The following is a 253,484-nucleotide window of genomic DNA, read 5'->3' as shown; positions in this document are numbered from 1 at the left end:
ATTGGCCGCCTCCTGCATGCCCCCCACTGGGGATTTGGCCCACAACCTGGGCATGTGCCCTGACCGGGAATCGAACCAGTGACCTCTTGGTGCATGGGTTGATCCTTGGCCACTGAGTCACCCTGGCTGGCTGGGCATTTGCTTCTACTTTTGAATGTCAATGGCTTGCGGCATTTGTGTATAATTTGCAATGATGTAGCTGTTCAAAGAAAATAAAACCTGGTGGGTCCAAGGAATATACTCACACTCCTCAAGACACTGGTAGAAACCAAGTGCAAACAGCACACAAGCCCTGAGGGTGGGAAGTAATGTTTCCATGCTGAGTTCTGCAGATGTACTTACAGTAATCTGGCGGCCCCTTCCAGAAGCCGCGAGAGCTGGTTCCTTTTCTCCTCTGGGTGAAGATTTCTCACCCAGGGGAAGAACTTGCAGAGGCTAAGAAGGACTTTTTCTTTTCTTTCTTTTTACAACAAATTAGGTGCCGCAAAATATAAACTATGCCAGTCATCAGACAAAAATAAAAGCAATCAGGAAACATTTTAATATCAAACTAAAGATACTGTTATCCACTGATAACAGTGAAATATTAACTTGATAGCCTAAGAAATGTTTTGTTTAATTAGATAGAGGTTCAATAAATGCTGTGGCCTAAGATTGATGAACATGCTACGAAATCCTTCCTGCATGTTAATAAACTTTCATGAATTTAAGTGGAAGTTGCCAGTGAAGATTTGAGTGGTGCTTCAATTTATGTTTTAAATTTAAAATTAGTAAAGTAAATATAGAACATAAACCAGGGTCGGGCTCATTGGTGAGATTTATTAAAAGTACGCCATTAGCCCTGGCCAGTTTGGCTCAGCGGTTAGAGCGTCAGCCTGCGGTCCGGAGAGACCCGGGTTCGGTTCCCGCTAAGGGCACGTACTTCGGTTGCAGTTTGTCCCCAGCCTTGGTTGGTCGTGCGGGTGGCAGCCACTCGATGTGTCCCTTCACGTCGATGTTTCTCTCTCTCTCTCCCTTCCTCTCTCTCCCTCCCACTCTATCTGTACAAAAAATGGAAAAATATCCTCGGGTGAGGATAAAAAAATAAATAAATAAAATTTAAAAAGTACGCCATTAAATTTAGAAATAAAGCAAAAACAAAAATTCCACTGTCACCACTTTAATAGTAGTCTAGGAAATGCTGGGAAATGCAAGCAGATGAGAAGGCTAAGTAAAAAGCATAAATATTAAACGGGAGGAAACCAAATGATCATTATTGGTAGATGAACTGATTGCACATCTGGAAAACACAGGGGATAAAGTGGGGAAAAAATACACCAAAAGACACAAAGACTTCACTAAAGGCCTTTGAGTGTAATAGTTTCATGTGTTAGTTATTCCTTTAAATATTCATTGAATCTTTATCATGAAACTAATACTTGCTTATTTTCAAAATGTAAGAAGCACCGGCGTATGTGATGTAAGAAGACCACATTTCCTAATCCCACTTCTCAGAAACAATCACATTTAATGATTGACATGCAGCCCTTCACATTATATACATATACACATATGCTATTTTTCTAAATACCCGGTGGAAAAACATATATTCAAGAAGAACCTGCTCAATTCTGGAGAAATAAAGAATTGAGAAGAGACGAACTACATGAGTGTTTTTAACATTTTATTCACTTTTAAAGGCAAGGTAAATTACTTTCATTGAGAAGTAACACAATGATAATAATTATTAGTGCAAAAAAATTCTCTCTCTAGAAATCATTGATATCCCAGACTATATTTTCTTTATTTCTGTTTCACAGGGAAATCAATGGAATAGAATAGAGAACCTGTGTTTCTAGATCCATGTACTTACAAAAAGATCACACATCTCTAGTTAGTAGAGAAAAGGTCGATTATTTAATAAATGAGATTAGAACAATGCACTAGTCATTTGTAGATAAAGAGAAAAATACTGACTTCTTTTTTTTTATTTTTATTTATTTTTATATTAGAGAAAGAGGAAGGGAAAGGGCGAGGGAGGGAGAGGGAGATAGAAACATCGATGAGAGAGAACATCTATTGGCTGCCTCCTGCATATCGCCGACTGGGGGGATTGGGCCCACAACCTGGGCACGTGCCCTGACCAGGAATCAAACCAGTGACCGCTTGGCCGGGCAAGTCTTGATTTCTTATTGCAGAATAAATCCCACATTGACAAAGATATAAATAATTTTTAAAATGAAAACAAATATGCCAGAAGATATTGATGACTCATTTTACACTTTTCGGATGTGGAGATCATTTACAAAAGACATAAAATAATAAAATATAAATAATAAATAAGACATCAAACCCAGAAGCCATTAAAAAAAAAAGGTTGATATATTTGACTGATAAAGAAAAAAATGTCTCTTTTGATCAAAATTCTCAGTCATTTTGTCAAAGGTTTTCAGGAAGAAGAGACTGCGGAGGTCTCACCTGTCCATCACCCTCTTTCCTTGTCTGTCCCATAAGGAGAAACACAGATGGAGCTGTGTATCCATGTATCTGTTAGCTGTGCTCACTGGTGCTCAGTAATAAACCAGGCTGCAACTCAGTAGGTTTTAAACATCGGCTAAGGTTACACCTTCCCCCTTCCCCTAGATGACGGATCTGAGGACCACCACACAGCCTTAGGCGGGAGTCCCAAGTAAGACCCAAGCGCCCTTTCCTGCCAGCCATCTTGAGGGGGGGAGGGCTTCCAATCTGAACGTGTATTAGAGAAAATGATCTTACTCAACACCTGACTAGCAGACTGGGATATGAAGAGACAGATGTCCTCCACAAAAGAGGCCCAGAAGAATAACAGAGCAAGTCAATCTTGCCGGAAGATTGAAGAAAGCTTTATAAAGGTGTTAACTTTTGAATTGGGCCTTGAAATAGGAACCAATTTAGTGAATAATGACTAACCTTGTTATTGTTTCAACCCCAGCTGGGTGTACTGTAATTAGTTCTGGTCCTCACCACCCAGAATTAAGGCAAACCCCACAAGTTAAAGGTCACAGGCCTCAACAAGAATTCTCTTACGTCAGATGTTACTTCTGACTTTGGGGGTCCCCAGGCCACTTATACTTCTGTATTAGCATTCTCCAGAAAAACAGAACTTGTACTTCTGCATTAGCATTTTCCAGAAAAACAGAACCAGCAGTGTATTAATCTGTGTGTGTGTGTGGTGAGAGATTTATATTAAGAAAATGGTTCATACAATTATGAGAGCTGATGTCTGAAATTTACAGAGCAAGTGGAAGGCTGCCATCTGGGACGAGTCGGCATTGCAGTCTTGGGTTGGGATGCTACAGGGCAGGCCAGGCAGGCTGGAAACTCAGGCAAGGTTTCTATACTGATGTCTTGAATTTATAGCCTGTTGTTTAAAAATGGGAGTTCCCTGTGACAGCCTCAATTTCAGCAATTCACAAAAATAATTCATAGCACTCAGGAAAGCTCTCTACTGGCAACGACAGTTTCAGGACAAAGGACACAAATCAGGAGGACCAGCCCGATGAAGAGAGGTCCAGGGCAGTCTGGGAAGCAATGCTGAACGCACTCTGCTGTCTCCTGGAATCAAGGCACCTCACCCTCTCGGCACATCAATGTGTCCGCCAACCGAAGAGCATCCTTGAGCTCTGTGGTCAGAGTTTTTATTGAGCTACATTATGTAGGTGTGCTTGATTAGATCATTATCCACGTGCCCGAACTCGATCTCCAGCACCCCTCCCCTCCTCAGAAGTCAAACTAGCCCAAAGTTCCAAGTCTTTAAACATGTACTTAGTCTTGCTGGTGACCAGCCCCCACCCTGAAACTATCTGGGTGTGCACCCTGAGTCCCCTCCCTCCCATGATTTATTAAACCGTGTTGATTGGTTACTTTATCTTCTGATTTAATGTTTCCCTCTAACATGAAACAAGAAAGTACCTGATTTCTGTGGTCAGTTCACTGCAGTTACTGTGAGGCACACCCCAAATAACAAGGAAATAATATAGGCCTCAAAGCAACACTAAAAGCACTATGGTGTTTTACACACAACGAATGAACAGAGGGTATAAAAGTACACTGAAGAGGCAACCCCACAGGCAGGGCAGGCCTGACCCGAATGATTTCACTGTTGAGGCGAATGAACATATCTACAGTGAAGTCTCCACTCTGGGGTGTTAGTCGGCTATGAAGAGAATTCAGAGAGGGCAACTTTATCAGTTCTCTCCAGGGACTATTGGGAAAAGACTATTGTGGTCTCATTGGCAAGATGAATACAATTAACTGTCAACCTAATTTAATTTATATTCTAATCTTAATGCCCTTTGTTCTGATCCCAGTTGCCAAATAACCTCATAATTATAGGTAGGTTTCCAACAAGAGATCTGACGAGGGCCCGAGTTTTCTCACTTAACAGCGTGAATAACTTGTACGTGTGACAGGAGATAGCTCCAAGTCCCCACAGAAAGCCCCTGCACGGACATAGAAAATCCCTAAGCCCTGTATAGAGGGAAATAAAAAATGAATTGCCTCGGGGTTGTGGCAACACACATTTCAAGAAGTAAAATAGGAGCATGAGGCCCAAGTGACAAAACTTACTGATTAGAGAATTATTACCTTATACAGTTGCCAAAGTTTTCTCTTGATTGCTAACAGAGCTAAGAATAGCTAGACCCTAGTTCTACACTTCTCCAACCTGGCAAATATCTCACTCCGTGTTGGCTACCAAGACCAGCAAGCGTGCCTTTGTAAAAGAGGTGGGAGGTGCCCTGGCCGGTTTGGCTCAGCGGTTAGAGCATCGGCCTGCGGTCCGGAGAGACCCGGGTTCGGTTCCCGCTAAGGGCACGTACCTCGGTTGCAGTTTGTCCCCGGCCCTGGTTGGTCGTGCGGGTGGCAGCCACTCGATGTGTCCCTTCACATCGATGTTTCTGTCTCTCTCTCTTCCTCTCTCTCCCTCCCGCTCTATCAGAACAAAAAATGGAAAAATGTCCTCGGGTGAGGATAAAAAAAAAAAAAAGAGGTGGGAGGTCATGGGGACGGCTATTCCCAGTGGCAGAGAAAGCTCCTTGCCCACCAAATTCTGCACTCCCCTAACATTAGAGAGGTTTTCACTGGCAATGTAACTTCCTGCCTGGAACTACACTTCCCAGCCTCCTTTGCATTTAGATGTAAACATGTGACTACTTATGGTCAAATGGAATGCAAGCACAGTGGTGGTCGTCACTTCCGGACCAAAGCTTTTCAGAAAGCTCTCCAGTCCTCCCTACACCCTCTTCTTCAGACACACGGAGAGCATCGATTACAAAGCCCCAGAGAACAGCAGAACCACAAGGTAGAGCAATCCTGCCAGCCGGAATCACTCCATGGGGAAACCTGTTCACTGACAGCCAAAGAGACTTGCTGCTGTCTCACCAGTGAACAATGATTACAGTATCATTTTGTTCAATATCGTCTCATCATAATGTTGATGAGACACTGTAGGAACGTAAGTCTTATTTATATCAATTAGCCTGTAGTGAAATTGGTTTCATTACAGGTCATTTCACTTAAAGTCCCAGAACGGTACATTAAGTGGGGACTTAAACTGTATTGTTTTTGAGTTTTTATAAACGTGAGGGTTTATTTGTTACACCAGGTAGCATTACCCTCACATACCACAAGTATATCCTCTGGCAATGCTTAATAGTATCTGAGACTAAATGGCTAAAAGTCACCCTGTACCAAGAGCTACACTCATTGTCTCTCATCCTCAAATCCAGACGAGGGTCCCTGATCTGGTCTCAGCAAATGTGAGCATTGTATTCTCCATGGTGGATTAATGACTTGGCATTTCAGTTTTATCATCAGTTGTTATGAGCTTGTTCAGTGGAGGTCTCTTTTAAGATAGAGACCTAGTCTCAGTGGGCTGACACATGGATCTTTGAGCCTGGAAGGCTGCAGGACTCAGTCCCGGCCCGTGAGAAATGTTCCAGTGCCACCAGACAAGGCCTCCTGGAAGGGCAACTGCTCTCCTAGATGCACCTGGGAGGCACAGACATTTCCTTTGATGCTTTCTTCATACGCTATGACTTTAAAGACAAGGAAAGATGGCCCAGCTGTCAAAAATCATAAATTATGATGGCCAACCAAAGGCAGGCAAAGAAGCTAAATGCACTGGAAATGTACAAGCTGGTAGCTCTCTACCCCTTGCGGCTCAGAGTGTAATTTGAAGACCAGAGCCATCAACATTTGGGGAGCATGTTAGAAAGGCTGAAGTCCTGACCCACCCCAGACTTCGGGATCAGCACTAGCATTTTAACAAGATGCCCACATGATCTGCGTATTTCTTAAAGTTTGAGAAGCACAGTTTTTTCCCTTCCAACTCCTCTCTACCCTCAGCTCTACCCCTTTCTCAAGATGAATGGCATATGGGTGGGTGTGTAGTCAACTTACAGACATTTCTGTTTCCTGAGAAGCAGTTATTAGAGGAAGAGAAATGGGTCCGAAATCCTGACATCACCTGCCTCCTGGAGGAACCCAGAAGTGGGTTCAAAAGATGAATTCCTAAAAATAGTGTCCGAGTCCTCCCTGGTTTACCCTGAAGCTCAGAGAGCCACCCCAGGTTCCAGTAGGCACTTCCCTTTCCCGGCGCCCGGTTCTTCATCCTCGGAGGCTGATCCGGGCAGCGCGCCCAGAGGGAGAGTCCAGCTTCAACCTCCTGGGCCACGGGGCTCCCTCACCTTCCCCCCTCGCCACAGGCTCTCATGTCTGCGGCTCATGCAAGTGTGGGGACTTGCTGAGTTTAAATCCCTGAATTAAAATATAATAATAGCAAAAAAACCAAAAAACAATTCATTACATTTTAGAATAAAATCAATTTTATTAAAGTATTCACCAAGAGAAACATTAAAATAAGTAAGCTCAGGAAATTTTCAGTCAGATGTTCCTCCAACCCTTTTATTATCACCTCCTGCTGCAGACTCCACAGACGGTAAACAGAGTGAAGGTGGGGAAGCAGCCAGGTTTCCACCTGCAGAGAAAGAGCTACAGCAAGAAGTATATTGTTTCACCTAAGACTACCTCCAGCCTCCCTTCATGGTTCTCTTCCCCCCCCCCTCCCCCCTTCCATTCCTCCCTCCCTCCCTTCCTTCCTTCCTTCCTTCCTTCCTTCCTTCCTTCCTTCTTTCCTTCCTTCCTTCCTTCCTCTTTTCCTTTCTTCCTTTCTTTATGACTTAAAAACAGATCCTCAGGCATTTCAGGAAATGAACATGTTCCAGGTGATGGAGTAAGATGACTAAAGGTCTATTGCTTTTACAATTCCAGAAACTTTAGTTTATGCCTTATTAGAATCTATAGCATTGGACTTCCTTCAAACTTATCCCACTCTCTGAGAGTCCCTGATTTCCAAGGAATTAACAGACAGAAGTCATAATCTCCAGGATTTTGTCATCATTAAAATGAAATAGGCGTCCGTGTCAATAGAAGCACTAACACCAGCGTAATAGTTCAAAAAGTCTTCTTTTGAAACCTGAGGGGGATAAAAGGCAAGGGAAAAATAAGGAAATAGTTTCAAAAATGTGTGAATTGTAGTAGAGCATTTTACATAATTCCTGAAATATCCTCTGTTGAGCTTGACTTGCCACTGGCGGTTAGCTGGGTCTGGTGAGTGGGGGCTGGCTTGCCTTCCCCTCTGAGCTGGCTCTCCGAGCTGGGACACCTCCGAGGGCCACCCAACACCCACCTGCCCGCTGGCCAGCTATCGCTCACCCATAGTCATCCTTTTTTGCATTAAGATAAAAATGTTTAGAGCTGTTCTACCTAATACAATAACCATGAGTCACATGTGACTTTTTAAAAATTTAAATGAATTAAAATTAAATATGAAAAATTGAGTTCCTTGGGCACACTTTCAGCCACTCAATAGCCATCATGTGGCTGGTAGCTGACACCTTGGACACCCAGACATAGAACATTTCCATCTGCACAGAAAGTTCTGCAGGATCGATGCCCTAGAGCACACCTTGTATGAGCACACTTGTGCTTACTATTAACACTTTAGGAAAGAGAAGTGAATAGCTAACGTCTTTAGGGAAAGGGAGTTTGGAACAGAGACAGGCAGGGATAGAACGAGAGAATGGGCGTCCCAGAGTCCTTGGGCACCCGATGCCTGGCATTCAACAGCAGGGTGCAGGGACTAGCCATATGGAAGTTGCTAGAAGGCAAACTCCCCCAACCTCTCAAGTGAACCAGGATATGTGTTAGTGCTTCGTGGTGCTTCATGGTGGACCCCATGCTTCCTGTAATGGGCAAAGAAATTATAAGCAAAGACACAAAAGCAGGAGTCAGCTCCTGGGTTCCCTCCCTTTCCTTCCATTACCTCCCCTGTTTCGTAACACCAACCCGTGGAGCAATACTCTTCCCCACGTCCTAGAAGCATTACTTAGAGGCTGGACGTTCTGGGAACTTGCTTGGCCAGCTAGATGGGAGTAGCCCAACCTTGCAGGAAAAGGAATATTAGGGACACATTTTCAAACTCTCATTCTTAGCTATCATAATAATGGTTTTGTGGGTAATTACATTTTGTTTTTCTAAGAGCACGAGACAGTACCATTTGAACAGGGCCCTATCATTTTCAAAGAAGAACTTTTATCATCTGTAACTAAAACACCACACAAGTAACATATTTAAATAGTCCAAAAGTACCACCTGGGAGGTAAACTTTCAAAGAAGCATGATATGTAACATGTCAGCTGGTAAGAAGAAACCTATTTGGAACCACTTTAATATTCCTGGGCAGTTTGGCTCAGTTGTTAGAGCATCAGCCTGCAGACTGAAAGGCTGTGGGTTTGATTCCCAGTTAAGGGCTTGTTCCTGGGTTGCAGGTTTGATCCCTGGTCCTGGACAGGTGGTTCGGGAGGCAACCAATCATTGCATCAGTTTCTCTCTCTCTCTCTCTCTCTCTCTCTCTCTCTCTCTCTCTCTCTCTCCCTCTCCCTTTCCCTCTCCCTCCCTTCCACTCTACCTAAGTATCAATGAGAAAATATTCTCAGATGAGGATTAACAAAAGAGAAGAAGGAGGAGGAAGAAGTGAGGAGGAGGAGGAGAAGGAGAAACACTTTAATGGCGTTTAATATAAATCTAGATGAACTTTTTTTTTTTATATAAGAGTAGCTAATATTTCAAGACCCAAATTGAGGAAATTTTCTTAAATCAGAACCACATTAATGGCAAGACAATCTGATAATGTGAAAAAAATGATAAGGTTGGTATTATAAACTAAACGTTGTAGCTTAAACACTTCTCAATCTCTGGCTCCTAGAAATGCTACCCTAAGCGTTGCCATTAGAGGCAAGTTCTTGTTTTCAGCACATGTGTAGCTAACCACTAGGAGACATGTATAGCTTTCAAAACAAAATATTTTAAAATGTATATGATTGATTGATATCTTGGAAATTCTGTTTTAATGCTGCTTTTGAGCATAATTTCTATTCAATTTCTATTTTAAAACACTATCAAGAGCCCGGCCAGAGTAGCTCAGTTGATTGAGCATCATCCTGTGCACCGAAAAGTTGCCGGTTCGATTCTCGGTCAGGGCATATACCTGAGTTGCAGGTTCAATCCCCCGTCCAGGCTCATACGAAAGGCAATCGATGTTTCTCTCTCACATGGATGTTCTCTCTCTCTCTCTCCCTTCCTCTCTCTAAGCATGTCCTTGATGAGGATAAAAAAAAATACCATCAAGATAGAATTTACCTATAGGAACGCCTCCCTATCTAGAAAACATTTTGTGTTACAGTTATGCAAATAAAGCACTGTCAACTAACAAGTGGCCTGGGACTGTTTTAAAGGGCATGTGGAAAATTTTTATGACTAACACACTAATTATATTTATATGCAAATAAATAGACATCTCCCTGCATCTGTAAAACACATATGATTGTAGTTAGACACAGCCCTTATAATTCTCTTTAAATTACTGACAACCCCTCTCTTTTTTTTCAGTATAGGTGAAACGAAAGTAAATGTTCCTTCACACTCTATCTATGAGCTCAATCAGTGGAGCCTGAATTAATGGCAATTTACTCACTTTGCAGCTTCAAAGATATTCAAATAGATGCTAAATGATATTGCTAAATGAGGTTTTAGGCAGGCAAAGGATGAACTTTGTGGAACGATGTTTTATTTCCCAGTTTCCTTGGAAACTAATGGAATGATCTAGGTTTCCTTAGGCAATGCCTAACATGTGATAATGGTCTGCATTTGTATAGCTCTTTGTCCCATCACGGTGGAAACAGTCTGAGGCTCACTGTAACCCTGGAAGGAGCAGCCACTCGGCCACCTGTCATCCTCTCTAGATTGCAGGTCCCCATTCTGTTGGAAGTCTCTCTCACAGCACAGATTATCATCGGTTCTGCAGGTGGCCTGGGCGTTTTTAGGAGACCAGCAATTCAGACCTTTTAAGTTCAAGATCAAGATGTTCCCAGAATCAACACCAGTCTCTGAGTACCCAGTGTTAAGGTCAGTAAAGAAAAAGTACTCAAGTCTTGGATGACAGAATTACCAACTAGACACTCAGATCTCGCTTCACGCCAGGTGCTTAAGCCCCGGGTCTCTCGTAAGTGTACCAGGAGGCTAGAGTGGACGGAAATCGGAGGAATGACAGCTACGTGGGCAGGGCAATGCGGAGCTGGGTGTGACCTTTCACACATCGAGGCTGCTTGCCACTGGTCCCGTGTCGGAAGCAAGAACAGCAGGAAACCTGTGGCGCTTACAAGAACTCCTGCAGAACAAAAATTGCTGTTAGGATTTGTGTAATACTCCAGAGAAATAATGACTAAACAGATTCCATTTATGATGACTAGGGAGAAGAATCTAGAACAAAAGAAATGGGCCATTACATGTCGAGATTTTCTTCCCCTGATGCAATATACCTTTCTGGTAGCTGCAAGTTCCCTTATTAGAACCTTGGCTCCTGGTCGGCTGCTTGTGTTCTCATTGGGCGTCACTACTGAAGAACACCTTCCACGCGGCTCTGCTGAGGGATCCGCCGGCGCTGGCAGCGCAGGTGTGGAGACAGAAGCCACGCTGTTCTCAGAGAGGAAGGTCTGTTTCACCACAGCCCTCACCGCACCACTGAGAGGCTAGAAAGCGTGCTTCTCACACGCAGTGTTCTCAGAATCCCCATCAATCATTTGTGTAGGTTTCTCTCACCAGATTCCACCTGGCCTCTGTTTTAGAACACTCGGTTTTAGGGGATTCACTTAGTGGGGTGTTCTTTTTTTATCACAATGGAAGCACTAGCTATCTCCATCAACACTGTGCAGTTTTGATGTGAGCGTCATGGAGAAGTAAAACCATGCTTAGAAATGCTGGCTTCCTAAAGGATCGGTTACATATAAGTGAGAGTATATGACAATCTATCAGATCCTTGGCATCTTTGTTTTTCTTTGACCTATCGGCATTTCTAAAATTTGAAAAGCGGTTGCTTCTTTCAACAAGGTCTTAATGGAACAGTCTATAATTTCCAGGAAAGCAAGTTTGTTGACTAATCTTGAAAACTGGAATTTTTTAGCTGTTTGTTTTTTGTTTTTGTTTTTTCCATTCTGTGCCCAAAAGAGACAAGCATAAATCCAAAAAGGTATACTACTCAGAGGGTGTTAGTAGAATTTCATGAAAGAGAAATAGAGAAGGCACTCACATGCCATCCAAGAATACAATGGTTAATTTCATCTCTCCACTTGATTAAACATCAGCAGGACACGCCATCCAGAATACATTGGTTAATTTCATCTCTCCACTTGATTAAACATCAGCAGGAAAGATTGCATCCCGAGGTAGTCTGATGAAGGGTGAATCATTACCCACTTGTACTCTGTGGTTTCGGTGAAACATCCACACTGGCCGAGAGAAGTGAAGGGCCAATTGTCTGCCCCCAAGAATAGAGGGGGACTTTCCTTGCCTTGTCTTGACAGATTGTCTACATCCAACAAATTGACTACATAGTTCCCTAACACTCTGCTACAGGAAGGGCCCCAGCTGTCTGAGCTCCAGGAGCTGAATGAGACTCAGAGAGGGAGGTTTCCTGCCTCTCTGATGGACGAACAACTATGCACTGTCAGTTTGGTGTGAAAGTCAGTGGTTATGTCTGCATTTATTCCAGCGCAGGGCTCTACCTCCAAGCCTAGAATAAATCATGGCGCGTAGCAGTGGCTCAGTAAACACTTATTGATGGGATGTGTTTTCAACCTAAAGCAATGATGTGTGCATAGTCACTCTGCAGCCTACTGGAAGGGGCCCAGCCCTGCCTTCAAAGATGCTATTAGGTATGAAACAGGACTCCATACTGCCATCAGGTCTCCAAGAGCCACACACCATCCAAAATGCCATGTGAGTCTGGGAAGAAATCATAGCCAGGTGTGAATGCCTATGAAAATCAGCTCCACAGATTGGCCAGAAGAATTCTGCCTCAGTCTACAACTCATCTCAGTGGGTCTTGGATTTCTCATTTGCACAATGAATGGAATTCCGGCAGGATGGGAACCAGAGTCTGAGTCAGGGTCCCCTTTGTTCTTGCCTGGGTTTGCCTTTGGGGGAGTTAGAACCCAGATTCAATACTGATACTGGTGGCTTGTTCTGACCGAACTTGACTCTCATGTTCCTGTTTCATGAAAAGCTGTTAATGTCATCCTCTTTCCTTTGTTCTTTGTTTGCTTGTCTACTTCCTATCTGGGGTCCAGGCCCAAAAGGCAAAGAGTTTCCAAGGGTTGCTTCAGAAACTTTTTCTCGGGTTCTATCTTCTGACCCGAGAGCTTACTTTTTACATGGCAAATTGAGTAATGTTTAAATTGTGTAAGTTAAGCCAAAAATGTAGCCAGAAAAGTATTAACCAATGATTCTAACGACTTTCTCTGTTCCTTATACTAGGCCAGGAATCACAGGTAAAGACTCAGAATAAGAGCGGACCGATCCTTGACCATAGGTGGTTGGACCTTGCTTACAGAGGGTGAGAGGGCCTTGGAGGACTCCTTGCTTGTGGGCTCAGACCGAATCTCTAGAAGGGAAGTGACTGACTATGACCAAATACACGATGAGGCATAGGTTATCTAAAATCTGGTAGCAGTGCCTTGCGCCCCAATTAGACAGGAAGCGAAGTACAACTGGGGAAGACGAAGCTGATAGCTGCAACCTAGTTCTTGTTCAGAATCACACGCTACCTTTATGGCCCCAGTTAAACAGAGGCATGAGTCATAGCCAGAATCAAAGACACAAATCTATCTAGAGCAGTGGGCTTGCAATCTACCATGTCCAGGAAACCGGGGACCTCTCTTTAGCCGCAATCTACAAAGTGCAAGCTACAGAAAACATGGATATCTCTTCTACACATTACTTGGTCATTTCTTCTGGATTTCTACATTATTTCTGTACATTCCCTCAAAACACTTGGCACCTTTTGGCCTGCAACCTCTATAGAAGCCTAGATAATAAAAACAATAGAAAACCAGACTTATGTAATTATTTTCCAAAATAACTAGCTTCTTGGGGGAGGCCCCTATTTTCAAGAAAAAGTCCCTTTTCCAGCCTATGATGAAGGTGAGAATTTAGCTTCTCAACAACAAAGTCACTGAAGGTGTCCCCTAGGATGGCTGCTGTAATTCACCTCTGTAAACATCTAGTTTCACCACGACTCGGTCAACGTATATTCTGATCTCAACTTCCAAGTCTGAGAAATAAAAAGTAAACAAGTAAATTGATACAAAACATGACAAGTATGTTCAGGCCCTCGATCCAGGGTCATTTAAATATATGACATCTTAAAGGATATCATTGTCCCAATCCACGTCCCCAAACCAGGGGATGAGTACAGCCAGGGGCAGAGGTGACAAGAAGGGGGGCTGTCTCTGAGGAACAAAGTAGACGGATCGTTACATCCAGCACCATAGCTGGAGGGCTGGCTGGTCACCGTGTGTTTATCTCTGGCCCAGACACCGAGAGAGAGTCATGCTTCAGCATCTATTTTCCAGGAGCCGGGGCCGCCTTTGCTCAGAAGTCTAGGGAGCCCCTCACACCAGTACTATGAAGCCGAGGCTTACAGCTGGGAGGGAAATGCTTTGAGCCATGAAGTGTCAAGAAGGATCCTCTGTTTTGGAGCCTGCCTATGATCCTGGTCTATGCCACACTGACCCTCCCTGTGCTGGTAGGAGCTTCAACGTTGTTGGTCAGCAGCAAGGAGAGGAGAGAGGACATCCCACCAGGCGAAGGCTCAGTGACGTGGTCTGTGCGCTCACAGGGCAAGATATCCCACATAAAACTGCGGAGCACAGCCTACCTCAAGCTGCAACCACAGAAGCACTGTGAACGGCCCTGCGCAGCCGCTCGAGGAAATAGCTCCAGTCTCACATGAGCCTTTTAAATGACCCCAAAATGTCATTTTGAATCTATCACCTAATCAAGGCTTCCCTAAACCGTGGTCAGAAAAACACAAGATTTAGTTACAGGGATTGAGACGTGTGGTCTCCTTCTGGTCCCCAAATTGGGACGAAAGCACTTAAACATTTATAGCCATAAAAACAGACGAAATCTCTCAACTAGAAATGAACCATCTAATAGCAAGTGAAGAGCCCTGGACAGTTTGGCTCAGCATTTAGAGTGTCAGCCCTCGGACCAAAGAGTCTCGGGTTCGATTCCAATCAAAGACATGTGCCTCGGTTGCAGTTCGATCCCCGGCTCTGGTCAGGGTCACCTGAGAAGCAACCAACCGTTGTATCTCTCTCACCTCGATCTCTCTCTCTCTCTCTCTCTCTCTCTCTCTCTCTCTCTCGTCCTCTCTCTCTCTCTCTCTCACTCCCTCCCTCCCACTCTGTCTAAAAATCAATGGAAAAATATCCTCAGGTGAAGATTTTAAAAAATAAAATAAGAGGTAAAGAAAGACTGCAGGTGCATGGGTGGGGTGATAATGAAAACATTCCAATTTTAATTATAACATCTATTTTCAAGATCTATTTAGTTTCGACATCTATTTTCCCTGAGGAACAAGGTAGACTAGTAACTAATTACTGGCCAAGGGAGATACCTAAAGTTGATTAGACACATGTACGTATCAGCTTAGCTCTAGGAGCTTTTCAGATTTTATTTCAATACATTTCTACTTTAGAGCTAAGGAAACAGGCTCAGAGAAGTTAAATTACAGTTAACTACTTAGTGTCTTTATTTCTGCCCTAGAAAAGGCTGTTGGCATGGAAGGAGCTTGAACTCAGATGTGATCCTGGTTTGCAGCTGATGTTTAATCATGTGGAGCCACGGGGTGGGACCCAAGGCTTTGGTCCCAGTTCATACATTTAGAGATTCCAGGCGGTTCTCATCATGACGATGAAATACACATCGGTGTCGATGGACGCGCTCACCCCTGCATAGTAGTTCATAAACTCCTCGGGGGTCACCTGCAGAGGAAAAGTTAGAAACAAAAACGAAACTTTGCTTCTCACCCTGTCGGTGGGGGCCCATCTCTGGAACCTGTAAACGAAAGGGAGATTTCAATCAAGAGAGCTCTCAGTGACCCGGCTGAGGAATAGAGCCGACCCAAGGAAAAGTGAAGTTCTGGACGGTGGTGACCGGCAGCATAGGCAAAGGGAGGGAGAAAGTCTTGCAAATTTCCAAACCGGTAACTCAAACGGAAAGTGAGATACAGGTTCTCTCTTTCTGTGAGAGCAGAGGCCCATCTGTTCAGATGAGTGAGCTGAAACTCAGAATAAAAATCACAAGTTTTTACTGTAGTTAATGCTATCTCTCTGTGACAGGTCGGAAAAAAACATCTCGGGTCCTTGCTTCAGGGCGAGTGATGCTTTTACCTTTCAAAGCCGTGCTGTCCTGTGGGTGAAGAAACAGGTTTCTAGTTAACCATTCCATGGCTTCATGCTTTGCAAAGATACAGATTACTCATTCAAGGCTCAGAATGGGTGGTAAACAGAAAAAAAAAATACCCCATGCTTTATTTCTCCCCACCCCCACCCCCAGGTTTCTCTCTCTGTCCTATGCCTGTAACTGTCTCTTTAGAATATCAACTCTTTGTATTCGTGCTCGGATTCCACTGCTTCCTGGTGAACAAGTGTAGGTGACACTACAGCCACCATGTTGCCTGACATGATAAGTAGGTTCAGAGAAAAGAACTGTCCTCTTGTTTGGTGTCTACAACCTGTCACTTCAGCCCCAGGTTCGCCCTGCTGTACCGAAGGACACAGTAGTGCTGGTTGTGTGGGAAACGGATTGCTCTCTACGTAGCCCTCGATTTCAAGTGTCATTGGGGATTTAAAAGATCACAAAAAGTGAAATCCATAAAAGCTTCGAAACCCCTTTGTGCTCCATAACAGCAAACGGCTCCCACTGAGCACCCGCCTGTCTCTTCCAAGAATCATGGGAGCTGAGCGACCCACTGACTCTTTTTGCTGACACTATAAGTAAACCTACCTCTACCACCACCACCCCCAAATAGTAAAAAGCAGTAGGAAGAAAGGCATCATCCTGAATTAACAGTGAAGCTGCGTTTATCAGTGGTCTGGGAGTAGAAATCAGTGATCTATGTGCATAGGTTTTATGGAAATTAGAAGGCTATTAATGTCCTGCTTTCTTGAATTTCTTTATTTCTTCCCTTTGCATCCCCCACTTCTACAGCATTAAGCCCCGCCTGTACGTCAGACTCCATGGAACCAGACGTCAGAGCTAATGTAGTTGGCCATTTCAGGAAAGGTCACAGGTTATTCTCAGAGAAGTGTCTGCTTGTTTCCTGAAACTCAACTTGTACTGGGCATGGCCTGAACCCAGATTCTGTGATGTGCCCATCAGTGTGCCCTCATCATAGTAAACTACTTGTCAGTAATAATAGCCATCGTTGATTAATTATTTTGTTTGGCATCAGAGAAAACGAGAGAATGGGCAGCCTGGGTTTGGCAGGCCACCCTCGACTGGCGGAGTGTATGTTGTGCACAACAGGAGGTCCCGGGTCGGGGCAGTAGAGACCCTTTTCCTCAGCTGCAGCCTGATTAGAAAACAATCATAAAGTAAGTGTGGGTTATCGATATGCACTCCATCAGATACTTAAAGTATTTTTAATCACTAAAAAATTTCTATATGAGCCCTGGTCAGTTTGGCTCAGCGGTTAGAGTGTCGGCCTGCGGTCCGGAGAGACCCGGGTTCGGTTCCCGCTAAGGGCACGTACTTCGGTTGCAGTTTGTCCCCGGCCCTGGTTGGTCGTGCGGGCGGCAGCCACTCGATGTGTCCCTTCACGTCGATGTTTCTCACTCTCTCTCCCTTCCTCTCTCTCCCACCCACTCTACCTGTACAAAAAAATGGAAAAATATCCTCGGGTGAGGAAAATTTCTATATGAGATCAACTCATATTCCCTCAAAGGCTAATGTAGTCCTACAAGATTTTTTTAAAGTATGTATAATTATAACATTCACACATGGAACTTCAAAACCTAGATATTTAAACAATAAGAAGCGCCAGTCTGCCCCAGTCAGGGTGGGGTTTGGGAGTAGAATCAAACTGAGACTGGGCTGCATCACACATACTCGGCTGCTTTCGTATCTCTGTCCAAAAGGCTTCCGTGCCCAGGCCGCCCAGAGAGCTGAGTGAGGGTGCGAGGGCGGGACCAGCCAAGCCCCTGGCGACAGCAGCCCAGGGACCTCATGCTACGAGACAGCTAAGCCTACATTATGGAAAGTTCACAAATCTGAACATTAGTCTTGGCTAAGGAGCATGCTCACTTTCTTGTCTTATCCTAAATTCTGTCCTGTTTGGATTCCAACGATATTTTTTAAGCATTAATGACAGCACGGACTTCAAGTGTAGCTACAACTTCACCAGGAGAAGTCTTAATGTGTAAAACAACTCACCATGACCATGATAAAGTAGGGGATGATTATTCTCTTATAAAAGAATTTACCATGGAATCCCTTGACATCGGCAGGTCCATGTGTGTTTAAACTATGATTCAGTGTACAAAAGTTGAGATCACGGGTCATTTTTAGGAAATATTTCTTTATGTCTAATCAATGAGCTATCCCTGACAAGCCCTTAACACGTTGCTCAGTAGATAGCAAGTGTTCAATAAACGATGCCCAGATGCGAAATGAGGTTAAGCATATATTATATTTAGTAATTAAACACAGGCACTTCTGAATCTCTTAGAGGCGAGAATCTTACACATGAATGTGAATGAGAGTCATCAGGGGCACTTACTAAAGCTATAAATCCTTGCGCTCCACCCCACTAAAAAATCCGATCCTGTAGTTCTGCGGTGCAGCCAGCAATTTGCATTATTAATACAAACCCCAAATGACGATGGTGCACCGTCAGAGCGAGGTATCAACACAGAGCCTGAAACGGCTGAAAACCCGTGACCTTTAGGAGCGAGCTCAACGTGGCACTTTAAGATAAATGTCGAAAGGGCCGGGGTGGGCGCTTCAAACAGCTGAATCATAACAACGGGCTGCATTGACGGGGTACAGCGAAGAGCAGCTGAGGTTTCTCCTGACACCAAGAGGAACCACCTGCAGAAAGGCGGCAAACACGCCCTGGGATCCCATGCAGCGCTGGGCTAATTTGGGGAAATGGCAGTTGACTATTTTTCCACTGCTCTCTCACAGATCAAAGACCAGCGATATTAGAAGAAAACACCGAGTTCTGTTATTTCTGTCCCTAAGCACTGGGCTGCTGGATGGAATGTGGGACCCCCACACCCCCTTTTTTAATCCACCTCTGCAATCCCTTCGGTCTAAACTGGAGAGCATTTCTCTGTCCCTGGCAGGAAAATGTCAGTAGAAAGAAAAGAAAGTTCTCCTTTCTATCCCCCTTGCTAACAGGACTCACCATGAAGTTTCTTGGAAAAAGCTGGGGGAAATTCCCTTCTGAAGGGGAAGGCTTGCTTCCTCTTCCTATCACCACCGTCTCTTCTTCCCGCCCACTGTCCCGCTAACCCTTCTGGTGTGGCACAGGGGTTAGGGTGGCCTCCTCGGGGTTCTGCTGCTGCCTCAGCCCAGGGGGGAGTCCCTCCCCCATCACCTTAGCCTCAGGACACCTAAGAGCAGAACTAGTTCTGGGCTCACAAGTCCATACATGGCTGTAGATAAGACACATGACACTTTGGTCTCAGCCTAAACGTAATTATGACGATATAATTCCTAACCCTACCAACCTCTGCATTTGTAACTTTAAGATAACAGTTCATAGAGAGAGAGGGTGGTTGCTTTTGTCCTTTTTTTACTTTTCTTCTCTTTTTTCTGGGGAAACATGGGTTAAGAAAATTATGTTGGTTTCAGGTGTACAATACTATAATACATCATCTGTATATTGTAGTGTGTGTTCACCGCCCCAAGTCAAGTCTCCTTCCTTCACCATTTATCCCCCATTACCCTCTTCTACCTCCCCCCACCCTTCCCTCCGGGCATCACCTTACTGTTGTCCGTGTCTATGAGTTTTGTTTGGTTTTTGCATAATCCCTTCACCCTCTCACCCAGTTCCCCAACCCCTCCCTCTGACCGCTGTCCGTCTGAGCTCTGGGTCTGTGAGTCTGTTTCTGTTTTGTCAGTTTATTTTGTTCATTACATTCCACGTGTAGGTGAGATCATGGGCACTTGTCTTCCCCGACTGGATTCTTTCCCTTAGCTGTCAGGGCACTGCACTCTAGGGATGCCAGTCAGTCTCACAGCCTAGAGATGACAGCACAGTCGGTCCTGCTCTGTGGCATCGCTGCCACTGAGAACTTCCCTTAAATGGCATTTCCACGGAGCGAAGTGTGATGACGAATCGGTGTGGTCCTGAACTGCCTTGAGATCATGTTCCACAAAATTGAATTATAGTCTCATTTTGAAATTAAATATGTTTTATTATAGTCTGACTTGTTGGAGAGTGGCTATTACCTGTGTATAGTAAATATGGCAACCATGAAATGGAATGTGTAATCAAAATACCACATTCTCGCCTGGCCGGTGTGGCTCAGTGGTTGAGCATTGACCCCTGCACCAAGAGGTCGCTGGTTCGATTCCCGGTCAGGGCACATGCCCAGGTTTTGGGCCCGTCCCCAGTGGGGGGCGTGCAGGAGGCGGCCAATCGATGTTCTTTTTCATTGATGTTTCTGTCTCTCTCTCCCTCTCCCTTCTTCTCTCTCTAAAAAAATCAATAAAATATTTAAAATAAAATACCAAAATACCACATTCTCTAGGTGATGGGTATTTAGTTGTATGAGGATCCCCTACTGGTATGAGTGTGTGTGCACACACACACACACACACTTTTTACTACTTTAGTTCTCCACTTTCTAGGTAGTCACTAAGGAAATATTTTACCTCTATTTATAACAACCATAATACAAGTATTTTTTAAGGCTTTGGACCTATTTCCTATCTATTTACAATTACAAATTGGACAGAAGAAATTCACTTAGATGAAGCTCTTTAACTTACCAATCCATCTTTGTCATAGGGCGAATCGAAGTTATCCAGAAATTTCCTGAATACTTGTTCCTCAGTCCATTCTCCATTCTGGTACTTTGGATGGTGTTTCGCATTGTACACCCCACGAAGGTCTTCGATTGTTATCACACCATCCCCAGTCTTGTCCAGCTTTCTAAAAGCTTGCATAGTCACCTCCTTTCTGGCTCTGGACATCGGAGGCTGGACAAAGAGAGGGCACACACGCAGACATACGCGAGCAATGAGCTATTTTGTATCACATGTGATCAAATATCTCACTCCTCTCGGTGATGGGCGACTGTGCACCACTGAGTGACAGGTCCTGCACTGCTCCCCAGGTCCCAGCCCATTACCATCACGGTGCACTAACGGCTTCTGAAAACAAAACCTCCAGGTAGCCACCCCAAACCACGTGAAAGTCAGCTCGTCAGACGCTGACTCATGGGCCACTGACCCTCAATGTGAGAAGAAATTCATTGAAGTCTATGGTGCCGTTGCCATCCCTGTCGAACCTCCGGAAGAGCTCCTCCGCCTCTCCGCCTTCCATGACCACCGCGTAGTCGTTCAAGCCCTTCACAAACTCTTTGAAATCGAGACTTCGGTTATTGTTGTCATCCATGATTCGAAACACTCTGAAGAAAATACACACACACGCACACACGTGCACGCACAATGTTAAAAACGCACAGAGAACAAGGTGTAGCATAAAGATTTAAAAAGAAAACTACTCTCGGGGTTTTTCAAGGTAAAATGCAAAAGCCTTCGGTTCTTCTCTGAACCCTCCTGCCGAAATTGGAGAGCCTCTTCCCAGCATCTCATAAAGAAAACAGACCTTTACAAATATATACGCCGTGTGATTCCAATCAAGTGACATTCTGGCAAAACTATAAAAACAGCAGAAAGACGGGGAGGCGAGAAAGCGGGTGAAGCATGGGGTTTCTAGGGGGGAAACTGTTCTATGGGACATCTCATGGTGGGTACGTGACATTAAATATTTGCTGAAGCCCATGAAAATTTACTGTATGAAGAGTAATCATTAGTGTACCCAATTTTAAAAAGTTCCTTAGGAGGCTGGGGGAGGCCCACAAGGAACGCAGGTTGTGACCAGTGAGTCCAACTAGTACAGTTTGAAACAAGGTCACGTAAGGGAGACAGTCACGAACCGTGGGAATGACTGGAGTCAGTGAGACTACAGGCGCCAGGAAGGCCACGTGAAGGCCACGTGAAGGCCACGTGAGCACTGCAGGAGTTGACGGAGACATTCCCCATGGAGGTGAGTTAACAATTCTGACATTGCTCTCCAGGCACATTGGAACCGAACGATTAAATAAATGGATGGCAGAGGGTGGCGGCCAGGTTTCTCGTTGTTGGAGTGGGAATTACTAGATAAGCCGAGGGAGGAGACTGGAAGGATCTGATTCATGTGTGATGGGGTAGTCACACACGTCAGCCTGAACTCAAGTTTAGTTGACTGTAAACGCAGACTGTTACTTATAAATATAGATGTGCAGGTTAATACACACACACGTATTTCCTTGTTCTGTCAGCTAAGAGCAACTAGAAGTAACGCCCCAGTAACAAGAAGCACATCTAGAGCCTAGACCTTGGCTTCTAATACAATTCTCCAATAAAAGGAGCTGGGCTTCGGCTGGTGCGGCTCAGGGGTTGGGCACTGACCCATGCAACCAAAAAAGGTTGCTGGTTCGATTCCCAGTCAGGGCACATGCCCAGGTTGTGGGCCCGATCCCCAGTGTGGGGCACGCAGGAGGCAGCCAATCGATGTTCTCTCTCATCGATGTTTCTATCTTTCTCTTCCTCTCTCTCTAAAATAAATAAATAAAATAATAATGTTTAAAAAAAAAAAAAAAAGAGTTGGGCTACTGAGAGAAATTGCTAAGTATCTTGTACCAGAAATTAAGAAAGTGCTTCGAACCCACAAACAAAACCCCGTATTGAGGGGGATACGTCAGTGGGGCACGGGAGCCAGAACTGGAACCGTTTGAGCAATGAAATAGTGTTGGATTATAACCCCAAGTATAAAATAAATACCCATGAGTCCATATTGGTATAAGTGAATGACTGAATAAATAAATGTGGGAGAAGAATTGTTGTTGAAGAATTCCAAATAAATTGCGTTTGCACTCTGCCCTCAGGGAAGGAAGCATCATCCCCACTCCCTCCGTTTTAGGGGCGCTTCACCGAGACTTCCTTCTGAAGAGTGCACTGCGCAAAGGGACAGGGAGTAACTTCACATTGGAGAAGCCGGACAAACACGATCTCAGGCAGGTGACCAAGGTCAGCATCAACACCAGCAGTGAGAAATCATGTTGACAGCATGGATCCTTGAGAAGACGCTGTGGTCCCCCCAAACAGAACCCAGTCTAATCAGAGAATAAAAGGGGAAGGAACCAGCGCTTGAGTTGAGCAAAGATGCAGGAACAGGCAAGACCAGTGAGGAGGAGGAGACAGAGGCCACGCTCCAGCAGAAGGCCAGGGAGGAGACAGTGTCTGCTCGCAATAAGCTGGTTCACATGGAGGGGCTGGCGGGTTAGGGCGGAGATGGTGTTGGCAGCGGGAGGGACTGGACTGAATGGCCCAGGGGTGGGAGAAAGGGCGTGGTCCTGAGGGTCTTCACCAAGGACAAGGGGGGTGACCGAAGAGGTAAAGACTGAAGGATAGGACACCTGAATCGAAGCGGGCTGGTCTTCCCACTGGACTGTGACAGCCTGGCCACCAGGGTCCGTATGCCCGCAGCCAGGGCTGTGACAGCTGGGCGTGGCCTGAGGTTGTGGGACTGTTGAAAATGACACTCCTGGTGCCCAGTTCCTGTGGGAAGCAAGCCTCCCACGGCCGTCAGGCGTGAGGTTTGGTTTCCCTGCCGTAGCACCCTGTGCTTTGCGGACCCAGCCTCTCACACTGCAGGTCCTGGTTTGGGCCCATCAGCCTCCGAGTCCGAACTCCTCATGAGCTCCGAGAAGCCGTGTTTACCGGTGGTGAGCCCCTCATGCCGTGCACACTGCCTGGCCCACGGCAGGTGGCCATCAGGGGGCTCACAAGTCCTTCCCCTTGGGCTCTGCAGCCCTGAGGACTCCTTGCCCTTTCAGAGGGCCGGAGACCGGGGCCTCCAGGCTGGGGACCCCAGTGGCAGTGAGCTGTCACCTACCAGTGTCCCTGGAAGTGTGCAGGGCTGATTGCCCGAGAGAGAAACTCCAAATTCTGCAGCGAGTCTAAGTCACTGTCCCTTCATCCCTCCTTCAAGCCCCCATTGTCACAGCTTGGGGGAGTGTCGCTCTCCTTGCCCTGCTAGGTGTCTCTAGTACGGGGGGGAGCTTCTCCCTTCACCTCACATTTCCCAGTAGCTGTGCTTTCCTGGAACAGACATGGCCTTGCTGGATCTGGGACTGAGACCAAACATGCTCACAGCAGACCTCAGAGGTCAGTTCTCCCAGACTCGGCATTGACAGTTAGGGACTGAGAGCCCAGGAGGGAGAGACTTGCTCAAGGTCACACCAGTGTCAGCCTCACCTGGCTGTGTCCTGCCTTTCACCTCCGTGTTCCTGCCACCCGGGGCCGGGGCCTACCTGCCAAGTCCTTTGATGCCCGCAGAGCCCCTGGCCAGGCACTGCAGCCGGAGCCTTTCAATGGGGTCGGTGGCCGTGGTGAGCTTTTTTCTGGCCTGGATCGCCATCTCCCTGTCATGGCGTGCGGTCCCCGCCATCTGAGAGGAAAGCCACAGCACGTTAGTGGAGCTCAGGCTCGTCACCTGCCTCTGGTGGACAGGTGACAGCAGCCTCGACGAGAAGGACACGTATAGCACGCTCTCTCATTCTCTTCCTGAGGACAGTCTCAAACCTCCCGGAATTTCCCACTTTTAGGTCCACCTGTGTGCCTGTCATATTCGTGACTTACTTCTCTAGTCCTGAGGACGCCTCGTCTCTCCAGCCTGGGAACCTTTTAAAAGTACAGCTGTTCCTCAGTGTGGCCTCCCCGACCTGTGCCTTCCTGGGGCCCTCACCCGCGGTCCCATCTCTCACCTCGTTTGAGCCAAACGTCTACGCTTTATTCTTTTATTTAGAATTCTCCCTTTTCCTTTTGTCTCCACATTTAATTTTCTCCTTTTTGTTCCAACCGTTAATGTTTGTTGCTTCTTTCTTCACCGAGATTCCCAACTTGGGGGCCTTAATGATTCCTACCAGTGACTCCTATGTTCTTGATGAACAGGTTAGTGTCCACTTAACACCCAACTAGGTTCTCAGGACACTCTCTCTCCGGAGAAACATTTATCTTTTTCCCCACCGTGTGGCTTGTGTGCTCTGAAAATTCAGAAGTGGGAGGGAGGGCGGGTGTGGTGAAGCACAGGCTGTTCGGGGGTCGGTGAGCAATGTGCAGACCCCCGCCGGCGGCCTAGGCTCTGAGGGCCCGCACACGGTGCACGCACAGCGGTGCACACACAACGGTGCATGCACAACGGTGCACGCACAACGGTGCACACGGCGCTGGGAGCCTGGACCCCATCCTAGTCCTGACTCACCAAACGCTCCAGGTGGGGAATCTCAGGCCCTCCGAGTCCTCTGTTACATAGAAGGATCGGATTAGGAGATCTTTAAGTTCTGTTCCTGTTCCCCAAATCACCAATCTTCAGATGCACTCGCTGCCCCAGTAAATGGAGCATTCCAGATATTGCTTGCTTTTTGGTGTGAGTTGTGAATGAAAAGAACAAGAGAGCTTGATGGATACACAGAGAACAGCATTCAAGGTGCAACAGTTGGTGAGATAAGGGATCCGCCTTTGACTCGAGCGCTCCCCCTACCGGCCAAATGCTGGCACTTCCCCTGAGGGCCACATGAGTATGGAATTCTGACTTGTGTCCTCTTAAGGCTGTTTTCCTCCAATACAACCTTTAAGGTCTCCCCATAAAGTTCTCATTATTTAACCTTAGAGAGGGAATCTCAGACAAAAAACAGACATGAATAGATAATTCAGGGGTGCACATGCTTAACTGCATTTCCTACAGGACCCCCCAAAACCCAGTGCCAGTTTCCCTCCCTCTTTCCCCCTTTTTCTGATGCCCATCCTAGAGGTGAGGACGGAAGTCATTATTGTCAGGTCCCTAGGATGCCAGGCCAAGAGGCAGCCTCTCCCTGTCGGGTTGCAGCTGTTCTGTCTGCCTAGAGATAGCGGAACCTTTCTTACTTCCTCCGGTGCCTAAAGCAGAGCTTCCCAGTGGTTACACACCCTCTGAGAGGCTTCCTCTCCCTCTTGTCAGGCATGTCAAGAGAGAAGGTTCCAAATACCCAATAAGGACACCTGCAGCCCGGGTCATTGCCTTCTTGGCATCATCAACTTTCTTAAAACCTGATCCCCAACTGACCGTTCCCAGAGGGTGTCCCCAGCTCCCAGCCCTAACGCCACCCCACAGAATCTCTCAGCCACAGCCAGAACCCTGTGTTCATGTACAAGACACCAATCCACCCACCCAGCCACCTCCTGCTCCCTCACTTGTCCTTGTCTGTGACATTTCCTGTCCCAATCACCCGACCCTGCCCTCCCACCATGCCCTCTTCATTATCTAAATGCACCTCAGGGTCTGCTCCTTTCTGGACCCTTTGTCTTTCTTTCCTGCCCTTTTCCCTTGCTCACTGCTACCTGTGCAATGGTTGTCCCCAACCAGTCACCTCCAGGTGCTCATTTCCTCTATTTCTCACCTGCCTTTTCCACCTTACTCCCCCACCAGCCATGGTGGCAGGTGGAGAATGGAGAGAGACGCAGACTGAAATCCCACATGGGGGAGAGAGATCTGGTGGCCATATCTGAGAGAAATGGCAGGAGAAAGAACCTCTGTGAGTCTCTTTGCACACCTTTGGAATAATATTAAAATCCCAGTTGCTCCCCCTACATGGTGAGTGTGTATACAGTCTTCACCAAAACCCTAGGAGTTGAATTGAAAACAGGGACTCAAACAAATACAGGTACATCCATGTTAATGGCCACACTATTCATAACAGCCAAAAGGGGAAACAACCCAAATGTCCATCCATACAAGAATGGATGAACACAATGTGGTACATCCATACAATGGAATACTATTCAACCATTAAAAAGAAGGCAGAGGGCTTCCAGTCAAGATGGCAGGTAGGTAAACGCGGTATCACATCCTCCCACAACCACATCAAAGTTACAAATAAACTACAGAACAACCATCATTCAAAACCGCCTGAAATCAAGCTGAATGGAAGTCCTACAACTACAAAAATAAATCAGCAGCCACATCCAGACTGGTAGGAGGGCGGAGGGGATGGGCTGGTCCCACACCCACGTGTGGCGGATAAAAATCAGGAGGCTCCCGCGGCTGGGGAGGTCCTTCCTGAGGACTGAGGGGTCCCTGTCCCACACCAGGTGCCCCACTCAGGGTTCCAGTGCCAGGAAGAGAGTCCCCATAACTTCTGGCTGGAAAACCAGCGGGAACTGAGGCTCAGGGAGGCTGAGGCGGCTGGAGCCCCAGGCAGCTCCTTAAAGGGCCCGCGCACAGACTTATCGGACTCTCTCCCTCTAAGCTCGGAGGGGAGGCAGCTCGAGGGGCACCAGAGACATACAGGGAAGAGCTGAGCTGTTTGGCACTGGAGCGAGGGCTGGAGAGGGGGCTTTCTCGGGGACAAACGTGCTGTCAGAGGCCTTTGTTCCTTTGGTGAGCCCTTCCCTGGGGCGGCAGACAGCTGCCATATCTGGGCCTCCAGCAACCTGGCTCACACTGGTAGCCCCGCCCTGGTGATTCCCTGAGGCCCCACCCCACCCAACTTTTAGGCCCACCCAAGCTGTTGCCACTTGCTTAACCATAGGATTGGCCAGTCTTGGATCCTGCTTCAGGTTTTTCCTAAATTCTTTCAAACGAGCAGCATCTGGTCTCAGCGAGCCCCATACCTCTCATTAAGTAATACACAGAAACAAACACAGGGAGGCAGCCGAAATGAGGAGACAAAGAAACAGGTCCCAAATGAAAGAACAGAACAAAACCCCAATAAAAGAACTAAGCGAAATGGAGATAAGCAACCTAACAGATGCTGAGTTCAAAATACTGCTTATAAAGATGCTCAATGAACTTAGTGAGAACCTCAGTGAACTTAGGGAGGGCCTCAAGAGCATAAAAAAGGACCAGTTAGAAATCATGGATGCACAGTTAGAATTGAAGGAGGCATTAACTGAAATAAGAATAATTTACACAGCTTCAATAATAGAGTATGTAAATCCAAGGAGCAAACCATCGATTTGGAATATAAGGAAGCAAAAAATCCCCAATCAGAACAGCAAAAAGAAAAAAGAATCCAAAAAAATGAGGATAGTGTAAGGAGCCTCTGGGACAACTTCAAGCGTACCAACATTCGCATCTTGGGGGTGCCAGAAGGAGAAGAGAGAGAACAAGATATCGAAAACCTGTTTGAAACAATAATAGCAGAAAACTTTCCTAACTTGGTGGAGGAAACAGACATACAAGTCCAGGAAGCACAGAGAGTCCCAAACAAGATGAACCCCAAGAGGTCCACACCAAGACACATCATCATCAAAATGCAAAAGGTTCAAGAAAAAGAGAGAATCTTAAAAGCAGCAAGAGAAAGGCAGCTAGTTACCTACAAGGGAGTTCCCATTAGGCTGTCAGCTGATTTCTCAAAAGAAACTTTGCAGGCCAGAAGGGAGTGGCAAGAAATATTCAGTGATGAAAACCAAGAACCTACAACCAAAATTACTCTATCCTGCAAAGCTGTCATTTAGAATCGATGGACATATAAAAACTTTCCCAGACAAGAAAAAGTTAAAGGAGTTCATCACTACCAAACCGTTATTATATGAAATGATGAAGGGTCTTTTTGAAGAAAAAGATAAAAGGTATGAACAAACAAAATGGCAATGAATATATATCTATCAACAATGGAATCTACAAACAAAATGAACAGGTAAAACAGAAACATTCTCATAGATACAGAGAACATTTTGTTGGTTGCCAGTTGGGAGGGGGGTTGGGGGAATGGGTGAAAAAGGTGAAGGGATTAAGAAGCACAAATTCATTGCTAGACTGACAAACCTCAAAGGGAAAGGGGTTGGGGGGGTGGGAAGAAATAAACCAAAGAACTTATATGCATAACCAATGGACACAGACAATAGTGTGGGAAAAGGTGGGAGGGGGGCAGGAGTGGGGAGGAGGGGGTCAATGAGGGAAAAATGTGGAACATCTGTAATACATTTCACATCCAACAATAAAGATTTGAAAAAAAAATAAAAATAAATAAAATAAAAAAGAAGGCAGTACTGATACATGCTACAGCATGGATGGACCTCAAAAACATTGTGTTAAGTGAAAGGAGACAGACACAAAATGTCACATACTGTATGGTTCCATTTATATGAAATATTCAGAATAGGAAAATTGGTACAGACAGATCAGAGTGGTTATTGCCAAGGCTTAGGGGTAGGGGCATTGGGGAGTGACTGTTTAATGGGTGTAGGGTTTCCTTTTGGAGTGATGAAAATGTTTTAGAACTTAATAAATGATTGTACAACGTTGTGAATGTACTATGCTTTTTTTTTTTAAGTTTTTTATTAATTCATTTTTGCTACAGATGTTTCTCCTTTTTCCTTCACTGACACCCTCCTCCTGATTCCCCTCGCCCCCCGCCCCGTCCCCAGCATTGTTGTCTATGTCCATGGTGGTGCATACATGCATATAAGTTCTGTGGTTTATCTCTTCCCTTTCCCCGGCCCCCTCTTCTGAAGTTTGTCAGTCTGTACCATACTTTTATGTCTCTGAGTCTATTTTGTTCATCAGTTTGTTTTATTCATTATATTCCACAAATAAGTGAGATCATGTGATATTTATCTTTCTCTGATTGGCTTGTTTCACTTAGACAATAGTCTCCAGGTCACTCCGTATCATCTCAAAAGATAGATCTTTCTTTCTTACAGCTGCATAGTATTCCATTGTGTATATGTACCACAGCTTTTAAAAAAAATTTTTTTGTATTCCTCACCCGAGGATATTTTTCTACTTATTATCAGATAGGGGGAGGAAGGGAGAGAGAAAGAGACAGAGAAAAACATTGATGTGGTAGAGCCACATTGACTGGCTGCTTCCCACACGGCCCCACCAAGTCAAGGACAAACTGCAACAGAGGTACATGGCCTTGACCGGAATCGAACCCATGACTCATTGGTCCTAGGGCCAACGCTCTAACCACTGAGCCAAACCGGCCAGGGCTGTACCACAGCTTTTTTATCCACTCATCTATTGATGGACACTTGAGCTGTTTCCAGATCTTAGCTATTGTAAATAGTGCTGCTGTGAACATAGGGGCACGTATATTCTTTCTGATTGGTGTTTCAGGCTTCTTAGGGTATATTCCTAGAAGTGGGATCACTGGGTCAAATGACAGATCAATTTTTAATTTTTTGAGGTAATACCATAGTGTTTTCCATAGTGGCTGCACCAGTCGGCATTCCCACCAGCAGTGTACTAGAGTTTCCTTTTCTTCACTCTCTTGCCAGCACTTGTTTTTGATGATTTGTTGATGGCAGCCATTCTGACAGGTGTGAGGTGATACCTCATCCTTGTTTGAATTTGCATCTCTCTGATGATTAGTGACACTGAGCATTTTTTCATGTCTCTTGGCCATTTGTATATCCTGTTTGGAGAGGTGTCTCTTTACTACGCATTTTTAAATGGCTAATTTTACATTGTGTGACTTGCATCTCAATTAAAAAAGAAAACCTATGAGTTAGTTATGAGTAGCTCAGAATCTGATATTTGGGGACCGAAGTCTGGTAGTTAAGCTCAGGAAACACAAAGTTTACTAAGAATCAGAAGCTTCTGAAGAAGTCATGATGACTCAGGTAGGGTCTTGGTGAAGAAGGAGCTTCGGAAGTTAGCACGAAGTCACCAGGCACCAGGACAAGAGTCTGTCCCCAAACATGTGTCACTGAGATCACAGCACAGCACAGCGCGTCCCTGACTCCAGAACACCCTGCCTGAGCATCCAGTAGTCGCGTGGTCACCACAGAGCCCATCCAGCCGGCCCAGGAGAGGCTGCGCTCCCGAAGCATGTGGCCATAGCGCCACCTGGTGTTGGCATCGCGTCTGCGCATTCCCCCACCAGGGTCCATTCCTTCAGCAATGTCCGCTGAGCGTACTGGAGTGAGGACTGCGCGCTGCGCTGGAGAAGAGGGAGGCGGGGAGACCGCCTGCAACCCCACTACGTCGCTGCGGCACCTCGAGGGGGGCGGTGGCCCCCGCTTCGGAGTGGGGCTTTCTGAGGACTTCCCGGAGGAGGAGAAGGCCACGCTTCAATCCCAAAGGACGGCGGCAGCTACTCGGGCTAGGGTGCTGGGGATGGAAGAAGGGCGGGCAATGCGTCTTTCCCGGGCGCCAAGGGCGAAGTGAAAGGGAAACTAGTGTAATGGAGAAAATGCAAGTCCATTAGTCTGATTGGGAAAGTAGGGGTGTGCACTGGGTGAGCCAAAGAGTGGTTGAGATGGGGAGAGAATGTGGAACGGGGACAATGGGAGACAGGTGGGGATCACCAAGAGCCTGGGACACCGTGCTGGGAGTTTGGGCTCGTCCTGAGAGCACCCGGAGACCAGGGGGGTGCAGATGAGGCGCCAGTCCGCCTGGTGAAGCCCTCGGGATGCCACGTGGAGGACTGGCGGGAAGGTGGGCAGGCCGGCCAGTGGGAGATGAGAGGCCACGCAGGTGACAATGGCCTGTGGCAGCCGAGGGAGAGGTTCTGTTGCCTGGAAGGAGGTCTGGCAGTATGGACAGAGAAGACAAAGCGACCAGGGCTGGAGAATAACTGAGTGCTGTCTGAGGGAGAGGGGGACACAGGGGTGGCCTCCAGAGCTCTTGCTCCTTCCCACCCCCACCCCCAGGGACATTCGCGGGGCAATGAAATGCAGAGGTCTGGAGATCTGGGGCACAGGCGAGTGGAGGCACCAGCAGCAAAGCCAAAGGACACTTTGTGGCAACCCGATCTCCGGGTTAAAGCTCCTTCATCTGTCCTGGTGGGCAGCAGCCACTGCCAAAGCGCTCTGTCCGCCTGGTTTCGGGAATCATCTGGGACAGGATACGGAATCGGACAGCTCATGGAGGTTTGTCTTTTCGTGATTCTCAGCGGGGTTCGTGGAAGCCGTCTGGCTGATTTAGGGGCATTTAAACGGACTCTGGGAGAGAGAGAAAAAGCCCTCAAGGCCAGGCTGCACTTTATTGAGTTGTCTTTGGTGCCTCTTAGTGGCACAGAACTGAATTACACATTCTTCTCTCCCTCTCCCCCATCCCTGCACCCTTCTACCCCCAGTACTGGGTTGAGTCTACAGCCAACAACCTGCAGCACAGAGGGGCTTCCACATCCTCTTTCACGCAAAATCCAAAGGAAACCTCACTCCACCCTCTGAAGAACCCTCCCACTTTGGCTTCCCTGAGACGACACCCCAGTTTTCCTCTGTCAGGAAAGACGGTTGCACGAAGGAGCTGAAGCAGGTGCAGTGAGCTCCGGGGACCTTGAGAGACAGTTGTCCTGTGTAAGAGCAGTGGGGAGGGAACAGAATTCGGTCTGAGGAAGGCGTTGCCCACACGTGGATGCCGAGGGAGACCGACCAGTCCTGCACCAGTCCTGCCCCGCCTCCCTGAGTGCCAATGACCAAGGACGGAGCGCAGACTCCCTGGCTGGGCAGGGATGTGCCTGGGCATCCTCCGCTCCCACGGCTTGGGGCTGAGACTAGGCAGGGGACAGCATGCGCTGTGAGCAAGCTGTCCTGTTGAGCAGATGACAAAGCCCAGCCTGCGAGACTACCTGCAGACAGTCAGTCTTTCCAAAGGCCGCCCCGCCCGTGGGCGCCACCAAGCCCTTTTCCGCAGCCAGGGCCTGCAGTGATTCTTACCTTAACTTTATTTATTATTTATTTTATTTTTTTTTTTTGTACGTGCCCCTAGTGGAAACCGAACCCAGGCCTCTCTGGTCCGCAGGCCAACGTTCCCACTGCTGAGCCACACCGGCCAGGGCTCACCTTAACATTTTTAGGCGTCGTTATAATTTCAATATCTGTGTCATTACACCAGCCACTTCGATATCAAGAGACTGGAGTTGCTATAACAGTTTTTTTTGTGATTTCAGAAAACATTCTGCTCTTTAGAAAGTAGAGATGAGTACGTCAATGCAACGAGCAGAGAGCTATTGATTAAACTCGTAGGGCTGCTCGCTCATTTCCAGGAGATGGAAAACATATTCGCTTTATATTAGGGTCACATCCAAGTCAAAAACTAGTCCCACCTCTGCTAGCTCAGTCTTGACCCCGAGCATAGGGACCAGTCCCCAGGGAAGTGGCGGGCATGAGTTGTTCTTACTCTTTCTTTCTCTCTCTACTTGGGAGCTGAGTATAAAACTGAAATTGCGATTTAGACTCAGTGGAGCTTTGCGTAGCTGGAAGGTCATACTAGACCGTGTTTGAAAGCAGTGATTGCCTTCTCTCTGACACCAGTTCATTCAATAAACTAGCTATTACTACATGGTAGGTAACAAAAGCCTGGGGTTCCTTACGAAGTTGCCCCTCTGGAATAAATAGTAGATTCCAGTGCTCAGAAGAGCCTACCAGGTGGCTAGGATGTCCCTCCTCTGAGTCGGAAATGAACGACTCAGACAGTTGGAAGAGAGATTTGATTTCTGCTGTAGAATGCTAGAAACCCCTAAAGAGATACAATGACGAGTGTGTGTCAGTATTGTTGCCATCTTGAGAGTACCTGCATCGAACCCGCCTGTTGTTGTAATGAGCTCATTATTAATACTAATAAAAGGAAAACAGCAAGGGAGGCCAGACATAAGCATGGTCGTCTGGGCAGCTTCACCAGGAAGAGACAGCTTCATGCTCCCCAGGGAACCACAGGTCCATTGCCTGCAGATCACTGGGGGAGGAGCTGGAACAAAGGCCAAGATGGGCGCATGTGCAGTGAAGCCGGTAGGGGCGGTGCTTGCCTGCCGGTCTGGCCTAGGTAACAAAGGATTGGCTAGGGGGTGGACCCCAGTGAAATGTGGGAAATCTTAGCCAGTTAAAATCCCCAGGCAGAGTTTGCTCTTGCTCCCTCTTGTTCCATGACCTGCACCCACCCGTGGGCTCGCGTGCTCTCTCTCCACAGCCATGTGGTCATGGGAACCCCACACGCAATGCACTGCAGCTGGGAACACGAGCGAAGGTGGCCAGACACTGGACTGGACTTCAATATGGAGCAGAGACTATGGGCACCGGCCTTAATTCTGGTCCTGCTGAAAAGATGGGACTTCTTTCGTGGCGAGACGGAGAGAAGTGGGACCTTGGAGGGGAACCCCCGTAATTCCACGTCATCAATCAGGCTTTCTCAAAGCCCCCCAGGAAATTCTTTTCCTCGCAGCACCCCAAGAGCTCACTGCCCCGGGGACACCTGACTCAGCTCGACTTCACGCACCTCGAGCCAGGCCAGGGACCGTGCTAATGTTTCAGGTTACAGAACGGAGCTTCCCAGCGGGTACCGTCCGCCCCCAGAGGACATCCGACAACGTTTGGAGACATTTGGGTTGTCACAACAGGAGCGAGGAGGCTCCCGCATCTAGGGACAGAGGCCAGCGATGCTGCTGAACATGCTGGAGAGCCTGGGCATTGACAGCGAAGGATCTCCAGTTCCAAACGGCAGCAGCGGGGCTGAGAAGCCTGATTCCGAGAAAAGCCTGGGACCCCTAGGGGTTCTGAGACTACAAAGAAGCTGCTGAAAAGTACAGCTGCCCACACTCTACCCAAACCCAGCAGATGAGCTCTCTAGGGGTGAGGACTGGGGTCTGCATTTTGCTGTTTGCAGACGGTTTAAAGGCACAGCTGCGTCTGAGAGCCCGAGCTACAAGCTAGCCGAGTGAGACTGTGGGGAAGGCTGGGACACACACCGGGTAACATGCAGGCGAGAGGAGACCCGAGCGTAACAACTATGACGACACCAGGGGCCAAGCCCACGACTCACGCTTTACACGCATCGTCACCCCTCACGAGGTGGGTTCTAGAGAAAACTGCCGCCCGTTACAGGAGGCCAGTAGGGACCCTGCGCACCTGGGCCGCTTGCCTGAGGATGCGCCACAGGGCACTGGCAGAGTCGGGACTGGCAGCCCCTTCTAAGTGACTGCATTCACCAGCTACGCCAAGGTGCTGATAAATTGTTCAGGGAATTCGGAGACCCGTGAAATGAGAAGAAAGAAAGGAAAAGCTTCGAAGAAGAGGTTGCCTCTGTGAGCTGGGAGGCAGGGGCGTCAGTGCGGAGCGAAGCCAGGACGCCCACGGGCCCTAAACACTGCCCCTCTCCCACCCAGGTCCTCGCTCGTTTCCAAAACTCTGGGACTCAGTGTAAACGCCTGATTGACACGGACATTTCACTTAGTCTCCGCCTCTTGGAGACATACTTTTTGTTTGTTTTTGTTTTAATAAAGTGATGAGACAGGTGTTTGTTGTTGTTTTTCTGAAACTTAAAACTCAAAGCTACTGTGCTGATTATCTTCCATAACATGTATTCTTTTCCCAAAAATCATTTTAGAAATTATTGCTGCAGTATTTAAATATATGAAACGTTTGGTTTTTGTTGGGATTGCCAATTTCCACATAAGATGTAAAGTATGATGATATTTAATCTATACTACCACATAAGTATACCGTAGAAATAAGATGTCATTGAAGTCTGGCATCTTACCAAATTTTCTTAGCACCAGAATGCATTTTCTCAAAATATTTAAAGCTCATGTTTCAGCTGCTGTCAATATGCAGGCATTCCAAGAGCCCACCTCTGCTCAATTATAGTCTTTCATTTTTCCTACTGATCTTTAGGATGTGAACTGAGTCTTTATTTTAATGTTTATGATATGGCCCAATATAAGAATGTTTTATAAATATCATCTTTGTAAAGTATTTACTTCATACACCCTGAAATTTCATAATATTCACTCAACTAGGGTTGGAATTAGAGCTTGGTACGTAGATGCCTAAGGCACGATGTTTAAGGAGGCCTCAGTCTCGGGGCTGTGCACATGTCAACCTTGCACTTGCTCAAATCTGAGCCTGAGTGTTTTCTTAAATAGTTTGCCCCAGGTATCTACCTTGCCTCACCCTAGTCCTGGCCATAAATTCAATATAGGTTTATTGAATACTTATTATCTGCCACACAACAGGTGTGAACAAGACAACCAAGGACCCTTTCAGGCTTTACCCTCCTCAGGGTAGTTTTAATTTTGTTGAATTTCATTACAGATGATTTTCCAGATACTGCCAACTGGCTGATTCAAAGGTCATTCCAAGCTCCTTTCTTTGATACATTCCAATTTCAGTCGGGGGCTATTTGGAACAAGTTCTGGCCCAAAAGATTCACGTGAAAGTTCTGAGGCCTTTGGGAGTACTCACTCATCTCTTTACCTCTTCCTGCCTTGAACAAAAATGCAGTGTCTGGAGCCACGGCAGCCTTTATGCAATATGAGGGAAGCGCCAAGGAAATCACAGAGATACCAACTTAGAGCCCTAACAACTCTGAGCTGCTGAGTCGTTTAACCAGCTGCCTAACGTCACACTCCTTCCATGTGAGAAACAGAGCTTCTATTTGTTTATCCACTGTTGTCCTAACTGTTAGAATTGGTAAACGCCTATTCCTGCAGTGTTTGGGTTGGCCCTAGATACTGCCCTTTGCCTGGGCAAATTAACTAGCAATCCACTGTGAGGAGAGGCTCAGTCCCCCTGAGAACTGGGAGGAAGGTAAAGTCACTCCATTGTAACCTCTTCTCTCGGTGGCATTTTATCAACATCTCTCAGTTTCTCGGCATTTTTGGCTGTGGAAGAGAGAGGAACTGCTTAGCATTACATTCAAAGACCCATGTAACTAACACAATAGGCTCCAAACCCAGGTTTAATAAAACACAGAGGCCCAGGGTTATGGGGTCCTTGTCGTAATGAGCTTCCCTGGGATTCTCCAGAGGCCGGAGCTGCCTCAGTAACACCCTCCTTGCTGTCTCCTCCGTCTCCATCTTCCTCTGCTCTGCCTTGAGTCTCTGGGGTTTTTACTAAGAAACTGCTTACAATCTATTCCGGGGTTGGCACCCAGCCAGATTGAAGAAGCAGAGTACAAAAATATCTAAACTACACAAAGGTAAGCAAAGCTTTAGTTGAATTTGTTTAAAAAGAAAAAAAAAAAGAACAAAACTTATCTCAAACTCCCTGGTTTCTGTGACTATATTCTTAGAACCAACCAACCAGGTCATTTTCAAATACCCCATTTCGTCAGATTCCATGAGGCCCTGACTCAACGATTTCAAACCTACCAAAAGGACAGATCCCAACTGTGCCTCTTTCTCCACTATTGGATGGGTGTAAAGCCACACCTCTGACTACCATTTGCCCTTTTGCAACATTAATTACCGAAATCACTTCCTTGTAACATTTTACAGTCACTTAAAATGCTTCTTTTGGGATCATTACTCTATGGAACATTTATTTTATAGCCACTTGGAAATCCAGTCAAGTATGTGCGTCCACCATGCTCTGATACTTCCAGGAAAATCAAGAAGTGTCAATGGATAGAAATCCAATGCTAGAGTGTCGGCAACAGTGTGGGTCGGCCTATCAGCTGGGAATTATATCGAGCTACTCGTAACAGAAACAAGTTGTCTCTGAAAATGAGTGCTTTATTTTCCTCTCCTGTAAAGGAAAGTCTGAGGGCAATTCAGGTAGGCATCAAGGTCCCAAGAAACTATCTTTCTACCTTACCATGGTTTTCTTCCTCGAAGTTGCCTAATGTTACAAAATAACCATAGCAGCTCCAGCCATCACACCCACACTCCAGGCAACAGAAAAGAGAAAGGAGTGGGGGCAAGATCACACTTCCCAGATGAGTCATCCCCTTTTAAATAGTTCCCAGGAGACTCCACCCAACCCCTTCCACTTAAATCGCATTGGCCACTCCTGCAAAGAAGGCTACTACTATTGTCTGAATGTTTATGTCCCCCCAGAATTCATATGTGGAAATCCTAACTCCCAAAGATGATAGTATTAGGAGATGGAGCCTTTGGAAGGTGCTATCTATGTATGTGCTAACTACATGAGGACACAGCAAGAAGATGCCATCTATGTACAAGGAGGCTGCCCTCACCCATCATGATGGTACCTTGGCCTTAGACTTTCCAGCCCCCACAACTGTGAGAAGTGAATTTGTGTTGGTTATCAGCCACTCCATCTGTGTATTTTGTTACAGCAGCCCGAGCACACTAAGACAACTAGGCAACCTATTTTAGGCTGGGAACTTGGCCATCCTCCCCATTCTATGAGGAAGAGGAGACTGGCTAGTAGGTAGGCAGTCTCTGCCAGCGTTGGCAGAAGAAATCGTGTTCTTCCGGAAAGTAAGAGTGTGAGCTCTTCGAGACCAAGTCTCTGGAGCCTGGGGTTTTTGGAGCAACAGGATCGCCCTGATGGAGGAAACTAGGAAGGTCCTAGGAGCAGGGGTCTGCACCCGCGTGGTTTCTCATTTCCCAGCCTCTGATCCCTCAGGGCAAGTAAGATCCACCTTTCTGTGGGCAGTGGTCAAGGGTACTCTGAGTTTAGACCAACATAACCTAACATGAAGTAGGCCTGGGGACTTCCAACCACAGCCCATTGGCCAAATTTGCCTGTCCCCCTAGTTTTATAAATAAAGTTTTATTGGAAAACAGCCACACACATTTATTTATGGGTACCAGTGGCTGCCTTTATGCTATAATAGCCAAGTTGGATAGTCGCAACAGACCCCTTTTGCCCATGAGGCCTGGAATATTTGGTATCTGGTCCTATTTAGAAACAGTTTGCCCCCCCCTTTCCCCCAGTCCATACAGAAGACAACAACTGGAATAAGGAGCACTCATTACGCCCTTGCTTTGTGGGGCTCTCTGCTAAAGGTGTGGCCTGTGTTTTACAAATTACTATTAATTACAGATTCTATATATCAGAAGGAACGTGGCTATTCCTGTGCTACAAAGTGAGGAAGCGAGGTCCAGAGGCCCAGGGGCTGTCCAGTTCAGACGAAGCGGCAGAGCGGAGCTTCTGAGCAGGGTCTTGGAGCCGGCCACCTCCCCAGGGGTTTCTGTGCGCTGCACACAACACGTCAGAAAACACGCGTTTTCTAAACGAGTCGCCACCAACCATTCACACCTAACAACTAGCACGAGCTCATTAACGGCCCTGCGGCCAGAGCACACCTGGTAGGCACCGGGACGCCAGGCTGGCGGACCCCTTCAGGAGCTGCTGCCAAGGTCAGAGGGCCACGGAGGCCATGCGCACCCCGAGTCCCAGAGAAACACCAGCTCTGCCACCCAGCTGGCAGCCCCGACTGCCCCGCCCTCTCAAACCCTGCTCAGTGCGCAGGGAAACTGTGATTCACTTCCGGCTATAAGATGTGATTTAGAAGTTATTCCAAGACCGGAGGAAAAACCAGATCCTGGGTGGCAATGGACGTGTGGCTGGGGATGTACAAGGGACTCACTCCAGAGCTGTCATGGGTGGTGCACGTCTATGGGCACGAGGAGGGTGGAGAGAAGGCAGCCGGCGCCCCTCTCCTATCACACACCGTGCGTAGTGCTGTCTTCTCCCACCGACAGCTCGTTTGTTCCCGAAATACAGAAAACTGCTCTCACGCACCTTGATCTTTTTCTTTCTACTGAACTGTCTGAGATTAGAATAAAGAGCAAACTTTTACAAGGACATTTCAGTAAGGGGAAGCCTTATTTAATTCATAAATCAAAGACATTAAAGCAGCAGTTGACACCAAAGTGTACCCCACAAGCTGAGCACCCCGACTCCTTGCTCCTTCGCACCTGTCACCACAAGTCACTGACAGAGGCGTGGAACTCCTGAGACCAAGCGCACCCTCCACGCTGCCTGGCACAACGTCTTTATCCTATCTGGTACCTGGATTTGTATAAGAAACTCTGCTTTGCCAGTCTTCTCGGATAAAGGTACTTCCTACCCCAAATTCTAAGCACTAAGGAACCTCGCAGTCTCTGAATGCACCCGGCCACCACCACATCGTGACCCAGTCTCTGTCCTTTCCTGAACCCCCGAGGCTATGAATCCTGCCTCCGAGACTTGCTCTGCACCCCAAGGTTCTCCATCAATCTGGGCACCCTCAGAGATCCCCCAGACAATCCGTTCGTGGAGCTGCGAGGTTCTGGGGTGCCTTGACTCTACCAGCCCCTCCTGCTCGCTCTCTCTGGGGGCCCTTCCAAGACCATCCCTTACATTTTGCCACCAGCCCAAGCTGGTCTCCTCGGAAAGCTCAAAATCCGGCCTCCTGTTCCCTTCCGCCGTTTAGTCCTTCTTCCACCCACAGACGCTGTGACCTTACGAACCTCTGGACTCCTGACCCTGCGTTTTCATCAGAGCCAAGACCTGTCTCATCCCCGGGAATGTTTCCTTCCCTCTCCATTCTAGACATGTCAGGACATCAACCTGACCCTCCCTTCCAGCACCTTCTTTCTCAACCCCCCTCCCTTATTTAGCTTCCTGAAGCCGGGTCTTGTCAATGGCCTTACAAGCAGTTAGAGAAGTTTACCCAACACCTCACACTCGGGCACCCACTGCATGGTGACTGTGCAGCAGTGTTCATTCCCCCTGAGTGAGGTTTACTATTGTACATCTGTGTCCCAGCTCCTCCTCCCAAGGAAGACAAAACCTTTCCTGGTGCTAAGCTTTGCCTCGCTAGACTGGAGCCAAGAATCTCATCAATCCTTAGGGTTTCTTCTTAGAAAGTAACATCTATCTTCCCGCCATTTTAACTTTGTTTTTTGCTGAAACAAAACAAAAGTGATTGCATCAACATAATTAATTTTTAAAAATCGATTTACCTGAAATGCTAACTTGTGACCACCAGTTGCTTGGAGCTGAAACTAGGGACGCTGTCTCCTGCATCTGGGAAGACTGGTCCCCCCCGCCCCTTTGCCTCCTCCCTCTTGCCTATCCTCACCCTCCCGTCTGCCCTCTGCCTGCCACTGGATGGCTTGCGATCACTGCTGAAGACTCACGGCCTGGTTGGCTCGGGTGGCTGTCATTTCCCATCCTGGCCTGGCCTTTTCTCAAGTTTACAGTTCCGTTGCTAGGAAATCCAGGGACTGAGAAAGCCCAACCTGTCTGCCCTGCGAGAAAAGCCAGCTGGAGGCTCCGCTGGCCAGTGTTTGGTTTCCAGAAAGCCCTCTGCCCTCGCCTCAGGTGTTTTATGACAGACTGTCAGCAAATCCTCTCACTTCTCTTAGGCAGCCCCTCCTGCCGTCCCGTGGGCAGATGCTCCAACAGCACAGCACAGAGAGCAGGCAGGTACGGCTCCGGTGGCTGGAAGTGCTCCCTCCCGCTCCACATCCGCACACTGATAGGATGCCACTGCGTCCGCGCCCGCCACAGTAGATGCCACTGCGTCCGCGCCCACCACAGTAGATGCCACTGCGTCCGCGCCCACCACAACAGATGCCACTGCGTCCGCGCCCACCACAGTAGATGCCACTGCGTCCGCGCCCACCACAGTAGATGCCACTGCGTCCGCGCCCACCACAACAGATGCCACTGCGTCCGCGCCCACCACAGTAGATGCCACTGCGTCCGCGCCCACCACAGTAGATGCCACTGCGTCCGCGCCCACCACAGGAGATGCCACTGCGTCCGCGCCCACCACAACAGATGCCACTGCGTCCGCGCCCACCACAGTAGATGCCACTGCATCCGCGCCCACCACAGTAGATGCCACTGCGTCCGCGCCCACCATAGTAGATGCCACTGCGTCCGCGCCCACCACAGTAGATGCCACTGCGTCTGCGCCCACCGTAATAAGCCAGTTCTGTGGAGGATGCTGGGAGGAACAAGAATGGGGCGTCACTCTGGCTCACTGGCCGCTGGAGACCAGATTTCAGGGGTGGGGTGAAGACTAGGAAGCTCCCGGCATGGAGTTGGGCTCACCGAGCCACCAGATGTTCAAGGAGATGAGGGAATGGAGACGAGGAAGCTACCTCATCTCTAATAGTGGGACCTGGAGTAGGGACCTGTGACCAGTGGGGCACACGGCATCAGCTGTGGAACAGGGCAGGCTCCAGGCCGGACCAGCAGAGAGGTGCTTCCGCAGGAAGGGACTCGGGCAGGGACCGGGGGTCCTGCAGGGGCTGTCCCTGCCTCACTGCGGGAGAGAACAGGCTTTCTGAGCTTCGAACGAGATGAAAAGGAGACGCAAGAGGGAGGCCCCAACAGACAAACTGGTGAAATGCCTTCCGCATGGTCATCAGACACGTAAGAAGAAGAAAGCGGGAAGGGGGAGCAGTCTCCTAGGTGGAGGGTGAGGGGCGCTGTGTCGAGGGAGAGGGGGAGGAGGAAGGGCCGCTGTGAAGGTCTGAGTCTGGATAGAGGGGCCCATGGATGAGGGCAAGTCCAGAGTCGAGATCAAATTCAAGTCACAGAAGTAGAACCCGGGTACCCAGGGGCTTGGGGCGGGGACAGGGAAACGGGGAATTATTGTTTAATCGCTGCGTGATTTAAGTTTGGGAAGCTGAAAAAAGTTCTGGAATTGCATGGTGGTGATGTTTGTACGTGCTTAGCATATTGTTTAACCATGGTTAAAATGGTCACTTTTATGTGATATATATTTTACCATAACTTATTTTATTTTATTTTTCATTTTTTTCGGTACGTGCCCCTGGTGGGAACCGAACCCGGGACTCTCTGGTCCGCAGGCCAATGCTCCAGCTGCTGAGCCAAACCGGCCAGGGCGTGTAATTTTTTTTTAAAAGGAAGCCCGAGATTGCTTCATGAGACTTTCTAAACAGAGTCAGAAAGTAGAAAGAAGCAATGTGCGTGCCACGGTCCACGTGGAGATGAGGGGGACACCAGGGGTGACTTGTGCTGAGGGAAGTCCACGAAGAACAGTGGCTCCCAAACACCCCTCCAAGTCTGCACCGTGCATCAGGCCTCCCTCAGCTTCTGGCCCCACGCAGCCACCTGGCACCAGGCCCAGCAGCCCCCACAGAGCCACACGGTGCCCAGGGTGGCCACCAGCAGGAACAGGAAGATGTCCAGCAGGTGCTGCTCGTGCGGCTGCTGGGCGGCGTGGGGTTTGAGGTGTGCCGCTCCCTCGGTCTGGAGGATGTGGTCGATCCAACCCACTCGCGGCTGAGCAGGGGTCCAGGGGGAGCCCCTGACGATGTGGCGGCCACCGCTGCTGATTTGTGTCTGTCGGCAGATGTGCATGCCGCGTGCACACGCACACATGCAATATGCAAATATTTTTGTGTATATATATCTGTGTATATACACATATGTACATATTTTGTTTATATATACATGTATATATGCATGCCATATATATATGCATGGATATATATGCACATTTTATTCATGTATATGTATATATACACTATATGCATGTATATTATATGCATGCTACTATAATCAGTTCAGAGGAATGTCAAAGGTCAAATGTTAAATATTCAGCCAATTCTGAGGCCAGAGCTCACTCTGACCATCACAGAATAAACTTCTGAAGGATTCTCAAATTGGACTTTTCTTGAAAGTTTCATGACCTAAATGAAATTTGAAACCATTAAAAAATAAACTTTAAATTAGCAAGTTCTTTGAGTTATAAATCCCAGAACAACAAAAAATTCTATAAATTTGAATTATGTTTAAATTCTTATTCTTCCTTGTGTTTGTTATTTAAATTTTTACAAACTCTAAATGAAAGACATCTAAATTTGGGGGCCTAGTAAATGAGAAAAATTGAGTTACAATTTAATTAAATGGGGAGGATTTGATCAGCAGGCTTAAGGGTGTTGGGAGCAGTCCCAAGTTGATATTCGGTCCCGGTAAGTTTGAGATGCCTAGTTGGCAATGAAGAAGGGAGGCGAGTTAGGACGGTGATAAGATATACTGCAATTAACAGAAAGAGCTGAGTTGCAGATATGAATTTGAAAATTAACATTAGTCTATAGAGGGTGTTTCGAACCATGAGACTGGGCAAGAACCCTAAGAGCCAGTGTGGATTAGAAATGAGATGAGATCTAAGGACCAGACCCCGATGTGGAGCCCGACAAAGTCTGGAGGTTGTGGAGTTCGATAGGAATCGACCAAGGAGACTGAGAAGGAGTAGCCAGTGAAGGGAGAAAGCCAAGAGAGATGGTGTCTGGGTCCACTGACGTCATTGTTCAAGGACAGGGCGGTGACCAGTGGGATGAATGATGCTGATGGGGTAAGATGAGAACTGAAAAGCGGTCATTGGCTTTGGCAGTGTAGACGCCACTGGCGACCCGGGTAAGAGCTGTTGGTGGTGTGAGGGAGCCCTACTGAAGCTGAGGAGACGGTGGTACAAGAGGAAGAGGTGACAAAGAGCGTGGAAGACTCCTTTAAAGAGTTTCACAGTGACTGCCCGGCCGGTGTGGCTCAGTGGCCGAGCATCGACCATGCACCAAGAGGTGGCCAGTTCGATTCCCGGTCAGGGCACACGCACAGGTTGTGGGCCAAATCCCCAGTGGAGGGCATGCAGGAGGTGCCAATTGATGTTCTCTCTCATCAATGTGTCTCTCTCTCTCTCTTCCTTCCTCTCACTTTGTAACATTAGTAAAAAAAAAAAAAAAAAAAAAAAAGAGTTTCACAGTGAAAGAGAGCAGATTTGGACTATAGCTGTAGGGCAATATAGGATCCACAAGGTCTGTTTTAACTCTAGGATCCTTCAATATTTAGTTTCTTGACTCTGATCATTGTACTGTGGTTATGTAGGAAAAGGCTTCATTCGTGGGAGACACATGCTGGAGTCTTCAAAGGTAAAGTACTACGACATCTGCAACGAATTCTCAAAGGATTCTGCCATTTATATGCATACATAATATTCTGCAAAAATAGAAAGAGAACATGATGCGAAAAAATAGTATTAAATGGGAAATATAGGTGAAGGCTATGCAGTGCTCATTGTATTAGTCTTGCAACTTTTTTGAGAGTTTGAAACTTTTCAAAATAAACAGTTGAGGAAAAACAGGAGACTTGTTACAGCAAGATTTTTTAATTGCTCAAAGAGTTTCAGAAGATAGGGCCCTGGCCAGTTTGGCTCAGTGGTTAGAGCGTCGGCCTGCGGTTCAGAGAGACCCGGTTTCGTTCCCACTAAGGGCATGTACCTCGGTTGTGGTTTATCCCCGGCCCTGGTTGGTCATCCGGGTGGCAGACACTCAAGGTGTCCCTTCCACCTCGATGTTTTTGTTTCTCTCTCTCTCTCTCTCTCTCTCTCTCTTTCCCTCCCTCTTTATCTGAACAAAAATATAGAAAAAAAATGTCCTCGGGTGAGGATAAAAAAAAAAGTTTCAGAAGAAAGGGAAAAACAAATAATGCAGGCGACATCCGACATCCGTAGGTGAGAGGGTGTGATCCTCTGCCCCAGGGCAGGGCCTGGCCTCCTAGGGAGGCAGCGACAAGAGCCGGCAGAGTAGAAGGGAGGCCGGGAGGCGGGAGGTAGATTTGCCACGTAGGCTGGTAAATTTGATGGAGAACACATGTAGAAGGTCTTTGCTGGTGACTTCTCTTTTCTTCAGTAAAATAAAACAAAGAACGAGTGAGAAACACATGTTGGAGGTTTGAGAAGATAAAAGTGAAACAGTAATAGGACAGTGGTAGGAAGGATGACTAGGGAAATACAGTAGGTTGGTCAGGCACTGTGGAGGTCCCATTCAGCCTACGGCATGAACCGAAGCTGCAACCATTCAGGGGGAGGTTTCTCCCTCAGGAGGAGGCGGCTCACCGCGGTGGAGAGGACCACAAGCCAGGGACAGTCAAGGTGTCTTGGGCCCCCCGAAGCAGAGGGAGGAGGCCCCTAGCTTCGGGACTGTCCAGATAGTAGTTCAGACCTGAGAGCCACCCTGATACAAGGGCCCAGCTACAAAGTCTTGGTTCTAAGTAGCCTATGTCATTTAGTTCATTCATTTGCGAACATGAACTGCCTGCCAGAAGGTGTGGGTGCTGAGAGGTTCCCTAGGAAATGTCGGGGCTGCCCCTCCCTAGGCATCCTGCTGAACTCATCCGGGAATCGCTTCGGGTTGGGACGGCCCCTCCAGAAACAGCAGTTCTTGGCCTTTCTGGATAGTAGACTCCCTCCAGAAAATGTATATATACAAACACATGTTGGGTTTCCACAATTTCACAATTCCAGGGATTCATGGGCCCCAGGTACCTAATCATGTTCTGATTTAGAGGACTAGCATTTAGTTAGTCTTCGCTCGACCATCGCTTACTTGCCGAGTGCCTACTGTGTGCAAGGCAGTAGGACAGGCCGCGACAGAGAGACGTGGCCCTCTCCGCTCACGGAGCTACGTTCTAGTTGGAGGAAAGGTCAATAAATATGTAAACTGATATATAGAACAATTACATAGTATGGAACATGTTATGCTGGAAATTCTACAGGATAACTGGGGTTGATCAGAGAAGTCCTCTCTGAAGAGGCAACACAGTAGGTGACGGAGAGAATGTTCAGGAGCAGCTAAGGACAAAGGCCTCTAGCCCTGGCCACTTTGGCTCAGCAGTTAGAGCATCGGCCAGTACAAAAATCTATGGTCACTTTGGAGGAATATTCAGCAATTTCTATGTCTGAGGACAAAGGTTTTACTTACTGCAGGTATTGGTTCAACATGTTTGGTCATTAAACCTCCACTATAAACAGTGTTAAGAAGCAGGGGCTGGGGACAGTCAAAGGCAAAGTCAGAGTTAACAACCCATAGCTCTGCTTTCTTCTGGAGACAAACTAGCACTGGCCTGGAGCCCTGTGGAAACGCTCTCTGACTGTGCTCTCAGACTGGGCAGGATGGACCACTTCCTTATGGTAGAATGAAGAACATCAGAGATGGTCACTCGGCCCCAGAAATCCATGCCATCTGTCAGGGAAGAGGAGAACTATGGAAGGTAAGATAGGCTCAGGCAAACGAAAATGCGTCACCCCCCGAGGATGGTCACAAACGGCCTCGCGAGTTTCTCCGCGTCAGGAAAGCACCGCGATCTACACCATCAACCACCACCACCTCGAAGCTCACCGTTTTTAAGGGGCCCATATATCTGTCCTTCTTAAGAAATAACTCCACTGAGTTGCGTGTAGCTTCACTATCTTCAGAAGGTTTGTAACTGAGTTTCGGAGGGGGGGGGGAGTGGAAGATATTCAATACTCATGGGAAGTGTTCATCTGAAAACACTGGAAAGAGTCTTAGCACAAGAAGAAAGAACAGCAACCTGCCCATTGTACTGTTCTCGCCCGAGAACGGTCTGCCCCAGACACTGGTATTTCTGTGAGCTCCAACTCCACCGTGCATGCTTCTGATGTCTTCCCTCTTCCTTGCTCCTGGTCCTACCCACCTTTGATGCTGTCCCTGCTCTGGGAGATGTTACCAGCGATGGCCCGAGCCCCTACTGGCTGAATGCTCAAGTTCATTTGTGATGCTCTGTACGACCTTCAACCAGCAGCGAACTTTGTTCTCAAAGGCACCGTGTGTAGGACGTGTTTTCCCGGGGATGTGAGCATCTCGACGACATGGGAGGAGCAGCATTTTCCTCTACACGCTGTGTGCCGTGACACTCAACAGCTCTCACTTTCCACCACGGGACCCCTTCACACTGCATCGGCAGAACACCCTGCAAATAGGTCCTTGGAGCCTGGGGCTCCCTCACAAGGGCTGTGAATAAGGACTTGGTACTTTTCTCCACCCGAAGGGCCTCTCCTGTGATACAGATTCTTAAAACCCTGCTGAGGATCAACGTCTGGTGTCAGCTTTCACTTGAGGTTTTATTGTGTTTTATTGGAAATTTCTTTTATTTTCTTTTAATAATGTTTAAACATGTGCTGCGATTTTACAGCTAAGGGATTCTACACTGATGATTTCAGGACCCAGAGCATCGGCTGAAAAGCGATGCTCCTGTTTCCCATGCTCAGGAATGAGGTTGTCAGTTACTGAACTGAGCGGTCAACTGTATGACCTCCTTTTGCTAAAGGGAAGGGCCAGCGCTGGAGAGAGCCCTGCGCGTGTGCTGTGGGGGGTGTGAGGACACGGGAGGCAGGGCCGTGGCTGGACGGGGCCGTCTCTACCCTGACGGTACCATTTCTGCGGAGCTTAACACGTCTGTGCCTGTTTCACCATAGATAATGTACAGAAGCCAAAGTAGCTCATTGGTTCTTGTGCACTGAAAGGCTGCCTGTTCGATCCCTGGTCAGGGCGCACACGGAAGGCAACTGGTCAATGTTGATCTTCTCTCTCTCTTGTGCTCTCTCTCTCTCTCTCTCTCTCTCTCTCTCTGCATGTCCTCGGGTAAGGCTAGAAATAATAATAATATAATAATAATAATTTACTTAAGACATTCGGAAGGTGAGACGCAGACATAAACCTTCTTTCAAAGCTCCTCAGGTGACTGCAGTATGTAGGCAGGTTGAGGACTCCTATTCCGGAGGGAGGGAGAAGGCAAATATGCATTTATCTTCACATGAGAGCACAGGGGAGACCACCACTCACATGATTTTAAACATTTACACTATATTTAAAACTGGTTCCGAAGAAAGAATGACAGGATGAACTAATGCTGGGACACAAGTTGTCAAAGCTTCTGTTTCAATACAGAAAAATCTTTCCTGGGAGGGTAATTCCTGATGCTTATCGGGGACCATCGAGAGGGGCCATCTTCCTGTCGTCTCAGCAGTGTGATGGGCAGGGCAGCCTTCTTCCAAAAGGACGTGAGGTTATGAGGGGAAAACAGATGTGACCAAATATGCAAGCAGTTTAGGCTGCAGCAAATTCGATGAGGGGTTACTGATCGGATCATTGGAAAAAATTAAAAAACAAAAGACAGCTAGCTGAAGCCAGAGAGAGGGGAGTCTAAGGAGGAGTCTTGAATGCAATGCTTGAACTGGGATAATTTTTCTAATTATATATGGGACAAACCAAGGGTTTCAATAACTGTCAAATGCTAGTCAAGAAAGATGTGACATATTTTGGTCTAGTGTTTTAATAAATCTTGACCTTCAGACAGTGGAGTAAAGGTCGCCTGTGGCTACTGTGCTGCTGTGGGCTCCACATGGTGACAGGAGAGCGTGGCCTCTGCCCTCATGGGGTTTACAGCTTAACAGGGAAAGCAGGTATTGAACAAATCCTTGCAAATAATAACTTAAATATTAAAAAGTGTCTTAAGTATTTCGAAAGAGAGAACGGGGCATTGTGAAAGTGTGCTACTATCTAATTAGTCTAGCAGTCCGTATGGTGTTTCTGTGTGCTACATCAATTTAATATAGATCAGCGGGATTTTTAAATCAAGCTTTTAAAAAACACATTTCAAGTACCACATGGGATAGTTTGAGAAATTGAGGGCACGCACTATAAAATTTTAGAAATTAGCACATGAAAATATAAACATTAACTTTAACATGAGGGGGAGAAAAGATTTGCAGGAACACAGCACTAGGGCCTGTGGGACATACTCTAAAAGTATATGTTCCCACCCTGGCCAGTTTGGCTCAGCGGTTAGAGCATCGGCCCATGCACCAAAAAGTCACGGGTTCAATTCCGGTCAAGGGCACACACCTCGGTTGTGGTTCGTCCCCGGCCCTGGTCAGTGTTGTGCAGGAGGCAACCAATCGCCGATTTCTCTCTCTCTCTCTCTCTCTCTCTCTCTTTCCTCCTCCTCCTCCTCCTCCTCCTCCTCCTCCTCCTCCTCCTCCTCCTCCTCTTCTTCCTTCTCCTCCCTCCCACTCTTTCTGAAGATAAAAGGAAAAATAGCCTTGGGTAAGGATTTTTTTTTTTTTAAAGTATATGTTCCCTGCACAATCTAGTCGGAGGAGAGAACAGAGTGAACAGAGGGAAGAGCTGGGGTGAGTTGGTTTGTTTTTTCAACCTCTTTCATTTTCTGCTCTGTCTCTAGTACTGACATTGCCTGGCACATATTAAGTCCTAAATAAATCTTTTAAATGAAAAAGACATAATACAAAATTAAGTGCTAAGACAGTAGTATAGAGACATTCAGAGGAAGAAATGAAATAAAATAGATTTTATGGAGGGGGCAGTTTAAAAAATGCCTTCACTGGGGAGTAGCATCTTTTAGCAGAAATGAGAGAGGAGCAAGGACATTCTAACGAACACAGACAGGCATGATTTTCCTTCCAATGATTTCATGCTTAGCTGGGTAGTTTCTTGTTATTTTGAGTTTCAGATGAGTGGCATTTCCGGGAGATTGCCTCATGACTTGCTCTCTGTAAGCTGAGTGAGCCCCAAAGTTCTGCATTGAATGAATGGCCAGGTTCAAGTTCTGCAAAAATCTATCTTTGTAAGTGACCCCATCTTCAAAAAATTCATGAGAAGATAAAGGAACAGAAGGAAGGAACATTGAGTTACTACGACTTTATCCAACGATGAAATGGTGAGTTGCCCATCACTGTCCCTGAGCTGGAAAGATTGAAGGCAAAGTAAAGAGTGAAGAGTCTTTTAAAATTTATATTTAGGGTAAGATTCTCTCCTGCACCCCATGAGTTTCTCAGGATAATTTCTACTCATTCAGGCTTGAAAGCAGAACATGCTGGGAACGTTAACCAGAGTGCCACATCCCCAAAACGGTTTAAAGTGATGGGTTCAGCAATGGTTGAGATATTTTCTATTCATATTTCTCAAATAATAATTCTTTAATTTTATTTAAAATAAAATAAAAAATGATCACCTTCCCAGCAAAGCTTCCTTTATAAAGAAATCTAAAGTTTTCTTGAATTCTTGTTTATAGTTTTCAGGAGGAGACCAACAGAGACAGTTTGGTATTTTTTCTCCTTTTTAAAACCTAAGAAAGAAAAATTAATTAAATGTCACACACTTATATGCATTGTAAAATAAATGTTGAAACCCAATTTTGGTCCTTTCACTTATTTCTCCAAAAAAAGTTCTCTCTACTTATTGAGACATAGTTCACATATCATAAATTCACCCTTTAAAAGTGTACAATTTAGAGGTTTCTAGTAAGTCTGCAGGGTTGTGTAACCATCAACATAACCAATTAGAACATTTATCGTCCTCTCATTATTCTCATACTTTTTTTTTAATTCTCACCAGAGAATATTTTTCCATTTATCTTCAGATAGAGTGGGAGGGAGAGAGAGGTAGAGAAGGGAGAGAGAGAGAAACATCAATGTGAGAGGGACACATCAATTGGTTGCCTCTTACACAACCCTGACCAGGGTTGGGAACTAATTGCAACCGAGGTACATGCCCTTGCCCAGAATTGAACCTGCAACTCATTGGTCTATGGGCCGACGATCTATCACTGAGCCAAACCAGCTAGGGCATTGTGCTTTTATTTAGTTCTTTAGACACAACTTTCTGTAGGTCCCTGAATAGATTTATAATCACTGATTTAAAGTCTTTGTCTAGTAAATCCATTGTCTGGGTGTCCTCATGGACAGCTTCTGTGTGTGTGTTGGGCACACTTTCAATCCTCTGGCAGACAGTTTATGATACTGCCATAGCCTTCATTTCCTGCTTGCTCAGAGGCTCACGGCCAATAGTGAGCAGTTAGGACCTTCTCAGATCTTTCTTGAGCATGTGCATAGCACTGTATATGCACATGGACATCTTGATTCCCAGGAATATGTCAGAGCTTTTCAAAGGCAAGAGGCACCTTGTCAGTTATGTCACAATATTGGGTTAAACAGTTATTCTGAGTTTCCATTATGATGACTGTGTAAAAATTATTCAATTTGGGGTCAAATAATATGTTGTGATTTGGTTTCTTTCCATTTGTGCATTCTTACCCCTAGAGTTAATAATTGCCTCCTTTTTCATTTGTTTACTTTTGTTTGTTTTATTTTGTTTCTGTGCCTATTGGTCAGTCTCCCTCCAATAGTCTCTCAATGTAATTTTCAATAGAGTCAACTTATTGAGTAATTTTTTTCCAGGAGATGTTCCTCCCGGATTCTTTCATTGATCCAATCTGGACTGACTATTCTCCACACCTACTGCACAGCTGGTAACTTACAGCAAATCCTAAAAACTTTGTTTTTGCCGATTCTATTTCCTGACCCTTGTCTTCGTCTTTCTTTCTTTATTTTTTTATCCTCACCCGAGGATATTTTTCCATCGAGGACATTTTTCCATTTTTTGTTCAGGTAGAGTGGGAGGGAGAGAGAGGAACAGAGAGAGAGAGAGAAACATCGATGTGAAAGGGACACATCGAGTGGCTGCCACCCGCACAACCGACCAGGGCTGGGGACAAACTGCAACCGAGGCACGCGCCCTTAGTGGGAACCGAACCCGGGTCTCTCAGGACCGCAGGCCGATGCTCTAACCGCTGAGCCAAACCGGCCAGGGCTGTCTTCGTCTTTCTTAATTAGCCCGTTGTTCTGATCAGACTAAACCCTGTAGTTACTTCTACTTTTTGAGAAATTTAAATTTCTATGAAAAAGAAAGCCTTTTAGACTATTTTATCTTGTTGGTTTTCTGTGTGCAATGCCAACACTAAAACGTTTGACGTCATTCTGAGTCTTAGTCATGATTGAAGTATATGAAAACTTTTCAGTTATTTTTATTAATCATTGGCATACTGAATTTTTACCATGATTTGCCTTGCCATAGGTCTTTTTTTTTTTTTTTTTTTTTAATTCTTTGTGTTAGGTGCTAGGGAGGACCGTTCAATATGGAGGCTGGTGTATTTTAGTTCTGCTTTTTTTTTTCCTTGTATTAGTCCTTTGATAAGTTTCTCTTGCAGTTTCACTGCTTCTTTTTTTCTGGAAATCTTATCAGTCAGAAAAACATCTTCATCCAATCTTCACAAACTATAGGCCAGATTTCAAGCAACATAAATAAAGCAGTATTTTATTTATGAAATATGTGTGAAGGGTTTGCCTGGACGGGCTGAAGATGCCAGTGGGGTGAGAGATGGGAACGCAGAAGGTGAGCAGAGCCAGACAGCATTTCAGACTTTCTTCTGCTAAGACACAGTTTAAGATGGGCCTTTCAATAAACACACACCAACACACATATCTTGGTTCATTATAATAATTCAAAGGATTAAAATGAAGTTTTGAAGAACATTTAGCATATACAAGACACTCATAGCTTATTGTCTATAGAAGAAGGGTACAAACACTGATGTCCAGCATGGTCACCATTAGTCACCTGTGGCTGTTGAGCACTTGAAATATGTCTAGTGTGGATTGTAAAATACACCTCAGATTTCAAAGACTTATTAGGAACAAATGAAAAAATATCTCATTAATAATTTTTATATTGTTTATGTGTTGAAATTATATTTTGGATATATTAGGTTAAATAAAATATATTAATAAAATTGGTCTGACCTGTTTCCTTTTATTTTTTAATGTGGCGTCTGGAATTTAACAGTTACACTATGGGACTTGTATTTGTGGCTCGTGAAGAAGATATGCTACCTGATGTGAGATGGAGTTCATCGTGTTGACGGAGGGTCACGTCCTGCCCATGATCTTGAAGCATCTGACCTACGGGTCCATCAGTAGACAATGGCTTCCTTCGAGGAACAAGGCTTCCGTTTGGTGAGGTGCGTGGAGAGAAGAGCCAGGGTGGGAGGGCAGGAAATCAGGGAGGCTTCAGAATGAGCCCTGGCTGGATGGTGAACGAAGGACAGCGCCATTCTTCTCTTCATTTCTTGTCTGGGCAACAGTGCCCTGGACCCTCAGCGTGTCACACAGATTCATTCCCGACGCTCTGAGCCCTCACCTCCAGCAAACCTCGTCTTACAGTTTCCCTGTCCTGTGACCCAGGGGCTCCCTGTGGACGGGGTAAGCTTAGAGCTTAAAGCATTCTCCTTTCTAGGACATAGACTACATGTTATTAAGGGCCATGTCCCTTCCTCGCGCCCCGCACAGGGCGGCATGTGCTTCTCATAGCAGACAGATCAGACATAGTGTTGAGAGCCTCCTCCCTGAAGTTTTTGCCACTGCAACAAAAGCAGAAAATGGCTAAAGGGCGGCTCCAGGAGGCAGCCCTGTGGCTAAGGGGGTCCTAGAAAGGTCCTTGGGTGTAAATACTCTGGGCAGGAGGTACTAATTTGGGGCCTGAGCTTGGCCCCACTTAGAAGTCAGACATCTGGGATACAGGTAGCTGCCCCAGACCCCTCGAGCAATCTGCCAGACCTGGTTTGCACGAAGGAGCACGGAAAGATCTACACAACTTGGGACTGCGGCCCAGGCCCGGGCCTGTGCCTCCAGCTTGCTCCCTGGTGCTTTCGGGGGGCAGCTCTCTGCAGCCACGGCCTGAAGCTCCCAGCGAGCAGGGGTCCTGTAGGGCCAGCAGCCCGGGAGCGAGCCCCTGACCGCTCGGAAACACTGTGCACACTCACGGTCACGCTCTGGGCGCCTTCCCGGAGCAGGAGCCGGCACAGCAGGAAGACCAGAAGCAGGGCCCACTGGCGGGTCACGCTGTGCCCTGCGCGCCCCGCACACCAGCTGGGACCTCGGGCTCCGTGCCCGCAGCCACCTGGGCAAACTCCTGGCTGAGGACCCGCGAGCGAGCGCGGTCCTGCTCCTGCGACCAGAGCAAGGTCCGGCCTGGCTTCGTTACCCCGGCCCTCCTCGGCCCCAGTGAGCCCTGCTCTGCGGGCTGACCCTTTGACCCTGCCTGGAAATGCCAGGCTGGAGCGCGTGGATGACACCCCCTCCCGAAGTGGGCCTGTGACACTGAGCCGCGCCGTCCCGAGTGCCAATTTAGGATCCCCAGTCCGCCTGGTCTTCCCGGGTCCCCTCTCCGGCCCTTCCTCCCGACTTCTGGGCGCTCCGTGGATCGCCCTTCTTACTCACTCTGTAGTGACACACACCCCGTCTCCACCCCCTCCTCTATTCGGTATGATCCCGTGGCACAGATCACTGTGGGGTGGTGAGAGTAAATTCTCATTTACCTACGAATGTAACACAGATTTACTGAGCACCTATTACGGGGCCAGGCAAGGGTGGTTCTGCAACAAACAAAAAGCATTCCTCCTGGAGCTTACGTTTGAGTAGAGGGATGAGCATTAGCATGTATTTGTATGTTAGGTAGTGTTAAATTCTAAGGACAAACGAGGTGGGAACAGCGAGGTGGGAACAGCACGTCTGAGGAGGTGCTGAAACCCAGGTAGGGACCGAAAAGAGGAGCCTGAGGCTGACCAAGCAGGTGCTTGACGCTGAATAAATGAGTATCTTCCGCGGGGCAGCGTCATCCCGGCCTTCGCAAATTCACTGCGTGATTACAGTCTCGTGATTACAGTCTCGGGCCACCCTGAGTATTGTGTTATAAGCCATCCTACCCCACCCCCACTTTTTTTTTATTTAACAAAAATGAGTATGAGGTTTAGGTTTACTGGGGGATAGAGGCCCGGGCTCCCAAACACCATACTAACTGATGCCATTTTATTATCAATTCTAAAAATTAGTGTATTTTTGGATCTCCCACATACATAATTATATCATAAGTAAAAACCTGTTTCTTCTTTTTTTTTTTTTATCTTTGGGCCTTTTCTCTTTGTCTTAAAATATGGAACATACAACGTTGAACAGAAGCGGTGATGGTGGGCATCCTTGCCTTGTTATGGGTCTCAGAGGTAAAGATTGTAGCATTAAGGACATTTGCAGTAGTTTGGGGTTCTTGTTTATACATATACATGACTACATATACATATATAGATACACATTCTTTTTTTGTTTTTGTTTTTTAATCCTCACCCGAGGACATTTTTCCATTTTTTGTACAGACAGAGTGGGAGGGAGAGAGAGGAAGAGAGAGAGAGAGAAACATCGATGTGAAAGGGACACATCGAGTGGCTGCCACCCGCACGACCAACCAGGGCCGGGGACAAACTGCAACCAAGGTACATGCCCTTAGCGGGAACCGAACCCGGGTCTCTCCGGACCGCAGGCGGGCGCTCTAACCGCTGAGCCAAACCGGCCAGGGCTAGATACACATTCTTTATCATAAAGATAAGATAAAGAATGTGTATCTGTTGTTTTTTTTTTTTTATTTGTTTATTTTTTGGTATGTACCCCTCGCGGCAACCGAACCCGGGACTTTCTGGTCCGCAGGCCGACGCTCCAACTGCTGAGCCAAACCGGCCAGGGCAAAAGATGTTTCTTCTTTTAAAATAAGACTTAAAAACTATAAATTTTATCAAAATGTTTTCTGCATCTCTGAGATGATCATGTGATTTGACTCTTTTCAACTATTAAATTTACAGAAATTGATTTTTCTTTTTAGAAACCTTTTATATTTTGAAATATAAACATTCAGAAAAGCACATAAAATATAAACATACAGTTAATAATTACAAAAAGAAACATGCTTGTAAACACCCAAGTGAAGAAACAACACATTCCCTTACTACCCCAAAGCCTCAGGGCCACACCGCTGATGTGAACAGTGCTGTAAATCTCTTCCCAGGACTTTTGTAGTTTAACCATTATATGTGCTTTTCTACACAAAATTTAGTCTGGGGCTGTTTTTGTTCTTTTGCTGTTTTGAATTGATCGGATATTTTAAAATCTTTCTATCTTTCCTCTATCTGAAGCTATAGCCCATTTCTATTCTTTAATGATTACCAAATGATAGCATGCCTCTTTAACAAAGTCTAGCTTAAGCAGTATTTTTACCCCTAGATATTACCAGGACCTCAAAACACTATGATGCAGTCGGGCCGGTATGGCTCACTGGTTGAGCGTCGACCCACGCACCAAGAGGTTGCTGGTTTGTTTCCCGGACAAGGCACATGCCCAGGTTGTGGGCCTGATCCTTAGTGAGGGGCATGCAAGAGGCGGCTGGCCGATATTTTCTCTTATTGATGTTTCTATGTCTCTCTCCCTTCTTCTCTCTCTAAAGATCAATAAAGAGGAAAAAAAATTTTAAAAGAGACTATCATGCAGTTTCCTCCACTCCCAACTTATATAGTAAGTTATGTAATTTAATATGTATTTTACCTTTATTCTGAAATAAAATGTACATATAACAAAGCACACACAGAAGTATGCACTACTCAGCAATTCATTACAAAGTGAACCCCTATAAACCACCACCCAAGAAAGAACACAGGTAGCAATTCAGAAGCCCAAGGTCACCTTGATTTCTTCCATGTTATCTTCTCAACGTTTTATAGTTTTGTGTTAAATTTTAGGTTTATGATCTATTTTGAGTTAATTTTTGTGAAAGGTAAAAGTCAGTGTCTAGATTCATTTTTTTGTATGTGATTGTCCAGTTCTTCCAGCATCATTTGTTGAAAAGATTCTTTCTCTACTGAATTGCCTTTATTCCTTTGTCAAAAATCAATGGACTAATTTATGTGGGTATATTTCTGGGCTTTCTATTTTGTTCTGTGGACCTATTTATCTATTTATTCACCAGTCCCACAATGTCTTGATTACTGTAACTTTGTACCAAGTCTTGAAGTTGGGTAGTGTCAATCCCCTTTGTTCTTCTCCTTCAATACTGTGTTGGGTCTTCTGGGTCTTTGGCCTCTCCATGTAAACTTTAGAATCAGTTTGTCAATATCCACTAAGTCACTTTTGGAATTATATTGAATCTATAGATCAAGTTGGGAAGAACTGACATCTGTTTCATGCAAAACAAAATAAAATTTAATGGCCTTAAATGCAAAAGTAGAATTTAAAATTAAAAACAAAGTGAAAGAAAATTAACATAACCCAAAATGTCAAGGCAGTTATGGAGATAACTTTGAGGGTTAATCTTTGAAACTACAAGTCAAAGAATTTTTTTTTGTTGTTGTTAAGATAGCTGGCAAGAAATAAGGACTTTCTGCTAAGTGTCCATACAAAATCAAAATTTCAAAACAAAATCCAACTAAAATAAAGTCTCACAAAAAGGGATATGAGAAATACAATGCTCAAATGTTTATGTATTATTTAAAAAGAGCTATTTTACTCATTTTAACCAGGTTAAATGCTCTCGGAAACTGAAGACATCGTTGTGAACAACAGTGTCTGATGTATGGGGCACCACGCGTGCAGTGTGGACGGGAATTTGGGATGTCAACATAGCAACACATAATCAGGTGTGCCTGGAACTTAGACCTGACTGGGGAATGTATGGAGTTTTCCTGACACCCTTTTGTCCGTTCCCATTGGCACCTCGGTTACAAAACACATCCATGTCCTCCTCTGGAGAGCTGGGGCTGGCACGCGGCCCCTTCCCTAGTGATCCCCATCAGATGGCTCTGCGGACACTTCCAGGACTACTGGGTAGAGCCCAGAGCTGAGTGAACAGGAAGGAGGTGGCAATAGGAGCCGTTTGGGAAAGCAAGTGTCAACCAAACCAGAAACTGCTTAAAATATTGAAGTGTTTGAGAAAATGCACACTCAGCTTTTAAGATCTGACAACCTGACAATATTGAGTGTTCCTATCTGTGAACATGGAATCTCCCTCCATTTATTTAGTTGATTTATTTAATCCATTTAATGGTTTTTCTCATATATGTGATACATATTTTTTTGTTAAATTTACACCTAAGTCTTTCATTTTGGAGGATGTTAATGTAAATGGTATGGTTTTTCATTTCAAATTCCACTTGTCTATTGCTGATATATGGGAAACTGATTGATGTTTGCATATTAACCTTGTGTCTTACAAACTTGCTCCAATCACTTCTTAGTTCCAGGAGTATTTTTTTTTTTTTTTGTCAATTCTTTTGGATTTCCTACACAGATGATCATGTCAACTACAGAGTTTTATTTCTTCCTTCTAAATCTGTATATCTTTTATTTCCCTTTCTTGTCTTACTGCATTAGCTAAACTAATGTAAACAGTGGTATATTTTATTTCAAATTTCAATTGTTCTTGTTGGCATACAGAAAAGCAACGCTGTTTTCTTGCTCAGCCTGACTAGGGTTTCATCAATTTTATTTATATTTTCAAATACCCAGCTTTTAGTTTTGTTGATTTTTACTGTTTTCTTGTTTCAATTTTGTGATTTCTGCTCTAATTGTTATAACAATTACTTATTTTAATTATAAACACAGGGTAAATATGAAATCTACAGTACATCTTAAAACATTTATTTTATAATATCTGTTAATAAGTATGTAACAAACAATGCTTCAGTCTACTTAAAAGAGTTTAATCTCAAAGATGGCATGATGTAAAATGCATAATGAGCAAAATTCTTAGTAACTTGTACAAATGTACTTTATTTCATGCAAAGCTACATAATTTTATATATTTTAACAGCTAATCAAATAAACATTTCAAAAAATTCATTACATCACAATAAGTTAAAATACTACAGAGCAATTGCAAGTCCATGAGTTTGTCAAAATCAAACTGAGAGAGCCTTATAGATAAGGCCAAAGATGCTAATTTACTTATCGGTAGCACTCTGCAGCTTTTTCCAAATACATTTGAATATGCAGTGATTATCTGCAGAGAAAATAGTTAAATCCACAACCAAATGATCAGACAAGAAAACATTTGTCATTACGTATCAGGTAGTAGTGGCTGATTAAAGATAAATTTGGCATCATGCACCAAAAGTGAACATAATGAACATTTTGAAAAATTATGACCAGATGCACATTTGAAACGACTTATCTTTTATTTCACCTAATCCACTGAATCAGATAATTAGCACATACTTTATTAATGCAACACAGAAATTAGGCTTTTGTTATACTTTGCCTGGGTATTTGCATATATTAAAAATAGTGAAGAGATGTGGGAATATTTCAAATTCACACTGGACTACTGAACTTTAGAATATTGCCCTCAGAAAATAGGTTCTAGGTAGAATTTACTTCAGAAAGATTTTTTTTAACTACTTAAAAGCAATACTACAATTAGTTACTTACAAAAACATTTTATAAAAATTAAATACCAGGAAGTAACAGCATCAATATCAGAACTCTTTTTCAATGCTATAATTTATAAATATATATTAGAATACATTAATTTAAAAGAAAGATCCACATGTTCTCTACCTTCTAAAATGAGAAAAATTCTTCAGCTTGGTTTCAAAATATGGACAAAAACAAATCCATTGGATTGCTTTTAAAAAATAAATACAGTCTCTCCCCTACAACCTGGTATACTAGGTAGGGAAGATGCTACCCAGCCTTCTTTGAGAAATACAGCTCAAAGTGACTAGGTTGATAAGATTTATGTCAATAATATCAAGTCAAAATGGTGCTGTATAGTCAGATTAATAAATTTCAACTTTACCCTTCATATGTCTGCCATAGTAAAGCACTTTCTCTTTCTCTCTCTCTTTTTTTTTTCCCTAAGCACAGTAAAGTATCTTTTTGCAAAAATAATTTGAGATCAAGATAACACAAAAGAAAAAATTTTCAGGGGAAAAAAAAGTTCATTGTCTCCAGGGAATGTATTAAAAACAAATGTCTTTTAGGATATCGATGAAAAGAGTAACGTGCCATTATTCTTGCTTTATTAACAAACAAAATTACAACAAAGCTTCTATCAACCTCAATGGACAAATCTTTTGAAAATGAGAATAAATTTTTAGGAAAATCAGGCTGAGCATAAAAAGAATTGGAGGTATAAATATATCTATCCTTGTGATCTTCAGACATGATCCATTCAAATCACAAGTATAAAACACATAATGGAACAGTGTGAATTATAATCACAGAGGATTTATCTTTCCTTTAAAATGGTAACAAACATACCATCAAGAACATTTCCTAAACCTATTAAAGGTATAAAAAAGTGATGTTCGCTATTGAACATAAATGAAATTCCTTCATTAATATACCAAAGTATACTTAAGAAAACACATATTCCCTTTCCCATCCAGATTTAACCTCATTTGGTTACACAAAAGGCATAAATTTAAGAACTAATAATCTAAATAAAGTCCAAAAACAAATCAATTGGCAGCATTTCTTTTTGAAGGTTTGGATTGTCAAATTCTCTGATCTATTTTTTAATAAATAAAGAACTGTTGACGGTTTTGATTTAGCTCCTGTGAAATGAGGGGCTCTTGTGTGATAAAATTATTCCAAAGCCCTGTATTCATTTGGTAAGAAAACAAATTCTAATAATTAGGCTTATAATTTATTTCTTATTTTAAAGATTTTTACAAAAATGCTGCTCTATTGATAATAAATTATTAATGGAATAACAAAAAATTAGCAATTTACAGGTGATTCACAAAATTAGATTATTAATTATTATTTTCTGCAATGACTATTTTGAATTATTGGCTTACTGTACATCCTTATCTAGCAATTTTTTAGAAAAATAATATAGAAAATTTAATCAGATATCTATTATTTAAGACATCAAAAGGTAATTGTCACAAGTAACTCTTCAAGAAATGTACTTTTCATGTAAAGTATATTAATTTTATAGTGTTTTACAGTAGATGTCATTACATTTTATTAAGCTTCTCAAAAAAAAAAACTCTTTTGTATTTACTACAGTTTTTTACACAGGTGGCTTAACAAATATTAATTTAGTTCCCTAGCAATAAACTCTTTATCTTCAGGGATTAAATTATTCCTTTCTGAACTCAAATTTACCTAGCTAAGTATCCTTCTTATGTGATTATATTTAAAATCTGCAAGAACAATTCTGCTTAAAATGTTGAGTACTCTGGATCACTTAGTCAAAATTATTTGGGAAATAACTAATAAGTCATAAAGGATCTACCATTCGTGAAATATAATACTTAGATTATTAGAATCATTTAATAATAGAATAATTTAATAATAAAGGAAAGTAGTACATTCCCTTACACTTTCCTATCAATTTATCTTGGGGAATTATGCTATAGAAGTAATTGGATAATTTATTCTCTTTTTCTGCTTCAGCTTCTACAATTGCAGCTGAGTTTTATGACAAAACCTGATGAGAAACATTATACTTAAGGAAAATATTCCAAAGAAACCCAAAGACTAAATAATAAAACAATACTATATTCACAGGACTTTTAGTGAATGTTACCAAAAGTTTTTGCTTTGGGGACATGTAAGGTTCTCTGTAATAATAAGAACCTGGGTCCCTTTGTGGGGTGATCATTTCCCCACCCAATCCCTTCAAGCACCACTAGGAAAAAGAGGACAGCTAACACCTGACTGTTTTCTTTTTTAACTTTAACACATCGACATCAACTCAATACCCTCACAACAGCTTTGTGAGGTAGATCAGTAGGTAAATAGCAAGTACCATCTTCATTTTGCAAATGAAGAAATTGAGGCACTGAAAGGTTACGTGATTTGCCCAAGGTATTCAATGGTTAAACGTGAAATTACAGTGTTATATTATCCCTGCTCCTGGCCTATCGCTCTCAAACCACACTTCACAATATAAGGCTATGTGTGTGTGTGATCCCAAAAGGACACTCTATATGACCTTTGATTGAGAGTAAAATCCATCCATTGATAATTATTTTAAAGGGGAGTTAATCTCAAAAGAATCAAATTGAAGAAAATTAAATAGGATGATACCCTATTCCTTTCACTATCTGCATAGAACTGTGTCTTTAAAAATTCACATGGTAACACTAAGAGGAAAACAAAAATTAAAAATTATATTTCAAAAAGATTTACCTTCAGAAAACATAAAATCATATTATTAGAGTGACTGTGATTCCTCTTCAAACTGGAATACTTAAGAGTGAAAGTGGGCACTATTAAAAGTCACACAGAACAACAGGTTTTGAACTGAGAGTGCTGTGGGCAGGCTCAAGGACAGTCGGCACCGAGTGAACCCACGGCCTGGATGCTCCAGGACATAAGACATTCCCTGCAAGCATGCTCTGTCAACTACAGTCACCGAGTAATGTGATGATGTCAAATACAGTACCCAACTCTGACTTAAACACAAAGGTTAAAAAAATCAATTAAAAATAATTAGCATGTTTAACCAAGAAGTTATTACACATTTCCATTCTAATATACAGGCATACCTGATTTATTACACCCAGAGATGTTACTTTTTTTTACAAATTAAAGGCAATATCCTCCACCAGCTAAACAAGTATGACTCACTTTTTTGCAAGACTCACTTCATTGCCGTGGTCTGAAACCGAATTCACAATGTCTCCAAGATATGCTTGTAATTTTGTGTTTGCTATAAACCACAATTTAAGTGTTGCTAATAACAGCAAATGCATTCACTTTTTGCCTTCGAATAACCAGAGGTTATTTTTCAAAAAACAATAAACAAGCACCTTTAAAAGTTAGAGAATTTTGTGGGACTCTTTGATTATTTTGTGGGACAGTTTACTCAGCAGTTAAAGCACTGGCTTGTGGACCAAAGAGTCTCGGGTTCAATTCCTGTCAAGGGCATGTACCTCAGTTGTGATTTGGTCCCGGGCCCTGGTCGGGGTCATGCAGGAGGAAACCAATCGATGTGTCTCTCTCGCATTGATGTTTCTCTCCCCACTCCTTCTCTGTCTCCCTCCTTCCCACTCTATCTGAAAATAAATAGAAAAATATCCTCGGGTGAGGATTTAAAACAAAAAACAAAACAGTATTTACTGTTAATGTGTAAAATTCTTCTTAAATGGAAAAATCAAAACAAATCAACATGCTCAATAATAAAGATGAACACTTCTCTCTGAAATGAAAATCTTTTACAAAGCAATACCACAAGCATATGACAATTTCCAGTTACGACCAGATTACACCTCACCCAATTACTGCGCACATGCTGAAGACACCAACACGCTCAGCTGAAGTATAATCTGAATAGCACGTGCAGAGACCTTACTAATTAATATGCATAGAGTTAAAAAAGAGCTTTTTACATTCAGTTATGTCTAGTAAGTAAGCCTTGTTTTAAGACATGAGTTTTATAAATATGGTTATCGAGGTCTCCAACTCTTTGGGAAATACAGGATTAACATATTCTTTAGAAACAGCAAATATGTAAATTGAAATAAAGTTGTATAATATTATTTAGTTTGGCTTAGGGCTTCCTTGGAGCTTTAAATCAACTTTCCTGAAAAGAAAAAAAATCTGAAACAACCTGAACTACATGTTCTCAACATATACTGATCTTTATCATGAATTAAACCTCTCCACTGTTCACTGTGCTTCTAAGGCAGACACTTCAGGAATGGTATGTGATAAATTCTAATAGGAAAGATGATACTCTATTCAATGAAGAATGAACTATTATTACTAAGATGTGATTGATTTTCAGAGTCTCTTTTATCCTGACACTTTTCATTGAGAGTACAGTGTAAATTCTAGGGTATACAGACTGAACTGATGTGCTGATTTTGGTTACTTATTCCATAAATTCTTTCAGACTTTAAACATCATCAAATATTCTGCTGCGAGACATTGAAAGGTATCGTCCACCAGGCTGATACCTGAAAAGCAGATAAAGAAATGATCTGAGGCATCAAAAATAATAAAGGAGAAAAAAACAAGGACACACTAAAAGGAAGTGGCTACATAATTTGTAAGCACTGTAATATCTACTCAGGAGCTGAAAGTAGGAACTTATTTTCCAAGGATATTATCCCAAAGGGATTTATTTAATTATAAACCAACCAACAACTGTTTAGAGCCTAGAATACATGCATGAGAGTGAGAGAGATAAAAGAGAAGGGGTGCAGAGATGTAAAACACATTATGGAACTTAAAAGATTTAACAACTACTCTTGATTATTGACTATAAATAGAATATCTTTTGCTCTTTATAGGCATGGTATAGCAAATATCTTCATGCATATTTTGCTTTTGTTTAATTATTTCCACATAGCATTGTGACTAAAAGCACAGACTGTAGCCAGAGTCCTGGGGTTTGAATACATGATTTTGCCATTTACAAACTTTGTGACTATGAGTAAGTTAATAAGCCTCTCTGGGTTCAAATCCAATTGGATTTACAACATAAAATACAATATCATTGTAAAAAGCTTAGAATAGTGTCTGACACCCAGTCATAGCTAAGTGGCTATTGCTAAATATGATAAATTTCATAAATGAGATGGTCAGAAATACACACTGTTAAGATTCTTACTATCAATTTCAATTCTTTTTTTGTAATGCCAATAGTAGTTTATTAAGATTTCAATTACCACCACTGGATACTGTAATTTTAAAAACAGAAAAGCATTAGAAGGTATAAAGTAGTATCCAAGGATTTTTAATATGCTTTTTGTTGGTGGTGAAGATGAACGCTTTCCTTATGTTTACTGTCTCGTCCAGGCAATACGTTGTTACGCTTTCAGAGGAATGTGCAGCCAGAAGGGCACAGCTGGAATTTACCTTCCTGGTTCAGATTCCAGAGGATCATCAGTAAATGCTTCTGCATTAAAATCCAAAGGTTCTGCATCTTGTAGGAGTTCTATTCGGTCCCTTTCAGTCCTATTATTAGCCCTGATATATTTGGATGCTGCTGCAAAAGAAGAAAAAAAAAATATGTTTACTTTTCTATTGTCTTTATGAATCATGGACTATGAACTCACAAAAAGAAAAGTCAAGATTATAAAGGATCTCAATATTGATTGTGACGACAGTATTAAGAAATGATAACTACATGGTTCCTTCCTTACAATCAAATTAAAATAACAAATAATATGATAGAAAATAACAAGGACAATTTTGCTCTTGTAGCTAGTCTAAGCTCAGAAGCAGCTACAGTGCAGACTTAATTACTACAAATGAGAGTTACTATTTAACTATGGTATCATAACAGTAAAATTATTCATAACCAAATCAAGTTTCAGTTGGTTTTACAGTGAATCCAGGGACTACTATATCTCACTTCCTGGCTAAGATCGTCTTTAAGGTGTACTCAACTCCAGCTCTTTATTTTTTATTAAATTTACTGGGGTGACACTGGGTAATCCATTATGTAGGTTTCAGGTATACAATTCTGTAATATATCATCTGTATACTGTATTGTGTATTACTTGACTTGGGGTGGTAAAAGCACAAACACTCAACTCCAGCTTTTTAAGAAAGGCCTGAACTATATAATTTTATTAACTAATCTCATCCCAACAAATTCAATAAAAAAGAATAAAAAGAAAGGCCTGAATCTTTCTTACAATAGGCAAGAGTTTAGGGCAGCAATGTCCAACAGAAATAAAATGCAAGCCCCATATTTACTTTTAATTTCTAGTAGCTACATTAAAGAAGTAAAATGAAATAGATAAAATTAATTTTAATACATTTAACTCAATATATCCAAAATATTATTTCATATGGAGCACCAGCCACATTGCAAATGCTTAGCAGCCATATGTGACTAATGGTGACCATCCTACTCTGCGCAGACCAGAGTCCTAACTCTCCACTCCTGCGTGGATGGGGTTTTCTTCATTAACAATCTACATTTTCACAATGTTTTGAGCAGTCCAATAGCTTCAAAATCACTTTATAATAGAATCCTTTTTGAAAACGTAGGGCAAACCAATTCTTTCATATCTTACATTTTTGTCATCTTAGACTCACCTCCTCATTTTTTCTCTCATTCAGCAAATCCTGTTTGCCTACCACATGCCAGGTTCTCTCTAACTCATCATCCTAAGTCTGTGTTTCCTCTTCTCTTACCCATTCTCCCATACTCTCAGATGCTTCCACTCAGTTTACTCCTACTCCATGGTCAGCAAGCCTCCAAATCTTTCAGTAAAATCCTCCTGCTATTTCCTAGCTTTAACTAAACGTTAGCTCTTCCCTCTTTCTTCTACCCTAAGTTTCATTCAAATCCATCCTTTTCTCTTTATCTCCAGGATCAGTGCTTATTTTAGGCCCTCATCATTTCTTTTTTTGTTTTTCAATCCTTGCGTGAGAATATGTTTTTATTGATCTTCAGAGAGAGAGGTAGGGAGAGAAAGAAACATCATTTGGTTGCCTCCTGACCGGAAATGGAATCCACAACCTTTTTGGTGTACGGGATGATGCTCCAACCGAGCCAACAGGCCAGGGCAGGCCTTCATCACTTCTCTATTGCTACCAAAACAGACACTAAACTGGTTTCTGTGTCTCACTTCCCTGAAAATCATGCTTTAAACTGCTGTCAAAATCTTTCCAGATCAGAAATCTAAGTATGCTTCTTTCCAGATTGAAATCTTATCTTTGGGATAAATTCCAAACTTCTGGGAAAAATAATATGTTTCCCAACTATCTCTGTAACCTCCCCTCTTAGCAGGCTCCTCATATTTTAGGCTCTACTCAGAGAAAAATTTGCATTTCCCCAAAGGTTCTCTCATGTGGCTCATTATTCCTTTTGCCTAAAACACCTGCACCTGGCTAAGTGCTAGTCATTGGTAGATATAGTTAAGTATTTCTTTTGCACAGAAATCCTTTCCCAATAGAGTCCTTCCATCCCGGGTCGAGTTCCTTCAGCATCTCCCACAGACAGACAACCTCTGCCTTCTACGCAGGGCTGGGTTCTGCACAAAAACAGGTTTCCTGCCACATTTCCAGGGGCGGATGGCAGGACTGAAGATGTAGGGTAGGGAGGTTTCCTAACTCAAACCACTAACAAATGTTTCCTGCCTGGTATCAGTCCCTCACTAAATTATGAGCATCTCAAGAATGGAAGTTTATGTTCTCCATATCCCTGTATACCTGGGAAAGTACCCTATATATATAGGTCAGTAAATTATTATATAAATGACCGAATTACGGCTTAAATGTCCTAATAGAAAAAAAAAAAAAATCTATGTAAAGAATAGAAATTAGTATCTGCCTAGACTATGCCCGGGATAAGTACTATTAATTAGGGTAGTACAATTACAACTATTTATCTATATCCCAGATGTCTCCTTCCCCTACCAGAATGCGTATTTGAGTTTCTGTCCCTCCCATACACTAAGAGATAAAAAAAGAAAGTCACTGCAGAACCACATTTCTGAATGGGCATCCTCATCCTCGGTCTCTATGCAAGCAAGCATGAAAGAAAATTACTTAGAGAATAAACTACTTACATCGGTTCGTACTAATATCTGACTCTTTTGGGTCAATATGAACATTTCTGTTTCTAGTGGAATCTTCTCTATTGTGTCCATAACGTTCTTTCCATTCCTAGGAAAGAAACACATAAATATATCACAGAAGAACTCATAGGCAGAAAATAATTCATCAGTGTGCATAGATTATACACATAGAGTAATATAATGTAATTCTTTTTCATTAGAAATTCATCAGGTAATCAGTATAACTAATGCAGTGCCTTTAAAAATATTAGTCAATTTTTCTTATCTCTACATGATTTTAATAGTTTCTAAACTTAACTTTTACAAATGAAAGGACTTATAGACATATTTTCTAGCTATGATTATTATATAATTCAATTCCATTTAAAATGTCAAAACAATATTGCTACTACAATAAACTTACCTTGACAATGTAGAAGTTATGAGAACTCATAATTAATGAGATATTTAAAAATTTTTCTCCCAAACTAATTACAAATTTAGAGACCTCTAAACTCATGTTTGATAGCAAAATTAAAGATGTATGCAAAGAACCCTGGCTGGTTTGGCTCAACGATTAGAGCATTGGCTTGCGGTCCGGAGAGACCTGGGTTCAATTCCCGCTAAGGGCACATACCTCAGTTGCAGTTTGTCCCCGGCCCTGGTTGGGTCATGCGGGTGGCAACCTTCGATGTGTCCCTTTCACGTCGATGGTTTTCTCTCTCTCTCTCTCCCCCTCCCACTCTATCTGAACAAAAAATGGAAAAAAGTCTTCGGGTGAGGAAAACAAAACAAAAAGATGTATGCAAAGATAATTAGATAATGACTCACATGGCATTGTGTGTGGTCTCAACTTCACTAAAACCATATTAACTAGGATTCCGCTCATTAAACTCTTAGAACTGAAAGGAACAGGAGAGGTCACATAATTCCACCTCCCAGGCAGTGCAGGCTTCATTCTAAAGTAGCCATGCCAGATGCTTTTTGGCTCTTACTAGAAGACATGAAATTTCTATGCATGATCACCCCTGCAATATTGGTAAACCGTGGAAATGTTCAGAGAGGTGAACTCCATCTCCAGTAACTTCCACTCTGGGTCTAGTCATGCTCCGAAATAAAGCACAAGTCTCCTCTTACATGACACACACTCGAACACGAGAGACAAGTAGCATGTCTCCCAAGTCTTCACTTCTCCAGTACAGATACGCTCAGGCGTTGAAAATTTGTGTTAACTGTGACTAGATTTTTCTCATTTTTGCCTTTTTACTCTCTAAGAGGAGGTTAGTTTGCCTCAGCAAATGGAAGACTGAAGAAAAATTTTAAAGGAATAAAATTAATGTCATAAAAAAGTATAATTTTAAAGCAATCAAGGCCGTATGAATTTATTCATTTATTTGATAAAAACTATTTACTGAGCACCTACCTTACTTAAGATACTGCTAATGTTGGACATGAATTTATTATTGATGAGTTTTTATAATGTCTGGCATGTACATCTGAAACTAGCAAAATTACCTAGCTTTATAAATATATCTTACATCGTTCCCAACTATTCTCTGGTCTCCAGCCAACTGTTCTAAATATCTTTGATATTGCACATTAATCTTTAGGTTACAGCAATTTAATAAGTACTGTACTTACTCTTCTTCGATTTTCACCTTCTTCTTGCCTTTGCCTTTTTCTCTTCTCTAAAGACAGAAAAGTGGTCTCAAATTTGGTACAACATGGCTTAATGAGATGCAGAGCAATTGAAGTAAAGGTATCAGACTATGACCAATTTCCTTTAAATTACTACCAAGTCAAAGGTGAAAGGTTATTGTTGGAAAGGACCTTAGCTTTCACCTAACCCCACAGAGAATGCCTTCTCTGCTCTAGTTGGAGATGGCCTTTGAGGCTCTGTCTAGTTTCAGTGAAGCAAAAGTTCTTCCTCAGGGTCACCTGAAATATGTTCCTCTGTAACTTCTTTTTTCTTTATGCCCTATTAAACTCTTATTTTTTTCTGCATAAAAGTCTTTCCCCTTATTATCTCTGGCTATATACTCAGTGGGGTTATTTCCCCCATAAGATATATGCTTTATAGATTCATAATTCTGTCCTCTAAATACCTTCTGACTTATTCTTACTCTTGAAAATCTTACCTAGGACTAGATATGATATTGCAGAAGAGGTCTAATTAATGCAAAAAAAACCCAGTAGAACTATTACATTAACTGAGCCCCAGACCCAAGTAGGGAGAGTATCTAAGAATGAGTGTCCCAAAACTCAAGTTTTGTTTTTCTTTTTCCCCTATCCTGCCATCATTCGAACATCAGGGAATTTGATACATTCAGTTTTGAGCTTAGATTCCAGTCGAATGCCATGTATTCTAACAGGCTGTTAATGATCATCCACCACATTCTAAAAAACAGCCTTGGCTTGAATGACTCCCTATGCAGTATTACACTGATGATTTTTTTTTAATCAATGTGTTTATAATTGTGTTGAACTTGGCATATGTGTCAAAGCAAACCTGAAAATGACTCCAACACTATACCAGAGCATTATTTAGCTGCAGACATACTAAATAATTTCTGTTGCAGAATTTCTTAAACACAGATGAGACAATCATTTATGTTTTCAGATTACTTTTGCTATGAAGGTTTTATGTAAGTTTTTAGCTAAAAATATTAATTTGCAATTTCTTAAGACAGATTAAACATTACAAATTATACAAACAAAATTCTGTATTTGGAATCTTTGTACTTTCCCTTCATTTATTTTAAAAGACAAATCTTACCTCGCCTGATTAATTCTTTTCCTTCATCAACTAAGTCTGAGGTCATATCATTATCTCCCATGAACTGCTGGAAACCAAGTAGATTTAAACAACGAGTTCCCAAACTAATAAAAGTAGATTTTCAAAAAAAAGGGGGGGAAAAAAGCATTATTTCACATTGTAAATGTTTAGCCAAACTGTTTTTAGTGCTGTCACCCTCAGAGAAGCCTATATTTTATTAGTTATCACAGCAAGTTCCACAGAGTTACATTCGTATTTAAGAAGTACTTATTTCACTAAGTTTATATGCCCAGTGCTCCACTGACTAGGGTATGCCACATACCTAGACTTCTTAAGGAAACAAATTAAGTTAGGCCATTAGCATATGTTCAGAAAAGTATTATCTAAGGATGCGAAACAATAGCTTAATACAAAAGCAATTTATTGTTTTCTTATATTCAAATAGCAATTTTAATACTGGTATTTCTGAGACTTTAAATATTCCTTTGCCATCTTCGTTTTCTTGTGGAAATACCATACCCTAGGATGAGAAGCCCTAAACTACACAACTGTCTCTAAAAGGTCTTAGGAAGTGTCAGCAAACAGCTCATGCTCTCCGGGCAGTGAAGTCTGAAGATCAGCTCTGGGTATGGCTGTGTTGCCAATAATATGGATATTATTCAGACTAATTATGGCAGCATTTCAAAAGAAAATGGACCTATAAAGTCAAGTGACCACTGAAATGTCAGTAAGGCACTGCTTCATATATTCTTACAATAGAATATCTATTTTGAGAAATAATTTAAAAATGGAGAAATACTACCTTATTTTTCCTTAAGGACAAATTGCATGGACTCTAAAACATCTTTAAGGAGTTATTTTTAAGTTTAACAATTTTCCTTTGAATAAACATATAATCAAAACTTAGTTCTGGATAGCCAAAGGGTGACTGTTCTCTTCCTTTAATACATGGTTTTCACAGTGTACACCTAAGTCTTTTCTACCTTATAGAAAAAGCTCAAGACAATATACTATCATTTCTTATGAACAGTTTTATTTTAAATTATAATTTTTTAACTCCTTTACTTATGAGAGGGCACAATATAGATGTTTTTAAAACTTCAACAGAGAACTTATTTCAAACAATACTTATCTATTTACTCAATATCCTACTGTGAATACAAACATCTTATTTGTAATAACTATGTAATGGTACTGGAAGATTTAAATAAAAAGTCATGGGATGAAACTTACTTTTGTTAGAAAAGCAAACTGATTAACATCAATAAAATATTATTTTTAAAGTCGCACTTTTAGTATGTCATGGAGCATTCAAGCAGTGAAGAGGGTAGACAGAGAACAGGATGAGGCGCCTGACAGGTAGAAGTAGAAAAGATAGGTGCTAGAAGCCAAGCACACCTGTACTTTAACTTTTGAGTTTCACCTCTAAGATTCTACCACTTTTTCTAATCCTACAAAAACAACAGCCCGTGTACTTCCCAGCTTTACACGTACAACCTGATTGCCATTGCTCCTCGGCTGACCTCCTGTGCCAGCTATGACCCGAAGCATCTAGAAACCCAGCATGATTGTGGGGAAAGCCCCAAGACTAGTTCATGTTATTGGACAGAAGCTGAGCAAGGGGTGTTTTATGAGCTATACTGGCTGTTAGTGTGGAGGCCAGGACTTTGAGTTTAAAATCTGTAATTAATCCTATCACTCTGTAGCCTAAGTAATTGTAATGAATAACTACTTCTCTTTTTCTGAAAATAATCTTTGAAGAAAGAGCCTTATCTAATCACTCAAGCAATCCCTTTAAACTACCCCCAGCACCCTCAAAGCCACAATAAAAAATAAACATCAACCATAACCCAAGCAATAAATAGTTAAAAGCGTCTTAAGAAGAAAGGATACCCACATCAGGCTAAGATGTGGAAAAATAAAGTGTTCAGTTTCTTACCTAAAGTAAGTAGCAATGCAGAGAATTACCACCAGCATAGGATAATATATATAGAATCCATCTGCAATAAAGGATAAAACTTTCATGGAACCCATAATCTGAGAAAAAAGTAAAAATTAGAAAAATATTAATTAAATCAGTACAGCTCTACATTTTTTGTGTTTTCTATCATTAGACAATCACACATATCCAGTTATATCAATAAATTTGGACTTTTCAAAAAGTATAAATAAAACACTAAATAGACTAATTTTTAAATTAACATCACAAGAAAAAGAATTGTTACTGAGGTGATGAATGTTAACTTACTGTGTTATCGTTTGATATATATATATCAAATCATTATGTTGTACAACTTAAACTGATACAATGTTATATACTGATTATATCTTAATTTGCTTGTTTACACAGGTTTTCTCCTAAGGAGAATTAATATTTTAGAGACATTACTGAAAATGATATACAGTAAGACTATAAATATAAAAGTTATTATTATAGATCAGGTCTAATTGATACTACTCAGCTGGATGACCTATGTGAACCAAAAGGTATGTTTTTATAATAAAAGAAATCACTTTTATCTAGTCATTAGTAACTATATATACAGCTTTTAAAAGAAAGTTTTAGTTATTTAAAAAAAGATTCAAATAATGCTTTAGAACTTTTCTACATTAAAAGAATTTTCACAGTAAGAACATCCCATTTGATAATGAATCTAAAGAACGGTCTTCTGACCATACTTACAGATGTATAAGCAGTTGGTTGTGTATTCTGGTGAGAGATGGAGGAATCCATATGGGTCAACCCCAAGAAATTAAGACATAAAGGAGGAGTCAAACGGCAAAATAGCCTGCAATAAGCATTTATAAACAAAATATATAAAAAATAAAGTAGCAAATTACACTTTATATTATAATAAAATGTATTAAGAACATTTCAGATCATTGTAACTATTATATCATCTATCTGTATTGTATGTATTTTGAATTACTAATGTGAACCTCCCTTACTTACTTGGGAGACATTCTGAAAATCCTATTAATCACATCATCCTTAAAAAATCAACACCCACAAGGCAAAACTCCCGTCTCAGGCTGCCTGCTTTGGCGGTGTTCGCCACCGCTTTACCCCAAGGATGCGTGGAGTGCCTCTGTATGCACCTCTTCCACGTCTACCGTCTGTGCCATCTGTCTGGACAGCATGACCAGGACTGTAACATCCTCAAGGAAAACTGTGCTCAATACATGAAAGATCTCAAGTTGTATCAAAGTACATCACTCTCATAACTATAGGTATAAAGAATTGTTGGAGTCCAATCTGTCCAGATAAAAAAAGAATCTTAAAGAACTACAGAGCTGAAGAATGGGGGAGAGGAGGAAGAAGGGAGGGAGGGTGACGGAAGTGAAAGCATTAAGTACAAATTGGTAGTTACAGAGTAGTCACAGGGATATAAAGTACAGCATAGGGAATATAGCCAGTAATACTGTAATAACTAAGAATGGGACCAAGTGAGTAATTGAAATACTAGGTGGACTTCTCTGACTATCTAACCAGTATGCTGTATACCTGAAACTAATACAGAATAGTACTGAATATAAACTGTAATTGAAAAAAAAAAAAGAGAGAGATAATATGAGGAGTGCTTTTGTGGTGATAAAATAGTTGTGGTTATAGGAATCTACACACACACACACAAATAAAATATAAAAAATAGTGAGAATGAAATAAAGTCTGTAGTCTAGTTAACAGTAATGTGTCAATGTAAATGTTCTGGTTGTGATGTTGTATATAAAATATCTCCATTGGGGGAACCTGGGGGAAGGGTAACAGAATTCCTTGTATTATATTTGCATTCCTATCCATTTATAATTATTTAGAAAAAAAGGTAAAAATGTCCTATATAATAGATTGTGCAACCTAGCCCAAGTTGAAGCTCTCTCTCGAAACTCTTGCTAAATCTCTTAGAAAAATTATTCCTGTTGGTTTTCTCCGTCCTCCACAAATCAGTTTGAGGATACTGAATCTCAGAATATTCTCCAGGCCTGATTTAATCTCTAAACTCTCAAATGTTCCTAATTTTTACTAACCTATTTATGGACTCTTGAATTGGTAAATCCAGGTTCATATGTTTTCCTTTTCCATCCTCACCTAGCATTCCTATTTTAGCATTAGCCTTCAAGCAGTATTTAGCTAGCGTTCAACAAACATCTAATACTTAATCTAATCAATTAGCTCAGAGAAATACAAGTGTTAGTGGAAGACCCATAAACAAGGAGAAACAAAAGAGAGCTCCATAAGGATGCATGCAATAGAGACATTTCCCTGGTTTCTAGAGACAACCTACTTACATGCCACTGAAAAGAAGGCTGTAAGCATCGGTCTGGTGATGTGAAGCCAAGTAGTAATAGTTAAACACGCGAATCCTGAACACAGTAGAATAAACACAGATACTTAGGAAGAAGATGGAAAGGAAGCAAGCAATCTGAAAACAAACAAACAGACGAAAAAACTTCAGATTAAGACAATGGACTTTAGCACTTTATACACTGTCACAGCATCATTCTTTATTTCTAGCTAACATTTGTTGACATTCTAAAATGCAAATACAGTAACAATTTTTGTGTTATTTAAGAAAATGAAATTATGAAAAAAAGTATCTACATCTCAACCAGTTTCACGTCCCATCCCTAAGTTTCGAGTCTACCTCCTGAAGTGTTCTCCTAGTCCCTTAGTGACCCTTCACATGAAGACTATAAGTAATGTTGCTTCGTGGGCATACAGAGAATCCAAGTATTCTCAAAAAAGTATTTTGCACTATTTTGTATCTTTTCATCTCTCCTCAAATACAGTTCGTAGTTTTTATAGTCTGGGTAAATTGATGGCGCTCACTTTTGGAAGTTTGAATAACTTCACTGCTTTTATTATCACTAGACTATATAGAGAAAAGATACTACAGTTAAGGATTATACTATGAACTGACATTTATTTATAGCACATATAAAATAAACTGACCTCGATATAAATATAATTGTATGTTTTTTCAGCCAGCTGTATGAAGACTGCAAACAGGGATAAGACAGGTGTAGTGCTAAAGAATGTGCACTCGGACCACACAACAATCACAGAGAAGACAGACAAAACCACAGCAAGTATTCTGTAAAACCATGGTCGCAAAAGACATTCCCAATACCATTCTGGAAGATAAAAGAAAAAAAAATGATTAGGAAAACCATACAGGAGAGTAACAGGGTATTTACATTGTTTCAAAATATCTCCATATAGGATAGATAATTGCAAAGAGAAACATAGTAGTTTTATAGTGGAGAAAGCAGGCAGACACCATCCCAACCCAATGATCACCAGTAATGGACAAACATCCCACGTGCCTCCTGCTACGACGACGCATGACGAGAACACATCACTGCTGTGGTGTTCCTGCCAAAATTACAGCACCTGTATCTAATCATGAGAAAACATCAAACTCAAATTCAGTGACACTGGAAAAAAGCGGGCCTGTACTATCCAAAAACATCAATGTCATAAAACAAAGACTTAGAAATTGTTCCAGAGTAAAAGAGATTGAGAAGAAACAACAAATGGATGCATTGCATGACCTGTGATTTTTTTATAGACATTATTGAGATAATTAACTAATCTGAATGAGGTCTGTAGATAAGTGTTGTTTTGATGCTAATTTCCTTATTATGATCATTGTGCTTGGTTATATAAGAAAATGTATTTATTTATAGAAAATACACTAAAACATTTAGGGGTTTAAAGGTATCACATCTGGATTCAACTTTGAAAAGATTAAGGAAAAATATATATATAGAGAGAAAGATAAAATAAATATGGTCAAATGTTAACATTTGGAGAATCTGGGTGAAGGGTATATGGAAATTCTTTGTTATTATTCTGGCAACTTTTGTTAAAAGTTAATAAAAGAAGAAGAGCCTGGCTGGTGTGGCTCAATGGACTATGATCCCATGGACTGAGAGGTCCCAGTTCGATACCCAGTCAGGGCACATGCCCAGGTTTCGGTCTTGACCCCCAGTAGGGGGAGTGCAGAAGGCAGCCAATCGATGCTTCTCTCTCACATTGATGTTTCTATCTCTCTCTCTAAAATATCAATAAAAACATTTTTTTAATTAAAAAAAAAGAAAAGAAGAAAGCTCACAAAATTGAAAAATATCTCATCAGCCACTTCTTTTCTGCTGGTTCCTCCTCCTCAACTTGGAGCCTAAATTCTGGAGAGCCTCAGCTTGGTCCTCAGGTGATCGCCTCTCTATCCGAGTCACTTCTTCACTGATTTTACCTTGAGCCATGGTCTACCTACCCAGTAATGACATCCTGATTTATACAGAGATTAGACTTCCATAAACTGTAATTTCTATAGCCAGCTACCTATTCTGTACCTTATTTATATCTTCATTCAATGACACTCCTGGCACACTCTACCTTTTCAACCCTATTCTCAGCATAATTAATTCCTGGTGATTTCAACATTCACATAGGTGATACTCCTTTCAAAACTCTCGTCTTCCACTTTCTTGACCTCCTCTCCTCCAACGATCCTGTCCTCCACCCTACCTCAACTATTCATTCCCCAAACCTTTTATTGCCAGTAACTCCAACCCTTCCTTGTAATCTCATTATACTATCTCTGTGTCCAAGTAACACCTTCATCTAGTATTCCAACTCTACTGACTGCCTCGACCAACAATCCATTTATTCTACTGCCTTTTCATTGCCACTTAACACCCTGCTGTCCCTTATTGCTTTCTTTACCCAGCTCAGATTTCAGTCTTTGAAGATAGTCACTCCCCACTATACCAATTCTTTTTGCTTCCTCTTACTTTCTTATACTTGCTAAACCAGACCACACCCTGGCTACCAACTCCTTGGCTACCCTGAGCCTGCACCTGTGGGGTTGCACATCGCAGGAGAAAAACACAACTTTGATGACTCGCCTCACTTTACATTCTTAACCACTAGCTTCAAGTGGACCCTGAGCACTGCCTAGCTAGCCTACTGAAATTCACCATTTTTCCCCCATGCACAATCTCCTAAGCAACTATTTTGCACTTTCTCTTCTTTCCTCGACTCTCCAAAATCTTTCTCTATACTTACTCCCAGAACTTCACTAAAAGAAGTTGGCAGAAGGAAACCTCCCCAAGTTTCCACCATTATGTCTTCTCCTCTGCTCAGGTACATCTGTGCCTTACCTCCTAGTCTAGGGCCTTTCTGTTCATTGTTCACTATTTCCCATTTCATCTCCCCAATACACGAACACTGTCTCAGCCATTCTCATCTATCTCATCAAATGCCCTCTAAGATGCCATTCACAAACAACATGCTAGAACTTCTCTTGACCCTGCTATCCTCCTTCAACTACTACCTCTTGTTTCTATTCCCGTTTATAAGGAAAGCATTTTGAGAGTTTTCAATTCTTACTGTTTCCACCTGCTCTCCTTCTTATTTCTTTTATACTCCAATCAGGCTTTTTATACTCTTACCCCATCTCACCTCTCTGAAATCCAATGGGCATGTCTTAGTATTCAGAATAATCGACCTACCTGCAACATTTGAAAAGGTACTTTATACACCCTTTTCCTCAAAAGGCTTCACTGTCCTAGTTTTCCCATCTCATCAGCCACTCCTTTTCTGCTGGTTCCTCCTCCTCAACTTGGAGCCTAAATTCTGGAGAGCCTCAGCTTGGTCCTCAGGTGATCGCCTCTCTCTCCGAGTCACTTCTTCACTGATTTTACCTTGAGCCACGGTCTACCTACCCAGTAATGACATCCTGATTTATATACAGAGATTAGACTTCCATAAACTGTAATTTCTATAGTCAGCTACCTATTCTGTATCTTATTTATATGTTTATGTGTATATTGCCTGTTTATCTTACTCCACAAAGGCAGAAATTTGTCTTTTCTCTTCACTGAGATATACCATGCATCCAACAATACGTAGCACATATGAGCTCAAATACTTGTTGAATGAATGAACAATGTCACATCATTCTCTCATTTAATTAGGAAAGATCTTCACTGAAAAGATCTCTGAGATATCTGTTATGACCTCCATTATGTCTTCATATGAAGACCAAACATGCAAAAGAGAATCAAGTAAACATAAGTATCTATTTGAATACCTAAGGTAAAGAGAAGTTTTAAAACTATGACACAGGTATTTCCATTAAATTCTTTATACTAAATTTGATAACACTGTAGAAAGTATCATAAATAATCATAAAGTAGAATACGGTAATTATGCTTATTGAGTGTAGGTTTCGTACATACAGTAATAAATGAAATAATCAAACAGTACTTCTCGGGAATATTTTAGTAGTACATCAAGACTGAAGGAGAGACTCAAACTTGTGATGTAAAATTGCTTAGAATTATAATTACTCAAGTATATAGTATTATATATACAAAATATGCTTGATATATTGCACATATTTTTGCATAAAATTTTGGTTATCTGTGAAGTAATAGTGCAAACTGATAGATTATATGTTATATGACAAGTAAAAATTTTCTTGGGGGGCGCTTATCAGATACATAATATTACCACATAGCATAAGTCAAATAATACAAATAAAATTCAACTTCATATTGGTGAAAATATATACACTTTTCTTCCAAAAAATTATCATCATTAAACTCTGAAATTTATTTCAAATTACATACCAACTGTAGGACTATAAAAATACTGGACAAATCTATTTTCTGGCTCTGGCGATTGAAAGCTATGAACAAACTGATGTGTAGCACTAGTTTCATTTTTTGCCACATCTTCTAGATAAAATGCTTGTTCCAAAAGAATCTGCCACTGTACTTGAGTTCGACGGTGCCGCTGAACTGAATAAATAACCTAAGAAAGAGAACAGGGGGTTTTATCTGTCAGTGTTCTGATCCAATATTGGTTCAACTCCCCATTAAGGAGCATGTTTTGGTTGTCACAACAATGGGAAGTGCTAGTGGCATATCCCGGGTAGAGCCAAGGATGTTAACATTCTGTGATATATACAATACTTGTGCTCAGTGAATAATTCTCCCTCTCCAAGTGCCAAGAGTACCCCTGTCAAGAAACATGAATTCCTTTTCTGTGGGCAGTAATTATAAATCTAACTAAAATATCATTAAGTAATAGAGCTATAATTAATAAAGTTACCTGTTTATGTAGTTTCACCAGACTTTTTTCACTTGGATAGGTATTATGCTTTTCATCAAAATCTTCATAATCATCCATGTTCCTACCCATTTTTTCCTGATACTCTGTAGGACACTAAAAGGAGCAAGTAGATCTTTTAAAATCATATTTGTAAAAAGATAAGAATTTATTAAAAATCTTTTATTCTTGGGCATCTCTAATGTTCTCAAAAAGATCTTCCTTTATTGTCATCTCTAAATAGTTGGAGGTTTTGTTGATGGCATTTTTCTGAAAATGTTTTAAAAGATGCATTGAGCCCTGGCCAGGTGGCTCAGTTGGTTGGGGCATTGTCCTGTATGCCAAAAGGTTGTCGGTTCAATTCCCAATCAGGGCACATACCTAGGTTGTACCAGGTTTGATCCCTGATCGAGGCACATACAGGAGGCAACCAATCAATATTTCTCTCTTAACATTGATGGTTCTGTCTCTCTCTCTCTCATAAAAATAAAAAAAAGAAAGAAAGAAAGAAAAGATGCATTAAGTTTCTTCTTACCTCTATATTAACATTAATCTCTGTGCTCAGATATACTAACTGGGGATCGGTAAGGCAGGAAAGCTTACCTACATGAAGCAACTAGTATTTAAGAGGATATTTCTAGGTAAGCACATAATGAAATTGTCAATTATTTTCCTAGTTAAATAATGAAGAAGAATCACAACATATCCAAGACGTTGAATTTTTTTTTTTTATCCTCATCCGAGGACATTTTTCCATTTTTTGTTCAGACAAAGTGGGAGAGAGAGAGAGGAAGAGAAAGAGAGAAACAGCGACGTGAAAGGGACACATCGAGTGGCTGCCAACCACACAACCAACCAGGGCCAGAGACAAACTGCAACCGAGGTACACGCCCTCCCTTAGCGGGAACCGAACCGGGGTCTCTCTGGACCGTAGGCCAACGCTCCAATAGCTGAGCCACACCAGCCAGGACCAAGATGTTGAATTTTTTAAAAGAATAGTACAAAGAAACAAATACATGACTTAGAATTATCTGCCCTGCTACTAGTCATCTATTATCTATATGAACTTGGGCAAGATAGTAACTTCCCTGAATAGGTCTTAAAAGGTAGTAAATATGAGAGAAATTATTAAAGAACTGAGTCTCATGACTATCATCCTAGCCAAAAGGAACACTAGCTAATAACCAGTATAATAAATTTAAAATACAGGAAAAGAGATAATTCAGTGGTTCCATGGTTGCAGAGAAGATAACTGGGGAACTTATTTTGAATAATCAGTTTTGAAAGTACATTAGTACTCCTAATTCAATAATGATATATCAAAACCTTAACTGTGTGGCTTCTTATTAAATGCGTTAAATATCTCATAATGTCACTGATGTTATGATATATGTAGGAGGCTGACTAAAACAGATTATTAAGGCCCTCATTTATTTTTTTATGGGAGATATACCTTTAGTGACCATATTCAATGACACTTTTATAAACTGTAAAGGTCCATTTCCATCTCTGTGTTGTGGCAGTCATTATACATTACTTAACATAACCTCTATATCCACATTTCAATGGAAAGTATTGCCAATAATCAATGTTAAACTTGTAATGCAAAGGAAAATGTTCTAAGTACACATTACTACTGGTTTATGGCTAATATTTCCAAAGAAATGCAAAAGCAGCTGGGAAGACTTCAGTCATAGGGTGTTTCATACTTTCCCCATGTTTTTATTATAATATAAAAACTTATATTTCAAAAGAGAATAGATGCTAATATGATATAGTTACCTTTTTAAGTATTGTATCAACACATTTTCTCAGTGGGTGGTTATACTTGATGCTTTCATTCACTTTACGAACCTCCTATACAACGAGAAAAATGAAAATATTTCCATTTCTATGGGTTGGACCTCTCAAATGAGAATGCTCTAAGCACTATATAAATATATATATTCTCACAAGTAAAATTTCCATTCAAATTACTTAGCATTTACATAAAGTCCCATTCACTGAAAAAAAGTTCTTAAGAACACAAGTAAAAACATGTACAAAGTTATACAGGGTAGGACAAAAGTAGGTTGACAGTTGTGAGTTTAATACAATAATTTAAAAAATAATACAAAAATAAACTGTTTTGCATACTAACAACTGTAAACCCACTTTTGCCCCACCCTATATAATAGCTATCTCTACATCCTCACAGTTTTTATTACCTTCTAGATTTACTCCCTTGTCATTTGCTTACTTGGTACACAAAGATGAATAAACATTATAAAAGAGTCATGAAGGATGAAGCAAACTTTGCAATCCTGAAAGAACAGGACTCCTCCTTGACCTTGCTCATCACACTGAATCATCTCATTATCTAAATCCAGTGAAGAAACCGGAAGAAGAAGAGGTCACCACTGTCACACAGCGCCCACTCCTGGCAATGGGAGAGTCGTCCACAGGAGTCACAACGAAGGACGCACTGCATGTCTGTTTACCAAGAGCACACTGCTGGCCAGCACTGTGTATGTGTAAGGTCACCGCAACCCGTACCGGAGGGCGGCGTGGGAAGACATGGTGTTGTATCTGTTTGAATAAGACTAGCATCTAGTGATAAAATAATTCAACAAGAAATTTAATGAGTATGAAAGTCATAAAGAAGTTAGGGAAATCAGTCTACAGAACCAATAGTTAAAAGAATCATAATATTCTAGGATTTTAATAAAATTGTTTAAAAAGTTGGAAGCACTTTTCTAGATAGAATAAACAGCAAGTTCAAAGGCTGGGAAGCAAGAGAGAACTAATCGAAATATTAAAAGAACATTCTGATTGTAGGGTGGAAAACAGTTTTATGATACACAAAATGAGGCAGGGACACCCTGGCATACAGACAAAGTTATGAAAAAATATCTGTAACTTATATGACAAAAATCATTACCCTTAATATATGGAAAGCTCTTGCAAATCAACAGAAAAATGGAAAGATGCAGAAGAAATACAACTGGCTGATTAATGTCTGAAAAGATATCCAAGATCACTAAAAACAATTACAAATTTTAAAATGAGAACAATTTTCTTAAAAAATTATAAAAATTTGATATCATGTAATGAGGTAAAATTGTGGGGAAACATGTTCCTCTAGACACAGTAAAATGTGGAAGGTAATTTAGCAACATCCATCCAGAATTTTAAATATGCAGACCCTATGAACAATCTGCATCAAAAGACATTGCTCCTGTCAAGGGGCTTAGCTGCATGAACCTGAAAACACATTATTCAAATAGAAACGGTATGGAAACTGCTGTATAATTTAGTATGGGAGACTTCATGACGAACTGATTACTTAAACTGAGATAAAAAGCATGAGTAGGAGTCAGTCCATCAAAGGAAGGGGCAAGAATATCACAGACAGAGGGACAGCATGTACGGAGGCCTTCAAGCAGAAAGGAACAACGAGTTTTAAGGAACTAAAAGAAGTCCAGTGTGACCTATTTTGTCCATCAGTTTATTATGTTTATTGGATTCCACTTATAAGTGCAATCGTGTGATATTTGTCTTTCTCTGACTAGCTTATTTCCCCTAGCACAATATTCTCCAGGTCCCTCCATGCTGTCACAAAGGGTAAGAAAGCCTTCTTTTTAACAGCTGTATAGTACTCCACTGTGTAAATGTACCATGGCTTTTTTATCCACTCACCTACTGATGAGCACTTGGGCTATTTCCAGATCTTAGCTACTGTGGCAGGGGCTGAGAGGAGGAGGGAATTGGGGGACATCTGTAATACTGTCAACAATTTTAAAAAAAGAAAGAAATAGGTGCAGTTTTAAGGTTATCACAGAACGTCAAATTTTGGCCTTATTCTCAAGTGGCTCAACAGAGTAACACAAGTTTTCCTTTTTTATCCTTAACTATGATATTAACAATAATTAAAGATAAAAATGAAAATAACAGTGGCACTAAAAGAAGTCCAATATGAGTTCAGGGAAAGAAGAGTGAGGGCCTGGGAAACGCCGGACCAGGCTGAGGAATGACTTCAGCAAAGCACCCCAGAAGTTCTCAGCAACAGTTTATTTTGAGGTCAGTGAGTGAGGCCTGAACATGGGAGTAAAAAGATTAGACTTGGGTTTTTAAGAGGTGCTTGATACATCCTTATATTACAATTTTCCATTACTAAGCTGCCTTAAAGTTTTCTTGACTTGTTAACAACACTTTGAACATGAACTACACGGTCAGGTTATATATTTACATATGAAATAGCATCTATTTCCTTTCTATATTAAATCAAAATAAGAACTGAGAAAGTTAACTATTGATATTTGCTCTATTTGTTTGTTATAAAAGTAAGTTTCCTTCAAAAGTTCATAATTTTTATAACGTGTGGAAAGTATCTGAAGTATTCGCTTATTTTCTTCACATAAAATAACGTAACTTTGAGCTCCGTCATTACTGTGCCTAATCAATTCTTCACGAGGCAGGCCAGACAACATCCATGAAGTCAGGCTAACAGGAAATTTGTAGCCAAAATAAGTAGCTATTTCTCCCTTTACAAAATCCCCTTCCTTGAAAAATGAGTAAAGTAGAAGTGGCTTCTGTGACCATGCAGCAAACAGCCTTTGGCTAGTCTGACATGGCTTCTAGGTTTTATTAATGCTTCAAAGAAAATAACAGACACACAGATGTAGTATGCATTCACTTCAGAGAGAAACATAAAAACACTAAGCTGTTTTTTATAAAACTGCATTTAAGCCCTGGCCGGTTTGGCTCAGTGGTTAGAGTGTCAGCCTGCGGACCAGAGAGACCCGGGTTCAGTTCCCACTAAGGGCATGTACCTCGGTTGCAGTTTGTCCTCGGCCCTGGTTGGGTCTTACGGGTGGCAACCACTCGATGTGTCCCTTTCACGTCAATGTTTCTCTCTCTCTCTCTCTCCCTCTCACTCTATCTGAACAAAAAAATGGAAAAATGTCCTTGGGTGAGGATAAAAAACAACAAAAAAAACTGCATTTAAAATATTTTATAGGTAGTTGAAAAATATAATCACTAATTACAAAAAAAAAAGGTGACTGAACTTTGTGGTCTCTTAAAAGATGTATTCATCCCTGGCCGGTTTGGCTCAGCGGTTGGAGCATCAGCCCAGAGAGTCATGGGTTCGATTCAGGTCAAGGGCATGTACCTCAGTTGCAGTTCGGTCCGTGGTCCTGGTTGGGGTCACACGGGAGACAACCAGTCAATGTCTTCCCCCCTCCCCACACCACCACCTCCCACTCTGAAAATAAATGAAAAAACATCCTCTGGTGAGGATTTAAAAAAAAAGATGTATTCAAAACCAGTGTGTTTTAAAGTTTTCTCTCAAAGTAAATTATTCATATTTTTTCCATGCTTTATTCTGCACACCTCCATCATCCTGTACCACAAGATCATGGCTCCTCCCTGCTTGCAAGGTATCAATGATTCCTCATTACTTTCAAAATAAAGTCTGAACTCCTCAGCGTGGTATTCAAGGCCCCGCTATCTAGCTACAATCTATCTTTCAAACTTTACAAGCTTTATCTTTCCAACATAAACCTTATGCTCAATTCATTTGGTTTTAGAACCTCTTGCTATCTGACCAGGATATGCCAGCTATAAAAAATTCTACCCATCCTTCAAGGCCCATGTCATATTTCACCTCCTCCTCTGATCACTATTCAGAAGTGAAACTTCTCTAGAGCATTTCCTTTGTGCAATTCACATCACATTCACCATATACTGTAACTGCCTGTACAGTTCTCTACTCTAGATAGTTAATATCCTAATGGAAAATGGAGTAGGAATTAGCCAAAGAGAGTAGAGAAAAGAGCATTCCAAGAGTTTGAAAACAGCGTGCTCCAAGAGAAGACAGGCGATGAATGCAGAGGTGAAGAGTAGGGGTCAGAAAACCAGATTAGATCTGGCCCACCACCTGCTCTGGTGGGCAACACATCCATGCTCATTCACTCACGCATGGTCTCCGGCTGCTGTCATGCTACTGTGACAGAGTAGCTGCACATGAATCCTAAAACACTTACTATCTGGCCCTTTACAGCAAGTGTGCCAGTCCCTGTTGAAGCACGAACCACAGTCAGACTACCTGGCTCTATCACTCACTAGCAGTGTGAATACGGGAAACTTACTTAACCTCCATGTAACTCATTTTCTTCGTTTATTAAATAGGGGTTAATAAAATCTCCCTCATAAGGTTGAGAGAATTAAATGTACTATTATATGTAAAGTTCTCAGAAAGTCATTAGTAAATAAGCCTATATGGTTGTTTGCTATTATCATCTTCACTGTTAAGTTTGAGGAACCAAACTTGACCAGTGCGAGGAAGACAGAGGCCAGAGATAAGGGTGGAGAGCTAAACATGGGCCAAATCATTTTCGGTAGGCCACACTAGAACCTTCTGGAGTTTATTCTAACATGAATGAAAAGCCTTCAATATGAGGTTTTAAAGTGGAGAGTAACATCATTAGAGCATATTTTCCCAGAAGAGCAAAATGTGAGGTGACTACAATCTTTTTTTTTAAATCAACAACCGAATTATTATTTAACAGCAAAATTTTATAATTTGTTATATATCTTATGTATATTATTAAAATTTATACTTCAATTTTATAAAGTTAGTTCAAATCATCTGCATTTTATGAGTAAAATGAAGTGCCTTATTAAGATTACAGATAGAAAACAAAAGTTACTGATACAAATTCCCATGCAAATTGTTCTCTAAAGAGGTTTCCAGACTTGGTGGGATTACTTTCGGTTCAACTTTCAGAAAGAGGGGTCCTCTGATCCTTAATTTTCACTTCCACTATGTCAGTGTAACCATATAACATTATTTAATCTGAGAACCTTTTGAGAGTAAGAGAGGGCACTCTTAGAAGTTACCAAAGACAACAAGAATAACCCCGCCCTGTTGAGTAAATTCTCCCCGAATCTTTGTCAGTCAGAAGATAGAGATGACATCCCATGAAGCTCAACTGCCAATAAGAAGCCATCCTAATGGATAAGAATTGCACGGCACCAAATTTTAAGTCTCAAGTCCATCAATGTGCTAACACCACCACCAACACACTAACTTGCTTGACTGGAGATTTAAACTTGCTCTTACCTCCATGACATCTTCCAAAGTCTCTTCTGCATCTGCTTTCTCCGTCATCAATTTGGCCGCCTTAAAATAAGTTTTCATGAGTAGATAACCTCTCTTTGCTCCATTCCAGTATGACCGAGGAATTTCCACCAAGCCGTACCCCAAGAGTAACACAAGAAGAAACAGACCCCATGTGTTTGCAGCAGCTATCCCAATTGTCTGAAGCTGGTTCCTGAGAAGGAGGAGCAGATAGCTGTGAGACATTTTCCAACAAAAAGGTAAAATCAAACTAACCACTGTTAAATGGTTTTTCAGAAAACAACCACCCTTAAAGGATGGCTAACATTTCATATGAAAAAATTAGACCTTCAAATCCTCAGCTACCCTTTCAGTGACAGCAGATGTTAGTCCCTAATTTCCTTCTTAGTAATACGGATTACTCAGATATTCTTTTTGAGGAATCTATAAAACATAAAACTTATGTTTCTTGATGAAATGTCTGTTTACACCTACATATATAAAAATTAATTTTATAAAATGGAAATATACATATAAACAATGTTAAGGAGATGATTTTCCTTACCATTCTAAGTGCAAATGTGGGTTTACAGCTACATAAATTAGGAATGCTCCAAAAATCAGCAAATAGGTGCCATAATAGATTGCATTCTCAATCAGTGCAGTTTTGATCTTTCCAGTGATGGAAAATCCTCCTGATCTTGCATATGACTGCATAAAAGGTAAGAGAATCCTAGACAGTTGGAAAAAATATGATTAAAAACACGTGATATGTCTTTATAATCTCAAAAATATCAGAAATATGTGGATCTCAATTTTAATGAATAGTTCTTTTCACAAAGTGATTTTGAGTAATTATTAATACCAAACTATAATAGATGATTGAATATTTTTATAATATTAAATTTGCGGGAGAACAAAGCACACTTCTGGGAGCAAAGGAGGCCACAATGAATAGAACAGTGAGTGATTTAGGATGAGTCTAATAAAAAGGCTTTAAAGTCTTTATGAAGAGTTTGGACTACATCCAAAGAATAACAAGGAACCATTTTCTTTAACAAAAAGGAGACATAATTAAACTTGAGTTTTCTAAAGACTGATAAGGCTTCAGCATGGAGAATGGATTTAAAGGTAACAAAACTGGAACTGTTTGTGCAGTACAGAGCAAGAGAGAAGACTAGTTGTTAATCTACTGATTTTGAAGTACCAAGGACGCATCCCCAAGGAGCTGCACAGGAAGTAGCTGGCTATCCAGCTTCAGAGACCAGGAGGCAGGATTAGAAATACAGAGAGACTCAGAGTCATCACCATATCAATGGTACTGAGATAATATCAGTAGATAAGATCTGGGAGGGTAAGTAGAAGGAGAAGCAAAGAACTGAGGTGGACCCCTGAGAAGTATCTACTTTTAAAGGAGAGGTAGAAAAACAGGAGGAGGCGAGGCCAGCGAAGGAGGCTCAGGCAGAACAGGAGAAAGGCATGGATCGGAAAACTAAGGAGTGTTATGGAGTAGAAACGCGTGTTATGAAGTGGAAAGAGAAAACAACAGAATCAAATGCTGTGAGAGGTCAAGTAAATGAAGAACCTGTATGTGCGAGTGAAAAAGTGGGGGAGAAAAGATTCAGTGAGTTGAGGAAAGAATAAGCAGTGAGCAAATGGAGACACTAAATGCGGACAATTCATGTAAGAAGTTTGGCTGGGTAGGATAAACTAGGATATAGTCATAAAATGAAATATTGTGCAGAATGGAAAAGAATACTAATACATATAGCACAACAGAAAAGAATCTTCCAAATACATAAGCAAAAAAAGAGAGGCAAAAAGTACATACTGTACGATTCTGTTTCTAAAGTTCAACAACAGGCGAAAATCTCATCTGTGGTGATGGAAGTCAGAATCATAGTTACCTTTGGGGAGGTAATGACTGAGAGAGGGTGTGAGGGGAGCTTCTGGGGACACTGTCACTGTTCTGTATCGTCATCTGAGTGCTGGTTACATAGGTGTATTCGCTTTGAAAAAAGCCAAACAACACAATCTGTGCGCTTTTCTATACTAATTTATACTTCAATTAAACAATCTTCCAAAAAATTTTAATTATGATATGGAGTAGGTCACTGAGGTAGAAGATAGAAAGCTGGATGGGTTGGAATTTCAGGGACTTTTTGTGTTTTTAAGGATGAGAGAATTGAGTGTGCTCTGCACAAGTATTGGTAAGTACAGATAGAGCTGGAGGGGATGGGATTAATTTTAAGAGTGACTCTTCCAAGTTTGGTGGGGAAGGAAGAACGGATGGGTGGGTAGGTAGGTGGGTAGATTTGTTGATGAGAAGATAAAAGAGCCATCCGTTGGCGGCTTCTATTTTTACTGTGAGGTAGAGAGTAAAGCTGTTCAAGGGCAGAAGGTAATGTTTCTAGGATATGAGAGAGAGAGTAACAAAGGGAACAGCACAGGTTTGAAGTGACTGGAAAGATTTGTTGTGGAGAATGAAAAGCAAGCAGACTAGAGAAACAAAGGAGCAAAGTCTGGCCATGCTGAGGGCCCAGCTGAGTTCAGTGAACAGTTTACAGGAGCACTACTACACTCTGCTGTGTGATTTTTCTCTTGCAATGTGTAAGACCTCGTCATCTGAGTGCTGGTTACATAGGTGTATTCGCTTTGAAAAAAGCCAAACCAGTTGCCTGCAAACCAGCTAAAATGTTCAGTAGGCAGTGAAGTGTGAGCCTGGGGCACAGCAGAAAGACAAAGCTATAGTGGATAGAAAGTAAGGCTTGGAATGCATCGCAGGTCAATGAAATCATGGCTACAATTAGAGCGATGCAGGGGAAGTCAGATGACACGATGACCAAATGTGGGACCATAGGGGACATCAACATTTAGGAAATGGACCACAGAAAGGGAGCCCAGGAAGGAAATGCAGAAGGTTGGGCTAAGCAGACAGAAAGAAAACCGGGGACAATGATGACCTTAGCAAGAGCAGTCTTGCATAATAACAGGGCTTGGAAGAAGACTGAATTGAAGGTCAAGAGAGAAAGCAGTAACTGGAAGGGAACCTTGACAAGAAACATTTTTCTTTCTGTTTTCTATTTCTTATTTGTTTTTGTTTTTTTCTTTTCATTTCTTTTCTTCTAAGATGAGAGAGACTTGAACAAGCAGAAAGTGAAAGGATAAAAATTTAAAGGCAAATTTAAGTGACATGAGTCAATTCTATGAAGGTTCACGGAAAAAAATAATCACTTCTCTTTTAACTTTAGCCAAAATTTAAAATATGTTATCCTTCACTACCACTTACCATGTTAAAAATTGTGATGTCCAATACACTACCCTCCAGAAAATTGGCATGATTCCATCGGGAATGTAACTCCACGGCTTGAAGCACGGATGTGAACTGTTCAATAACAATTTAAAGTAAATGAATCATAACTTATGACTAATTAAATGAACTATACAATTAATTTGTACATAGCAAAGTTTATTTGCATTTGGATTTTAAATTACTGACTCTAACTTGTAAAATTTCACATAAAACTTAAAAATCACAGCTGATTGTTAAACACACACACATACACAAAGGGAACGAAACTGTCTAAGGATACAATGTTCATCCAAGAGACTAATAATGCAACAGTATTTAAAAACAAATGCAGTGTGAAATTAAATCTCTTATAAGATTACCTTTAATATTGATGATTATCTTTAAAACACACTCTCACCCCATTTGTGGGGTTGGTTATTTCGGGGAAGGGGTTGGGGAAGAGAAAAACATTAGGTGATTAATTCCTGGAAATCAGAACGCTAACTCACTAGTCACTATAGCATAACTCGTATGGAGACACATGCCAGCATCTATACACAATTGTTTGAATTTTCTGAAGAAATATGTATCTGATCATAGATTCTTCCATGAACATCTTCCTACACTGTAGGGGTATCCTTCAGTCCAAGGGCTTCCCATAATGCACAACTGCTGCTGATTTGTGTGCAATTTTTAATGATGCTTCAAAGGGGAGTATTTATATTTTAAATGTACCTTTTATTCAATTTACATTTTAAAAATAAAATAAAAGCTGCATAAAGAAGCATGCAAGCCCTAGTCTGTTTGGTTCAGCAGTTGGAGCGTCGGCCTGCGGTACAGAGAGACCTGGGTTTGGTTCCCGCTAAGGGCGGGTACCTTGGTTCCAGTTTGTCCCCGGCCCTGGTTGGTCGTGCGGGTGGCAGCCACTCGATGTGTCCCTTTCACGTTGATGTTTCTCTCTCTCTCTCTCTCCCTCCCGCTCTATCTGAACAAAAAATGGAAAAATGTCCTCTGGTGAGGATAAAAAAAAAAAAAAAAGCAGCAGCATGCAAATACTATTTAAAGCACTGGTTAAAAACTATAGTCAACATGTACTAGTTTTCAATATAAGCTTGTATTTGAGTTGGACATATTTAGCCTATTGTGTAATTCTTTTTGGAAGGTAACTGCTACGAGAACTGACAATTTTTCGGTGCAAAAATTAAAAGACAGCATTGAAATCAATGATGTGAAACTAATGTTAGCCTAAAATATTTTCCTAATAAAGTCTGCCATACTTTGTCTTTTCTATTATGAGATTTCTCTGCTGGATTTTATCTTTTACAATTAAATGCATCTTTGTCCTATGAGTCGCCATCTACCTTAACACTGGCCACATGTTCTTTAGATTCTCTTCAATAGTGTATCTTGGGGGTTGAAAAAAGCATGCAATATAGGCATAAACATATACCTCTCTCCTACCCTCCACATAATTTTCTCATTAAGACTCATTTGTAAAAACATGTTTAACATTTTTTGAAACAAAAAATTCACCTTTGAGTTGAAGGTGAACAAATATATACATACATACACAAAAACTGTTAGTTCTTTTACTTGGAAATTTGGTGTGAATTCAATAGAACCATTTGATAATTTGAACTTTATGCATTCTCAGTCTAAAACGCTAATGAGTTCAAAGGATGTGCAATATGAAAGGAACATCCCACATACAGAATAAACACCTTGTCCTTTAATTCACAACCCTGTATATTAGACAAAAGAGAAAATACATGCCTCATTTTTATTTTTTATTTTTTTTTATTTTTTTTTTTATCCTCACCCGAGGATATTTTTCCATTTTTTGTACAGATAGAGTGGGAGGGAGAGAGAGGAAGGGAGAGAGAGAGAAACATCGACGTGAAGGGACACATCGAGTGGCTGCCACCCGCACGACCAACCAGGGCCGGGGACAAACTGCAACCGAAGTACGTGCCCTTAGCGGGAACCGAACCCGGGTCTCTCCGGACCGCAGGCCGACGCTCTAACCGCTGAGCCAAACTGGCCAGGGCCATGCCTCATTTTTAGATCAGAGAGTGGCTGAGAGGGAAAATAGATTTTGGAAGAGGCATTCGTAGTAAGGGGTAGAAGCAGGATTAAAAAATCAGGCCTTCTTTCCCGGCCTGTGTGGTTCAATGGTTGAGCATCAACCCATGCACCAAGAGGTCACCAGTTCGATTTCCATCCAGGGTACATGCCCAGGTTGTGGGCCAAATCCCCAGTGGGGGGCACGCAGGATGCAGCCAATCGATGTTCTCTCTCATCAAGGTTTCTGTCTCTCTCTCCTTCTCCCTTCCTCTCTAAAATCGATAAAGAGAAAAAATTAAAAGCACAAGAAAACTTAAAAAAAAAAAAATCAGTCCTTCTTCAAGTTTTTCATCCACAGCTACTGAAAGGCCTTGTGCACAACAATAAAAATTTTAAATTTATTTAATATTTAAATTTAAACAGAATACAATATAATTAAAGGTCTACCAGCAATGGATAGAGGTGGGGGGAGGGGGAGTAAAGAATGAGGATACACTTTTATAAATATAAAATCCAGATGATAAAAACCAACAACTTTTAAACAATTTGCTTTGTACAATATTTAGGAAAGAAAAGAAAGAGAAAGAGGGAGAAAGAAAGAGAGAAAGAGAGGGAGGCAGGAGGGAGGGAGGGAGGCAGGAAGGAAGGAAGGAAGGATGGACGAAAGAACGAAAGAGAGTACCTTGGAGCAGGGGTGGCAGTTGCGTGCAGTCCTGTAACGTTGCTGCTCTCAGGAGGGCTGGAGTTGGCAGCAGCATACTTGCACCGGTTGTATATTGTCTAAAGCAACAAATGCGTGGTTTAAAAATGAAAATCAAAAGGTTACCAAGTACTTAAGGAATATTGGAGTAAATCAACCTTTCTACTCAAAATTACCTTCCAGGCTGATTTTTAGTGATCAAATTTCATACAATAACATTTAAATTGAAAAAATAAGTATAACCACCTGGCCAGTGTGGCTCAGTTGGTTGAGTGTCATCCTGTACACCAAGGGGTCACATGCCCTGATCAGAGCACATGCCTGGTTGTAGGCTTGGCCCCAGTAGGTGGTGTGCAAGAGGTAGCCAATCAATATTTCTCTCTCAATGATGTTTCTATCTCCTCCTTCCTATTGCTCTAAAAAAATCGATTGAACATTTAAAAAATATTTTTTAAAAAAAAGGAAATATAAGTATAACCTTACATAATTTAGCTGTCTTGGTACTTAACATATCTCAAACATGCTGTATGATAACAACTGTCTTTTAAATTGTGAAAATCAGTTTCACCTCTTACCGTACTAACATCCAGAGGCAGTATGAAGACAATAAGAAAGCAGAGATACCAAGCTAGCAGTGTTCCAACAATTACAAGTCTATGCTGTTTCTTAAAGTCTCCATATCGATGAAGTAGAAATAATGCCAGAAAAAATACAAAAACAATCTCGAGTCCCAAAGCTGCACCACTCATTATTGAATGTTCACTCTGACTAACCAAAGTAATTCACGTACAGGGCTGGATCATATCTGTAAACTGGAAAAAAAAAAGTAGTGTTAGCACAAGAAACAACCACTTGGAAACTTCCTAAATATTGTTTATTAATGTATTAATAAATTCTTTAGAAACCGTCAGGCTTTACAATGTTCTATGAATAAGACGAAAAGGATAATCCCTACTCTCAAGTTCTTCTTCTTTTTTTTTATCCTCATCCGGGGACATTTTTCTACTTTTTTGTTAAGATAGAGTGGGAGGGAGAAAGAGGGAGAGAGAGAGAGAGAGAGAGAGAAACACTGATGTGAAAGGGACACATCGAGTGGCTGCCACCCACACGACCAGCCAGGGCCAGGGACAAACGGCAACCGAGGTATGTGCCCTTAGCAGGAACCGAACCCAGGTCTCTCTGGACTGCAGGCTGACGCTCTAACCACTGAGCAAAACCACCAGCCAGGGCTACTCTCAAGTTCTTAATATCTTACTTTTAAAGCATTTCTTAAAATTTCACATAATTTATATGTTCAGGAAAAAGGTATTTTAACAAAGACACATTAGTTCTAAAGACATTACAAAATAAGAATATTGGATGTGAATAGTTTCCATTCAGGGTCATCAGGAGCTTGTTCCTTCATGTTTTAAGTCCTGACAGAATACTCTATACAAATGCACTATGACTAGATCCTAGGGAGTTAGATATTTTATTTATTTATTGTTCTTATTAATCCTTACCCAAGGACATATTTTATTTATTTATTGTTCTTATTAATCCTTACCCAAGGACATTTTTTTCCATTGATTTTTTTAGAGAGAGTGGCGGGGGCATTGTTGTGAGAGAAAAGAGACACATGGATTGGTTGCCTCCTGAACTCACCAACTGGGGCAGGGATAGAACCTGCAACCCAGGTGCATGCCCTTGACTGGGAATCGAACCCAAGACCCTTTGATATGGAGGCCAATGCTCTAACCATTATGCAACACTGGCCAGAGTGGGATTAGATATTTTATAAAATGAAGTTTTCTAAGTCATCCATAACCTATTACTTAAAATTTTCTAAAAGAGGGAGGGAGAGATTGAGAGAGAGAAAGACCATCTGAAAGTAACATTTTCCTTGTTTGAAAGAGTATTTTCTTTTTGCTAATCTTCTCTACCAACTTTCAGAACTTGAAATTCTTAATTCATTTACTGCTTCACAAAATTATTTATTTTCCATTTATCTACATACATCTTATTTTCTTTTAAAAATTTACTTTACTTATTTATATGCATTACGCTTAATGATTATTAGTCATATATTAAAATTATTTTTATTATAAATGCTGATGATACAGACATAAGCAAATGGTTTATTTGCTATCTCTCTACTCTTACAAAATAATTCACCTTTACTAACTGAGGACATATACTTTTCACCTTTGTAAAATCAGTGTTAGGAATTTTTGTTTGTCTGTGGACTAACTACAGTATTCCAAGGGACTAATATCTTAACATAGAAAATCAAGACTGTGATCCAACCCACCAAAAGAAAATAAGGTAGAGTCAATAAAATACTTCAACAAGCATCTCCAACCAAAACTAGTTATAAAAAGAAAAAAGAAAGTTTGGGTACTTTAGCTAAATTTAAATCTATGTAAGAAATATCCCTATGTGGAATATTACAAATAAAAATCACGTTTAATAAACTGTTTTCTCCATTAGTTCTTCATACTGTTGAAGTAGTCTCTTTCTATTCCTCTATGCATTTCAACCAAATTTTCATTTTTTTAAATGTCTAAAATTGTACCCCTTTTGTCGCTCTCATCATATTCTGCTGTATTTTTGTTCAAAGCACTTATCCACCTAATATAACGTATATTCTTTATATTTATTGTCTCCCTGTAAGCCCCGTTCCCTCTCCCCCACACACAGATCCTGTGAGAGCACAGGCGTGACGACGTTATCAGTACTAGATCCCAAGTCTCCAACACAGTGTTCTGGCTTATAGTAGATATTCAAAAATATTGGTTGAATGAATAAATGAGTAAATAGAAACATCACTGTATACTTTAGTATATACACTACTTTTCATTACTGTTGACTTCAAAGGCAATGTAAAACTTATGATCTCCAAAACTGATGTTACAAATACTTATTACAACTCCAAACGCCTAAAAATCTATTCATTACTACTACTCAAAATTTCAAATTTCATAATGTAGCAAAACAATTTACACTAGCACAATAAGAAAGTCAGATCTCATTTTTAAAACAAGAATAGTTTAAGTGGTTAGGTAATAGCTCAACATTGGATGTGCTGGTGAAAACCATGACATCTTCAAGATCCAGCTTTTAAAAAATTTTATTCAATGTGAATTTAAGATAATTTTTACCTGAAAATTCCTTTAGGTGCTAACCTAGATATTTATGTGCCTGAAATTGTCCAGTGCAAGGAATATGACAATCATAGAAAAAAAAAAAAAGACTATCAGAGGTTATTAAGGAAATACTAAATAAAGTATGGCAGAATCAAATGACAGCATATTACTGAAGTATAAGAAATAATGTTTAAAATTATTTAATAACATTAGAAAATTACCATAATATTAACTGAAAAACCAGATTCACACATTTTTACATAACATGAATAAGACAACAGTGAAATATATGCAGATATCAATAATAGTTAGGTGGTAAGATTATGAGCATAAGCAAACAACAAAGTCACAGTTATAAACCTGCAACTAGCTAATAAGATTTTTTTTTATGATGACTGACTGCTCTTTTAGTCTGTTTCATCACCAGTACTTTATTTTTTATCCTCACCTGGGGACATTTTTGCATTTACCTTCAGATACAGGGAGAAGGAGAGAGGGAGGGAGAGAGAGAGAGAAACATCAATGTGGGAGAGACACATCGAGTGGCTGCCACCCACACAACTCCAATCCAGGCCAGGGACAAACTGCAACCGAGGTACGTGCCCTTAGTGGGAACTGAACCTGGGTCTCTCTGGTCCTCAGGCAGATGCTCTAACGGCTAAGCCAAACTGGCCAGAGCTCATCACCAGTATTTGAAAATGTTATAGGTGAGTAAACAGAATTATGGGTCTTTTATTCTAGTAATAAAGAAATGATTTGTTTCATCTCTTCCTATACTCATTATCTTAGTCTCCTAATGCTGCTATAAATAATTACTGTAACTTAGTGGCTTAAAACAACACCCATATTTCAGTTTATGTGAGTCAGATATCCAGGCACACGTGACTCCATTGAGTTCTCAAAATTTAATTAAAGAATTAGAAAGTTTGTATTCTCTCTAGAGACTCTAGGGAAAAATCCATTTCTAAGTTCACTCAGGCTGTTGGCAAAACTCAGTTTATGGCTAAAGGACTGAGATCCTTGCTGGCTGTCAGCTGGCATTTATTTTCCCTTCGTTCTAGAGGCCTCTTTCCAGTCTTGCATGTGGCCTTGTGTATCTCAGAGCCAGCGACGAATGCTTGTCAAACACTCCTCATTCTAGGAATCTGACTTCCTCTTCAGCCCACCCTCAGCTAGGAGAAAGCTCTGCTTTTAAGGGCTCATCTGACCTCACAGGGCCCACTTGGATAATCTAGGCATATTTACTCGTTCCAGGGAGGAATTTAGACATAGCTATCCTTAGGGGTCTATTATTCTGTTCAAGTTGAACTCCTGTTGTCTTGTTATGACACAGATTAGGCTTAGTGGTCTCATGAAACTGGAGATCAAAATTGGGGTTTCTTTCCCTAATCTGAGATGAGAAAAATAATAGTTTTAAAGTCCACATCTTGACCTTGTACCTAAATCTAAGTGAGGAATTTTTTATTCAGTCCAGAATTATAGCACTTCCCAAGGTTCCTTATGAATTCCTATAGCCTGTTTTTTCTATTTCAGCTGAATAACTTTCTGCTCAAAGCTAGGGATACCTTATTATCTACCTGATTTAGTTATCTGTATATCAAATTAATAAAATAACTGTTAATTAACATCTAATAAAAATAAACAAAGATTGGTCAACTCAAGTTTGGCTTATCAAAAAAATAAAAAACTCATTGCCAGGGAGGGCAGCAATTTGGCAATATACATCAAAAACCTTCAAAAAGGCACATACCGCTCGGCCAGTGTGGTTCAGTGGTTGAGCACTGACCCATGCACCAAGAGGTCGTCAGTTCAATCCCCAGTCAGGGCACAAGCCCAGTTTGTGGGCCAAATCCCCAGTGGGGGGCATGCAGGAGGCAGCCAATCAATGCTCTCTCATCGATGTTTCTATCTGTCTCTCCCTCTCTCTCTAAAAATCAATAAAGAAATTAAAAAAAAAAAGGCAAAAAGGTACATAACCTTCATCCTAGCAATTCCTTTTTAAATAACTTAAAGAAAAACCAAAATGGGAACAAAAATGCATCTATAGTGTTACTTTTTACAGCAGCATTTTTTAAACATGAAAACACAAAACAACTTAAATGTTTATACTAAATAGTCCAGGAAGTCTCATCGTGGTCAATTGCCTTCTTGAGAAAAACAGCGAAGGGTTTCATAAATCATTAATCCTGCTAACCTGGCATGACTGATGGGAGCAGAGGTCTGTGCTTGAGTCAAGGACTACCTAACAGAAACACTGCACTGCAGACAGTGATTAAAGGAGCCCACCAAGATCCCACAGTCTAGAAGAGAAGTGAGATCCAGAAAGATACTTTAGAGATGTCAAAGGGGACAGGGTGGGATCTGAGGGAGTATATGTAAGAAACACACATATATGCATGGACAAATATACATCAAAATGCTAACAACAGCTGTCACAAAGTAGTGACTTCTACTTTATTCTTTGTGCTTCCTTGCATTTTTAATTTAAAAAAATGAACATGTATTATTTTGTCATTTTAAAATTATTTAAAAATCAAGATAGTAATATGAAGATAAAACACACAGCAACTAAAAATTGGAAAAATTTGCTGTGGTGCTATTAGTGCCTAAAATTACAATTATTTAAAAGTATAAATGTTTTATTATACCATGGTAAACCAACTCTAATTAATAATTGTGTAACTTTATGCAACTGAAACTGTTAGCCCTGGCCAGGTAGCTCAGTAGCAGCAGGAGCATCTTTTTTGGTCCCATACACCAAAAGGTTGCAGGTTTGATTCCTGGTCAGGGCACATGAGTTGTGGGTTCAATCCCCCAATGGGGCATGTACAGGAGGCAACGGATCAATGTTTCTCACATTGATGTTTCTCCCTCTCACTTCCTTGCTCTAAAATCAATAAAAAAATATCCTTGGGTGAGGATCGAAAAAGGAAACTGTTAAATGAGGATAATTATCTCACATGGGTTGCTATGAAAATCAAATGAGACAAAGTAAAACACCAAGCAGGAGTTGCAGACACAGAGTACGTCTTCAATAAATTCTTGTTGCTGATCGCCACCTCCTTCATATTGTGTGCTTCTAGAACATAGCTAATTGCCTTAAGGGTCTCAAAGCATAGCTTTACCCTATGTTTTTTCTCCCCAGACCTCACTCCCCACAAAACCTATGTTTTTGCTTCACATTCTTGGTGGTTACCAGAGCCTGGTAAAATAAAAACTGATCTTCACTTACAGAAATTGTTCCCCTTGCTTCACTTGACAAATTGGGATTACCTCCCCAGGTCTGCAAGGTAGCTTGAACACCCCTTCACAGGATCCTTGTGAAGAGACAGAATACCTCTTAAAGTCATGTCAAAGAAGGTGCAATTGACATCCCAATGTCATAAGGAAAGACAATGCCATTCTTCAAGGAAGATGCTCATACCAGAGTGGGTCACAATGGATCATTTGCTGAATTGTAAACCTATGTAGTTGTGCAAAAATTTACTCAAAGGCAAAAGGTGAAATATGCCTCTGACCACAACAATGGTCCTTCTAATAATGTTGTTCAAATATTAATGTAATAAAAATGACAGAAATAAAAGAAGAAAATGCTAAAATTTGGAGGCATATCAAAATTCAGTCCTGTGTGATTAGAAATAAGAGAGACTGAAGGTTATTATAGGTTGGCATTAATACCTCAGCAGCAAAAGTAGATTTTACTCCAAACCAAAATGCTAGAATTTCCTGAGATGCAGGTACAGTCTACCTTTCAAAATACCAGTTCTGAAAGTCTTCAGCATTTAAAATCCAACTCAGGCTTTTACCAATCATCAAGAGATTGTACAGTATTTCTTTCAAATGCCTTTCCTAATTAGAATGTTGTTACAGACCTGGGGTATTGTTTCCTAAGTACTCTATGGTTGATGATGATTCTTCAGACTAAACACACTTTAAGTAGAAAATTTGGAAGCGAGGACAATTTTAAAATTTGAAGCATTCCAAATATTTTTTAAAAAAAGAGAGTGAGATAAGGAAAACAATGAAGGAAGGAATTGAGGAAGGGAGGACACAAAAATTTTAACAAAACCTAAGATTCTTAAATTGGATGAAAAATTTCCAACTAGAACCTAACGATTTATCAGAATCAGACTGTGCTAACTTAAACATGTATATCTACTCAGCTATGTGAAATAATAATTAGGAGCCAACTCAAGATCCTAATAATGAAAAAGAATCAGAATTAGATGTGTGATGAAAGTCAACAATTCTCTACCCCCAATCAAAACGTTCATTTCCAAAGATAATCATTATGCTCACGTTTAAAGATTTTAGGTATATGGAGAATTCAGCTTAGAACACAGACAGAGCCCGGCCAGTGTGGCTCATTTGGCTGAGTGTCATCCCATGCACCAAGAGGGCACGGGTTCGATTCCCAGTCAGGGCACATGCCTGGGTTTCTGGCTTGATCCCCAGTAGGGGGCATTCAGGGGGCAGCCAATTAATGTTTCTCTCTCATCGATGTTTCTTTTTCTTTTTTTTTAATCCTCACCTGAGGACACTTTTGCATTTATCTTCAGATAGAGCAGGAGGGAAAGAGGGAGGAAGAGAGAGAGAAAAACATCTATGTGATAGAGACACATTGAGTGGTTGCCACCCACACAACGCCAACTGGGGCCGGGGACAAACTGCAACCAAGGCACGTACCCTTAGCGGGAACTGAACCCAGTACTCTCTGGTCTGCAGGCCAACACTCTAACCACGAGCCAGGGCTCATCGATGTTTCCACCTTTCTCTCCCTCTCCCTTCCTCTCTTGAAAAAAATCCATAAAAACATTTTAAAAAATAGAATACCACAAGAGAATGACACCCCCACTTTAAAATGTGAAAAGATCATAACTGAGTTGGCAAACCAACCAGGTGAACTGAATTCCAAAGCATGACAAGCCACTCTGAAGAAAGATGGATGGACACATAAGAACTGTTTCACCTTTGGCAAGGCATAAGAGAGAGAGGAAGCAACTATGTAAGCAGGTAAGAAGAAAACAAGAGGAACTGTAATGGAGTCTTAAAGACTTTCAGTAAAGAGATTAAGATTTATTTTGATAATGAGAGAATGATCCCTAGAATCCTTCCTAATAACAAAATAATTTTCTTAAAAAAAGGAAGAGCTAACATTTAGTGTGACTTTACTAGATTCCAAGCATTGTGCTAGCACGCTTTATTGAATTAAACCTCATAATCCAATGAGAAAGGACTGTTACTGTCCTTGTTTAATAAAGGAAAAGATGGCGCAGAGAGGGTTAGAGCTGGGATTCAAACCCAGACATCCTGACTACAGAGCCTAGCTCACAATTAAGGTACTACATATTCTCTTCTCCAGTTCCGACTATCTTCTTAATGCAATTTAAACTGTTTAAATAATTTCTTTTGTTCAGTTTTCATAGTGAGCAAATTAGAAACATTTTCCTATTAATTATTCCCTTAGATATATCAAGGTAGAATGAGAAGAAAGTCATGTTTAATATAGAATTTAACTAAGCCTTTAACCTTGCAGATAAGACTGCCATTACTTAAGGATAATATGTGACTCTAATCTATGTGGGGAAAGTAGAAAAGAAAACAGAGCAAATTAGAATTGGAAAAGAACCCTTCTTTGTCTTTGTTCCCCTAAATTAAAGAACATTTAAAAAACTAAAGGAATCTTAAGATTTACCTCATGCTGTGATGGAGCTAAGGAAAAAACACATCTCCCTTCTATTTCAATAGAATCTCTTTTTCCATATTTGATTTTCAAGAACACTAATATACTACTGAATATAGACAGCTTATAGTCCAATGTAACTTCCAGTCCTTGTTGGCCCCTCCTGTGCACTGATCTTGTAACCAAGTTCTTCCCTTTTTGTGTGATAAACACTTTCCCAATTTACAAAGTCACTTTGTATTCCATCTGAAGCTTCCAAAGAGTACCAGAAATTACTCACTCTAATGTTATTTGCAGATATAAAAAATAATTATAGTTCATTTGTCCTAGATACTGATCTAGTAATTCTACTTGTGGAAATATGGTATATCTCCCTCACTGAAGTGGGATATCTGGAGTGCTGAGTAAGATTAAATGAATAAAATTAATCAGGAAAATAAAACAATCGACATCAGTTGCAATCACAATGCAGCTCTTGAAAACACCAAACATCAATCTGTGAGTAGATAGCAATCTCAAGTCTGCAATGGATACAATTCCTTATATCACATAGAATCACATGTACCAGTTTAAACTTTTATTTAACATACACAGAGAACACCTACGATTAGAAGGAATGCAGAAAAAAAATATGTATTCCCATTTTAGCAGGCTAAAGTATTTCTATACTAGTGAAATATCTGTTCTAGAATTTGAAGACTTGCCCTGGCCGGTTTGGCTCAGCGGTTAGAGCGTCGGCCTGCGGTCCTGAGAGACCCGGGTTCGGTTCCCGCTAAGGGCATGTACCTCGGTTGCAGTTTGTCCCCGGCCCTGGTCGGTTGTGCGGGTGGCAGCCACTCGATGTGTCCCTTTCACATCGATGTTTCTCTCCCTCTCTCTGTTCCTCTCTCTCCCCCCGACTCTACCTGAACAAAAAATGGAAAAATGTCCTCGGGTAAGGATAAAAAAAAAAAAAAAAAAAAATAGAATTTGAAGACTTTGATTTTCAAAGTTGCCTGGCTCTCTCTAAAGTCCTATTTAGGACCTCATGTGCACCAATTCAGGTATTTCAAGTTCACTGAGAACGAGAAATGTTCCCTGGCTCCCAGGCACTAACAGCTAAATCCTAGCACAAGAATATTTCTCATCATTAAATTTAGAATCATCCTATTACACCTTCCTATCTATAAGGTCTGTATCTAAAATGGCTTCTATCCAATTACTTTTTATGTCAAAACTTTACTTATTCTCATCTTGGCATTTAAAATTGTTTTCATTTATTCTTTCTCCTACATTAGCTTGTAAGTTCCATCTTGTTCACTTTCCTGGAGGAGACTACAATTTTTTTTCTGTTAAATTTTTTTCTCTAATAACTTGCAATTTTAAGGGAAAAGATGTAGCCTTAAAACTAAGGCAACTTGCTTTCTCCTTAGCCAAAGTAACATAAAGGTAAGTTTATGTTATAAAAAAATCAGAATATTGCATTTAAAAATATCTTCCATATGACCTTAGTTTACAGAATGCTTACCATTTGGCCTAGTTATTCTCAGCCTAGTTTGAATCCAAATCGACTTGTGAACAGGTCCCTTCTTTACACCAATTTCACCTACTTTCAGGAACGACGAAAGATTCACCAATACATTTCTGTTAAGAGGTGGTATTTACCAAACCTGGAACAAGCACACACCTCGGCAAGGGAGGTTTCATTCCAGAATAAAGTGAACCATTAAAAGAAATATGAAAGTGTGTCAAACAGCACACGGAGGTAATTTTTGTGATGACTCTGGCCTGCTTCCTTGTAAACAATAAATTCTCTCCATTTTTATTAGGGTTGCAACTTATTCCCCCTCTCTTCCGCTGTTTTCCCGGGTCACGGTCATAGTGTAGCCTGCACAATGGATTTTGCATGGTCATCCAACCTGGAATATGGCACACTCTGTGCAACCGCCTCCGAACTCTTCTCGGAGGCCAAAAGCAGCTCCCTTTTAGGCGGCGATGCAACCGGCAGCAGCAGGTAGAGCCAATGCTTTTGCGGGTGGCCCTAGCGTGGCGCACTGTAAAGCGCTCTGCCAGCACTGTCACCTTATTTGTTCCGGTGCTAGCATTTACGAGAGATGGGCAGCTTTCCCACTGCACCCAGCAGGAACCACTGTGGTTTCCTGCCCCCCTAAAATCAAACCACCGCCTCTCGTTCGAACTGCGCTTTAATTTACAAAACGCTGTCACACGCGTTATCTGATTTGAGCCTCACGCCTGGCCTGCGGGATGAGCGCAGCGCCTATTCTCCAGGCGAGGAAAGGATCTGGTTCAGAGACCCGGTCCTCGAAGGGCCGCAGCTGCCGGGCGCGGGGAGAGCAGGTGCGACACCCGTGGCTCGCAGCCTCTCACCTGGCCGGCGCCGGGCCACCGCCTCCACTCAGGGACTTGGGGACGTGAGCCCCTCTATCTCCGCCGGCGCTCAGCCCCATCCCCAGACCCTGAATGCTTCACGCTCTTCCCCAGGCTCACCGTCCGATCTCGCCAGACGGCGTCTGGAAGGACCGGGAAACTCCGCCTCCGCCGTCCAGGTGAGAGGCTACGCCGACCCACGCTCCGAGGTGACGGCGGTGGCGGTCACCAGAAGGCCTTCGGGCTCCTGGGAAAGGAAAACCCGACCCCAGTCAAGCGGCTGACATGTCCAAGCCGTAGCACCGCCCGCTTCCGCTTCCCCGCCTACCGCGTGGGCCGGCTCGCCCCGCGTCCGCGGTGGATTGTGGGTATCTCGAAGGCCCGCGGTGCTGCAAGGGCAGGAAGTAGGGATGAGCCCGCCGGACTACAAAGCAGGGCGGAAACTACAACTCCCAGCAGGTAGCGGGGGCCGCAGACGGCAGCCGCGGAGATCCAGCAGGAGAGCCCCGCGCGCGCGGGGGATGGAACGTTGCTAGAGTTGGCGGGTCTGGCCGCTTGTGGCCCGAGCCTTAGGCTTTGGACCGCCGCGCTCCAAAGCGGGAATCCGGGAGGCGGGCAAGTCTACAATTTATCATCCCGGAATCAGTGGACGCCATGCACCGGTAAACCGATTATTACAAGGGGCAGAGTATGAATGGACCGTCGTAATTCATTTAGGCCACGAATATTGCTACTTGCTAAAATTGTTGCTAATGCTGTAATGTGAATGGTTTCTTAGCCCCTTTGGGGGAATGCGTCGATGGATGGATGCTTGAGTGCGGTGATCAGAGTGTGGTTTTAATTGTCTTTCCGTATTGGGTTTCCTGCTGCTGTTTTGAATCGTGGTATGGTTTCCCTCCGTCTTTCCTTGTTTGTTCCCTCCACTTTAAGAAATTCTTGAGGTCTTCTGCATAATCAGAATCGTTAATCCAAAAGCCTTTTTGATTTCTTCGGTTATTTTCTCTTTCATGCTTGGGAACTCGCGCGCGCCGGCATGTAAAAAATGCGGTTCTGTTAGCTGCTGTGAAAGTTTTCTGCATTGCATAACTTACAGTTTCCTCTAGGCCTACCAATTATTCATGGGTGTGTTCCTCAAAGGAAAGAGGCTATTGTGCATTTTTGCAGGAAACACCTCCAGGAGATTCCAGACCAGACTAGCAACGTTACCACCAGCTTCACCTGGGGATGGGATTCTAGCAAGACTTCGGAACTACTGTCAGGCATGGGGGTCTCCGCCCTGGAGAAGGAGGAGGTGGACAGTGAGAACATTCCCCAGGAGCTGCTCTCAAACATGGGTCACCCACAGAGCCCCCCACGAAAAAGACTGAAGAGTAAAGGGAATGACAAGGACTTTGTGATCATCCGCAGACCCAAGCTTAATCGAGAGAACTTTCCAGGTAAGGTCTGAGGGTAAAAACTATCAGTCATGGAAAGGGTGGGTTGAACTATTTTGCTGGTAGACCTTTGTTTGGGGATCTTAGGATGGGGCCCCATTAAAAACGCCTAATTCTGAAGTTATTTTCCAAAGAAATGAATCAACTCATTGTCAATGAAGTCTATAGGAATCTTGGTAGGTGTGTATCTTCTAGGGCTCAATTGATTTTTAACCCATGTGCAATTTTAACCCATGAGAAGAAATTCCTGCCATTTTCCCTAGAAAGTAATCTGCCTGCTCAAAGGCCAGCTCAGTGTCACTGATAAATGGGAACACAAGCGATGATCTTCCTGTAGAACTCTTTTTGTGTGTATTCTTAGTTTTATGTCCCTGGTTGAGTTTTTTTGCCATAATTTCATTAGTTATTTGTTAAAGGACTCCTAACGTGGATGTAAAACTAAGCGGAGGAGACTTAACCAGGTCTATACCCAAATGAGCTGCTTCTGTCATCCTCTGTCTCCATTACTGCCAACATTATCTGTTCACTTACCCAGCCCAAAAACCTGAAGGTCAAACATATTCCCACCATCCCCCAACATCCAACCTGTGATTGAATCTTTCCTTCCTATCTCCTAAATATTTCTTAAGTTCGCATCTTCTCTTACCTGAATATTAGAAGGACTCATCATTCCAACCTTATCTTCCCCAGATCCATCCCCTAGAGCTAGAATGGACTGACTGAAATATAGAACTTCCGTTACCATTCTTAATTAAGTAGGTGATTGAGTGCCTCTCAGAGTGGATCAGAATCAAAGGAGGACTCAAATCCATAGGGTAAATATAATGCATTGAGGGGGGTGGGATTGGGAAGGAGAGGGTCAATGGGGAAAAAAGGGGGGCATCTGTAATACATTCAACAATAAAGATAAGTTTAAAAAAATATGTAGTGCATTGACATGGGGTTATCAGTTTTTCTTGCTAATAAATCATTCAAGACATTAATTCAGCAAGTATTATGAACACATACTATGTGCTTGGCATTGTTCCAGTTGCTAGGGAGACAGCAATGAACAAAACATCAACATTCCTACTCTCATGGAGCTTCTGTTCTAGAGAGAGAACACAATGAACATAGTAAATACGCCATGAAGTATGTTAGTGATAAGTGCTATGACTGAAAAAAAAGAAAACTTTGAACAAGCCAAGAGGGTTTGGAAGTCCTGTTTGGGGAAGATGGATGAAAATTTTAAACAAGGTATTAATGCCTCACTTGGACAGTGAGCCATAAGCAAAAGTATAAAGGAGGGAAGGGAATGTGCCATGCAAATATCTTGGAGGTGAGAGCCCTAAACAGAGTAGCAACCAGTGCAAAGGCCCTGGGGCAGAAGCATGTTATATTGTGGAAGGAACAAGAAAGGCAAATTCTAAGGGTTAGAATGAGCCCAGGGGAGAGTAGTGGGAGATCAGGCTAGAGGTACTTGCTTGCTGACTGGCTTGTGTTGCTTAAAAAAAAAAATCTGGTTTTTTGTTTGTTTTTGATCCTTTAGGAAAGGAAATCTTTAAGTTATGGTCTGGGAATCTACATCAGGAGTTGAATTAGAAAGGCAGTAGAGGGTTATGGTGAAGTCAGATGCATCTGGGTTTGAATCTCTAGCTTGCTGTTTACCAGCCTTAGGGAGTTAGTTGGGCTCTCTCTGTGAAATGGAGAAATAATACCCACTTCATAGGTTGCTGTGAAGATTAAATGAAAGAATGCCCATGAAGCTCTTAGCATGCTGGCTGCAGGTAACCCTCAGTAAGTAAGCCCAATTAATTTGGTCAACATTTCTGACATCTACTTGGGAGGTGACTTCACTTTTCCTTTTGTCCTTAATGCTGTTGGTCTGACCCTGCAATACAGAGTATTTTCCTTCAGAATTGAATGTCACTGCTGCATTTAGGGTGTGGAATGCAGCACCAGCAATTTGGTGCCTGACCACCCAAAGGTGGTGAAAGACACTTGGTGCCAAATGAGCAGATGGTGGCTAATTTGCCCAGGGCTGCTAGCTTTTAACATGGAGGGTGACTAAGGTGTCCTTCTGGGTTCACACGCATGCAGATGTAAATTACAAAGACATTTTTTAAGCGAGGCATTCTGGGAACTGGATAAGATTGAGGGCCGCTTGCTGTCTTCTAGGCAAATGCAAGTCAAGTTGAGGAGCAGAGACAATATGCAATAAGGGAAACTCACAACCACAGATGGAAGCTGGCCACCTGGTGTGTAGGAGGCTGGAGAAGGACTAGATTGTTCCATTTGACTTCAACTATATTATGTCTGAAGTGAGAGGAGAGAGGCAGGGAGGGGAGTAACAGTATACATTGTACTTGTGTGGAACTGCGCACAGGATAGAGGGGTTTGCTGGTGTGGGGTCGGGGTGGAGAGGTGAAGTCAGTGACGTGGGATGAGGGCAGCCGGTGGGTCCCCGTGGGCCTCCAGTGTACTGGATCATCATTCCAGGGAGTTTTGTGTGCAGTTGTCCGGACAAGTGGCTAACAGCTCTGCCAGGACTGGGGTAGAACAGGCCACAGCTGCCTTACATAGAGATCTGATGACGGTGGCCCGGGACTGTGCGTTTTTCTGGGTTCTGCACTCAGCAATCTCTGCAGGCCCCACGCCAGGCTCACATCTGGCAACTAAATCCTTTATCTGTCTACTTTGGAAGATAAAAATGATGTGACCAGCTCATCCCAGGACAGGTCTGATTAGCCCTTGGGGTGAATTTGTGGAAGGAGTTAGGAAGAGGTCATTAATGGGCAGAAACAGGACAACTGCATTTTATCTGGGGGCATTAAATGCCTGTTGCCTGTCCTGGTCTTATCTTCCCCGATTCCCCCTCCTCGCTCCAAACAGGATGCAGGAAGGCACTGTTGAACTAATTTGTTGATCTGCTCTTCCATGGCTATTAAACTGCTTGAATCCAGATCCCACACTGGTTGTCAGACTGGAGACTCCAGTGTTTACAGTATGCTGATATCCCCAAGGGACCTTGTTCAAAGTGCAAAATTCCTGAGATACTGATCCTAGAAGTCCTGCCTTAAACCTGGGAATCTGCTTTAATAGCTCCAGGCAAACATAGTTCCTCCAATTTTTTTTTTTTTTAATCCTCACCCGAGGATATTTTTTCCATTGATTTTTAGAGAGAGTGCAAGAGAGGGAGGCAGGGGATTGAACCTGCAGTCCAGGTACTTGTCCTTGGTGCCCTTGACCGGGAATGGAACCAGAGACTCCTTAGTGTACAGGCTGATGCTCTAACCGCTGAGTAACAGTGGCCAGGGCCAATTTTTTTTTTTTAAACCAATAATAAATATATTTTACATTGCAATTTTGGGTGTATATCTGAAACAGATGTTTCACAAAACTATATTCCCCTTACTAAGGTATTTCAGTTCTATCCCATTTTTCAAAAACAGTGCTGGTCAAACTAGATTGATTTCATGTCTCACCCATGAATCTTCGCCCGCAGCTCTCAAAACTCTGCTCTGTGAGAGCCTTTAGGGGACCTTCCCAGGCAGTTTCTTTGCTCTGTGGCTTCCATTCATTCGGTAGAGATTTACTGAGCCCTGAGCTGGAGGTGAGGAATACAGCAGTGAACGTAACAGAAAGGGACCTGGCTCTCCTAGAGCCCGTGTGCTGTACCTTATTCTTCAAGTCCCAGCTTCTGTGCTTTGTCCATTGCTCTTCCCACCCTCCAGGGAGGAGCAAGTCTCTCACAGAAATCCAAGGTAGTGGGGCAGAGGGGTCACTGAGGACCCCTGGTTTTGCTTTGCTTTTTTCAGTTTTGCTGACCTAGCCAAAAAGTTCAAACCAAGAGCCAGTGTGATCCAGTGTACTCTCTGTGATTCGTGGGAAGAGGAAGGAAACTCATTTCAGCTGGTGAAATCTGTAGCTTCTGACAAAGGAAGCCTGGGTCAGTGCTGCTCCCAGGGAGCTGGCGAAAGCAAACGTGAGCAAACCCTTAAAAAATGCACCTAAAACCTTGGGTGTGAGCAGCAGGCTTGCTCGCCCTTCAAGTATGATTTATCTGTGCTTAAAGAGAGGAGCAGTTTTAAGAGCCAAAGTTGTGTTTATGACTCAGATGACCTTGGTGTTTTACGTTGACTTTGAGTATAGGGGATGTTCCCAGAGAGAGGAGTTAGATATCCTGCCAAGATCTACTGCACAGAAAACTCCTCAAGGAGCCATTCTCTCCAGAGTTGACGAGGCCTGGGCACTGAGAAGCTCATGGGAGTGAATGGCTGGGTCTGCACCTCGGGAATAAGTTGGAGGGGTGGTGGCCGAGGGTGATGACCAGGAGGGGTGTGAGTCTGGCCAACTGCTTCCCTGAGGTTGAAGCCTGGAGGCCTTGGGCTGAATAACTGTGGCCCTTACTGTGCAGCCCTGGGCAGTTTAGAAGAGGTGAGTGGGGGAGACTGTTCTGGACTTTCTCATCTGCTCTGGGCAAACAGACCAGGCAGCAGTGTAGTCAGGAATCCAGGAAACAGATGGTTGCTGTTTTGAGAATTAAATATGGCAAGTCAAATGAGATTAAGCGTATCACAGCCTGGATACCAACGGCGAGAGCAGCTCTGTGAAGACAGACTTTTGCCCCATCTGCTTGGACAGCAGTCAGTTTCAGGCTGCGACACGCCCACCCAGGGGCCCTAGAATCACTGTCATCTTGTGGTCACCTGAGTGGGGCCCTGGGTACTTGGCTGTTGGCACATCTTGGCTATTGCCCCTTCCATCTGGTAACCCTGATAGCTCTCAGCTTCTTCGCTTTACGCCCTCTCCCTCCCAGCCCTGGTCGATGTCTTTTTTTTTCGTAGAAAGTCAGATTTAATTTTCTCCTTTCCGAAACTCGTGGAACATCAAGTCCTCAAACAGGAAGAACATGGGATCCTAGAGCATCCGCGGATAGAAAGGAGGTGTGCGTGGCAGTCAGACCTGGGTTGGAATTCCCACCATGTCCCCAGCTAGTTGTCCCTTTTGTCATAGCTGCAGCTTCTCCTGGAGCGGTTACTCACGTCCTGACAGAGGACATTTCCTTTGCTCCCCAGTTTGTCTTCAGCCTCATCCCCCTCAAACGCCAAAGGTTCTCAGCCATTCCTTTGCAGGTACGGTGGCCCCAGCTGCAGAGCCCTCTGCTACCTGGCTAGCCTGCCAGCACCCACCTCCTGTGGCTCTAAGCCTTCCCTTTGCATGGTGGGGTTTGGAACCACCTTTGACCTTTGGCTGTCACTTAATAGTTGATACCACCTACGATAAGTTTCCTCGTCTATAAAATGGGATAACACTAGTACATGGGGTTGTTGCAACGAGTAGGTTGCTTTACTAAATACCTGAGACTTTTCAGGCTTTCAGTAAATGGCAGTTTGTGTGTGTGTGTGTGTGTGTGTGTGTGTGTGTGTGTGTGTTTTAATCCTCACCCAAAGATATGTTCTATTGATTTAGCTCATTCGCAGTTTGCATGAGCGGAGAGTAAAAGGTATAATGCATTGAGCAAAGATTTAGCGAATGTCTGTAATGTGCCAGGCATTGTGCTAGGTGCTGGGTGGCAAGTCTGGGCATGGGGGCTCTTTTGGTGACTTGGGAGTGCTCCTCTGAGGCAGTGACATTTAAGTTAGGACCCGGAGGATGAGTAGGAGTTGACAGTGAAGATGCACATTGCAGTACAAAACCCTCCTGATTCTAGGCTTCTCGTGCTTGTGTGGCTTCCTTGCCTGATTTGCTGTCCTCTGCAGACTTTTTGCTATGCCCAAATTTCTTCCTTGCATTTTCATTACCTATCTCTGTATTGCTCCTAATGTCTTAGGTCTTCCCAATAGAACAGGAAGCGCCACGTTTATTCATTTCCCCTGCTCTGTACTTCACAGCGGGCCTCTCTAGCCCCCCCCCCCCTTTAGTGGACGCTTCGGTGCCCGCCCACAGCCCCTTGAAGCTCACCATTCCCAAGGCCTTCTCCTGAGCGCAGATGTGCTGAGGGCTTTCTCTGGGCAGGTGTGCTGGGGGCTAGCATTCCGGCCTCCCTCCTGACAGCCCCCAGCTGTGACTGACAGCAGTTGGTAGATTAATATCCCAGCACCCAATCCCTTGGCTGGGACAGCTCTGGGGTGGTCTGCAGTCCCCAGCAGATTTGAACCCCAGTTGCCCATGACAGTAGCTCCCTTATTAACATGCCCAGCGTTGGTTCCTTCCTTTCCATATCGCTCTCCCCTCCTTCCAGGGCTCCCTGAGATCACTTCCCAAATAAAACAGCTGGATTCAGATCCTCAGGACCTGACTCTGGGGATCCCAAATGTAGAGGGAGGTTTGGGGGTCTTGGTAAATCACACCATGCTGCCGTTTTCGCCTTAGAGAGAAAATCCTAAGCAGCATCGGAAAGAAGAGGTCACGGGAAGAAAATGTGCAGGTTCAGTGGGGAAAGGGAAGGAACAGAGACCAGAAAGAGAAAGGAGTTAGATTCTGCGGCTCAGTCTTTCCCACACTCTACTTAATCTTTACAGGGAGGGACAGGATCATCTTTCTACCCCATTCCTACAGATGAAGAAATCGAGCCCAGGGGGATTAGATAACCTGCCCAGGGTCCTCGGAGTTGGCGGCAGCGTAGCTGAATTCCAGTCCACGGGTTCTCACGCTAGTTGGAGGGGGTGAGGGTGATCAGGCACCTGGTGCCAGGATGGTCTTTGCAGATTATAGTAAAATCTCAACATGAGATTCAGGATAACTAAGTACGTAAAATTTTGCCATATCAAATGCTAGAATCTGATCTTCAGATACAAGAGACAGCAGAGGTCAGGGAGTTCCAGAGAATTAATGGAAGAAAAACTTGAGAAAAACCTGTCTGTCTACTTTTTTTCAGTTAGGGGAGCAGAGCAGGAGCCTGGTTGGAGAACCTTCAACCTCCGGGCACACTGACCTTGCAAGAGCTCTGTGGCAGCGATGGAGGGTGTCCGCCACGCTGAGGAGCCTTCGTTAATCTCCAGCTGCCCCCCTGGGTCTTGGTCAAGGGTCAGCATTGATGATCTGTCTGCCTTCATCCCTCTACTCCTAGCATTCGGGGCCTTTAATTTTGTCCTGTAGAGAGAGGTGCAGGGATTAACTGAGTGACTGCACATCTTCAACTCATTCTTCGATAGAAGCCACTTCTTCCAGGAAGGCTTCCCTGACCACTGCTCCGCCCCCGTCCACTGCACAGCATGGCACCCTGAACCCCACCTGTTGCATCCTGTCATAATACTTCATTGACATTCCCTCCCTTGTCTCTGTGTCTCAGAGCAGGTCATGCCTTGTTCATCTTTATATCCCCAATATATAGTACATGTTTGATAAGTATATGAATGGATGAATGTTTCAGACAGTGTGCTAGTTCTTGGAAATACAAAGTTGTTTTTTTATGAGTTCTTGTTCTCAAGAACTTGTGGTGTCATGAGGGACTAGACAAATGAGTACATAAATAATAAAACGTGGCCCGTTTTGGTGCTGTCGTGGAGGCCTTCGGAGGAGTCAGGGCTCTCAAGTGACTGGGTGGTAAGTGCACAGCGGGCGGGGCAGGCACGGCACAGGGCACTGAGCTGTCACACAAACAGCTCATTCTAAGAATTACAGAGAGCTCTGAATGGCTGGCGCATATTCACAGACAGTGAACCTAGAGAAATGTGTGGGACCCTGACGTGAAAGCTTTGGACTTCGTGCTAATTAGTATAGATTTTAGGCCCAGTATTTTGGGGGCACCATTGAAGGGTTCTAAGTGAGGAAGGGCATGATTGCTTGAGAAAGATCTAGAAGATTGCCCAGGAATGTTGCCCTGTGTGTCCCTTCTCCCTGGGGATCTCAGAGCCTGGTACAGTCAGGTCATTAAATACTGGCCCCGTTTAAAGGGGGGAGGGTATTGGGGAGGGAGGGCTGTATATTAGGGTTCTTCAGAGACTCGGAACAAGTAGGAGGCGGGTGTAGATTTATCCCAGGAACTGGCTCATGCAGTTAGGAGTTCTGGAGGCTGGAAAGCCCCACCTCTGATCTGCATTCCTGAGGCCTGAGACCAGGGCAGCCCGCAGCGCAGGTTCCAGTCCAGGGCGGCCGCAGGAGAGCCACGCCCCCGCCAGAGAGCCATTCCCCTTATTAGCCTTTGTTCTAACTGGCCCCGGATTGGAGGAGACCTGCCCACAGGAGGAGGACAGTCTGCTTTTCTCAAGTCTGCCGATTCAGATGCTAATCTCACCCTGAAACTCCGGCCCTGACACACCCAGAACAGCGTAACCAGCTCTGGGCATCCAAGGCCCATCTAGTTGACACAGAACATGAACCATCACAGAGGAGACGATGGCTCTAGAATCGGTGTGGATCCCTGGAGGTTGGGAGGAGCCTGGGGAGGCAAGCTAGTGAACTGATCCGACAACTCTCGGTATTGCTTTGGTGCCCACTCGTTTCCCTTTTGGTCATTATATGACCCTGACCTACACATTCATATGCAAGTGTTTGCTCCTCCTTGGATACCTATTTAGAGATTACTTTTACGAGACTAAGGAATCGTCTTCCTGCATCTACCTTTTTCTCCCTCCAATTTTTTTCCGAACACAGCAGCTAGAGTGATTTTTTTTTTAACTTACGTGAGATCCAGATTTTGTCACCCCTGCGCTCAGAGCTCTCTAGTGGCTCCTCGGCACATTCAGAGTCAAAGCTGAAGACCTCATCATGACGTGGAAAACCCTGCATGACCTCATCCTTTACCCCTTCCCCCCGACAGTTTTTCTGCACTGGACTCCTGGCTGTTCCTCAAAGCAGACATGCTGTTCCTTGTACTTGGAGCCCCAGACTCCCACAGGGCTGCCTCTCACTTGGCTCGAGCCTCTGCTCAGGGATTGCTGTCCCCGCAAGGCCTGCCCTGACCACTGTGTTCAGACTGAACACCCACCCTGCTCCCCATCCTCTCCTTTACCCTGCGTGATTTCTCTGCACAGCCTTCATCAGCGTTGGCGCATCCTGTCATTTACTAATGTCTTTATGTGTGATTCAGGCTGAATGTTGTGTATCGTTCACGTGTGTGAAAAGTCATTGGACTTGGTGGTAAAAGAGCGGTGATGGGCCCCCGCCGGTTTGACTCAGCGGTTCCAGGAGGGTGTTCTGCCTGCTTGTTTACTGCTCTCTCCCCAACACCTACAGCACCCCTGGCTCAGTACACACCTGCTGACTAATAGGTGAGAGAGAGCACCTTCGATATTACACTTCTAGGTAAATTGTAAACCTGAAAGAAGAAGGAAGAAGGTCCATTTGCCTTTTAAATAAGGTCACCACCTGATAAACCCTGCACTGAATCCTTAGAGAGCAGGGCGTCAGGATACCCTAGACCTTGCGTGATGGAGCGGGCTGCGGACTTGCTCGGAACCACCGTTGACAGTCTTAGCCGAAGGTTGGCTGGTGGGCGCTAAAGGAAGAGTTGTGAAAACATTCATGGTTTCCCTTTTTCTTCTTTGTCAAGAAAACATGGTGCTTACACAGTGGGTGAGCAGAAAAACAATGGAGAGGATGACAAAATATAGTAGCGTTAAATTCCTGATTCAAGCTGAATATTGTGTTTCCTTTGAGTGTATGAACAGTCGTTGGACTTGGCGGTAAAAGAATGCTGATGGGCCCCAGCTGGACTGACTCAGCGGTTAGAGCTTTGGCCCGAGGACCAAAGAGTCTCGGGTTCAATTCCTGTCAAGAGCACTTAACTTCGGTTGTGGTTAGATCCCTGGCCCTGGTCCAGGTCATGCGGGAGGTGACCAATCAATGAGTGTCTCTCTCCCTCCCTCACTCCCACTCTATCTGAAAATCAATGGGGAAAAAAAAATCCTCAGGTGGGAATTTAAAAACAAAAGAATGGTGATGGGAAACACTCCTTTTTGTCAAAGGTGTTTCGTGGGACTCCCTTCCGGACGAGCTGCTCCTGGGCATCTTCTCCTGCCTGTGCCTCCCGGAGCTCCTCCACGTCTCCAGCGTCTGTAAGCGGTGGTACCACCTAGCGTAAGTGCTGTACACTCCATTTGGCATCTGGGGGAGGTGGTTCATTCATTCATGTGTCTGATGAAACGAAAAACCAAGGAAAATATAGTAGCACAAAGCAAACTAAGCATCTTCATGTTTGTATGAATACGTAGTGTCTTATTGCACCGTGCAAGGCAGGGGTCTCCTAGAGGTGAAAACTCACCCGTTTCCGAGCCCCCCTTTGCCCTAGATCTGGGGGAGGGAGTTACTGGCCAGGCGCAGCGGCCCTGGCACTGGATCGAGTGTGAGCCCAGCCTCCGCCACAGGCTCTGTGTGACCCGAGGGAGGTACTTGACACTTTGAGCCTCACCCCCCGTAGAAAAGGTGGGAATAACGGCACCTTCAGGACAGGACAGTTATGAGGATGAAATACGAAGATGCCACCTGTGCGGTGCCTGCCTCTGGACGTGTTCACCATGTGACAGCCCACAGTTGTTAGTGTGTCTTGTTGGTTTTGGGGACAGCACCTTTCAGCTGTGGACAGTGAGCTGCACATGGAAAGTCTGGGTGAGTCGGAGAGGCAGTAACAGGCCACAAGTGGTGAAAAGGCTGTTTTTCGGGGTGAACTTTTTTTCCTTCTTCATTCCTTGTCGTGCCTATTCAACTCTGGCTGTCCCTCTCTGTCTCGTCCCACATCTCAACGACCCCCTGTGAGACGGTGGGAGCCGCTTCTTCCCCATACGGGGCTGTGCTGGAAGGAAGACGCCCTCGCTACTACACTGTCACTCCCTCCCACGCGACCCCGTTTCCATTTTCTCTTCCGCCAGCTGTCCTCGTCACCAGAATCTGTTACCTGTCGTCTCAGTTGTCATGAGAGTAATGACAGGTGTTGATCAAGCACTTGTTATGTGCCCGGCACTGCAGTCCTGGCTTCTTAATACAGAGGTCACAGGCCACACTGACACTCTCTGCGCAGAATTACTCCAGAGCCCGCACCAGTGGTCTGCTCATCTCGGGCAGGGTGGAAAAATAAAGTTCTGGTGCGCATTTCCCGTGTTCCCGTGCGCTTGAACTTGCATGTTCTTTCCTGTCAAATTGAATGAATCTGCGGTTGTTGAAGCTCCTTATTGTGGTTCAGCATTAGTACCTCCCTTTGCTTTAGAAACACTCTCTAAAATCTCAGTGATATTTTCCCTTTCACATTAGTTCATACACACACACACATTTCTATGCATGTGTTTATACACACACACACAAAAGCTTGAAAGGTATAAAACAGAGCTGAACTATAATTCTTTCTCCCAGTAGATGTCCAAGAGTCCCATCTCAACAAAATAGTGCTAACTTTTCAGCTTGTAGTTATATTGACATGCTACTTAGGGTAACCGTGGTAACCTAGTGGGACCATTGTGGCCGTTCTGAACCTACTCGCCACTCAGTAGTCAGTTAAGCGATTTGAGCAATCACTTCAAGTTATCAAATTGAATTGAATGCTGGAATTTTAATCTGTGAGTCTAGGTCCTTGCATTGCTAACGACAGCCCTGAACCACCTAAATTAGAAGTATGTGGAAGGGAACTTGGAAGCTTATCCATGATGTGATCAAGAAATATTCAGTAGTGCCCTTAAAACATCGTAGCTAACTTCTAGTCAACGTAACAGCAAAGGTTCCTTCAGCTTTGCTTCCAGGCGGTTATTGGCCGTGTCCTTGTGAGCAGGGGTGTGGAGGGCCTCCGGCACCCAGGGCCCTGACTCACCAGACTGGGCACCTCCTCTCTTCCAGGTTCGACGAATCCCTGTGGCAGACCTTAGACCTCACAGGCAGAAACCTGCACCCCGATGTGATTGGGCGGCTGCTATCTCGAGGGGTGGTTGCCTTCTGCTGCCCACGCTCATTTGTGGACCAACCATTAGTTGAGCATTTCAGGTAAACAAGAAAAACCCCGGGAAAGGGCTGTTTCTGAATCTTGAAGTGGAAAACAGATCAACACTGTTTTCCCCTTGTGCCCAGCCTGATGTAGCCTGAGACAGGTCATCTGGGCAGGGTGGGGTTAACTGCACAGTGTGCTGTGTGGCCACATGGCACAGGCTTCACAAACACCCTCTGACTTTTAACTCGGGGTTACCGTTGGGCTGTTCCCCGGGTTGGAGATGCCCTGGGCTTCTGAAGCTGGTCCTCAGCAGGTGGCCCCGTGAGCCCCGCGAGGCAGGTGCCCACCAAGCACTCAGCAGCAGACGCAGGGCACCCTGGCTGCTTCCTCCGTGCCTGTTTTAGAGAAAGCAGAGTGTGTGAGGAGTGTCTTCAGTTTGCGGGCTCTGGGTTTCGAACCCTGAAGTTTGCAGCCTGAAGAAGTGTCCTCTTTTTGTGTGTTTGTAGGATATTTTGCAAACCTATTTCCCTGTTACTCATACAGCTTAGTGTAGCTCCAACTTGAACAGAAAGACTAGATGCCGAACAGAACTAGCAGCTCAGCCAGAAGGGAGGGTGCCCGTGTATCCTAGTCCAGTGCTCTTTCCCGTCTCCGTGGTCAGATGCGGGCAGTTATCCTTCTGCCGTTCCCTTTGCTCACTCCAGGCTCTGCCCCTGGCTGCGTTCTTTCCTGATCCTCACACAGTCCTTGGACAAGCCGTGTCCTATGCCCCCACATATAGCCGGGTAGCTCAGCCTCTCCTTCAAATAAACCCCCATTCCCAATGACCTAGAAGCTTCTGCACCTGACTTTCCTCCAAGCACCTCCCTGGCAGCACATCTGACATCACACTCAGGCCCCTTTACAGCTTGCCCTTCCGTTATCTTCCCTGTTTGAGCAAACGCCACTGCCCTGCACCCCCCCATCCTCGCCAGAAGTCATCATGGGCATAACATCCTGTCACCCACACCCCGCTTCTTCTCACAGTGCCTACTAATTAATTTCTAAGTGGGACTATATCGGCAGTGACATCTTGACCTGGCAAAAATCCTGAATTTTAAAATGAATGAGGATGGGAATGGGCTAGGAGCAATTTGTGTTATGGCAAAAACCATTGTGCATCCTTGCAATGTGCCTTCAGTGTCTAGCCTGTGACTGGCCACTCATCTGGGGAGGGGGAAGGGTCGGATTCGATCTGGATGGACGGTGAGTCCCTTACACGGCCTCTTCTTCTCGCCTGTGTCCAGCCCTTTCCGCATACAGCACATGGACCTGTCGCACTCGGTCATGGATGTGTCGACCCTCCACGGCATCCTGTCCCTGTGCTCCAAGCTGCAGAATCTGAGCCTGGAAGGCCTACAGCTTTCAGATCCCATTGTCAAGTGAGTGGCAGCCGGGAGCAGGTCACTAAGGCCATTATTTCTATGTGTTTAGTTTGTTTCCTGAGTATAACTGGAGTTCCCTACTGTCCATACCCAGATGGACTCAGAAAATATCCAGTGCAGTGTTTCAGCTTCTGAAAACTTTCCAAGACTCCTCCCGGCAACCAAAGTGTGCGTGCGACCTATGTGCCGGGCCGTACGCCGGGTTCTGGAGATGCATGGAGGAATAGGCACGGGCTGCCTCACGCAGGGAGAGACAGGTCATTACAGTGCAGTGTGTTTGTTCGCTGTGTTGGTGAATATGTGAACACACAGGCCTAATTACAGGGAGGGAGGGCCGCCTTCTTGAAGGAAGTGTTGAGCCCAGTATTGATGTTACCGTGTTACAGGGCGAAGGAAGCAATCCAGGTAAAGCCAACTGCTCTCAGTTCATGTAATTGGGAACTGCTGGAGCACAGGACTCCAGGGGAGAGCCAAGGGGTGAGGATCGGCAGGGATCAGACCTTTTTTTTCACCACCACTCATTTTAATTTATTTCTTCCGTCACCATTTATCCTCCATATACCCTCTGCACTCGTATGTGAACAACTGAACTAACAAGCAAAATAGAGACAGACTCGTAGATAGAGAGCAGGCTGCCAGCTCGGGGCTGGGGGACTTGAACAGAAAAGAAAACAGATAAGAGAGAGAACTCGTGGACATGCACGACAGAGATCAGATGCTAGAGCGCTTTGCATGCTGGGAGAAGTCTGCACTCTGCTGTGGTGGTGCAGAGCAAGCGTGGCAAAGAGCGTGCTTCTGAGCATGGAAGGAACGTGGCAGAAGGAAATTTAGAAAACTCGCTGTCCAGCTCAGAGAGCCGATCAGACATGGAAGAAACTAGATTAGCGAGGACTTTGTCGTATTCATTCAGACGAGAAATGATGAAATCTGATGTAAGAAATAGAATAATAATGAAAATGATAACAGCTAACATTTATTGAGCACTTACTATGTTACAGATACTAAGTTCTTTAAAGGTATTCTCATTTAATTCTCACAACAATCCATAAAATATGTTCTTATTGTTCCCTTTTTACAGATGTGGAGACTGAGGCACAGGCTGAATAACTTGTTCAAGGTCACAGTTTGTAGGAGGCAGAACCAAGATTTGAACCTGGCAATGATGATTCCAGAACTCTGGCTCTTAATCACTGTTTCACTAACATGAGGCATTTGGGAATATAGAGGACAGGGCAGATTTGACAGACATTTCATTGAAAGAACCCAGTAACTTTATAAGTAGAAGTTTGCCTACAAATTAATTCCAGTTATGGGTTAATGGAAATGTTTATTCTATTACTTTTTCTTTTCTTTTTTTAAATTTTTATCTTTATTGTTGAATGTATTACAGATGTTCCTCATTTTTCCCCCATTGACCCCCTCCTCCCCATTCCCGCCCCCCTCCTGCCTTTTCCCACACTGTTGTCTGTGTCCATTGGTTATGCATATATGCATATTAAGTTCTTTGGTTTATTTCTTCCCATCCCCTAACTCCCCCTTCCCTTTGAAGTTTGTCAGTCTAGCAACCAATTTGTTCTTCTTAATCCCTTCATCTTTTTCAACCATTCCTCCAACCCCCCTTCCATCTAGCAACCAACAAAATGTTCTCTGTATCTATGAGAATGTTTCTGTTCCGCCTGTTCATTTGGTTTGTAGATTCCATTGTCGGTAGATACATATTCATTGCCATTTTGTTTGTTCATATATTTTACCTTTTTCTTCAAAAAGACCCTTCAACATTTCATATACTAACAGTTTGGTGGTGACGAACTCCTTTAACTTTTTCTTGTCTGGGAAACTCTTTATATGTCCATCGATTCTAAATGACAGCTTTGCAGGATAGAGTGATCTTGGTTGTAGGTTCTTGCTTTTCATCACTCTGAATGTTTCTTGCCACTTCCTTCTGGCCTGCAAAGTTTCTTTTGAGAAATCTGCTGACAGTCTTATGGAAACTGCCTTGTAGGTAACTAACTGCTTTTCTCTTGCTGCTTTTAAGATTCTCTCTTTGTCTTGAACCTTTTGCATTTTGATGTGTCTTGGTGTGGGCCTCTTGGGGTTCATCTTGTTTGGGACTCTCTGTGCTTCCTGGACTTGTATGTCTGTTTCCTTCACCAAGTTAGGGAAGTTTTCTGCCATTATTGTTTCAAACAGGTTTTCGATTTCTTGTTCTCTCTCTTCTCCTTCTCGCACCCCCAAGATGCAAATGTTGGCACGCTTGAAGTTGTCCCAGAGGCTCCTTACACTATCCTCAATTTTTTTTATTATTCTTTTTTCTTTTTGCTGTTCTGATTGGGTGTTTTTTGCTTCCTTATATTCCAAATCGATGGTTTGCTTCTTGGCTTTACCTACTGTATTATTGAATCTGTGTAAATTATTCTTTATTTCAGTTAGTGCCTCCTTCATTTCTGACTGGTCCTTTTTTATGCTCTTGAGGCCCTCATTAAGTTTGCTGAGGTTCTCACTAAGTTCATTGAGCATCTTTATAAGCAGTATTTTGAACTCAGCATCTGTTAGGTTGCTTATCTCCATTCCGCTTAGTTCTTTTCCTGGAGATTTTTTTTTTCTGTTCTTTCATTTGGGACCTGTTTCTTTGACTCCTCATTTTGGCTGCCTCCCTGTGTTTGTTTCTGTGTATTACTTAACGAGCAGTATGGGGCTAGCTGAGACCAGATGCTGCTCGTTTGAAAGAATTTAGGAAAACCTGAAGCAGGACCCAAGACGGGCCAATCCTATGGTTAAGCAAGTGCCAATAGCTTGGGTGGGCCTGAAAGTTGGATGGGGCGGGGCCTCAGGGAATCACCAGGGCGGGGCTACCAGTGTGAGCCAGGTTGCTGGAGTCCCAGATATGGCGGCTGTCTGCTGCCCCAGGGAAGGGCTCACCAAAGGAACAAAGGCCTCTGACAGCACATTTGTCCCGGAGAAAGCCCCCTCTCCAGCTCTTGCTCCAGTGCCAAACAGCTCAGTTCTTACCTGTGTGTCTCTGGCGCCCCTCGAGCTGCCTCCCGTCCAAGCTTAGAGGGAGAGAGTCCGATAAGTCCGTGCGCGGGCCCTTTAAGGAGCTGCCTGGGGCTCCAGCCACCTCAGCTTCCCTGAGCCTCAGTTTCCGCTGGTTTTTCCAGCCAGAAGTGATGGGGATTCTCTTCCTGGCACTGGAACCCTGAGCAGGGCACCTGGTGTGGGACGGGGACCCCTCTGTCCTCAGGAAGGACCTTCCCAGCCGAGGTGTCCTCCTGATTTTATCCGCTACACGTGGGTGTGGGACCAGCCCATCCGCCTCCGCCCCTCCTACCAGTCTCGATGCAGCTTCTTTAATTCCGTAGTTGCAGGACTTCCATTCAGCTGGATTTCAGGCGGTTTTGAACGATGGTTGTTCTGTAGTTTAGTTGTAACTTTGATGTGGTTGTGGGAGGACGCGATACTGCGTTTACCTACCTGCCATCTTGACCGGATGCTTTTTCTTTTAAATTTAAAAAGTACATTGATGAATGTTTCTCATGTATATACTCTGTGCCAGGCACTGTGTTAAGCCCTTTATTACACTGTATTACTTAATTTTAACAACCTACCAAGAAGGTACTGATACTACCACCTCACAGATGAGGAAGTAAACTGAGGCAAAGAGCATCCTGCTCGTTGTCATACACATAGTGAGATGTGAATGTTTTTGTTTTCACATTTTAATTTAACTTCATTTTTAAATTAGATGTATTGGGGTGACAGGTTAATAAAGCCATGTAGGTTTCAAGTGTACAATTCTCTGACACACTGTCTGGGTATTGCATTGCGTGGTCACCACCCGAAGCGAAATCTCCATGAGACATGAATTTGAACTCACTGCTGACTCAGAGGCTTGTCAGTGCTTACCCACCTCACTAGCCTGCTTTCCTCAGAATGCTTGTTATCGAATTAAGAGTGTCTTTGCGGTATCCTTCTGACATTTTTCTCTTTTCCCAGTAACCTTGCACAGAACTCAAATCTAGTGCGACTAAACCTTTCTGGGTGCTCTGGCTTCTCCGAATCGGCCCTGAAGACTTTGCTGAGTAGCTGTTCCAGGTAGGCCGAGTAGGAGACTGGAGTACAGAGCTATGGTTTCAAGTGTGCAGTTATCACTCACATCTGAACAGAACTGGGAAATTTTTTGAGCTATTTCTAACTCTGAGCTCTGGATTTGAATAATACAATATCCTTTGCCCTCTGAACTTTTGTCCAAACTCAGGAGCCAAATCCAATGACTGCAAAGGATGCTCATGTAGTGATCCCTTTTGTTGTTGTTACTATTCTAAAAAAGGAAAATGCAGTAATATGTTTATCAACAGCATGGTTGAAAGAAACCTGTTTACACCTGAGTCAGGTTTTTTTCCCCTTTAATATCTGTAGACCTAACTTAACAGTTTTTTATCTTTCATATTGTGTTAATAATGCCAGTATTTAAATGAAGGCTACAGAGATACAGATATTACTAAGTGAGGGGAGGACATGGTTAACAGAATCCACAGTTCCATGTGCGCTCTCGTCTGTGTGCACGCGCGTGTGCATGTGTCCTTTTTAACCCTTGGTCTCTGCCTATATCTCATAGCATTATACCAATGTTTCCTCAATGATCTGTGGAAAGCAGATGGCCTTTGATAAGAATGTTATCACTGAGATAAAATGTAAGCCCTGCATTTTCTCAGGAATGCCAGGAATGTTGTGTGGCGTCATGGTTGGCCATTTTCTTTGAATACCTCATTTGCTGAGTTAGAAGCCAAATAAGGTGAAGCCACTTTTTTTGCAACATCAATGTCTCTTTATCAGGAATCAATTGTTTAAAACATCTCAGATGATTGTTCAATCTGTGTAGTTGTTTGCTAACAACCTGGGTGGTTGAGAAAGAAACAGGCTGGAATTTCTACTTGGGAGTTTTGGGATGAGGTCTGAGCCCTCAGAAGGGAGGAGGGTGCTCCCCTTCGTTTCCACAAGGGGGCAGTATTCACTCAGGCCTTGGCTCAGATCCCCTGGCTGCTGGCCGTCTGGGGCAAACTGGAGCAGGGGAGTGGGGCAGGGCAGTTTCAGGTGAGCAAAGCTAGCTGCTTAGAGAAGCAGAGGTTCTGTGCAGGAGATGGCAAGGAATCTGGTTTCGCATGTCCTGTGCAGCCAGAAGCGTGCTGCCTGGAGAACTCACTCCTGTGTGACGCTCACCTTTCCTTATTGCCTCTCCGGTGTGCAGACTGGATGAGCTGAACCTCTCCTGGTGCTTTGACTTCACTGAAAAGCATGTGCAAGTGGCTGTCGCGCACATATCAGAGACTGTGACCCAGCTGAATCTCAGCGGCTACCGGAAGAACCTCCAGAGGTCAGGTAGGCGCCTCGGGCCGCTGGGCCTGGACAGCCGCGGCTTTGATGTGCTGAGCAGCACCCCAGTGCTGGCCCTCCTAAGTTGTCTCACGTCATCCAGTGCCTGTATTTTCCCTGTTTTTCAGATGAGGTTGCTACGGGTCAGAAGGGTTAGGCAAAGGCAAACAGCTAGCATCGAGGTTTAAATCCAGAGTCTAGAAAGAAAAACCTTTACACTTTCATATATACTGTTTTAGTGCGAACTGTTTTTACAGTAGGAAGAGTACACTCTAAAATGATAAAATGTATATTATAATAAACACATAAACCAGTAACAGAGTCGTGTTATGTGCTGTGCATAATCAGAGGAGCTTAACATTTCTACAACAGGCAGCGTGGACAACGCACCACCGCAGACACGGGACCACGTGTTTCGCTTCGACACTTGCAACAACTGGGTCACTCAGGGATAGGAATTTCCGGCTCCATTGTAGTCCCTGCACCTTGAGGGTACAGTGGTCTGTCTTTAAAACATTATGAGGCGCACAGCTGTATGTGGTGGTCGGTTTTTCTGTTTGCTCCTGTGAATGGCACTGTTTCTGCTGAGCAGGGATAAGCTACGGATCGTCGCTGACCACACATTTTACGAAATTCTCTCGCTATTTCCAATAGTTTTGGGGTGGTTGGCTTGGATTTTCAGGATAGAAAAACCTTGTATACCAAGACGATAATTTTGTTTTTCTTTTTAATAGTGTGGGACTCTGCCTTGTTCTGAACTTCTAGCACACTGGTGAATGGTAGTATCCATAGCAGAGATCTTTGTTTTGTTCCTTAACAGTGACGATGATTTTTTCTCCTAGATCTCTCTACCTTAATTGGAAGATGCCCCAATCTTGTCCACCTAGACTTAAGGTATTTTTTCATTTATTTATTGTAGAAAAAATAAGGGGAAAAGCATGATTCCTCATTGAGGAAAGGAGCCTAGTGTGGTGAGCTGGGGAACTCAGCAGCGGACTGTTTTCCTTCCCCGTCGGGCACTGGGGGAGGCCGCGAATCTTTCCTTCTGCTCTGTTACAGCGACAGTGTCATGCTGAATCACGACTGCTTTCCAGAATTCTTCCAGCTCAACTACCTCCAACACCTGTCGCTCAGTCGGTGCTACGATATAATACCTGAAACTTTACTGTGAGTCAAGTTTTTTATTTTTTTATCCTCACTCAAGGACACTTTTGCATTCATCTTCAGATAGAGCGGGAGGGAGAGAGAGAGAGAGAGAAACATCAATGTGAGAGGGACACATTGAGTGGCTGCCACCTACACGACCCCAACCGGGGCTGGGGACAAACTGCAACCGAGGTAGGTGCCCTTAGCGGGAACCGAACCCGGGCCTCTCTGGTCCGTGGGCCAGCGCTCCAACCACTGAGCCAGACCAGCCAGGGCTCAGTCAAGTTTTTTTAAAGCTAGTAGAGGGCACGGACCAAAGGAGATGTCACTGGGCGTTAGATCCGTTACTAGTGACAGCAGTTGAAAATGTGCGCATCACTATTAGTGCACCACAAACTGGGTAGGAATGACCTGCAAAATAGGCAACATTGTTTTGCTTAAAATATCAGTAAAGGTAAGTTGACTGAAATAATACACGAAACACTTCTTATTTGGCTGTGAGCAGGTTTAAGCATAGAATACTGTATTAGTATCTGTGGAGGACTCGAAAGGAGATGACCTTACATCCAGGGAGAACACCCAACATGCTGGTTTCTCTCTTCCAAATTTTTCACATCAACTTCTGACTCCAAAAACCTTCACCTGGTCTGAGGAAAAATTCTATAATCTTCTAGTGACGTCTGCCCTGGATGGTTAAGGACTGGGAAGAGGAGAAATATTTAAGAAGTAAATGTTGTAAGAGTCTGAGGCTTTCTTTGAGAAAGGGCAGACTGAGGTCCAAAAGAGCGAAGACACTTAACCAAAAGCTGTACAGAGTCCGTGGCTGAACCGGGCCTGCAGCCTGGGGCTCCTGGACAGTGCAGAGGTGTCGGGATCTAATCTGGTAGCTCCGACAAGGGGCAGTTTTGTCCCCGCTCAGCCACTTCCACAAAATCAAGGAGTAATATCATCTCTTGAATTCTAGAACAGCTTCCACTCTTGTATCCCACAGGGCTGGGAAACCCTTCCTCAGACCAAATGTAAATGTGTAGCAGATTTATTGAAAACCACAAGAAGTCAGGGGTTGGACTAGGTCAGGGGTTCTTTCTCGCCCCAGCAGGACGCCCCGAACCCGGCTGCTGACCTCAGGTAGCTCGCTCTCCGAATGAAGATGACTGAGCAGGTTCCTACCCCAGACGGGTGGTGAATTTGAACAGAGAATTTACGTAGTCCTCAAAATGTTGGTTTAAATCAGACACTTCAGCTATGCAGGGCTAACTAGTAGAATTAGGGAATCCAGAAATTGTATTTCTTATTAATTACTTCAGTTAATTTTGGGTGCAGGGCCTGAACTGGCATCTTATTTGGAAAAACATTGCCCAAAAGGGATGCCAGTTTTCACTTGCATGGCTCTTAGAAAAACAGCTTGGTGGGTCTACAGGTTGGTGAGAGGAAGGTCTCAGGGAATCGTGAGCGCAGAGCAAACAGTGACAGCCAGGTTGATGGCGACTCAGAGATGGCACCTGCCTGCCAGTCTGTTGAGGGAGGTCTCAGTAAAGGAACAGTGGCCCTGCTGGTGTGGCTCGGTGGACTGAGTGCTGTCCTATGGACTGAGAGGTTCCCGTTTGATTCCCCATCAGGGCACATGCCCAGGTTGCGGGCTCCATCCCCAGCAGAGGGCGTGCAGGAGGCAGCTGATCAATGTTTCTCTTTCTCTCCATTCCCCTCTCTTTAAAAAAAACATATTTTTAAAAAATCCAAAAAGAGCCTCGTCAGTGTAAAGTAAAATCTCCTGCCCCTTCTAGCATCCACGACTCCCGGGAGCCTCTAGCGTCCACCCAGAACGATTGCTCTGTCGTGTTCTCTCCTGTCCCTGCCACCTGGGCTCCAGCCTCGTCAGCGCCCGTGCAGTCCCCAGGGAGTGCAGAGGTCATTCTTTTTTGGTTGCTTTCCTGAAGAGACTCTACCCACCTGTCGTACTGTTTTGTTTTTTTCTCTGGGGAGAGAAAAGCCAAGCCAGTAATCCCCCAATGCTTCCTCTTGAGCAGAGGCCCAGGGAAACTATGGCCCTCCATTTTATTAGTTTTATCCAGAGGCATAACGACACTTGTTTAGTGATGCCTGCTGGCTGCACCGATGGCCAGGGCCAGGGTCTGAAGTCACGCCTGGGTGCGAACGCCCACTGCATGACCATGACTTATTCATGGAAATCTTACACTGAAAGGAAAATAAACAGGGGCCTCAGGTTAGTTTCAAGTCAGACCACCAGAACAGAGTGAGGACAGAAAGAGAAAAAATGCCGTCCTTGATCTCGAAGGTGCGAGTGTGTTTCTCCAGGTGCATGGGCTTACCTTGTGAACGCACTACCGGGAGTTGCCCGTAAAATTCCTCAAGACGAAACGTCTTTCCACGTCTTATTGTCCCCTTATGAGCACCAGAGATGTTTCTTTTATTTGGATAGTACTTCGGTTTCCTAAATTACCCTTGTTGTATTTAGCTCACATGTATGAAATACCGTGGGTGTTTTAAGACACTGTAGAGTGAACGCACTCAGGGAAGGCTGGGGGAGCAGGTTCGGCCTGGGCGCCCTAAGGCGAGCTGAACAGTTTGGGTTCTGTAAACCCCGAGCAGGCATCAGAGGCTCTGGCGCAGGGCAGGGCGGTGGCATAAGCTGAGCTTGGCTTTCAGGAGATGCCTTGGGCATTGGTATGTACACTCAGCGGAAGGAAGAAAAGTTGGAGGCGAGTTGACAGTTATAATAAGAAATGCTTGTTTCGTAAGTAACTACTGGATTACTGTAGGATGCTTCTAACTCCATGTCACTGATATGTCCATTGATTTGCAGTGAGATTTTGTTGAAATTCCAAACCAAATATTCCCTTTCTGAGACTTTGTACTGTGTGTCCCAATCTGGAGCAAATACAGATCAGAGAGATGGATTTCTCAGCACCCAGATTTGGGTTAAGAAGAAAGAATCATTACCAAAAAGTGTTGACTTTGGGTAAACAAGCTCCTTTTTTTTATGAACCAGAATCTCACTGTTGGCAGAGTTATATTTCACCTCACATGAAACATCTAAGAGGATTAGCTTGTGTGTGTCACATGTATACGTGGGGGGAGAACGTGGCCGTCGCCTCTCCCAGAGGTGTGGTGGCTCACCCCTGTTTCATCTGCACCCAACCACCTGACCTTGTCTGAAATACCTTGGTGAGGGACTCTTAGGTTCCATCACATAGAATGGACTTGTGGGCTGTTGACCAGTATTAAGAAGTCAAGATCAAGTCCATATCCTTCAAGTGCAGGTGACCTTCAGTGATTTCCACCTGGTGCCACAGTAAAACATGTCCCTTGACCATCGCCAGCCTGCTGGCTTGTCCTCACAGCACAGCAACACCTTCCAGTGTAAGTCAAGAAGGAGAAAGGAAGCAAATATGGTTGGATTTTAAATAAACCAACTTGGAGTTTTTCAGTCGCTGGAAATTCAGCAAAACGCTCCGGCTTGCTTCCTAAGGCCCCGTGGCCCAAGCTGTGGCCCAAGCTGTGGCCTCTGCTCCGTGGGTGGCTCCACCTTTGCTATTTGCTTAAATCGTCGACTGCAAATTACATTTTTAGTTTGCATTTGATAGAGTATGATACAAACGGTCAAAATTGGGTCATGTAACTCTAGTGCAACAGTTTCCATAGATACAGCTAGTCTGAAAGTCTCTCTCTTCCTTTCCAGTGAACTTGGAGAAATTCCTACACTAAAAACACTACAAGTTTTTGGAATCGTGCCAGAGAATACCCTTCAGCTGTTAAAGGAAGCCCTTCCTCACCTCCAGATCAATTGTTCCCATTTTACCACCATCGCCAGGCCTACTGTTGGCACCAAAAGCCACCCAGAGATATGGGGTATCAGATGCAAGCTAACACTGCAAAAGCCCAGTTGCCTATGATGTACACATGGCAAGACGGTGTCTCCTTTTTTCTTGGGATCAGGGAAAATGGGCAGGAAGTCCAGTTGCTGGAGCACTCGGCTATTTTTATTCTTGGTTTTCCCTTTGCCTTCATTCTGCAAGTATATTAGAGAAGCATTGAGAAAGAAAACTATGAAGTGTTGCTTTTTATAAAATGACTATAAAAGCCTCTGTCACTGCTATGCTCCTGAGAGCCTAGTCGTGGGCCTTATGAAATTTCAGGAGAATGAGCCTGTAATTTCAAGATCTGCCAAGAGCCAAATTGAGCTGTCTCTTTCAAGTGCCATTATGGTTAAATCAGTTAAGAAACCAGCTTAAAAATCACCAGCAGGCAAATCATTTTCTTGACCCAAATGGTAACTTATATTTAATTTTTCAGTATCGCTTTGTAAGGCAGACTGGAAGAATGATAAGCTATTAGTGCGGTGAGCTGAACAGAAGGAATCGTAGGGTTAGTCGATTTGCCGCACTCATTCTGGGGATAGAAAAAGAAAAATACACATCGCACCTTTGCCTTTAGATTTGCAATTAGGTTCATGAAAAAATAGTCCTGGGTAATTCACCTTAAAACCCCAATTTTAAAAATCAATCAGCCAGAGATCTAGAACTTGAAGGTTCAGGAGGCAGTGTTCTCTGACAGTGGAATCGAATATGAGCTCATGCGCATTGCCGAAGTGCCCTTTCAAGTACTGTGCTCCCAGAACACTGAAGTAGCTGAAGAGAGGTGACTGTGGTCTTCTAATGCTATGGTCGAAGGACGTGAAGTGGTGCTTTAGTTTTAAAATGCCTTGCTTTGTTTTAGAAAGGTGGTAGTAATCCGTCTCTGTTCCTGATTGCTGGGTGGAATGCAGACCTGAAGTTGCCTGCTGCTCGCTCAACTTGATTGCTGAGGTTCTTGAAGTTATTTTCCTGTTACTCTGGAATCAAGTCTTTTAAATGACCCCCCCCCCTTTTGTAAGTGTCTCCCATAATCGCTGTTTTAAACTACCCATTTTGTGAGGTTGCTGCACCCCACATCCCTACGAACCGCATGTTCCTCAGTCAGAAATCCACACTACTGGAAGCATGCGGGTGCCCAGCTTCCGAACAGTCAACAGCCTGCAACTGCAGCAAAGTTCAGACTCAGGTGTGGAACCTTCACGGTGTGGAACCCTTGACAGCATCAGTGATTTTTTTTTTTTAATAGCACAGAACAGCAAACAGATTAAATTCTACTTAAAAACAAACCACAAACACCAAACACTAATTTCTTACTTAAATTGATGACCTCCCTCGTGTGCTCAAAATGGAACAGAAAAGCCAAAACCCATCATTTTCTATTAACATTGGGTTTTGTTTTTATTAAATCAGGTTTTTCAAATGTTAGAAACAATGGCATGGAGTGCCCTTATCTAGCTGTATTGGCAATGATTATGTTTCAATGTTGTAGGAGTTCAAAAGTGCTAAATACTACTTGAGCTTATTGTTTACAGATTAGTGACACGGGCTGGGGTCGGACCCAGCTGGACTCTGACTGCCGGTGCCCTCAAACAGGTCGTACTTCCAAACTCAAGTCCAGCCAAAAGCTATTGTGCTAACACATCAGAGTAATCTGTATTTTTATAATGTGATTTCTACTTTTATAGACTTGTTTTAAAATAAAACACATTTTTATAAAAATGAGTGCTTCTGTTATGTTGTATTCCCTTTTTCTTCCTCTTTAGGTACTGTAGTTAAAATGGGGCAGCACTTGGTGGGGTGCCATTTGCCTCAGCCCTCTTAAATAAGGCCCTTCAAAATTAGCCCTAAAGTGGTCTTTTCTGCCCCATCTAACTCATATGCTTTTTGTCAAATTAAAAGTTTATACATACTTCCTAACAAGGTGCTAAATATAGGCTTATTTATCTTTAAAGTGCTTTAAAAAGGAATAGCATTTATAAAACTTCTGAAATTTAGGTGATTGATAGGATAGTGAAGTACTCTCAAGAAAAGTTGGCTACTAGTACTTCTTGAAATAGACTTGATCAGCTTGTACTGTGTATTTTATTCCCATTACGAAACTATTTGAATAGTTCACCCTCTATCCAGAGCTCTTCCAGGAATTCAATTCCTTTTGAATCCACCCATTCAGAATGGTGATTCTTCTTGAATTTTACCCAGTTTTTTCTGCTTTTTTTACATTATCACTACTATGCTTCCTTTTCTGTCTTTAATGATGAAAGCATTGAATAAATACAGAGTAGGGTGAACCTCATCATCCACTGTCAACCATCATTAACTCATGGCCAATTTAATTTTATCCATCTCATCCCTCCCTCAACAGCCCCAAATAAAAGATTATTTTGAAGAAAAAACCCAGACCTATGACTTAATAAATATTTTAGTATATGCCTCTGAAAGACAGAGATTCTCCCAGGTTAATTCTGAAACATCAAATGTCAAGTTATCTCAAGTGTTTTCTTAGATGGGTTTGTTTTTGTCAGGTTCCAAATCTGGTCCACATACTGCATTTGGTTGACATCTCTTTTTAAATTAAGGTTTAATTGGCCAGCTCTGGATTAGTTTCAGGTGTACAATATAATGATTCCATATTTGTACGTACTGCAAAATGATCACCACAATAAGTCTAGTCAGCATTTGTCACCATACTTACAGAACATTTTTATGATGTGAACTTTTAAAATCTACTCTCTTAGCAACTTTCAAATATGGTCTTATTAACCATAGTCGCCCTGCTGTCCATGACTCATAACTACCTGGACGTTTGTAGTTTTTGACTCACTTTACCCATTTCACCCACCCACCCTCAAACCTCTGGCAACCATCAATCTGTTGTCAGTACTGTGAGCTTGGGATTTTTTCATTTATCTATCTATTTACATATTTTTTTAATTTATTTTTTCAGATTCTACATATAAGTGGGATGATATGGTGTTGGTTTTTTACTTATTTCACTAGCATAATACCCTCAAAGTCCGTCCATGTTCTCATAAATGGTAAAATTTTGTTTCTTATGGCTGAATAATATCCTATTTGTGTGTGTGTGTGTGTGTGTGTGTGTGTGTGTATACACAACACAAAAAGATAATATGCACCCCATATTGTAGCGTCATTTATAATCACCAAGATATGGAAACAACCTAAATGTCCATTAGTGGATGAAAGAATAAACAAAAGGTGGTGTATATTTAATTGGATTTCCTTTTTGCTCTTGACTTGTATGAGTTCTTTACATATTCTGGGTATTAACCCCTTAATCAGATATGATTTTCAAATGTTTTCTCCCATTCAGTAGGTTGCCTTTTCATTCTGTTGATGGTTTCCTTTGCTGTGCAGAAGCTTTTTAGTTTGATGTAGTCCCACTTTTTTGCTTTTGTTGCCTTTGCTTTTAGTGTCAAATCCAAAAAAAATCACCACCAGAACTGATGACAAGGAATTTACTGCCCACTTTTTTCTTCTAGGAGCTTTATGATTTCAGGTCTAATAGTCAAGTCGTTAATCCAATGAGTTAATTTTTGTGTGTGGTCGTTTCCCCAACACTATTTATGGAAGACTGTCCTTTCCCTATTATATATTCTTGGTTCCCTTCTCATAAATTAATTGATCATATATGCATGGATTTATTTCTGGGCTCTGTTCCATTGATCTATGTGTCTGTTTTTATGCCAATATCTGTTTTTATCACTAGAGCATTGTCCTATAGTTTGAAATCAGGAAGCATGATGCCTCCAGCTTTGTTCTTTCTCAAGATTGCTTTGGCGATTCCAGGTTTTTTATGGTTCCTTACAAATTGTAGGATTGATTGTTCTATTTCTGTAGAAAATGCCATTGAAGCTTTGAAAGGATTACATTGAAATGTATAGATTGCTTTGGGTAGAAGTGACATTTTAACAATATTAATTCTTCCAATCCATGAACAAAGAATCTCTATGTATTTGTCATCTTCTTTCTTTCATCAATGTCTTATAGCTTTCCGTGTATACAGGTCTTTCACCTCCCTAATTAAATTAACTTTAGGTATTATTTTTGGTATACTTAAAAATGGAATTGTTTCCTTAATTTCTCTTTCTGATAGTTCATTATTAGTGTACAGAAATACAAGATTTCTGTGTGTTGATTTTGTGTCCTGCAACTTGACTAAACTCATTTATTCTAAGTTTTTGGGTGGGGACCCTTCCAATTTGAATGCCTTTTCTTTTTCTTGCCTAATAGCTCTGGCTAGGACCAACTGACATTGTCAAGTCTCTTAACCATTGAGAAACCCCCCCCCCCTTTTCTTCTTGCAATTTATTTATTGAAAAAACTAGGTTCTTTGTCCTGTGTTCCACATTCTGGATTTCGCTGATGTAATCCCTGGAGTGATATTTAACAGGTTAACCTATTTCCACAATCGTAATTAGATTTAGGAGCTATCAGCTCTAGATCAAGGGTGATTTTGCACCCCAGGAGACATTTGGTAATATCTGAAGACATTTTTGGTTGTCACAGGTGGAAAGGTACCATTGACATCTAGTGGGTAGAGGCTTAGGATGCTGTTAACTGCCCTACAATAAACAGGACAGCTTCCCACGGCAAAGAAGTATCTGATTCAAAGTGTCAACAGTGCAGTGTTGAGAACCCCTGATCTACAGGCTTATCAAGTTGTTTTTTGAGGAGGAGATATTTGATAGGTAGTAGTACGTTCTTCCATCAAGAGACACAACATCTGCCTCTTGCCCTTGATTCCTCCCTCTTCTATACCCTTGCTACAAGTTGCAGAGATATGTGGGACACTCTGGCCAAGTGCAACATTTTTATTTCTGGATAAAGTGACAACATTGTGTCCCTTCTACCCTGGTGAACTCAGCTGCAATCCAACATTTACTGAAGATCTACAGTATGGAAGATACTGTGCTTGAACAGCTTGGGGGAAAGTGCAGAGCATATAAGGAAAGGTACTAGTTTTGGGGACTGGGGAAACTAAAACCCCTTTCCACTGGACACCCTAACCCTGAACAAGCAAAAAGGCAACCTCCTCTTTTGTTACCACTGCTCTCCCAAGATTTGATTTACTGGGGCCATAAATATAAATGCTAAAGGGGCATCAAAATTATCTGAAGAGTCTCTACTCTTACAAGGTAAGCACTTTATCCTCTGATTATATAACAAATCATGGTTTGTGTCAGAGATTAGCAGTGAATGAAGTCAACAGGGTAAAGAATAATACATAGCAGTGGGGGAAAAGACTCTTGAAACATAACATTTTGGAAAAACCAGGTTTTCAAATAATGACCCCCATAAGGAAATAAAGAAGAGATAACAGTAGTTTACTTTTATTCACATCTTGTTGCCATTAAAGTTTAATTCATAAAAACATTTTTGCTATTCTAACATCCTTTGCCTCTCATCATCTCTTACAAATAAATTCCCCCACAGAGCAGAAATATTAGAAGTTATATTGCAAATGGAGCATATTAAGAATTTTTAAACCTTTAAAATACGGCTAATGAACAATTTTACACAGCAGGTTACCTATTAATATGTTACATATTAACAGACCTATGGTACCATATGGACAATCAGATTTCCTTAATATTAAAGATGGAGTTGGCATTTTTGTCAAGTCATTTTAAACCTATTAGGAGAGTTCCTATAATGGAATTTCACTTTATAAAGTAGATCTTAACTAGATTATTTTTAAATCAAACCAGAAACTAGAATCAGCTCTGGGCACACACTAATAGTTACTGTATGCATCACGTAAACTGTTTGCTAATGAATATCTATACAGATACTCTTAACTAAGAAAAGAAAAACAGATTCTTATTCTGGATGTACATCAAAATCTAGATGATTTTTGTATAGTAACATTTATATAAAAAATTTGGCAAGAACATGGTAAATGTTGGCACAACTAAGAGTACTCACTTTGACTACATCCGAGCTTTTACAGAATTTCATTCTGAGCTCGCTTGACTCAAGTTCTATCAGAACAGGTTTTCACTTGTCAATGTATATCCAGCAGTTGACAACAGTACATGGCACAGAATGGGTAAATCAATAAATATTTCAATGATTGAATAAAAATTTTTAATAGCAAGTGAAAAAAATCATATAACTTTGAATAAATGGCAGGAGACTACCAATGGTTTCCTGATGCAGCAATGGGTGCTTTTTGTGAAAAGTCTAGGATTACGTATAGATCAAGAATTAGATAAAAAGAATTTCCTCCAAAAATAAAGGAACTCTCATAGGGGAAGAAAAGCCATAACATTTTATCCTCCAAAGCTAATGTGTGAAACTTGGAATATGAGCTAGGGGAAAACGGCCATGATATTAAAATAAAGTAGATAAAAAATACTTTTTAAAGATTTGACCAAACTTCTAGCAGAATATGTCTAATCAATTCATCCTTTTAGTCTTTGAATCCATGTTAGGGAGTTTTAAATACAGAAGAAATTTATTAGACTCAAATCATTTTAAAAAAATTGTCTATGACCTAAAATAGCTATGGGATACATTTGTAACAATATCGTGATTCTGTCTCGTTATATGTACTTCAATTCACCTAGCATTGCCAAAATTAACCTGAGAATCAATTCAATGAAAACTGAATAATTTAAAAAATGGTTGACTGAACTTCTTAAATCAATAGAGTCATAATAATATCGCTGTGTTCTGAAATTAGAAAATTCTTAGCACATAGAAAAACACATTTACCTACTTCAATTAGGTCAATGTCAGGTTTTATCAAAATTCTCCATCAAAATTTTTTTTACATCTAGATTTTTAGGTTCTATAAAAAATATACACTAATTAAATGACGTGTGTTTGTTCTGACCAATTACACAAAGTTAGAAGAAAAGGGAAGGAAACATTTAATCCTTTATTTTAACCTGCCTCTCTAAATTTAAAAGATATCAGCACTCTTGGATACTAATCATACAGAAATTTCACTGGCATCAATTCTAAACAGTTTAGTCCATCCATTTTCTTACACAGCGAACATCCTTTCCGTCAGAATCCACCAGAAGAACAACACAAATTTCACCTTCTTAGTCACCTTTGAGCCCAGGGCCAACCAGGCTCAACAATCATCAGAAAATGTAGCTTTATGACTGGTAGTCTGTTTCTGCAGTGAAAGTATTTTTCCGATTATCAAAATGTTTCATCTGAGGAAATCCTTCACTGTTCTAGAAGTACAGTTCGAAGTTCATCTTCTTTATTGATCATCATTGAAGCGATTGCTCCATCATTAAACTCAAAAGAAGTTCCTCCATCCACAACCATGCAGGCATCCCAACAGCGAGAACGAACACAAACCCTGCAGAAAGCAACAGCTCATTAAATGATGTTTCCTAACCCTGAATAACGGTTTCTTTAAAACCCTTCATTTTCATCTAAAGTGGCAGATGTGGGAGGGAAATGACATGGAGCCTACTCTAAAGGTTAACTGCTACACAATAGGGTTTAATTAATTTTTTTTAATTAATAAGTTTTTTATTTCTATAAAGTATTTTTTGTATAGGAACTTTGACAATAATTATATATCCATGTTTCTGAAAATCTTGTCTTCTGCAAAACTGGACTGAAAATAACAGAATTTATGGGGAAAACAGGATTGACTAGAACCTTTAAAATCAACAGCATTTTATAACCAGAGACATAAAAGTGATAATAAGCCAATCAAAACACTGACCTGGTGAAACATTTAGAAAACAAAATCCACATCACACAATTAAAGAACTATGCCCCTTCTATGCACTTAAAATTTTAGTTTCTCTAAAATGGCACATTAAGTTTGAAAGAAGACATCATTTTAGGCAGGTTAGCATGACAACTCAATAGTCCCACAGGCTCTACTCTCCCACCAGACTCAGCCCAAATGAAATTGCTTTGAGAACAGGTGTGCTTTATAGAGACAAGGGACGGAACAGGCAGGCAGGCAGCTTACTTTGAGGTGAAACACCGCTGGCGACTGCTTGAGAAAACTCTGTTTGCTATTGGTTCTCGAATACTGAAAAGTATTTTTGGTTCTTCTGGACTGTAGAGCAGTGATTCATTATATTCGTTTGTTACTATAAGAAAGAGAAGAACAAATATTGGCACATTCAATAACATGGTCACTTGAGAGGTGCAAAATGAAAAATGGATGCTATTCCCAACTCAGAAGTGGTTCTGATCCACAGGTCTGTTCAGTATCTTGCAACTTACTACATGTTCCATTTAAAAACACACACAAAAACCTTATAAATGAGGATTAGGTTCCAAGATTAGTCCACGAAGCCTACACCACTCACAATATAGATGAAATAGGTACATTTTGGGGAAAAAAATATTCAAAGCTGGTAATTAAGCAAAACTAGAATAACTAGTTTATGGCGCTCAAAAATGAAACGAGTTGCCATATTCCCCTGCCAAGTTCTGTTCCAGAATAGAATACCATGTCAAAGAGTTCATAAGTATAATTATAAGTTAAGAGTCTTGATATAAAATACAATCTCAAACAATGACAGGCAATATTATGCTTTTCCATCTGAAAATGCCTTTATTTGAGACAGTTTTAGAAATTGTTGGGACCTGCTTTCTTTCTAACCAAAAGGCACATGAGAGTTGGCAGGCAAAGCACTAACTGGTTCAAGTCAGCGGTCCAAAGAGGTCAGGCTTGAGAGAATGCCTAGAGTAGTAGCACAGTAAAAGATACTATTACAAGACTGTCAGATAATCTACCTTCCAAAATTTCATTTGAATTCCTGAGTTCTTTAAAATAAATCTAATTTGGTTTCAAAAGGAAGAATTTGCCTTTCTGGGCACACACACAGTGTGTGTCGCTGTAAGGAAGTCGTACAGGTGTCAAGTGGCCGCGGCTCTGGCAGTCACTACTGCTTCTGAAGAGTCAAATCTTCAAAGGCAATGTTCATTCGCAAAGTCGTTTGTTTATTAAGGAAAAAACAAATCACTTTCTTTTATTATGTATCCTTAATTTACATACCTGACAAATTTCACTTGGCCTGTATGCATTATGTTTTAAGTTAAATTATATAATGAAGACTCAATTACTATAAATGCCTAAGTTTCCTTTCTTTGAAATAGAAGTAATACTAATTCTAGCTCATAAGCCATTATTAAAATAATTCATAAGGTCTCAAATGGAGAAAAGAAACAGTCCATTTTAGAGAAACGAAAGGGAATTCAGAGATTTAGTCCTGTTTTCAAACTAATTTAAAGGCAAACCATCTCCCCGGTAAAGGAATTTTTGAGTAGAAATTCAAATGTACAGATATGGGAACTGACACTGTTAAAATACTTTTCATTTTAAAGGCAACCAACAAGGACGAAGTTATTCTGATAACTCTCAAATTCAGGTGTCTGTGTTTATGGATGGATGACAGTTTTAATCTTATATGCATCGATCTCCATTTTGTGCCTGTATTTTATTTTGGTTTTATATGTTAACAAATCCTTACAAAGGAAGGTAGATGCAACTATAAACATATTTGAGTTTTTTTTTTTTTTTTTAATAATTTACCTTCATATTGAAGGATACAATTAAACAGAAATAGTAACAAAGCTTTATAGTCTGAAGTCTATACAACAATGATTCTGGTAAACTAGTGAACTTTATTTGGTGTGTTAAAATTTCATATGCAGCCCTGGCCGGTTTGGTTCAGCGGTTAGAGCGTCCGCCTGCGGTCCGGAGAGACCCGGGTTCGGTTCCCGCTAAGGGCACGTACTTCGGTTGCAGTTTGTCCCCGGCCCTGGTTGGTCGTGCGGGTGGCAGCCACTCGATGTGTCCCTTTCACATCGATGTTTCCCTCTCTCTCTCTTCCTCTCTCTCCCTCCCACTCTGTCTGTACAAAAAATGGAAAAATGTCCTCGGATGAGGATTAAAAAAAAAAAAATTTCATATGCAATCAAATGAATGTGTTTTTCAGAATTTAAGAATTTAAATATTTTTTAAAAACAAAATTGAATGAACAAATTGGAAGACTCCCCGTGCACAGTGATGTCCTTGTCCTCCATCACTGTACAGCAGGGGGAGTGGAGAACCACAGTCTTGCCCACAGCTCCCAGTGAGTCCCTGTTCGGTCTGGGACTGGAACCAGATCTGCGAATTCCCAGATCAGTATCCTTTCTCTCAACAGGACTAGGAGCAGGAGGAGAGGGTCAAACAGAACAAGTTGTGAGTGTGAAGATGAGCGTTCACAGCTCAGTGAGCTTCTCTTCACTCAGAGGAAATGCACCGAGTTCAGGGTCATTTCCTGCTTGTCGGACATGTATTTTTCTATAGTTTCCTATCCCCAAGACAGAGTTGCAGTTATGCTGTTTCTGACATAGAGGTTATATTTTATAGTTGACAAAAATCATAATATAAAAGTCCAACTTTAAATGTCTTTTTTAAATATATTTAAAAAGATATTAAAAGCATGGTTGAGTTTTTAAAAAAAGTATTGTACTTTGCTAAATAGAGAAGTACACATCACAATAACATCCTAAAATCAATACTGAACTTCAATGAAACTTGGTAATTATGATCATTTGTCACTGACCTTTCTCTACCAATTCTCTGTTCAATGGAAGACTTAAATTTCCTTGTCGTTTTGCTATTGAAAAAGAGCAGAAAGAAATATCTTGATTAAATAAAATGTTCTGTATCATATAATGACTAACATATCATAAAACATACACATTCTGCAACATATTATAATTATAATATATAATAGCTATTTTGGTACTCACCAATATTTAAAACATCTTCCACAGCCTGAGTTGCAACCCTGTTAATATTGAATGACCTAGAAACAAACATCACAGAAATTCTTGTTTTAATTCTAAAAACATATTAAGAATGAAAAAAGAATAATCTACTTAATATGCAAAGAACTCTTAGAATTATAAAAAAAAAAAAATAACCAAAAGATAATAGCCACTTTACCCAGTTTTAAAAATAGGCCAAGTATATAGACAAACAGTTCATAGGCCTATATAAAAAAAATGTTCATTCTTACTCATACTTAAGGAAATACAAATTAAAACAAGCTTTTTCTCAGATGTGCAAAAATAAAAAAATGATAACTAATGTATTGACCTAGGTATGGGTAAAGAAGTATTCTCATACACTGATGGGATTATGGAAGTTGCAGTCAAAGAGCAATTCTGCACTATTAAAATTTAAAAAGAACATATTCTTCAATCTAGTAAGTTACCGTAAAATGTGCTTGCATATATTATACACAAAGACATATACTAGGATATTTACTGAAACACTGTTTATATTAGCAAAACAACTATATATGTAGCAATAGGAAACTGGTAAATAAATTACATCTACTCAGCAGAGTATTATGTAGATACTAAAAAGAATAAAATAGAACTACATGTACTGATATGAAGAACCAATATGTTAAGAAACTAAAGGCATTATATAGTATATATGTTACTTCCCTGTTTTATTTATATTGTTTTAAAAATTATAGCCCAGGTATGGGTCAGTGGATTGAGCATTGTCCCATGGACTGAGAGGTCCCAGTTCGATTCCTGGTCAGGGCACATGCCCGGGTTGCAGGCTCGATCCCCAATAGCGGGTGTGCAGGACGCAGCCAATTGATGTTTCTCTCTCACACTAATGTTTCTATCCCTCTCTCTCCCTTCTTCTCTAAAAAAATCAATAAAAACATATTTTAAAAAACAATTATATATATGGTGATTGTGTCTGGGGATTAACAGTAGAGATTTGAAATTAAAGAGAGACTAGCTTTTCAATGTATACCCTTTTGTACTATTTAACATATTTTTAACATATGTATTTCTTTAAGTCATAAAATAGTTTCCATAAAGGTGAGAAATCCTTTCTTTGCCAGTATGATGCCTTACTTAACCACTTACAAGCAAATGTCAATACAAACATAAATGACTTAAAAGTAGCTATGTCATGGGGTCTATAAAGATGATTAAGAAAACGTTTATTTTAAAAAATTCTTCTAGGAAACTTAGAATTATTCTACTGCCTCATACTCTTCTCACACGGCATCAGTAGACAACCCTAATGAAAAGGAATAACGTAATGAGTCACACAACTCTAACCTAATTCAGTGACTCTTAACATTTTTTGAGGGGGGAGTAATAAATACTCCATATACCATTCTAACTCTATATTCTTCACATTTTGAGAAATGTGAAAACATTTTGAACACTCTCTTAAGAAAAATGCAGATACACAAATTTTTACATTAAAAATTTGGGGTCATTCACAAACCAAATCCCTCTGCTACAAAAATCTAAAATCTGGCTCTTGCCTATTTATCTGCCCTCCAATTTTATATTCTGACCACACCAAGCTCATTTTTGCCTGTGTACCTTTGCTCATATTTACTATTTGGTAATAAAGCAAAATATTTTAAGTGTCCTGGCTGTCTTATTATTTAGTACAAGTTCCCAATACCTATCTCACGTCATGTGCTGTAAGACATCAGGCACTTAGTTTAGGGTACTACTTGGCTCAGGGCAACAACTCAGCACTAAATGAAAATGTAAAAAGCAAGGGATATATATGTTATATTCTAATTCCATTGAATATCCACATTATTGGAAGATACTATTTTAGAGTTCTATTTTAAATCTAAAAGTCACATAAAAATGAGCTATGTTTATTAGGGTTCCATTGAATTAAAAAATATAAAGGGCAGAAGAGTTTAGTAACTTACTGTAGTTAAGATTTAACTTAAGAGAAGAAAAGGCTAAGACTTGCTGTAATATTCCTAGATTCCTATTATTAGGAACACCGCATTCCTATTAAAACCAACCCAAACTAAGTCCTCTGAATTGGGACTGAATTAAGACTCATTTCCTGTGGTTAGAACCTGGATCTCAGCCAATTCACCCTACCTTTAGAAGTGGTTTATAGTCTACATAAAAGACAAACTGTATGACTAAGCAGGTGTCAGCTAGCACATGACCACTTTTTTTCTATAACCTTCACCATTCTAAGAGTTCCCATTTGTAATCAGATATACCTTGTACTACAGACAACCAAGTTGAAAGAGAAATTGAGTCTCCTATCTTCATCAGCTAGCAAAATATTCTTAAGAACCTCCGTGCCCTTATTTAAGTCTGCTAGGACAGAATGTATAGAGGAGGAGGACTGGGGACAGTCTTAAGAACTAACAGAAACATGTATGATCCCACTCTGGAGTACATCTGCCAGTGTATGTAGGAAATCATGTTCCACAATGGGAAGGAGACCAAGATGATAATGCAGCAACCCAGGGAAACCTACTATACTTAACCCCTATGTCCTATGTCCCGTGGAAGAAGTTTTGAAAACGCAAAAATGGGATAGCTATTTCATAAACCATTTTTCCTGCTGGGCAAATAAGCTATATTTTCCACCCCGTCGTGCTGTCTAGCCAAGTGACTGAGCTCTAGCTAAAGGACTGAGAGTGAACATCATGGACCGCACTTCTAAGCCTGTCTCATAAACCTCCCCCACAGGACCTGTGAAACCTTTCCACCTTCTGTGGCTTGATGTAAATGAGCACAGCAACTTCAGGAGCTAGGCTTAAAAAATGGCAGAGCCGCATGATAGAAGTAGCCTGGTTCCCTGATTCACTACATGAAGGACAGCCACCTGCCAATTAGAAACACCCACTCAGACTTCACAAGAACAAGAAATAAACTTCCATTGCAATAAGCCACTGAGATTGGGGGGGGGGGGGGGGCTCGTCACAATAACTAGCTTACCCTAAGTTATTATACATTTCCAAATTTCATATTTCAAGCAAGGACTGAGAAGGTCACAAAGCAAAACAGACTTTTGTCTCTCTGTATCAAGAATTAAAAGAAGAATAGTAAAGGAAACAGGCTATGCTAGTGTTTCTTTCCAGTAATTCCTCAGGGCTCTACAGTTTAGTTAAATCTAGAATTTAAATCCTTCCTTCTTCATTTACTAGATGACTTTGGGTACACTAGTTAACTTCTGACTCTATATTCTATTAAGAGTCTCCTACTTCCAGAGTATTTTTGATAATTTAAATAATATACTTAGCTTAAGACAAAGAAAATGCTCAGAAATGGTGGTATGAGGAGATTAAAAATTAATAACATATAAAAATGTACAGCTTTCCCCCAGCCCCTAGGGTTCTCTTCTCTCCCTTCATTTCTGAAGAAAGAAAAAGACAAAAGATGAATGTAAATGCAAAAGATTTATCAGTAGTGGGCGAAAAGAGGGTAGAACAGGCTAGAAGTAAGCAGGCTGCATAGGGCTAAGGAGAGAAGAAAGACTGAGTAACTACGGTGGCAGGGACTAGAGCCACATAGTGAGAGAAAGTTCTCTACCAGAACACAGGAAACAATAGGAGACTAATAAGCAGCACAGGAAAGACTGAAATTCTAATCTAAGCCATACTTATCCAAATGAAGACAGCAACACAAGACTCAACTAACTATACGGTGTGCGGCAGGGGAGGGGGAGCACTTAACAAAGTAATGGCTCTTTTTCTTTATGCTCTGCTCACTATTGAAAGGCTGAAAACTAACCCTATCAAAATTGCACACACACACACAGCAGAAGTCAAAGCCCACTGCCTTGAGCGTACTTAAGCACTATTTCTCTAAGATTGGTAAATTTACCTTGATGGTTTCTCAATACCACCTAGTGACTGTTCATTCAACTGTGTGACCTCTAGATGGCTCTCCATCCCTCTCCATTTTAAAGCCGGCACTGAAAAAGGCCTAAATTCTATAGTCAAGCATGCCAGTGCTTGTATCCAGGTTCTGACACTTGTGTGACCTCCGCCTAACTCTTTGTCCTGGGTAAGCCCCAATTTCTTCCTTTACAAAACAGGAATTCTACTGCCCTCTTGCAGGATTTCTGTGAGGATTACAGTCAATGTTTAAGTACCTAGCACAGTATATTCAAATTAGCAGGGGCTAAATAACGAATAGTTTGCATTGTAATACATAAAATAGAACAGAATCACAGAATTTCAGAGGATAAAGTAATCAAATTTATTTTATCTACTGCATGTCCTCATTTTGCAGAAAAGAAAACATGTACAAAGTGACAGAGCTGGTCAGTGGTTTAGCCAGGTCTGTTTCCAGGCTATATCTGCAATCATACTATTCTGCCCATTTTTAAAGGATGAAAATCCCGGGAGAAGGGAAAGGACAAGAAAACTTTCTAATTCTCAATCCAGTTTTCAACAAGTAACACACCATGTTGAGCAAAAAATGTTATGATAAATTAAAGCTGTTATTGTAATGTTTTCAACTTATGAGGTGATACAAAATGGCTTTATAGCATATTAAATGATTAAATTTATTGTTTAAAATAATTATTAGAAAAATCCTTTTAGAAATGTAGTTCTCACTGGCCTTCAGGAAAATAAGATATTAACCAATCTTTTTAAATGATACTTCTCATTTTTTCCCCAAAGGTTCATTCATTTAACTAAGACTAGGATTTTTTTCTTAAGATGTTAAGTTACTGAGTACTTATGAAGCAAGTGATATGTCTAAAATTACTCCAAAATATGTTTTTATGATATGAAAAGAGATATAGGGGAACAGAGAAAACAAGATTGGACATGAGTCTATAACTACTGAATCTGGCTAATAAGTACATGAGGATTCATTATACAATTTTCCTAATCTTGTATATATTTTAAAGTTTCCACAATAAAAAGTTTTAAAAAGTAATGCTGCAAAATAGGAACTAAAACTCCGTTTTAAACTGTCCACACTTAAGATCACAGTTTCATAAGCATTATCTGTGAGCATGCAGTCATTTATTCAAAAAAGATATTCATGAAAATGTACTAGGTACTATGATATGCAAACAAAAAATTAAGCGGGGGGGGGGGGTGTCGACACCAGTTACCATCCTAAATGCCTCAAGTTGCTCAAACTAGCTTGGTATGAGCTTATTAGATAACTAATAATGTAGTAAGTGCAATGAGAAAAAAGTGCTGGTGAGGACAAAAAAAGGGGGGGGGGTAATTATGCCTATGAAAAAAAATAGGTCCTAATAAAGTTTTCCTACAGAAAATGACAACTGAAGACTGGATTTTTCAGCCCGGGGATGGAAAGTGAAGAGTGTTCAAACATTCAATGCAGAAAGAAGTTGCATTGAGTAAACACAAAAAGCCCAGAGAGAACATGGCTTGTGCTGAGAATTCCAAGCAGCCTGTGGTGTGCCCAGTGTGCTGATGGGTTAAGGCAGAGCAGCAACAGGCTGGCAAGGAACCTTAGGTCCTATTACAAGGCCTTGCGCAACAGACTGAGCAATGTGAACAAAGGAATTGATGAAAATTTTAAAGCACAGAAGGGGTAGAGTCATATTTTATCTACGTTTTAGAAATACTATGCTGTTGGTAGTATGGATGACAGCCTGAAGAATAAAGGGTCAGGCACAAAAAATAGTCACTAAAATGATGGGGCCCGGCCAAAGAAATAGCAGTAGAAACTGAAAAAGGGGAGCAAGGATTTCAGAAGTGCCACTGACTGGATTTAGAAACTGGTATAACTGGCATATGGAAAGGGGAGAACAGGAAGACTCAAAGGTACAAGCAAGATTTGCAGGAAAAATGTGTGTGTGTTTTTTTTTCCTCTAGAGCATTAACTCAGAGTAAACAGTGGTACTATTAAGCAATGCAAGGAACACAGGTAGTAAAACCGAAGACAATAAATTTCGTTTTAAAGGCACTGAATTTGAGAAGTTATCACCTTTCTATCTCCTAGGCAACTTTAGAACATGGGCTGCACTCAGGAGAGAAGACCACTGCAAGAAGACGTCTGGGAGACGTCTGCACGAGCGCTAGAAGCAGAAGAGACTGTCCAGAAAGACTACAGGGTAAGAGACACCGGAGGCCCAGGTTATCTCCAGTTAGACCGGTAATGGACACACTCCAGCATATGTTTTTTCTGTATTGAACTTTGTTTTCATTTCTTTACTATTATCTAAAATATTCTTCATTTTTAAAAAGTATGTAGTACCTAAAGCAGTTCTCTTCTTTTTTCTCTTTACAAATCTAGTCAGGTAACGACCAAAGCTAGGCTGCAGTTGTACCTAAGAAGTCAAGGCAAGACTTCTAGACTCGATCCATGAGTGAAGCAGAAACTGGGCCAACCAACACAGCACCACCAGGATACCTTTTGTGTATCAGAGACCTCAGACATGCCGATACGAGACAACAAGTCAATCACATTACTTAAATATTTCACAAATGTTGATGATCAACTTCCCAAGTTACTCACCAGGCCTTTGATCCCGTTCCAGTACACAGATTGAGCCCTGAACTCTTCTGTTTCTCCCAGGGACCATCATCAACTGAAATCTCATAGTAGGAAGCCCTATAAATGAGACAATAAAACTGGATTTGCTGAACTTATGGCTCAGAGTAAACAAGACAAACACAGTCTTTTTCAGAACTGATGAAATCTAAGTTGGCCAGCCTGATTTAGACATACCTTAGTAGGCACACACATCATGATGCTAATTCTAATATTAGGTAAAAAAGTTTAAAAAAAAAATCTGCATGTTTACATCACTCTCTGATCTATATGCTCCTTTCTATCAACTTTAACATTCCAAACAGGGGCGTCTTCTAAATGTTTACCTAGCATTGCTGCTGCTGCTTTTATGGAGTGTCACACGTGCAGAGCCCTCAGATTTCAGAAAGAAAAACCATTCTTCGGTGACTTTCTTTCTTGATAGCTAGTCCCTGATATGTTTAAGTCTATAATAAATCCTTCGAGTTACCAAGAGTTTCTGCTAAGTTTCTGTTGAGTTACATACTAATGCCTTTTGGACTGACACTAAGCCAACAAGTTATAAAGAAAATTCTCAACCAGTACCGCATTAGTGGACAAAACTAGAGATAAAATTAAAACTGTAACTTCCTTAAATGTTTATATTTCTTAGAGTATTTCATGAAATGAAATCAAATGAGTTTTCTGACACCAGCAAAAATGACACTATTCTTTAACTACATGAAAGTATAAATGATGCGCAATTATTCAAAGATATTTTGAAACATGTAAAAGCCTATTTTGTAAGCTGTATCTTAAAATAATGGTGTCAATAACAACACTAGGTTATTTTTCTCTAGCAAATAAATTTAAAATAAACCCTTAATAAAATACGGCTTTTCAAAATAATTAATTATCACATATACTTGCAAACACTAGTACTCAATGGATAATTTAACTCTTATTCTAACCCTTTCAATTTCTCTCTGGATCTGTGTAGGTTTTACATGATACAACTCCTTTTCATTTTTTCTCTCAACTCGGCATTCTTCATATAAGTAAAAGACAGCGGGCTTAATAGTCACATTTAATCTACTGCATGGCTTTATTATGCCTTCTTAGAAAATTAGGAATTTTAGTCTCATTAGGAGCCTGTTATATCTAGACAAGCCAGCCAAATCACTGGAATGGCTGCTATTATGCCAGAATCACATGGAAACGAGATTAGATAAGTGGGGACAGAGAAGCAGAGGTGGAGAAGAAGAAAGAAAGAGTCAGGTGAGAGATAATGAGCAAATTTAGTGTCATTCTCTCATGCAGGTTTATCAAGATTAGTCAACTCATAGAATTTCTGTTTCAGGGAAATAATTTTTTAAGGCAGCAATAAAACTCACAGTCCCTTTAGAGTGGGTATACTTCTTCTTAAAGTGTCCACTGCTACAGCCCAAGAATAAGACATTCTAGGTTAGAACAAATAAGAGAAAAGAAAAAAAAATGGGCTTTTAAAATGTTCTTAAATCTAAGAACATTATAAATGAGGCAGGAATAATATTGCTGCACTTCAGGTCATAGTGTAGCCTAATATAGGATCTTAAATCAGAAATACTGGCTTCATGTAACAGTTCTGAGGCTAACTAGTTATATGACCTTGGGCAAGTTATCTTGAACTCCCCAAACCTTAACCTCAATTTTTTTCACTGCTAAATACAACTACCTTTCTCACAGGGTTGCTATGAGCGTTAAATGTGATAATCTACACAGCATACACAGTGTCTGACACATAGCAGGCAACTAATAAGTGTTCATCATTTCCTTTCTGCCTAAAGGTCTATGTCATAGAATCTGTCAAAGTAAGTGCTAATACCTTCAACAGAGAAACCTCTTTCAATAGCATCAGAAGACAACCCACTGCTGTCCTTATCTTAGTAAAGATATAAGGCGAGCCATCAAAGAGCACGAAAAGAAGCAGCATCAGGTATTATTTAGGAGATAAACCCACCAAGTCACTACTGCCACAGAAGAGAGAAGCATTCGATCTGAAATACCCTACTGGGACTTCGCTGGATGCCCGAAATAACTCAGTGTATCCAGTTTCCCTCCTTTTATAAGTTACTTAATTTTAGTAAATACAAATTATAAAGCAATGCGAGCAAAAGCTCTGAGAACTTATAACCTTTAAAATATACAAACGTAATAACATAAGCCATTAAATGGCTTCCTTAAAGTAAAAGCATAAATTCACAAAACATTTTTTACCTTTGTCATCCATGCATTTTAATAGACTTTCTCCAATCTCACTTAAAGTTGTTGCTCTCTTGTCTTATGTCTTTAGCAATAATAACTAGATCATATTACTAATTAGTTACATTTTCTTCCTTCTCTCTTCTATCACATAAATGTACCCATTAGTCATTTCCATATTGCTTCAAATATGATATACAGCAAAAGAAAAAACTTTATATACAGCATGCCTTACTATGTTAAGATAAATATATTTTTCCACTTTTAAGTTCTTTAAAGATCATATTTTTTATTTCTTTGAATAAATTTTACTTTTAATAATTTTTTAAGTTAGGTATTTTACCAGAACCCTCCAAAAAATTAAGATACCACTACCTTTATCTTATTCATCATTATATTCCTAGTGGCTCCCATATTACACACAGCAGTGCACAATAAATTTTTATTGAATAAATTTAAAGTTATATTAATCAAAATAATTACAACTACTCAATATTGTTCAAGTCATCCTGTTGAATCAGGCCTTGTTTTTTTCACTACCTAAGTGAAGTCATTGGCTAAAACATTGGTATCTTTTTTAATTAAGACAAATTTTTCTCACTGTAATTAAACTTCCTATGAAAGGATGTGACTTACAACAAACAGAATTTCAGAATGTGCAGAACTCTGCTCAGTAAACCAGGGAACCAACCACAAGGCCTGCACAGGGGCACATGGTTCTAGGAGCAGGAAAGCGGGACACAGACTCATCTCTCATCTTCAACCCCTACGTTACTTACATACACACCAGGAGAGAGCAAGTTCTAAAGTACTAATATAAAGATATTATAGCAGTCATTTTATAACTGGTAACAAACCCAAAAAAAGTTTTACAAGCCCAGCCGGTATGGCTCAGTGGTTGAGCATCGACCCATGTACCAAGAGGTCGCCAGTTCAATTCCTGGTCTGGGCACATGCCCAGGTTGTGGGTCAAATCCCCAGTGGGGGGCCACGCAGGAGGTGGCCAATCCATGTTCTCTCTCATCGATGTTTCCATCTCTCATTCTCCCTTCCTCTCTCTCTAAAAATCAATAAAGAAAAAATTTTTAAAAAAACTTTTGCAAAAAAAAAAAAAAACTCTACTGACAATTTAAGCCTAAGTTATATTCAACACCCCAAAACGGATTTCATAAAACATACTATATATTTATACTCTTAATGAGGAACTTCATTAACCTTAATTTTTTGCTAATAATGGTTACAAATCTTAAACTGTTGATATACTTGCCTTACGATGTTGCACTAAGAAGGATGCAATTATTACTTATGTAGTATTTCTGCCAAAAATGTTTAGTCTGAATCTTATCATGCAGAGAAAAAAAATCACACAAATCTAAAATAAGGGATATTCTGCAAATGAACTGAATTAGACCACTCAAAATATTAATATTATGAATGACAAGACAGGGCTGGGGCTAAAGACCTATTATTAATTAATTCTAAAGGGCCTTGATGGCCAAAAGCAATGTGTGATCCTTAATGGGATCCTGGATAAAAACAAGCAAACAAACAAATCAGTTTTAAAGGATGTTATTAAGACAATTAGGTAAGTTTAAATATGACTGTCTATAAAAGTTTTCTATCAACTGCAAACATATACTTAGTAGGTATATCATTCTCTTAAACATGTATATGATAAATATAAATGCACTTATTTGACAGATTAAAGGTTCTGGGAAATATTGCAGTAAAGAAACCTGAATAACTTTGCTTAACCTAGGGTTTAACAGAAATATTAGGTCATAGAACCTTCTTTTCTCTTAATATATATTAATGTGTATGAAGGTTTCAGAAAGATTTCATTAAATAATTCATTCTATTACTTATACAGTATTAATTATTCACAAATCTTAGGTTGTATAAATTCAATAACTATCTAAAAACTACTCAAACATTAACTTCCAAACTCAAGATCACAGGTTTAGCTGTACCTGGATGACAGACTCTCCCCAATGAAAACTTCATTTAGTGCTCTCACCGGCAGAAGTTGGGGTCCCGAAGCCTCGGACCCTGCAGGTAATGAAGAAAAAAATCCAAGATAGCTCTTAAATTTTAACAATGTTATGACATACATTTTATAAAAATTAAAATATTCATACTTTTATTGTAATAAAAACTATACTTTAACACTATTAATATATAAAGTGACAAAGTATTCATAATATAAACCTCAAAGTCATCTAAAATTACAGCTGCAATGAAGCCTCTGTCTCTCCAAAATAAACCTCAATTCTTCCTGAGACAATTTTTTAAGAGTGGTAGAATATATTTACCCGTCTCACAAGATTCATGTTGTCACACTTAATTTGGTTTTACTCTGGAAACTTCAGAGGTGGAAATGATCACATACTGCCAAAGGAGAGCCAATTTGGATTTAAAAGCAAATTACATGCATGTTTCATGCTGGAAACCAAATCAGTTATGTTAGAAATCGGCTGTATTTTTTAGGCAGAAACCCCACGAGGGCCTCGGCGGCAGCAGCACTGGAGGAACACTGCCACATCTCCATCCATGACGCCTCAAAATGCGCCTCTTCTCTCCACACTTTCAGGCCGCACAGCAGCTTAAGCCATCTTCCTTGGTGATAATTAAACATCACTCAATCCCATAGAATCCTCCAAAGGATTCCCACTGCTTTCTGGGTCAACTTGTGATTGGAAACCTCAAATGGTTTCTTTTACGTTTTATCTTTTATCAGTCTCCAACTGGAAATGCCAATCCCATCTTCCGAATGTCACCGAAGGCAGAGTCACTCACTGCACCCTAGGATCTCCCGCTGGCCAAGCACCATGGGACAAGTTCCCTTTTCTGTCGCCCCCACACTTTCTCCTAAGACAAAGTTTAAAAGTCCATCCAACTGTAGCTAGCCTCCAAGATGGTCCTCAGTGAATCCTGTCCCATGGTACTCACATTCTCGTGTAATTCTCTCTCACAGCACACCAGGATTGGTGTGTGACTAATGTATGGCAGAAGTGATGTGTCACTTCGGAGATTCAAAGGAGACACCCTGGCTTCTGCCTATTGGTTCTCTCTCTCAGATCACTTGGTCTGGGGAAAGATATTTCATGAGCAGTGCAATGGGGAGGCCAACATGGTGAGGAACTGAAGCTTCCCACTAATAGCCACGTAATGAGCTGGGGCACAGATCTCACGTCCCAGTTCTGTCTTCAGATATGCTGCTGTCCCAGCTCACAGCTTAGCCGTCACCTCCTGAGAATCTCCAAACCATTACTAACAAGCTAAGCTGCTCCTAGATTCTTCACCTTCGCATGCTCTATGATATCATATTTATGTTTTAAGATGCTAAACTTTGGGTTAATTTGTTATGCAGCAACAGATATCTACTACATATCAGACACTTAATACACTAGTATAAATTTTCACTATTGCACCAATACAACCACTGATCTCCTCTGACTTGCTAGCCTGATTATTATATTCTTCTGTTTATATGTTTATTGAACATTAATTACATGTATCACATTTCTTTTGGACTACAACTGCCTAAAGGGGACCCAACTATCCCTATTCTTTCAAATATAACAACTTGCCTGGCCAGTGTGGCTCAGTGGATTGAACATCCGTCCCAGGGACTGAGAGGTCCCAGTTTGATTCCTGGTCAGGGCACATGCCCAGGTTGTGGCTTGATCCTTGGTAGGGGGTGTGCAGGAGGCAGCCGATTGATGTTTCTAGCTCTCTCTCCCTTCCTATTTAAAAAAGTCAATGAAAACACATTTAGCCCTGGCCGGTTAAGGCTCAGCGGTTAGAGCGTCGGCCCATGGACCAGAGACCCCGGGGTTCAGTTCCCGCTAAAAGCACGTACCTCGGTTGCAGTTTGTCCCTGGTCTCAGTTGAGGTTGTGTGGGTGACACCCAGGTAATGTGTCTCTCTCACATCGATGTTTCTCTCTCTCTCTTCTTCCCAATCTGAAGATAAATGCAAAAATGTCCTCGGGTGAGGATTAAAATGTGTATATATATATATATATTTTTTTAAAATAATAACCTTTAAAAATATATATATATAATAACTTGTTATTACAATGCCAAGTACCCTCTGAAAGCTTGTTATTTGAATAAATTATATAATGGGTTAACATTATCAGCTCAATCTTGTAATAGTGTAGAAGGAACTTGACACAAAAAGGTATATAATAATTGGATTCAAATGTGATTGAATTTCGATTCAAATTTGATTACACGTAAGATTGCAAAACCTGTGAACTTTTGAAACTTAGTTTGGTACTAGTTATATATATATTCTCATACCTGATAGTTTTAGAAATGTAAAAAGCTAAAATCACTGTTTAAATTATTTTTTTACATAAGGTAATTACCAATGGAATTTGTTGTACATCTCAACACAGATTTTTCTACAAATGCTCAACTAACAGTAGGTACTCACTAAATATTACTAATAAATCTGAATTCTCACCATCAAACTGTAACCATGTTTTTCTTTTATATAGTCTTGACTTTCCTCTACAAGCATTTTTCCTCTTCCTAATTTTCCTTTCCATATTGCATTTTTGTCTGTACTTACTGTATTTCACCTGAAATCCTTTGTCAAAGAGGAAAAGAATACGTAAAATTACTTCAAATTTCATTAATCATCTTAAGTCTACTTTATGTTCTTTTATGCTAACTACCAAACATTCCCTAATTGTGAAACTGTCCATTTACAACTTGCTTTAATAAGACATGAAGTAATGGACTCAATTACCCTTTGCTACCTCCCAACCCTCTTTCCCTCTGGTAACCACCATACTGTTGGTCTGTGTCTATGAGTTTTTGTTTGTTTTTCTTGTTTATTCATTTGTTATTTTCAGTTTTATATTCCATTTATGAATTAAATCATATGGTTCTTAACTTTTTCTGTCTCACTTAATTCAGGGTCAAATATATGGTGACAGAGATGATCTATCTGTATATGCATGGTGGGCACACAATGCAATATACAGATCATACATCACAGAAATGTATACTTGAAACCTATATAATCTTATTAACCAATGTTATCCCAATAAACTTAATTTTTTAAAATGGACTGAATACCAACATGTTTCTATCCAAAAGAATGGGTTACAAAATTAACTAGAATTTGTATTTTTAAATATAGAAGTTTTATACTGTACTAGAGACAGGGAGTACTACACTGTGCAATTCTATCTGTCATCCTGCTAGACTATGTTTTCAGGTTTACTTACACTGGGTATACCCATGGGACTATAATGGAATATGAGCAAAGTAAAAAGGCCTGGCTCCTAAAACATCCCTTAAGGTTATCCATGCTTTCATTGTGTTGCTCTACACAAGCACAGAGAATCCGTCTTGAGGCCTTAGAAGACGACAGGAGCCACTGCTCCAGGGTTGCGTAAACACCCTTCGGACAGTGCGATGAGCTAGAATTAAACCTTCATCAAGTTAAGCTACGGAAATCCTGGAAGAGTTTAGCAAATCCATTCACTTATCCAAATTAATACACTCAGCCTTGAAAATAAGAGTTACTAGTTCATGTGATAAAACATTTTTTAAAATAATAAACTAACCCTATGTTCCCCTGAAGGTATACAGGTAATAAAAATGAATTCTTCTCCATTAACATGTAAACGAAGGATAGATTACATTACATACAATGAAAATTTTTGTTTAAAATTACATCATCCCTTTTTAAACTGAAAAGTAAAAACAAAAACAAAAACAAAACCCTTTTTATTTTCTACATAATCTTTTTTTTTTTTTGGTATGTGCCGCTAGCCGCTAGGGCCTAACAGGAAATGAACCCGGGACTCTCTGGTCCGCAGGCCAACACTCCAACAGCTGAGCCAAACTGGCGAGGGCTTTCCTATGTAATCTTTTGTTCAAAATTAGAAAACTAAATAAGGGATCAAACTTGGTGGTATATTAATAATCTCACACTCCTATATTCAAAAATCCCAAATGGCAGCTTACTAGGAAATGTTTCCTGCCAAGTTGAAGAGAATTTAAAAGGGAAATATGACATGTACCTTAAAATTCTCCTCAATTTTGTCTCAGAAAATAAAGTTATTAAAAAAAACCCTCCAAACTAGTTCCTAGACATAGTAAATATCACATAATTGTTAATAATATCAACAATACTGATAACTACCTCAAAAATTATAACAATTTCCATGTTAATATTAAAAATCTGAAACTATTCTGATTCCAGGTTCTCTAGATATACTAACCTACCAACCACCATGACCACTCACTTTCCTCTGGAAACCTGGAGGAGTTCGTTTTATCCCTGTATCTGACATACCTTGTGTGGGACCTTGTAGCATAATTATGCTAAGTGATTTGTGGGTCCTTTTAATTCAAAGATTGGTGCCTAAGTTTCTTGTATTATTACTTTTTTAAATTTTGAACATTTTCTTTCTTTTTATACAATTACCACAAATCAGATGTGAACACCCTGTATATTACTCAATTTATATGTAATTTTGTTTCTACATATAATATATTATTAACTCAGTTTACAAGCTACAAACTGTGAATCTGAGATAAGGGTCTGAACAATCTACATCTTTCCTATAAGACTGTCGGTGAAAAGAGCCAATACCTGAATATCTTCTGCTGGGAGCAATAAATTCTGGTGTGGAAAAAAGTAAAATTTCTAACCAAGATTTTTAAATCTTACTGAATAGTTGCTGCAGTTTTTCAAAATCAGTAATAGGAATTCATATGCATGTAATTACTTAAAAGATTCCTAAAATCAAATGAATTTTTTTGTTATTCAGGGAGAGAAGGAACATCTCTAAAACATGGTATGAACTCACACACGTAGGTTGGGAACATGCTAACCTATAAAGCTATAAATCACCATGAAGAACTCTGAAAAAAATACACAAAAACATTAGGTACCATTACAAGACAGAAACAGAGACAGAAAGCAGATGTGTGAAGGTAGCTTTTCCTGGTAAGTTCAGGAAATAAAACACAAGAGAAAAAAATATTGAGGTATTTAGGTAGGATATCTCTTAGGATCTTCTTTTTTGTTTTTACTGTTTTTATTGATTTTTTTTAGAGAGACAGATAGAAACATTGATGTGAGAGAAACATCAATCAGCTGCCTCCTGCATGCCCCCTACCAGAGATCGAGCCCACAACCTGGGCACATGCCCTGACCTGGAATCGAATGGGGACCTCTCAGTCCATGAGATGATGCTTAATCCGCTAAGCCACACCAGCTGGGCTCTTAGGATCTTCTTGCATCATGAGAAGCCTTACAGTTATGGGAAAAGTCAGAAAATAAGGCTAAATTATAGTCCATAAATAAACTCAGAAACGAGACTTCATCTTAACTCCCTATAACAAAAATGCTGCATAACAATCATCCTATGCTAATATTCTCTTAGCAGCTTACACAAATATTTGAAATACAAATCTGAAGGCTGGAATGCAAAATTTCCCAATATAAATGTTTTAATCAGTAACTATAACAACAGTAAATATGTTTAAATATAACTATATGAATATATAATTATTATAAAATCTTCCACAAATTAGCTCATTTTATTTCTACTGCTTTTTCCTTTTTGACCTTTCAAAGATTAAGGCCAAGAATCTTTCTTTAAATATCATCTATCCCCTTGAACATTTTAAGCCTTCCCTAATCAACTAGTTTTCAAACCCATCCTAGAAAACAATCTTTTAGAAATATGCTATATTTCTTACTTCGATGTCTAATCATAGTACATTTTAGACCTGAAGTAGTTTGCTGCATTTTCTTAAGTGTTGTCACTGACACTAAAATCCCCAAGTAAGTTAATTATAAAGTGTTACTTTTAAAAATTAGACATCAAAAGAACTGTAAGTTAAATATTGCCCCAAACACATTTAATTCCCAATCGACCTACTCTCATCATGAACTCTTCCAATATTGAAGGCTCTACTATGTTGATTCAAACTCAGTTGCTGTTCGTGAAGGTCCACAGGAATGGGGTTTATGCCAGTCCCTTCAAGGTATAACCTGATTCGCTGCCTCCATAACCACCTTAGAAGAGCGAATGAAAAGCAAGTTATGTTAAGACAGAATTAAACTAAAAATTAAACATTTTAATTTCACCAAATTAAAAATTCATTAAAAAAAATCTAGTTGTTCCTGCTTAAAGACAGATTTAGAAGTTTATTTCTCTGTTCAATTATAATGGAAATATCTAATGCAGATGTACAAAATCTCCCAAATAACTTGAATTAAAGTAAATTCTTTATCAAGTATACATTAAACTGGAGACAATAAGCTAGATATAATTGTGCTTTGCTCATCAGAAAGTATAAGATAAGAAAGCATCCTGAATTAAAATTATATTGTGTTAAGGTAGTCGGATTAGATAAACGTCCTTCACCTAAAACTTAAATGGCATTTTTGGTAAAAGTAAAGAAAAAAGAATCAGATTTAATTGATTTCAAAACCAAAAATTGATGTATCAAAAAGCCAATGGGACAGATTCTGCCAGATACAAAAATATACTCCCACTTGGTAGCTAGTCATTCGTAGAGGTGCCAAACTTCTGAAATGACTAGAAACTATAATCACTATTAATGATTCCAGAAGTAAAAACAATTTACTACAATTACCCAAATACACAGAGAAAAGCTTTCTCAAACTATAAAATCTAGTCCAAGTCAGGAAATCAAAAGAAGTCCCACTCACTTTTCTTTAATATAATTGAGCAACCCCATGTCCACTCTTCCCTCAGCCCTCTCTTCTCACGGTAGTCTGACCACTGAACAAATTCAGTGAAAGAAATATGGGAAAACCCCATCCCCACTGCTTGTGAAATCTTAATATGTAAGACAGAGATATCAAGAATCTCAGCAAGGTTGGAGAAACTCAGTCACTCTGGACGGGAGAAGATGAGGATAAAAAATATAAAATCTCAGTGCATTTGAACCCTCAGTTTTAGCCAACAGTTTTAACTATCTAAGAACAAGTAACAAGACTAAGAAAGTAGAGACATGGCCTCTATCTCACTGAAGGAGAAAAATCTCTACTTGCAATTACTTTATAAGCCAAGTGGCATTTGTTAGGATTTCTCTACCCATTTCCAACTGGACCAGAATAAGGTAAGTTAGATGTGTTTGTGACTCAGCTAACGTATTAGGGCTACTGTTCTAACTATGGACTAATCCAAATATTTATTACCTAATTCTGTTTAACAGCATTCTAAAGGCACACATTTATGAAGGTATTTATATAACAATAGAAAGAAGTTCCTACCTGAACTCACCACGATAGAACTTCTGTAAGGCTTCTGGGAAGGAATGTGTATATCGAACAGGAAGACACAAATGACCCTCAGACCTTTATTTTAAAAGGGATTGGGGGTGGTGTAAAGGGAAGAAGAAAAAAAAATCCAATAATCAGATATGAAAATTTTTTAAGTTTCTACTCTATATGTCATTTTTTGCCACAAAATTGTCTATATTTTCAACAAGAATAAAAAAAGACCAAATAGACACAGTTTAAATACAACTTTCCTGCCACAATGCTACTTAGTTTCCACATTACAGTGAAACTGAAAATAACAGCAAATGTGCCATTTACTGACTACCCTGCAAAAGTATCTAATGGTAAGTATTTGAATCTTACCTTTAAATTTACCTATTACTTTTGGGCAAGTCACTTTGGCATCAGTTTCTTCATCTCTATGCTACAAAAATCACCAATTTCCAAAGATTATTCTGAGGAATCAAACTATTCATATGAAAGAGTTCTGAACTATAAATCCCTTTTAAATGTCACTTAAAATATTCCAAGTCACTAAAAGAAAACTCAGAAAGTTTAATCCAATATAATGCTTCATTTACTCAAACAAAACACATCAGGATGAACTCTTTTAAGGAATTAGCAGCACAGATTCCAAAATGGCAGCAAAGTGAATGGAAGCTACACAGACCATCTGCCAGGACCAAACTGGAATTACAACTAAAATAAAGACAAATTGCTGGGAAAAACCAACAAAAAAGAAGATGGAGAGGACCCATATAACCACGGGCAGAAAGAGGACACAAAATCGAGATTGGTAGTAACTTCGAAGGCACGAGAGGGTGGGCTCATAGCCCACGGACAGCAGCTATTTTAGCTGTGAGCAGCTCCCTGGGGGTTAAAATCTTAAGCCGGTTCCATAGCCTAGAGGGCAGGGACAGAGCACTAAATTAGCTATAACTTGGGCTCTGGCAGAGGGAGAGCAGACTGGACTGGAACTCTGTAGAGAGACCTGGGATTTAGAGGGCACTGGGAGTCTTGTGCTAAATCACTGCCTCATAGGACAGTAGCCATTTATTCAAAGGAGCCCCTTCCCAGAGCCCAGGAAGAAGCAACAGCCCCTCCCTCGGGAATTTAACAGCACCCAGCCAGGCCAGAGAAATGCAAATTGAGGCTCATTAACAGCCAGCAAGCATCTGCCCCATCCTCTGGAAATCCTCTTTCCCTGAACACCTGAGGGATTTTTTCATCCAGTTGAGGGCTATAATCCAAGGCTCATCAAGTAACTGAGACAAGAGCCTCCAGGCAAAAAGCTAGAGGATAACTGAACCTTTCCTGGGCTTGCAAATCTACCCAGGAAAGTAAGACTTGACAGTGATGTTTAACGTGGGTCCTCCCACACGCATGCAAACCCAGTAGAGAGAGCCACAAGCAGCAGAAAAACAACACCCACAGGGAAAATTTGGCAGGCTCCAAAACCCACTAGAAAGCCAAAATAGTGAAACAAAGAAACAAATCCCAAATAAAAGAACAAGATAATTCGACAGAAGATGAAATAAATGAAAGGGAATTGAGCAAGATATCAGAGGGAGAGTTCAGAGTTAATAATCATGAGGAAGCTCAACAGCATGAGTAAAGATATAGAAGCACTGAAAACGAACCAATTGGAAATAAAGAATGACATAGCAGAAATAAACACATTGGAAGGAATAACCAGCAGAGTAGAGGAAGCTGAGGATCAGATCAGTGAATTAGAAGACAGGGTGGAAAAAATCACCCAATCAGAGAACCAAAAAGAAAAAGCAATTAAAAAACAGGAAGACAGCCTAAGAGAACTGTTGGACAATATGAAACATAACATCTGCATCATAGGAATTCAAGAAGAAGAAGAAAATTAGCAAGGGTTAGAAAATATATTTGAAGAAATAGTGACAGAAAACTTCCCTAACTTGGTGAAGGAAAAAGACATACAAGTACAAGAAGCACAGAGAGCCCCAACTAAGAAGAACCCAAACAGGCCCACACCAAGACACATAATAATTAAAATGCCAAAAATTAAAGACAAAGAGAGAATCCTAAAGGCAACAAGAGATAAAAAATACATTACTTATAAAGGAACCACCAGAAGGCTATCAGTTGACTTCTCAACAAAAACACTATAGGCCAGAAGGGAATGACATGAAGTAATCAAGGTCATGAAAAACAAGGATCTAAATCCAAGACTACTCTATCCAGCAAGGCTATAATTCAAAATAGAAGATCAAATAAAGAGCTTCCCAGACAAAAAAAAAGGCTAAGGGAATATATTAGCACCAAACCAGCACTGCAAGAAATGCTAAAAGGACTGCTGTAATTAGTAGAAGAAATAGGAAGAAAAATATAACCACAATAAACAAAATTGGCAATAAATAAGTACATATCAATAATCACCTTAAATGTAAATGGACTGAATGCTCCGATAAAAAGACACAGAGTAGCTGATTGGATAAGAAAGCATGACTCATCTATATGTTGTTGACAAGAGAACCACCTCACAACAAAAGACTCACATAGGTTGAAAGTGAAGGGATGGAAAAAAATCTTCCAAGCAAATGGAAAGGAAAAAAGAGCTGGAGTAGCAATATCCGATAAAATAGACTTCAAAATGAAGGCCATAACTAGAGACAAAGAAGGCCACTACATAATATTGAAAGAATCTATCCAACAGAAAGATATAACCTTGGTAAACATATATGCACCCAATATAGGACCACCAAAATATATTTTAAAAAACTTCTGGAAGACATCAAAGGAGAAAACAACAGCAATACACTCATAGCAAGGGACTTCAACACCCCACTGACATACCTGGATAGATCCTCTAGACAAAAAATCAACAAGGAAACAGAGACTCTGAATGATGCACCAGATCAAATGGATTTTATAGAAATCTACAGAAAATTACACCCCAAAACTACAGAATTCACATTCTTCTCAAGTATACATGGGACATTCTCAAAGGTAGACCACATGTTAGGACACAATCAAGAAGATTAAAATCATATCAAGCATCTTCTCAGATCACAATGGCATAAAACTAGAAATCAATTACAATGAAAACATGCAAAAACATTTAAACACAGGGCGACTAAAGAGCATGTTATTAAACAATGAATGGGTTACCAAGAAGATCAAGGAAGAAATTAAAAACTTCCTGGAAACCAATGAAAACGATCACACAACAACAAAAAATCTACTGGATGCAGTGAAAGCAGTTCTGAGAGGGAAGTTCATAGCACTACAGGCCTACCTCAAGAAACAAGAAAATTTTCTAATTATCTAATCTCTAACTCAAAGAACTATAAAGCAAACAAAAAGAAAAACCCAGAGCAAGTAGAAGCAAAGAAATAGTAAAGATCAGAGCAGAAATAAACAACATAGAGACTAAAAAAACAAAAAATTCAAAAGATCAATGAAACAAAAAGCTGGTTCTCTGAAAAGATAAACAAGATTGATGGACCCTTAGTTAGACTCACAAGGAAACAAAGAGAGAGGACCCAAACAAACAAAATCAGAAACGAAAGAGGAGAAGTAACAACTGACACCACAGAAATACAAAGGATTGTTAACAAATACTATGAACAATTATATGCCAACAAATTGGACAATCTAGGCAAAATGGACACATTTCTAGAAACACATAGTCTCCCAAAACTGAACTGGGAAGAGATAGAAAATTTGAACAGACCAGTAACAACTAAGGAAATTGAAGATGTAATCAAGAATCTCCCAGCAAACAAAAGCCCAGGCCTGGACAGCTTCACAGGGAAGTTCTACCAAACATTCACAAAAGAACTAACACCCATTCTCTTCCAACTATTCCAAAAAGTTCAAAAAGGAAGACTTCCAAATTCATTTTATGAGGCCAGCATAATTCTAATTCCCAAACCAGAAAAAGACACTACAAAGAAAGAAAACTACAGGCCAATATCCCTGATGAACACAGATGACAGAATCTTTAACAAAATATTAGTGAATTGGATAGAGTAATACATTAAAAAAGTTATTCACCATGACCAAGTGGGATTCATCCCAGGGATACAAGGCTGGTACAATATTTGTAAATCAATAAATGTGATACACCACATAAGAAAAATGAAAGATAATAACCATATGATCATATCAATAGATGCTTAAAAAGCATTTAACAAAATCCAGCACCCCTTTCTGATAAAAATGCTCAGCAATGTGGAATACAGGGATCATATCTCGACATAATAAAGACCATATATGAAAAATCTACAGCCAACATCATACTCAATGGGCAAAAACTAAAAGCAATTTCCCTTAAGAACAGGAACAAGACAAGGGGATGCCCACTTTCACCACTCTTATTTAACACAGTACTGGAAGTCTTGGCCACAGCAATTAGACATGAAGAAAATATAAAAGAAATTAAAATTGGAAAGGAGGAAGTGAAAATGTCATTATTTGCAGATGACATGATATTGTAGACAGAAAACCCTAAAGACACCATCCAAAATCTACTAGATTTAATAAACGAATTTGGCAAGGTAGCAGGATACAAAATTAACGTCAAGAGAAACTAAAAAAACAATCACATTTACCATTGTGACAAAAAAATTAAGATACCTAGGAATAAACTTAACCAAAGAAGTAAAGGACCTATTTGCAGAAAACTACAGGACATTGAAAAAAGAAACAGAGGAAGATACAAAAAAGTGGAAGCATATACCTTGCTCATGGATTGGAAGAATCAACATCATTAAAATGTCCATACTACCCAAACCAATCTATAGATTCAATGCAATCCCCATTAAAATACCAACAACATATTTCACAGAACTAGAAGAAAAACTTCAAAAGTTCATATGGAACCAAAAAAGGCCCCATATAGCCACAGCAATCTTGAAAAAGAAGAACAAAGTAGGAGGGATATCGGGTTATACTACAAAGCCACTGTAATCAAAACAGCCTGGTACTGGCACAAGAACAGGCATAGAGATCAATGGGACAGAACAAAGAACCCAAAAACTGACCTAAGACATTATGCTCAATTAATATTTGACAAAGGTGGCAAGAGCATACAATGGAGTAAAGACAGCCTCTTTAATAAATGGTGCTGGAAAAATTGGAAAGCTACATGCAAAAAAAATGAAATTAGACCAGTTTACACCACACACAAGAATAACCTCAAAATGGATAATAGACTTAAATGTGACTCATGAATCCATAAAAACCCTAGAAGAAAATGTAGGCAACAAAATTTCAGACACAACATGAAGCAGAATTTTCATTGATACGACGACTAAGGCAAGAGAAACAAAGGAAAAAATGAATACATAGCACTACATCAAACTAAAAAGCTTTCGCACAGCAAAAGAAACAACCATCAAAATGGAAAGGGGACCCACTATATGGGAGAGCATAATTGCCAATGATACATCAGATAAGGGGTTAATTTCCAAGATATATAGAGTGCTCATACAACTCAACAAAAGGAAGACAAAGAACCCTATTAAAAAATGGGCAGAGGAGCTAAATAGACACTTCTCCAAAAAGGACATATAAATGGCCAAGAGACATGTGAAAAAATACTCAACAATACTAATTATCAGAAAGATGCAAATTAAAACAACTATGAGGTATCACCTTGCACCTGCTAGAATGGCTGCCATCAACAAATCATCAAAACAACAAGTGCTGTCGAGGGTGTGGAGAAAAGGGGACTCTAGTACACTGCTGGTGGGAATGCAGACTGGTGCAGCCACCATGGAAAATATGGTGTTTTCTCAAAAAATTTAAAATTGAACTGCCATTTGACCCAGTGATCCCACTTCTAGGAATATATCCCAAGAAGCCTGAAACACCAATCAGAAAGAAGATATATACCCCTATGTTCATAGCATCACTATTTACAATTACTAAGATCTGGAAACAGCCCAAGTGTCCACCAATAGATGAGTGGATAAAAAAGCTGTGGTCCATATACACAATGGAACACTATGCAACTGTAAGAAAGATAGATCTCATATCCTTTGAGATGACCTGGAGGAACCTGGAGAGTATTATGCTGAGTGAAATAAGCCAGTCAGAGAAAGACAAATACCAGATGATCTCACTTATTTGTGGAAAATAATAAACAAAAAAAGCTGATGAACAAAATAGATCCAGAGACAGGAGTACGGTTCAGACTGACAAACTTCAGAGGTGGGGTTTGAGGGGGAGGGATGAGATAAACCAAGGAACTTATATGCATGTATGCATAACCCATGGACGTAGACAACAATGCTTGGCTAGGGAAAGAGGGTGGGGGGTGGGATAGGGAGGAGAGTGTCTGGGGGGGGGGGGGGAGAGAACACCTGTAACAAAAATAAATTAATTAATAATAAAAAAATAAATTTTAATAAAAGGAGTTAACAGCATGATGTAGGTGAATTTATTTTTATTGCAAATTACAAAGTGTTAAGATTGCCTATAGGTTGCTATAAAAAGATGAGAGAGTATGGCACCTAATGTGAGGAAAGATGTCCAGGAAGCTCAATGATCATCAGTCTTGAAGGAAAGGTGGTTTCAATCTTCAAGAAAAAATTGAGAGTAGGCTTGGCAAAACAAACTCTTGGTAATAACCGTAAGTTAACTTGTAAGTGTAAAGAGCAGAACCAAAAGGTTTTCACAAAGTTGTGACTAGTCAATTTCTTTGTCTGGAGGGTCAACACTGAGGTTAAAAAACTTTATGTTTACTGCAGTATTTTACACAGTGCTAAGTATATAAAAGGTATTTGATAGAACAATACCTGCTGAGGTCAACTGCAGGTCTAAAACACTCGAGAGAGGAGAATCCCTCATGAGGTTAGTCAGAGATTAGCGAGCAATATAACCATCTGAAAGCTTGACTTGACCTGGAGGATTTGCTTTCAATGTGGCTCACTCACATGGCACACAAACTGGTGCTAGCTGTCGGCAAGAGGACTTAATTCCTCTCCAGGGAGCTTCTCCATGGGGCTGCTAAGGTATCTCACACCACGGTGGTTGACTTACCCCAGAATGAGCGATCCAAGAAGCTACAATAGAAGCTGCAATACCATTTATAGCCTGGCTTTGGAATCCGCCCATGGGTATACCATATTCTACTGGTCACAGAGGCCAGCCCTGATTGAATACAGAACCACATAAAGGTGTAAATACTAGGAAGACGCTACCTGGGAGGCTGGCTACCATATGCCCTCTATCACATTCTGATTATTGAGCATTCAAATGTTATATTTACTAGTCTCAGTAGAATGAGTGCAGAATACAGGAGAGACAAACAGAAATTATATGTTTCATTTAGATGAGTCCATGTAAGTGAGCCATCTTAAAATTAGAACCTTCAGCCCAAGTCAAGCCTTCAGTTGCCTGAAGTTTAAGCTGACATTGGACTATAAACTCATGAGATCTCAAGCCAAACTCACCCAGCCATGCTGCTCCTGAATTCCTGACACACAGAACCATGAGAGATAATCAGTGATTATTACCATTTTAAGCCTCTAAGTTTTAGGGTGATCTGTTATGCAGCATTTGATACCCAACACAAAGGAAAAGAAACTTCAGTTGAACATAACTTCTAGGCTCATTTAAGGATTGTGAGGGACCACAGTACTTAAAAAAAAAAGTCAGACAACCTGAATTACTGAACAAGCTAGGAGGCTTAATCCATTTCTACCTGAATGCAAGAAGAGAAACCAAAGGACTTCTAAAACCTATTATTCTAGACTAAAACTAGAGAGGCAGGTAATGGAAAAAATTAAATTAAATTAAATTAAATTTTAAAAATATTAGAGGCAACACCATCTACTTACAGTTTCAAAATCCCCACAAGCCTATGAGTATTAAGTCATCTTTTTAAAGAAAAATATATTTTAATAAACTATATAAAATATCTAGAATCTGACTTTAATGATATAAAAGTATTTCATTAAGTAGTTGTAAAATACATATGCATCAACAATGAAGGCAATCAAAAAATAATTACTGAAACAATGATCTCAATTACTTATGCTGAGGGAATATTAACTCATTTTGGGGTCTGCGCGCTGCTCCCTGAGATCATTTAATTAATCATTCATTTCGAATGCTTACTGCCTACTGACTATATATAATACTGAGAGAGAAATTAAAACACAAAGTCCTATACTCAAGGGATTTCCTCAAATGGAACAGAGTCTCAAGCAGATGATAATAGAAAAGGATAAGTACTCTGTACAGGGACTTACAGTCAGAGCCCAGGAGAGGCACCAGTCTGGAATGAATAAGAACGACTCCAATGAGGAAAATGGTGTAAGGGCACTCTAGGCCAAAGCACATACAAAGGCATGAAAGAACATGGCCTTGTGGAGAACTCTTTACTGACTCTTCCAAGTTCTGCTATCTTAAATATCAATAGAGCTCTGCACTAGCAAAGGTCTCCACATGTGAGCCCCATCCACGGTGTTAGCAGATGCTTATGCACTACATTTGCACTGAAGAACAGCCTTGAGGGTGAAGGGTGGGGGAATCAGATGAAGGTGGTCAGAAGTACAAACTTCCAGTAATAAGCACTGGGGATGCAATGTACAATATAATGACTACAGTTAACACTGCTATATGGTGTAGTTGAAAGTTATCAAGAGAGTAAATCCTAAGAGTTCTTATCACAAGGGAAAAAAAACATTTTTAAATTTATTTTCTATATCTATGAGATGATGGATGTTAGCTAAACTTAAACTTACTGTAATCTTTTCACACTATATGTAAGTCAATATGCTATATACCTTAAAAATATATAGTACTATATATCAAGTTATACCTAAATAAAACTGTAAAAAAAATACAACTGAAAAAAAACAAACAAACCACCCTTTAGGAAGGATTGTAGGCTGTTCCCAGAGGGCTTCAGTTAGTTTTTTAGCTGAAGAATATATAGTACCTGTGGTGAATAATAGATGAAACTGGAAAAGCAGACAGGCAAAAGCAGGTGGTGAAAGACATGTATTATGCTAAGGAATTTACAATGTATCCAGAAGATCATGGATTTTGGTTAAAAGATTCACTTAGAGAGTGGACACAATCAGAGCTGTACTTGGGAAGAACATGAAGGCAACCTGTAAAGGAGGGTTGAAAAGGGTGAGACTGGAAGCTATTATAATAAAAACTATAAAGGCCTGAGATATATATAGGAGGATGGCAAGAGATGGATTCAAAGTAGGATCCCTAGAACTTAGACCTAGATCCCTAGAACCAATTTGATGAGGAAGGTGAGAGATGAGTAATCACAGCTTCAGCACAGGTTATGACTCCGTCAAATATGGTGGGGGAGGGGAAAGGAGACAAGTTCCTTTATAGACATGTTACAATGGTAATGGCACTTAATACATTCAACTAGAGGACCGTATGGCTAAACTAGCAAGAGGAAAGGAAAAAACAACAGGAGATAAGGACACAGAATAGTCAAGGGCCAGGTAATATTACAGTATTATACATCATAGTTAAGGTGACCAACTGTCCCAGTTTGCCCAGGACTGACAATTTTCCTGGGACACAGGGCTGGGAAAGTCCCTGGCAAAACAAAATGAGTTGGTCACTGTAGCCACAGTAAATAATTAGAATTTATTCTGAGTTAGAGAACCACCATAAGATTCTGAGCAGGGAAGTCACATAATAGTATCAAACTTTCATAAAATGATCACTGTCTGCAATAGGAGGAGAGACTATAAATAAGAGTAAGAATAGAAGCAGAATTGTATCATGTTGGATATAAGAATTTTGGAGTCACCAGGATCTAAGTTAAAACCATAGATATCAATTGATTATTCTAGAAATAGTATCGGGAGTAAAGGAGAAAAAAAGATAGCCCAGAGGATATGTGAAAACACTCGTATGTAAACAGTAACCAAAGAATAAAACCCGTCAGAAGTGATAGTGACAAAGAAGTAGCTATAGAGGTAGGAAGAAGGGGGCATCATAAATGCCAGAGAAGTATAGATACAAGGGAGCAGTTAGCACCAAATATTTCCCAGAAATCAAGTAAAACAAGAACTAAAGTTTCCAGTGGCTTCAAGTAACCAGGACATCACCAGTTTGTAAGGCAAAGGTAATGTCAATAAACTGGTCGGGGGAAAATCCACAGAAGACTGCAAAGGTTCAGAAAATAACTGTAAAGTAAGGAAGCAGAGCTACCCAGCTTCAGGGTAGATTCAGGGTAGAGGAAAAGAAAGGGAAATAAGAGAGTGGCAGAAGGTAAAGGGTTTATTAGAATTTCTTGAAACCTGGGAGTCTTAAATTTTTAGCCTAAAAGGAAATCATGTGTGAAGGAAATCATGTGTGAAGGGCGAGAGAAAAAAGGAACAAATGACAGAAAAAAATCTTTTTAAGGGTGAGAAAAGCTGAAGAAGTTCTAACCCAGTGACTTCCATTTCCTTTATGAGATAAGAGAGGGGTTTGTTGAAGGAAGGAGGATAAGGAGAGCAGGGAGGAACTAAAGTTGAAGAGCCACTCGTGAAGGAGCTGCCACAGGGAATGGGGAAGAGGGATGACTGGGCCAAATAGGAAGTTTATGGAACAACTCTGAGAATACAGTCCTAAATGCTAGAAACTACAAATGGAACGTAAATTTGGACCACCAAACTGGGCCACCAAGCTCAAGTGTCATGATTCTTTTTTCCAAGATGGTCTCAATATTGCTGATGCAGGAATAGAAGGATGACAAACTGATCTGGAATAAGCAGAAAGATAATAATACTAAATACTTAAGAAATCTGTCAAGAAAGTAAATAAGGGAGAATTAAGTGAAGAAAATAGAGGATCAACTCAGTAAAAGTAAAGGACAGATTTGGTAGGACTGAGAGAATAAGACTGCTGTTAAAGTAGTGGTCAGAGTAGAACGAAAATTTGAGAGATGGGAAAATTCTAGATAATCATCAAGCCCAGGTATGGCAATGGCTATGGGAGGATGGAAGAGAATGAGGGTAAATGTCAGTGAAGCTGAGGAAAGGAGGAAAAAAAGGTAATAGGATTTGGTCTCTTCATTAAGTCAATGGAGTCACCAGAAAAATCAGTGGAGGCATAACTGGGACTGTCAATGAGAGCCATTAGAAAGGACAAAAATGGAACATTATTAACTCATCACTCTTTAGGGATACCAAAGGTTACCAACACTCACCTGGGTCAAGGGTCAGGTCTATTCTGTCAGATACTACTCCCACACTATCTGGGAAGTCTGAGGACTTGTCTGTCCCATATCAAAATTTTCTACCACCAATGCCAGTTAAATATATATGTATTGTGCCTAAGCTAAAGTTAAGAGCTATCTCCTTAAAAACAACTACGTAGAAGAGAATTCTGTTAGAGGTAGAGATGAATTCTATATGCCTAAATTCCATCAATGAAATGTTTCTGGAACATGGTTCTAATGTTTATGACAGCCAGGAGCAATGATGCTTCCTCTGAAACATCACGCTCCGTGGTAACTCCTTGTAGCAACAAAGCCCAGCAATATGACTATGGTACAGACAATTAAGAAGAGCTTCCAGCCCTGGCCGGTTTGGCTCAGCGGTTAGAGCGTCGACCTGCGGTCCTGAGAGACCCGCGTTTGGTTCCTGCTAAGGGCGCGTACCTCAGTTGCAGTTTGTCCCGGGCCCTGGTCGGTCGTGCGGGTGGCAGCCACTCGATGTGTTCCTTTCACATCGATGTTTCTCTCTCTCTGTTCCTCTCTCTCCCTCCCACTCTACCTGAACAAACAAAAAAAAAAGGGAAAATGTCCTCGGGTGAGGATAAAAAAAAAAAAAGAGCTTCCAAATGTTAAGATTTATCATAAACAGATACTCTGCCAAGCAAAGCAAAGCATAAATGTTTGTATGTATTACACTAAAAAAAAAAAAAGAGCCAAACAAACAAAAACATGTTTTTCCTTACCGTTCTGGATCGGTGTTTACTCCAATAACTGGTTTAAGTCTGTCCAACACTTTACTTGCTGCCAGAAGCATTGTGCCATCACCTAAAGGACAGAAGACAACCAGACTTGTTATAAAACTGGTTTTTAATGTCATTTAAACACCAATACTTTTGTTCTAATGACCACACCCCCATCCCGTTCTACTGACTGCCACAGTCTACTCCACCTCCTCTCTACCCACACACTGTCCCTTAGCATCATCTCGTCCACTCTAAACCAGGATTTCTCAACAGTGGCAAGACTGACATTTTAGTCCAGATAATTCATAGTCGTGGGGGCTGCCCTCTGCATTGTAGGATGGTTACCAGTTTCTCTGGCCTCTACCTATTAGATGCCAGTAGCACCCCTCGTTGGGAACCATTGCTCTAATCCTATCACTTCTATTAGACAACCCTTTCTTTCTCTATAACATCAGTCCAAATTCGTATTTTAATGAAAATATGTCCAACAAAGTGCCCAATTTCAGAATTTCTCTTCAACAAATTCTGTCAATTTAAAACTTTAGAAAGAATGCTCGCTAACTTAATAATAAAGCTCAGGAACAAAATAAGTGTATGTATACTGAGGCTGGACAGGGATGGAATTTATCTAATCTCATTCAACTCTTAAACAACTTCATTTTTCTTTTAAGACTGGCAAAACTAAACCAAAATACAGTTACAACTAATCCTCTGAATCATACTTGAAGTTAAATACGCACCTTGAATAGACACACAGAAATATACGCATGGAACCTCACAGCACCATCATTCACTAAAAACGTGAAATGTTATGTAAAACAGATCTCTTTAAACCTGATCCTAAAAATCCAACACTCTGTCTTATGGTTGGACTCTACAGGCTTCATTACAGCTAGACCATAGGGTATTTGGAAATATGAGTGTTAATGAGCATTTCTGCATTCCCACATCTTTACCTCTGTGAAATTATTACCTCCTGCAGCTATGACAGCATCTGCCCATCGAACTGTTTCTTCATCATATTCTCTCCTCTTTACTAGACGAACCTCAATTCCCTCATTTCTAAGATAAAAAAAGTAAAGGTTATATAAAAGTTCCACTAATAACATAAAGAAATGTTTTCTGACAGACTATTACAATGGAGATTTAAAATAAACTTTTATTTTATAAACACATTTGTGTTTAGCTTTGTAAGGTTGGCTTTTCTTTTTATTGCAACAGCCAATGAACCAGAAGTCAGGAAGCATATGAATAAACTGAAAGTTAATGACTATCCCAAATCTCTTTTAAAAGATATTCTAGCCCTGGCCAGTTTGGCTCAGCGGTTAGAGCGTCGGCCTGTGGTCCAGAGAGACCGGGGTTCGGTTCCCTCAAAGAGCACGTACCTCAGTTGCAGTTTTTCCCTGGCCCTGGTTGGTTGTGCAGGTGGCAGCCACTCAATGTGTCCCTTTCACATCGATGTTTCTCTCTCTCTCTCTCTCTTCCTCTCTCTCCCTCCCACTCTATCTGAACAAAAAATGGAAAAATGTCCTCGGGTGAGGATAAAAAAAAAAAAAGATATTTTAGCCCTGGCTGGTTTTGCTCAGTGGTTGGAGCATCGGCCTGCGGACCAGAGAGTCCTGGGTTCAGTTCCCACTAGGGGCACGTACCAAAATAAAATAAAAAATATATATATAAAATAAAAAGATATTTTACAGCTCCCAACAAATGGTAATATTGATTAGAATTTCATTTCATTTTCTCTACTTCGCCTGTTCAAATTCATTAATATAAAAATGGCTCAGAGATGAACACCTTGAGAAACAATTTTTTAAATTATGAAACTGAAGAGCAGTTATTTTAAATCCAATAAATATTCATTGTGTGCCAGACACTGAAATAGTGACTAATTAGTTTCCAAGTTACATGTTCTCACACTGATTCTCTTGTCTATACACAAACGTATTCACTGACAACATTTAGCCCCAAATTAACTGGTTTCCATAATGATAATTTTTAGACATTCAAAGATTATAATGAACACCCATGTAATCCAGTATGCTGTGTACAGAACACTTTGTAAAAAAAGGCACTTCTTGGGCAGACCAAATAACAACTGAAAATCTATAAAATTTTCAGAGTACAATAAAAATATCCTTAGAAACACTATAATATCAGGTCCATTAACCACAATATAATTTTCTGAAAGTGACTTAATAATGGCAATCTTTATTTTAAAATCTAACAATTAGCTGCTAGTTAGGGGGAAATTGGAATTCCCGAAGACAAAAGCCCACCCAAAATCCAATCCCACAGACTTACCGTAAACTATCTAGAATATGCTCTACATTTTTTGTGTGAATATGATGTCGTTCAAGCAGTCCACTGTAGCTAGAGCCTTTCAATGCAAGCTACATAAAAATAAAACAAGTTTTGTCTTATTACACGATATAAAGTATATATTATATTTCTCTAAAAAGCCCTACATAAAATGGAATGAGGTTTTTATTTGAAGGCAAATTTTAATGACTACCTGTAAAACTTAAGTTTAAACTAAACTAGAAAGTCTGATTTCAGAAAATCACAATTTGGTTTTCATACCAAACATCAAGTTTCCTGAATCATGTAGTCAATAGGAGTCTCATAATTTTCATATTTCACAGGCTGAGTGTGTTATTTTTTAAATGATTTATAACATATTCAATATGGCTACTCAAACATAAACTAATAGTTTAGAAAGCAGTTGACTTCTGTTCCACTTGGATTTGAAGCTCTCTTGTGTTTAGATTTATGAAGTCTATTTGGTATCTAATCCAAACAGAGGACTGGATAGCTCTCAGAATGGGTAACTTTTAAATATAAAAAATGTGTTATCTTTCAAGAATTGTTTCTCCCAGTCTATTGGAGTGTCACTTTATAATGTCACTATCTTACCATTAATACCCTCCTGTTAAAGTAGCTCTTCTAAATAATCCATAAAGTAAAATATTAGGAGAGAAGTTTAGAAATATCCTCAATCATCAAGTAGGGAATTTATCTACTAGAATGCTAGAATTAACAGCATGTTACTTTGATTCCTTCTCCACATTCCCTTATACTGTGCCCCTTTATGATACAAAATCAGTTTTAAGTACCTGTCTAAAATGAAATTTTAAATATATTTTGTTTTAAATCATTACTTACTGATTATAAAGTAAACCCAATATTTAGATAGAATTTTTAGTATGTATTTTACTTTTTTAAATTGTACATTTTATTTTTTCTCCAATTTTTATTAATTTATTTTTGTTACAGATGTTTCTCCTTTTTCCCTCTAGAACCCCTGCTCCTCATCCCGCCCCCTTCCGCCCCCATAGCATTGTTGTCTATGTCCATTGGTTATGCATACATGCATGTAAGTTCTTTTTTTTTAAAGGTTATAAAAATAGCCTGGCTGGTGTGGCTCAGTGGTTGGGCATCGACACATGCACCAAGAAGTCGCTGGTTCGATTCCCGGTCAGGGCACGTGCCCAGGTTGTGGGCCAAATCCCCAGTGTGGGGCATGCAGGAGGTGGCCAATCGATGTTCTCTCTCATTGATGTTTCTTTTTTTTTTTTAATTTTTTTTTTTATCCTCACCTGAGGACACTTTTCCATATTTTGTTCAGATAAAGTGGGAGGGGGAGAGAGAGAGAGAAACATCGATGTGAAGGGGACACACTGAGTGGTTGCCACCCACACGACCCAACCAGGGCCAGGGACAGATTGCAACCAAGGTACATGTCCTTAGCGGACACCGAACCCGGGTCTCTCTGCACCGCAGGTCGATGCTCTAACCGCTGAGCCAAACCAGCCAGGGCCTCTCTCATTGATGTTTCTCTCTCTTCCCCTCTCCTTCCTCTCTCTCTAAAAAAATAAAAAACAATTTTTTTAAATGTTATAAAAATAATACAACATGAAAGATGCATATACGTATAAAGAAAATCTCAAACATAATCTTATTACCCCAGGATAATTTGTATTAATTATATTTTAACACCTACTTTCCTAATCTTTTGTTTATAAGTACTGAGTTGAGTTTTAAAATAGCCCTGGCCCAGTAGCTCAGTTGGTTGAAGCGTCATCCCCTACACCAAAAGGCTGTGGTTTCAATTCCCAGTCATGGCACACACCTAAGTTACAGGTTCAATCCCTGGTAGGTGTATGTTCAGGAGGCAGCCAATTGATATTTTTTTTTTGCTCACATTGATGTTTCTTTCTCTCTCTCTCAAAACCAATAAAAAAAATAGATGTATAATAGCTTAATATGTTATTATTGAGCAAAAAGGGAGGAGACAAAGCAAAAAAATGTTTCATTGTGTTGATTTGTATGTATAGATTATTTCTGAAAGGAAACATAAGACAAGAATTGATCAGAAATAAAGTTCAACAGGTAGGCAGGAGCCAGTTCATGAAGGCACTTGTTGGGCACACTAAAGATCATGAAGGTTCACCTATAGGAGTGCTCTTCAAAGTGTGATCTGGGGGCCACTTGTAAACCTCGAGGGCTTGGTTTTAAAATGCTGACTCAGCAATCTTTAAGGGTATGGTTCAGAAAAGCAGAGTCTAGTTCTCCACAAAGCAAATCAGAATCTTTGGGCGGGGCATGGGGGGTAAAGGGAGAAGGTTAAGGGCTAAGGTTCAGGCATCTTCATTTTAACAAATTCCCTAGGTGACTCTACTAGTTATGGGGAGATTTTGAGGAGTTCTAAGCAGAAGAATAAAGTGGCCAAATGTTCACTTCAGATAGACCACGCTGATGCCTGTGTGTGAAAGATTTAAGAGGAGTAAAGTTTCCGTTAGAAGGCTCTGGCAGTATTCCAGATCATGTTCTTTAATTTGATAAATACACATACTGCATAAACTATACTCATTGCACACCATGTGGCAAAAGTATTATGTGCCCAAGAACTACAACCTAAGCTACACCTTTGTTTTCAGAAAACAGAGTAAGGGAAACAAAATCCAAGGTGCTACATCTCCCAAATCTGTTAACAAGGGTATAACTAGGAATAGTTTAATCCTGTAATAGAGGGGCTGCTAAATGAAATTATTCTATCTCATTTTGAAAAACAGTTTTAATACTATAAATGAGAACCATTAAAGGGGGTTGCATCTGGGGTTGTAACACTTGCAGTTGGAAGGGGCAGGAGGGTGGAAACTGCACATTTCTTATTTGGTATACATCAAAATATTGAGGGGGATCAAACCTGTGACCCTTTGGTCCACAGTCCTCAAAATATTTTTAAATAAACCCTTCTTTTTGGCCAATAAGGCATGTTTATGATGTCAAAAAGCCTTTCCAAACAGCTTTGATTTATTTAAAGTGTGATCTAGGGACCATTTATAAACCTGGTCTACTTTGTGAGTCTCTTGGACTCTGTTAATAAAAGCTCCATATTTGCCAACAGATACATCGTATATGATATAAACTGCAATAATAGTTTAATTAATATTTGCAAGGTCATGAGCCAGTAGAAATAAAATCCTTGACTAAAAAGACTCAATTCATAAGAGAAGTCACTGATCAGTTAGGGGAAGGGAAAAGCAAGACTTAAAAATTAAGCAATGTAACCAATATGAAAGAGTATCTGACAAAATATGAAGGATGTAAACCTATTTTGTACATGTTTTATCAACTAAAAAGTATTTCCTCTAATTGCTTACTTTTCTACCAAGTCAGAAAACCATGAGGTTTCTGAATATAAAATTATACTGACGTTCCATTCCCATCTTCCCTTTGCATTTTAACAAGTAACCTAAGTAACCTAACTGATATCTATTTGCAACAAAAAACCACCAAAAAAAAGAACTAACTTCAGGTTACCATGACACTAGAGGCAGCAACCATGGTAACAGAAGACTCAAGTAAGCACTTGGCCACTTTCTTTTATACCAAATTCACATGATTTGTATACCTTAGTATCTTACCCCCAACAAAATAGCAAACAATATTAATACATTCCTAATACAAAATGTATTCCTTTCCATTCCTAATACAGAATCCACTTTAGAACAACTTCACACACAGCCTAGTACTCTCTGTGCTGTTCCTGATCTCTGGTCTAGGATGATCCACCTAATGCTATTCCATTCTAAATAATGGCCCTAATGTAAGTGATAAAACTAACCCAATAAAACTTAATTGAAATAAAAACAACTATTTCAAAACTGTGTTATATAGTCCAGAAGTTTTACTTCAAAGTTTTCTTATCCCAAACAGCATTACCTAGTGATAGACAAATATTTACCTATTAGAGACAGTCTCTTCAGACTGAGTGGGGACACTAGGCAGTTCGATATTTAAAGACTTACTGATTTGTCTACATTTTAAAAGTTTTGATTAGTGGAAATCTAGTTCAGAGGTCCAAAAATTAATCTAATTTAGATGGCACCCATTTTCTTGAGGCCTTGAAAAAGTTACCCAGTTTCAAAATGCCAGCCTTTCTAGGGCCTTGTAGGCTATCTAGTCCAACTCTAGTATTTCACATACTGAACTAGGCAAAAAGCACTTTGAAAACTGACAATACAGAAAAAGTATTGCTTTCACCTGAGTCCCAGATAAAAAAAACTCATAGGAAGGAAGTTAACCACACAGAACCTGGGCTTCATACTCCAATTTCCTAAGCCCCAATAATCCCACACTAATCATCCCAATCAAGTATACTATTTTAAATTGTTGTGGAGGCTTCCATAATGTTAAAGAACATACTTATGGGAATATGGCATTTGACAACTTCTAAAAAGTAGATCTTATGACATTAGGAGTACATCCCAAGGGACATACCTTTTTCCCAAAACAGAAACACCTGCTTCTGATATTATTCACTGCCTCACCCCCAATTTCACACCCTTAACCCGAACTTAACTACTCCAACCTCCCCCACTTGTTTGTTGATTGACTCTTATTTAAAAGTGGCAACTGATTTCTGTCCATTGCTACATTCAGCCACTTACAAAAAGGAGAGAAAACAAATCTGCACCTAGCACTTAATCAGATCAATGCAGGGCCCCTCTTCAATTAACTCATTCAAGAATCAAGAAGTTTTAATGCTGAAAATAGATTCAGTACTTAAGCAAAGATGATTTACAGTTTTATTTAGCTACCTCCATAAAATATTACAAAAAATGTGCTTAAGATTATAAACCAGAAGTTTATAACAGGCTATCTACTCTTACTCAAGTTCTACAAGATTCGGTTATAGGCAGTTCATTCCAAAGCCTTTCATTGCAGTGTCAACAGTTAGAGGTTTCCGATGGGGAATTTTTTTCTAGACATACTGTTCATGGAAGCACCCTCACTCTCCTTTTCCTAGAGTTGGTAGATGGGGACATGGGATCATAAGTTTCTAAATGAAAGGGAAGGGGGATAATATTCAGGGTTTCTTCCTTGGATGGATGCATATATCTTGCAAAAAATATTAATAAATACCTATACCAAATAGAGTCTATTGTGGAGGTACTGTTATGTTATAGTCGTCGGCTCTTGAGCTCATAATTACCAGGTTTGCCATCCCTTTGTGTTGACCTTTCCACTTAATAACATATATTCAAAGTCAAATTTTCTCCCATGTTCTTAACAGCACCAAAGGCACGTGTGCTTTTAAAATAAACTGCTAGAACCTTGTCTGACCACCACGTTCCAGCGTGGAAAAGGCTCACCCAGACCGGCTTACAGAGTGTCCGGGACAGTCCTGCAGTCAAAGGGGGTGTGTCCGCGGTCCCTTCGCCCTCGCAGCGGCGCTGGGGTCCCGCTTTCTCGGGGCGGCCTGGGGCGCTCTTTGCAGAGCATCGGGACGTCAGTCCCAGGCCAGCCTTCCTTGGAGCCGTTGTCCTATTCCCAATAAGGGGGCGAGGTGGCGAGGGCACACATTAATCCCCAAACCCATTCGACTGTGGGGGGCCCCTGGTCCCCCATCCAAGGCCTCCTGCAGACGCCCCGCCTCGGGGGTCTCCCACGAACAGCGACCCTCCCTCTCGGTCTCTCACCCAGCGGCGGGCGGGAACCTAGAGCGAAGCCAGAGGGAGGAGGGCAGGCAAAGCATCTAGGGCGCCTCGGGAACGAGGTTCTGGCCCAGACCCGAGAGCGAGGGCCGCCGGGACCCACCAACTGCTTCAGGTCCTCCTCCGAGAGCTCCGCGTAACGGTACCGCTGCTGCTCGAACTCGTACCGGGTGGTTTTGGCCACCACCACCACCCGCGACGGGCGGAAGCCGCCGTCGGGGCGACTGCCACAGCCCGCCAGCTCGCGCGGCTGCCCCTGCCCCAGGTGCCGCCGGCCGCCCCCGTCTCCGCCGAGCCGCGGCCGCGCGGCGGGGCCTCCCGCGCTCGGGCCCCTCAGCGCCGCCGCCCGGCCGCCCGCGACGCGACGACAGCTGCCCAGCAGGAAGCCTCGGTAGCAGGTCATCGTGCGCCCGGCGGAGGTTACAGGCCCGGGCTCCCGCCTCCGCTGCCCGCCGCCAGGTGTGCGCGCCGCCCGCGCCGCCCCAGCCTCTAACTTCGCGCCGGGCGGCCAGAGGTTAAGTGCAGGGCCCTGCGTGGCCCGCGCCGCGAGGGGGATGTGCCCAGACGTTGACGGGGGCGGGGAAAGCCGGGCGATTGGAAGGGGGCAGAGCCCACGCGAGGTAAAGGAGGGCGGGGAAGAGCTGGAGCCCTTACGGTGGTGGGTTTTGTTTGTTTGTGGATGCGTTTCCATCCGCGCGTGCGCAGAGGGCACTTGGCCGCCTGGGGGCCAACTTCTCGCTCCACCCCTTTCCTGCAGGCGCTCTCCCGCCCGAGCCAACTCTGTCAGCCAATCAGCCGCCCGCCAACTCTGTCAGCCAATCGGAGCCTGCTGCGGTTTCGGAGCCGGAAAAGCTGCGGGGATTGGCTGCGGCCAGGGGAAGGGCTGGGGTTCTACTTGGCGTTGGAGCCGCCCTAAAGAACCCAGCTGGAAGCGGCCTGGAGCCACGGCGGGGGGTGCGCGTGGGGTTTTGAGAGTCTGGCGGGAAGGCCCATGTCTGGGAACTCCTTGCTGCGATTCTGTCCTTTTTCATGATTGTACATAAGACTAGACCACAGCCGTGGCCGGGGTGGCTGAGCGTAGTCCCATGCACCCAAAGGTCACCAGGTGGATTTCTGATCAGGGCTCACGTGCAGGTTGCTGGCTGGGTCCTCAAGATCCCACAGGAGACAGCAGATGGATGTTTCTCTCTCTCCCCCTCTCACTCTCCCTTCCTTTGTCTAAAATCAATAAAAACATCTTTAAGAAAAGACCACATAAGTCTAGACTATTTCATTATTGCTCGTGAGACTAGACCCTTTGTTCCTTCATTCAAGGAATGTTGGAGGACTGATATTTACAACCCTGGGCTAGGGGCTGAGGAGACCTTCCAGCACCCGCTGTATAATTTGTAGGGCCTAGTGCAAACGGAAAATGCGAAACCCCTTGTTCAGAATTGGTTAAGAATTGCAAGAGAGCCGTAAGTCCAGTGCTGAGCCCATCTAAGCATAGGGCCCTGACTCAGCCCCTGCGGACCACCCCCCCAAAAAATAAAATAAAATAAAACAAGCCCAGAGGAAGAAAGAGGGGGCAGAGCCTTTGAGGAAGTTGGAGGTTAATGGGTAGAGGAGTCTGGCCAAGTGGAGCATTTCCAGATGAGATAAGGTTGAAAAAATAGGGTAAGACCGAAGGGTTAAGAATGTTAGTAATCTGGACTTTATCTTATGTATAGGTAGCAGTTAGCCTGAGAGGAATTTTAACTGGAGAGACTAGAGTCCCGAAAGCAATGTTTGATGACTATCGATCTGGCTTTGGAATGTTGAGCACATTGGAGGCAAGAGGAGAAAGGGAGACTTGGGTGCTGTTGGGACGGTTACACAGGGATCTGCTCTAGGGAAGTAGCCATGGAAATGGAAGAAAATGTTCCTATTTTAAGGGGAGACTTAAATGACAGTGCTCACCTTAGTGTTTATCCCTCCTGCTCCTTAGATCCACCTGCTCTGGCACCCTCTTTGCTTCCCTGTAGTCCTAGCACTATCAGTAACTAGCTTTTGGACTTTGGGCAGGTTACTTCATCTTTCTGGGCCCCAGATTCTTCATCTGTAAATGAGGGAGCTGAACTGCCAATTGATTCTGAATCTGTGACTTACTTTTCGCCTAGCCACTACCAGCAACGTTCTCATGGGTTCACTGAATATTTACTGAGTCCCTACTGTGTGCCAGGTAGTATGTTAAACTGGGAAATACACCATGGAGTCTGATAGATGTCTACTTTTAATAGTCACTGATCCCTTCACTGATCCCTTAGTGCTTACAGCTCTTTTTGAATTTGTCTAGTAGGTCTTCCGGTTTTCACCAGAAGGCCCTAAACAAAAACAAACAAACAAACAAAAACGTCACTGATCCCTCTGGCCAGGAACTTTGCATTACAGCAGCTGCTAATAATGACTTATAGAAGAAACTTAAGCATAACTCTCAATTTCTGTGGGATGTTATAACTTGAACGTCCTCAAGGTGCTTCCTGTTTTATGCTGTTCGAATACTTTGTAATTCATTCGATATTAGGAAGAAGTCACAGATGACACAGGTTTGAAGCTCAGATGTATACTGCAATGTCAGTGATGCATTTGACTGAAAAAAGGAATCTAAAAAACCAGTTCATGATCAAAGTCTGAGTCTGGTCTAGTGTATGTGAAATTTCAGACCACTTTTCTTCCCATTTCACAAATGAGATCTCAAATTTTTGGATCTCCCCCATTTCCAGATATAAACTTACCCACATTGACATCTTCTCAGTTGGGCAATCCCTTTGTCCATTGTTATTTTTGGAATCCATCCCTTCTGCCTCCTCAAATATTACTCCAGCAAGTTATTCCCTTTAATGTATCTTTAATTCTCCCTCTACTGGATTTTCCTCTTCATTATTTAAACATGCTCATATCTATGACATTTTACTTTTTTTTTTCAGTCCTTAAATGACGTGATCTTTATGCAACATTATAAATGGTTATCATTTCCTCTTGAAATTTTTTACTTTGGCTTCCAACAAACCAGTCTCTAATGGTGTTCCTCCCATCTCTCTGTCCCCTTTTTGTGTTCTTCCTTAGCTCATCTTTAGGATCTATCCTTCCCTTCCCTTCCCTTCCTTTCCCTTTTCTTCTCTCTCTCTCCACTCTTCTGCATGAGTCCATCCAGTATTGTATATAATGCAGAGAGCTTGGACTGTGGATTTAAAAAGACCTTGGTTCAAACCCCAGCTTCACCATTTATTACCTTTGTCATCCTGGGACTAGTTCCTTAACCTTTCTAATCCTACTTCTTCATTTATAAAGGAACAGCTACCTTGTAAAGTTGTAAATATGTGTACAAATGTCTAGACATGTGCAAATATTACCCTCCTTCCCCTTATACGACTTTAGCTACCAGTATCTTTAGCCCAGACTGCCTTCTGAGCTTCAAATCCTTATTTTGATCTCTCTGTTGAGCCTTAAACATAAATCACATGTCAGTAGAGATCAAATTATATTTTATTGCCTACTATATTATATTTTTATTATATTTTTATTATATTATATTATTTATATTTTATTGCCTACTATAGGCCATATTTATCCCCTACTAGGATAAATAAAAGGTAAATAAAATGGCAAGTAAAAGGTAGTCTTTCCCCTTAAAGAGAATAAAGTTTATACACAGAACGTTACAAGAATCTGGAGGAACAGGTTTTAATTCAGCCTAAGAGAAGTTATGAAAAACTTTCTGGAAATGTCATGAGGTAAGCCTTAAAGAATGAGTAGAGATAAGCTAGAATCAGCAAGAGTGAGGAAGGAATTCCAAAAAGGTATGGAGCAATGACATAGCAGCTCTGAGTCCCTAGAGGACTTAGAGAGAGGCAGGCAACAGTGGGAGGTGAGGCTAGAGAGGCAGACAGGGAAAGACATGGAAAGTATATCTATGCTTAGGAACTTGGCTCTATCCCATATATGCTAGGAAGCCACTAAAAAGAAAAAAATGACATGCTTAGCTTTGCAAAGATTTGAACAGGAATTTCTTGGGAGAAACACAGCAAGGAATAAATATCTGAAAGATACTGAACCTTATTAGAAATTAGGAAAAAAACAAATTAAGATAATAGTGAAATAGCCTTTTATGCCCCTACTAGATTGGCAAAAATTAACTTTTGGTAAACCTCCAATTTTTGAAAACTATTATACATCAGGTCTTTATTACTCTAAACATTTACCAGTTATTTCCATAACTCCTCCAATGCCAAAGTTTTCAAATATCAAAACATTTTCAGAAATCATTTTGGAACTGTGAATCTTATTCCCTTGTTATAGACTGAATGTTTATGTTCTTGCAAAATTTATATGTTGAAGCTCTACCCCCTCAGTGCGATGGTATTTGGAGATGGGCTTTGGGAGGTAACGGGTTAGATGAGGGTCTGAGGGTGGGGCCCTGGTCTGATGAGATTATAGGAAGAGACACCAGAGAACTTTCCCTCTCCCTCTCTGCCATGCTCCCAGAGATCATGGGAGCACACAGTGAGACAGTGGCCCCCTATAAGACAAGAGAAGAAGCCTCAGGATGAAATCTACCTTTCCAGCTCCAGAACTGTGAGAAATAATACATTTCTGTTGTTTAAGCCACCCAGTCTGTGATATTCTGTTAGGGCCGACTGAGCAGACCAAGATGCCTGCAACAGGGGAATCGTTTAGGGGTCCAGGTGGTGATCAAATTGGATTGAAAACTGAAAGATAAGCTACAAGTACTGAGACTAATTTTCTTGTGTAACACATTGTCTCTGAAACAAAAATAAAAAGAGGAGCATCAAAACTCTGTTGCATGATTGTTGAAATAATTGTTGAATTTTTAAAGAAAAATTTCATTTCGCTATATGTATTTGTTTAAAAAAGGTCTCTTTACTGCCATGCCTACTAGAATATTAATGACAACTTAATTACATAAACAAAGCAAAGAACAAGTTAAAATATTTCCCCTTTTGCATACTTACTGTTTTGATACATAGTTAATGTATTTTGTTCATTCCTTCAACAACTGTCGGAGGCTGACCATGATTCAAGCATACACAAAGTACAGTAGATACAAATCCAAGAACAAATACTCTCTTTAAAGGAATACATGAATACATAATCTTATAGTATTAGGAAATCCAAAAGCTGAATGAAAATACACATTTCCCAGATGAAAAACATGTTTTAATGAAATGTGACTATTCAGTTATAGTATTTTTCAAAGAAAGGACTGGAAATATTGGAAATTACTGTCTTATGGCCACACAATACATGACTGAAAAAATAAATATTTTACTTAGATATTTATCAAATCCAGCAATTTATAATTTTAACTATTATATCCATCCATGTGATAAATAGTCCAAATTAGTTATCAAATCCTATGCTAAGTTAACTTCTTCAAAAATGACAAATTTTGAACTTTCAAAGTCCATGTATTTCTTAGATTGTAATTTTCTCCACATTAATCCAAATGTAAAACCTCAGAATTATTAGACTACATAAGAGAAAAACTGTAGTTGCAACATTATATTTCATGAACTTTTCTATTAAAACTCTTCAAGGAAAGAATAGGATCTTCTTGTTTAGTTAGGATGGCTTAGTATTTTCAGTAGGTGACCAATCTTTGTGTAGATGTTGTCATGTTTATAGTAGGTAGCATTCATGAACAGGCAACTGACTGTCGGTGGGTCCACCTAGAAGGATCTGTGATATAAATTTAAAATATTTTATTATACAATGTTATATTCAGAGTAGATGTAATATTGAATACAACTGAACAGGAATGGTCATGAATATGCTTACTGGTGAAGAAATGAAATATATAGAATTTATATTTTTATAAGTAACATTTGGAAATGTTGCTAATTTTAAATATGGCATTTTCAAATAATTAAACCCTTCCTGAAATCATGGGCAACGAAGTTTCAAAAATTAGACTTTTTATTGCTTTCATAACATTTTAGCATTTCTATGTAACACCTCTTGGAGAAGGTACTAAATGAAAAGGGAAAAGGAGAAGGAGGAGGCTCGTATGATTGACATTTATTTTGCATTATTTCCATTGTCTCTCATCTGAAGACAGTTGCATATTTAAAAATATAGATTCTATAAACAGGTCATTTGTTGATGAGACTTTGGCCATTTAATTCTTTTTTCAAGTTAACATTTTTAGTGGAAACCAACTCATTTTCTAATAGACCCCATTTTATTGTTGACATATAAATGTTATAATAATATAAAAGATAAAGATCTCATACATTACATAGATTTCAAAGAATAATAAGCCATGTGTTTAATAATAACAAGAAAAATCATATTCACTTAGTTCTCTGATTCACTGAGTCAAGCACTTTATGATCCTAATCTATCTGCATGTTTGGCACATTTTTTTCCTGATTACATTTTTACGGTTAGGCAAAGGAAGATATTTCATGGAGTTCCACACGTGATTTTTGATGGATTCTTAAGTTATGTTGGATTAATGTAGCTTTAAGATTTAAGATGATTAAAAGTTGGAAAACTGCTTGCTAACAACACACTATCTTTGTAAGTGTATCACTCAGTCCTCTGAAGAGCAGACTTCAACGCTAAATGAAACTATTACTGAAAATATTTGGCTGACTTTATCAGAATACCTACATCTACATAACAGAGCTCATTGTTTCCTTGACAATGTTTGTCTCCAGAAATAATGATGAACTTTAATTTTAAATCCACTCATCAGGACAAACACTGAAACGAAAAAGTCTGATTAGTAGTGGTTCCACTTCAACCTCACTCAGTTCATGAATCCTCACACAATAAAAGAAATAATTCATGTTGTACCAGGCAAAGAAAGTCTTTGAAAATAGAGCAGTCAGATTCCAAAAAGGGAGTAGAAAGGGCTTTTGATGTTTCAAGCCAGATTTGCCTGGTGGCTCCATTCCAAGTATTTATAATTTCTCCTATTATGGCCAATAATAGGAGAATGAGAGCAAGTGAAGAAAAATCTGAATAAATGGTTCATTTCAGGGTAGCAATTAATACTTTTAATTGTAAAAATGGTCTTTTATACCATTTATATGTAAATAATATGCAGGCATCATGAAGAGTCTGACTTCCCGTAAAATCCTAATGAAGGTCCATATAGAAGACAGATTTTCAAACCCACTCCCCAGATCCAAACAACAAGGGCTCTAACCCAGGCCCACTTTAAACAGATCAGTTCCACTTTTAAAAAATCTATTTCATATATTAGGATTGTGTTTAAGATTTATTTCTTAAACCTCTGACCTACCAAAAGAAAAGTCCTTTACCTGATCTATTTTTAGTGACTTGGATGAAATCATCCTCATCCTCATCACAGCTGTCGCAGTTGAACTGTTGAAGGACTGACTCTGACTGGCTTTCAGCTTGATTTACGTCTTCCCGCTGATGGAAGCTTCGAAGAGCAACCAGACGATGGTGTATTGCTGCGTGCAGGGATCCTGTATCTTTGGCACTGGCCTACATGAGGAAAATTCACTTGTTAAGCATATAAATAACTTAATATTAGCCATATTTTAAGGATTTTTACTCTTTCACCATTGATAAGAAAGGAATTATATGACATAAATCTAGAATATAAAAAGCCCTAAAATCTAAAGGGTAAAAAGTCCATTTATCTTGAACTAAACCCAATCCTAAAGTGGATAATTTTGTAAGAGGTCCCAGTTGGTGCTGAGAAAGTGAAATTTTGTGATTAAAAATTTCTCTTTGAATTTAACTTTGTGAAAACCATCCTTCCTCCACTATTTTACCCTGTAGAAATGGTAGAGCTGGGGGTGGGGAGGACTTCATTTACTTTACATCACTTCGCTTGGACGTCCCTGCCGGCCACATAGCTCTGTGGAAAAGCAGAGCTCATTAGAGCAGTCTGTGATGTTGTACCATCAACACATCAGAATCACTTGTTTTCAGTGCAAAATTTTCTATGCTACTTTTATGGTTGCTATTAATATAAAAGTGATGGTAACAATACCATTTGTATAACACTTGCTATTATATTTTGCCCAATTTTTACAATAAAACTGGTTATTTATTCCATTTATATTGACAAGAGCATATATCACAGGTAGTCAACATAGTATTGTTTCCCTCTTCCTTTTACGGATGAGGGGATTAGGCTTGAAAGGTACAACAACTTGTCCAAGTTTATACAGCTAGTTGGCTAATTGCCTGGCACTTGAATCCCATGTTTTTGTCATCTAACTCAGTGTTCTTTAAGGTAACATGGCAGTAGTTTATATTTTTGTATCTTTTCACAATTTCAAAGTCTGGGAAGTTTTTTCTCTTTGTTGATTCTCCAGAGACTTGTCAAACATTTTAAAACCCAGAATTGAGGGTTTAACTAACAGTACGTCAGCTCTTGGGAGAAGGGTCTCAAAGTAGGTATTTTTTCATGTGCATGTTCTTAAGTTGCTTTGAATACTTGTGGGGGGGAAAAAACGAAATTTAAGTGCAATAAAAGATTTTTTGTTTCTCATAATGTAGTCAATATTACAGAGTAGTTTTTGAGTAAATATTTGTTGACTTGACTAACTTAATTTTTTATATCACATGCAAAGGTGTAATTTTTCTTTAGTAAGCTCATTAATAACAAATATTGAAGAGTATTTGTAATTGAAATATAAATGTTATTTTGCTTCCTTGACTTTCTTACATTAAATTTTAAATGCCTTTCATTAGTCAATATATTTATTTCCTTTTGAAAAATTCATTTAGATGTTTTCATTTAAGAAATTCAGAACAAGAAGTTAAAAATAAAATACCATGATGTATTTTTTGAATAACAAATTTGCAATAATAAAAAAATTATAATTTTGAGCAACTACCATGAAAAATGCTGGTGAAAATGAAAATTGGTTCAGTCTTTCTGGAGAGAAATTTGTCAAGACAAGTGAAAACCTTTTCCCAAGAAAATTAACATGTATGTACATGGAGAGTTTCTTGCAGCCCTCTTAAAGAATTCATAATAATGAACCCTGGCCAGTTTTTCTCAGCAGTTAGAGCGTTGGCCTGCGGTCTGGAGAGACCTGGGTTCGGTTCCCACTAAGCGCACGTGCCTCGGTTGCAGTCTGTCCCCGGCACTGGTTGGGTCGTGTGGGTGGCAGCCACTCAATGTGTCCTTTTCATGTCGATGTTTCTCTCTCTCTCTCTCTCTCTCTCTCTCTCTCTCTCTCTCTCCATCCTGCTCTATCTGAACAAAATATCAAAAAGTGTCCTCAGGTGAGGATAAAAAAAGAAAAAAGAATTTATAATAATGAAACAGTAAATCACTGAAGTGTTTAATAAAGTGGGATTAATGGAATACATTATGGTACATAATACAACAGAATTCTTTTCACCTGTTAAGAGAATTTTTGAAGAATAAATTGTTTAATGACACAAAAACTCATTTTCATTGATATATGAAAAGGTTATATATATGTATTTTACAATAAAATATTAGCTATATAATCTTCTCAATCACTTTATAAAGTATATTACTATTATCTTCATTTAGTAGATGAATAAAGTCAGTTAAGGAAGCCTAAATCATATGTACAGTATGTACAGTATGGCACATACACATTACATGTATATATGCTAAAATACAGTATAAGACCAAAATATCAATAGTGACCATCTCTGGGAGTAGAACTTGGGGTGTTTTTTATTTGCATTTTGTTTGCTTATCTTTAAAAAATATCCTATAATTTAAAAAGACAGCATGGGTCTGATATTGAACAGCAGAAACTAGTCATAGTTTCTAGTCTCAGGCAGGCTGCTTGACCCATTCAAAGCCAGCTGATCTGGCCTGACAGAGTATCATCTCCCTAAATGATAAACAGGGTTTGGGCATCACCTTTCTCTAGCATCTCAATACTCTACACTTGCAGTGCACTTACTGGTAATTAACAAAACCTTTGGTTTTTCACCAATGGTCACTTGCCAACTTTTTTTCATTACTGTGTGGAAGCCAATTCACTTGTCTAGTTGCTTCTGCCTGAGTCACTTGGGTACTCAGTTTTCTCCAGTCTCCTTGGTCTCAGCCCACAGGGGAGACCCAGCCTTTTTTCTGACCTGATTCCTGCCAGCTCTGTCTCTTATGCCCGGATATCTTCTATTTAAGGTCAAGCATTCCTGTTGCAGGAAACAGCTGAAGCTGTACTCTCATCCTGTTACCTTGGAGACTGACTCATGTCCAGAATTGAAATTTGCTGTTAGACTGGTTAACTTGCTAGCCCTGGGTTTTTCCATTTCTCACTTATTCCTTTCCAGTGATCTCAAAAACGTCTCAGTTTCAGCATTCAGTGTAAGCATCAGGCTATGGATTCTGCTGGCTTCGTAGGAGCCAGTCTTGACAATAGTCTCTTTGGTGAGTTAGTAAGATTGTTGACATAATTTCAATAGTAAAGAAAAATGTAGAGGTTCAATGGCATATATCAATAAAAATGTCTTGGGACACATATCAATGGATCACTATAGATGTTGGTGTTAATGTCTAAATTGCATGTAAAATTTAGGTCTTATATTAGACTGTAAACAACCAAAATGAATGGCTGAATTTTTGCCAATGATATGGGTTATCATAATAAAATTATAAAAAAAAATTAGTAATTACACAGATCTGAAATGTATTACTTACCTGAATTAAGAACACCTTGATGCTATAGTCTTCTAAATCAGTAGCTGTTATTCGTAAATTTTGGTGGTTTGCTCTTTGAATCTCCATTTGAGCCCAGAGTTTGCTATTGAGAATCAGCCGCAGGCTACCTTGATTGCGCATAACTAAAATAGGAAGGTGAATATATCAGACTACAGGACAGTTCATTTCTTCTTTTAAAAACATTGTTTTTCTTTATCGATTTTTTAGAGAGGAAGGGAGAGGGGGAGAGAGAGAGAGAGAAACATTGATGAGAGAGAGCATCAGCTGGCCACCTCTTACATGCACCCCACTGGGCATCGGGCCCACAATCTGGGCGTGTGCCCTGACCGGGAAGCAAACTGGCGACCTCTTGGCACATGGGTCGACGCTCAACCACTGAGCCACACTGGCTGGGCCAGGGTGTTCGTTTCTTAAACTTCCAGGGGAATTTCCCATTGTGGAAAGCAGTATAAATTATACTTATTTTTCAGATTGTATTTTCACTATTAACTTTGACTAGATTATAACTTGGTTTTCAAATTAGGCTTTAATATGTTGAAAGTTTTTTTTTGTTATAATGCTGGTATTATATATATATTTTTTTCTATAATATTAAAAATGATTAAAATTTTATAACTCTTTTGAGGACCTCATGTTCTGAAGAACTCATCCAAAAATTTTTAAAATAGAGAAAACTGAAACAGAAACTTTAAGCATTCAGAAATGGAATTACTTAAATAAGTGATGGTACCACTATTCAAGGTAATATGAACATATTAAGCATACTGAAGAAAGTGAATTATTGATGTAGAAAGGTGATCATGGCATATTATGTAGAGGAAATCCAGTTGCAAAGCAATTTCAACACCATGAATCACACACGTTTCAATATATGTATACATTTATGTACGTAGAGAACAAAGTCTAGAAGAATATATAATGTAAACAGAGGCTATCACAGGAAGATAGACCTATGAGTGATTTTTTTTTTTCTTTTTGTTGATCCGTATTTTCTCTCTTCTGTAATGAACATGTTATGTATAATAAAAAAGAAAAATTGTTCTGTGGCTTTTTTGGCAGGCGGTGAAAGGAGTAAAATTAAACCAGTGTAGAAAAACAACCAGCACCTGCCTTGGGAATAATACTTGGTTGGGTTACTGAGAAACCTGTTTGCCAATTACAGAACTGAAGACAGTGTTTCTATTCTCTTAGTCTGAATTCTACTCGTTATCCATTTCTTGAGCTTGATATCTGAAACTCAACAAACACGCATATACTTAGATCCAACTGTCTCCTCCACGGCTCTGACCACCTAATATTGACCAGCCAGCCAAGCCTATCCACCCTAGCCAGATCTCTGCTTGGGCTCACTTAAGGTTGAGCCTCTGAACAAGGGCCATGTGTCTTTCAGATGCCAAAAACGTCCTGAGTCTTTCGGTTTGACTGACTCCGGATTCCAACCATCTCTCTGTCTGCGGGATTTGATAATGACGCATTTTTATTTCCTTGGAAACTGACCCTTCAGTGCAATCCACACGCCGTGTTTAGAATTGTAAGAGTATAATAGAGGGAAAATATTCTCTTTTAGAAAAATTCTCTTTTTAAATAATTTGTAACATATCCCTTTAGATAATAATGGATTACTAGTTAGGTGTGTGTTGGGCTCTGCCATGGGTGCTTCACGTGCATTATCTCACTGAATTCTCAAAATCGCTCAATACGTTATGGAGTATTATTAAATTTGTATTTATTGATTTTTAGCATGAGAGAGAGAAACATCGATTTGGTGTTCCACCTATGTAGCATGCATTAATTGGTTGCTTCCTGTATGTGCCCTGACTGGGGATCAAACCCACAACCTTGGCGCATTGGGACCATGTTCTAACTAACTGAGCTACCCGGCCAGGGCCACTATCCCCATTTTAAATGGGTACAACTAGGACAGAGCGAGGCTCAGTAGCTTGTCCAAGGTCACCCGTTGTCAGTGGGGGAACCTGAACTGGAACCTGTGTTCTCTGACATCAGAACCTACCATCAACAGGAAGCCCCCCAGTCCGATTGCTTTCCAACAATCTGATTTACTGGCACATTTTATAACACTTCTCCAGAAAATGACATGCCCTGAGACATAGCGTCCTGCTGTACAAAATGATTCCTTACTGAGTCTCGACTGGAAGGTTCCAGAGTCACTGCTGGCCGAGTCGTTCAGTCTCAAAGCTCCTCGGCCCCTCTCGCTCCAGGACTGCACTACTTTGTTGAATACGAAAAGCTTGCAGTTGATCTGAAGGACGATATTTGAAAATGTCAGATATATGGGAAGCTTTTTCAGATTCTTCCCTATACTTTTATTTGTTTGATCTTTTACCAGAGTAACCTTTGTTAATGATTTATACATCAGCTTTGAAATAGTATGTAACTTTTGAAAACATACAAGTTTTGAATCGTTCAAACACCAAAAAGCAAGAAGATGTACAAAGTGAGAAGTCCTTCCCCAACCCGAGTTTCCCATCTGTACTTTCTACCTCCTGCATGGTAACCACTATTGTTAATATTTTGTTTATTCATATACATACCAATACATATATATGTTCCCTTTTTTTTTCCTGTAAATGGTAAAATGTCATTCTATTTTCTGTATCTTGCTTTTTCACTTAACAACACAGGGTGTGGCAAAAGTAGGTTTATAGTTGTGAGTACATGAAACAGATTTTATTCTTGCATTATTACTTACTAATTATTGTATTATTTTACATATGAACAACTGAAAACTACTTTTGCCCCACCCTGTATATCTATAGATACAACAACTTTTAAATTAAACTTCATGTTATTTGAGCTATGCAATTTATTTGAAAGAAATCTTGGTGGGATTATTTGTATGTGATACCAGAGAACCCTACTACAATTTACAATATCAGTGGTTTTGAAATATCAGTGTGTGCATGAATCACCTAGATGACTTGATATAAAATACAGCATGCCAGGGTCTCACCCCTAGCGGTTACTTCGATAAGTCTAGGGTTAATCTGATCCAAGGCTATGCTTTGAGACACCTAGCCCACTGAACAGTCAAATCCTATGTGTGATGCTATACACTACATCTGTGAAATTTTTGACTTACGTGAAATTCAGAACTTACTTAAAAACTTTCAAAAGGAAAATAAAATTATGTTATTATCTTGAACTAAATTCAATTCATCTTATCATCACTGAAAAACCTCCCGTGTAAGTTGAATTTTTAAGTCATATGCTAATAGCACTGACTATGCAAGCAGGTTGAAAAGTGGAACACACAGGTCGAAGTTATATTAAGAAAGGGTCTTGAGCTCTCTTCTTCCTAAAGAACAACTGTGAATAGTTGGGAACCTGTTTTCCTGAAAAATATACGTACAAATGTAAGAATGCAACAAAATATTAGTTTAATTTTTTTGGAAGTGTCCAACATTTTTATTTAAGCAGCTCAGTTTTCTTGAAAACTATATTTCTGCCTTTTTTAGAAAGATATCTCTGCTGATGGTAACTTTATCCTATGTAGTAAGTGCTACCAGAAAGAACGATACATGATATACAGACCTTTATCACATTATATTCTGCTTCCTCCCCTGTTACCACATCAATTTTCTTCAGCAAGCATTTTGGTGAGGATTTAGAAGAGAGAGCAGCAGCTGATTCAATTAGGGATATATTTTTAATAGAGTCCATTCCTAAGAGAAAATAGGGGGGTGGAAACACATAAAAGGCCCCATTTTCTCTACTGTGAACATTCTTTGTTGCCCCTACGAAATAAATCTCTTCTACTTTTTTATAACAATGAGTGTTTTCGAAAAACAAAGTTCTTGAGTTTAGGTAAATCTCTTTAATGATTCCCCATATCGTTAAGTCAAAAACTTTAAAAAGCTTCTATATCATGTAACCATAGTTATATGCTTTATTCTTTACCAATACATTTTAAAATATTGGACTATTGTTTTTGTATCTTATAGGTATTAAACTAATGACACGGGAAAACAGGAAATAAACTAGTTGAACCAAATGTTTTACAAATGAAAGAATTCTTACTTGAGTTTGGAGAGTTGCTAGGACATTTTACAGTGGATTTGAATGGTTTTTCCTTGGCATAGGAGTCATTTTCAAGTTGACGATGGGTGAGTTTTTGCGTACCCTAGGTGGGGGGAAAGATGTATTACTTAATTTTACTCTCATATGTTTTCAGTAAGCCAAAAGATATCTTTGTTCTTCTTTTAAAACACAGGGGTAAACAAACCCAATGGCTATGTTTTTGTCTGGGCTCCCTATGTGCTACACAGGAAATTCCTCCCAGTTCTTAGAGGACCTTGGTACTGGTCCTTAGGAACCACAATCCAGTTACTACCAGCCTACTTGAGTGGGATCTTTTCCAGGGATAGTGTGCGACGTTTTAGAGGCACAAAAGGAGGCAACAGCTGTTCCATGCTACCACCAGACTAACCTGATACCTACAAGGAAGTGCAACTACATCTATTTCAAGGTATTTCAGTATTCCCAGCAATTCACTGTTTCTATCCATTGCAGGCAGGCAGGCAGGCAGGATAGAGAGAGAGAGAGAGAGAGAGAGAGAGAGAGAGAGAAGGAAGGAAGGCAGGAAAGAAGAAAGAAAGAAAGAAAGAAAGAAAGAAAGAAAGAAAGAAAGAAAGAAAGAAAGAAAGAAAGAAGGAAGGAAGGAAGGAAGGAAGGAAGGAAGGAAGGAAGGAAGGAAGGAAGGAAGGAAGGAAGGAAGGAAAGAAAAATAGACCTGGCTGTGTGGCTCAGTTGGTTGGAGCATCATCCCTTACACCAAAAGGTTTTAGGTTCAATCCCCAATCAGGGCACATACTTAGGTTGCAGGTTTGATCACTGGTCAGGGCAAGTATGGGAGGCAACTGATCAATGTTTCTCTCTCACTCTCCCTTTTCCTTTCTCTAAATTCTATGAACATATCCTCAAGTGAGGATTTTTTTTAAGATAATAATAATAACAATAATAAAAATAAATCATCCAGGGAACCCACTGAGCTGTCTCAGAAATCACTGTAATAGAAACAATCTTAATTTTTCTCCAAGACTGTTTTTGCCAAGAATTGCTTTTAAGGCTGCATATATGGTTCTTTGCGCATGGGCTGTAATCAAGGCCTGTGTGAAAAAGACAGTAATTACCCTGCCTTTTACGATACTGTACAGCCTCGTGCAGAACAGGGAAAACTGGAATGATGCTTAGGTTTATATCATTTCCTGTACAAACTCAAGATTCTTTCACATTATTCTGTTAAAATTGGTAGAGACGGGTATGATTATTTTCATTTTAAGAAAATAGAAACTAAGGCACAGAAATCTTAATGACTAACTCTAAAAGCACAAGGACAGCTAACTAGTCAGGTGGATATCCTGGCCCCCAAATCACAAGGCCATCGAATTACAGAATTAATTAGAGGACAAATACAAGTTACCTCCATTGCTCCTACCTTTAAGATGTTTTCAATTTAAAGAGACAGGGAGTGGCAGGTTCTCTTGTAAACCAAATGTACAGTGCCCAAAGGAACGTGCATACATGTCTCCTCCAAGTAAATCGATGATCCTTATTAGTTCCTTTGTATAGGTATCTCTCTATCTCTCTCTACTAGACCATAAGCACCTCTAGAGCATAGGGTCTCCTTCAGCTGTGCATAACCACTTGCTCATGTGGTTTCCAAGCCCGGCTATATATTAGAATGATCTGATACCAGGTTTCACCCACAGAGATTCTGATCTAATTGGTTTGGGGAGATGCCCGGGCATAAGAAATGCTTCAAAGGCTCACCAGATGTGAGCAGGCAAAATTCACACTAATGCCAATACATTTCAACACTAATGCCAATAAGAACACAATACATTTGTTACATTGAATTGAATGTAACAAGGTTGATCCTATGAGCTTTGGAAAGTATTTTATTTTTGTCGGTGACATCTTACAGAAGCCGTGACTAGCCTGGAGCGAAATTTAGGAATAAATGTTTTATGGCATAATTGTGCCTAAATATATTACCTGGAACTTCACTCTGGAAGTTGGTCCATTCTGGTTCAGATGCAAAGACGTGGGTCAACAGCTCTGGGATTTGCAGGTGTTGACCTTCACTTTGGGAGTGACAGAAGGGTACCTCTAAACTAAATGCTAGGCTACTGCTGTTGGAATTGGGCTCGAGCCTGAAGCAGGTGTGGAATAAACTAGATCTTAAAAGGGACTGATATGTAGAAGCCCTAAAAATCTTGGAATGAACTGGCCTCGTGAGTTGATCCTTCCATTAACCTGAGCCCTTTCATGGGTTTTTAAATCTTCACTGCCTCCTTGGGGTCCATCACGTAACTGGTAGCCTAAGGCAAGGTAGCTGCCAAGGTCTGTCTTAGCCCAGATTCCGGTCTGGGTAGAAGCCGGAAAGAGGGTGAAGATGCGATGGAGCAGATGAAGGCACAGGCACGCGTGCTCCCCAGCTTCCGCTTGGCTGCATAATTCCCGCATAGATGACGCTGTTGCAGAGACGAGCTCTGCGGAGGCAGGGCAGCACCGGCCTCGTGCGGAGGGTGCCCGGTCCTGAACCAGGGTGGCAGGAATAACAGTGCGGGGGCTCCACTGGCAAGTATATTGCCCTCGGCAAGTGATTTTCCTCTTAAAGCTAGACCCAAAAAAGTCAGAGTAACACTTTTCTCTGTAAGAGCCAGAAAGGGAAGGTTGTGGCTAATGAGAAAAAAATGGCAAATGAATTTAACTGCATCTTGTTACAAAAAATGCTATTGAAAAACTATATCAAAATGTCATTATCAGCTGAGCTTGTCTTACTGTTGCAGATAATTCTGGGATTTCCTTGGGTACCTTTGGTTTAACACACGTCAAGAACTATTTAATATTTCTCATCATTAATGTTATAATTATACAATTCTCTTCCTCTGTGGGTTTCTGTCTATTATTCTAACAACTAAAACTAGCTTCCCAGGAGAATCTTTCCAGTTAAAGAAAGAAAACGTGACTTTGAAGCCAGGAGTTGAAGCATATGCTCCAATTTAACATTGTCTTCATTAATTTGTCTTAAAAAATGTGAAGGGACTGCTCGCTACATAATAATAGAAACATTTGCCAAAATCTTACCAAAACTCTTTCTATCATGTTTTCTCCAAAAACGAAATCAGAACCGTAGCTTTTAAAAGAATATTTATCTTCATTTGGTTGACATCTAAGGAAAAGAAATAAGCATTTGCTATTTTATTTATTTGTGTGTATTTAATAGCTTTTCTGTTGTTGTAACTATTGCTCTTTTTCCCCTTTCATCAATGGTTTTTTAAAACATTTTTTAAATTATAGTTTACATTAAATATTATTTTGTATTAGTTCCAGGTGTACAGCATAGTAGTTTGACAATCACATACTTTACAAGTGTCCCCCCCGATATCTCCAGTACCCAGCTGGCACCATACATAGTTATTACAATATTATCGACTATATTTCCTATTCTGTACTTTACATCCTCATGACTAGTTTAGAACTACCAATCGGTACCTCTCAATTCCTTCACCTTTTCACCCAGCCCCCCAACTCCCCTCCCCTCTAGCAGCCATCAGTCTGTTCTCTGTATCTATGAGTCTGTTGCTGTTTTGTTTGTTTGCTTGTATTGTTCTTTAGATTCCACATACAAGTGAAATCATACAGTATTTGTCTTTCTCTAACTGACTAATTTCACTTAGCATAATACCCTTTAGGTCCATCCATGTTCTTGCAAATGGTAAGATTTTGTTCTTTTCTATGGCCTAGTAATATTCCATTTGCTATATGTGCCACAGCTTTTTTATCCACTCATCTATTGATGGGCACTTGGGTTGCTTCCATAGCTTGGCTGTTGTAAATAAATATATATCTGAAGAAACCCAAAGCATTATTTTGAAGGAATATATTCATTGCAACATTATTTATAATAGATTTTGCTATTTTAAATTTATGGATAATGCCATTTTAAACCTTAGCAAGTGAAATTAGAAGATGATATAAGAGATTATATAAAGTAAATAGATTTAGATAAAACATCTACTGCTGCCCTGGCCAATTTTGCTTAGTGGTTAGAGCGTCGGCCTGTGGACCAGAGTCTCAGGTTCAATTCTGGTCAAGGTCATGTACCTCAGTTGCAGTTCAGTCCCTGACCCTGGAAGGGTCATTTGGAAGGCAACCAATCGATGTGTCTCTCTCACATCACTGTCTTTCTCTCTCCCTCCCACTCTATCTGAAAATCAATGGAAAAATATTCTTGGGTGAGGATTTAAAAAATAAAAACAGAAAACATCTATTGCTAACTTTTGATTATCTGAAATTAATCAGAAATGAAGAAAAAAAAAATCAAGATACATACTTTCAGGGAAACATTCAAAACAGTTGACAGTTGTTACAACACAGACTGAGACCTGTCCAAATCAGTCCTGTGCAGTCAGCCAGGGGGCTGCCCAGCCGTTATCTTTTCGCTCTTTCAGCACAGACTCTCCAATCTCTACTTCCACTCTCCTCTCCCCAAATCCCAATGCTTTTCACAATCAGCGGCCTCCAGGGCAAAAGCAAAGCCGATGTATTTTGTCAGTTCTACTTGGGTGTGCATTGGTTTAATTTGTTGTTTTCCTCCCAGAAACTTCTTGTTAGTGTTGAAAGTATTGTACATGATGAGAAATTCAAAGACATGCAGCCTTCCATGTGCAAGAAGATGTGCTCCAGGGTCCCCATAGTGTCCCCAGTGCGCACAGTAGGTTAAGTGTGGTTCCTGCCCAGGCCCTAATCGTGTGAGCCCAGTTATGTCCACACTAGTCTTAATCCTCTCTCAGATCAAACGTGCCTTCATCACTGGTGATGCTATAGTAATTATTAACTTGTCTGTTCCATATGCATACTGTTTTCTTTATTGTCTATCCAACTATGTCAATAAGTAAGGCCAAAAATAATTTTAAAAGGGAAAAAAGAATGCGAGAGAAAGAAGAGGAAAGGCTAATCTGGTAGCCAGACAATTAATGCCTAACTCAATAAAAATTTAGCTCTGCCTATTTGAAATGTTCTCACCCAATTCAACGAGACAATGGAAACAATTCAATAGTAAAATGCATTTTAAACTGTGTTCTTTATAAAATCTCCTTTCAAACAGAAATATTGGCAATTTATCTCTACAAAGTCAGAAAATTATTTTCCGTAAATGGTTATAATGATCAAAGAAAACAAGCAAGAAAGGACAGCACTCACTCACCCTACAGGTGTGGCACCCAAAAGAATCTGGGTAGTAGACAGCTGGGCTGAAATTCTGGCACTTGGAAAATTTGCACTTAGCGAACAGTTCCCTTCAGAAATCTAAACGAAAAGAAATCCATCAAAAAGCTCATTTACATTGCTTCCTATGGGGGCACCAGACAAGGAAGCAATCATTACAGTTAAATGTATTGAAAATTTACTATGTGTAAATACTGCATTATATGTAGATTATGTCATTTTCTGTTCACAACTCTATACACGTTGTACATCTATTATTAGCCACGTTTTACCGATGCATGAACTAACCTAAGGAGTTTAAATACCTTGGCTCGGCCTAGGCAGCCAGGAATGGAGCTGACGTGTGAGCCTGAGTCTGTCTGACACCAGAGACTATACACTTGGTCCTAATATTCCTTTGTTCCTTTTACCTTTTTAGTCCACTGGGGTTAAGTCTCATTTCTAAATTAGTAAATCTGTCTTTCAGGTCTACTTAATCCCTGCAAACACCCTAAGAGCTTCACCATCACCACCATCCCATCAACGTGAGAGGAAACTCCCTCTTCACCTGGAAACGATGAACTGGTAACTTCATCAATGAGTTGCTCTGATGTGTATATGCGTGTGCACATTACTTGCATTCATGTATAAGAGAAGGAGTGAGCACTTTCAGAACGGGAAGGAACCCTATAATAATTTGATTTAGAGTCTCCAGTGTTTTGTGGACACCTCCTTTCCGCTACCAGAGATCTGCAAAGATGTTGTAGGGAGTTCATGCCTTTAAAGGTAGACGGGGTTTGTTTCCACTTTAATCTTATATCAATCAATAGAAATAATTTTGAGTATCCCCCCCATAACATAATTTGAGAGCTGAGAAACATGTATTAAGAGAGTATGTGTCGTTAGTTAGCAAAGAGCAAAATACCTGCTCGTGACTCAGTCACTCAGAGGATTAATTGCTCAGCCAAAATCACAGTTTTTACTCTTATGTTGCTTAAAATAGTTTTTATTAGGTATCATAAATTATAAACAATAATTGACCACTGATTAATGACAGAATGTATAAAAATGTCTCTGATTTTTATATACAAGTTAATAAGAAACATAAAAACAATGGTTCTATAAATTTCACCTAGAGATAATTTTCACTAGATCTATAAATTACATTTATTTTGTCAGAATTCTTACATAGCATTTAGCTTTTCTTTAGATCTTCAAAGGTCATTATTAAATAGAAAATGTAATGATGGGCATATCCAATTAGGCTTTTCACTAAGTTCTATTCATAAGTTCATATTTCATAAGTTCTATTCATATTCATATTTCTACAAGTTCTATTCATAACCTTAATAAGTTATTCAAGAAGAAATGCTTACAAACAATAGCCTGAAATTTTCTCTTATGCTTAATCATTTAGGAGGAAAATGCAAGAAATGTATTATATTTTATTATTTAAATATGTAATGAAGATTTAAAAAATTATGCCGAAGAAGAAATATTGAACTACTTTTGATATCATAACACATAACAAAAATTTTAATCTATAATTTATGGTAATTCTGTTGCAAAATCAAATGCAACATAACACTTTGGAAATTAGTCAGCACATCGTATTTTTTCTTATAGACTTAAAAATATTAAACAACATGCACCATTTCTTAAATAGACAAAAGAATTTGTTATCTGGTGATGATTATTAGAAATGAAAACTTTTAAAAATGGACTGATTTAAAATTTCAAACATGTTTTACTTAAAAATCATGTCATAAACTATGCATAAATGATAAAATCATTTTTAAAATCCACAATGGGTCTCATGAAATCATATCTTACAAAAAACAAAAGGATTTAGAAATGTAAAGATGTTGGCAAATGTTGACTAAGGTCCACTCCCTCACTTTACTAATAGAGAGAAAAGGTTGGGTGTTTTTTTCCAAGAATGCAAGCATAGATAGTAGCAGAGGCAGGATTACTACCAATCTGATTTTTTTGTTCATTGGATTGATGAAATTGCCGGTATTTTTAACACTCTGTATTGCTAGCCTTATGTTCAGTAAGGAAAAACAAAACAAAACAAAACAAGGTTAGCAACCCTTAATAGTTTAGCTGGAAATAAATGACTGATGGAATTAACTCTCAAATTCCAACTAACTGGTCTTGAGTCTCATTCCTCTGAAGTGTCGGCTTCTGGAGACACAGCCAGAACTGGAGCATGAGGATAGCCCAGACCCATGTCCTCATGGCCGGAGCAAAAGGAGTATCTCCTTCAGACAGCGTGATCCGGCCACCCACAACATGTCTCCAGAGGCTTCCCACACCCTCCCAGTTACACCGTGTCGCTAGTTCTCTGCTCCTGTTACCCATGACAAAGGGTCTGGAGTGGGTTCCTGGTATGACCTAGACCAGCAGAGCCACCCTAGGATGTCAAGTGGTTGCGGATGCAGAAATCCCTGTCCTATTTTTGATTTCTGTCTCCTAGCTGGGGCCACCACATTGCTCCCCAGATTCTCACACGGGAGCAGTGCGCTTGAACAAGACAAGGGTCCCTGCCTTCTAGGACACAGCTTTGGGGCTACAGAGAGACCACAAGACGTGTCCCTCCAACCTAAGAGGGCACGTTGCACAAGGTCACTGAGGGCTCTGTTATCTAGTCCAGGTGCCCCCCCGCTGGGCAGCTGATTCTGCAACAGCACAAAGCTCAGACAGCCCCTAACTCTGGCTGTAGGGCCCACAACAACCTAAGAGAAGGATGGGCATTGAGATCAGTCCTACACTGTCAGGGTTTTTGTTCTTGTTTGTTTACCTTATGTTTTGTTTCTTCTTTCATCTTGCAGTGTTCCAGTGCATTGTGCCTTACTTTTTCACACTTCCGAGCGCGAGGTGGCGGCAAAATAGCAGGTCTTAGAACATGTTCAGAATGTTTCACAGGACCTTAACGAACAGAGTTAAAGGGTCAGTATAGCTTTAGTGAAATACTTCTTTCTCCATATTTTTTCTAATTTAATGATTATTTTCCACAGTCAGCGTTAAATGTGGGGTTAATGTTAACTAATCAAAGCCCAAATAGCCAGTGACTTGCCTACTACTTACTACCAGCCAAGATTTTAATAACTATTTATTTTACCATGGGACTTGGCTTATCAAATATATTCTTTCATGTTTGGTCACTCAGCCCTACTTTCATACCCACAACACAAATGCAGATTAAAATATGGATGGTAAAATGTAATTTCTGAGGTTTTTATAATAGAGAAACTACATACTTTGTTCTGCACTGTTCATATCAGCATTCCTTTGCACAAGAGTTGGTGTCATAAAAACATTGTTTTTCTTCACTGTAAGAAAAAAAAATATTTAGAAAAATATTCATCTGTGAGAGTGAGTCTGTTTCTGCACGCTTTGGGTTTTCAGAGTCCTGCACGAACTCACCAGTAGGTGTCACCATTCGCACTAACAGAGTAGCGGGCGGTGCCCAGGAGACCTTGACTCTGCTAAAAATGCGTCATGGCAGGGATGAGTTTTGCTACATAGTTCTGTTTACTCTCATAAAAGCAAGTGAAAATTAGGTCACTACAGAAGGCTGTCTTTAGAATCATGAAACAGTCCTGAGGCAAATTCTACAGATTATAAAACTAAATTGATAATGAACCCTCTTTGTGCATTAATATATATTTCTCACAGAATGTTAGAAAATTGTTAGCAAATTCTGCCCTTCTCCCTGCTCTAATAATACTTGAAGACAAAAGTAAAATCATTATGATATGTTATTTTTATATGAAGTGTGTTTGTGGCTTAAACTTAAGACTGATGGCTACAGGTACAGAATTACTGTACATTTCGAAGAGATCATCTCTTGGTTGCAAATTGCAGGAACAGCAACTATCTGAGTAATGGAGACGAGAAAAAAATAAGAACTGTTTCTTCAAAGTATTATAACCTATTAAAATTTGGGGGTAGAATTGCTTCTCTAATTCAAAATTCAATTAATTGGTGTTTATGATCTCCATTATTAAAAAGCAACAATGACTGGGCCATATAAAAGTATGCAGTTTTTCTTTGTTTCAACACTACAAACATTCTGTACTACATACAAAGGAAAGGTGCTTACTGCTATGAATGTTTCTTTATTCATTCTTTCCTAATGTGTGCCTGATATTTTTTGTCTGATTAAAATAAAGACAACTTAAAGTCATCCCTTTGCTTTATGTACAAATACACTGAAACAAATCCTCGAGGATTAGGACACCCTGTTCCTCTTAATGTCTGCAATGCGTCAGCGAGGCTTAGAGGGGACCTACTGTGTGAGAAAGGATCTCTTCTGTGTCTGAAAGTGTCTAACATAGTGTTGCTCAGTCATGTTTGGAATGATTAGTAAGAACGTAAATTCATTAATTTGAATATTCGGTGGTTCCCAGGCACATGAGGATCAGTAAAAAGGAAGCAAATAGTTTGTATTTGTTATTTCTAGTGGCAAACTTAGTTGGAAAGGGCAGTTTTGTTGTTCAGCAGAAACAAAAACACACAAGAATACAAATCATAATTTTAATGTAGAAAATGTTTCAACCATTTCAAATATTTTATTATAATAAAATAGTTTTATTTAGCAAAGCGCTATAAATTTCAAATAAAAAGAAGTAATGTTTTAATTAGTAAAAGTTATGAAAGTATTCATATTCTAAATTTTAAAATATAAATATTAAGCATAAGCTTTAGAATAAGAATCTAAAGCATACTTGTATATTTTGAATACTATCTATATTATAAACCATATATATGGACAATAATAAGTAAAATAAAGCAAGTTTTTATAGGGTTCCCTTATACAATAGATTGCTATCATAAACATGAAATCTTTTTTTTTTTTTTATCCTCACCCGAGGATATTTTTCCACTTTTTGTACAGATAGAGTGGGAGGGAGAGAGAGGAAGAGAGAGAGAGTGAGAGAAACATCGACGTGAAGGGACACATCGAGTGGCCGCCACCCGCACGACCAACCAGGGCCGGGGACAAACTGCAACCGAAGTACATGCCCTTAGCGGGAATCGAACCCGGGTCTCTCCGGACCGCAGGCTGACGCTCCAACCGCTGAGCCAAACCGGCCAGGGCATAAACATGAAATCTTAAAACAAATCATCAAGTTCAAATTTTCTACCAAAAATAACAGATATACTGTCTGGATTTGTGGAGTTCTTAAGGTATTCTTCTCTACATATTTTGCTAAGACTTCTATTTTATTTGCCACTAAAATGTCAGCCTTCTATAGTAGTTGAGAAAGAAAGATCATCATTAACGAGAATGGATTTTGAAAAGTCGGAGTGTCAGGCTTGAGGTTCTAGAAACTATTACCTGTCCCAGAAGAGGGGAAGGTCGGGCGGTCAGTGAAGGATGACGATCTCATTCGCTTCTGGGTCAAGGTTGACACTAAAAGCAGATTGCAAACTGAAGTCAATTAGAAAGTGGGTTTTTGTGCTTCTTTTTATTTGGATTTTTGCTGTTTCAGAACATTTCCTACTTCCTTAATTTAGAAAAATATTTTTGTTTTTATTAATAATTTATATCCCTCTGATAGGGATTATAAATGGATTTCCATTCAGTTCAGTAATCATCGGAGTGCTCACTGTATTTAAGATACTCTGTCAGGCACGAAGAAGATCTCAAGGAACTTATGGGGAGGAGACAGATGTATACATAAACAGCTTTTTACAAGGCAGAGGGCAAGGCAATCAATTATGAGTCACTGGAGTGCTTTGAGCATACAAGAGAGGCAAACTAAGTCACTGATCTCAGAATACAGTACTGCATGATGCAGTTCTTAGAATAAGGCGTCTTTTTAAAAGGCAGACATCTATTAATTTAAGCAGATGCTTGCTTAGGAGAAATGGCCCTTTTCCCTACCAAGCTAATACATATTTAATGCAGAAACTTTGTAAACAATACAAAATACAAAGAGGGGTGGGGAAAAGAGGAAGAAATCGCTCATAATCCCATTACCTAAAATAACCATTGTTAACATCCTGGCTTCCGTCCTTTTTTTTTTCAATGTTGACCAGTTGAATGTACTCACTGTACAATCCATTTTATAGTCTGTTGTTTTCATATAACCATATAGTACAAATACTATCCAGTGGGTAGACTTTTAAAAATCATCCATTTGAAAAGTTTCTTAGAAATTTTACACTCAGAGTAATCAGTGGTGAACACGCCATGGCCACCGCTGTGCCTACCTCCTTGGAACTGAGAATCTGTAGCATGCAAAGAAAAAGGTGGAGCCCATGTGCGCTTTCTTGAGAAACCATTGCATTCTGCAAGAAATTGAACGTGAAGGGTAAGATTGCTTGCAATAACAAATTATCCTGAACTAATGCTATGAGGGGATAAATAAAATTTCCTTTTGTCTATACAAATGATCATTTGATAACAAATTAATTCCTGAAGCACAATTTTAAATATTGGGGTTAATAGCATGGTGATTATGAACTGATAGTCACATCACCCTAGTATGAAACCATCAGAAACAAGTAGTTTCAGCAAGATATTACATATTAATTCAGATATTGTACAGAGACTGTTTTTGGTACGTTAAAACAAAGGCAGTAGAGAATCGTGGGGTGTTAGAGTTGCCGATATCGCTGTTCTCAGGGACCCTCATGTCATCTCTCAAAACAACGGCCATTCTACTTTCATGTTTGTTTGTTTGTTTTAATTTGGAAATATTTTCAAATATACAGAAAAGCTGGAAAATAGTACAAAGAATTCTCATATACCGTTTAACCAGATTCACCAATTATTAACATTTTCCCTCATTTAATTGATCATTCTCTATCTACATACACATTTTGCTGAATCACTTTAGATTAAGCTATGTGTTTTATGCCCCTTACAATAAATATTTCATTGTGTATTAGCTAAGAATAAGGACATCTCTTACATTATTTCAGTATGAAGATCAACGTTAAGAAATTGAACATAACACACAATACTCTTATCTAACCCACCAGCCATAATTTTGTCTGTTGGCTAATCATGTTCTTTACAACATTTTCCTCCCCAATTCAGGATTCAGTCCAGAATCATATACAGCATTTGACTGTCACAAGTCTTTCACCTCCTTTCATCTAGTTTAATTCCTCAGCCTTTCTTTGTTTTGAAGAATTTAGTCCTCATGTTTTCATAAAATTTTCATCTTGAGTTTTAATGCAGTTTAAGCTACATTTTCCTGTTGCAATTTTTAAAATTGAATTTATGGGGAGAACATTGGTGAATCACATGATATAAATTTCCAGTGTGCAGTTTTATAATATGACATCTGTGTACCCTATTACATGTGAGCACATGACGCAGGAAAAACCATTGTCTAAAGATTGATTTTGAAATACAAGACCTAAACCGTTACCCGGTTCTGCTGCTTCACACGGGGTTTCTTCAGCAGGGCTCTGGAAGGAAACAAAGCCGCCAGTGAGAGCTGTTGGCTATTTTCATCAGATCCCCGCCGCTTAGAGAGAGTTCTGCACGGCCAGGTCTGTCCGGCTGGGCCCGGGCAACGCCGCTCACCTCCACTCACTAGGCGTGGAGTCGAGGAAAAGCCAAGTCTGGCAGAGAGGCTTTGTATTCAGTGACTGCAGAACCCCTTGTGGAAATTTCTGAAATACCAACTCTAATTTTTCAATAACGGGTTGGGGGGTTAAGATTGCTTTAGGTAGTTAGTTTTGGGGGTCGTGAGGGACATTACCTGCATAAGCAAGAATGAATAACAAGGAAATAGTAACGAAGATAAAGAGAATGCTACTAATCTTATCATTAGTCTTTCAAAACGAGTATGAGGTTGATCCCCTTTCAAATCGAATATCGCAGTTTACAACTTATTTAATACCGAGCTTTAGGCTGGATTGGTGGTGGAGACCCACGAGAAGCCTTGACCCTCTAATCTCTTTAAGCTACTGCCTTTTCCAAGTTACTCCAAAAAAAAAGTACAATTTAGTGAAAATGGCATAGCTTAAAGACAAGATCACTGGCCTCCCATTTCAGCTGAATTGCTCTCAGTAAATCTCCACGATATAAATATTCTGGAGGCAATTTTCTGCTAAATGAAGAATAAGAGAATAAACTTATTCAACAGGGATATCATTTAGTATAGCTAGCTTCTTGAAATACAATTTTCTTTGTCAAAGTAAAATTTGAAGAAAGAAAAATAACTTGATCTTACCTTGAAAGTTTGTTCTCTCTTTTCAAAAACAAATATTGGTTGAGCTATGACAGATTTTTCTGTACAAGAAAAAGAACAGGCAAGAAATAAAATTATATTTTGACATTTCTAATACCAAGTAAAAATATTTGAAGGTTTTTTGTTTGTATTTTTTTCTGCCTTTGGGTAAAATTCAAACTGTTTTACATGGATACTATACATTGCTTATTTACAAATGATTTTAATGGTTAATCACAGAAATAAATTGGGGAAAGTAACAGTATTATATTTCCATAATTAGAGTGATCATCCCATTAAAAGAACATGTGTTAAGTATTAAAGGAAAACAAAATAGAATTACCTACCTTTAGAATCTTACCAGAATATAGTGATTAACATCTATACTCTTGGGGTAAAAAATATCATTGGATAATAGTACTCCTACTTGGATCAGATCTCAAGGTACAGATATACTGCATTCCATCTTTAAAAATGATCTAGAAATAATCCATATTTTCTTGACTAGAGTAGTCATATACTAAGTCATGTTTTCAATATTTAGACGAAGATTCAGTGTTAGTGTTATAAAGTAGCTAATGTAGCCCAGCCAGTGTGGCTCAGTGGTTGAGCACCGACCCATGCACCAAAAGGTCATCAGTTTGATTCCTGGTCAGGGCACATGCCCAGATTATGGGCCAAATCCCCAGTGGGGGGCATGCAGGAGGTGGCCAATTGATGTTCTCTCTCATCGATGTTTTTATCTCTCTTTCCCTCTCCCTTCCTCTCTCTCTAAAATCAATAAAGAAAAAAAATTTTTTTAAAATAATAAAGTAGCTAACATATGTCTTCAGCCCTACCAACCTTATTAATCTTTTATATTGTCCTATCTTAGGTAGAGTTGTAAAGAGGAATCATTCACTCTAGGGTATAAATAAGTGATAACAGGTTTAAATATCAGCCCTCCTGAATTCTTGGGAGAACTACATGGTTCTCAAGAGCTTGGGTTCTGGAGTTGGTAGGGATGTGTTCAATTGTAAGCTTCACCACTAATTGATTTTATACTTTAGAAAAGTTAATATGTCTGTACCGTAGTTTCTTCATCTGAAAAAAGAAACATTATAACAGGACTTACCTCATAGAGTTTATATGAATATTAAATGGATTTTTAGATCTAATTACTTAGATTTTAACAAAACAAACAAAAAGCCTTAAGAAAAGATATTAAATATATGTAGCATGCCACCAATCCATTTCAAAACTCACAACTGACATTTTTAACTTCTCATGACACTTTCTTGATGAGCCCAAATATGACCTCAGAACTTTTCTCATGATAGGTTTCCAGAAGCCGTTACCAGTATTTCGTCCTGCTGTAGAAGCTGAGGCCATTTGACATCCCTACGCTGGATAAATAACCCTCTAGCTGAGGAATTGCAAGGAACTACCAGACAATCAGTGTTTTCTACGCCTGAAAGGGGTTCTCTGGTTCCCCACAATGTCATCCATAGAGAGTGTCCAACTCTGCCAGACCACCCTTAGCCCAGCTCCTGGGGCCACGTGAAGTGGAGACCTACTTGCAGTCCAGTGACATGGACTATTCACTTCTTATGCACGAGTTTACTGCGCTTGCCAGTAAGCAATCCCATCCGCACTAAACTAGAGCTCAATTCTTTGTTCTTTCTCAAAAAAGCTCCTTTGCCAGCAATGACATTCCATTTAAGAAAGGCACTCACTGGTGACGTGGAAAGGGAGTAGGCTTTGTGAATATGCAAGGGAATACTCAGGAATTCCAATAATGAATGGGCCTCTTCCGAACAGGACTAGGATAGTCGTTCTTAAAATAGCATGACGTGGCCTCACCCTAGACAAACAACATTACTTTCCCTCTATTAAAACATTCAACTAAACCAGGGGAAAGCGATCTTGAAGGACAAGGAAACCCCAAAGGGTTATTCAGTTTGAAAGGCACATGGTAAGTAGAAAGGCCACTTTTATTAATTAATTCAAAAACTATTCATCCCCCCACTTTTTCTGTGCCAGCCATCATGTTAGTACCTACGTCCACATCGTCTGGTTGAAGGTGCATGAACATCAGGCAACCGCCTGCTCTCGCCGGCACTGCCCAGACAGCAGTTAGGAAGCAGGTAATCTGCTAACCCTGCTTCCGTCTAGATTTCCTCCCCCTTGCGAGCAATTCCCTGGGCTCCAAAGCCAAGCCAAAGTAAGCCCTGCTCAAGCCATTGGGTTCACACCAGCTTTCTCCCCTCATCCAGTAGGGAAGTGTGAAAATAAAAGCAAAGTCCTTGAAATTATATTTTTAAAAAATGTATCCATTATTCTTAATGTATTTGTTAATCACTCCATTTATTTAACAAATATGTACTGAGAGGTGACTATGTATGAGCCACTTTGCAAGGTAAGAGAGAAAGGACAGTGGTACAGATGAGGCTGGAGCTTTGGGAAGCCTTGCAGGTTGAGCCAGGAGTTTTATTTTTATTCAAAGAAAAATGGGAGCCAGTAAGAAATTTCAAGCCATGGAGTGATTCATTCTGTGGTATTAGGGTGATATGTATTTGTTTTTGTTTTTTTTAATCCTCATCTGAGGATATTTTTCCACTTATCTTCACATAGAGAAGGAGGGAGGGAGGGAGGAAGAGAGAGAGAAAAACATCGATGTGAGACACATCGACTGGTTGCCACCCGCACAATCCCAGCTGGGGCCAGGGATGAACCCCAACTGAGGTACGTGCCCTTGGATGGAATCAAACCCAGGACTCTTTGGTCCGCAGGAGGATGCTCTAACTACTGAGCAAAACTGACCAGAGCTGTATTTGGCTTTTTAAGTTCACTCTGCCTGCTATGTTAAAAAGGATTTAGTGGGGGACGGGACCGAGAGAGATGAAATAATTAAGAGGCCAGTTGAAATCGTAGAAGAGAGCTGACTAGGCCTCTCTTTATTTCTTTGTTCATCTTGCATCTATGACTTTTAGAGGCAAATTGAATAATTAGACGTTTAAAATCACAGCCTTCTGTTAAGAGAAAAGAAGATGAGAGAATGCGGAAGAGAAACCAAAAAACTTAAAGATCAATTTTAATGTTTTGCCTGGCTTTACGTTCACGTAGCATTTAATGAGTCTGACATTCAGTGGTTTTTCTGAACTACTTCACTAAGAGAAGATGTTCATTCATTGCCCAAATATATTTAAATACAAATATGTTAAATGTAGTTATATACAAGGAAGGGCACAGCATACTATCGATACACTTCAGTCTCGGTTCCCCTGCCTTTCTGCTCCACAAGGAGCCAAGGACTTTTACCCATCATCTGGTCTAATCTAATTAATCACTTTGTGGGTTAATACATGGTTTTGCTGTATGTACAGATCCTTACAGGTGGGGAAACTGAGATTTTAAGGGACTTGCTCAAAGTCTTGCCTCTAGTAAGTGGCAAAGCCTCTAATTCAACTCAGGCCTCCTACAAAATTGTTGATCTTAACTCCCACCTGCCATACTATCGTATCATGTACAACTTCACCTATAAAATGTCACATTCTAAATGCATAGTATATACTATCCAGCACCATGCCAAGGAAAAAGCAATATAAAATAAAGGCACTTGTATTTTTTCAACTTTGTCAAATGTAATTGACTATATACATGTGGTTCTACTATTGCCTCTTGAATCAGAAATCACAATGAAATATTAATAGAGGGTTGGATTTGTTTGGTCTTTTGGGGGTGGAGGGTAGGGAAACCACCACAAAGACAAGGAAATCTGAAGAGAAAATAACAGCAACAATATTTTGGAAGCTGGAAAGTGGAAGGATGAGTGGTAACTACTTGGCAGGGAAGCTGACCTGAGCCAGCAGTGGGGATGCTCAAAAGGAAGCTGGTTTACCCCAGCAGGTCTGCCGGAAGCCCAGGAATTTGTGTCTCTAAGTACTGTGGAAGCAGAGGTGAAGCTTGGGTGAAAATATTGAAACAGTTTTATCTATTCAGCAACAAAGTGCCTGCCCAGCTCCTACCCTAGCAGAAGGCTGGAGGGTTATTTCCTGGAAAAGATAGAACATCAGGCACAGTAGAAAGTGGGGGTTCTCTAATGAAAAGAGGAGGCGTAGGTGAAAGCTTATGTGCTGTATCCATTTGTTATTGTTGCTATAACAACTTACCACCAGCGCAGTGGTTCACAACAACACAACTGTATGCCCTTCCAGGAGCGCACACGTCAGCCGCGGATCGGCAGGCTGTGCCGCTGCAGGCTGGGGGGGGGGGGGGGGGGGCGCATTCCCGCCTCTGCCTCTTGCAGCTTCCAGAGGCGGCCTCGTTTCCTGGCTCACGGCCCACGTCACTCCGACTTCGGCTCCTGTTATCGTACGTCCTTCTCTGACACGGACATGCCTGCCTCCTGCACAGCTGCATTGTACCAACTCGGGTCGTCCAGGATAATCTCCCCACCTCGAGATCCTTAACCGAATCAGCACACCTGCAAGGTTTCTGTTGCCAGAGAAGGTACATGTGCACAGGCTCAGGCACTAGGACACGACATCTGCAGGGAGGCGTGGCTCTGACCCCCACCGTACAGCATGTTGAGGCCTTAGTGCTCGCGCTCCACTCGGTTCAGGGAAGGCTGCAGCCAGGTAATTTCCTCCAGGTGCGAAATGAGGAGTTTTCTCTGGAGGGTCTGACCAACTCAAAACAAAAGACCTGAAGATACTGACAACGGAACTGGTTTGTCAGTGAATGGTCACGCCAGATGGCGAGTCCCAGTTCAGGCCCACATCGCTGCCAGCCAGCTTTGATGAGTCCCCCTTTCTTAAACAGAAGCAGGCTGTCAAGGATCACCCGGCATAAAATGCGTCGATTAAAAGTGTAAACAGGCCCTGGCCAGTTTGGCTCAGCGGTTAGAGCGTCAGCCTGCAGACCGGAGAGTCCTGGGTTCGGTTCCTGCTAAGGGCATGTACCTTGGTTGTAGTTTGTCCCTGGCCCGGTTGGGGTTGTGTGGGTGGCAACCAGTCAATGTGTCTCTCTCACATCAATGTTTCTCTCTCTCTCTTCCCCCTTCTCTCCCTCCCATTCTATCTGAAGATAAATGCAAAAAATATCCTCAGGTAAGGATAAAAAAAAAAAAGCGTAAACAGGAGAAAAGTAAATTGAATGAAAAAGGCTACACAAAGAGCTTTAAAAAGCAAACAAATATATATATATTAACTATATATATATTTATATAACAGTAAATATAAATTTCTTATATATGTATATATTTAATTCATCATAAGATGAAATATCTATGAAGCAAGAGTAGAATACTGTTTTTTACAAAAGAACAGAGAATAAGAATAAGCTCTTAGAAATTAGACTTTAAAACATGATAGTAGAATCAGAAGAATCAATACTGATTTTTAAAAATCAACAGAAGATTCAGATAACAAAGTTGAGTAAGTAGCCCAGAAAGTGGCGCAAAGGAACTATGAAAAAAATATAAGAAAACCCAGATGATCAGTCCAAGAGTCACTTCAATACCTAAAGGGAACTGTGGAAAAAGCGAATATAGAAAACAAAGGGTATGAAATGATCAACAAATCAACCATTAAAATTTCCCCAAATGGAAGGACATAAGCTTCTAGACTGCAAAAGCCCACCCAGTGTTCAGGCTGATACAGGAGAATAGACCCATTCCAGGGCACATCGTGAACTCTCAGAACACCGTGGAAGAGGAAAAGGTCCTAGTATCATCAAGAAGGCAGTCAAAAAACTCACATACAATGAATGGCTCACACATCAGAATTGGCTTTAGGTTTCTGAACAACAGCGCTGGAAATTGGAAATCAAAGGAGCAATGTTTGCAACACTGAGGGGAAGTGATTTCCAGTCTAGAGTTATACACGAATATAAACCATCAATTAAGTGTGCCAACATGTTAAAAACATTTCCAGACTGCAAGAGCTCCGGAGACATATCCCTCAAGCACCATTCTCAGGATGCTTCTGGAGGAGACGCTTCACCAGAAGAGCCAGGAAACGAGGGAGCCAGGAAGAAGAGGGATAAAGGCAGGTCGGATGATGGTGAGAGCATATCCCAGAGATCAGTGGTACGTGATCACAGAGAGCAACCGATCCACACTGGGGAGATCCCTGAGGAGACTCCGGAAAGAAGTCTCCAAAAAGATGGAACTAAAACTAGCTGAATATCTCAAGTGTTGGACTATTTTGAAAGGACCTTTAGATGATGGAAGGAGACTTTGGGGATTGACTGATAATAAATACATAGAGAACCGAGAACACTAAACAAAACTATAACACAATTACTAAATCCAGGGAAAACACGAATGGGGACAAGAAAGGAAAGGTAATCATAAACCTTACATGGTTCAGCTGCAATATTTTCACATAGTCACAATGATACCAAACTGAATATTGATCTAATCAAAGTTAAGACACAACAATGTTGGGGAGATGTGAGGATAGAAAGTATGCATGTCTGTGGTGGTAGCAAAAGGGCTATAAAACATAAATATAAATAAACAGCACGAAAATGCCTGGTATTCAGAGATATGGAGGTTAACACATAAAGAAAATCATAGCAAAGAAAAGAGAGAGCAAAGGAAGGGGCAAGGAGGAGACGGCTGTTTTGTCCGTAAAATCTTGTAGAACCATTTGATCCTGTAAACTACCTGAATCTATATAACTAAAAAATAAAAATAAAATTTAAAAATAATTCCTTCCTACTACAGTGTCAGACACCCATAATTAAAGGACAAATCTCATGCTCCTTGACAAAAATAGACTTCTTATTGAGTTACACTGCCTAGCAGGCAGGCATCCAATATCTTATTTCTTGAGTCCAACTGGCTTTTGCATAGAAATATACGGAAATAAAGTTGTGAGCAAGATGGATTTACTGAGTTTGAATGCATGTTTGAGAGGCATTTTATGTTCTTGCCCTTCACCTTTATTCTAAATACTCCTCCAAGTCTCCAGACAAGAATTCAGCTAGAAAATTATGCACATGTATAGAGTTTGGTTCTTCAGAATTCTAAAGTACTAACAGTAAATATAAATTTTTTCCCTATTCCAATATGTACCATGATTTCCCCCTAAATTTTGGCTGGGTGGCAAGGACTTGTCCCTACTCTATTTCCACGTGTTTATTGGCACTCGGTCCTTGACAAACCTATTTCATCAAGGAAAGTAACTGGAGGATTTTCTTGATGAATCATCTCAATGGAGGAGGTTGAAAGGATCCACTGAGCCAAAAGCAGATCCGGAAGAGGAGGCGGAGACTGGATTACATACCTTTGGCTCAGAGTCCAGTGGGAGTGGGGGCAAGCAGCTTCTCAGGGCCCAGGTTTCTGCTACACAGCTTCTTCCACCTGGAGCCCTGCATACCGCTTGTCGCTGCCTTTGCAGTTTAGAGGAGATGAAAACCGAGTTCTGCACACTGGAAAGAACCAGCTACGCTAGCCAGAGCCAAAAAGATTGTGGAAGCAGTCTTGGCAGGAACAAGGGTGATAATAACCCTCTGCAGAGGGGTGAGGGCTGCCAAGTGGGTCACCTCTATCTGCTCCCGGGACTGGAATTATCCCCCTGGACTGTAGCCCTGGCAGGCCCTGCATGTTCCTATCTCTTTCTCCCTGCACCTCTTCGTGTGTCTGCCACATGCTCTTCTCTAATTGTTTCTCCTTGTGCACGGTCTCCCCCTAGGTTGCAATACTGGCCTTTAAACCCTGCCTCTTCCCCCCTTCCCTGTGTCCAGCTCTCTGGTCAAAGCATGGATTTTTGGAGTTCTGAAGTCAGCGAGTCTTAGAGCAATGTTTAAAAAAAAAACTGCCCCAACCTCAGCCTTTTGCATCTCTTTCTCTCTATATATTTTTAAAAGGTTGTTAGGATTGAAACAATGTGTACATGTGAGAGCCCCTAGTCTAGCTTCTCTTCAAAACTTTTTGGAATAAAGCAGAATATCTATCTATCTATCTATCTATCTATCTATCTATCTATCTATCTATCCATCCATCCATCTCCCATATAGACACATCTCTCTCATACATGTCCATAAGCACATATATACATGCACACATAAACATGTAGCTCTATGTCAGACTACAGGTCGCACGAAAGACCCGCAATGAAAGCAAGATCCCTTCCCTCTTCCTCCCAGGCCCACCCTACGTGCGGCACTCCGCTGCTCTTGGAGCAAATGCCTGCTGTTCCTCAAAGGTCTTTTCCCTTTCTCGCAGTACCTTATTCTTACCCCTAGTTTTCTTCTCATTTTCCCTTGGTGAGCTCTTATTTTCTTATTCTTTTTTTTTTAATATCAGGAAGTTTCTGAATTCAGGCCATGGGCCATGATAACTGTAGAGAGATCCTTGCTCTCAAAATGTGGTTTAGACAGACCAGCAACACTGACCGGGAGCTTGTCAGAAATGCAGGCTCTGTGTGTGTGTGTGTGTGTGTGTGTGTGTGTGTGTGTGTGTGTGTTCAGATAGAGTGGGAGGGAGAGAGAGAAACATCGACGTGAAAGGGACACATCGAGTGGCTGCCACCCTCACGACCCAACCAGGGCCGGGGACAAACTGCAACCGAGGTACATGCCCTTAGCGGGAACCGAACCCGGGTCTCTCTGGACCGCAGGCAGATGCTCTAACAGCTGAGCCAAATCGGCCAGGGCAGAAATGCAGACTTAGTCTCTACCCCAAACCTGCTGAGTCAGAACCTGCATTTTACAGGGTCCCTGGGTAATTTGGGTACATATCTGAGAAGCAGGCCCCTAGAGCACCCGAAGGTTTCTGTCGACGGAGACCAAGATGGGGAAGGTGCACTGGAGACCCCTGGAGTCAATGACCAACCTTCAGATGTTCTGAGTAACTCGACAATCAATGAGAAAAGAATTTCTACTCAAACCATACACTCTCATTATTATGACTCAATGTAAGGGGAAGTCAGGGGCTACTCTGTCGGAAGGATATTGAAATATCAAAATTGATATTGAAATTAATCATTCTGATACTCTGCTTGAAGCAATGAATGAGTTCCTCTCTAAAGCAAAGTTTGTTTTCATATGCCTGAAATCTAACTTTTTTTTCCCAGAAAATTTAGCAAATATCTCTGCTTGAGATGATTAAATGTTAATGAAAAATGTTCATTCCTGCAAAGCAAAAACTTAGCCTGGAAACATAAACTACATACAAAACATTGGCCATAGAACTAAGATTCTTCAACAAGAATTTGAAACATCTAAAATCTCAACTGTAAACAATGATACATTCTGTAGAAAATACAGAATCATGGCAGGTGAGAACTCAGTATCTGAATCACAGTCTTGAATTTTAAATCAAAACTATATGAAAAATATTCTAAGACGGTTTTAAGAAAGAGCACATTGTGGCCCAGAAGTAAAAGGGATCTGGGCCAATTCATGAGGGAACCACAGTACAAAACATTCTGTACTTATTTCTAACCATATACAGGGAACTCTGTCAAAATGCAAAAGAAATGAAATAAACAACAAATTACCCACCAAAATATTTAAAAAGTACAGAAAAGGGTGGTAGAGCAACAGAGTGACACGGTTAACTGTGAAGGGACAGCCTTTATGCTATTTTATGGGAGACTTTGTACTGGCTTGAAGGTAAAATAATCAGGACCCTGGAGGGACACATAGGTGGTCTACACAGGAGGTTTCCAGACTGTCTCCCAAAGCACCAGTTCAACCTGAGACACGAGACAAATAGATCCTGCCAGAATGACTCCAGCCCTGGCCACCCCTGTCAAGTTATAACCAGTTTTGTGTACTGTAATACAAGCGTGTTGTAATAAATACAGCAAGTGAAGTAGAGGGAAAAACACTCAACCTTTTTAATCCAATTCTACATTTTTTTTGACTGCTTTAAGTTTTCATTGGAAATGAAGTTCTAAACTGCTGATTCTAAGAAATCTAGCATTTCTAGTTTTGATTCACTATGAGAAGCACACACGAGAGCCAAAAAATCAGCATTAGAATAAAACAAGGAAAGTTATTCCTCTTCTCATCAGTACTATGTTAATAAAGAACACTATGCAGCTGTAAAAAAGAAAGATCTCTTACCCTTTGAAATAGCATGGAGGGACTTGGAGAGCATTATGCTAAGTGAAACAAACCAACCAGAGAAAGACAAGTATGACATGATCTCACTTATTTGTGGAATATAATGAATGAAATAAGCTGACGAACAAAATAGATCCAGAGACATGGAAGCAGGGAACAGACAGACAAACCTCAGAGGGAAAGGGGGGAGGAGGATGGGAGGAGATTAAAGCAAAGAACTTATATGCATATGTACACAAGCAATGGACACAGACAACAGTGTAGTGAAGGCGGGGGACGGGGTATAGTCGGGAATCAGGAGGAGGCTGTCAATGGGGGAAAAAAGGAGGACATCTGTAATACTTTCAACAATAAAAATTTTAAAAAAAAGAAAGAAATCACTCATTTTAAGAATGGAAATCATTTCAAAATAGGAAATTGGAGAAGGACAAAAGTCTCTCTCAATCAGTGAATGCAACCATGGTCACCCAGAGCTTCATCCATTCTGACCCATGGCATTTTCTGAACTTGTCTGCTCTCTCATGCTGATAATCTTCAGGGCATCTGTCATGGCAAGTTCCAAAGGCTCTAGACACTTTTCTCTACTGGTTTGTGCACTGGTCTGGATCAAGACACAGACCAATTTTGAAAACCAAGACATAGAAGTAACAAAAGGCTCTGATGTGAGCAGGAAGATTCAGAGGTTGTGTCAAACAGAGACCTTGCTGCCTTCTGGAGGTGGGACCAGGCCTCTGGAAAATTCTCTATCGAATGCATTCTCACCCCAACCTCAACCCCAAACTGTGCTGCTTGGTTTAGAATCCAGTCATATGTGAAGTGCTTTGGTCAGTGACTTCAATGCATTTGCATTTTAGTATCTGAAGATTTGCAGCAGCATTAATTCAACTGAAGAAAAAGGATTATTCCTTTAAGTCATTTACTTCACTAATGTCTTTATAAATAGAGATATTCAATTTTTTTTTAAAAACAGAGAATTTTAATTAAGTCATTTGGTATAGAACATCTGACAAAATCTCACTGTCCATCAAAAGGCAATGATGATGAAGAAAATGGCTCCACATTTTTTTAGTGTGTTCTGTAATTGATCCCAAAAGATATGGGCATCATGTGCAGTGTGCTTCACACTAGGGGTGACGAGTGGCTTTCTGATGGACGTCACTGCACCCTCCACACTCCCTGAAATATGACTATTGTTCCAGTATGAAACATTACTCTTTGAATTATGTTATTTGATTATTTACTTATTACTTAAATGTTATTTATCTATTGAATTATTTCTTTGTTCTTTCCTCTTAAAGACAGAAACTACCATATGATATGCTTGCATATGTCATGACTAGTCCTTTACCCTTTTGCCTTTTGAAATGTTTAACTTAATATGACCTTAAGGAGCAGAGTGAAAAGTTAGACCTTGGTGATGTCCCATGATGCTTCTTTTATGTACTGGCTTAAAATACAAACTTGCACGTTCAGAATACTTTACCTATTATAAAGCACATTTAAATATATTAGTGACCAAATAAATGACTAGTGGGATCCAGACCACCTGGTTTTAAAAACCTAAGCTTTGGCAAAAAGCAGACCTGGATTCAAATCCGAACTCCCCAACTGACTGACCGTGTGACCTAGGGCAGGTCATTTGATGTCCATGAGCCCAGGTGTCCTCATCGGTAAAATGGGGTTAATAAGACATGCTTCACAGAGTTGCTGGAAGAACTAAGCAAGGTAATTAGGTAAAATGCTAAGCACAGTGCCTGACACACAAAATGCTCAGTGGGCTGCAGCGCTTACTCCCTGGTCAGATCCTCAAGAGGGTTCGTAAACCCTTGTATCACGAGAGAACTCAGGCTCTGAAATGATAGACGTGCACAGGGTCACACGGCTGGGACTTGGAGACCTGGGGCCGAAACATGTGAGCACTGACTCCAAATCGCATGCTTTTTCCTGGAAAACTAAGGCAGCTTCCTGTCTTCTACTGTGAATGGCATGACTACTGACAGCTTCTGCTCCCCGAGCTGTGATCTGCCGGCTACATAGCCCTCGTGCTTCCACGGCTGGACCAGCCTGGCGGCGACCCAGGCTGCGCGAGTCATGCGGAACTTGGGTTTGCCATCGGTAAACACCGCGACGTGCTTCGCTTACTCTTGCCGTTTTCTGTCTGTATTCTGACTCGAGAGAAGTTTGTTCCAGAATGTCGGCAGGCCAATGACGTGGCGAGTCTAGCAATTTAAACTCTCCTTGTCAAGTTTTTGTCAGCCCCTGGCAAAAGTAACTCAGGAGAATGGATATGTTTTGACAGACCATGTCCATTTCTCCATAATTTGAAGGTGTTACTAGATTTATTTATAAATAAAACTATTGCGTGCTTTTGTGATAAAGTGACTCGCATTCTGTGATGACCTGAGTGTGTTCAGTAGCAGCAGAGGCGGGCTCTCCGGATCGGTAATGCCCAGGGGGCAGTAAGATGTGCTCGGTCAAGTCGGTACCATTTGGAAGTCCACGTTTCATTTGCCAGCATTTGTAAGTCACAGATTTTCCCCTCGGAATAATTTGCGGTGTGAAAACGCTCCCATATGCTAGAAGCAGGTCTCTAGGTTTTGCTGAGGAAGGAGGGAAGCGATGTCTCGTCTAAGTTCCACGGCACGTTGAGGATAAACATCGAGCAGGTGCATGCACAGGTTGCAAATGCTATCTCTTCGAGTTCATTTTAAGTAATTCTCCAGTGTTTGACGTTGCTATATTACACAGGGTTCTGACCCAAAGTATTGTATTAGTAGGCATTAAACCACTCTTCACAAAGACTCTTCACAAGTCCGTGTGGCTGAAGTACAGCTTCGTAGATTGAATTCAGATCAAGTCAAGCCCTTTCTCTTCAGTAAAGAAGCGCATCATTTTTAAATTCCTTCACAGATCCCACGGACACGGGCCAGATGGAGAGGCTTGAGTGCAAAGTCTCCCAATTCCAAATCTCTTTTCCTTAAACGTGTTCCCCTTGTCCTGAGCCTTGAGCTCACGAGAGAACAGGCTCTTGTGTTCCCACTTCCCCTGGAGGAAGTGGATGTTACTCCACTGACCACAGGGCTGCGGAGGCGAAGGCAGGGAGCACAGAGCTGCACCCCAGCTGCTCCAGGCCCCGAGGGGGGACCTCCTCCTCCTCCTGGGCACTCTCGGGAGCCCGGAGCCTGGCTTCATCTCCAATGCCCGGGCTGGCGGGCACAGGAGCACCACGTGGCACTGTGCAGGTTGTTAGAACCAGTGTGGAAGGACAGGCCAGGCAGCAATCCGTGTCCCTTCCAGGAAACATTTGTTCAGCTGCTGAAGAACATGACAGGGGAAAACTGCGACTTCTTATCCAATTTCTAAATTCATATGACCTGAAAAATTCTCAGAAAAACTGAACACAATCCTTTATGTCTGTTCCATTTCCTCCCCTCCGGGCTCTCATGATCACTGACGTATTACAACCGAAGATGACAGGATTAGAGGAGATGCTGTAATGCTGTGAGGTCTTTATTTATTTTTTAAGTGTTGTTGTTTTTTTTAATTGTGGGAAAATATACCTAACATAAAATTTACCATTTTAACCATTTTAAATGTATAGCTCAGTGGCATTACTTGGATTCACATCGATGTGTTAAGTACTACCACCATCCATCTTGAGAACATTTTCATCATCACCATCCCAAACTGAAACTCTGTACCCATTAGACACTGCCTCCGGCGCCACTCATGGTGGCCAGCGTGGTGGTAACCACTGTTCTACGTTGACTGTCCCAGTGCCACGTATAAGTGGAATCATACAAGATTTGTTTGTTCGTGCCCTGGCCGGTTTGGCTCAGCGGTTAGAGCGTCCGCCTGCGGTCCGGAGAGACCCGGGTTCGGTTCCCCCTAAGGGCATGTACCTCGGTTGCAGTTTGTCCCCGGCCCTGGTTGGTCGTGCGGGTGGCAGCCACTCGATATGTCCCTTTCACATCGATGTTTCCCTCTCTCTCTCTCTCTCTTCCTCTCTCTCCCTCTCTGTCTGTACAAAAAAATGGAAAAATGTCCTCAGATGAGGACTAAAAAAAAAAGATTTGTCTGTTCGTGATGGCTTATTTCACTTAGCACAGCGCATTCAAGGTTCACCTACGTCGTAGCATGCGTCAGAATTTCATTCCTTCTTAAGGCTGAATAATAATCTTCTGTATGTATATACCATATTTTGGACCTTTAAAAAAAAATCAGCTTTTCCTCATTTGCCTGCTCCTTTCTTTGCTTCCATTTGGCCCCATATTCCTCTGACATCACCTCCCTGCGTGTGTGTCCTCCTCCGCTCCTCCTACTCCTTCCCGCCTCCCTTACATACTCATCGTTTTCTCTACGGGACTAAGAGTAGGACCATTACAACCCCAGAAAACCTCTTTTACAAGTATTTTTAAAAATGAGATTAAACTCAAGTTTATCTAGTTTTCACTTTTTAAAAAACCGTTTTAAATACTTCCAATAGTGATGGCCCTTATGTCATAAAATTCTTAGCTGTAGATGAATTTCTGTACTACCTACTAACTTCAAATAGGTTACTTCTCTGGATTCAGTTTTCTAATATGTAATCAGTTGTACTATGTGATCTCTGCAGCCTTAACATTCAGAGACTTATAAATATAAATTGCTTGGATGAACTTCGAGGGAAGAAAATATTGATTTATTTAGTAAACATGAATTGCCTGCTGTGAGCAAGGTGATGGGCAATAACAATATTGTGAACTTTAGCCTCAACATGTGAGAAATGTTCACAAAGCTAGAAAGAAGTTTGGCATATCTATTATAGTGTTTTTTTGAAGATTTGTTTTCTATTTTTTTTGTCATTAAATTTGTGACTAGTTGTTTTCCACAAGCTCTAAACCTGTTTCATCCCGTTATCAAAACAATCACTCTGCTCATTAATTTTAGCTTATTCAATTTTCAAAAAGGAAAAAATAGCAAGTAACACCAAACTTGAATCCATACTTGAGAATGAAGCTCCTTCTAACAAAGTTGGTTTTGTTAAAAAAACAGAACTTCATAATCTGTAGTGCTAGTATGTGTCTTACTAGCTCAGCTTATAAAATCATACATACACGTGAATTTTTATCTGTAACTTAATTTTTTTTGCAGACAATTCAAGTTTCACACAGCCAACCCTAGACTGAAATTGTTCCTTTCCAACATTCAAAAACTTTCTTCTTACTTATTCTTTTCTCTCTAGATAGCAACATCCCTCCTTGTTACGAATTACCTCTTTTCTTATAACAAGAGAGGGTTTGGTGCCAATGCCTGAACTCGGTCATCACTTTTGAAGTATCTGTCAGATTATTTGCCCTTTTTTTTTTTTTTTTATCCTCACCCAAGGATATTTTTCCATTTTTTGTACAGATAGAGTAGGAGGGAGAGAAAGGAAGGGAGAGAGAGAGAGAAACATCGATGTGAAGGAACACATCGAGTGGCTGCCACCCGCACGACCAACCAGGGCCAGGGACAAACTGCAACCGAAGTACGTGCCCTTAGCGGGAACCGAACCCGGGTCTCTCCGGACCACAGGCCAACGCTCTAACCGCTGAGCCAAACTGGCCAGGGCTATTTGCCCATTTTTAATCAAATTGTTTATATTGAATTTTTTACATATTCTGATTACAAGTCCTTTATCAGATCAATATGTCATAAGTATTTTCTCCCATTCTTTTCTTTTATTAATGTTTCTTTCAAATAACTAATATTTTTAATATTGATAGTCTAATTTATCTATTTTTTTAGTTAGTATTTTTTGTGTCTGCTTAAAAACTGCCTATTCAAATTTTGGGAAAATATTTTTCTATGTTTTATCCTAGAAGCTTATAGATTTGTGTTGTAGTAATATTTCATCTCAAATTAATTTTTGTGTGAATCAGGTAATGAGGTTCATTTTTAGTAATATGCTTGTCCATTTGTTCCAGGACTATTGCAGAACAGGCTATCTTTTCCCTCTTTGAATTATCTTGGTATTTTTGTCAAAGATCAACTGAGCATATATGAATAGGTGAATTATGGACATCCTCCTCCATTCTAATGATTGATTTTCCTTATACCAATATTATACCATCTTGATTATTACAGCTTGAAATCCAAAAGTATAACTTGTCAACTTTTTTCTTTTCCAAAATTGACTTAGCAATTCTAGGTCCTTTGTATTTTCTTATACATTTTAAGTTGGCTTGCCAATCTTAAAAAATGTCTGCTAGAATTCTGACTCTCTAGATCAATTTGAGGAGAACTAATATCTTAATACTGAGTCTTCTGATTTGTGTATTTAGCTTAATCAGCTTTAGCTTCTCTTTGCAACATGTTTTACATGTACAGGTCTTGCACGTTTTGTTAAATTGACTCATAAGTATTTCCTTTTTTCTATTATAATTGTATGTTAAAATTTCAATTTTAAATTATATTTTGCTAATACATAGAAATATAATTTTTTTTGTATATTGACTTTGCATGCTGTTATCTTGTGACCTTGGTAAACTCAGTTACTAATTTATTTTTCCTTTAGTAGATTCTTAAGGATTTTCTACACTATCAATCATCTGTAAATAAAGATTGTTTTATGTCTTTTCAATACATAAGCCTTTTATTTTCCTCTCTTTTTCTTAACTTAGTACACACTGGCTAGGACCTCCAGGCCTATTAAAAATGTTGAATAGAAGTGATTATAGGGGGCAACCTGTTTTTTCCTGATCTTAGTAGGACAGTGTTATGTCTTAATTCATAGTATAAGTACGATGTTGGCCGTTGGTTATTTGTAAGTGTTCTTTATCAGGCTGAAGAAGTTCCCTTCTATTCCAAACCCTTCTAGAGTTTTTACATGAATGGATGTAGGAAAATTAAAGGCTTCTTTTTTTTAAAGTACAACTTCAGAAATGTAACTAGGAATAGCTTTGGACTGCTATAGCTTTTTTAAAAAATCGTACATACCATAAAATGTACTGTCTTGTTTTTTTTTTCCTTTATTGATTTTAGAGAGAGAGGGGAAGTGAGAGGGAGAGAGAGAGATAGAAACATCAATGAGAGAGAACATCGACTGGCCACCTCCTGCATGCCCCCCACTGGGGATCGGGCCCACAACTTGGGGATGTGTCCAGTCTGGGAATCGAACCGGTGACCTCTTGGTGCATGGGTCAATGATCAACCGCTGAGCCACACCGGCTGGGCCCATCTTAACTATTTTTAAGTGTACAGTGTAAGCATGAAGTAGATTCACACTGTTGTCCACTCAATCTTCAGAACTCTTCTCAGCTTGCAAAATAAACTCTATGTCATTACATAATAACTCTATTCTGCTTTCTGTTTCTATGGATGACTACTCTACATACTTCATACTAGTAAAACCATACAGCATTTATCTTTGTTTGACTGATTCATTTTAATTAACATAATGTCCTTGTGGTTCATGCATGTTGTAGCATGTCAGAATTTCCTTTCTTTTCAAGGCTGAATAATTTTCCATTGTATGCACATTCCACATCTTGTCCATTCATTTGTCAGTGGGCATATGGGTATTTTCCAGCTTTTGGCTATTAAGAATAGTGCTGCTATGAGCACTGGACACAATCGAGTCCCTGCTTTCACTCCTTCTGGTCACATACCTAGTAGAATCGCTGGACCACACGGCAATTCAATTTTTAGTTTTTTAGGAACTGCTATACTATTTTCCACAGCAGATGCACCATTTTACATTCCCAATCAACAATGCCTAAGAGTTCTAATTTCTCCTCATTTTTTATAACATTTGTTATTTTCTTTCCTTCTTCTTCTTCTTTTTCTTTGATAGTAGCCATTTTAATGAGTGTGAGGTGGGAAAATAAAGTATAAGCCATTACATATATTTTCCAAATTTTCACATATGTGCCTTTTACTAGGGAGGCTTATTATGCAAAAAAAAATTTCTATAATGGGTGGGAGCTTGAACATGATAAGGTCTATTAGAATATATGTTTTTTAAATTATTGTTAAATAGTCTAGTTTCTACCGATTTGTGCCATTAAAAGTAATGGCTTTGCAGATAGAACAAAGGTTATTTGAGCCTCTTTTCACCTGAAAGATGTCACGTTGTCTACGCAGTATCACTGTTTTAGAATCACACAGAAAAGAGCCAATACAAATCTATGCTAAGAAGTATAATACGTATATTTTTCATATAAAAGGCATTACTTAGTCATATAACTTTCTCATTCCCCAACAATTATATTCTTTAGGAGTTCTAAATTAAGTACATTCATAAATGTGCACTGATTATGTTTAAGGCAAATAGTGCATTTGCAACAATCTAAATGTAATTTAATTTCTGTGGTTTAGATTCAGGGCAAATTTGATAGCACAGTGAATAGTTACTGCTTAGCTTTTACATTTATATTTGTTAAGTTCTCAGTTAGAGTCAGTGCCCTTCAAAACCCACTAGAGGAGTGTGGCTAAATGCAAAGATCATCAGATGAATGCAGCGAAGTCAGAACATTATGAAATGAAATCACTTTTTCCTTCACCCAAAAAGTTGAAAAAGTATCATTAGCTTAGTTGTTATTACTGAATTCCTCAGAAAACCTTGGCAGAAAAATCCTCTTTGCATTTCCAGTGTCTAATATAGCTTCTACTACTTGCTTAATATTCAGTAAAAATGCATTGAATAAATAAATGGTTGAGGGCATTAATCTGTGTTTCTTGACTAGCAAGATTTTGGGTTTTTTTTGTTTTTTATTTGCAGAAAACTGGCTTGATATTAAAAACAGAACATATCCAGAAAATTATGGCCCAAGTGTGATATAGTAAAGAATATATCTGGTCTTTGTCCCCCATTCTTTGCACAGAATTTCAAAGACCTTTTGAATTTCCTAAATGATAGTTTTGTGCCTTTGCTATGCTAATGAGCGACTCATGGTGGGCCCTTAAATAGTTTTCAGAGAGGAGCTAGACACACCAGAAAGACCAAGCAAGTAGGAACTTCCAGCCCTAATCCCCAACCCCAACTTCCAGGGAGGAGAGAAAAACCGGAGATTGATTCAGTCAAGGCCAGAACCAGGCCTAAATAATGAAATCCCCTATAGAAACTCTGGACATTCAGTTTAGTGGTGCTTCCTCGCTGGTGAACTTAACTGAAGTACTGGGGGAGTGGTGGGCCCTGACTGCACGGGGACAGAAGTTCCTGCACTCAGGACCCTCCTCGACCTTTCCTAACATATATAATGTGTACTGAACTTTGTTGAGGCTTTATAGATGTATGAAGTCATGTTTATAGATGAATTTCAGATCAATGTTGTAGATAAACGGATTTTAAATATCACAGAAGAAGCTACAAGGCATCAAGTAGGGAGAGGAACCCGCTGGACTTCTGTTCTGAACGGATATTGCATCTGTCGCCATAGAGTGTAACTCCACGTGGACTAGAAACCACAGCTTAGGTGGCCTAGTTCAACTTACACACCCAGCATCTGACCCAGTGCTTTGCACAGTCGTTGTCCCAATAATTGCTGAAGAATAAGTGACTTTTATCTATATAATCACCCAAAAACTACATTTTTGTGAGTTACTAGGTAGAAAGAATTAAATGCCACAGAGTTAATATAAAACACTTTATCATAACGCATGGAGGTTTGGAAAGATGTATGCGTTGAATCTGGTCATGCCCTGGGAAGAGTTAAATGTCAATTAATCATGGTCTGGATGCTAAATAAAAGAGCTGGAACCTTGGTCTGGTTGGGGAGAGGCCAAAGCCATGAACCCAGAATGCCTCATTGAATAAATCCACAGCCAGACCTCACTCTGAAACAAATGGCTTTGTTTCCTTGGACTTTTCTGAACTTTGCATAATTTCAAGGTACAAATATAGCTTAGAGAAAAAACCAGGGCCACTGAACTGAATGAATACTTTTAAACTCCGGAACAGTAACTGGAATTCTATTTAGCAACATAGCAAACACTGCCAAGGGTCACTTGTTACCTCAGATTTCTAGGTGACATTTCTTGTAGCAGTCAATTTTCAGTCTGGATTGCATCAGTATGCTTCACAACTTTATGTATTGTGGTTTATGTGGGCAGATATTTTGGGACTCGGCTGTAGAAGAATATGGCTGCTTTTAGAACATTCTAGGCAAAAGCTACAGTCTGAGAAAGGAGACCAGACTTCTAGTCTTGTTGGTATTTTGGGAAGTATGTCTTCATAATGACATTTCCAGGCTGCTCTGAATATGGCCAGTGAGAGAGACCATCAAGACAGCCTGCCTCAAATTAAAGCAACACTGGGATTCCATTTTCTACTTGTAAAACCGAGGAAGAACTTTTAAAATAATACCTAGTTTCCTGAGAATATATTCCTACACAGCTGATTGGAGGGTCATTTGGCCAACACACACACACACACACACACACACACACACACACACACCACAAGCATTAAAACTATGTATATTCTTTGACCCCACAATTTCACCTCTATGGGTGTATCCCAAGAAAATAATTTTATGTCTGCAATGTTTTATCCATTAGTTTATGTGAAACACAGTGTTGTTTGTAAGAGTAAAATATTGGAAATCAATGAAGTAAGAAATTGCCTAAAAGGATTTTGCTACATCCATGTGAAGGAATCGTATATGCCTGTTAAAAATACTATTGTAGAAGAAAATATAATGACATAGAAATTTGTTCACAATCTATTATTAAGTTAAAAAGCAGTTTACAAAACACTAGGTTTTTGTTTAAAAATCACACAGTAGAATAACCTGTACATGTGCATATGAGAAAGGGCTAGAAGACTATAAATTCAAATGTTAATAGCAACTGTCTTTGGGTGGTGATTTTTACAGGTGATTTTTACCATCTCCTTTATGCGCCCCTCGGCAAGTCTTATATAACAAATATTACATCAGCAACTGGGGGAGGTAGCTTCAAACATTTCAAACAAAATGAACAGCAACCAAAAGACCTACACTGAATTAGGATTGTCTATGACACGGTGCAAGGATGCATTACATGCTATAGTGAACCCTGGCACATACTAGGACCTCACGTTCTGAAGCAGTTAGTCCAAACTAACGTACATGAGCCCTGACGGCACAGAATGGTCTTAAAAACTTTCTGTTTTCACTTAATATGAAGCACTTTCTGCTCACACTGTGCTAAGCCTTGTATGGCAAAGAATCCACATTCAGGGAGGTGGCCTGATGCAGTCACACAAGTGTTAGGCACAGATGTCGCCTTGGAAAGGGGAGGCTTTGGTCCTTTAGCCAACACTTTCCATGTCACTGAAATCTCAAGCTGTGTCTATAAAAAAATAAAGAAAGAACTCATAGCCTGGATTCATCCATAGCCAATCCATCACAGGTTATTGAGGAGAAGTGATAAATGTCTGGGGTAAATTCTTAATCTCTGGGGGGCAACGATGTCATCTGTGACAGCACCCAGCATTTTCTACCAGTGTCCTTTGCTGTCCCGGACAGGACGGATTGGTGGGATCATCTTGTCTGTTCATGTCAACCACCTGCCATGAACTGACCCGGCCGGCTGGACAGTGGACTTGAAACTGTGAAAAGACGGGGGTGGAAGTAGCTGCAAGGTAGATGGTTTGGTCTGAATGAGTGCCCACCCTGTGAAACGTGACACTTTTTCTGGTCTGGCTCCAGCTGTTCCTGGACCATAAAAAGGAAAGAGCCAAGAATATATTTCTTTTGCACACAAATGAATAAGGCAGAGATCCCGACAAACTGAAGCTTAAACTCTAAGTCAAAAGTGCCCCATTAGAGGTGGGACTGGGGAGAGAGTGCCAGGCTCACTTACAGCTACTTTCAGCAAATTCCCCTGCAGCCAATTCAGCTGTGCATGGATGGGTGTTTTCAATTACACAAAATCTGGCATCGAGAAATATGACAATGGCTGGAAATTTAAGCACATAAGCTTCAAAATGACAACTCCATGAAATAGACATTTTTATAGTCTTCCATAGTCCCTTAAAAACCAATAGTGGATCTAAGTTAACCTACCCTTACACATCACTATTATAACAATTTTCAGAGTTTAAAAACAGAAGGTTGCCAAGCATTTTACAACCAGAGGTTCCCTAGGTACTTCGCCCGCCCACCATTCTTTCAGGAATGAAGGGGCAGGAGGTCACTGAACACAACTCATTAGCCTGACTGACTCACCTTGCTGTCGCTGGTCCTCCGGAAGCTTCTGTCTACAGCTGTGCAGACCATTGAACAGGTGGCTGCTGCCTTCTCTTTGCACAGCAGACATGGTAGTGGAGTATCTCTGTGGCTGCAGTACCACTAGGGCATTTCCTTCCTTTGGCCAGTCACCTAAAATGGTCTTCACAAGACACCCAGAACCACAGAGGTGCGTGCGGATCCTGTCCTTGTGTGTGAAACATTTACTTCTCTAATAAGTTTCCAAGTGTTTCCTAGTCATGATTCCTAAAATAAATATTCCCCAATAGAACTGCTCCTACATATAAAAATGCCAATGCATTTGGATAAAAACACAAACTTTTTCTTTCATTTCAAAGCATATTGAAATTTTCCCCCTTAGAGTGTAAAATCCTACATAGTAACTATTTCTAACAGATTACAGTTTGGGCATTTTTTTAAATTCCTTCTGCTGACATGAAATCTAATGCTCCATGTATTTAGAGAGGACAGAACAAAGGGGGAAAAAGTGCTGCTTAGTTAAATCAAGTGATTTCTAAGCCTGGTCTGAGTTACTCTCCGTGACAGCGAGTGAACTGTTCTTAAGGGAGGCTGGAAGGAGGAGGACCCAGTGGGCTGGGCTGATTAGCATAAAGGGGCCGGCAAGAAATGGCTTTGAGTTGCTTTGCATAATAGTGACCACAGCACGGGTTCTAAAAAGACGTACTGACATGTTGGGAATCACACCTCTGACTTCTGCTGCTTTGTTGGTAATTACAACAAAAGCTCAACGCAGGGGATTTTCACGTGTACACATGAAATCTGAAGGATGTAACTGGAACTAATAATGAGCTCATGGAAATGTACTGCCGGGACTTTCAATTTCTGTAAAAACACCCTCCAGTCTTCAGAGATGGGCAGCTAGAGAGCATATTGCCTGCCAAGGTAACTATTTGGAGTTCTGGAAGAAAAATAAACACACAAAACATTATCTTTCCAGAGATCTATCTCTGTTTGCTCTTAGATTCTCTATTGCTACTTCTAGGTCATAAGACAAAGCTATTTCCAGTGTTTTGTTTTGGGGTGAGTGTGTGTGTGTGTGTGTGTGTGTGTGTGCGTGTGTGTGCTGAAAAGGCATATTTCATTGGAATACTAAAGGCAGTGCATATTTCATTGAAATAATAGCATATTCATTAAGGTTTTAAAATAATCCCTAAACAGCTTCCATTTAACTTGGGAGCTAGCTACCTCTGAAGTCACAATGAATGCTGGGATCATGCCCTTCAAGATTCACAGCTCTTTGTAGATTCGGAAAGGAGGTGGTGGGCAGGAATAAGGGAGAAAGGTAGACCTGTTTAGCCTTAATATCTGCATCCTACAGCTTCCTGGGCATATTTGGAAATTGGTGCTAAATTTAACACCCTAACTAGAAATTGACCTTCTAGCCTGATCGGGTGGGCATCCTCATTTTACTGTGAGGCATTAACAATTTCCCAAGCAAACCCTGAGCAATGAGAACTCCTATGGAACATGCGATTGCTCTTTCATAGTTTTTTTATGCTTTCTTAAACTGCTTTTATTATTTTAATAGTCTATCTATAGCCGTTTTAGATCCCTCAAAGTGTAATGGGTTATAGAAGTATTTCGCTACTTTGAAAGAGATTCCTGTTATTAGAGAAACATAGTTTCTGCTTTAAATGGTTGGTATTTAGCATCTGCTTCACAACGGTTATGGTAGAAGGCTGAGACATTTTCCTCCGGAGTGGGATAAAGCTGTCAACAGTCTTATCAAGTTGTGGACCTCACTGATGAGCCTGTTATTATGGAGGTAAATCAAATAACTCACAACACTATAAGCCAGCCCTTGAGATAAATGAATTAAAGCATGTTTCATAATGAGAATATATAAATATATGAATAGGTAGAGAGATTGATGTAATAAGCCTCACGCACCCATCACTTGGATTCAATCATTGTCAAGTCCTGGAACAATCTGTTTCATCACATCACTTTCCCCCTCACTTCGTCACTGGATTTGAAGCATCCCAGACCTCACTGCATTCATAAATATTTCAGTATGTATTTCTAAAATACAAGGACTTCAAAAAATAGGATCATAATAAAATTGTCATCTTTTAAATAATTAAACATTCTTAAAGTAATGAAATATCCAGGTGGTGTTATTTTTCTGATCTCGGAATTTTTATTTAATTTTACATTTTGTTCAAATTGGGATCCAAAGGTCCCCACATTGTATCTGGTTGATCTGTCTCTTGAGTCATTCCCACTGTGCGTTCCTCTGAGGGAAAATGTTGCTTACAAATCAGTATCTACATTTACCCTAATGTGTGTCTGATTTTTCAAGGCCCTGGATACCTCCATTTGTCTTACTCGTGCATGGATGTAAAGCTGGGGAAAAAGAGGAAAAGGAATGGTACTGACCACAGAAGCTAAACCAGCCAGCTTTGTAGCCGGGCAGTTCTATTATTGTGCTGTGTAACCTGGAAGCAGCCCTTAACCTGGCTTGGGTTTGTGTCTTCTTAGTCAAACGAAGCAAGTGTTTGGTAAGCGGTGAGAAAAATCATGCATCTCTCATTCTATTTACATGAAGATCTGGGAAAGGAAAGATTCTTCCGCTCTGTCTTTGGCTAGAGACGGAGGAGAAAAAAAAAAGATTTAAAACTCCAAATCTAAGCAGGATTTCGAGTGTACTTAAAAACCCAAGCCCTCAGTTCTCAAACGTGGCTGAGCACCATAATTACCTGGGAACATAGTAAAGACAGAGATTCCTGAGTCCCAGCTGCACAGGATGAGGCCTGGGATGGCCTCAAGATTTATTGGTAGATAATTGACATATAATGTTGTGTACGTTTAAGGCTACAGAGCGTTGGTTTGATACACTGATGTTGCAAGATGATGGCCACCATAGCATGAGCTGCCATCCCCATCCTGTCACGTAGTTAGCATTCCTTCTTTGTGGTGAGAATGTTTAAGATTTACTCTCTTAGCAACATTACGTACATGGCACAGTATTACTGGCTAGCATCACCATCCTGTACATTAAATCCCCAAACTTGTCCATCTTATCACTGGAATTTTGTACACTTTGGCCAATAACTCTTCATCTCTCCCACCTTGCAGTCCTGGTAACCACAACTCTACTCTGTGTTTCTCTAATTTTGACTTTTTTTTAGATGGATTCTATATATTTTTAAAGACCTCTTGTCAAGGTAAACAAGCCTAACTTAAACAGATTGATTTGCTCCCCTGTTTCATTCATTATCTCTTTCCAAGGGCTGATGAAACTAAACAAGCACTCCTTAAATTTTAGGCGCCTTCATCCAAAGTCGTTTCTAGTGCCACAGTGTAAGGGTGCGAGGACATTCCAGGGAAGGCTGCCTGCTTCCTGTGTGTCCCACGGCTGCGCAACCCTGAGCCATCCCTGGACAGTGGCCCTGTGACTGATGACTTGAATCCAGGAGACCGCTGAGGCCTTACCCTGCATGTTAAGTCACATTTCTGCTCTAGGAATAAGCCGGTGTAGCTGAAATCGCTATGTTACAAGAGCATATAAAATAGCATTAAATGTATCAACCATATAAGTATCAGCTATAATAAGCCATGGCCCTGACTTTTCAGAAACACCACCAAGTTAGTAGTTCAGTGTGCCTACTGTACTTTGCTTTTTGTTATAAATAGAAGCAAGAAGTCAGAATGCAGAAGGTGAGGTCTGGTTGCGTTAAGAAACGAGTGAATAATATTTGGCATTTTTACTTCCAATTTGACTAAAAATTAATTGAAATCCTATTAAAGTCAAGCTTCTTCCCTTACCAACTCTCTCTGATGCCAAAAAGATTCCCTGCCTTCCTTGGTCTGGGTTCTTTCTTCTCTCCCATATTCTCTCTGCTTAACCAGTGTCTTTGTATTCCCACGAGGGTACGGTGGGAAGGGGTGTCACAGATAGACAATCAACCTTATCGGCTGGGGTGGGTACTGGAGACACTAATATTTTATTATTAGAATTTATTGCTCAGAAAGCATAGTGCTTGGTTGAATAATATAAACGGCACTACGTTTATAGGAGGGTTTTCTTTTTTCAGTGAAACTCTGTTTAAAAAGCAGGAGCACACGCATTTTACATTAGTACACAAGTGAGTTACTTGTTTAAATAATAATCTGCCTTATTTCCAAAGTATTTATGGCATCTAGTCAACAAGTATATTGACTCTTTGAAGGTCTTTATAGACTGCTTTGAATGACAAGGATGCTACAAATAAAAAGCAGCAGTATTGGATTTATCACTCCCATCCTCCGAGAACAGGATAAAAGACCGTCAACAGAATGCAAACATGAACACTACGAGGCCCTCGCGGTAGCCTCACCGGGATGCCCAAAGCAGTCAGTGATTCTCAAATGTCATTGCAGCTCAAGCATGAACTAGAGTTAAGACTTTAATTTAGATTTACTATTTATTTCAAATAACAGATTCTCTCTTCCTTTTTATCATCTAGTGGGAGATTTTTCCCCCCTAAGTTACCCTTCCTTGCACCAAAGACACAGTGAATGAGAAAGCTGAGTTTCAGGATCTCGCTGGAGCTTATATAACATGTATATCATAAAGTACCACAGGTGGGCTTCTGTGGCTGTCTAGAGCTGTGTTACCCTAAGCTGCTGTATGGTTATCTCAAAGAATTTCCCAGATAGCACAGTTGGCTGGATTCCCATACTTGTTATTTTTAAAATATAGGCGATGCAAATGGTTATATTAGAGATTATTTTCTTTGAACACTTGCTCCATGAATTCAAGAGGCTACATTGGCATAACATCAAATGCTTACTTATCAAAGGGGCTCACTATCTGAATTGCTACCATTGATCTTTAATTCGTTGCAGACCAGCATTGTGGTCTTGGTTATCAGGAATATTGCCTCAGTCCATTAACATTCCCGTGGCAGTTCAAACTAACTTTCTTACAGATGAGCCTCCTATTTGGCTGCCAGAGGGCTTCCTCTGGGGGTCAGCAGACGCCAAGGTCAGTTAGTAAAATAGCCTTGGCTTCAGCACCAGGTAAACCAGTCTTTTCATCCAGTGCCCAGGAGGATGGAGTCTTGGATTTGTGATCAGAAAATGATTATCTGTATCTGAGATTGTAGGAAAGTTACCCGATTATTCTCCCATGGGTAAAATTTGATCATTGCTGTGTGTATTTAATTTCTGCAGCTTTACATTTTTCTATCTTTATTTAAGACTTTTGGCCAATGTGAAAACAAGACAAAATAAAACCAAAGGTCAGAAACATGTGGAGTTTTATTTTGTTTACGTGTCAAGGAAACCCAGAGTACAGTGGTTCTGGTTCCATAATGTCCACCACCTGGGTAGGATCAAATGCTCCTAAAGAGTCTGAATTCCATCTGAAGTGTTTGAAGTTCACAGGCGCTTGGAGCAATGGGTTTGCAGCAGGGCCGAACGCTGAAGGTAAATACTTACTGACTGGGGTCATTTCCAAAAGAAAGCAAATTAACTTGCACCTGATCAAACTTTTGTTACTCGAGTTGAATTTGCACTTACAGGAATAAAATAATAACCAAAGTATGTTTCTCCTTCTCTACCTCCCTCATGCCTGCCTTCCTTCCTTCCTTCCTTCCTTCCTTCCTTCCTTCCTTCCTTCCTTCCTTCCTTCCCTCCTATCCTCCTTCCTCTTTTCTTCCTTCCCCGCTTCCCTCCCTTTCTCTCTCCTCTCTCTCTCTCTTCTTTCACTCATTTTCTTTTATGTTAATTAGATGGATATAACGTAATTTTGATATATTAAAAATTAAATCATTCTATATATGGAATCACCTTCAAGATAAATTGGGTGAGGAAGATATCAGGGGTATAGATGAAATAAGATTCGCCACACAGAAATAATTATTAAACTTTAGTGATGAGTCCATGGACTTTATTATATGTTCATGTCAACTTTCACATATATATTTAAATTTCCATGCTAAAATGTTTTAAAATAGAATTACTTTTAATAAATCTAATGGAAAAGGTACGAGGAATAGGCAATGTTCTAGATGTATTAGGATGTGGAGAAATTCTTCAAATTTCTTTTCCCCTTTAATGTTTTATTTCATACATTATAAAATATATAGTAAGAGAAGAAGCTTGGAGTCAAATATAGGCAGCATGCTCTGGCCGGTTTGGCTCAGCGGTTAGAGTGTCGGCCTGCGGACCAGAGAGTCCCGGGTTCGGTTCTTGCTAAGGGCACCTGCCTCGGTTGCAGTTTGTCCCCGGTCCCAGTTGGGGTTGTGTGGGAGGCAACCACTCAATGTGTCTCTCTCACATCGATGTTTCTCCCCCCCCCCCCATGTGAAGATAAATACAAAAATGTCCTTGGGTAAAGATAAAATAAATAAATAAATAAAAAATAAACATAGGCAGCGTGGACAATCACCAGATATTAATGAAAAAACATGTGGAACAGTAGCGTTTATCCATAGGATAAATCCTGACAAGTATCCTTTAAGAATGTAAGTTATCTGCCCATAAAAGGCTTTTAGACAGAAATTAACAAATTAAAAAAAGAGCTGAAAAACCCCTGGGACTGCTTCCCTCCCACCTTCCAGGTGGGAATTCACAAGGAAAGAAACTGGAGAGGAAAGTTGATTCACTTAGGAAATACACTAAAGCCTTCCATAGCCAAAGCCAAGTCCTCCTTCGTAGCAGCTGGAGGGTAGCTTCGTGCAGCCTGTCTGGTCTATCCATGAACCCGAACGTGAAGTCTGTGGACACAGTCAGTGCCCTCCCGCACGCAGTCAACCGTCAGAGCTCACTTCCTGGGGGCCACTTCCACACAGCTGCAGAGGAAACCATGCTAACTCCCCCACAACTCCATCTACATTTTAATAAATTTATCTTTATTGTTGAAAGCATTACAGATTTGACCTAAATTTTTACTCATAAATATGAATGGTGAAGGCAAGATCATCAGATAGTTGAGGAAGACCAGTAGAAGAAAGAAGAAGGACCAGGATGAGCAAACAGAACATATGACTCTGGAGAAAATAGAAATAATTCAGGAAACCAAAAAGAACTTTAAAAAATAACAATCTTAATTAGTGTCCTCAGAGACAGAAAGAATATTACACCCATAATATAAGAACAGAATGTCATGGAAAAAAAAAAGAGCTACCAGGATACTAGAAAAATTCTTGGAAATTAAAATTATGATGGCCAAATAGAGAAAAAAAATTCACTAAAAAACTGAACTGAATAATGAACAGGATTAAAGATAGAATTAGTCATATAGAAGGTAAAATGAAGGAAATGTCAAGACTACAAAGCAAAGAGGCAGACAAAAAAGTGTGAACAAGTTGAAATATGGAAGGTCAGTCTAGGAGGCCACCTACTCTTCACTTACTAGCTGTGACCTTGAGCAAGTTGCATTGCTAATATCAACTTTAACTGTGTTTACCATTTGCCATTAGTCTTCTAAGTCTTTACACATATTAATTCGTCCAATCCACTCAACAGTCCTCTATCTGTAGGGTACCTTTTCCATCTGCATGATCTATGACTTTCTTGATTTGACAAGCTGGATGCTGGGTAGTATTTTCGCCTGATAAATTAGTCCTTTACAAAGTACAAAATAAGTGACACAGGGAGTCACTTATTTCATCCCTTTCACCCCTCTGTTCAAATGTTGGACAGGGATCCTCTCTGCCTCTCTGCAAATGTGGTTCTGCCTGTGGAGGAGGGAAAACATGAGGCACGAGTTTCTGTAGAAGCATCTGGTCACACAGCCAAGAAGGGTCGGAGACCCGGAGCAATGCCGAGGGGCAGTGGCAATGCACCAACATGTGGTTTTGGCCTAAACAGAGCTTCAAGTACTATTGAATTAATAGTCAACCTGGAAAGAAAAAGACCTGTAGATTGTATGTAAAATTCTTATGACAGAATTGAAAGATTTGCACCCCCGTTTCTACTCCACAGAAAACAGGCAACGAGTCTGCTAGTTAGGATAGGTTGTTGTAATCAAGAGACTAAGCTACTATGGCTCAAAGGAGATAGAAATTTCTTTCTTTCTTGCATAAATCGAGAGATGAGCAAGTGGTCCAGACTGGACAGGTGACTCTCTGAGGTCATCTAGGAAACCTGATGGCTTCTATTTTGTTGTTCCAAAGCAAACATTTTTGTTTACCACTTTTGATTTAAAAACAAAAACAAAAAAACTACCTTCACCAGAAAACAGCTTTTTGCCTTCTGCAAGTATTCGAATATTGAATGAATTAAGGCAGATTTAAATCTTTCAGATGATGAATAGAAATTTAATAGTTTTAATATTCATAAAGCACTGTTTTGAAGATTATAAGGATATGGTAAAACAAAATAAAAGCTAATAAAAAGTTCTCTGCAAAGCATTATATGTGACCTATAACAATGTGTATGTTGCTAAAGAGAGGAAATAAGCAATGCTCCTTCTTCGTTAGTCTACAGATGCCTCATTTGTACTAACTGCAGATGTCGATCAGATATTCCCTTCCTATTCTCATTCACTTTGTAGCAGATGTTGTTGAGTGCTGCCCAACAACCATTTCCTTCTCCTTTGTGGACAGATCTCTGGCCTTGTGCAGCCACGTGCTTCAGAGGAGATGGGCTTCACCCCCATCAACAGGGGCATGTCTAACTCACCAGGAAGACCCCATTCTCCTTGCACCAAATATTTGTGAGAAAACCAATACTCTGTAACATAGTCTTGCTCTAATTTGTACCATGTTAGGTGGTTTTTATAACAAACATAAATGGTCCTGATAAAATAAAGTTAAGTATTTACTATCATAATTTCAGGAGAAAGAAGTCATTCCATCAGCATGGACTGGCCAGGCGCCATCCCTGCAGCTGCCGCACCTGTTACTACAACGCGGAGAGCAGCAGGAAATGTGTCTTTGGAAACAGCACACGCTTGGCCAATATCAATACAATACTTGTTCAGCTCTGACCTTTCTACATCTCCGTTCCTCTTCCTAATTTTGCATATAGTGGTCACTGATACAGGAAATCTGTAGCCAACGAAGACATTCCCAGGCTTTTCCAATTCTGTGCTCTTTCCAAATTGCCCATTTTCTTGCCTATTCATTATTTTTATTTCAAATTTATCTTTATTGTTGGAAGTATTACAGATGTTCCTCCTTCCCCCCACCACTGACTTCCTCCTCTCCACTCTCCCCAGCCCGCCTTCACCACACTGTTGTCTGTGTCCATGGGTTGTGCATATAATCATGTCAGTTCTTTGGTGTGTCTTTTCCTGCCCCACCCGTCCCTCTGAGGTTTGTCCGTCTGTTTCCTACTTCCGTGTCTCTGGGTCTATTTTGTCGGTCAGTTTATTTTATTCATTAGATTCCACATATAAGTGCTATTCATTCTTCAACAATCAGGTCAAGAGTCTTTTGTGTGAAAGGTTCCCTGCCCCACCCTCTTCAGGATAATCGCACCCTCTTCTGGACTAGAATTGTACAGTATTTTGAATATATTTCTATTATTGTGTATATTATGTTTCCTGATAATTACCTACACATGCTTTTTCTCAATAAGATATGAGTATACTGGGCCTAATATAGCTTTTAAGTTAGGAATAAAGAGAAAAAAAGAAAAGAAGAAGAAAGGAAAGGGAGGAAGAACGGGAGAGAGAAGAATGTATGGTTTCTTTCTTTTTTCTCTATGGGTCCATGATGAAATAACCAATTTGTGGCATGCTTAGATGCTAGCAGATTGTCCCTCAAACTGGGAAAATTTGTGCTCCAAATGGAAAAAAAATTGCATTCAAATATTTTTAAAAAATTGTTAGGGAAAAGCACATTAGATGACCTTAAATAAGCGATTGACATCTGAAATAGAAAGAAAAAAAATGTCACTGACATAACAGGCAAAGATAGACTTTCATTTCATTTCAGTGAGATCAAGGTCATTGAATTGGAAGGGCTCCGGAATCAGGCAGGCCTGCTGGAACCTGAGCTTCGCCCCTTGCTAGCTGTATGACCTTGAACTACCATCTTCCAGCTTCTATTTCTGTATCACACAAAATGAGTACAATAATGCCTATCTTATTAATACGTAGTCTACATTGGATCAGATAACTGCCTCTAGCTCAATGCTGGGCACAAGTCATTTACATGTTTAGATCTTTCCATGCATAGCAAGCACTAACTTAGAATATATATATCTTTCCACTAATATATATATACTTCTACTTGGTGTATATATGTATACTTAGTGTGTATTACATATACATATGTACACACTTATGTATATATACTTAGATATATAAATATACATACACTCAGAACTTATGTATGTGTGAACATGTCTACACACACACACACACACACATGCACACATATATAGTAAGTTGGAAGTGATGATACTAGGTGGTGAGTAAGAAAGGAGTTGTTAAGAGTGTTGCCCTGGCCAGTTTGGCTCAGCGGTTAGAGCATCGGCCTGTGGTCCCGAGAGGCCCGGGTTTGGTTTCCGCTAAGGGCACGTACCTCGGTTGCAGTTTGTCCCCGGCCCTGGTTGGTCGTGCGGGTGGCAGCCACTCGATGTGTCCCTTTGGTGTCGATGTTTCTCTCTCTCTCTCTGTTCCTCTCTCTCTCCCTCTCACTCTATCTGAACAAAAATGGAGAATTTTCCTTGGGTGAGGATAAAAAATAAAGTGTTGTGGCAGCTCAAACATATTCTGTTTTAACTCTGCTATGATTTGTTTAGGGTGAGGTGACTCTCCATAGAGTGAACGTTCTATTTCTGACCCACCTAATATGGGGCCTGTGGATTGTAGGGGCCTCAACACGAGGACATGAGGACTCTCTGAGGATAGGGACCATGTCTAATTCAACTCTGGGTCCCTGGAGTGGAGCCCAGAGACGGGCCCACCAAGGCGGCAGTGTTTCATTGGGAGAACGGATTCAGGAGATCGCCCTCATGGTCTTCTCTGAGCCCAGTTGCTGACGTTTACAACGGTAGAGCCCAGAACGCCTAGCAGAATTGTTCTTTGATGACATCTTTTAAAAGCCTGCATACTATCAAGCAGGGAAGAAGTAAGACTTCATTCTTCCTTGACTTTCTTGACTTTCCCACTTTCTCTCTGGGCAAGGAAGCCTTGGACGGCTCTGTGGCTGAGAAACAGCCAGTCGTCCAGCTGTGGGAATTTTCCAGTGAGAGAGCTTCGTGAGAACCATCTCTGCTCTCACCCTCAAAAAACAGGAAAAAAGAAGGAGGAGAATATCAGAAATGATAGTGAAGCTCCAAGGCAGATGTTTGCTTTCTCTTTTCCTGATTTTAGTTTTATGGGCTATCAACTGTGGGTTTAAAAATTATATCATTTTTGTGATTTATAAAGTTCTAAATAAAATACTATTTACAACTGCATGCACAAAGCACAGAAAACATTAACTAGATACGATGGGAAGAGGGAGAGAGGTGCCCAGTATGAACCCAAAGGAGAACCTATTGGGAGCCAACCTGCACGATTTCCGGAATCAGCCTTTGGCGGCCCCGGTAAAGTACGGACACAGCAGATACCAGGTGGGATTATGTCCAGTACACTTCAGACAGACAGCCATGCTTGGTACAAGAAATAATACTTTTATTTAAGGGACTTAGAATTATGAACTAGAGTTAAATGTGTAAGTAAGAACTGTCTAAAAATTATTACGTAAAAATACATGGCTTTTCCCCTTTGAAGCTTATTTGAAACAAACATTATAATCTTCATTTTGAGCTTAGAAATCGCTGAGCGTTTTGCAGTTTAAAGACACTTATTCACGTAAATTCCAAAAGGCTGACAGGAAATCAAGATACGTGTGTTGTCTGACAGAACACGCCAGCATTCAGTTTTATAATCGTTTCAGGTGAGGTCTCACGTCCTGAAAACATCTCTTTGTGGTTTGGGAAGCGGCCTCGCTCGCTTTAGAGTCAACCTGGTGTCATGCTCTGGCAAAAAAAAAAGCAAGTCCTAACGGTCATAAAGAAGTGATGTCCTCCAGCCCCCAGTGTGATGTAAAGCCTGGTCCTCCACAGCCAGATGCTGAACCATCCTTGGACGGTTTCATAATGGCACATACGAGTCCTTGCTCACCTGCAGTGGCAGGAAGAAGTCACAACCAGACATCCCTGTGCCAGAGCCCGCCCAAGGGATTCAGGATCTGCTGGGGTCGATCAGAGGCCGTGGAGAACAGTAGCAGAGATGTCCATTCACTCACTGTCACTTGCTGCCCACTAAGTCAGTAGTTCTCAGCACTGACTGCACATTAGAATCATTTGGATAATTTTTTTTATTATTAATTAATTTTTGTTACAGATGTTTCTCCTTTTCCTCCCCTAGACACTTTCTTCCCCATCCCACCCACCTCCACTCCCCCAGCATTGTTATCTATGTCCATTGGTTATGCACACATGCATATAAGTTCTTTGGTTCATCTCATCCATCCTCCCCGCCCCCTTACTCTGAGGTCTGTCAGTCTGAACCATACTCCTCTCTATGTCTCTGGGTCTATTTCATTCATCAGCCCAACTTGTTCATTATATTTCACAAATAAGTGAGATCATTTGGTATTTGTCTCTCTCTGATTGGCTTATTTAGCTTAGCATGATGCTCTCAAGGTCCCTCCATGTTGTCTCAAAGGATAAGGAATCTTTCTTTCTTACAGCTGCATAGTGCTCCATTGTGCACATGTACCACAGCTTTTTTTATCCACTCATCTATTGATGGACACTTGGGCTGTTTCCAGATCTTAGCTATTGTAAATAGTGCTGCTATGAACATAGGGGTACATATATTCTTTCTGATTGGTGTTTAAGACTTCTTAGGGTATATTCCTAGAAGTGGGATCACTGGGTCAAATGGCAATTCAATTTTAATTTTTTGAGGAAATACCACATTGTTTTCCATAGTGGCTGCACCAGTCTGCATTCCCATCAGCAGTGTACTAGAGTCTGTTTGGGGAATTCTAAAGCATTCTGATGCTTGGGCCCCATCCCCAGGAAATTTGAATATATTGGTTTAGGTTGGAGCTTGGGAACATGTATTTTTTTAAATATATTTTCTTTATTGATTTGAGAGAGAGAGGAAGTAAGAAGGAGAGAGAGATAGAAACATTGATGAGAAAGAACATCAATTGGCCGCCTCCTATATGCCCCTGCTGGGGACTGGGCCCACAACCTGGGCATGTGCCCTGACCGGGAATCAAAACAGCGACCTCCTGTTGCATGGGTTGATGCTCAATCAGTGAGCAATACCAGCTGGGTGGGAACATGTATTTTTATAAAGCTCCCCAAAGAGAGGGGGGGGAGGGGGGGAGAGAGAGAGATAGAGAGAGAGAGAGAGAGAGAGAGAGGTGAGAGAGACACATCAACTTGGTTGCTTCCCACACGACTCCGACCGGGGCTGGGGAAGAACCACAACCAAGGACCTGGAGGGGCCAGAAGCTGAGCTAGAAAGAAAAGCAAGATAAAGACACAAGGAAAAAGAAACAACCAACCAACTGCCACCTCACCCCACCCCCAATACAGCACATCTGAGCTGAGAAAGGGAGAAACTGGGAAGAATTTTGATTGCTTCTCTGTGATGGGTCCATTAATTACAGGCTTCAGGATCTTTTATTTCTAAAGAAGAAAAGTTATGGGACTGCTTGACTTTTTATGCAGGGCTCAGAGAAGACCAGGACCCAATGAAACACCTTTAAAGGGACCATAGGAGAGGGGAAAAAAAAGTTGTTTTGTTATAGTTAATAATAGTGTATTGTACATTTGAACGTTGCTAAGAGAGTAGATCTCAACTGTGTGAGGTGATGAATATTAACTAAACTTATGTGGCAATCACTTTTCTACATATACATATTTCAAATAATTATGTTGTACACTTTAAGTTAATGCATAGTTATAGGTCAGTTCTATCTCAAATAAACTGGGAGGAAAAGTTTAAAAATAAATAACTAAAGCTCCCCAAAATGATTCTAATGAACAGCTCAGATTGAGAAGCGCTCTAGACTGCCAGCTCCTTGAGAGCATGCTCACTCACCACGGCTCATCTCAGCATCTGCTGTAAGGCCTGGTCCATGCCCACGGTGAATACTGTGGGAGAGAATGAAGTATAATACACACAAAGGGTCATCTTCTAAACCAAGGTCAGCACTATTCCGGCCAGTCCTGCTTTATGTTGACTCATCCACATGATGCACACCAAAGGGAACTTATTGAGCTAGGTAACTTCCTTCTACCTGGTCAGGGAGGGCCCTCGCTTTGGAGTGCCTTCCTCCAAAACTTCTAAGTCTCTTGGGATGGCGATGTCCTCTGGGCATGGCATCTGCACCCAGAACAGAACCGGTGTTTCTGTGCTCTCTACCTTGCATGTGGGCTCAACCAAATGCCTCAGGAGCTTCAAGGCTCAGGCCTATGGGACTCTGGTACTAGAAGGGTGGCGGACTGAGTGACTGGCTACACTGTACAACATGAATCTCTCACATGAGAACACGTGAGACTGGGCTGCCAGAGTTGTGCTGACATGCCCATGTCGGGTGACTCAGATTATTTAGATGGACAGGGCTCACACAGAATCTATGTCTGGGTCTTGCATACTCTTGGGGTGGCTGTGCCTCTAGGATATTGATTCTTAAGTTCCTTAGAAATGAAATTGTACTCTTTCCTACATGGGAAAGATGACCACAGTATAAGCCTCATCTACTAGGGGGCAAAGTCCCGAAGGATTTATAGGGCAAAACGGTTACAAGCAGTTGGCTGCAGTTTCCAGGTTTGCTTTATTAACAGAGGCATTTCTGCCTGAATTTTTGCAAATGCATTGAAAAAAATTTCCAGGTGTCTAAAAAGAAATTTTAAAAAATAAAAATTAAAAAAGTGGAAATTGAAGGACCCCTTTACCCACTCTTTTTCTCTGTTTTCCCAAGGCAAAGTTATTTTCAACTTTTAAGAAACTAATACATTTTTAAATACTTTTTGAAGTCAGGGAGGAAGGAGGATTAGCTATCTGATTAATCTTTCTTGGAAAGTTTATCCTTATTAATTTTGTTAATATTGATTGAGTGTTGAAATGATAACATTTTGGTTATTTAGTTCAACAAAATGTTACATTAAATACATTACATTATAATGTTATATTATTATATATTATATTAAGTATAAGATATATATAATTAAAACTGATTTTACCTGCTTCATTTTACCTTTCTAATATGGCTGTTAGAAAATATAAAATTACATATCTGATTTGCATTTGTGGTTCAAATTATATTTCTTTTGGACAGTACTGAAAGTTGTCAAAGGGATCCATGACCTTAAAAGTTCATGAACTAGGAACACAGACACGGAAGCTTCCTTGAAACTAGCTGGGAACTTTGATTCAGACAAATGGAAGAGAGTAGCCATGGGCCAGAGGATTTGCTCACTATTTTCAAGTGGGAACCTGACAGCTGAGAAATAATTACAATATTGTTCATATTACCTTTAAATGTGAATATATGTTGGTCTAGTTAAAACACACATGAAGCATGATTTCTGTCCTTTACATTGGCAACTTCATGGGTATTAAATTCTAGCATTGCAACTAGTTTTATTTTTATCAAAATACCTAATAAATCAATTAAAAATTCTGTTGTATTTATTTTTATTTTTATTGAATTTATTGGGGTGACATAGGTTAATAAAATTATATAGGTTTTGATGTATAATTCTTTTTTTATCCTCACCCGAGAACATTTTTGCATGTATTTTCATATAGAGCGGGAGGGAGAGAGGGAGGAAGAGAGAGAGAAAAACATCCATGTGAGAGAGACACATTGAGTACTTGCCTCTCACATGACCCCAACTGGGGCCGGGGACAAACTGCAACCGAGGTACATGCCCGTAGTGGGAACCAAACTTGTTCCAGGGACTCTCCAGTCCACGGGCCGATGCTCTAACCACTGAGCGAAACCAGCCAGAGCTCAGGTGTACAATTCTATAATACATCATCTGCCTTGGCCAGTTTGGCTCAGCAGTTAGAGCATTGGCCTGTGGTGCAGAGAGACCTGGGTTCAGTTCCTGCTAGGGGCACGTACCTTGGTTGCAGTTTGTCCCCAGTTCTGGTTGGGTCATGCGGGTGGCAACCACTCGATGTGTCCCTTTCACGTCATGTTTCTCTCTTTCTCGCTCCCACTCTATCTGAACAAAAAAATGGAAAAATGTTCTCAGGTGAGGATAAAACACAATAATAATAAAAAAAATAAAAAATATATAATACATCATCTGTATATTGTATTGTGTTCACCACTCAAAATCAAGTCACCTTCCATCACCATTTATCCCCTCCTCTACTCTCTTCTACCTCCCTTCGCTCCCCTTTCTAAAAATTAATTAAACATTTAGTGTTAATGAAATAATCTTGACTTAACATTTTATGAAAAACAAATTAAAATTATAATTGGTAGTCTTGCCCTAAATTGTATTTAATTTAATTTAATCATTTTTCCATCATCATTTGTTCCCCTACACCTTCTTCCACCTCCACCTCTCAACCCCAACAATCACCACACTGTTGTTCACGTCAATGAGTTCTTTCTCTCTCTCTTTTTTTTCTCAATTATTTATTAAATAATTTAACATACTTAGAAGAAATATTTCGTATTTTAAAATATAGGGGAAAATTATTTTTATTGGTTTGCATTTACTTTAATTTAAATTTTCTTTAAAATACATTCAAAATTTGCCCAGCTGGTATGGCTCAGTGGTTGAGCATCGACCCATGCACCAAGAGGTTGCCAGTTTGATTCCCAGTCAGGGCGCATGCCCAGGTTGTGGGCCAAATTCCCAGAGGGGGGCATGCAGGAGGCGGCCAATTGATGTTCTCTCTCAACAATGTTTCTGTCTCTCTCTCTCTCTCCCTTCCTCTCTTTCTAAAAAGCAATAAAAAGAAAAAAAATTGTTTAATGCATTCAAATTTTACACACTTTGTATATAATTAGATTTTATTTTTTAAATTCTTTCAATCATTACTGACACAAGAATACAAGTTACATGTGAAAATGTTCCTGCTATAGAATGTCAATGGAGGCTTGTAAAAGGGCACCAATACCAACAGGAAGTGAAGTTCATATTTGCTGACCTCTGATTTGCAGTAGAATTACCTAACAGCTTTAAAAATATTCCAATTTCCTTGCCCCACCTCAGACCAACTGAGTCTGAATCTCTGAGTACCGGGCTTAGTATCTATTTATTATAAGAACAACTCAAGTGAGTCTAACGAGCAGCCAGGGCTGTCACTCACAGGGCAGGTGTCTGCCTGACAGATTCTCGGCCAGTTTTGTGTCCGTGTTCCCCAGTCCCGGCAGATTCACCCGTTCATGCTGCACTCCCTCTCTCCTGTCTGTGTTGTCCTGGTCCAAATCCTGTCAACTGACTAGGTCCTTTGCCTCGGGTGCCTTGCACAAGAGCCTGTTTACAGATGGGTGTGTGACGGCCACCATCAGTAACCTGGGGAAATTAGCCTGTGTCCAAGCCAATTAGTCTCGCTGTTTCTACTTTAATGAACCTGATCAATTAAGAAGAAGACTTCACTGGAAAATTCCTTGACCTGCCAGGCCAGCAGTCCTTGGGCTATGGCACCAAATTAATTCATTCAACAAGCACATACTGAGCACCAACTATGTGCTGGACACTAGAAATAAAATTATTAATAAAGATACAATCCCCGTCTTCAAAGAGTTCACAGTTTTTATCTGTCACCTCAGAAATCAATTGCTTCTTAGCTACTAGGAGTTTACCTGTTCTAAGCCCTAAAATTTACCATTGTTTTTCAGACTTTGGAATTTGACAGACAATTTTTTTTTTTAGTTGGAAAAATTAGCCATTTTTAATTTCGCAAGGTAAAAAAAAAAAAAAATCAAATGAATGACCTTTTAATACAAAAAAGTAGTAAGTATATCATTTCAGCATAAGGAATTACTACTTCAATGAAATAAATTTAACTTCATGAAAAAGTTTTACACTATTTTTTTCTCAGGAAAAAAAAAAGTTGTTTCCTCTTAATGATATCTTTCTACAAGATTTGTTTAAAACCAAATATTTTCTTTCTTTTCTTTCCCTCCTTTTCTTTCTTTCCTGACAATGAATAGTATCCATTATTCTTCTCCAAATAAATATGCTGGGAACTGAATTACATTTCTGGCCAAGATGGAGTAACAGAACCAGATTTACTCTCCCACCTTAAACAATCGATCAGTGAAAACAATATGTGAAACAATGGTTTTCAATACACTGGATATCATTCTAAGAACAACAGTGATTCCTGAACGAAAGGAGACAGATGAGGTGAGCCCTGTGATTACCCCAGCTTGCTGTCTGTAGTCCAGGAAAGAGGAAACCAGTTGGCGTCTAGACACCTCCCTGGTTGGAGATGGAGCTGAATGTTGGGTGAACAGGCGGCTAGAGTTCATGGAAGGAGTACTGGGAAAGAGCGAGCTGCACAAAGACAACCTGAAGATGTGCAGAGTATTCCTGGGATTTCCAGATGAGCACTGACTAGCTCCTGCAGGTGAGGAAGCTGCCTGAGGCTAAGCACAGAGTCACCTGGAAACGGTAGAGGGAACTCTCCTACAGAGTCAGAAGAGGGCTTGTACCCAGAAATCAACTGGAAAACCTCATGGTTTCTGGGGCCCTGGGTAGAGTACTCAGTAGGATGTTATCTTGGTAATGGGGAATAATTAGCCCTATATTAAGGACTGTTATGATCCTACCTAATAAACCATAAAAGCAAGACCTGGAAGGATCAAACTATTTCCATAAAACATAACTGTACCTCAGAACAAAGTGAAAATGTATATAGAAATATAAAAAACATATCAATATAAAATTCACAGTGACTGGCTTCCAATAAAAAAATTACCAGGCATGCAAATTATTACTAGGCATAAGGAAAAATGCAAACCATAAAGGAAAATAATCAAAATAAACTTAGAAGTAAATAGATGTTAGAATTAGCAAATAAGAATATTAAAACAGTGATTATAACTATATTTCATATGTTCAAAAAGTTAGAGTTAAAAGATATAAAAAATAGACCCAAATAAAACTTCAAGAGATAATAAATATGAGATAAAAAAAATAATACTGGATGGGATTAGCAGCAGAGTGAACATTGGAGATAAAAAAGATAGGTGAACTTGCAGACAGAATGGTAGACTCTATCAAAAATGTAATACAGAAAGAAATGGGATTAAAAAAAATGAACAGAGCCAGTGAACTATTGGACAAACTCAACTAATCTAATCTATGTGTAATCTGAGTTACCAAAAGAGAGGTGAGAGTCAGGGAAAGGCAGAAAAATTATTTGGAAAAATAATAGCCAAAATTCCCCAAGTTTGATGAAAATTACTATCCCACAAATTCAAGTATAAGAAAGATAAAGAAAACTAGGCCAACTGACATCACAATCAAATTGCTCAAAACCAGTGTCGATAGATAAAATTCTATTCCAAGCAAAAATATCTTTCAAACATGAAGGCAAAATAATTCCATCTGAAGATATTATTTAAAAGGAGAAAATTAAACCCTAAATAAATAGGAGAAAAGAATAATAAAAATCAAAACAGAAATAACTAAAATAGAAAGCAAAACAAAGCAATAAAGAAAAAAAATAAATGCAACCAAAAGCTAGCTGTTTTAGAAGCTCAGTAATATTTATAAATGTTTAGGCAGACTGATCAGGAAAAAAGAAAGAAAATACAAATTAACAATATTGGTAATGAGAGAGGTGACATCACTACAGATTTTATACATATATATATATATATATATATAAAGAATAATAAAATATTATGAACAAGTTTATGCCTAAAAATCCAACAACTTATATGTAACTACCCCAACCAGGAAATAGAGACTCATGAAAAAAATTTCTTTAATTAATTAATTTTTAGTGCCAAAGGAAGGGGGCTAGACTAATGGTATCTTCTGCCCTTAGAAATATTTTTGAGCAGATAAATTATCATTTTATTTGGAAAGGTTTCTTATACACTTTCTCAAAGAACTCTCCAAAACCCATTCCAGGAGAGGTAATAATCTCTGAAAATGAAGTATTTGGTGTCTTTGTTTGTTTCTCAACTTTATTGAGATATAATTGACATAATTGTGAGGTATTTATTTATTTATTTTTAAATATTTTTTCTTTATTGATTTTAGAGAGACAGGAAGGGAGAGGGAGAGATAGAAACATCGATGAGAGAGTATATCAATCGGCCGCCTCCTGCATGCCCCCCACTGGGGACTGGGCCCACAACCTGGGCATGTGCCCTGATGGGGAACTGAACCAGTGACCTCTTGGTGCATGGGTCGATGCTCAACCACTGAGCCACACCAGCTAGGCAAAATTGTGAGGTATTTAAAATGTACAACGTGATGATTTGATATACATATATAGTGAAAGAATTTCTCCCATTGAGTTAATTAACACATCCATCACCTCACATACTTACTTATTCTCTTCTTTTTTTTTTTTTTGGTAAGGAGAAAATAAAGTGCATGGATTAATAATCACTTCTTGTCTTTTGTTTTATGAAGTTCACTTTTCAGATAATATTATTACTTTGATATTTACTTTGTCCAAATCCAAAGATATTTGCAATAAAGCAATTTGCTATTTTCTTGTGCCCTTTGCTCATATCACCACTTTGGTCCCTATACATGCATTTATATAATTATCAGAATTCAGTTTTTATCAACTTAAGTGTGTTGATACCAGAAATAAGAAAAATAAAAGCTCATTTGAAGACTGTCTTTCTACTATTTTTCCAGCTGTCCCTCTGAGAACTGATGCCCGTTGCTTGGGACATTTTCCTTCCTGCCTGTGAGGTCCTGAGCCGCTGGGTTTGGTGGTTTTTTATATTTTTTTCTATTCGAAACACCAAGAACTGTATCTCTGGGCCATTAACAGAGCCGAGGAGAGACAGTGCGGAACAACACCTGCTCTTCGAGCTTGTGCCGGGTGAGGAGGGCGGAGACACTGCACGAAGGGAGCTAGGTCAGGAGTGTTTCCTGCGCAACCCTGTCCTGTCCTGGGAACCTAGCAAATGCAAGGATCCAAGTCTCTCAGGCATCTGGCAGGCAAACTCTTGATGAGTCCGACTTGGGCTAGTGCCTCACCTTGCACAGAGTTTTGTGCTCCTCATGAGGTAGGGACCACAACATGACAACCTGGGCTCCCTCTGGCACACCCTAGGTAGACTTTTTTTTAAATCCTCACCTGAGGATATTTTTCCATTTTATTTTCTGATAGAGTAGGAGGGAGGGAGAGAGAGAGAGAGAGAGAGAGAGAGAAAGGAGCATCGATGTGAGAGAGACACATCGACTGGTTGCCTCCCACACGACTCTGACCAGGGCCAGGGACCAAACTGAAACCGAGGTATGTGCCCTTGACCAGAATCGAACCCACAACTCCTTGGTCAGCGAGCTGACGCTCTCACTACTGAGCCAAACTGGCCTGGGCTGGGTGGACTTTCTTTCTTTCTCCCAGCCCTCGCCTGTTTACTGGAGGAAAGCTTCCCTCCTTTCTTTGATCTTCACTCCCCTCTTCATTTTATTGATAACTTTTGAACATAAGAGTAATGCAGACAGGTGGAGCCACTGTGGAAAACACTAAAAATTGAACTGTCATTTGACCCAGTGATCCCACTTCTAGGAATATACCCTAAGAATCCTGAAACACCAATCAGAAAGAATATATGTGCCCCCATGTTCATAGCAGCACTATTTACCATAGCTAAGATCTGGAAACAGCCCAAGTTCCCATCAGTAGATGGTTGAATAAAAAGCTGTGGTACATGTACACAATGGAGTACTATGCAGCTGTAAGAAAGAAAGATCTCTTATCCTTTGAGATGACATGGAGGGACCTGGAGAGTATTATGCTAAGCGAAACAAACCAAGCAGAGAAAGACAAATATCACACGATCTTACTTATTTGTGGAATATAATGAACTAAACAAACTGCTGAACAAAATTAACCCAGAGACATAGAGGTGGGGTACAGAATGACAAGCCTCAGAGGAAGGGGAGTTTGTGGGGGAAGAGATAAACCATAGAACTTACATGCATGTATGCATGACCAATAAACATAGACAACAAAGCTGGGGATGGGATGGGGGGAAGGGGAGGAGGGTGTCAATGGGGGAAAAATGAGAAACATCTGTAACAAAAACAAATTAACAAATAAAAAATTTTTAAAAAAGAGTAATGTGAATAGAACATTTTTTTAAGCCTAGGTAAAATTTTGCATTTGAAATAAAATGAGGTAAAATTAATACAGTGACAGCAATCTCTCTACACAGCCCTTACAGGCGCTTGGAGAGTTCCTTCCGGAAGTCTCCATCTGTCTTCACATTGTATTTTAATTAGTTCTGCTTCTCTGTAGCCACCAACCCCTTGTCCCTTACTGAGTCACTGAAATTAATCTGTGGATGGAGTTATTTCCTCCCTAGTCCAGAACGTGACTGATTCAGTCCATAAGTGGACAGAGTTTAAGGAATTCCAGCCACACTCCTAAGAGCCATGTTTTACTGCTGAATGAGAAGAACATCACTAGCTGAGGTCTGGGAGTATGCATTATTAATATTGTTGTTGTTTCTCTTAGAAGACTCTTCCAATAGTGAGAAGGCATGAGCTCTTGGAACAAAGAATACCTACTTCAGAGGTGAACTATTGCAGAATCCCGTTTCTTGAAGAAGCCTGTTTCCTGGGTCTCACATCACATCTCTAGCTCCGGGGCCTGGACTCTGTATTTTAATAGCTCCTCGTGCACTTCTGATACACACTCAAGTTTGAGATCTGTACAGGTTCTGAATACTGTTCAAATACATTTATATGTATATATACTTTTCTTTAAATTGCTGTTTTGTTTCTCAAGAAAATGGGATCAGAGAAAGTAGATTAAATGGAAATCCCTTTTAAAAATTACTCTAGCCCTGGCCGGTTTTGCTCAGCAGTTAGAGCGTCAGCCTGCGGTCTGGAGAGACCCGGGTTCGGTTTCCACTAAGGGCATGTACCTCGGTTGCAGTTTGTTCCCGGCCCTGGTTGGGTTGTGTGGGTGGCAGCCACTCGATGTGTCCCTTTCACATCGATGTTTCTCTCTCTCTCTCCCTCCCACTCTATCTGAACAAAATATCAAAAAATGTCCTCGGGTGAGGATAAAAAAAAAATTACTCTAAAGAAATTAGTATTATGAAACTCCTCATTCATGTGACTAGAATTTTAATAATGTATCCTTTCCGTGTTCCCACAATTAAGGCAAACCCTTCTTTACACCTCAGCCTAAACCTAGGCTATGATATTCTATTTCCACCTCATTCTGCAGAGCAATTATTCACGCATTTATTCAGCAAACAGCTGTGGAGGGTCCTCTGAGGTCAGGCACTGCACCGGAATTAGGAGGGCCTGTAGGTCCTTACAGATGAAGCGAGTGTGGTAGGGCGAGTTTGGAGTCAAGTAGGTAACTAAGAAACTATGATGCAATGAGGCAATTCGTCATGATGAGACGTGCACAATCCCAAGCAAAATAAACTACAGAAATAAGTTGTTTTCTAACCAGAGCACTAACCTCCCGATTTCTGCAGCTGCAGAGACGCCCAGCCATGGGCACAGTCTGTGGTTTCCTGCCACCAACAGCATGCTCAACTCAGTCTCTTTATTGGTAAGGCTTCAGAAAAAGGAGTGTCTATACTTACACATTTGTTTTTAAAAAAGCAGTTTCGACAGAATTGTAACTGGAATAAAATATTTCCAATTTTAGGGGACTCAATCTGAACAGAAGTATGTTTCTACTGCTCTTATATACAAAAAATTGGTTGGCATAGTAACACTACTCAAAAATCTAATAAGGGTATGTTAAAGAAAAGTTTGCTGATTTTTTTTATAGTGTTAGGCTCGGAGTCTTGGAGCAAATGGTCTGTCATTTAGCAGATCACCTTAATCCGAACCTGGATTTGAGGATTTATGCCCTGATCCTATCGGTTGAGGTGGGTTGGAATTAGATCAGAATTTCTCAATATCTGCTGTTGAGAAGTTACTGACGTTCTAGGCTGGATGACTCTGTGTTATGGGAGCTTGTCCTGCTCACTGTAGGAGGTTTAGCAGCATCCCTGGCCTCTACCCACTGGGTGCCAGTAGCACATCCCTGCCCAATCTCCAGACATTGAAAAACGTCTCCTAGCAGAGGGGAGGCAGAGCTGTCCCCAGCTGGCAACCACTGGTTTAGATGGACCAGCTGCTCTGCACTAGAAAGCAACAGAAATTTGGGGATGTTAAGCTGGCATCCAGGGAAAGAGAAAAAAGGAGAGGCAGCCCAGGGGCATAGCAGCAGGCCTGGCTTGAGAAAGTCCCAGTGATAGGGAAATCACTGGTTTCATAAGAGTAATGTGTAATGAAATGTAATGAAATACACATGTAATGAAATTGAAATTTTCAAATTGTTTCCTATTTTGCCCTGAACTAAAATTTCTCTTCTTTAAAAAAAAAAAAAAAATCTAATAAAATTCAATTGCTTATATAACAAGAGGAGAATTGTAGTTTCCTCCACCTGACCCCGCCCCACCCCCACTCCTGGAAAAGTCAGTTGGCGCTGCATCCTAGAAGACTAGACACTGACCAACAGGGACATGAACAGAGGCCCCAGATGATCCTAGGGGTTGTGGGTAGGATCAGAAAACAGAGGAGAAACTGCACTGGTTTAGATGTAGACGTGAAATATACTCCCCTTCCTGCAAATACTTCAGGAAGGAAAGTACCTATTGTGGACAGAAGACAGGCAGACACACGAAAGAATAACTGATGGCAGTAAATTATGTCTTTCTCTTTCCCCGGAATGTCTTTGAATATGGTAGCAGGTGATCATATTTCAGATGGATTAGACACCATATTTTGTGTATGTACGGGAAAGAATTAGACCACCTCTTGGAAGTTATTTCTAAATTGATGATTTTAAAGCAAGACATGAATATTAAAATAACAAAAACAGTACTTTTGATTTTAATTTAAAAAAATGATTGAGTTTAGATTTTTTAAAATGTATTTACTGGGGAAAAACTCTTAAGAGCATACAAATAAATCTTTAGATTTTTTTTTGCACATGGTTGAACTGGGATGATGGGGATATGGGTAATCCTCTCTTTAGCCAATTTGTTTTTCAACTGTATTACCAGATAGATAGATAGATAGATAGATAGATAGATAGATAGATAGATAGAATGAATATTTTAGTATGTCGGGTGGCCCCATTACATTTAAGAAATTTAAGCAAATGGATTAAATATAAGCCAGTTAAGATTATCTTCATGAAGAAGTCATTCTAACAAAGGAGAGTTTCTTTAGGCTAAATGTAGGAATAGGACCTACAATGTTATCAAGACTTGAACAAATATGAAGAGAAGAGACGGATGCCCAGCATCTTCTACTTGTATGTCCCGATAGATGCTCTGAGAAATATGAGGTGCTCAAAGTATGGGAATAAACAGTTTAAATTCATGTAACCCCCAATTTTTCAAGCTTTTTTGTCACTCTAGGGGATATATTTTGAAAAACACCACTGTAGACTAATAAATGATTTTAACATCTCAAGAAAGAATAAACAAAAATGTGTATGGGGTAGAGAAGGGGGGAGTCGGCATGGAACCAAGAAAGGGGTAAAGATTAAGAATGTGTTAAATACCTTTAGCACTCGGTTATAGGAGGCTCTGACTGATGAACAGGAAGGAATATTTCCGTTTGATTGGTAGGCACTTGC

General features: G+C 40.8%; 5 protein-coding genes, 1 non-coding gene and 1 pseudogene across 17 annotated transcripts; 2 read left to right on the top strand and 5 right to left on the bottom strand.

Annotated features, from left to right (window-relative positions):
- Window positions 1–15,302: 15,302 nt before the first annotated feature.
- On the bottom strand, window positions 15,303–40,406 carry CAPSL (calcyphosine like). The gene is made up of 5 exons (XM_036280594.1): window positions 40,326–40,406; window positions 24,015–24,151; window positions 20,888–21,065; window positions 20,425–20,634; window positions 15,303–15,404 (listed from the first exon to the last, which is right to left on the bottom strand). Exons 2-5 carry the CDS (start codon window positions 24,149–24,151, stop codon window positions 15,303–15,305), a joined length of 627 nt encoding a protein of 208 aa, XP_036136487.1. The 5' UTR covers window positions 40,326–40,406.
- Window positions 40,407–40,726: 320 nt separating this feature from the next.
- On the bottom strand, window positions 40,727–55,025 carry LOC118641561 (annotated as a pseudogene).
- Window positions 55,026–62,851: 7,826 nt separating this feature from the next.
- LMBRD2 (LMBR1 domain containing 2) lies at window positions 62,852–103,868 on the bottom strand. 4 transcript variants are annotated; one of them, XM_036279690.1, is made up of 18 exons: window positions 103,692–103,868; window positions 93,170–93,208; window positions 92,379–92,476; window positions 89,630–89,725; window positions 86,906–87,073; window positions 86,344–86,554; window positions 81,021–81,095; window positions 79,242–79,355; window positions 78,758–78,941; window positions 75,072–75,253; window positions 74,408–74,541; window positions 72,804–72,909; window positions 72,060–72,157; window positions 70,121–70,224; window positions 68,986–69,032; window positions 67,357–67,453; window positions 64,688–64,817; window positions 62,852–63,783 (listed from the first exon to the last, which is right to left on the bottom strand). In XM_036279690.1, the coding sequence occupies exons 4-18, from the start codon at window positions 89,677–89,679 to the stop codon at window positions 63,723–63,725; spliced, it is 1,761 nt and encodes a 586-aa protein (XP_036135583.1). In that variant the 5' UTR covers window positions 89,680–89,725; window positions 92,379–92,476; window positions 93,170–93,208; window positions 103,692–103,868; the 3' UTR covers window positions 62,852–63,722. The 4 variants fall into 4 exon arrangements, with proteins under 4 accessions (XP_036135583.1, XP_036135581.1, XP_036135580.1 ...); XM_036279688.1 differs by having other exon boundaries at window positions 62,855–63,783; window positions 92,972–93,208; XM_036279687.1 differs by lacking the exon at window positions 103,692–103,868 and adding an exon at window positions 95,537–95,563 and having other exon boundaries at window positions 63,723–63,783; window positions 92,972–93,208.
- A 206-nt stretch (window positions 103,869–104,074) lies between these two features.
- SKP2 (S-phase kinase associated protein 2) lies at window positions 104,075–145,516 on the top strand. 2 transcript variants are annotated; one of them, XM_036279236.1, is made up of 11 exons: window positions 104,075–104,233; window positions 104,736–105,007; window positions 114,895–115,006; window positions 116,750–116,893; window positions 118,124–118,258; window positions 122,255–122,353; window positions 123,507–123,637; window positions 124,474–124,525; window positions 124,691–124,798; window positions 128,478–129,666; window positions 145,408–145,483. In XM_036279236.1, exons 1-10 carry the CDS (start codon window positions 104,226–104,228, stop codon window positions 128,689–128,691), a joined length of 1,275 nt encoding a protein of 424 aa, XP_036135129.1. In that variant the 5' UTR covers window positions 104,075–104,225; the 3' UTR covers window positions 128,692–129,666; window positions 145,408–145,483. The 2 variants fall into 2 exon arrangements, with proteins under 2 accessions (XP_036135129.1, XP_036135130.1); XM_036279237.1 differs by lacking the exon at window positions 128,478–129,666 and having other exon boundaries at window positions 145,408–145,516.
- Window positions 134,038–177,762, bottom strand: NADK2 (NAD kinase 2, mitochondrial). Of its 4 annotated transcripts, XM_036279232.1 has the most exons (13): window positions 177,463–177,762; window positions 171,661–171,749; window positions 170,333–170,421; window positions 169,360–169,441; window positions 157,441–157,524; window positions 156,077–156,213; window positions 150,129–150,207; window positions 147,312–147,377; window positions 145,924–146,019; window positions 139,411–139,466; window positions 139,221–139,274; window positions 136,625–136,748; window positions 134,055–135,994 (listed from the first exon to the last, which is right to left on the bottom strand). In XM_036279232.1, exons 1-13 carry the CDS (start codon window positions 177,760–177,762, stop codon window positions 135,856–135,858), a joined length of 1,395 nt encoding a protein of 464 aa, XP_036135125.1. In that variant the 3' UTR covers window positions 134,055–135,855. The 4 variants fall into 4 exon arrangements, with proteins under 4 accessions (XP_036135128.1, XP_036135127.1, XP_036135125.1 ...); XM_036279234.1 differs by lacking the exon at window positions 156,077–156,213 and having other exon boundaries at window positions 134,042–135,994; window positions 157,451–157,524; XM_036279233.1 differs by lacking the exon at window positions 147,312–147,377 and having other exon boundaries at window positions 134,056–135,994.
- Window positions 177,763–179,641: 1,879 nt separating this feature from the next.
- LOC118643005 lies at window positions 179,642–179,704 on the top strand. Its single transcript, XR_004961901.1, has one exon. It is a non-coding gene; the product is annotated as a U7 small nuclear RNA (small nuclear RNA).
- Window positions 179,705–183,033: 3,329 nt separating this feature from the next.
- RANBP3L (RAN binding protein 3 like) lies at window positions 183,034–227,801 on the bottom strand. Of its 5 annotated transcripts, none has more exons than XM_036280372.1 (15): window positions 227,711–227,801; window positions 205,479–205,537; window positions 204,669–204,708; window positions 203,500–203,577; window positions 202,622–202,696; window positions 200,538–200,609; window positions 200,078–200,205; window positions 197,276–197,376; window positions 195,154–195,238; window positions 192,082–192,184; window positions 191,596–191,726; window positions 190,183–190,303; window positions 188,023–188,165; window positions 184,670–184,859; window positions 183,034–183,077 (listed from the first exon to the last, which is right to left on the bottom strand). In XM_036280372.1, exons 1-15 carry the CDS (start codon window positions 227,799–227,801, stop codon window positions 183,034–183,036), a joined length of 1,461 nt encoding a protein of 486 aa, XP_036136265.1. The 5 variants fall into 5 exon arrangements, with proteins under 5 accessions (XP_036136265.1, XP_036136267.1, XP_036136266.1 ...); XM_036280374.1 differs by having other exon boundaries at window positions 203,500–203,517; XM_036280373.1 differs by lacking the exon at window positions 202,622–202,696.
- Between the last annotated feature and the right edge of the window lie 25,683 nt (window positions 227,802–253,484).

The sequence above is a fragment of the Molossus molossus genome, unplaced genomic scaffold, assembly GCF_014108415.1.
Source record: "Molossus molossus isolate mMolMol1 unplaced genomic scaffold, mMolMol1.p scaffold_m16_p_3, whole genome shotgun sequence".
Taxonomy (NCBI): domain Eukaryota; kingdom Metazoa; phylum Chordata; class Mammalia; order Chiroptera; family Molossidae; genus Molossus; species Molossus molossus.
The sequence above is the reverse complement of the archived record's forward strand: the minus strand, read 5'-3'. Positions and strand labels throughout refer to the sequence as shown.

Bases quoted from the DNA above. Each gene is read 5' to 3' on its own strand.
- RANBP3L (XM_036280372.1), bottom strand. From the start codon at position 227,801: ATGTCTGCTGTGCAAAGAGAAGGCAGCAGCCACCTGTTCAATGGTCTG. The intron at 191,727-192,081 runs GTAAGAATTCTT...ATTTTCTCTTAG, and splicing joins TAGCAACTCTCCAAACTCAA to GAATGGACTCTATTAAAAAT. The intron at 190,304-191,595 runs GTCTGTATATCA...ATCGTCCTTCAG, and splicing joins CAGAATATAATGTGATAAAG to ATCAACTGCAAGCTTTTCGT.
- SKP2 (XM_036279236.1), top strand. The intron at 105,008-114,894 runs GTAAGGTCTGAG...TTTTTGTCAAAG, and splicing joins TAATCGAGAGAACTTTCCAG to GTGTTTCGTGGGACTCCCTT. The intron at 123,638-124,473 runs GTAGGCGCCTCG...TTTTTCTCCTAG, and splicing joins GAAGAACCTCCAGAGGTCAG to ATCTCTCTACCTTAATTGGA.
- NADK2 (XM_036279232.1), bottom strand. From the start codon at position 177,762: ATGACCTGCTACCGAGGCTTCCTGCTGGGCAGCTGTCGTCGCGTCGCG. The intron at 171,750-177,462 runs GTGGGTCCCGGC...ATTTTTATGTAG, and splicing joins AGGAGGACCTGAAGCAGTTG to CTTGCATTGAAAGGCTCTAG. The intron at 170,422-171,660 runs GTAAGTCTGTGG...TTTTTATCTTAG, and splicing joins CATATTCTAGATAGTTTACG to AAATGAGGGAATTGAGGTTC.
- CAPSL (XM_036280594.1), bottom strand. From the start codon at position 24,151: ATGGCGGGGACCGCACGCCATGACAGGGAGATGGCGATCCAGGCCAGA. The intron at 21,066-24,014 runs GTAGGCCCCGGC...TATTTTCTTCAG, and splicing joins GGCATCAAAGGACTTGGCAG to AGTGTTTCGAATCATGGATG. The intron at 15,405-20,424 runs GTAAGTTAAAGA...TTTCCTCTGCAG, and splicing joins CCTATGACAAAGATGGATTG to GTGACCCCCGAGGAGTTTAT.
- LMBRD2 (XM_036279688.1), bottom strand. From the start codon at position 93,145: ATGAGTGGTGCAGCTTTGGGACTCGAGATTGTTTTTGTATTTTTTCTG. The intron at 89,726-92,378 runs GTACTCTCTTTC...GTTATTGAACAG, and splicing joins ACTGCCACCCCTGCTCCAAG to TTCACATCCGTGCTTCAAGC. The intron at 72,910-74,407 runs GTAAGTAGGTTG...TGCTTATTGCAG, and splicing joins AGCCTTCTTTTCAGTGGCAT to GCTATTTTGCCGTTTGACTC.